General features: G+C 59.7%; 1 protein-coding gene across 4 annotated transcripts; it reads left to right on the forward strand.

Annotated features, from left to right (window-relative positions):
- The first annotated feature begins 36,737 nt into the window (after nucleotides 1-36,737).
- On the forward strand, nucleotides 36,738-180,988 carry Septin9 (septin 9). Of its 4 annotated transcripts, XM_026404735.2 has the most exons (12): nucleotides 36,738-36,767; nucleotides 53,968-54,024; nucleotides 113,929-114,567; nucleotides 171,668-171,859; nucleotides 172,715-172,843; nucleotides 173,120-173,201; nucleotides 173,549-173,686; nucleotides 175,280-175,397; nucleotides 176,089-176,184; nucleotides 176,384-176,480; nucleotides 179,219-179,270; nucleotides 179,419-180,988. In XM_026404735.2, exons 1-12 carry the CDS (start codon nucleotides 36,749-36,751, stop codon nucleotides 179,549-179,551), a joined length of 1,752 nt encoding a protein of 583 aa, XP_026260520.2. In that variant the 5' UTR covers nucleotides 36,738-36,748; the 3' UTR covers nucleotides 179,552-180,988. The 4 variants fall into 4 exon arrangements, with proteins under 4 accessions (XP_026260520.2, XP_026260523.2, XP_026260522.2 ...); XM_026404738.2 differs by lacking the exons at nucleotides 36,738-36,767; nucleotides 53,968-54,024 and adding an exon at nucleotides 63,808-63,935; XM_026404737.2 differs by lacking the exons at nucleotides 36,738-36,767; nucleotides 53,968-54,024 and adding an exon at nucleotides 91,506-91,735.
- The last annotated feature ends 97,469 nt before the right edge of the window (nucleotides 180,989-278,457 follow it).

The following is a 278,457-nucleotide window of genomic DNA, read 5'->3' on the forward strand; positions in this document are numbered from 1 at the left end:
GTGATGTCATGTTGGTCTAGTCATCTTTTTTTTTTGGAACAGCAAAACCAAAATGAAGTAACTGAATCACATTGCAGAATAAATAATTGTTGGACCTATTTTGAGTTGAATTTAAAAGTTTTTTAATTTTAGTTTTTTTGCAGTACTGGGGATTGAACCTGGGGAATCACACGTGCTAGGCAAGGGCTCTTTACCACTGAGCCACATCCCCAGCCCTTCTACATTTTATTTTGAGATTGGGATCTCACTAAGTTGCCAAGGCTGACCTGGAACTTTCCACCCTCCTGCCTCGGCCTCTCTAGTAGCATGTACCACCACATCCAGCTTAATTGAAAATTTTATTGGATAACTGTAGATCCATATGCAGCATGAGAAATAATACAGAGAAATCCCTGGTACCCTTGACTCAGTATCCCCCCTGGTAACATTCTACAAGATTACAGCTCTCTCTGCCAGGCCTGGCATCAACGCGCTCTGCCAACCTTGCTCTGATTCGCCAGTTTACTCGTACCTATTCAGTGGGCATGCATGCAGTACCATAGAACCGTGTCCCCTGCCCAGGTCCATTATCCACCACCGTGGCCAGAATACAGGACACTTTATATATATAATATGTCAAAATATATTCTACTGTCATGTATAATATAAAGAACAAATTTTAAAAATTCTTACTTAAAAAAAAGAGGGCAGAGGTGTCATGAATGGGATTAGCACTCTCACAAAAGAGGCTAGAGAGAAACTTCTTACCCCTTCTGCCCTGGGAAAGCAGATCCGCATCTGTGAACCAGAAAGTGGCCCGCTTCAGATCTACTTGCGCTTGCTCTTGGACTTGCCAGGCTTCAGAACTGTTAGAAATAAATGTCTATTGTTTATAAGTCACAACAACAACAACAGAACATTGCCTCCACCTGCCTCGCTGTGTGCCACATAGTTGCACCCACCCTGCCCCCATCTCTAGCCCCTGGCACCGCTCTTCTCCTTTTCAGAACATTTACCACCCAGAACCGCTGCATAGAAGGAGTCACAGGGTGTGCGCTGCTCACTCGTACACACCCGCGTGGCTGGACAGGGAGGCCCAGGGAGGGAGAAGCAGTACTCTGGGCATGCCTGTGAGGGCGCTCCCTGAAGAGATCGGCTTCTGAATCTGTAGGCTGAGTCAGGAAGCTCTGTCCACAGTGAGGGCAGGCTCCTCCAGCCATCCAGGGCCAATAGGACAGAGGGCGGAAGAAGGGCAAGTCCTCTAGCTCCCTGACTAGACTGTCCAGCTTCTGTCCTCTGAGATTGGGTCTCATGGTCCTTGGGCCTTTGGGCTCGCCAGGATTCACGCCGTCTGCTCCCCTGGTTCTCAGGCCTTTGGGCTGGGATTGGAACCGCCTCTGGCTCTCCCAGGCCTCCAGCTCACAGGTGGCAGGTCTTGGGAGTTCTCGGCCTCCGCCATGGTGTGGGCTAATCCTGCCTATAGAGTCTCTTCCTAGGCCGGCCTCTGGATCCCCTGGGCCTGGAGGACCCCAGGAATGCAGCCTGCGGCCATCTGGAGCTGGCTGTCTTCACCCTGCATGGTCCCTGGAGACCTATCAGGTGGCTGGGCACATCGTGGCCCCTGCCTTGTCACTGCGGAGTGGTGCTCTGTGCTGTGGTGGCCCGTGTGCTTCACCACCTGTCCAGGTGAGTGGGGCTGCCTCCCATGAGGAGCTGCTGTGAACCTTTGTGCACAGGTTCTGGGTGAACACCAGCCTCCGCCTCTCAGGGATGAATGCAGGCGAGGGCGATGGCCAGGCCTCGTGGCCGTCAGCTGCACGTTGAGCTTTACAACAAAGTGCCAGGCTCCTCAGATGATGGCGGTGGAGTCATTCCTTGGTATCCCGAGCCCCCTACAGGTCCAGGGCCCCTGCAGACACTAAAATCCACACGTGCTCAAGTCCCTTATATAAAATGTCACTTTGCACAAAACCTACCCATATCCTCTCACGTACTTTAAATCACCTGCAGGTTACGTACAATGCCTAATACAAGGCAAATGCGTGTAGACAGCTGTTCTTCTCTATTATTCAAGGAATCATGGTAAGGAAAAGTCTGTGCAGACACCGTGTTTTAGAGTCTTCTCTGTCGGCAGTTGGCTGGCTCTGCGGCTGTGGAGGGCAGCTGTCCAGTCTCCTAGGCCTCCAGGGTCTCGGGAGGCCCTGTGCTGTGAGGCAGGCCCAGGGGCAGATCACGGTGGTGCCCGTCCACTTCAAGAGTGGGCACAGACTAGTGGGGACGGTCCCTCCCTCTCCTGTAGGAACTTGAGCCACTTTTCCTCCAGTCCCCCTGCCCCCCACCCTGTTTTAACTGGTCTTCTCTGAGGGACACGCACCCACTGGTTACAGCTGCAGATGGCACCGAGGAGATGCAGGAGAAATCACCATCTCCTCCCGCCCATCTGCCACCAGTGCCCGCCCTGCTCCCCAGAGGCAACGGCCGAGGACAGTCCTGGAGATCCCTCGGCCTTTTCTGGTCCCAGGAAAGCAGTCTCTGTGCATCATGCTGTCTCTGTTGGTGGCGCTCGGCCTGCCCTGGCTTCGTTCCCCCGGGGAGTCTCAGAGGTTTCCAGGTGGTTCGGACGGGCTCATGAGGTCCTTGGGCAGCACCCCCAGGCCTAGCTCTCAGTCCACTCTCTGTCTCCGTCCCCTCCCTGAGCCCCTCCTCTTGGTCTTCCTGGGTAGCAGATACTTTCTGGGGCCACCCAGTACCTCCCTTGTTGGTGTGAGTGTTCCCTGGGTGTCCACTGTGGGCCTGGCAGGTCCAGGAGTGGTTATTGCACTGAGTTGGGAAGGAGGCCCAGCCCGCTGGGAGCTCACCTGCTATGCCTGAAGGACGGGCTATGACAACCCAGGGTACCACACTGCAGGCGGCTGCTGCCTCTCCCATCCCTGGGCACAGCCTCTGCCCTTGGCTGAACCTGGGACGCGACTGGCGCACAGCACAGCCCTGCAGGGTCGGCCCTGGCCGGAGATTGAAGGGAGGAGGATAAAATGGACTTCCTTGCTGCTTCCTGTTCGTGGTGGCATGGTCCCAGCAGGAGCAGCCAGCTAGGCTTCAGCCGCCAAATTCATGGGCACCAGCCTTGTCACACAGTGTCTGCAGCAGCCAGTGCCCCTAGAAGATCCTGCTCCAGGCCACACTTGGAGCCTGCTGCACACCTACCCACCTGTTACCTCTGGGGATCCGAGAACCCCCGGCTGCCTCTCGTCAGAGGCCCAGAGCTGTTCCAAGTGTCCCCACAAGTCCTCGGCTTCTGGCAAGGTCCTCCTTCTCGGCCCCATGCCACAGCTGCCTCCTGCAGGTGCTGATCCTGTGCACCTTCTGCCTTAACCTGCACAGCTAGCGTCTGCGACTCGATCTGTTGCTTCAATCCCTAGCACCGATCTGATCCCCCGGCCTGGTCTGAGCAGTACTGTCCATCAGAGGTGCCACGTGGGAAGAGATCTGGGAGGAAAACGAGGAAGCAGAGGATGTAGGAGAGATTGCATCTCCAGTAGGATGACCAGGAAGGCCTCATGAGGAGGAGCCAGCTAGCAGGTCTCCTAGGGAGAACATTCTGGAAAGAGAGGAGCTAATGTGAAGGCCATGAGACAGGCGTGCAGAGTGTTCAAGGTACAGCAGCAAAATCAGCCTAGCAGGGCAAGTTAGCAAGACAAAGGGGACTACGGCAGAGAAATGTGCCAGTCCTCCTTCATGCCCACCCCAGGCCCCCAGCCCACTGCCCTCAGGCAGCACTGTGGTCAGCTCCAGCCAGAGAGCTGAGGAGCAGGGATCTGTGCCATTCTGGGGTCGCAGCACTTAAGGGCTGGTGTGTGATGCTCCGCCTCCCCTCCTGGCAGGGTAGAGCCAAGCTGGTCATCGGGCAGGAAGTGGGGTGGCCTGGGTGGGTGAGTGGCTGCATGACGTGGCTGTTGCCCTGGCGGGGTCCTGACTGCCCTGGGTTCAGCCGGGGGGGAGTAGTGGCTCTGTGCTGCCCCAGGCCTGGGCACCACAAAAACGAGCTCATCCTGACAAGTGCAGAGAGGGGCAGGGGTGCAGGGGGAGGGTGGCCAGGTCCTGCCGGGCCTTGGTCTCCATGAGGACACTGGCATTTTGGCTTGAGTTCTGGATGACACGGGAAGCAGCTCTCTATCGTTGGCCATTTGGCCTTGACCTCACCCCTGCCACAAGCAGACAATCAGTCTTTACTAGGTCAACTTGATTATCTTTTCCTTAACTAGCCTCTGGATTTTATATCTGTTAGGAAAACTTCTCCATGTTAAATTCTCCTTCATCGTCTTGGTACGTCCACGGAATTTCTTTCTTTTTTTTTCTTTCTTTTTTTTTTTGGCGGTGGGGGGGGTGGCTATCAGGGATTGAACTCAGGGGCCTTCGACCACTGAGCCACATCCCAGCCCTATTTTGTATTTTACTTAGAGGCAGGTCTCGCTGAGTTGCTTAGCATCTTGCTGTGGCTGAGGCTGGCCTTGAACTCACGATCCTCCTGCCTCAGCCTCCCGAGCCACTGTACCTGGCTCCTGGATTTACGTTTCTACATGTAAACATCTGGTGCGCCTGATGTTGGGTTTTGATGAGGAGTGAGGTGGAGCTCTTAATTAGTCTAAATGGTTCCCGGGATTCCGGAACTGGGTGGCAACTCCTGTTTCCAGCTCTTAGAACCCCCTTGAGAAACTGCTTAGGGCCTGATGCTGGGTCTGGGAGGGCCGGGTGTAGAAAAAGGGATGTAGAAAAAGAGCTGGGCACCCTCCTGTCCCAATTAGATGACTCTCAGTGTTGGATACCGCAGGGACAGATCTCAGCGCCGATGCTAAGGATGCCAGGTGTTTGCTGCCACCCCTCAGGTAACCCAGGGAAGGTGGGGTTTGACCCCCCCACCCAGCGGCCTGTGTGGAAGCGACCAGGGCCTTTTCTGAGGCTGTGTCTGTAGGCCAAGACTCCAGGTGCCCCCAGGCCCTGCCGTCAGCATCCTGTCCCCTGCCGTCAGCATCCGTGTCAGCGTGCAGTCAGCTGAGACACGTCGCCAAGCAGCCAGCGGGCGGTCCTCCAAGGACAAGTGATTTATTTTTATTGCTTCATTTTTAAACACTTCAGCGTGCCTCCCGAGAACCGTGTGGTTTGGAAAATCACAAGAGAAAGCTGAAGAGAAATGCAAACCAGAGAAAAATGGGGAACATTTGGCCAATATTTTCTTCCGGAGCAGCAGCTCAGCTCCCCGAGCACGTTTCTGGCTGTTTCTGGGCCTGGGTTTGTGGGCGTTTCCTGGGCAGGGCCGGGTCCCCATTTCAGAGCTGAAGGAGGCAATTGGGCTTTTATTTATTTATTTATTTATTTATTTATTTATTTATTTATTTATTAGAGTGAGAGAGGAGAGAGAGAGAGAGAGAGAGAGAGAGAATTTTAATATTTATTTTTTAGTTCTTGGCGGACACAGCATCTTTGTTGGTATGTGGTGCTGAGGATCGAACCCGGGCCGCACGCATGCCAGGCGAGCGCGCTACCGCTTGAGCCACATCCCCAGCCCAATCAGGCTTTTATTAAGAGGAAAATAAGGAATATGGGTTTCTCTGTCTTAAGACGCACAGTGGACGTCCCTCAGCTGAAAGGGCATCAAAGTATCTTCCGGGGCACCGACCTGTCCCCTAGGAACCCAGCTGGCTGGGGCTGACACGGAATTAAAGAGGAAGCAGGAGAGAGGAAGGCCGGGGCGGGTGCTCTGGGGAGCCCAGGCTGCCGCGTTCTGCCCCCAGGGTTCCCGTGTTCTCTGCCATGTGCTCAGGCCAGCAGCTCCTCCCTCTCCTCCAGGAGGAGGGTTCTGAAGGTGTCCCATTGGAATGTCCCTGGATTTCCCTGGGAGGGACAGCGGTGAACTTGGCAGTGAGCCATCTCCAAGTTCTGCATAAAGTCCTGCGTATTGAGGGTTGGGTGTGGTCTTCCAGCTACTGTGCCATGGGCTTGGAGTGGGCAGGGTTTGCCACCTCCAGGGTGCCTCGGCCTTGCCATAGCTAGCTGGCTGGGCAGGATCCCCCTCTGGGTGGGGGCATCCTGTGCACTGTAGGAGGTTCAGCAGCATCTCCAGCCTCTACCCACTGCATACCCTTAGCACCCTTGTGACAATCAACTCTACCTGCACACAGTGCTTGATGTCCCCTGGGGGACAAAATCACCCGGTTCAGAATCATTGATCTGATCCAGGCCTTATAACTGAGAAGAAGAAACTGAGGCCCAAGAAGGTTAGGACGTTTTCCCAGAGTAACAAGCGAGTCCAGGGCGCGGGGGCCTGGGGCTTGGCTTCTGGCTCTGGACTCCCTTTGCAGATGCAGCAGAAATACCATGTGCATGACTCTTTTTAAATATTTATTTTCGGGGCTGGGGATGTGGCTCAAGCGGTAGCGCGCTCGCCTGGCATGCGTGCGACCCAGGTTCGATCCTCAGCACCACATACCAACAAAGATGTTGTGTCCGCCGAGAACTAAAAAATAAATATTAAAAAAAAAACTATTAAATATTTATTTTCTAGTTGTAGGTGGACACAATATCTTTATTTCAGTTTTATGTGCTGCTGAGGATCGAACCCAGGGCTCACGTGTGCTAGGCAAGCGCTCAACCACCGAGCTACAACCCCAGCCCCCATGTGCATGGTTTTAATGAAAGACACAGCTCAACTCCATTTAAAGTCAGATTCTCCTATTGAAGTCCCTGCAGTGACAAATGCTCAGACAGGGCGGACATTAATCTCCTTGGCCACACACATTTAAGTGCCAGGCCCCTGGCAGAAGTTTTCCCCAGGGGCTTGTTTGGCATAGACTCTTTCCCACCCAACTCTGCATTTAATTGGCATGATCTGGGTGGCTTCTCCTAAAACGGATGGCCTGTGCCCAGGCGGACAGAGAACACAGCCTTCCGAGCTGGGAGCCGGAGGTGGGAGGCAGTGCCAGGGGCTGGCATCCAGATAACGCCAGGGTTCAGACTAGCTGCAGGCTCTTTGCATCACCAACCCCCGCTACCCGCTGCTGCCTCACACGTTCCCGTGAAGCCAGCCCTTCACACTGGGTTTAAAATGTGTTGAAAAGAGTCCCCAGTAAGAGTCCTTTCGAAATGCCAGATTTCTCTTGTGATTACTTCCTGATTTTCACTTAATAAATGCGGTGACGTGGTGGGGAATTTTCCTAAAGCCGGAACACACTTATTTGGGAGTTCTGGAGAGAAGGGGCGGGTGCCTGTGCGCCTGTGTGGGCGCTGGGGTCGTGAATAACCCTAAGGATTGTGTGTACCGGGAAGCGTACATGAATTCACTTACGCATTGGATTTTATAATTCTACAGTGAGCAGCTCTGGCAAAAATATGCAAATCAGAGGGAAATTGCATGCAAATGAGCAGCCCGTTTGTTCTATTTCCAGCCCCTTCCCCTGCCTCCCTGGAGGGCGCATCTGACAGAGCAGATGGGGCACTTATCTCCCCCAGCTCTCCCAGGGCCCTCAGGTCAGGGTCCAGTCCTGCCCCAGCTGCTGCTAACTGCCAGCCTCGCTGATGCCTGCAGACCACCATGTGGGCCGCCCTTGTGTGGACACTTTCCCTGCTGGGAGCCACTGGAGGACAGTGAGGCTCCTGTCCTCAGCTCTGCCAGTGACTAGTGGCATGACCTTGGGGACCTCTCACACCTTGGAATCCCCAAGAGGCTATTCTCTGGCTGAAGCTGCTACGCACAGAGCCTGGAGTGTGGAGTGTGCTGGAGGTGCTGTGCTGAGCCAGCTGAGCCCCTGCCGGTCCGTGCAGGGACCCCAGGCGCTCCCACGCCAACTCCAGCCCCGATGGGTGTCCCTGCAGGCTGCTGCTCCTCCAGAGGCTCACAGCCGTGGGAGGCTGCTCTGTCTTAGAGGGAGAGAGGGGGCGGGGAGCAGAAAACGAGGAGGCGTTCAGCCTCCTAGTCCCGTGGCCGGGCACAGGTGGCTTTGTGTCCTGGACAGGCTGTGGGATGGAAAAGCAGCCCAAAGCCCACTGCCTGCCATCACGTGGACCTTGAAGGCCCAGCAGAGGGACTTCCTCTGGGCTGGTTGGTCACCTGGAGGATGACCAGAGGCCAATTTCACATGGTTCCCAGGGGGAGCCCCCGGGCCTAGACATTCCCTGCAGGTGGGCAGTTGCCCTCCCTGCCTCCTGCCCCCATGCAGGAGCCCACGCTAGCCCAGGTGGTGCTGAGCGCCCCATCCACAGAGAGGTCCAGTGGCTTCTCTGCCACCTCTGTGCTCCCAGGACCCCCCTCTGCCCAGCACATCCCACGTCCTCCTCTGCACATGCTGAGCACTGGCCTCTGCTGTGGCCTCTAGTTCTGAACCCTGGGCCAGCTTCTCGTGGCCTCACTGCGGGCCCTCATGCTGCCCAGCGGGCACAGGCTGGGATGCTGCTGCACAGTCCACAGGTCCCACGACAAGCAGCTGCTCTTATTTGCTTCCCAACAGGCGCCGTAGGTCCTGTGGGGCGCCATGTCCCAGTGCAGGTGGTGGGGGTTGCAGGAGGCCACCCGAGACGGGAAGAGGCAGGGGGTGGAGGCCTCAAGAGCCTCCAGAGGGGGCCAGCCCTGCCCACACCTTGACCTCAGCCCTGGGAGGCTGATTTTGGACTTCTCAGCCCAAGAAATAGACGAGGATGAGTCTGTTGTTTTGAGCAACTCCATTGATGGTGATTTGTACCAGAGAAAATGAGCCCAGGAACTCCAAAGGGAAGAGCCAGGTGGGGACACCTGGGACGGGGACAGACATCAACAGGTCTCCAGAAGGACCCAGAGTGGAGAACAGGGGGGCCCTTCCAACACCTGCTCCTCTCCGCCCTGGGTCTCTCTCCCTGGGCCACCCGTCTGGCTTCCGGGGCTCCATCCGCCGGGGGCTCTGGTCTGAGCACGAGAGCTCAGCACCATGGAGGGCCACATGCAGGGACCCCAGCTCCTTCTCCATCCAACTCCAGATTCCTGGACCAGGGAATCTGATTGTCAGGTGAGGCCCGCGGGTGTGGAGGTGGCTGCCCGGGCCTCCTGCTTCACCAGGACAGCCCTCCCACCCGGCTCTTACAATGGAGCCAGGAAGAGTTCAGACATGTCGCTCAGAGTAACAGGCGTGAGCTCATTAGAAGAGACAGGAAAAGGGAAAGGGGACGCTCTCAAGGGAGAGAGTGGGTCCCCTCAGAGAGGAGGGGGGCAATGTGCCTCTCCTACACCAGTTTTATTGAGGGTCCCAGAGAAGTTTCCGGAGAGTCTTGCCAAGGTCTACATCTTGACTTTTGATGGACAGCAGAGTGACATCCCACTTTCAAGTCCTTACTGCCATGGCCGCTCTAGGTCACCTTGGCCCATGCTGACAAGTTCTAACTGGATTCTTAATGGCTCATTCTTACCGGTTTTATGATCAGGAGGAATCTCCCTTGACTTCTGGAACCTGTTCTGGGAAGTCACAAAAGTCACTCCCTTCCCAGGGACTTGGGTCCCTCTTGCCAAGGTTGTTCTCACACATTTCCTTGCAGTCACAGGCCGTTTGCTGGGGAATGCGACATGGGCTTCCTGGAGAAGAAGGCGTGTGGGAGTCTTGTTCCCACCACTCGCACCTGTCTGTCCCCTGACACTGAGATCAGGGAGCCGGTGGTTGAAAGCCAGTTCTCCACACTCTCCACATGTCATGCTGGTTCCCTGGTGGCCGGGGACGTGGCTTGGAGCGGACTCCTCCTCGGCCCATCGAAGGGTGCAGTGGGAGACCCGGGAATCTGTTGGGTGGACCTGCGTCTGCAAAGTCAGAGCCTCCACCAGCCGTGGTAAGGGGAGCAGGGACCACAGGTTTGGTGAAGATCTCAGTTTCCTTCCGCCTGGGGAAGTATCAGCCCCATCGGGCTTCTGTGCCGAGCTGGGGCAGACTTGGGCTTGGGTGGAGTCTCGCCTAGAGCTGACGCTGCCCCAGCCGGCGCTGTCCTGTCCTGGACAGCTTGCTGTCTGGCGCCCCGGGTCTTGCCCTGAGCCCTGCCTGGGTCTCACCCTGACCACCTGAGTCCCAAAGAGAAGCAGTCCCACCGTGAACTTTTTGATGTATGAGTTCCAATCAGCTGCACATGGCAGCAGAAAGCTCTTCGGCTCAGTGTACACCCACGGAGCAGAAGTTTTCCTTTGTCTGGCTGTGCATGAAGTAGCATCACACCGTTCGTGCGGTCACATGTACCCAGGGTAATGGTGTCCATCTCATTCCACTGTCCTTCCTGCCCCTTTGCCCCCGGCCCCCCCCCATATCCAAGTCCCCCCACTTGCCCCAGCCCCCCATTATGTGTTAGTGAGAATTTATGTTGAAGCTTTGTGGGGAGACAGCAGGTTGGGGGTGGGAGGGAGCTTCAGGGACCTGGCCTTACCCTCCAGTGAGCCTCCCGACCCTGTGCTGCTGCTCCTCTCACCTGTTTGCTCCTCCCCTCCCGGATTGTCCCTAAATCCTCTATTTTTTTTTTTTTTTTGGTACCAAGGATTGAACCCAGGTGCTTTACCACTGAGCCACATCCCCAGCCCCTTTTTATTTTATTTTTTTATTTTGAGCCAGAATTTCCATCAGTTCTTGAGGGTCTAAGTTGCTGAGGCTAGCCTCAAATTTGTGATCCTCCTGCCTCGGCCTCCGTACTGGCTGGGATGACAGGTGTGCACCACTGCACTCAGTTACCATCATGCCTGGCTCTGGTCCCTTTTGTGGTCCTGCCAACCCCCACAGCAGCATCCACACCTGGGGGCAGCCAAGCAGGGTGGGGTGTCTCAGCTCACTGCATTCCATCTGCTAAGAGGCCCAGGATTCTCCAGTGTCAGAGCTGGGGCCATGAGAGGCCATCCCAGGCAAGCATGTGCAATCAACCTCCCCGTCACCAGAAGCCCCTGCGACACTCAACAGCAGGTGGTGAACGCAGGAGCAGCCTGAAGTCAGCCTCCTCCGTGGCCTGCGGCTGGGACGCTTTGGGTCCTTAATGTCGGAGCCCAGCCCTGCGGTAGGGCCTCCCTCCTGAGATGCTGCCCTGATCTGGGATTGGATCACACTTCCAAAGGCACTTCCAAAGGGCTGACCCCAAGCGGCTTGCTGCGAACCCAGTGTGTTGACACACGCGTCCCTGTCCAGCCAGCGTGGCAGGCAGGCGCTGCTCTGACACTGTCCTGCATCAAGGTTCAGGGCTGGCTGCGGGGGACAGAGGCCCCCCAGGAGGGCCCCAGCCAGGACTCCCTCGGTTGGCCTAGGGGAGATGCACCTCCGGCAGAGCCTCAGGAGAGGTTGCTCCTGCCCAGCAAACCGCCAGCCTCAGGGACGGCTTCCTCCGGGGACAGAGAACCCTCCCGGGAGACTAGGAGGGATCAGCAGAGCCCTGGGCAGGTGCAGGGAGTGGTCTGCAAGGGCGTGTGGTTGGAGGATGGCCTGAGCCTGGCCAGGTGCCCCGCGGGTGGACGGTGCTCAGCCACAGCAGGGCAGCAGGGGTGACAGGACGGAGGTCTTGGGGAGAGCCCGTGAGCCCCTCCAGGAACTTCCGGAAGTTCCAGATGTCCGGGCTGCGTGGAGGTCTGAACCCCTCTGGGTGCCAATGGGGTCACCCTCTCTCCCCCACAGCACTACGGTGGGACCCGTCACCAATGGGCACTGCCCAGCACCGTCAGGTGGGTTTCACGCCCCTCACGTAGCAGGGCTTCCGGTGGCGACCGCCCAGTCCTGTGCAATGACCTCTCCGGGAGCCAGCCCTGGGACAGGTGCGGAGCCTGTTAGAGGCACGACCTTCTTCATGAGGCGCTCAGACCCACGGAGGAGCCCGCCGGGGACCGTCACTGTGGTTAACAGTTGCCAACACTGCATCACAGTCACTTCCTGAGAGTTTTCTTAGATCATTTAAAAATAAATTGCCAGCTTTGTGGCACTTGCCTCCAAATATTTTATAGACATTTTCTTTTAAAAATGACAATTTCCCACTTAACCACAGTGCATCATCACAGCCAGCAAAGTGAACAACAGTCCCTTTATGTCACTTTAATGTCCCTCCACGTTCAGCTCTGCCTAGTTATCCCCTAAATGTCTTATTCTCTGGTTCCCTCAGGCCAGGATCTGGCTACGGCCTGTGCGTGGCATGTGGCTCTTCTGTCTCCTCTGCCACCTTTAATCTAGATTATTCTGTGGTTTAGATAGGGCTGGAGTGTCCCCAAGGGTTCCTGTGCTGGACGAGGCCACACCCCAGTGTGGTGGAGTTGAGGTGGGGGACCTCCGAGAGGCACCTAGTGGAAGGTCACAGGCTGCAGGGCTCCGTCCCTGGGAGGGACTAAGGCTGGTCTTGGGGAGGGGTTGGTTCTAAAGAGGGCACCATGTGCTCGGCCCCGTCTGTGCCCAGCTGGTTCCTTTTCCTGTTCTCTGCAGTGTTGGGACAAAGCCAGGGGCTCTGGCACCATGCTCCTGGGACCGTTGGGCCATCAGAATCAGGAGCTTCTTTATAAGTTACCCAACCTCGAGCCGGGCGCTGTGGTGCACGCCTGCAAAACCAGTGGTTTGGGAGACAGAGGCAGGAGGATCACGAGTTCAAAGCCAGCCTCAGCAGTTTGCAAGACCCAAGACCCTAAGCAATTCAGGGAGACCCTGTCTTTCAGTAACACACAAAAAAGGGCTGAGGGTGTGGCTCAGTGGCGAAGCGCCCCTGGGTTCAATCCCTGGTAGGAAAAAAAAAAAATTAAAAAATGACCCAACCGCAAGAGTGAGCTGTCTTGCAAGACAACCTGCCTGTCCTTCTCTTCATAGGTCCTTGGCTCTGGAAGGGCTGGGGCAGGTGACCCCTGGAGCATCAACTCACTCGGCTCTCCACGAGGTCAGAGTGGACTTCAGGTCGGGGCGTCTCCTGGTCGTGATTCTTGCAGATTCCAGGGTCAGTCCCCGGGTTTGTAAGAGCGGGTCCTCTGCGTCACTCAGGTCACGCCTCCCCCATTGGGGTCCCTTTTGCACAGGCTAAATGCCAGTTCCCCACAGTCTGCCCACCGGCTGAACGGATCACTTAAATTTGGGGTGGCACACGGTGCTCTTCTGGGTTTAGAGGCCAGCGTGGCCTCTGCGCCCGTGTCTGGCACGCTTAGGGGAGGGCTGGGCATGTGGTCCTCAGCACGGTCCACTCCAGCCGTGGAGGGGCGCGTCCTTCCTTCCCTGGCTCCTGTTTTAGATGGAGAAGCTAGAGCAGCGGTCTCCAGGAGAGGCAGGCCGGCCTGGTGAGTCTCGTCTTCAGCGTTTTTGATGACCGTCGCGGGCTCAGGACGTTTTCGGCCTCCAGTGAATCCAAGAGTTCTTCCTTTGGATGCTCAACTTTGGCCCAGGACACCCCTTCCAGCGGGTTCCCATCCCCCTCACTGGCCCTCTTGGTCCTGGCGCGGCCTGGCTTCCTGGTGCAAGAAGGCGCCTGCCGTGGGCTCCTTGGCGACCTCCCTTGTAGCTGGATCCGGCAGTTTCCGGAGCCTTGGTCCCTGCGCTCGAGGATGGGTTTAGAGGCCGCAGTCTGAGGCTGGGGTGCCCCCACGTTCCCCCATGGTCTTCCTCTTCCCAGGCCCGAGCATGAGCCTGGGGAGCTGGCTGCGGTCCTGGGGAGCTGGCTGGGCCAGCCCCTGCCTTGGGAGAGTCGAGCGGTGGGTTCATAGGTTCCCACCACCTGGTGCTAGACGCCAGGCGACCCTGTCAGCAGCACAGCTGGGTTGGGACCCGCCCTGTGACTCCCCCACCCCCCCAGGGCAAGGCTTTCCCAGGCCTGGCCCAGCAGGTGCCAGGAGCCCACAGGCCGGGCCTCACCTGCACAGCCAGCCCCTCCTTTCCCAGCCCCCACCCTACTCCTGCTGTCTGGGTGGAAAGCCCGTTTGTGTGTGTTTGTGACAGGTAAGGGACAGGCCACTCCAGCCCCAGAGGCAAAGGAGCTCCACACCTTCACGGCTGCTTGTCACAGGATCCAAACACAGAGAGCCTGGAAGGCCACACGCCGGCCCCCCGACCTCCCTGGGTCAGAGCCGCCCTGTGTGTCCAGGGAGACGGGAGAGCCCCACGCCTGGACACCAGCTGCTCACCTGCCCGAGGGGCCTCTCGGCTGCCCTGGACACTGGCGTGTCCCCCTGCCGTGGGCACCATCCTGCAGCCGTCACTCCCCTCCCTCCCTCCATCGTCCCGGCCCTCCCAGGCCTACTCGACCCCCTCCCGAGACCCCCTGGGCCCCAGCCACCACGTGGGGGCTTCGCCACCCTCCCTGCACTCCTGGGGCTGGGGTCTGACCCACCTGGGCTCTGGGCACAAGCCCACCTCCTGGCACAGGGCGTTCTCTTCCTGGAGGGATGTCCCGGTGCCCTGGGGTCTTGCCCCCAGACCCCAGGCCCAGCTGGGCATGGCTTCTGTAAACGTGGACACTGCTGGCCCTGGAGACCTGCTGGGGTTTGCTCTGCTGGACAGTGAGGCGTGAGGGTGACTGGGCAGGGGGGGAGTCCACGAGTCTGGGAGGAGGGGTCAACCAAGGGTCCGGGAGGACGTGGTCATCCGGAGAAAGGACAGAGGGAGAGTGGAGAGGAGCCCGTCTAGGGGTGGGCGCCACGTTTGGTCCCTGCAGAGTTTGGGGTGAATGGAGGAGGCAGCGTGAGAGCCATGGCCCAGGGGGTGGGGCGGAGGCTTCAGCTCCGGCCACCCCAGGTCTGGCTCTGCTAGGTGACGCCTTGGGGAAGCAGTTTCTTAGAAGTGGTGCCTCTCACCTGCAAAACAAAGGAACAGTGCTCGCTCCCTGGCATGGGGTGGAGGACCAAGTGGCCGCCTGCTCTTCTGCAAGACCTGGGTGTCCCAGCTGGCAGCCTCCTCACACCCCTTCCCCTGGCTCCCTTCCCCCAGAGCAAGTCCTGCCCCAGGGCCTTTGCACTTGTCATCTCTGCCTGCAGCATTCTTTCCCAGCCCTTGGCATGGAGGCCCCTTCTCTTACACCTGGTCTAAAGGACACTGCCCACCCAGGCACTCTGGAACTCCTCTCTCCCCCACCAAACTCAAGCCCAGGAGAGCAGGCACCTCATGTGCCGTGGGGCTAACATTGACCCAAGGGGCCCAGAGACGGCACAGGTCCAGCTGTGTGAGGAGGGACTCTGGTCACTTTGGCAAATGACACACCCCTCCCCATGGCTGCCCCACAGACACTGGCTTCACAGTGCAGAGCACGAGCCAGGCTCTGTGCCAGGCAGGGGACAGCAGGCAGCCACAGGCCGGCCTGGGCTGGGTCCTGAGGTGGACGTGGGGCACAGAACAGAGGGCCAGGGCCCCCGTGTGGCAGGGTGGCCTGGACATCTCCCCTGGCTCTGCCCTGCGGTCTTCAGGGCTGAGGAATGACGTCACCTGAGCCAAGAGTGCTGGGTCAGCAGGCAGCAGCTGGCCAGTGGCCTGTTTGGAGTTGAGGCGCGCTGCTGCCCCCTGTCAGTAGAGGTGGAGACTGCAGCCGCCAGGGAAGGAGGGAGAGGGGTGTGTGCCCGGGCTCCTGTGTGCCCATCTGTGTCTGCACGCACACGTGCATGCATGTGGCAGCAGGGACCCCCAATAACTGCCCGCTCTCCCTCTCGTGCCCTGGCTGGGTCCTGTGTCCCTCCTCCCTCTTCTCTGCAGTGCTGATGGCACTTGGTCACTCTCTCCTCTTCAGATGGGGACACAGCTGGCCCAACTCGTCCCCAAATCAGCCAGCAAAAAGGCTTCAGGGCGTGGCACAGGTCTCTCCAGATAACTGCAGCCATCCGAGCCCCTAGGTTCCAGGGACATCCATGACACCCCTCGCCAGCTCCCCCAGCTGATGTCACCACCTCAGGGGACACAAGTGGAGGAACTGTCCAGGGGGCCCGAGTGTGTGGTCGGGACTTGAACCCAAGCCTGATGTGAGGACGGGCTCTCCCACACACAGCAGCTGCGGGATCCCAAGGGTCCCTGTGTCCTGCCCAAATATCCTGATGGCCCCTCCGCCCCCCTCCCCCGGGAACCACCTGGCCTCGGTCAGGGACCGGGCGATGAGAAGGGAATGCTGGGGTCGGCTTGGCATGAAGGGTGACTCCTGCGCCCAGAAGGAGGTGGGTGCAGGACTCCAGTTGACACGGCCTGTGGCGGGGACTTGGGAGGGAGGACAGCCGGCAGCATGGATAGATCTGGGGCAGGGGCTCTCGGAAAACAGTGTGGGTGCCCAGGGTGGCGATGGCAGAGGGAGAGCCCCGCGATGACCCGCTGTCCCAGGCTTGCCCTGCTCCACCCGCCGCCCAGGGAGGGTCAGGCCGGTTCCAGAGGCGACAGCGCCACCTGCCGGAGTCCGCGCGTCTGTGCACGGCAGGGAAACACCCGGCTTTGGGCTCTGGGCTGATCCAGAGGCTGCAGCGGCCACAGTGGCCCCTGGCCCAGCACGCAGTCCTTCCCACTTGCGAAGCTGTCCTCTGCTGGCTTAAGTCCAGGCAGGGGAGGGGGACCCCGCACCGTCACCAGGCCCTCCCTGCTCCAGCCACGACACCAGCGCCTCCCCCAGGCCCTCCTCCCTCACAGCTCTGCTCTGGGCCGACTCTCCTCCAGGTCCTGGCCTCCCTGAGGTGGTCCTCGAGGTCCTCATGGCCTGGACACTCGGCCCATTTCAAGCTCTTGCCCCTGGTCTCCTGGAGCAGCGCCTCCCGCCCCCTCGCACTCCCTCCTGCCTCCCCTCAGGCCCAGGCCTGAGGCTCCACCTTCCCCTCCTGGGCACCGTGTCAGCAAAGTGTCTGCCACCCGCCGGCCTCAGCCACCTGCACCTGGTACCTTATTCGGAACCCAGCTCCTCCGACGGGGCTCCTAAGCTGCAGCTCAGAATCGCCCCTTGAAACCACAGGCCCCCGAGCCCTGCACCCACCAAGAAGAAGTTCTCTTCATCACTGAAGGTCGGCTCTGCCGCACAGCAGTCTCCCACTCGGAGAGGGACCCCTTGGCCACCACCTGTCCAGGCCCAACTTGAACACCCTCTCCCTCCCGACCCCCTCAGTCTCTAAGCTCCATTTCCTGCCACCGCCCCCAGCTAGGGAGCCCCTCTTCTGTCCTCTCGGCCGCGCCCTGGTCCAGCCTCTCCCTCTCTCCCAAATGAGTCACGGGGTTCCCCACCCTGGCCCCTGCCCCTAGCAGTGACTCTCCTCCGGCCGTCAGAGAGGTACCCCCAACAGACCCCGTGTCCTCCCCTTCCCCCTCAGTGCCTTCGGATGGCCTCAGGGTCAAACCCTGCTCACAGGCTGCATCCCATTTCAACCAGGCAGATAAAGACATGGGAAAGCACGTGGCCCGTCCACTCACCTAGTGCAGACCCGTCTTCTGGTCATTATATCCCTAAACAAAACGGCCTTGAGCCATTTGTACACTTCTTTAACATCCTGGTCACGTGGTTCTCACACCCGGTTCGTCCGGATGCTGGTGCGGGTTTCGAACCTTCCCTTTCACGTTGTGGTTCTCCTGGGTCCCGGATGATGGCTAAGTCTGACTGCACCCTGCACGTTTAGCTGTGGTGTCCGGAGGCTCGGGCTCCTCTGATTTTTCCTGTGAGCAGCAGTTGCCCTGGTCGGGTTCAGCCTGCAGGGCCTGGCCTGCTCTCGTGGGACAATCTGGTTCTCGGAGCCTTCGCGGGGGACCTTTAGGTTTGCTGGTTCAGGAGCTGCTGCTGGGACTCCTCCTAGAGTCTCCCTAGGCTGGGCCTGTGTGGCCCCTAGGTGCGGGGTGCGTGTGCCTGGCCCACTGGGTCAGAGGGCACTTCCTGGGTGCGGGACTCCCTGATCCACGTCTCCCACTTCCTCCGGTGCAGTGTCTTTGGCAGGGGGATTTTCTAGCCAGCGAGGAGGTTCTGGGCCTGCAGGGCTGCAGGATGGGGGGTTGGGAGCGCCTGGATCCAGCTTTTGGGTGGGGGGTGTCCTAGATGTCCTGCTGTTGATTGTCCCGCGCCACCTGGAGGTTTAGCAGTGGCTCTTCGTGGCAGTGGGCCCCAGGGATCCATCCTGTAGGAATCAGCTGGACCCTGGGCACTGGCCAGGGAGAGGCAGTCAGGGGCTCCCAGGGAAGAGCAGAGAGCAGCTAGGGCTAGAAGAAGCCGGGGCTCGGAGACTCCCACAGTGGGACCGCTGGCCTCCCGAGACAATGGCGCCCGTGTTGTGGGGGAGGGGACGCGGACAGCCGTGCCGGCCCTGAGTGGGCAGGGGAGAGCTGGAAGGACAAGGCCTGGGAGCTGGCCCGTGGGCCTCTGGACCCCAGCTCCTTTCTCCAGCCAGGAGTACACTCACAGCAAGCAGGAGCATGGGCATCTACGGGCGTCTTGGGCAGGTCCTTGGCCCTGGCCCTGGCCGACTGCTGGGCTCCTCGGTGGAGGCCACAGCTGGAGGCCTGATAAGCCCTCAGCTCTGCACAGACCTTGCTCCAGAGGCCGAGGAGGTCTTCAGAACCTGCTCAGCCTCCCACTCCTGGTCACCCGGACCTCTGCCACCGAGCAGCGTCAGCACCTCTGGGGGTCCTCAGGGAGGGTCTGCCAAGGCAGCTTCTCGGGGATGGGCGGGAAGAAAGGGACCCCATGTGGGCAAGCGCTCTGAATGACCACGCCTTCCCGTCCTGAAGCACAGGCTCTGGCCAATCACTACGTTTTGTGGTGACTTGGGCCTTGTCCCAGCTTGAGACACTCACCTGCTCCTTTGTAATCCTACCCCTTTGCCCTGTTTGGGACAGAATGTTCCGTGGAAACGCCCTCTGTGTGTCCCCTTCTCCTGCTCTGCCTTTGGGTGTGGCCTTCCTAGAAGTCGGTCAACCTGCTGACAGCGGACATCAGGAAGCTGGACTCAGCCCCCCGAAACCTGACCCCCTGCCTCATTGGAACGGCTTCTCCCAGTGGTGCTCCTCTCTCTCTTTCTGCGGACCCCTAAGGTCGGAGGAGCCGTCACGGGATGAAGATGAAGGTATTTCTCTGTGTGCAGCCCAGTGTTTAGTGGTGAGACTCCCCACAGCCCCAGAGGCCAATTCTCTTCATCCGATTTTGTTTTCTCCCATAGTCAGGAACCCTGCCTCCTGATGTACCGCTGGTGGGGTGGGCCGTGGGAGCAGGTCAGTGAGCCAGACCCGCCCTCCCCTGGGAGCCAGCCATTCCCAGCTCAGCCCTGGAGCTCAGGGCCAGGGCTGCAGGGAGAAAGCACTTTCCAGCCGCCTCCAGGGGACCCTGCAGAACCAGGAAGGTGTGTGGCATGCTCTCTGTCACAGGTGGGGAGCTGAGGCTCAGAGGGCCCTGGTGTGCCGCAGGGGCGGGCCGGGCTCTGGACCTCTGCTCTGGGGAAGTGAACTCCCCCACCTGCAGACGCCCATCTCCTGCAAGGCCCGGCTCTGGGCCCCCACCTTTCTGGGTCCTCAGCCCCGGTTGGGGGGGCTTTCCGTGGCCTGGGAGGTGTGGCCTGGTCACGGGTGGCAGAGGCCCTGCACCCACTCCTGTCTCTGCCCCTCTCCTTCACCCAGCTGTGCCTGGGCCCTCCTGGGTGCCTCCCCCCACAGTGCCCCCACCCCGTCTCCGCACAGCCTGTAATTTTGGAGGGCTGAGTCACTTCCTGCTGACTGAAGCCGGGTCAGCTTGCCGCCTGGCACGGACGGGCACCCCGTGAGCTCCGGGCATGTCCCCTGCAGTCAGGACCCACAGGCCTCTCCCAGGAGGCCTGGCCCATGGAGCCTTTCAGTGCAGAGTCAAGGTGGAGAGCAATGGCTCCTTCTTCCCTCGCCCACCCAGCTGGGAGCAGCCGGCGCTGGGATGTGGGGTGCGGCAGACTGGTCGGTCCAGACAGCACTGGGCCATCCCCACGTGGACACAGAGGTGCAGAAGGTCCCGCCGAGGCTGCAGGGGACCCCAGAGGACTGGCACACTGGCAAGTGGCCATGTGACCTCCCGCAGTTCCCCTCTGGGCATGAGGCGCTTGGGGTCTGTAGAAGCCCCTGGAGCCCAGAGCCAAGGCCGGGCCCAGGACGGCGGCTGGAACCCGCAGGGAGTGGAGGGCTGGAGAAGTGGTGTTCCCTCACCTCCTGCCAGAGGCCCAGGAGACCACCAGGGGTGGACCCTCAGCTGGGCTCTCTAAATGTGGAGTCCGGGCCTGGGCCCTGTGGAGTACGGGACACCCCTGGAGGGCCTGCTCTGTCTGCTGCCATGTGGGGCCCCAGGCACCCCGGGAGCCCGCCCCTGTCCCCTGGAGCCACCAGCTGGGGACAAGCTCAGCATCCACCCCACTCCCCAGAGAAGGGTGTAGGACGATGCTACGTGACACTGGGAGGCAGGACAGGCGGAAGACTCCTGAGGGGCTTTGCTGCCTAATGGCTGAACCACAGGGCGCTAGCTGGGTGGGGCCGCCTGGCAGGGAGGACCACCCGAGGGGGGCTTCCCAGTGGGTGGGGGCTCCACAGCCTGCACCTGGGCCAGCAAGAGGCAGAGGCACCCGTGACCTCACACCGCAGCTCATCCCTCACCTCCCGTCCCCTCACCTCCCGTCCCCTCACCTTCCCATCCCTCACCTCTCCATTCTTCACCTCCCATCCCCTCACCTCCCATCCCATCACTTCCCCATCCCTCACCTCTCCATTCTTCACCTGCCATCCCCTCACCTCCCCACCTCCTCCCTTCCCCAACCCTCACCTCCCATCCCCTCATTTCCCATCCCCTCACCTCTCCATTCTTCACCTCCCATTCCCTCACCTCCCATTCCCTCACCTCCACATCCCTTCACTTCCCATCCCTTCACTTCCCATTCTATTACCTCCCCATCCCCTCCCCTCCCATTCCCTCATCTCCCCATCTCCTCACCTCCCATCCCCTCACCTCCCATCCCCTCACCTCCCATCCCCTCACCTCCCATCCCCTCACCTCCCATTCCTCACCTCCCATCCCCTCGCCTCCCCATCCCCTCACCTCCTCCACTCTATTACCTCCCCATCCCCTCATCTCCCATCCCCTCACCTCCCATCCCCTCACCTCCCATCCCCTCACCTCCCATTCCCTCACCTCCCATTCCCTCACCTCCCATTCCCTCACCTCCACATCCCATCTCCTCCACATCCCCTCACCTCCACATCTCATTACCTCACTCACAACCATCACCTCCCCACCCGTCTTCTTCTACCTTCATCACCTTGGCATCCCCTCACCTCCCTCACCTGTCACATTCTCTCTCCCCTCATCCCCACCTCCCTGTACCACTTCCTGCCAGTTCCATCATTTCGGTTCTGCCCCCTTCACCATCACCAGCTGTCCCTCGGCCTCGCCATGCTTCTCCTGGAAGGCACCAGACACACCATTTCCCTGGGTCCGCCCTGGGTCCTCCCCTGCAGTTCTCCCCTGGGTCTGCCCTGGGTCCTCCCCTGGGGTCTGCCCTGGGTCCTGCCCTGGGTCCTCCCCTGGGTCCTCCCCTGCAGTTCTCCCCTGGGTCTGCCCTGGGTCCTCCCCTGGGGTCTGCCCTGGGTCCTGCCCTGGGTCCTGCCCTGGGTCCTCCCCTGGGGTCTGACCTGGGTCCTCCCCTGGGTCTGCCCTGGGTCCTGCCCTGGGTCCTCCCCTGGGTCCTCCCCTGGGTCTGCCCTGGGTCTGCCCTGGGTCCTCCCCTGGGTCTGCCCTGGGTCCTCCCCTGGGGTCTGCCCTGGGTCCTGCCCTGGGTCCTGCCCTGGGTCCTCCCCTGGGTCTGCCCTGGGTCCTCCCCTGGGTCCTGCCCTGGGTCCTGCCCTGGGTCCTCCCCTGGGTCCTGCCCTGGGTCTGCCCTGGGTCTGCCCTGGGTCCTCCCCTGGGTCTGCCCTGGGTCTGCCCTGGGTCCTCCCCTGGGGTCTGCCCTGGGTCCTGCCCTAGGTCCTCCCCTGGGTCCTCCCCTGGGTTTGCCCTGGGTCCTCCCCTGGGTCCTCCCCTGGGTCCTCCCCTGGGTCTGCCCTGGGTCCTCCCCTGGGTCCTGCCCTGGGTCCTCCCCTGGGTCTGCCCTGGGTCCTCCCCTGGGGTCTGCCCTGGATCCTGCCCTGGGTCCTGCCCTGGGTCCTCCCCTGGGTCTGCCCTGGGTCCTCCCCTGGGGTCTGCCCTGGGTCCTGCCCTGGGTCCTCCCCTGGGTCTGCCCTGGGTCCTCCCCTGGGTCCTGCCCTGGGTCCTGCCCTGGGTTCTCCCCTGGGTCTGCCCTGGGTCCTCCCCTGGGGTCTGCCCTGGGTCCTGCCCTGGGTCCTGCCCTGGGTCCTCCCCTGGGTCTGCCCTGGGTCCTCCCCTGGGTCCTCCCCTGGGGTCTGCCCTGGGTCCTGCCCTGGGTCCTCCCCTGGGTCCTGCCCTGGGTCCTCCCCTGGGTCTGCCCTGGGTCCTGCCCTAGGTCCTCCCCTGGGTCCTCCCCTGGGTCTGCCCTGGGTCCTCCCCTGGGTCCTCCCCTGGGGTCTGCCCTGGGTCCTCCCCTGGGTCCTGCCCTGGGTCCTCCCCTGGGTCTGCCCTGGGTCTGCCCTGGGTCCTCCCCTGGGTCTGCCCTGGGTCCTCCCCTGGGGTCTGCCCTGGGTCCTGCCCTGGGTCCTCCCCTGGGTCTGCCCTGGGTCCTCCCCTGGGGTCTGCCCTGGGTCCTGCCCTGGGTCCTGCCCTGGGTCCTCCCCTGGGTCTGCCCTGGGTCCTCCCCTGGGTCCTGCCCTGGGTCCTGCCCTGGGTCCTCCCCTGGGTCTGCCCTGGGTCCTCCCCTGGGTCCTGCCCTGGGTCCTGCCCTGGGTCCTGCCCTGGGTTCTCCCCTGGGTCTGCCCTGGGTCCTCCCCTGGGGTCTGCCCTGGGTCCTGCCCTGGGTCCTGCCCTGGGTCCTCCCCTGGGTCTGCCCTGGGTCCTCCCCTGGGTCCTCCCCTGGGGTCTGCCCTGGGTCCTGCCCTGGGTCCTCCCCTGGGTCCTGCCCTGGGTCCTCCCCTGGGTCTGCCCTGGGTCCTCCCCTGGGGTCTGCCCTGGGTCTGCCCTGGGTCCTGCCCTGGGTCCTCCCCTGGGGTCTGCCCTGGGTCCTCCCCTGGGTCTGCCCTGGGTCCTGCCCTGGGTCCTCCCCTGGGTCTGCCCTGGGTCCTGCCCTGGGTCCTCCCCTGGGTCTGCCCTGGGTCCTCCCCTGGGGTCTGCCCTGGGTCCTGCCCTGGGTCCTGCCCTGGGTCCTCCCCTGGGTCTGCCCTGGGTCCTCCCCTGGGGTCTGCCCTGGGTCCTGCCCTGGGTCCTGCCCTGGGTCCTCCCTTGGGTCTGCCCTGGGTCCTCCCCTGGGTCCTGCCCTGGGTCCTGCCCTGGGTCCTCCCCTGGGTCTGCCCTGGGTCTGCCCTGGGTCCTCCCCTGGGTCTGCCCTGGGTCTGCCCTGGGTCCTCCCCTGGGGTCTGCCCTGGGTCCTGCCCTAGGTCCTCCCCTGGGTCCTCCCCTGGGTTTGCCCTGGGTCCTGCCCTGGGTCCTGCCCTGGGTCCTCCCCTGGGGTCTGCCCTGGGTCCTCCCCTGGGGTCTGCCCTGGGTCCTGCCCTGGGTTCTGCCCTGGGTCCTCCCCTGGGTCTGCCCTGGGTCCTCCCCTGGGTCCTGCCCTGGGTCCTGCCCTGGGTCCTGCCCTGGGTTCTCCCCTGGGTCTGCCCTGGGTCCTCCCCTGGGTCCTGCCCTGGGTCCTCCCCTGGGTCCTCCCCTGGGTCTGCCCTGGGTCTGCCCTGGGTCCTCCCCTGGGTCTGCCCTGGGTCTGCCCTGGGTCCTCCCCTGGGGTCTGCCCTGGGTCCTCCCCTGGGTCTGCCCTGGGTCCTCCCCTGGGTCCTCCCCTGGGGTCTGCCCTGGGTCCTCCCCTGGGTCCTCCCCTGGGTCCTGCCCTGGGTCCTCCCCTGGGTCTGCCCTGGGTCCTCCCCTGGGGTCTGCCCTGGGTCTGCCCTGGGTCCTGCCCTGGGTCCTCCCCTGGGGTCTGCCCTGGGTCCTCCCCTGGGTCTGCCCTGGGTCCTGCCCTGGGTCCTCCCCTGGGTCTGCCCTGGGTCTGCCCTGGGTCCTCCCCTGGGTCTGCCCTGGGTCCTCCCCTGGGGTCTGCCCTGGGTCCTGCCCTGGGTCCTGCCCTGGGTCCTCCCCTGGGTCTGCCCTGGGTCCTCCCCTGGGGTCTGCCCTGGGTCCTCCCCTGGGTCCTCCCCTGGGTCCTCCCCTGGGTCTGCCCTGGGTCCTGCCCTGGGTCCTGCCCTGGGTCCTCCCCTGGGTCCTCCCCTGGGTCTGCCCTGGGTCTGCCCTGGGTCCTCCCCTGGGTCTGCCCTGGGTCTGCCCTGGGTCCTCCCCTGGGGTCTGCCCTGGGTCCTTCCCTAGGTCCTCCCCTGGGTCCTCCCCTGGGTTTGCCCTGGGTCCTCCCCTGGGTCCTGCCCTGGGTCCTCCCCTGGGTCTGCCCTGGGTCCTCCCCTGGGGTCTGCCCTGGGTCCTGCCCTGGGTCCTGCCCTGGGTCCTCCCCTGGGTCTGCCCTGGGTCCTCCCCTGGGTCCTGCCCTGGGTCCTGCCCTGGGTCCTGCCCTGGGTTCTCCCCTGGGTCTGCCCTGGGTCTGCCCTGGGTCCTCCCCTGGGGTCTGCCCTGGGTCCTGCCCTGGGTCCTGCCCTGGGTTCTCCCCTGGGTCTGCCCTGGGTCCTCCCCTGGAGTCTGCCCTGGGTCTGCCCTGGGTCCTCCCCTGGGTCTGCCCTGGGTCCTCCCCTGGGTCCTGCCCTGGGTCCTGCCCTGGGTCCTCCCCTGGGTCCTCCCCTGGGTCCTCCCCTGGGTCTGCCCTGGGTCTGCCCTGGGTCCTCCCCTGGGTCCTGCCCTGGGTCTGCCCTGGGTCCTCCCCTGGGGTCTGCCCTGGGTCCTGCCCTAGGTCCTCCCCTGGGTCCTCCCCTGGGTCTGCCCTGGGTCCTCCCCTGGGTCCTCCCCTGGGGTCTGCCCTGGGTCCTCCCCTGGGGTCTGCCCTGGGTCCTCCCCTGGGGTCTCCCCTGGGTCTGCCCTGGGTTTGCCCTGGGTCCTGCCCTGGGTCTGCCCTGGGTCCTCCCCTGGGGTCTGCCCTGGGTCCTCCCCTGGGGTCTCCCCTGGGTCTGCCCTGGGTCCTGCCCTGGGTCCTCCCCTGGGTCCTCCCTGGGTCTGCCCTGGGTCCTCCCCTGGGGTCTGCCCTGGGTCCTGCCCTGGGTCCTCCCCTGGGTCCTCCCCTGGAGTTCTCCCCTGGGTCTGCCCTGGGTCCTCCCCTGGGTCCTCCCCTGGGTCCTCCCCTGGGTCCTCCCCTGGGGTCTGCCCTGGGTCCTCCCCTGGGTCCTCCCCTGGGGTCTGCCCTGGGTCCTCCCCTGGGGTCTCCCCTGGGTCTGCCCTGGGTTTGCCCTGGGTCCTGCCCTGGGTCTGCCCTGGGTCCTCCCCTGGGGTCTGCCCTGGGGTCTCCCCTGGGTCTGCCCTGGGTTTGCCCTGGGTCCTGCCCTGGGTCTGCCCTGGGTCCTCCCCTGGGTCCTGCCCTGGGTCCTCCCCTGGGTCCTCCCCTGGGGTCTGCCCTGGGTCCTCCCCTGGAGTTCTCCCCTGGGTCTGCCCTGGGTCCTCCCCTGGGTCTGCCCTGGGTCTGCCCTGGGTCTGCCCTGGGTCCTCCCCTGTCCAACATCCCTGCATGGAAAAGGCGGCTCTTTGCCTGTGGGAGCCCCTGACCCACAGTGGGGCAGGGAGTGGAGGGGCGCGGCAGGAGGCCCTGGATCCTGATCTCAGCAGCCCTCACAAGCTCCTCCTGCAGCCGAGCCCCAGGGGGGCCCTTCCTCGGTGCTTGAGCCCTTGCACGGTGGATGGTGGACTGTCGTCCCATGTAAAGATGAAGAGCTGAGGCTCGGGGAGGTGCGGCGGCTCACCTGAGCTCACTGTGGTAGGACGCTGCCTCCCAGAGCCTTCTGGGCAGCCTGGAGACCCCGCAGGGGCCCGCACAGCAGCCTCCTCTCCCCGTGGCTGAGTTCAGCCTCTGGTTGGAAGCAACCAAGGCCCCTGACAGGCAGCCCTGCTGGAGCCATGTCCATCTGATCCTCAGTGACCGGGTGTCCGTCCAAGGTTGGGGGTCATTTGGCTTAAGCAGATCCTGTCTCTGCGTGTGGCCGGAGCGAGCCTGAACCTCAGCCTGCCAACTCGGGGGGCGGCTGCAACCCACAGCCTCTGTATCTCCAAACCAGACCCCAACCTGCAGGGTGATGGGAGTCCATCTCAGCCATGAGGGCTCCCGTCCCCCTGTCCCCTAGCCACTACCACTGTGGAGGTCCCAGGCCTGCCAAAGGGAGTCCTGGCCACTGTCCTTCTCTGGTTCCTATTGAGATGTCCACTGTCACAGTCCCATGGTCCTTTCTGGCTCTGTCCCTGGGCCATGTGGGAGTGGCTGGGACCCATGCACCTGGGCCACTTGCTGGGTACCCAGGGCAGCTCCCCTTGGAAATGTGCCAGCCCCTGCTGACCCCAGGCCTGCCCTCTAACTTCCCCTGGGCTGCAGGGTCTCTCGGGTCCTCTTCCTCTTCCTCAAGGCAGTCCTCCAGCTGCTGCCCGCCCCACCCCAAAGCCAGCGCCGCCGTCCCCAGCTTCTGCCTTGGGCCCTGCAACACCCCCGAGGTCATAGGACAGGGGACTGGGAGAGCATGGGCTGGGTCATTCCTGGGTAAGTCAAGGTCTTGGGGTCATCCCATTGTCGAGGTGCTTCCACAGCCCTGGTGGCCTCTGGGGACAGTTGAACCAGGCAACATTCTGCCTCAGAGGACGGGAGGTGACTCTGTGCAGTCACAGGATTTCCTGGGTTGGTCTCTTCTGGGGTCTCAGCCAAAACAGTGGGTCCCGCCCCCTGATTCACATGTTTGAAGAGTGTCCTGGGGGCCACAGAACCTGGCCCGAGGACAGTGTTCGTCACCCTCAGTGCCCCTAGAAAGAGGTGGGGGAGGAGTTGTGCCCCTCTCCTGCACCTGGCTTCACTGATCTGGCGTCCCTTCCTGACACACCTGCCCAGAGCAGGTCACTGTTGAAAACCCCAAGGGTGGAGCCCACCAGGTCACCAACCAACCTCCCAGGCCAGACCCAGGGAAGAGGTGTTCCAGGCCCTCGAATGCAGACCCGAGAAAGTGCTGTTTCAAGAGTCAGGAAAAAATGGGGACCTCTGTCTTCCCAGGTGTCCACCTCCTAGTGCAGTGGGGCCAAGAGCTCACCTTCCCGCCCTCCCCCACTTAACAACAGTGTTACCTGCAAATAAACAAGTGGATACGTAGGTGAGCTGAATAAATGAGTCAGTCAAGGTGTGTGTGGTGGGAAAAAGGAGGTAAGTTCCCCGGGACAACAAAGACCCTCGTACCAGCCCTGGGACCTCGTCTTTCTCTGGGCTGACCACTGGCCTTCTGTTCTGTACCTTTACGTTTGTAAACTGGTACTTTTCATTTGCCAGTGCCCATACCCGTGGCGGTATCTAGAGTTGGTGTGCTCGAGCCTCACTTCACGCCTTTCTCCACGACCCGTGTGTTTGGACTCTGCCACCTGATTTTGTGGTTTCCATTCACCATGCGTCCCGCCTCCCCTTCCTGTCTTGGGTGGGTTGGTGAGTATTTCAACTCTCTCCCCTCTGTTGGTCTGGAAGCTGTAGGCCCTGGGACACAGACATTTAATGATGAATCTTCACAGTGAAGTTGGAGGTCATTCAGTGCGTCCATCCTCGGCAAGATCAACTTTCCCTGAACTTTCTTGCCTCTCGTCTTTGTTATTGCTTTATAATTTCAGTTCCACCTTATTAACACATTGAATTAGTCACTGTTATTTTCGTAATTGACAGTGATTCAATTCACTATCTAGCTCACCGTTGTTCTTATAGTCTTATCCTCTTTCCCCACGAATTGACTTTCCTCCTGCTGAAATCCACCCTTGGGTCATTTTTTCCAGGGATGGTTTGTGGGAGGAAAACTCTTTCTTAGGGTCTGCTCGTGGGATCGTATCTACGTGATGCCTTTCTTGGGGACAGTTTAGCAGGGTAGAGAACCTGGAAGGCCGGCGGTGTTCAGCTTGGTAGCTTTCCAGGTTCCTCCTTACTTCCCGACGTGCTGCGGTTTCGTCCTGGAGTGTCTGAGAGTGAATCGTCGCTTTGTCACCCTGCGCAGGGGTTGGGGTCTGAAATCCACTTCTCTCTTTCATTCTTGAGAACTGTCCGCTCTTGTCGTTTCGCTGTTCCTTCTGGAGAGTCTCCATCTGCCTGTCACGCCTCGTCATTGTCACTTCTGACCGGTCTGTCCCACCTGCGTAGCTCGGTACCGCATTCTCGGTCCCACCTGACACCTCACTCATTTCCCCTCCAGTGGATGCAGACGCGTGCGTTCTGTCTGCTGTTGCCACTTTCAGTGACCCCACGTCAGCTTGCAGGATTTCCGATGGATTCTTCCCCTCAAACACCTGTTTTTAGTTCTTTAGAGCCACTTGAGGTTTCACAGTTTCTAATGTCTTTGACGAACCTAAACATTTTTATTTAAAAATCATTTGCAGATCCTTTCATTATTTCCGTTGCATCTGGCGTGGTTTCCTAGCCCGCGGTCAAGGTCCTTGATGGTCTTTATCAGCATCAGCTCTGTCCCTGCGTTGGGGGCCAGTTTTCCCCTCGTCCTGAGCAGCCCTTCCTCTCTCCAGTCTCTCTCTCTCCCTCTCTCCAGTTGAGTCGCCTGCTGGCCCTGCCCCAGAATGAGGGGGTCATTTGTGGCTGGCTCAGAGCCCACAGCCCTGGGGGACACTTGGGGACACTGCCTCACTCCTAATATCTGCGACATGAAGATGGTTATCTTGATTTTTATGATGGCTCTATCTTTTGATCTTCTCTTTTAAAAGTTTATCTGTCTTCCCTTCACGGGATGACTTGAAATATGAAATTAAAAATGCCATTTAAAAAAAAAATGCTTTAGATGATTTCTTTTATTGCAAGTCCATTAAAAATAGAAAACCAGTGTCATTCTTCAGTGTTCTGGAATGCAAAGGGCCTGAAGGTCAATGTTTAAAAGCTTAAATGTTCATCAACTCACCCAACTATGAGTTCCGCTGAGCACCCCCCCTCCCGGCCCCACGGGGGGCTCTGCCAGCTGCATACAGGCAGCACATAATAAATGACTGTCCCGTTTAAAAGTCGGAGGTAATAAAGTTTCCCTGCGAGATAGATCGTCTCCGTTTCTCTTGGTTGGAAGCCTCCTTGCTAATGGAAGTTAATTGGGAATTTTTGATAAACCACTTTATTGAATCACAACGTGGACACAGAAGAATGCCGCGTGAGAAGCGTGCAGCGTGACCGTCTTCCAAATGTGGACACGCTCACGTGGCCTCCCGGAGACCAAGGGCAGCCAGGTTGGGGTGCTTGGCCCCACATCAGTCAGGAGACCAGCGTGGGGGAAGGGTTTCCCCGGGTTCCCGGCCCAGAGACAGATGCAGGCAGGGCTCGGGCCAGGTCTCTTGGTCCCATTTCAGGGCCACTAGCTCTGTCCCTGATACAGCTGGGGCAGGGGCTGGAATGGAGGGAGGTGGCGACTGGGAGCAAAGAAAGGAGCAGCTCATGTGAAGTCAGATGGGCCCAGGCGGAAGGGAGCCAGGGACAGGGCGGGCTGGGCAGGAGGGAGTGGGCGGGGGAGCCGGGGCCCAGTACTGGTCTGTCCTCAGGTCAGTGTCGGGATGGTCACCTCACTTCCCCAGGCTGTACCATGTCATGGGTCAGTATTTTTGATTTTTATTGTAGGGCCTCGTTAGTTGCTGAGGCTGGCTTTGAACTCACGATCCTCCTGCCTCGGCCTCCCGAGTTGTTGGGCTTATAAGTGTGCCCCAGCACGCCGGGTTCACAGTCCAGTATTTTTTAAAAAGAAGAATCGGGGCCTCCAGATGGGATTGCTATTTTTCTTTCTTTCTTTCCTTCCTGTTCTGTTTGCTCAGATGACGTCTCCCTATGTTGCCCGGGGCTGGCCCTGAACTCCGGGGCTCCAGTGACTCTCCTGCCTGTCTCTCGAGTGGCTGGGACGAGAGGCCTGCCCACTGTGCTCTGCCAAGGGCTGCCCGTTTTTATTTGGCCTGAAACGTATGTTAAAAGACAGACGCCCCTGGCTGCCACATCATTTCATTTTTTTAAGGACGTCATCACACGCAGCACATTCACACACTGAGGGGAAAAGAGATCTCCTGATCAACTCCAGTCCTTTGAACATCTTGAGTTTACAAAAACAAACCAACCCAAACCCTCCTCACGTTCCTGTTAGTCTTGATTGGACTTGGCCAGGTACGAACTTGTCACTAGCTGGCCCTGGTCTGGGGAGACTCTCAAAGTTCTCCTAGGTCACGGTGCTACCAGCCTTAGCAAGTAAACAAACAAACAAACCAAAAACAGGCCGCTCGCTAGTCCAGATCTGAATCTCAACAATATTTTTTCGGTGTAAGCACTCCAGTTGTGAAGTACACTCCGGGGCCTGGGGCTTATCTGAAGTTCGGGTTTATCTGGCATCTGTGTCTTACCGTCAGCAGCCTGAGGACTGAGCAGAGGGCGCCCAGAGGCCACCCGCCTGCTCACCAGCATGGCCTAGGGGACCCTCCATGTGACTCTGGCTCCCTGTGACCCTCAGCCACCTGCAGCTCCAGCCCCTGAGGCCCGCCAGCCAGTTTCCCAAGGTTCCCAACGCAGCTTGGCAGGCCCTGTATTTATTTATGATTTTAACGAAAGCAAATTAAGATTCGCTGCTCTTGAGGGCGCAACCTGATGGCCCTAGTGACAAGTGGAGGCACCTGGCTCTCTCCGCAGGCGGTTCCTCAGGCGGCCTTCCGTGCCATCACCCCCCTGTGAGGCCAGTGTGCTCCCGGGAGGCCTTGCCAGAGGGGAGCCAGGATCCCTGCCTCCTCGTCACAGGGAAGGAGGGACCACGGAGCCATTCACATGCCACCCCCACAGCAGGCCCTGGGGCGCATGGCCACCCCCTGCAGCAGAGGCTCAGGGGCAGGGATCACGGGGAGAGCGCAGGCTGATCTGTGCAGAACTGGGAGTCCAACCCAGCCCTCCGCCAGCACCCGGGGTGGGTGGGGAGTGTTCAAAGTTGCACCCTGAGATGCAGGGGCTGTCACCCGTTCCCTGGGAGAGGCCACGGGAGGCCACACCAGCTTCCCTGGCTGTGAGTGAAGGGCACTTGGCTGCTCAGGGGAGACAGACCCCAGGGGACAGGTGGAGAGGGGGGCCAGGGGCAGGGTGGCCAGCAGAGGCCAGAGTGGCAGAGCCCAGGAGTGCCTAGGGACTGGGGACCAGCCAGCTCTGCAGGTCAGCTCAGGCTGACCAAAGAGGAGGGTGGCGCGGGGTCCTCTGGCGGTTCTCGGGGGTCCCCAACTTCCCCAGGGCAGGGCCCAAGCCGGCCAGGCAGCCAGTCCTTCCCCCAGCCCTCCTGGGCCGGCTTCGCCTGCAGGAAGCTCCCCTGGCTCCTCCCCCCGGGGGAGGGACGGAGGAGAGGCAGGGCAGCAGGAAGTGACGGGCAGGCGAAGGACAGGAGGCTGAGGTTCATAGGAGGCCTCCCTTGCAGGCTGGAGGAGGAGGCTGGCTGCCCTCCAGGGTGTGCGCGTCGCCCCCTCCAGCCGCCCCCTGTGGTTGGTGGAGGCCCCTCCAAGCCGCCTGACCTAGGGACAAGAGGCGTTCCCAAAGGATGTCCCGTGGATCATGCAGGGTACCTGAGATGAGATTCTGGGGTCAGTGAGTTTGGGAAGCGCTATGTGCGGTCGCCCTGTTGGAGCCTCAGTGCCCCTTAACATATTAAGTGCTTTGAGCAGCCCCGCCCTACTAAGGTTTTGGGGGTGCTGGGGTGGAACTCAGGGCCTCATGCATGCTAGGAAGTGCTCCACCCTGAGCCTCACCCTGAGGCCTTTAAGATTTGTTGAATGTTGAAATGTTGGCCACTGTGTGACCTGGTGTCCTCTTTTCTGTACAACAACGGACCTGTGAACAGCGTGAGATCCACCTTGGAAACGGGCAGGAGAGAGGCATAGCAGCTGGGGGCGGTGGCACACCCAGTAGTCCCCACAACCGGGGAGGCTGAGGCAGGAGGACGGAGTTCCAGGCCAGCCTCAGCAACTTGGTAAGACCCTAAGCAACTCAGCAAGACCCTGTCTCTAAATAAAATACAAAGACGGGCTGGGATGTGGCTCAGTCGCTAGGTGCCCCTGGGTTCAATCCCCAGCACCAAAAGTAAATCAATAGTGAAAAAATGAAACAGAGAAACCATGGGACCTTTTAAAGTAGATTGATGTTGACCTCCAGAGAGAGCGTGTCCAGAGATTAAAAATGACATCTTCCACCGACACATTTATGTTGGCATACACACATACAGGCGTGCCTACGGAGGTTGTGTATCTGATTATTTTTCAGGTTATAAAACCATAATATGTTCACTGCAGAAAACACAAAACCGTAAGGAGGAAAACAAGTCACCCATCAGCCCCCAGTGGACAGGAGCCACCGTGAGCCTTCGAGGGTTGCTTCCCTGTTTTCATTTTATTAGGTTTTAGTTTCTTTTTTTATTTTCTACACAAGTCAAATCCTACGTACATACAGCCCTCAAAGCCCTCATTTTAAAAGTCACAGCGGGGAGCGTTGGCCCACGCCCTCTGATCCCAGCAGCTCAGGAGGCTGAGGCAGGAGGATTGTGAGTTGAAGCCAGCCTCAGCCATCCATTTAGTGAGGCCCTGTCTCTAAATAAATGAATAAATAAAAAGCCAGAGGGCCACAATCCACATCACGTGTCCCATTGAGAGTGACATCTCGGTGGTGTGAGCGCAGGGCTGGCTGGAGTTCTAGGGTGCTCCTGTGCCCTCATTTGACACTCATGCACAGATAGGAGGACCGCGGCAGTGGCCCTAACGTGTCACGGGTGCTTGTTCCGCCATCCCTGGCCCTGCGAGCCGGCCTGGGGACGCCGTGCCCACTCCTTGGTGGCAGGCTGTGATTATTTCCTTATGCAGGCCCTGGGCAGCGGCCTCCCTCCCACAGTGTGTCCCTCCCCTCCACCCAGGTGACTCCTGCAGGGGGGGGACTCCAGCTGAGACCCCACCTGCCCCCCCCCAGAGCTCTGGGGCCTCCATCCTCCGGCCTCTCCCTCTGCCAAAGGTGCCACCTGCCACCTGCTGTTCCCGCCCAGTCCTGAGTCTCCCCTGACACTCGCCCCCTCGGCCCCCAGAGGCAGCCACTCCCCGCCTGGAGGTTTGGTTTCTCTGAGGTGCTCCTACCGCCCCAGCCTCCACAGGTTGGAGCCGCTCCTCTTCCGGCCTGAGGCGCTGCATGGGACACCAGCCCCACCTCGCCCCTCCAGAGCCCTTCCCTGACTTCCTCTGCTAGAATAAGAAGCCCAGTCTGCCGCGTCTGCACGGCCTGGTCCCCACGACCCACACCTTTTCTGGGCTCTGCCCCCGGCAGCTCCTTGCCCAGGAAGAAGGGGCCTGGTCCCTGCTCCGCTCACTCTTCCTCCCACGGGGCCTTTGCACGGGCTGTTTTCTGATTCAGTCTCTTCCTGGTTAATCCCTGTCATCCTGTGGTCTCGGCCCAGGTGAGGGTCCCAGGTGTCCCTCTCCTTCTTCACTTGGCCACCACTGTCACTGCACCCGCCTTGTGTGGCTATTTGATCACTGTCTTCCCTCCCAGAGAGAACTGCTTTTCCCCAGGGCCCGTATGGGGCAATATATGGAGATATTTGAAAAACACAGGTTGAATCAGCAAATTGAAAAGTGAATTACGAAGCATGTGGGCATTTTAAATGCTCTTGAGAAATCTCTCCAGCGAGCCTTCTGGGAAGGTGGCAGCAGATCACACCCCTGCCTGCAATGGCTGTGAGTGTGCCTGTGTGGCCACGCCCTACCGTAAACCCACCCAGGCAGCAAGGCCTCCATCAACAGGTCCAAGCCCCGGGGACAGCTCCCCAGTCCCAGAAGAGTCAGCGGCCAGGCTGCTGAGCCCAGGGGGCCCCAGGGCAGCCGAGCAGAGCCAGAGGGGCAAAGGCCCAGGCCTCTCCACCAAGACAGGGACGGCCCAGCTGCCCTGTGGAGCCTGCTCAATCCCCGGGCCTGGAAACCTGGGGGTGGGCAGGGATGGACCAGAAAGAGGCTGACAGGCGGGAGAGCAGAACAGGCAGGTGGAGGTGGCGGGGCTCAGCCAGGGACCATGTGAGGGCTGAGGCATGGGGACAGCTCGCACCTGGGACCAGGACTGCTGGACTGGAGCTCTTGCTTGGGCAGGTAGCGTCCAAGGTGTCCCGATGGCCACGGTTTCCTGGCCTCTGTAGCCCCCTCCTGACCAACCAGGACCTGATGTTGGGGGGCGGTAACTTCCAGATCAGTGCCTGGCTTGGATGTGGTCTGCCCCCAGGCTCACATGCTGGAACTTTGGTTTCCGTGTGGTGACAGGGGGAGATGGTGGCTGAGGGTGGGCTCCGGGGGCTGATTTTCCACACGGCCACAGCCCCACCTAGGGGGTTTAGGGTTCGACCAACAGAAGAGGCAGAGCTGCTTCCAATGCTAAGAACCGGGTGCGGCCTCTGCCTTGCTCTCTGGGACCCTTGAGTTGTCCAGCACACGGCTGCCCCGAGACCCCTGCGCCCCGGGGACGCCAAGGCGCCAGGAAGTGTGCTCGCTATCCATTGCTGCACAACAAACCCCACACTGTGTTTAAAACAACACCCAGGTGTGGTCTCAGCGCTCCTGTGGGTCCCGGTGTCCAGGAGAGTCCTGGTCCTGCCTCTCCCCAGAGGAAGAGCTGCTCTAAGTCCCTGTGGCTCAGGGTGGAGTTCTGTCTTTGGAGGCCATTAGACCAAGGGCCTGGGGTTTTAGCCAGCTGGATGCCAGCTCCCTGCCATGTGGGATTCCCCGCATGCAACCGGGGACCTGCTGGAATGGAGAGTTTCTTACACCTGATGGTCTTAGTTTTGCCTGGCTGTGAACAGTGGGCCTGAGACTGGCTAATCTGTAAGGAAAGGAGGTTTTGGCTCATAATTCTGGTGGCTGGAAATGGGGAGAGTCTCTGGCAGGGTCACAACATGGTGCACAAGCATCAGGTACCACAGAAGCAAAAGAGCCAACCAAGAAGACAAACTTATCATCATTATTTTTGCAGTGCTGGGGACCAAACACGGCCTCACACATGCTCAGCAAGTGCTCCCGCTATCACACATGGTTATGATGCATCAATAAAATTAATCAAAGCTTTCACGCATCTCAAAACTGCACTTACCTAGAACATCCCTTATCCTTCCTTCAGGTTTCTGGAATGCAGGATCATGTCGGTTATTGGCTGCGCCACATGGCGCTTAAGCATTTTCATTTGGCCTGAGTGGAAATCTGCTGGGTGCTGGGTACAGGGGCAATTGGGGTGTGGGTGTGGATGGTCAGGCCTCCCCTATGCCTCCTCCCTCCCTCAGCCTCTGAGCCTCCTCCGGATGCAGAGGAGGAGGGAGTCCTGGGGATGGGGAGTCTGTCCTGGCTAAGGGGGACAGGTGCTAGAGAAGTCACTGCGCGCATGCGCATCTGCATGCACGTTTCCCACACGCAGGCGGGAAGGACAGGGCTTCTTGGACTAGTAGGAAGGGCAGGGAGCGGGAAGAGGGATGTTTTTGGTGGTGTTAATTATACTGTCAGCTCCCTGAGGGCTTTTGGGACGGCTCACGGAAGGCAGCGCTGCGCCCCTGCTGAGAATTTGCTGGCGCTGTCAGAATCGCCTCCCACCGCAGTTGGCAGGCGTGGACCGTCCTGCCCGCGTGTCCCTGGGGCTCACCAGATACACCGCCCCCAGGCTCCGCCGCGCCCTTCCCTCCGCCGGGAACCGCCGCCTCCCCATCACCTTGGCTACCTGGCAGATTCCTACCCATTCTTTAAAACCTTGGTTTGGCAACACCTCAATGAAACTCTTTCACCACCCTCCAGACAGAATTAATCACTTTCTCCTCTTTACCTTTCAAAAAGCCGTTTTGTGATGGAAAACGTTTATTTTAAAGGATTCAAAGGTAGAGAATTTAGTACGTCGTCACTGCATAAACCACCCGGGTTGTAAAGACACGGGTTTCTAGGTGAGCCAGTCTACAAGGAGACACCGAGCGGCGCACCGTGCCCAGGGCAGAGCCGATGCCCAGCGTTTGTCACATGGATCAGAAACAATAGTTTGACTCAAGCCACCCATTTTACGGATGACAAACTGAGGCCCCAGCTCATCAGAGGAGTGGATGAGGTCTGGCCTTTTGATTATCAGAAAGGTAGCGAGCCACGTACCGGACCTCGCCTGTCCTGCACTGCCCGGGTTCCTAGGTCAGCGTCCCGCCCCGAGCCCCTAGGCTGCGCCCTGCGCACCGCCACCCTCTTCCACCGGGCCCCGCCCCTCCCGGGCTCCGATCGGGAAAGTTGAAAGACTTCGCGGAACCAACCATTGTCGCCAGGGGGGTGTGGCGGGGGCCAGGAGCAGCGGGCGCGGGGGCCCGCATCCGCCATCCCCACCCTGGGACGGAGCTGCTTCGGGGCTGTAGAGACCCGCGCCAGCAGGACCTCGCCCGGGATTGGCCCCTCGGGCCCGGCGTTGCCCTGAGCGGGCCTGTCCCTGCCGCCAGGTGCAGCAGCCCGCGCGCTGGGGCGCAGGGAAGGGCGCGGCGCGCACCTCGGCGGGGCGGGGCGGGACCGAGGCGGGGCCGCCGTCCTCCCGCCCTCCTCCCTCCCACTCCCGGCCCTGGATTAGCGACCTGGGAGCCCGAGCCCCGCGGCCTGGCGGTCACACTTTCCTGGGAGCGGCGGCCACCGCGGCACCATGAAGAAGTCGTACTCAGGTGGGCGCCGCGCCCGGCGTGGGGAGGGTCGGTGTCCCGGACGAGCCCTTCTTGCCTGAGCGCCGGCGGCCCGAGCGATCGCGGCCACCTGGGAGCTGAGCAGTTTCCCACCGCGGAGCCCCAGCAGGTCGATTTACTCCAGGACAGGCTTCGGCGCCGGGCTAGGTTACAGCAGCCACCTCCCCGATCAGGATCGGGGACGCCCCCGCCCGGTCCACGCACTTGGTTTCCCCTTTGCTCCTAGTGGCCGCTGCTGCGCGCCGACCCCGGACCCCGCGTGTGACGTGGGCGGGTGCCCGAGCCCTCGGACCTCTGCGGCGCTGGTTGGTGCAGCGCCTAACGTTGGTCCTGCCACTGTCCCTCAGCCCCCGCTGGCTCTGGGGTCTGGGCGGCTGCTCTGAGGGACGCTCCCTCCTCCTGGCCGTGCTCGCCCATCCTCTGGACTCGCTCACTTCCAGGCATGTGGGTGGAGGTGCTTTGAGTCCCCGCGTGCATTTCTGTGGAGGGCGAGGGAGTGGGTTGCCTTGCGCTCAGCCTCCTGGGCTGGTGGTCCAGGCCGCAGGGTCCCTTCTTCACCTTAATTCCTGTTGGTCCTCTGCTCCCTCTGCCCAGGGGGACCAAAGCACAGAGCCTGTGCGCGGCAACTCTGGTTGGTTGCCTTTGGGTCTCAGGAAACCGGGAGTGCTGCACCCTAACTCACAGGTAGAGGCAGCCTGAGGGCACTGGGGATCCTTGGTAAGCCTTTCCCCTTCTCCTGCTCCTCAGCCCCATTCCACAGATGGGCCACTGAGGCCACACCTGGCGGTGGAGGGTGTCCTGTCCGGCACAGGCTTGAGGTCTCTGAGCCTAGGGCCTTTTCAGAGGAGGGAGACCAGCGTTTGCTCCCTGTTCCTTAATGTGCTCCCTGCAGATGAAGGACACTCCTGATCCCCACTCTGGTTTTCTTTTTTCCTTGATGACCCAGGTGGTGTCCTGCCAACCCTGAAGCCTTCTGTGTTCCTCACTTAACCTATCTGGACATGGAGCTTTCTGCCAAGCACCCACGAATTAACTTTTATTGATTAAGTCAGAATCATGGGTCTTGGTTGGAACTAAAGAGGTCATTTGGGCCATTCCCTCGGCCTTGGGGTCATTTTCTGTTCCCTCCTGCTTTCCGTATTTGGGAACAAAATGAGCAATAAAGAAGACCTTGTCTCAAAAAGGATCATTCAGAACTTCTCCTAAAATACCCTCCTGGGTCAGCAACTTAGAATGTCCGTGTCCACCTCCTTGTTGCAAACATGGCCCCCAGACACTGAGCACAGCTGTGTCTCGGGAGAGCGGGCGAGTTGACTGACGTCCTGGTGGGGGAGGAGGGGGCTTCTAGGTGGCATATGCTTGGGTTTGGCTGCGGACCTCCCTCCCTCCCCAGCATGCTCCAGATGCCTGGGATGGTGGTGGGCCTGGCCGCGGTGCGCAGCCTTCCCTGGGCTCCTTAGCCTGCCTGGGATGGCCCTTTGCTCTTGCTGGTTGCTCATCTCATCTCCAGCTGGGGGATCCGGCTGGTGGAGGGTGTCCGGGTCCCCTAAGGTCTTGGATCCTTGATCTCCTGCACAGGCTTGAGGTCCCTGCTCCTCTCTCCACCTACCCGCACCTGCCCAGGTAAATTTTCTTTTCAAAAGGTTGAAACTTTCCGCAGTAGTTTATGGGGTGAGTAGGAAGCAGCTCTGAGGCCCTGGTGTTTGCCTTGAGGGGTGGGCCCCCTGGGAGCAAGGTGTGAGGGAGGGTTCCCGCCTGGCAGTGGTCCCGGCTGTGCTGGGTCCCTCTGTGGCAGCTGTTGAGGTGGAGCTGCGGGTGCTGATCAGGGCTGGGGTCTCTTGGCCCCATGCTGAGTGTCCTCGAGGTCTGGAGCCAGCCCTGTCCTGCGTGAGGGCACTGGCTGGAGTCACACTGGCCCTTCAGCAGCCATCGATGCCATGGAATCAAGAATGTTAAAAATCTCCCCAGAGTCTGGAAATCCAAGGGCAACCAGGAAGGCTTTTGTGTTTCCCCTTGGTTGAGGGGGATTATTGCTGTGGACCTATTTCTGGACTTGCAGATACGTGGAAGGGTGACCAGGCTGTCCTCAGTGGTGCCTGTGTGAGCCCCCGTGCGTCTCTGAAGGGTGACCTTCAGGACGATGGGTCTGTGCGCTGCCGTGGAACACGTGTGTGTGCTGGACACATGTGGCCAGGCCAGGAGGGTACAAATAAATGACAAGATGTGGTTCTTGCTTGTGGGAGCTTGCATTGTCACTGGGGAGGCAGGATGTGGGTGAGACACGACTCATGCCGCCCCTGCCTCCCAAGTGCAGCCTCTGAGTGCCAGAGGGCCTTGCAGGAGGGAGGGAGCAGCCGGAGGTGAGCCTGAGCTGGGCTGGAGGAGGGCGGAGGGAGGAGTGTGGAGTATGACAAGGGTCTTTCCAGGTGGGGAGCAAAGCTAAGGCTGTGGGGAAGCCACAGGGCCGGGATCCAGCAGCCCCAGGGTGACTCCAGGCTTTTTCTGAATGCACCTCCCTGTTCCTGCAGGGAGGCTGCTTAGTGGCAGTCTACAGGCAGTGTTGCCCAGTGGTTAGGCGTAGGGGCTCAGAGCCACTGCACTCTTGGGATTAATCCCCGGCGGCCTCATTGCTTTGGGGACGAGTTACTTGATCTCGCGTCTCATTTGCTCATTTGTTAAAAGGGGGACGGTGCTAAGTTGTGAGGGTTCAATGAGCTGATCCACACAAGGGCTGCTCTGTCTCTCCTCCCCGAGCTGGAGTTATCGACAGGAGGAAGGGTGAGGTGTCCGCGGCTTGCCCAGCACAAGGACAACCCTGAGCTTCCCCGCCTCCGGCCCCTCCTGTGGTTTGGAGGCCAGGACTGTGCCCCTCCATGCTGCAGCCAGCGGCAGTCGGCTCCCGTCCCACTATTTGGGGTTGAGTTGGGGACTTCTCCCTGCTTGCTGGGTCCCATGGAGCGTGCTTCTCGGTGTCCCTGGCTACCCTGGGAATCCTCAGGTGGCAGTAGCAGGAGGACTTGCCTGAGACCCATGAGCCACCAGACGGGCGAGAGGGTGTGTGTGCTCACACTTGGGGGTTCTTCTGGGCTCTCCATGGGGCCAGGATGCCCCTGGAGGGAGCAGCCATGCTCTCTGCTGTGATGACACTTCACAGGCCCAGGCAGAAGGGGGCTGCGCCCCAGAGGAAGGGGCTCAGGGCCAAGCTGTCCAGGGGGTGGGGAGCTCCGCCCCAAGGCAGCTCCCTGGTGAGGCGAGCTTCAGGGGACACAGACACAGGCTTCTTCCCCTTCCCCACCGGCCCTTCCGAGGTTCGGCCTGTTTGGGCTGCCTCTTGTCTCCTCTTGCTGGCTCTGGTGCATTCAGGGGACTTGGGTGGAGGCAAAGGGCCGTCCAGGGAGCCAGTCCAGGGCTCTGTTGGGCTGGTGCTGCCCCCAGGTCCCAGGCTAGCCCTCTTCCGGGCCTGCGCGGAGATCGGACACATGCTGGTACCTGGTGGCCTCCCCACACTGCCTGCTCACCCCCGGCCACAGCTACGGGCCAGCCGACAGCTCCTCAGCTTGCCCAGGGGGATTCTAGTAGGGTGAACCTGGCAATGGACTTGGGTTTGAGATGGTTCATCTCCTACCCGGATCCCTGGTGTGAGCAGTTCAAGCCAGGACAGGTGTGGCTTGGTGGCCACATTGGAGCCGTGGTCTGTAGTCCAGGTAGCCATGGGGGCCAACCATGTGCTTGGAGGTCCCGGTGGGTGCCTGCAGAGGACATCTCACCTGAAGAGCCCTGAGGAGGTATCCTGGTCCCCTTCAGAGCCCTCGGGCTGCCCTCCTCTGAGATTGTCCTGCCCCTCCCAGGCCACCCTGAGGGCCCCACGTGGAGGGCTGGAGGAGGCCCTGGCTTCCGCGTGTTTGTCCGTGAGCAGTGTGGCGTGTGCTCTGCAGCTTGCTTAAGATGTACCTGATAAGGGAAGGTTCAGCCCTGGTGCAGGCCCAGTTGAAGAGATTCTGGGTGTATCCAGCTGATTGGGGATGGTGGGGAGAGGGGGGCCAAGGGGGAGGAAGTGGGGAAGGAGGTGACTTGCCGGGTTCCTGTGTCTCTGTTGGGGTTACCTCATGGAAATGTTCAGCTCTTGGCTGTGCCAGGGGATTTGTGGGGGTCGGGGGGGCCATGCCTGGGGAAGAGCCACGCTGAGTGCTTGGTCTTCTAGAGAGACCTCAGACAGAGTCCTGGCCACAACAGCCAGACGTCCCGTGATCCCATCCCACCAAGGAGTCTGCCTTGGGCGCAGAGGGCTGCTGCGGAGCCACTGTGGTGTCAGGCGCCGGCTCGTTGGCAGCCAGGCCTGTGGGGTGCTGAGCTTCCCCGTCGATGGGGGAGTGTCCCCGGCAGGTGGGCTGATGGCTTCTGCCTCTTCCCTGATGGAGAGCTGTGTCTGGGCCCTGGGAACACGGCCAGGAGCCTGGCGCTGGCCAGCCTCATCAGAGCAGCCCTGCTGGACTAGGAGGAGCCCGCCTCCCTGAGGGTCCTGGCCTGCTCCAGCTCTCCATGTGGATTCGGTCCTTCGTCCCAGGAAAGTCTGCTGGGAACTGCTGAGCGCCAGGCCCTCTTCAGCAGCCCCACGCGGCTCTTGGCCCTGGCCCCCAGGGTTGAGTGGACCCTCGGCTCCGAGCCCAGCTTCTCAGTGCCTTATCTCTCTGACCCTAGCCTGGGCCCGGATCCATTTGCAGCCACCACCAAGGGGACTCTGATCGGCTCCCTGGCGTCTTGCTTGACAGTGGCCTCTCGCGGCTCGGCCACAGCTGAGCTTTGTTCCGGGGCCTCATCTGACCCGGTTCTCTGAGGCATGACTGTCGGCAGCCTGGAAACCTGCAGGACAGGGACCGGGAGCCGGGCAGGAGGGAATGGCAAGCGCAGCTTCAGGCCCAGGCTGCCGCCCCCTCTGACAGGCACCCAAGTCACCAGTCCTCCTGGAGCCCCAGCAGCCCGGGGACCCTGCAGTGCTGGGGCTGGGGCTGCAGGGGGCCAGAGGCCACCTCGACCTGGGGGTCTCAGGAGGGTCTGGGGGGGAGAGCCACTCTTCCTGCTGGAGAAGGCCGTTTCTGTCTCTGCCCAGGTGCAGGGCATGGCCATCATCCTGGCTCCTCCCAGGCCTTCCGCGAAGCCCAGGTGGTGGCCAGGACCCTCTGAGGCACTGCACCTGGGCCCTGGGGGGTGGGCCTCAGTGGCCAAGGAAGTCCTTTCGTGCTGTGCCTGGGCACCGGTCCTCACCAGGCCAGGCGAGCTGGGGCAGCGGCTGACATGGAGCCGCGCCGACTGTCTGCCGGGTTGGAGCTGGGCCCCAGGTGCGCACCAGGACGGCCCGGGCCGAGGCCAGCTGGCAGGCGGCCGGCGTGGGCTGCGGGCGCTCAGGTCGGCGCCCGGAGCTTCTCTCACAGCCTCCCCGTAAATCACAGCTGCCCTTTCCATCCAGCCTCAGCTCCCGGCAGGGGGACGGCTGTCATGTAACCCAAGCCACTTGGAAGTGGGTTAGGTCCAGCCCCGGTCAGCGTCCAGCCTGCGAAGGACTCTGCCGACTCAACACAGAGGGATTTGGGGGGTTTGTCGGTGAAACTCACTAATGATTACGTGACTTGGGCTATGTGGCCTGGGGGTCAGACGTGTGTGTGTGTGTGTGTGTGTGTGTGTGTGTGTGTGTGTGTGTGTGGTGGGTGCCACTCAGAGGTGACCCGGTCACACCATCACCACGAGGCCAACAGCAGCTGGCATCGTGGGGCTGGGGCGGAAGAGGTGGTGACTTCTCGCCAGCGCTGGCAGCAGGCTGCCTCGGGGCCAAGGTGTGGCGAACCTGGGCTCCAAGCAGTGAGTCACGCTGGGAGCAGAGCCCTCCTGGTCGCAGGCTCAGTTGGGGCTCACTGCCAGGCCCCGTCCCTTCTGTTGGTTTTTGGTTTCAGGGAAGCTTCCTGAAACGCGGCTGGAGCTGTCTTCCCTGGGCTTTGTTGCCGTGGGCGGCTGTCAATCGGGGCTGTCACTTGTTGCCAAACAATGCAAACAGGAAGCTGAGAGGAAAGTCCAGCCCTCCCTCTGGCTCTCTGCAGCGCCTGACTCCATAGGTGCGCAGGGCTCGTAACCGCCCCAGGCAGCAGGCAGACGCCATATTTCCGAGTTGCGTGCTCCGACAGAAGCAGGGTTGAGTTCTGCTCTTCCCTGGAGGAAGTCAGATCCCGGCACAGCCCAGGACCATCCCACTCCTGGCTCTTCAGAGTGGACGTTCCCTAGTTTACTTGACCTTCCCAGCGGCGGCCCTGATGGGTCTGCAGACCTTGACTGACCTCCCTGAGGGTGCTGCAGAGCTGAGCTGACTGGTGCCTGTCTGGTGCCCTTGGGGCGTGGGCTGGCTGGGTACTGGCTTCCGCCCTGGGGCTGCGTTCTCCAGGTGAATTCTTGTGCCCCTTTGATTTTGGTTCTTTCTCTGTCTTCAGTGACAGAGGTCCCAGCTTGTTGGAAAGATTGTCCCCACGTGCAGCTTCTGATTCCCTGTTGTGACTGGCTGCGGTGCCAAGCCCCACCTGGCTTCCCCTCCCTGGCCCCTGTGGGGGCTCGGGACCCAGGAGGTGCCTCTTTGTGCACTTGGGCCACCTGAATGCCCGGTCTCCTGTTGATCTCATTCTGCTGATCGAGTGCTTTGCAGTCATTTCTTCTGGAAACTTCTGGTTCCTCAGCCAAGAGTAGTGGCTGCCGGGTGACCCTGCACAGGGGTCACTTCGTTCCTCTCTTTCGTCTTCCTCACGTGGTCCTGGCCAGTCCTCCCGGGGCCCCTCTGCACAGCAGTCCCCAGCCTCCCGCTCTCTGTGGCACATCCTGTGTGGTGACCCGAGGACCTCCCTGGGGATGTGGGTGCCTGTGGAGCAGGAGCCCTGGGGGGCTGGTGTGGCTTTCCTGGTGTTGAGGGAGGGCTCCTGCTGGCCATTCTCCATGTCATCTGCGGTTTGCCCCTCTGTCCACTGGCACTGCCCACTCCTGGGCTCCTGGTCCCCCGGGGTGCAGTGTGTTCCTGCGTGTGCCTGGGGTCTACCCAGGAAGCAGAAACGTGCGTGTCTGGAACGGAGGGACCCCACTGCGGGTTCTCGTACCTACAATGCAAGGGCCGAAAAGCCACAGGGGCAGATCCAGGGTGTGTGGGGCTCACCCAGCTCCTAGAGAGACGGACGTGCGGGCTGGGTGCAGCTCCGTGCTAGAGCACCTGGCCAGCTCGCTCGAGGCCCTGGGTTCCATCCCAGCACTGAAAAAAATAAATAAATAAATAAAAAGAAGAATGTGAGTTTTTCGAGTGAGAAAAGAGATAATAGCAAGTTGTGAATTTTACTAGCAGTTTTTTTGTGCGTGGTGCTGGGGATGGAAGCTGGGGCCTCGTGCGTGCTAGGCAAGCCTCCACCACGGAGCGACACCCCAACCCTCAAATTGTAAATGTTAAACAACTTTCAAGAATAATAAGCATCACAGAATCCAGAATAGTATGATCTGTTGTGTCTCCAAAATAGTATTTTTCCTCCCTCTTTTGGCGTTATTTCCACCGATGGCCCCATAATATTCTGTCGTCTTTCCGAGTGATCAAGGTTTGTTTTTTATTGCGGAGGCTGGGATGCCTGAAAGAGTAGAGGCTGACAGAGTCCATGACACTCCTTCCATTTTTTTTTTGCCCTACCCAAGCTTTCTGATAAGTTCTGTTTGATGCGATTCTCGTCTAAAGCCAGCCGTGTGTGGGGCACGATCATCCATCCACGGCGGTGTTGCGTGAGCTCCTGGTGAGAGACATTCTGTTTTTGAATCCTTCGCTTCCAACTGCACCTCCAGCGATTGGAATAATAATTTTCCATAGACTGCTCCCGGCTCCATGCATTTCAAATCCTGCTTCTCCCCACTGCCCACGTTTTTCCGGCGCCAGGCGCTGCAGGACTTGTTCATGGCTGATGGTTTTGGATTCTGCACGGTAGGTGGAATTGGATCCGTCAGTGCAGGGAGTATTCCTGGAATCCATTTCTACCTTGGGCTGCCGAGCAACAGCTGAGCGGCACAGGGAAACCTTTGGGAACTTCATAAATATCGCCCGACTCAAGCCAAGCTCAATCCTTCCAGCTCAGCTTCTCCGGAGCAGGAGTCCCCAGATGCCAGCCATGCCACCTTGCCACCTGACCAGGAGAAAGCGTGGAGGGCAGGGACTCAGACTGGAAATTAACAGCCATCTTCGCCAACTGTAGTTAAGCTGTTTTCCATTGTGCAGGGAAGGGTGTGAGCAAGGTGGAGGCAGCCTAGAGATTAGCAGCAGGGAGCCCCAGATCAGAGGCTCAGAGGGAGGAGGTCTGTCACCAGAGTCCAGGGGCCAGGGTCACCTGGAACTGGAACCCAGGCGGGCCTCTCCTGCAGGAGATGAAGTCGCAGAAGAAGCAAAACCTGCTGCTAGGGACACCTTCCAAGGCAAGGGGGCTGAGGACCCTCCTGCCTCCCTCCTGCCCCCGACCTCTCAGGCCTCTTGCTGGTTGAACGCAGCCCAAAGCCAGCAGACCTGTTGGATCCGGACCCCACAGCCGGCCATCAGCTCCTGTGCCACCCCAAGGAGGGCACAGGAGGGCGAGGCATGGAGGGTGACCAGGCAGGACCGCCAGGCTGTGTGGACAGGAGCTTCCCACTCACAGGGGCTCCGCGGCTGACCCTGCCCGCCTGCTGTTGGAAAGGAGGAGGCCCCTCCTGCAGCCCCTGCCTCTGCCACCTGGGCTCCTCCTCTCCAGCTGCTGCCCTCAACCGGGGGTGCAGTAGTGGACATGGATTCCCACGGTGTGGGCTCAACTGTGTCCCCCAGAGCGCCTGTGCTGAAGCCCCACCTCCCAACAGGACGGCTCGAGATGGGGCTGGTGGGAGGCACTGGTGACCATTTACAATGGGAAGGAGACTCCAGAGGCCTCTCTCCATGGACACAGGCACAGACCAAAGGCCCCCTGAGGATGTGGCAAGGAAGAGAGGCCCCGCCTGGAGCCCACACGACGGCCCGTGGACCCTGGACTTTTGGCCTCCGAAACGTGGGGAGCCACATTTCTGTCGTCCGCGTCCCCAGTCCTGGGTGTTTTGTTACAGCGGCTGGAGTGGACTGGGACGCCCTCGGAGCAGGGGTGTGGCTGTGCCGGGAAGAAGCGAGGGTGAACTGTGGGCACAAGGCAGAGGTTCCTGAAGGTCCCTTCCTGCCACCACAGGATGCATTTGTGGAGCGCCTGCTGCCGTGGGTCGGATCTCAGCGCCTCCCAGAAGCCCAGGTGCTAAAGGCTTGGTGCCCAGCCCCAGGTGCTGTTGGGAGGTGGAACCTCCAGGTGGTGGGGCCTGGAGGGAGGAAGTTAGGCCACTGGGCGTGCCCATGAAGGGGGTATCCGGACCCCAGCCTCTTCCTGTCTGTCCCTGCTTCCTGGCCGCCATGACTCAAGCCCTTTGCTCCACCACACACTCCCCACCGTGGCGCGCTGCCTCGCCACAGGCCCCCCAAAACAACAGAGCCAAGCCGGGTGCAGCGGCCACACCTATAGCCCTGCATCTCGGGAGCTTCCGAGGTAGAGCACCCCTGGGTTCAGTTTGCGGTACTCCAAAAGAAAACAATGGAGCCAAGCAACCTCTGAAACTGAGAGCCAAAATAAATCTCTCCTTCTCTGAAGCTAATTTTCCCTGGTGTTTTGTCACAGTGACGTAGAGCTGACCAACGTGCCTGCTGTATGCCAAGTGCAGTAGCAAAGCACTACGAGGCTCAGCAGTGAGCAGACAAGTCTCTTCTCTCCCGGAGCTTACATTCTAGGAGAAGCAAACAGAAAATCAAGCTGGCCATCTGCTAGTGTGTCAAGGAAAGCCTCCAACAGCAGCAAGCGCTACGGGGAGAGTTGAGATGGGGTTTGATAGGAAGCACCCTCGGCTGCATTGGAGCAGGTGGTGAGAGCTCACAGAGGAGGTGACAGACCTGCTGAGGCCAGGAAACCAGGAAGGAGCTGGCTGTGTGAGGACCTGGGGGTAGGTGAGCTGGACAGAGTCCAAGCACAGCAGGAAGGCCAGAGGGGCTGGGGGCAGAGGAGGCGTGGGGAGGGCAGAGGAGGGGTGGGGAGGGCAGAGAGGAGCCTGGGCCAGGCTGGAGGGGGCGAGTGCATCACCTCCAGAAGTCGCAGGGCCAGCAGTGTCCGGCATACTGCGATCCTTCAACAGAGGCGGACAGTGGAACCGCCGGGAAGAGTGGGGGCTTCCTGCCTGCGTTCTGCACTTTGGGTGTTGTGAGAGCCGTGGTTGTCCCCGGTGCACGGGGGAGCCGCCCCCAGTGGCTCAGGGTGGGCCTCAGGGTGGCGGGAGGGGGCAGTTTCCCTGCTTCTCCAAGCCCTGTGCCCCCTCACGTCTGGAGCAGAGTGCTCGTCTGGGTGTGTGAACGGCCCCAAGGGCCCGGGTGCCCCGGGGGAAGCGGGTCACAGAGTGTGGAGCCGGGCTGGCCATGCCTGGGCCTCTCTGGCTCTTCTCTTCTGTCCCCTCTGGCTGTGTCTGATGGTGTCACCTCCCTTTGCTGCCCTTTCAGGCTGAGTCTGCACTTCGCTGACCTGGCCTCAGTTTGGGTGACGCAATGTCACCCACAGGCCGCGTCAGCGCTCTCATTCTCTGGATTCCTGGGAAAGGTCTCCTGACCGCAGCTCCTGGCCAGTCCCTGCGCGGTGGTGGGGCTCCAGAGCAAGGCCAGCCCGTGCAGCTCGGCCTCAGCGCTCGGACCTCGTCCTCTCAGGTTCCTTTCTGGCCAGGAGACACAAGGTCCCCTGCCCAACCCCAGGCATGACTAAGAGGCACAGGGTGCAGAGGAGGCCAGGCGTTCTACTGAGGGTCCGGCGGGATCAGTGTCTGAGGGGGAGGTGCACCCAGAAGGGTGACAATTGGCATCCCCAGTGCAAGGTCCCTCCTCTGGTTCCTGGCTGGCTGAGGACTAGGGCTCACAGTCTTCCTGAAGGAAGGTTTTACAGTCTCCCGTGGGATCATTTAAAGAAATGTCCTGCCGGGTGAGGTGGCCCACACCCGTGATCCTCGCAGCTTGGGAGGCTGAGGCAGGAGGATGGCGAGTTCAAAGCCAGCCTTGCCAACGCTGAGATGCTGAGCAGCTCAGTGAGACCCTGTGTCTAAATAAAACACAAAACAGGGCTGGGATGTGGCTCAGTGTCAAGTGTCCCTGAGTTCAATCCCCAGTATCAAAATAAATAAATAAGCAAATGTCCCCTTAGTTGTCCCTTCCTCTCCTGGCTCTCTTGTGTGGCAGAAATGCAGTCTATCTCTGGTGGCTGGCCGGTCCCGTCTCCCACCTCCTGTTTGTCAAGGGCTGTGTGACTCTGCCACACTCAGGTGTTAACTGCTGATAACCACTCTGTCCAGTTCCCCTTGGACTTTTTCCCCCCATCTCCTGTGATTTTACGTTTAATGCTAAATATTGTATCTGAAAATGGACCACAGGCCGGGAGTGGTGGCAGGAGGCTGAGGCAGGAGGATGGTGAGTTCAAAGCCAGCCTCAGCAACTTAGTGAGGTGCTACGTGACTCAGTGAGACCCTGTGTCTAAGTAAAATTTTAAAAATGGCTGGGGATGGGGCTGAGTGGTTAAGTGCCCTTGGGTTCAATGCCCCTCCACCACCAAAAAAGGAAGCAAGAAAATGGCCCGCCAGACTTTCTCCCTCTGGAAGGTCACTTGGTGTGTGGGTGGGGGGCGGGGCAGGTGTGGCGAGCGCAGAGCTGGAGAAGCCATTGTTCTGCTCTCCTGTGAGGCCACTAGGCCAGAGGTGTCCAGTGAAGGGTGTGCCCCAGAAAACACTTGGGATAAACTCAGGCCTAGAAAATTATTTGTCCTTTACCTGAAGTTCAGGTTGAACTCAGTGTCCTGCACTTTATAGGGCAGCCCTACTCAGAGTCCAGGCACCCAGTCCAGGCACCCACTAGTGAGCCTTTGAGGGAGGGGCCGGGGGTCTGGGGCAGACCCTGATGTCCGTGGTGGGCACTGCCACCTGGCAGCTGGAGCGTCTGCTGCCAGGTACAGAAAGAGCAAGGCCACCACATGCGCCCATGGAGCCACCTTTCCCATCCGTTAGCCAGGCACTGTCGCTGGCTTGTCACCCAGAGAGGGGCCGGGCCACCCTGGGTCACCCTTGTATCCCGGCTTTGACGTCGCCGCTGGGGCAGAGCAGCTGCTCAGGAGGTGTCTTCACACAGTCACCTCCCTCCACCTCCCGTCGGCGTCCTGGAAACTGAGGTTCCCACCGTGGAAGACTTGCCCAGAGGCACAGTGAGAGGGGAGGCGCGTCTACCCGGCTCTCTTACAGACGCCAGCTGAGACTGAGGGCGCCACCCCAGCACCCGCGTGGCCCTCCTCTGGGCTGGTGATTTGTGGGTGGGTGGGCTGCTGCTTCTCATAGGGGCTGGTGGGCTGGAAGCAGCCTCTGCTTTACAGGGGGCTCCGTAGGTCAGAGCGCGTCAGAGGGGGGACTGGGACCTCTGGCTGCGGGGCCCAGGGCTCTGCGGAGATGGCAGGGTCTTCCGCAGGAGCTGGTCCCCAGGCACAGCTTTCCTGGCCCTGTGAATTAGTAAACCGAGGTTTGCTGGAGGCCACGGCTCCAGGTGCGGCTCTGAGGGTGGGAAAAGGTCCTGTCAAGAGGGCCTCAGCTCAGCCACCTCTCTGTACAGTCTGCAAAGCCAAGGACAAGTGAGAGGAAGGGGAACCGCCATCTGCACATCTCAGCCTCCTCTGCACATAAGCCCCGAGTGCCTCCTTCTGGAGATAAGGCTGGAATCTGACTCTTGACTCCCACCTGCGGCACTTGACTCAGATCCAGCCCCGCAGCAGAGCTTCTGTGGGCCCAGGAGGAGGGGGAGGAGAGCCTGCTTCTTGAGCACCCGATCTGGGGCCCCAAGGGGGAAGTGGCAGGCAGAGCTGCCTTGGCCAAGGGTCACTGGGGGCCACCCACCCTTTCCTGAGAGGCTCCCATGAGTTTTAAGAAAAAAAATCAGAACTCGATGTTCGTCCCTAGAGAGTGGATATTGGAAACGGGGGTTTGAGCGCAATGAGTGACTTGATGGAGGAGGCCTGTCCAGGCCCCTGGGTGGTCAGCACAGAGCAGAGCTGGGTGGAGGGGCGTCACCTCCCCTGGGGGTCAAGACAGACATCTGAGCTGCGTGAGGCCCCAGCGGGGTTGCGGGGTTGCAAGCACTAGTTCCGGGTCTCAGATGGGCCAGTGGACCTGGGTGCCTCCCTGGGGAGATGGGCGTGGTGATCACTGAAGAAATGACCACAAGGAAACGTCCCACCCAGGCTCACTGTAGCCTCCCCGTCCTGTTTAACCGCTTCAGCTCTGTAATTTATCAGCTTCTGTCATAAACATTTGGTTGAAAGAAAAAAGTCAAAGTTCCTCGCACCAATTCTAGCTTTGTCTTTTTTAGGCTCCCAAATCATTAGCCCGGGTCGGGGCTGGGGATGAGGCTCCGTGGGAGAGCCAGGCCCTGGGTTCCATCCCCAGCACTGCGCTTGGATGGGCATTGGGTTCCCAGGCCAGCGCCTGTCTGGGCAAGGCTGCTGTGCCCAGCGGAGACCGCACTTGGTGGCAGAGGGCAGGAGGGTGCAGCCAGGCGCACCGGGCCCCTGTTGCTGGTTCAGTGGGGTACACGCTTCCCAGGCAGCCTGGGGCTCCTCCTCTGCCCAGGGCCACCTGCTCCTTTTGAGGACAGGGAACTATCTCCTTGAATATGGCTCTTCCTTCCTGTTTTCCAGTGTCGTGTGACCTTCCCCAGTTACGCCTCCTGCTGTCTCTGTCCTCTGTCATCTGTTTTCATCCTGTGGCCTTGACAGTACACTTTACTGATGTTGGTCCCTGACCTGGGATCCGTGAACTTTTATGAACCGGCCTTTGTCCTGGGCTGGGTGAGCCGGGGCTTGGAGGGAGGTTCCAGGGGAGAGCTCCTTCCATCCTGACCATCTCCCCCTGATGCACCTGCCCTGGTGGGGCCAGGAGGGCTCCGGCCCACTGAATTGGGAGGGAGTCGGTAGATGTCCCTTGCTTGGGAGAGCAGTGTCTTGGCCATGGCAGGAGGGACCTTGGTTGTAACTCACATTTTATGAAAATGCATTCGCACAGAGCAGCCAAGTTTTGCTGACTCTTAATTATAGGTCCCTGGGTCCGGACTGGTGTATTGTAACATCCATATTATACAATACAATTATCATAATAATTAACACAATAATAATAACATCATTTGCTAGTGTTTATTCTGTGCCAGGCGCCGTGCTCAGTACTCACAATGTGTACCATTTAATCTTTCTTGTAGCAGAGAAAAAATTTTTAACGAATATATCAAAATTGTTCTTTCTTTCTTTCTTTCTTTGTGGTACAGAGGGTCCAACCCAGAGCCTTGCACATGCTTAACACACTCTACCACTGAGCTATGTCCCCAGCCCCAAATTGTGCATGAGTATGGGGCACCACGTGATTTATGGGGCACCACGGGATATTTCCATACATTGTGCAACGTTCAAGTCAGGGCAAACATTCCTATCTCCGCAAACACAGGTCTTTTTTTTTTTTTTTTATGGTGAGAACTTCCAAAGTCCTTTCTCTTGGCCTGTTTCACTTAATCTTAATGACCCATGAGGAGACACCATCTCTGTCCCCATTGGGCCGACCAGGAACCAGTGCCAGGGAGGTCTGGATTTGAACCTGGCCCTGGACTGCAGGCCTCTAGGAGCCGCCGGGGCCTTTGGTCTGGGCCGACTCTGACACCAGAGTAGCACATGGCTTCCTCTCCTCCCCAATGTGTTTTATTTTAAAATCACATAAAAATAGCTCAGTGCTCAACTGGAACGCGGTCGCAGGAAGCACTGGATGCCGGCCTGAGGGGTGAGGTCGGAGGGCCGCGCTGGAGCTGCTCCTGGGCCCAGGTCTCTCCCGCCATGCGGTGGTGGGGGCCTGAGCCTGGGAGCTTGCTGGGGTGCTCTGCACCGCTCCCCTTCTTATGATGGGGGCACACTTTGCATTCTTTCTGCCAGGGGCTGCCTGGCACCAGACTTCCGTTTTGGAAGACTGGAAAAATAAACAGTGTAAATAAAACAGGACCCCCCACCACCCCCCCGCGCCCCGCCCTGGGAGCCTGAGTGCCCTCTTCTTCCTCTCCCCAGCTCTGCCCCCGCCCCCAGTTTGGGGAGAAGGGCTCAGAGGCCTGGGGTGGCCTGACCTGCATGGGTCCCCTTCAGCTTTACTTTGGACTGGAAGCCAGAGGGCAGGGGGTGGGGGTGGGCGTCCAGTGGCCCCGCCCAGCACCCTCCCAGGGGGAGGACAGGGCCGCCTCTGTCCCGGGCATGCCCTGCGGAGACAGCTCAACCAGAAGCGACTCAGTCCACAGGAATGTCTGGCCTTCCTCACCCGAGTTCCCGTGTCTGAGGTTCCCATGTCCGGGGGCCGCGAGACGTAGGGACAGAACTGCCATTCACTAGGGCCACTCCGCTCTGGACTGCTGAGCCTCCCCGTAGTTCACCGAGGCTGTGGAACAGAAGGCTGTGACGATCATGTGACATACATACAGTGTGTCTGTGGGAGGGCCACAGCCTTCCGTGGCTGTGAGTTGAGCCCAGACTCCCTACTCTGCAGCCTGGGAGCAGGACCTGCCTCTCCCCTCCCGCACCCCTCCTGGCCTCGCGGGGCTGAAGCCATGGCAGCCTGTGTCCGCCCGTCTGGTGGGCTGCCCCGCATCCCTGGGCCTCCTGCAGGGTCCTCAGAGCTCCGCCCGGAGCAGAGATCTCATCAGTTGGTGGGTGCCCAGGAGGCTGGCGTCCCTCCGTGTGACACAGAAGAGGCCTGCAGGAGATCCAGCTGCTGCTGACCCTGGGTGACTTCTCAGCTGGGAGCCCCATTTCCCTCCCTCTGCTGTGAAATGGGGGCGGTAGCCCCGCCTTCTGGGGCTGGTGAATTGAGTGCCAGGAGGGCGAACCTGATTTCGGCCTGTGGCCAGAGCCTGGGCCGGCGGAAGCCTCTCCTCGGAGGCCCAGCTTGCCCTGGCCACCTCGTTGAGGCTTCCCTGGCGATTGGGGGGAACTGCCCAGAACCTTCAGAAACAAGGCTGGCCACACCCCCTTCTGCCTGGGCATGGCCTGGGGGTGGGCTGGGGTGGTGGAGGGGTGAACGGCTAGATGGGGGGATGGGTCTGCCAGAGTCTCTGGGATCCCCAGGGAAAGCCATCCCCTCTGACCAGCAGCTAGGCGGTGAAGGATGGTGGAGGCCACAGGCAGTTGTCTGGGTCTAGCCTGGGCCCTCGTCTGTTGTGGGGATGGGGAGGTCCTCTGCTGGGCTAGCCTGGAGTATCCCTGCGGCTCTCTGAAGGAGGGGCGGCATGGCGTTGCCCCAGATGCTGCAACCTGGCGGCCATGGGTTGGTGGCCGTATTCTTGAGCCTGTTCCACCTGGCAGTTTGGGGGTTTGCTCAGCTTAGCACCTTGCAAATCTTCTCGAGTTGGGACTTGCCTTCCATAAGCCTCTCTGAGCAGCCAGCCCTGGGCCAAGGGGCTGTTGGGTGGAGGCAGCGCGTGCTGCACGAGGCTGTGTGGATCTGGGCTCTGTTCTTATTTCCTCCTGGGGTGGGAGAGAAAACTCGGTCCCCAGCTTCCCCAGATCCAGTCCAGCAGTCCCCAGCCCTGGGATCCACGTGGGCTGGGACAGGACTAGGCCCGTGACGGAGACCCTGGAGCAGGGAGACCTTGTGCATAAAACAAGCAGACGTGGCTCTAGGGGGTGCTGGCCTGAGCCTGGCTGACTTCAGTGGACACCTGCTGCCACCCTGCCCAGGAGGATGCTTGAGCCAGGACCAGACCTTGGAGTCTGAGGGACTTAGATTCACAGTGGGCTCAGCTCCCCGGTGCTCTGTGGCCTTGGGCAAGTTACCAACCCAGCTGAGACTCAGCTCCTTATCTGCAAGATGGGATGGTAAGGGTTTGGCCTAGTGCCAGCACCCAGGTGGGTGGCCGCCGTCACTCCCAGGTACAGGTGGCTGCTCGTCTAGGGTCACCTGCTTCTGGAGTCCCTGGCAGGTGGAAAAGTGAAGACACACCTGTGTCACCACCCGGCGGGAGGGAGAGCCATGGCCTTGTGTGACCCTTGTCCTTCTCTGTCTTTAGGAGTCACTCGGACCTCCAGTGGCCGTCTCCGGAGGCTAGGTGACCCAACGGGTCCAGGTAAGTGGATTGTTGGGCCTTGGCCCGCTGTGGGACCTGAGTCTCCACCTGGCCTTCCTGGGTGGGTGCAGCCCTGGGGGATGTGGTCTCAGGTGCTGCACATAAGGTGGGGGCCGTGTCCACCTGGGAGCAGGGGCCGTCCAGCTCCACAGGTAGCCACCCCCAGGCATGGGAGAAGCCCTGTGCAGGCCAGAGGAGAGAGCCAGAGGTGGTTGCTGCAGGGTGGCCTCTGTTAGGGCCGTGGAGGGTGGCAAGCCGTGGAAGGGTGGCTTTGGTGCGGGCGGCTCAGGGCTGATCCTAGACCACGGCGCCAGCCCCCTGCAGCCTGGCAGCCTGGAGCAAATCCAGTCTGCATGATCCAGGCTTAAGTCAGGGGCTCCTGTGGTGACCTGTTGTGGTCAGCTTTTCTCCCGATGACCAGTGGGGAGGGAAACAGATGCTGCCCAGGCTGAGCTCCGGGCAGGAGTTGGCTCTCCCAGGCCTGCAGAGGCTCGTCCAACCACGGGGCCAGCCCGGGCAGGGGCTGAGGGCTGTGTGGCCATCACAGCTTCTGTCCCCAGAGCCCACCTTGGCTCTTCCTTCCAGAGGCCCAACTGGGGCATGTGTCCTCATTCTGGTGGCCTCTGTTCAGAAGAGATGTTGGGACACAGAGATGAAAGGGACTCAAGAGATGATCCGCTCTTGGGGAAGCCCCGCGGTGTTGCTCTCATCTGCATGTGTGTTGGTGACTAAGTGCCAGACCCAGGCTGGACAGAGGGACATATGGAGGCAGAGCAGGCGAGGGCTGCACCTCATGAGCAGCTGTTGTGCAGGAGGAAGCAGAGTCATAGAAGGGCCTGGGAATCCCCTCAGACAAGTCATCCATGAATCAGGCCAGACAGACTCACTCTGGCCCTTCCCAGCTGTGCCCCGGCCCCAGGGGGACGAGCCACGAGCCCCTCAGAGCCCACAGTCCCTTTGAGGCCAGCTCTGTCCAGTGGAACATTCCACTCAGCTCTGTCCAGGAGAGTACTAACCACACGCGTCTGTCGCACACTTCAGATACACATTTGTAAGTTTCTTCATTCATTTGCTTAGAATTAATTAGTTAATTTTCTATTAGTTTCCAGTTAGTATTGGCATGCGGCTAGCGGCTGTGGACATGGACAGCCCTAGACCATGTTGGCTGCCTGGGGTCCCAGAATTCTGTACCCTGCATCCTCCTGCACCAATTCCAGGGTCCATCCTCCAGTGCTCTGTGCTACCCACGCCAGGCCTGCGGGTGGCTGTGGGCGGCTCTCTGCAGGGAGTGGCCATGGTAACAGGGGTGGCCTGGGTGGCCTGGGTGACTGTGGATGTGCAGTATGTGTGAGGCCCTTGCAGTTCCGGGTGAGATGGGGGTGGGGGTAGAGGAGGTGACGCCCCGGCTGGAGTCCCCTGGGCTGCTGGATGACTCAGGATTGTGGTCCCACCCCCAGACAAGCTGGTCCACCAACCACTTGGTCGTCTGAGGCCTTTTCTCTGGGGCCCCTTGGCTTTGTGACTGGTCTTCCCCTCCATCTCCTTCCTTCTTGCTGGTCAGCCTCGGTGGGGTGGACTAAGGGGTCCCACAGCACTTTGGGGGGCTGGCATCTTGGACTGTGGGGACAAAGCCTCTCTCTCTGGGTGCTGCTTCTCTGTGCTCAGACCGGGCGGTTCTGTGCCGTCAGCACTTGGCAGCACCTCCTCGGCCGCCTTGGAAGCCTAAGGCATAATTTGCCGAAGCCCCAAGCTGCAAGCCGGTGATCTAGGTTCCCTACGGCCGCCTGCTGACACACGCAGTCCGCCTCTGTGGGCTCCGGCCGGAGGGAGACACCCTTTCTTGGCTCCCAACTCTAACACTGTGGCCATGACAGGGGTCCAGGCAGGGCGTCCTTCCTGGACCCAAACTCCCAGTCCTAGCTGACCATGTGGGGCTCCCATTCACCCCTCCACTCCTCCCAGCCTCTGTCACACACCCTGGTGACCTATTGAGGACTCCACCCTGTCCCTGTCCCAGAAGGATAGTGGGCCCTGTCTCATGCCTCCCCTTCCCGTTCGTCTTGAGGCCTGTTTGGCCATTTCTAGTGCAGGCTGGTTCCTCACTCACTTTCTGTGCTTGGTTTTTGTTTTCTAAAATAGATCTATTAGATGTATTTCTTAAACGTAAAGGATGAGCCAGGTGCAGTGGGCACTCCTGTAATACCAGCGACTTGGGAGGCTGAGGCAGGAAGATTGCAAATTCCAGGCCAGCTCAGCAACTTAGCAAGACCCTGTCCCCCAAATTACAAAGGGCTGGAGATGCAGCTCGTGGTGAAGTGCTTCTGGGTTCAGTGCCCAGGACCAAAATATAAAATAAAAAAGTATAAAGAATAATAGAGCAGAATACCAGGTACCCACCTTCCCATTTAAGCAATGAGACAGGACAGTTAAGGTCGAAGCCCCTAGGGCCCTCTGCCCCTGCTTGCTCCCTCAATGACACTCTCCTGAACTGGCTGGCCTTGGTCAGGCCTGCCCGTGCCTGTGGTTCTTTGTCTGAACGACCTGTGTTTCCTTTGTATACCTTCGGCATTGCATAATTGCTGTCCTCTGCACTCTGCTTGTCTACACACTAGGGACTTTGAGATTCTGCTGTGAGGATCTGGGTTTCTCTGCTTCCTTTATTTTGACAGCAAACCGCATTCCTCTGCCGGGGAGGCGGTTCCTGCCCCTGGGCTTGTTGGTGGGCTTCTCCGGCGGCCCCCCTGCTGCGGAAATGGCCAGGAGCCTTCTCACACACGTGGATGGGCAGAGGCGTTCCCCAGGTGGCTCGGCTGGGCTACCGGATGCCCATCCCTCCTACATGTTGCCAAAGCTCCCTCCAGAGCCCTGGGCCTGCTCCCACGCCACCCCTTCCTATGTCCTCCGCAGCAGCCTTTCAGACCACAGTCTCAGGCGACCTTTGGCCCGGTTCCCACGGTGCGGTGCCTGCAGTTCCGGGGCTGTGTCTGAACCTCCTACCTCCAGCGGGGACCCTGGAGCCTTCTGCGCTGCATCCCGTGCGTCTCTGGTCTGCTCATTCCTCTCTCCCCCACCTCTGGGCTCTCTGGCCTCCTGCCCAGCCCCGCCATCGGGCCTCGGTATTGCACCGAGTGACGTCACTGCCCACAGGTCAGGTCCAGAATGTGACTTGACTGGAAACAGACCTTTTCAGGTGGAAAGAACTTCAGGCAGGTCACCGGGGTTAGGGATGGCCGGATTCCAGTGGCAGGGTCCTCATAGGAAAGCAGAGGAGAAGTGCGTGGGAGCCAGGAGAGGTGGGAGTACGCAGCCTCCGGCCGGAAGACCCCCACCCCCCACCGCAGAGCCTTCCCAGGAGCCTGGCCCTGCCACACCTTGGCCTGGGACTTCTGGCCTCCGGAACAGTTAGCCCCCAGCTTGTGGTGCTTGGTTACAGCAGCCACAGGACCCTGGCACACACCCCCTGCCAGGCTGTTGTGGGTCAGTGGCCCTTGACACGGAAGGACTGCCCTGAAATACTCTGCCTTGGGCGTCTGAGCCTGGAGGGATGCTGACGGGAGGAGCTCCCCCACCCACCTCCCCACCCCTCTTAGAGGAAGAAGGCCTTGCTGCAGGCCTGGCCAGGCCCCACCCAGGGAGCTGTTGGCCTAACACCCGGGACACTTGGCTGCAACTAGCAGTTGAATTGCCACCACTCCAGGAGACAGTAGGGCCATGGGGCGGGCCTGCCAAGCCAGTGCCAGCTGTCTCCAGGGGCACCGTGCCATGTGCCTTAGTACAGAGGGGCTGCTCTGGGCCTGTGTGCCCGGCCACGTGGGCCAACGCCCGCCTTGTGGAGGAGCTGCTGCGGGACAGGCTGGTGGGAGCTTTGCTGCTGGGGACGTTGCCTCTGGGCTCCCCAGGTGCACCTCACTCCTTCCTCCTCTCCCTCCATGCATGCCTGTGCCACCTTCTCTTCTCTAGAGCGCCAGCCTTGCCACCCCCTCGGTACTCAGTCGACCTTGACCTCTGCCTCCTCAGCACCCCCAGGTCAATCCCCCCTCTCCTCAGTGACCTCAGGCGGACTGCTCATGGTCTTGGTCAGGTCCTGGTCCGGCCTCGATGGTCTCTCCGTAGATGTCCTCGTCCCCACCCCATCTCCCTGCCACAAGCCCCTCCCTATACACAGCCAGGGGACACTTACCGTCCCTCTCCCATGCCAGACTCCCACCACCTCACCCTGGCCACAGTCCTCTTACTTACAGAGCCCTGGGTCCCCCCCCCCCAACCCCGTGTGTCCACTGTAAGCCCCAAGCACCAGGCTGGAGCTGCTCCCTGCCTGGCCCTGACCACCTCTCTGCCGGTGTTCCTGTCCCTGCTCGAGGTCACCTCAGCAGGCATTCCCTCTGGGAGAGAGCCCTCCCCTCCCTGTGGCCCCTGCTGGGCTGCAGGATAACCATGGCTCCAGTTGTGGCGTCCTGTGAGCAGGTTGCCTTGGTTCATCTGTCCCCTCTGGACCCCAGGGGGTTTTTGCAGAGCAGACAGTGGGCACTGACCAGCTGACCCTGAGAAGAGAAGGCTGGGGAGACAAAAGGTTGGCTGACTCCACACTCGGGAAGCCCCATGTCGGGTACACCACGAGGACGGGATGCTGGTTGGAGGTCACGCTCCAGGTGTTTATGTCAACAGACACTCTGCTGTCATGTGCACCTAAAAAGAACACACAAAGAAGTTAACTTAAAATAGAGGCATCGGCCTTCTTGGGCTTTGGCTGAGAAGTAGCTCTTCCCTTGGCCTGCCTTCTGGGGAGGCAGGTCACGGCAATCCACTGTCTCCAGGGAGGGCAAGGGCAGGAGTGGTCAGGCAGCGCTGGGCTTACATTTAAGTTACCACCGTGAGTGCAGAGCTCTGCCCACTGCCCAGGTGCACTGGCCGCTGGTGGCTCCTGGGCTGCGGATAGGGAGCACTGACACCCTGGCAGAGAGCTCTGTGGGCAGGTGCTGGTTGGGAGCATCACGGCTGGCTTCCAGTCCTTGGGCACCTACGGAGCAGGCAGCGGGGCTCCCATTGGGAGGTGGAAGTGCCAGCTCCTGTCTCACTCTAAGAGGGACCCCTGCTCCCCCAGCCTCCCCCGGCCTCTCGTCTCTCCTGCTCTGGGCAGACACCAGCCGAGGCCCCTGTAGGGGTGAAGCGCCAGCTCTGGCTCCGGTCAGCCTGCAGCCCTGGCTGGATGGCTGAGCGTGAGGCCGTGAGCGGTGGAATCCCCCCGGCTGGGCTGCCTCTCCCATCCCCTTGGTCCCCTTCTACGCTGACCTGGAGGGGCTCCCAAAGCCGCCGGCTGGCCCATGCCCTCGACACCAGTGAACCCTGCAGCAGCTCCGGGAGCAGAGAGGAGCTGGCTTTTATTGATTCAGGAGCAGACGAATCTTGAGGTCTAATAAAAAGTGCCGAGAAGATGCAGCCCCCGAGGCTGGGTCGCGGCTGCACTGGAGGCTGCTTGGTGGGTCCTGCAGCAGCAACTGTGGCCGGGTCAGCACCCCGGGGCCAGGGGACCCAGCTCCTTTATTTTTAATTCGGGGGGCAAACTTAAGTGGGCAAGTTTGGGAAAAAGCAGGAAATGAACAGAAAAGTCGTTTGTTTTATTTATTTATTTTTGGTGTTAGGTATTAAGCCCAGGGTCCTTTACTGCTAGACTACAACCTCAGCCCTTTTTATTTTACTTTATTTTGAGAGAGAGTCTCCTAAGTTGCAGAGGCTCATCTCAAATCTGCCATCCTCCTGCCTCAGCTTCCCAAGTCAGCAAGATTCCAGGCATGTGCGGCAGCACCTGGCTCGGGGAAGTCACTGTTTAAAGTGAGCCTGCACGTCCCTGTAGCTGGTACTCACCGTGAAGGTTCCCAAGTCCCTGCATTAGGGAGGGGGGCATGGCAGGTGGCAGAAAATCTGAGCCCAGACCATTAGAAAGTGTGCTTTCAGCAGACCCTCCCCCACTCCTGCAGGACCCTCCCCAGGTGTGCGCCAGGAGCAAGGTGGTACCACCCTGCCAGCTCGATGTCGGGGCCGCTGCTGCCCACGTCAGAATCACGTGGAGGTGTGCTGCTTTCCCAGATAGCTGGGCCAGCCCCAGGGCCTCCTGGATGGTGTTGACAGCTCAGGCCACCCTGGGGACACCTCACAGTTTCTGTCCCCTCTCAGCGGGAGCGGGGCATGCCATGTGCTTTCTGGAGGGGACCGAGGTGAGGCTGTGGTGCTTGGGGCGAGAGAACTGAACCCACTGCTGGGCCGGCTGTGTGAGAGGTGGGTGGGGACAGAGAAGTGACCCTTTTGCCCCACAGGGAGAGGAGGCTCAATCTGCGGATCCTTGCAGGCTGGGGCAGGAAGTTCCACTGAGGAGGACAGTCAAACCGAGAAGGCTCCCATGGAGCACTGTCCCTGGGGGTCCAGCTGCATTTGGGGGCAGGACAGGAGGGAGGGACAACCATGGATGGTTCCCCAACAGAGGGAGCATCCGAGGAGCCTTGACAGAGCAGCTGGTCCCCAGGCCCTGCTGGAGTGAGGGGTGGCCTCTGGCCTTCATTCTGTTGCTCACCCTGAGCAGGGTCCAAGCAGAGTGAGTGGGGCCCTCGTTCCGACGTGCAGGTTCTGGCTGCCCCGGGGCCTGGCCATGTCTAAGAGGCGAAGTGGTCCTCACCGTCCCTCTTTACCCTCCTCGGGCCCCTGGCTGCTTCTCCAAGTGGGCTCTGTGCCGGCGAGCTCCACTCTGCAGTTAGGAGGGTCTGAGAACTGTGACGGTGACCCTGCAAAGCCACCAGGGTGTTCTGATGTGAGGTGAGGACTGAGGTGCTGCTTGAGAATCTTCTGGAAGGGGCTGTTGGTGACGGCACCCTGACTAGGGGCAGGCCGGGGGTGGGAGCTGGGGCTTGTGGCTGGCACAGTGAGTTCCCAGAGCTGTGGCCCCAGGGCCCTGCCTCCCGGGAGCGGCAAGCCAGGTCCACCTGGGAAACTGAGCTGTCTTGGACGCCTCACTGCGCCTAATACGCTGTCATTGCCCGGGGAGTGTGAGACGGGGTAAGGGGATACACAGCCCCAGAAACCTCCTCACTGTCCCCCCGAGGGAGGAGCACGTGGGACCCACTCCTGGGACTTGGGCTAGCCTGGAAGGCTGCCCACCTGAGCCCTGGACACCACAGGCGGTGGGCGGGAGCCTTGCTTCTCCTTGCAGCCTGGCCTTACCTCCGCACCCTGCTCAGAGCTGGCTCGTGACTAACGTGGGCCTCCTCGGAGCCAATGGGCGCCGCCAGGCTTTTGGTTTCACGTTGTCCCCTGCTTGGGCCAGAATGCTTGCATTTTTAGGCACAGTGGAGAAACAGACCTTGAGCTCAGCTGTGCCATGGAGAACTGAGGGTCAAGGCTGAGCTGGGCACTGCACAGACCACAGCAGTGAACCCAGAGCGGGCACAGCCCTGGCCGTGGCCACTCCCCCCGTTTCCGCCAGCTGGCCAGGTCGGTGGCCTCCGGGGCCTTCCTGGCTTGCCTGCAGGAGGGACACGGTGCTGGAGAGGCTGGTGTGGGATTAACAGGGCTTCTTTGTACTTTTCCTGTGGTTTCTAAACTCAATACAATGAACAAACATTACAGTTGTAATCAGAGAAAAAAAGCAGAGTTTTTTTTCAGAGTCAGACGAGTACACAGCTCACCCCCAGGCCCCCTCGATTCTCACTGCTCTGTCAGTGACGGTCCGTGGCCGGTGACAGTGTTTAAGAGGTTGAGTAACAGAAAACAGCTACAGCGAACGTGCCTCTCGATCCGTCTGGGGTGCTGGCTGGGGGTCTCATGGCTGCTGTAGCGAGCTCCCCCAAACTGGGTGCTAAAACTCCGCAGCTGTGCCCTCCCAGGGCTCTGGAGGCACCGCGTCTGACCTGAGTTGTCTGCAAATCCGGGCTCCCTCCAGAGGCCAGGGGAGGCCCCGGGGCCTCTCCCAGCCTCCAGTGGCTCAGGCTCTCCCAGCCTTCAGGCGGAGTCTCACCCTCTCTCTCCACGTTCCCCGTCCTGCTCCGTGCAGCAACAGCTCCCTCTTACATGGGAACGTGTGATGGCCTTAAGGGTCCACCTGGGTGATCCAAGGCCCTGTCCCCATCCTTCACTTAGTCACACCTATAGAGACCCTTTTCCAAATCGGTCACAGTTGCGGGCTCTAGGAACTAGGGCCCTTATTCAGCCCACTGCCCTGACCAAGACACTGTTCCCACCTTCTCTGTGCAGACTGTCCTGTGGGGCTGCCCTTCAGGCTCCTGGGGAGGGGGCAGTCGCTATTCCGTGTCTCCCAGGAGGCTGGAGATTATACCCCCACCCCCGAATCCTGCAAGAAATGCCCTTGCTGTAGGCCAGTGCCTTGGGGGGTCCTGTCCCAGGCAGGGAGGGGGTCAGGTGGCAGAGTGTCAGTGACACATGGGGCCTTTGGCTCTGTCGTCCAGCTGAAAACGATACCGATACCGGAGCCTTACCTGGCCACGCATAACTCACCTGTGCTGAGGCAGGGATTGTGAACTTGGAGGCCTCTGGGGGGCAGGCACCTAGTAGGAATGCGTAAGAGACCGTGGGGACTGGAGCAGATGCCAAGGGAGGACTGCAGTCTTCAGGCCAGGAAGGAAGTGCCCCCGTCTGACCACATCCCCTCACTTTGTCAAGAGAAGCTAAAAATCTGGAGTTTTTAGGGAAGTAGCCTCATTTTAACACTGACACAAATATACATTTCCTTTAAACAGAAATGAGAAAGCAAAACCTCTCTCTGCCTCAGTTTTGCAGGGACCCTTGAGGTGGGGATGCCTCTGCCCCACCGGGGACTGACCTGCTCTGCCCAATTCCTCCACCCCTGCCCAGACACTGACCGGGTGCTGGTGGGGACCCCGAGGTTCCAGGTGAGCAGCCCCTGGAACTCCAGTGGGAAAAGGCAGGGAGCTGCCCACCCCCTGGGAGCCGTGGAGTCTGGGGAAATGAGCCACAAGAGGACTTGCTCCCTCCCAGGGGACTGCCCAGACTTACTGACTCATGCTCTGTGGTAGGAATCTTCCAGGAAGCCTCTGCTGGGGTGGGGACGGCAGCTCCCTCTGACACAGCAGGCTAGGCTAGCGGCAGAGGGGCACCTTCGTAGGGTTCATCCTGGGCAGGTGCTCTGGAACCTTCTCCCAGCCAGCCTGCATGCCTGGGGAGGTGTCCATCTCCCATCCAGCCCAGTCGGGGTGCCAAGGAAGGGCCAGGCCAGTGGGGCCAGAGGCAGGCGAGGCAGGCAGCAGGAACTGGGCTTTTTAAACACTTAAACCCCAGGAAATCGCGGCATTGCTGGACGGGGAAAATGAAAGACTTTGGAAGTCGCCAGGAATTTGACTCTGCGAGTTGGTTTCCAAGAGCCTAAGTTAAGCATCTCCAAGTGGATATTAAAAAGGAGCAGCGAGGCTCAGGGCGGCGGGGGCTGGAGGGGGTGGAGAGAGGACGCCGCCGCCGGAAGCTGGACGCTGGACGACTGAAGCCACCGCTCCGAAGGCCAGGCGGCCGGTCCTCGTGCAGGAGGACCCTGGGCGCGGCGGGATCCCTCCGGACCCACCTCTGGGCCCCTCTCCTCAGCTTCCCCCCCCTCCCGTCTCTCTCCTCGCTGCCTTTCCCTCCTGTTTTGAAGAGACAATGCTACTTCAGTTTGGAGCACAAACATATGATCAGCACATGGAAATGTGGTAATTTGGATGCATTCGTGATTGCAACAGATTGAAGAAATTAGACCAGACAAAGAGTGTTTTTGGAGGAGGAGGAGGAGGAGGCAGAGAGAGGGAGGGCGACCGACGGGTGAGAAAGGGGAGGACGCCTGCCTCTGAACCAGGGCCGCTGGGACTCCCGCCTGCTGCTAAATAGACCCGTAGGAATGGAGAGGGACCGGATCACAGGTAGGCAGAAGGCCCTCCTCGCCCCACTCCCCCGCCCAGTTCCCCGGACTGGGCTCTATGGATGTTGTGGGAAATAAGCACCCAAGGGTCACTTTTACTCATTTTTTTGAGAAATATTTTCCTTTTGACTGTTCTCAGTTCGTGGGGTGGAATGTTTCTCCCAAACCTAAGCGCTTCCAAGTCTGGCTTTTATTTAAGCTCGGCTCTCCTCTCTCCTTGCAATTTCTCTTTCATTTTCCAACATGCCAGTTTTGCATCTGCGTCCACGGTGATGTGGGCACGAAGGCCCGGGCAAGGGTGGGGGCCTGCAGTGGCGCTCGGGGTGGGCGCCGCCAGGCCTGTTTGTCCACTGTGTGGTTTGTGTTCTTGCTGCCAACCCAAGTCTGTCTTCAAGGCTGTCTTGGTCTCCTCCCCGAAATAGCTTTTCTGGGCCTCCCTGGCAGTTGATTATAGAGGTGGAGGCTCCCGGCGCTCAGAGGAGGCGTGCGCGCGCGTGCGCATGTGTGCGCTCTCGTGTGCGTGCGCACGTGCACATGTGGCTCTTGCGGACCCCCAGCAGGCACGGGCCGTGGGGCGGGGCGTGAGTGGATAAATGAAAGGGAGGCGTCTCCTGCTTGGACCTCCTCAGTGAGGAAATCCGATTTCCAGGCCAAGCCCTGGAAGTGCCGAGGCGCTGCGAGGGGGCTGCGGTCCTTGGGATGCGCTGGAGACTGTGCCCAAGAGTGGGCGCACCCCTCTGAGCCGGGTGCAGAATCCTCCGGTGTGCGCCGCGCTCCCGGCTCCTGGTGTCCTGAGGTGCCCTGGGTCATGCTAAGCCTAAGAACGCCATCCCATAAGTGCCCGTGGCCCTGGTCTGTCGTTGTGATGGGGATCCTGTGTGTGTGTAGGGGGTCCCTAAAAGACCCCTCAGTGGCCGTTTGGAAGGATGGGATCCTCCCCTGCCACTCTTGAGGCAGTGTCAGAATTGGCTGGGCAGCTCTGAGAGGCCGGCCGGGAGGGTCCTGCCGTGGGGAGTGGGGAAGGTGCAGTATTTTGGGGCACGTAATAATAGGCGGTAGACGGAGCCCTGGAGGTGGGCAGCCAGAGACCCGCAGGAGGAGGGCCGGCTGTGAAACTGCAGCCCCGCTGATCCTGCTTGAGCTCAGGCACAGGTGCAGAGCCCGGGTGCCCTGGGCCGTCTGCAGGGACTGGGGCAGGGGCCACTGGGAGAGACCCTCTCTAGACCTGGGTGGGGTGTGGAGCTGACCCCAGAGCAGGCCACCTCCCACAGGCTGCCTCCTCAGCTGAGAGGGGGCCTCTGGTCCACCCTTTCTTTCTTTCTTTAGTCATGCTGGGGATCACACTCCAGGCCCTGGGGATGCTGGGCAAGGGCTCTACCCGTGAGCCACACCCACCTCAGCTTTCATTTTATAGATGACCATGCAGGACCCCATTGGGCCACTACCTGGGGATCTGAATGTCAGAGCACAATCCCTGTTTGGATGTGTTTTTATTTTAAAAAGAATTTTTTTCTTTTCTTTTTTCCCCCCTCCTGAAACCCCGTTGTCAACCGGCACTAGGAGTCAGGAGGAGAACCCAGAGCTGTCTCCCAGCATGCTTTGCAGGCCACCAGGCCTCCCCTGTGGTCCTTAGCTGAGCCCTTGGCTCCAGTTTCTGGGCAAGCTCTTGTCCAGTCCCTGCTGGGTGACCTTGAGGGGTTACCCATGAGGCCCTAGGTGGCATCCCTCCCTCTCTGCCTTCCTGTGCGCTGGGCCCTCTGGCTTGTGCCCCTTTGTCCCACCATCAGTGGTGACAGCTCCTTTAGTCCTCACCAGTGATCCAATGGGCCATGGGGCTGGGGGCAAGGGTGAGTGCATGTGTGGTCAGAGGCCTGCCCTCTGGGTGCCCCACCTGCCGATCCCTAGACACAGCTGTGGACACTGCTCACACCCCTGGCTGTTGGGTCCAGCCTGGCTGCCCAGCCGCTGTCTGGGGGTGGTGGTGGCCTGGTCCCGCCCTGGTGGGTCCACGGTGGTCTGCCCAGCCTCAGGGAAGGGACTTCTGCAGATGCCAGTGGCCCTTGGATCTGCTTCCTCTTTCTTCCTCTCTCCCCTCACCTGCCTCAGGAGCGGGGAACCCTGGGATCCCCCCCACTCCGACTTCTCTGAAGCCATCTTCCCTGGGAAGATGCTGTCTGCTTGTCAGCGGGGTGTGAGTCACGGAGCAGGGACAGGCTGCCGAGGCACAGAAGGCCATTCCTCCAGCCAAGGTCGGGAGTTTTGTTTTGGGCTGGCTTTGTGGCTTTTACAAATTAAGCAGTTTTATCTTGTTCCAAGAGCTTGTACTTCAGTAGGGACAGCGTCTCCAAGAAGGGGACTTCCCCTGGGAGCTGCTGCTCAGGGGGCCTTGGGAGGGTGGGAGCAGCCCCGCGGGGAGGCAGCATAGCCACTGAAGTCGCTGTGCGGTCACCAGGCTGGCCCAGCTTCCTGGAGCTGCCCGGCTGTCCTGGCCTGGGTGTTCTGCTGATGGGTATTTGGCCAGTGCAGAGGGGCAGAGCTGGGCCCTGCTCCCGTCAGGGTGGGCCCTCTGTCGTGGACCAGCAGGTAGCTGGAGGTGCCTGGAGTCTGTGCTTTGCTGTCCCTTCTGTCCTTGCTTTGTGGCCCCTCATCTGTGAGCCCCTGGGGAGTTGGCATCCTGGCCTGGGCGGGCACCGTGGCCACCGCTTCCTGCCAGCGCGGAGCTGTGCACCTTGGCTCTCAGCTCCAGGGTGAGAGGTTCCCCTGGGGCCCTCCTCGTGGTCTTCCTGTGCTGACCTGCTCTGATGGGCGGGACTTTGGTCCCTGTGGGATTTCCTGGTGGCTCACTCAGGAGCTTGCTCTTTCCCAGCTCTGGAGGCCAGAGTGCAGGTCAAGGTGGGCGGGGCTGGCCGCTGGCGACACTCCCGGCTGCTGGTGACCTCTTCGGCACTCCTTGGCTGGTAGCCACCTCACTCCAGCCTCCTCCTTGTCACACAGCCGCTCCCCTGTCCCTAATGCCCCTCTTTCTTATAAGGACACTCGTGGATTTGGGGCCCACTGGGTGACCGGGGATCATCACATCTCCAGATCCTTAATTCTGTCTCCAGAGACCCCTTTTTTTCTGAATAAAGCCACCTTCACAGGCTCCTAGGGGACCTCATTTGGGGGCCACCATTCATTCAGTCCTCATGTGTCCTGGATGCACCAGAGGTTCTGAGTCCCAGACCCCCACTGGCCTGCCTGGGCCTTTGCTGTGGCCACTGGCCCCTGCACTTGGTCGCTTACTCCTGGTGATGTGAGGAGGCCCAGCCCTGTGTGGGATTCCAGGGTGAGCTGACTCAGCTCCCCAGGGCGGTCTGGGCAGTGGGCTGAGGGCTGAGGCGGGGGCGAGACCCACAGATCCCAGTCAATATCGTTGCTCGCCAGCTTCATGTCTGCCCAGAAATTCTTCTGACTCGTGTTTGTTCTTTGTGAAGCCCCTCTAAGAGTGACCGAAGCATCGAAGTGCTGTGCATTAGAGAAGGGCCTTAGATAGCCACATAGCACAGGATCGGGGCTGCTTCCTACTGTTGGGGTGGTCACTGTGGACACTCTGTTCCCAGGGACTTGGGGTGCCCAGGGCTCTGCCTGGACTCTGACCTGGAGATCGAGTGGGTGCTGTTCATTCATTCATTCAACAAACCATGCCCACTGCGTACCTGCACTGGGTACCATGGAGAGCACACTGGACGGGCCTTGACCTAGGGCTGAATCACGTCGCTAGGACACCTGCGTGACAGAGCACAGAGGTGCGGCCCGTGGAGGGAGGGAGCTGGGTCAGGAAGGCTGCCCTCGGGCAGACACCTCAGGCCGAGCTCGAGCTCGGAAGGGAAGGCGAGGAGTGGACCAGGCCCCGGCCAGGCCTGCCCGGGGCAGCTGCAGGGCCTGAGGCCTGGGGGCTGGGGGAGTCGGGAGAGAGAGACGCTGACGGCTCCTGGGTGCTGCCAGGCCTCCTTCTGGACCTGCAGGTCTGGGGAGGCCTGGTCTCTCACCGCGTGGCTTGTCCACTGCCTGCCCGGTGCTGGCACTCCCGGGGCCTTGGCCCCTGTGGGTGGCTGTGTTGGAAGGCCCTGGAGGGAAGCGGCTCAGGAGGTGGCTCTCTGGACTCAGGCATTTCCCACGTCCCACCCCGCACCCCGGCTCCTCTGACGTCCACTGGACACAGCCCTCCTGTGCCATCCCTGCCTCTGACAACGTTGGGAAGGAGACCCTGGGCCTCCTCCCTGGCCCGGGGGCTCATCTCACTCCACCCTCAGATGGGTCTGTCTGCCCTCCTGCTCCACTGGCCCAGGACTGCGCTGCCCTCCTGCCCTCCTGCCCTCCTGCCCAGGTTGGACGCTCCAGCTGCCCACTGTGCCTCCTGCCCCCAAACCACACGGGCAGCAGGGTGCCCCCAGAGCTGCCCTTGAGCCCTACGCTGTTGTGTGCGGGGCCCGGGGCTCTGCCTGGCCGCCCCTGTCCTTGGCGGAGGCTCTGGGTGCCTGGGCACAAGCCACCATGCAGGGAGCCCCAGGGTGCCCTGAGGGGCTCCCGAAGCCCAGGCTGGGCAGCGGCTCTCAGGACCGGCAGGGCCAGGGTGCTCTGGGGAGGGGATGGGATGGCATGGGATGTGGTAGGTGTGGGGACCCCTCTTCCTAGTAGGCGGCCCCCCTTTGGAGAGCTGGTTGGGCCCTGGCCACACCCGACTCAGGGCAGAGCAGGACAGCTTCCAGCCTCAGGGCTCCTGTCTGCTGGGGTTCAGGTCTCTGCCCCTCTCCCCCTCCCCCTCTCCCTGTCCCCCTCCCCCTCTCCCCCTCCCTCTCTGTCCCTCTCCCCCTCCCCCTCTCCCCCTCCCCCTCTCCCCTCCCCCTCTGCCCCTGTCCCTATTCCCTAGCAGTTGCAGCCCCAGGTCCTCCATCCACAGCCTCTTCTTGACCCCTCTCCCCCTCTCCCCCTCTCCCCCTGCCCCTCTCCCCCTGCCCATCTCCCTCTCCCCCTCCCCCTCTCCCCCTCCCCTTTTCCCCTCTCCCTCTCCCCCTCCCCCTCTCCCCCTCTCCCCCTGCCCCTCTCCCCTCCCCCTCCCCTCCCCCTCTCCCCCTCCCCCTCCCCCCTCCCCCTCTCCCCTCCCCCTCTGCCCCTGTCCCTATTCCCCAGCAGTTGCAGCCCCAGGTCCTCCATCCACAGCCTCTTCTTGACCTTGTCCCACATCGTCCCATTGGACACAGCTGGTTCCGGTTCACTTAGTGAACGTGTCTGCCAGCGTCCTAGTCTACGGTGATGAGAGGGAGGTGCGATGGCTGGTGCTTGGGACTCACAGCCTGCACTGGATGTTAGGCAGCAAATAAACAAGTCGCTAGATGGCTTTAGACGAGGGCTTTGAGGATGCTCAGAGAGAAAGGTGCATTTCTTGCTAGGTCAATAGCAAGTGCAAAGGCCCCGAGGTTGAACTACTTCATCAGGCTTGAGCGCTGGAGTGTGATGGAGGAGGAGACAGGCCTGAAGCCCCAGGAGAGGTGGGACCAGGTCAGGCCGGGCCTTGGAGTCCCTGGTGAGGACTTGACTTTATTCTTGGCTATGGTGGGACCTCAGTGCCCTGCAGCTGCTGGGTGGCTGGTGGCAGGAAGGAAGGGGGGAAGCAGGAGGCTGAGGGTTGGGGGCTTTGTAGTCATTGCGGGTGGGGGGGGTCTTTGCTAGGGGCCCCGGTGGTCACAAAAGACACAGGCTGATGTGTCGACTGGCCCTGGCCTCCTGCTCCTTCAGGACGGGTGTGTGCTGCTTCTGGGCCGAGCTGGGCTTTGGTTCCCTTGGCCGGGGTGAGGTGCTGTGGCCTGACCCTGGGAAGGTGGCTTTAGACGAGGGCTGGTGGCCTCAAGGTGGGGTGCAGGTGTAGGTGGAGCGCACTGCTCGGAGCCCCATTTCCTCCCTGGCAGGGCCATGGCCAGCCCCGTGGGACCCTCTGCGGGGCAGCCTTGAGCCTAGTGCCTGGGCTCTGCCACCGTCCCGTGGCTTCCACGTTTCCCCCCAGCTTTGGGCCCCTGACTCAAGGGGGGTGAAGATCCCAAAGCCCTCAGCTGGCCCTTGGGGCTGGGGCCGAGTCAGCACCTCCCTCCCCTCATTGCAGCCCCAGCCAAGGCCAAGGGCTTCCAGTTCCATCCCTGGGAGAGGCCTCCAGAAGAGGGAGGCTGCTGGGAGGCCAGGCCGCCCCTGGGCGGTGGAGTCTGTGTCCCTCCCGTGGCCCCTCAAACCCTGCATCCCAGCCCTGCTCTCCCTGCCTCCGCCACCCTGCTGCCCCCTGCGTTTCCCCAGCGCCCTGCCCTCCGCGTCCCGTGTCACTTGGGAGAGACACAGCGAGGGACTTTCAGGCACTCGCGGAGGGCAGGTGCCTCCCCTGGGTCCCCGCTCTGTGGGCTCTGAGCCTGCAGGTGGCTCTGGGGGCAGAGCTGCTCAGGAGCCTGGCCACGCACCCAGCTGGGCACCTTCCCGGAGCTGTGAGAGGGACTCGTTGACCTGGGGATTGACACTGCCTCCTGGGGGGGCTGTGAGCCACCCCCAGCTTTGGGGGCCCTGCTCTTGGGTCAGGCTCATCCAGGCCCCTCGGGCAGACTCCCCTGACTCTGACCTTTCCTGGGTGACATTTCTGCTCACCTGAGGAGGGCCGTGAGCAGATGTTGGGGACAGGAGATTTGACAGCCTCTGTAATAAGTTGGGGGGTCTGTGCACCCCACCCCTAGAGCCCCTAACTCTCACAGCCAGGGCCTCACTGTCCCCCAGAGGCGCGCTGCCTGAAGTCGGGGGCACCGGAGCGAGCCGTATGGAGGCGCTCCAGCCGCAGAGCCCCTGCTTTTCCGTGTCCTCGCCTCTGGAGCAGAGGTCCCCATGCTCTGTCCCGGGGGCAGCTGGCGCCCCAGCGCAGGGCTCTCAGCCATGCGGGTGTGTCCTGCTCGCTGTCCCCGTCTGGGGACGGGAAGAACTGGAGCCTCAACATGTTCGCTCGTGCAGGAGTCTCCAAAGTGACCTGGTCCTGAGGTTGGTGCCAGGGAGAAAGGGAGGGGGGGCTCCCCCAGGCAGGGGGTCTCCGCCCACGCCCCTGGATGTTTGTGGGTGGGGGTGCCCCTGGGAATTGGCGGCCGAGGTGGGACAGAGGGGCTCATTTTCTGCTCCCCATGCATGGGCACCCCTATGTTGCCAGCACGGGGTGCAGGGGTCAGCTCTGGCGGGGCAGCGGGGAGGGACTGGCCCAGGGCAAAGCGCCCAGGGGCCGGTGCAGAGCGCCTCTTTCCCAGCAGGTGGCGCTGCCAGCTCTCGAGAGCCCGCTGCGCCTGGGCTGGCATTTTCTCGGGTCACAGCGGATTCCGCTGCTGGACGCAGGCCAGGGAAGGGGCGAGGGAAGGGACGAGGACAGAAGGAAGCCCCCAGGCAGGCACAGGACAGGACACCTGGGTGGGGCAAGTGAGAGCTGGAAGCTCCCGGCTCAGGACAGGGGGACAGGGAGGGGTCTGCCCGCTCTGTGCCTTTTTCATTTCTGATTTGGGGTCCATGTCTCAGGCCCTGTATTTCCCCCCGACACAGAGAAAATGACAGGGTCACAGCGCTCGCCCTCGTGCCCACGCGGCTCCGCAGTGGCCTCTGTGAGCTTCCTCCGGGCCGTCCCTCTCCCCACCCGCGGTCGGCTTTTGGGGTGCATTTCAAGATAAGTCGCAAACATCGGTACACGAGGCCGGAGCCCTTGTCCTCCGCACGTTGGTGTGGACCCAGGTCTGTTGGGGGCCCTTCCTTCTCGAGGGGACATCTGTATGTCACGGGACCTTCAGTGCACTGCTCCCAGAGTGCACTGTTCCCAGATTTCGACAGGTGGGGACACTGTGCACCCCATCAGAATACAGGACGCCCCAGGCCCCTCCCACCTGGCCGCTGCCCCGCCCACCGCAGGCGGACTTGCTGGTTTGCGTGTTGGGGAGCCCCGGGCCCCTGGGGACACTCGCACTCAGCTCCTCTGACCGCTGAGCCCGGCTCACTGCGCGAGTGCTCAGTGGCTTTCCAGCCCTGGCTGTCCCCACCAGGGCCTGTGAGTAGTGCTGGTCAGCGGGCTGTCCCCACCAGGGCCTGTGAGTACCGCTGGTCAGCGGGGTGTCCGCACCAGGCCTTCCCTGGACCAGCGCTTTCGTTCCCTTTTGCGAATACCTAGAAGTAGAAGCCGGAGCCACAGAGGAGCGGAACCTGAACTGCAGGAACCTGCCTGGCCTTTCCTAGAGTGGCCGCCCCATCACAGTCCCGCCAGCAGGGCGAGGGTCTGGTCGCCCCCGGTGCTGGCCAACGTTTGGTGGTTGCTCTGCCCTTTAGTCTGCGGGTGGCGCAGGGGTATCCCATGTTGTCTTTCATTTGCATGGTCCTGGTGACTTACTGGCCACTCATAGTTTCTTCCTGGTGAAATCTCCTTTCAAGTCTGTTGCCCCTTGTAACATTGAGCCGCTGCCCCCCCTTCTGTTGGTACCAGGGATTGAGCCCTGGCACTTAACCACTGAGCCACATCCCAGCCCTTCTTATACTTTATCTTGAGACAGGGTTTTGCTAAGTTGCTCAGGGCCTCACTAAGTTGCTGAGGCTGCCTTTGTACTCAAGATCCTCCTGCCTCAGCCTCCCAAGCTGCTGGGATGACAGGCACATGCCACCACACCTGGCTACTTGATTCCCTTTTCCTCGTTCTTTCTAGACAGTTTCTGGATTCAGATATATGGGGTTTTTTGTTTGTACATATTCATTATTTATTATGGTATTGGATACTGAACCCAGGGGTGCTCTACCACTAGGCCACACCCCCTGTCCTCATTATATTTTGAGACAGGGCCTTGCTAAATTGCTAAGGCTGACCTCAAACTTGCAATCCTCCTTCCTCAGCCTCCAAATCACTGGGATTATGGGCATGCTCCACTGCACCCAGTGCTCTTCTTTTCTAATAAAAGCATTTTAAGTTTCCCTCTAAGCATCATTTTAGCTTCATTCCTTTTCTTTGATATGCTGTGTTTTCATAGTCATTCTACTTAAAATATTGTGAAATTTCTCTTGTGAGAAATTTTTAAAGAGAGAGAGAGAGAGAGAGAGAGAGAGAGAGAATTTTTTAAAATTTATTTTTCAGTTCTTGGCAGACACAACATCTTTGTTAGTATGTGGTGCTGAGGATCGAACCGGGGCCGCACGCATGCCAGGCGAGTGCGCTACCGCTTGAGCCACATCCCCAGCCCAGTTATTGGTTTCTAATGTGATCCTATTGTGGCCAGACAACACATTTACAAGATCTCAATCTTTTCAAGTTTGAGACTCATGACCCAGTATACAGTGTGTCCTGGTAAATGTGCCATTTTTACTTAAAAAGAGCGTGGATTTTACACTTGTTGGGGACCATGCTTCGTATTTGCTGACTAAACCAGATGTGGTGGTGCAACATGTAATCCCAGGGTTTTGGGAGGCTGAGGTAGGAGGATTGCAAGTTTGAGGCTAGGCTCAGCATTGTAGCAAGACTCTGCCTCAAAATAAAAAATAAAAAGGGCTGGGGATGTAGCTCAGTGTCCCTGGGGGTCAAGCCCCGGTGCCAAAAAGAAAAAAATAAAATAGTATTGCTGATTAGGCCAAGGTGGTTAGTGGCGGTCTTCAGATTTCTGTTTTTTATCTGCTGAGAATGAGGGTTGCTACCTTCTGAATGTTTGTCTCTAAAGTTTATGAAACTGAAATATAATACCTAATGTGGTGGGGCTGGGGGTGACAGCCCTGGGAAGTGATGAGGTCAGGAGGGTGGAGCCCCGTGAATAAACCAGGGCTCTTTTGAAAGTGGCTGGAGGGAGTTGGTCCCTCTTACCTGTGGATGTGGGGAGGGAGCCAGCCTTCGCCAGACCTGAGCCTGCTGGTGCTTTGACCCCGGGATCCCAGAGTCCAGATGTCACCGTCTCCTGATCCTCCATTACCCAGGCCGAGGAGTTTTGTTGTAGCCTCCAGATGGACAGAGACCCCGTTCCAGCCTCCAGCGAGGATCGTGGAGCTGCTTGTCCACCCTCCTGCGCTCGGAAACTCTTTGGCATACACATTTATGATTTTTAGGTCGTCTTGACAGATGGATCCTTTGATCGGGGTGAGATGCGCTCCTTTATCTGTGGCGACGATTTCAGCCTGGAGTTGGCTTTAGCCACCTGCTCCTGCAGCCCGGCCCCCCGAGGCCCCTTGCGCTTGCTGTCTGCAACGCGGACCTCTTTCCAAACAGGAAATCTCCACCTGTGCCCACGCTGAGCGCAGCGTTTGTTGCCAGGGTGGAGTTGGATCCATTCTCCATCCTCACGACCTCCGCCTTCGACTGGTGTTTTCGGGCGACTTATGTTCAGTACACTTACGGGCATGGCTGGGTTTACAACCTCCGTTTCTCTTTGTTTCCTCTTCTTTTAGGTTGGTTGGATATCATTCAGGACTCTATTTTAACTTAGGTCTGGCTGATTACTCACACCTCTTTGTATTGGTGCAGTAGAAGTGGCTATGTGTTCAGATCTGCGTTATCAACTTTTCAAAATCTACTTGGAATTAGCATTATGTTTCTGCCTGAAAAAAAACAAAGTAGGGACCGTGGCGCTCTAAGGGAACATCCATCTGCCACTTCCCGTCCTCTGAGTGATGGCTTGATGTATTTATCTCACCTACATACATTTTATTCTATTTTTCTTTCCTAACAGTCTTTCTGAATTTTTCTTTTTTCTGTATACATTTAAAATGGATACCAAATTTTTTTTAAAAAGTAACATTTTTTTTTTTTTTAGGTGTAGGTGGACACAGTACCTTCATTTAATTTTTACGTGGTGCTGAGTATGGAACCCAGTGCCTCACGCATGCTAGGCAAGCGCTGTACAACCCCAGCCCAAGAATGCAAATATTTTGCTTCAGATAGTTCTATCCTTTTTAAAGAAATTAAAGTTAAAAGATAATCTTTCAGATTTGCTCCTTTAAATATTTCTCGTAGTTACAATGTTTCCTGCAGGAGAATGAGCCGTGGCAGCTGCTTCTCTCCTGGCAGGGGTGTGGCCTTCCATGCTCTGCCCACAGCTGTCAGCAGCCACCTCCCTGCTGGGAGCTTAATCCTCCTCATGGCCAGAGCGTCCAGCAGTCAAATCGCTGGTCAGGGTGGCAGAGTGACAGGACAGTGACCCCGCCTGGGGACAGGCTCCACCCTGGTGAAATCGGGGCCTCTCTGCTCCTGCTGGCAGGTGAGGTCTGTGTCAGCTGCAGCCGTGCCCCCCAATGTGGCAGCAGACCCTAGCAGCTTGCACCGATTTCTCCTTTCTTGCAAACCCAAAGAATGAAATCCAGAGATTCCATCCTCAGAGGATGAGCGAGGGCAGGAGTAGGACTTAAACCTGTGCATAGGACAGAACCACTGCAGGGTGAGAGGGGCCCCTAGTCTAGCGTGTATATAGCACTTGGGAAACACTGTTGGTCCGAGTTGATGCTACTCAGGGCTGGACAAGTAGCCACGCTGTCGGTCAGCCCTGCGATCCCATTCCGCCTGCCCTTGGGAAGGGGAGGTTGAGGTGGTGACATGGTGGGGGCTTGGGGTTCCTGCTGGGCGCTGTGTGGAGCGGGCATCAGCACCAGGCTGGTGGCACAGGTCAGTGTGCCCTGGTCTGCTTGGAGAGCTGCTGGTGTGATGGGCTCCAGGGCCACTGTACTCGGGCCTGGGCCACTGCCGCCTGTCCACCACCTCCACCTCCACGTGTCTGCAGACACGGCTGGTCCTCTCCCCACTGGGGGGCAGAGTTGGGGGACAGGGGGCTGCTACTCCTTCCTGTGCAGCCCAGGACACTGGGGTCAGCTCCAGAGGTGTGCGAAGAGGGGCCCCTGAAGGAAAGAGCCCTCTCTGGTCCCTGCCCTGTGCTTCCTGGGGGGGGACGGAGGAGAGGCGTTCAGGCTGGGGGCTACCCAGGCCTGACAGAGCCTGGCGTGTGTGGGGTCTCCCTGCCGGGGCCTGCTCTGCGCATCCGGGAGCTGTCGTGTCCCCGCAGCCCGGGCCCCTGTGCATGTTCTCCAGGAGAAAGCTCATCCCTGGCCAGAGCCCCAGATCCGGAAGAGGGCCTGCCCGTTCCTTCCCCCGCACCTACGTGCGGAGGAAACGATTCACACCCGAGCGCTGGGTGGAGTCCAAGCAGGCAGCAGAAGGTTAGGGGAGCAGAAGGGAGGAAGCGGTGGGAGAGAGGTGTGGCCGGGGGAGAGCTGCCGTCCACACCTCGAAGGCCCACGGCAGATCTGAAGTAGGTGTCCCAAGTCCAGGCCCGGTCGGTGAAGCTGGAGAGCCTGTGGGTGAAAGAAGAGGAAGGGCGTGTGTGAGTGTGTGTGTGTGTGTGTGTGTGTGTGAATGTGTGTGAGTGTGTGACTTGTGTGAGTGTGTGAGTGAGTGTGTGTGTGTGTGTGAATGTGTGTGAGTGTGTGACTTGTGTGAGTGTGTGAGTGTGTGTGAGTGTGAGTTTGCGTGAGTGTGCATGTGTGTGTGGGTGTGTGAATGTGTGTGAGTGTGTGACTTGTGTGAGTGTGTGAGTGTGCGTGAGTGTGCATGTGTGTGTGGGTGTGTGAGTGCGTGTGTGTGACTGTGTGAGTGTGTGTGAGTGTGCGAGTGTGTGTGAGTGTGCGTGTGTGTGAGGCACAGCTCTCATTTCCATCTCCCTGTCTTCCCGAGCTCCAGAAAGAATTTCCGTGAGCCTCTCCACCCTTCCCGACTGCGCGTGGGGGGTCGCACACGCACACGCACACGCACACCCTCTGACGGGCGAGCCCTCCTGTGGATTGCACCTAGGCCTGGCAGGAAGCTGGCCCTGGGAACTGCAGGCCCCACCTTTGGCACAAGACCATGTTTTGTTGCTGGTCATTCATGGCAACCGAGGGGCCGAGGTGGGGGCATCTACTTTCAAAAGCAGATTTTGCCTAAGTATTAACAGTGGAGGGACAGACCGGTGGCTCTGAGGCCTTGGGAGACACATCATGTCCCCTGGGGTCTGTCAAGGTCAGGAGTCTCCACCCTCAAGGCTGGGCACCCTTCCTCAGGAGCTTTGGTCAGGGGGAAGGCTGACCTCAGAGAGACCCTCAGAGGCCCTACCGGTGAGTCCAGGGCCAAGGTCAGGGCATGAGGCTCCACGCCAGGGAGCCTCGGTCAGCTCCAGCCCAGCAGCGGGAAGCTGTCCAGTGTGACCCTGGCCCTGGGCCTACACCAGGACCCCACGTCTAACGGGGAGCAGGGAGGGGTGAGCGGCGGAGAGCGAGGGAGGGGTGAGAGCCAGGCCTCTTCTGCATGGACGTGGGAAATCCGCCCAGGCTGGCTGACCGGAGCTGGGGTGAACAGCCATGTGACCTTAACCGGGAGACAAAATCAGGGCTAGGGCTTGGCTGCCCTGGGGGAGGGGCCTGGAGCTGTGTCCTGGGGGGCCAGAAGAGCACCCCACACAGCCCCGCCCGGAACATCACGAGGGATGGGGAGGCCGCAAGTCTGAAACCAGGTGTCCACAGGGCCAGCTCCTTCTGGGGGCTGCAAGGGAATCAGCCCCAGGCCTCTCTCCCAGCTTCTGGGTGGGGTGTCCCTTGGCTTCGTCCCTCCAGGGTCTGCCCCCTCTTGACTTTGCCTCTGTAGTCTGTGACCAAGTCGCCAGTCACTGGGTTAGGGACCCAGCGTGCCCTCATTTAACTAGATTTCACCCTTTTCCCAGTAAGGTGACTGTCACAGGTATGGGGTGAGCACTGGGATTCGTTTTGGGGATGCAATTCAGCCCCACCCGGGGGCTCCCCAGGGCGTGGTCCTCAGGGGGATGTGGAAGGCCAGCCGGGGCCCAGCAGGAGACCGTGTGTCCCGAGGGCTTGAGATTCTGTGGGGAAGGGGCTCTGGTCGGGATGGAGGCTGCTCACACGGAGGCGTGGTGGGCGCAGAGGAGCTGCAGGCTTAGCCAGATACAGGACTGAGGTCCTCCAGAAACCGCCCGGTACCAGGTCCCCGGGAGACACTGGAACCTGGAGTGTGACGCGTGACATAAACAGGTGTTTTTCTCACCGTTTTCACTTTGTGACCGTGAAATGGGACATTTCACAAAATAGCGAGTCCCCCATGCCTAGAAGTTTCCAGCAAGGACCGTGTGGGCGTGGCTCAGGGCTGCGGAGAAGGGTCTTTCAGAGGCTCAGGGCTGTTGCTGTATGAGACTTGAATTCCAAAGGATCTGAGCACTCGCCGACCACCACCAGGCCCCGGCTGCCTGTCCTGGGGAAGGTTGACGGTGCACCCCCCTCCCCCGTGTCCCCACCTTCATCTGTCCTTTTGACAACCAGTGGTGACAGAAGCTTGCTGCACCTGGTTCCTATGGAAACAGAGGCTCTGTCCCGACCCACTCAGCCTGAGCTTCCACGTGGAAGCCAGACGCACAGACGCACAGGTGCTGGGAAGGCACATATGATAGTCGAATGTGCGTGAGAACACGCATGTGGGTGGCACATGAGTGCCCACGTGTGCACTGGGACCCCAGGCAGCTGCAGGCTGCCACCAGGGTCCCTAGAGCAAGGCCACGGTGCCAGCAGCTGCCCCTGCTTCTCACGGGGGATGGCAACCAAGCTGTGCCGGCAGGCGCAGGCTGCAGAGGTCTGGCGCACAGTGTGCCCAGCGGTTGTGAGTGTGCGCCTCGTTGTCACTGCCCAGCTCCGTGGCTCTTGTCCTGTGGCAGCCGGCTCTCAGCACATTACAGACATGGAGGTGGCCACGTTTCTCTGTGATCCCGTGAAGAGGAGCCCTGGGCCCTGCTGAAGCAGGGAGGGGTGAAGGGACTCCCGAGGCCCATCTGTCCCTGTCCCTCCCTTGCTCGCGCATACCCTGCCCCTCCCCTCCACGGCTGCTGTTCCCCCACGGGGTGAGGCGGTGGGCATCGTTGAAGGTTCTAGCAGCCTGTCCCTGGGCCTGGCTCAGCTCCCAGGAACTGGTTCTCCCAAATGCTCCTGCCTGACAGAGCCCCGATTCCAGCTGGACAGAGGCTGAGTGACCCCTCCGTGGAGGTCACTCATGGCTTCAGAGCCATCCCCTGCAGCCCGGCCGCCAGCTCCCGCGGTTGCCAGGGCCGTGGGCTGGCGGAGCAGCTGTCCGGGAAGGACGGGACACTCTGGAGCAGATCATCTGCCTCCTGGGAAGCAGCTGGGCGGCCGGCTGGCTCCTGCTGCCGCTTTGTGCTCCTCGCTGCAGGCGTGGACAGGCCAGCGCTTGGGCATTTCCCCCAGCAGCGCAGGCCGACGTCCGCTGTTCACGCACCCATTGGGGGAGTCCATCCCAGCCCCCGTGTGCTGCGCACCTGCCTGACCCAGGCCCAGGGCTGGCCAGGCTGAGAGGTCCACCCAGGTCTGTGCACCTCCAGAAGCCAGTCCCAGGAGAGGGTCGGGTGGTTTGGGATGAGCTGCTTACGTCCTGGTCTATGCTGTTCAGCTCCTTGTAGTTGCTCAATAAAAATGCTGAATGAGCGGGTGCATGCTCTTCCGGTGACCCTGGGAGGGGGGGGGCCGGGCTGATGCTTTGGCTGACACATGTCCATCCTGTGGCCCTGTGTCTCCCATGGGGGTGTGGCCTTGAAAACCGTGACCCTCTCCGTCCTCCAATGGCATCTCCTGTGGCATCCGGCGAGCAGCTGGGGATTACAGCGCCCTGTTGCTGGCGGGCGCTGGGCCAGGTTCCCCGGCGCAGTTGTGCGGGTGATTGTCAGCCACATGTGTGCGAAGATCTGTGTGCACAGGATTGGTGCAAATGCCCAACCCCCGGGGGGGCTGCCAGGCCAACACTCGGCGGTGCCCGGCTGCTGCGCGTCTCTCTGTCTCATGGCTGTGTGCAAAGACAGTGGATCTGGGTGGCACGTGTGCCCCGTGCTCCTCCCTCTGGGCAGCTGAGACCCTCGGCACACACACAGGGGCTGCTCCGTCCAAAGGCCCTCTGTGGTGAGGACTGAAGTTGGACCTTCGTGAACTTCCGGGGGGCTGGGGAATCTCTCTGGGCTCCTCCTCCAGGCTGGGCTCTGGGTGTCAATCTTCAGAAGAAACCAGCCTGTTGGCTTCTAGGGACACCCCATGGCTCCCTCTCGTCGCTGTGCCCTAGACCTGACACACACGCTGGGGGCCAGGCCCAGCTTCCGAGCAGCACACATTTGGGGAGGCTGAGTGGCATCCGGGCTGGCTGGCTGCTGAGCTGCTCCCCAGCCACACGGGCACCTGCAGCTCCGGTCCCCTCTCCCCACCTCTCGGCCTCAGAGACCCCGTGGGGACCTTGCCGCAGCTCCTGTGCTGGGGACCCTGTGGGTCCACTGTGGTGGCTACGTCGCTGGCCAGTCCTCGAGCTCCACCCTCCTGGGCACAGGCAGCCTGGCCCTCTCTGACCTCAGGTGCCCCCCACTCACTGTCCTCGTCCCTGCTGCTTCTCTAAGTGGGGACTCAGGCCCAGAGAGGCTGGCATTCTCCTCGGCGGGCTCCAGCACAGGGCGTGGGCTGGGCAGCAGCCTCTGGGACGACCCCAGGGAGGGTCACAGGCCACTCGCCTGTCCCGACCACTGTCAGGACGTCAGCGGGACGGGAAGGCGTGGTGGAGGAGGAAGCTGCCGAGACACGAGCGAGCCGGGGCCTCCTTTATGACTGGGGGCGTCTGCGAGGTCACTGTGGGCCAGATGTCCACGATGCCTGCTGGGCGGCTGGCTGGCTGCTGGGACTGCCCTGGGAAGGCATCGGGGAGGGCTGACGTTCACTGGGCATCTGCAGAGGGCCGAGTGGAGAGCTGGCCCTGCCACTGGAGAGTCGTCCAGGCCCAGGCCTGGGGGGGATGGGGCGGGGGTCTCTGCCCTGGAGACCCGTGTGCTCCGTAGGTGTCCTGCAGCCTTAAGAGGAAAGAGAAGAGGCCCCAGCCTCAGGGCTGTCCCGCAGGAGGACGCCTAGGTGGAGTGTCAGGCTCTGTGTTAAGGCTGCTCTCTAGGGCGTGGGTCCTGCGGACATTGCCTGGCACAGGCCTGGGTTCCCACCCAGCGCGGAGAGAAGGAAGGTGGGAAGGCGCCCCCTTGTGAGCAGAGCCGAGCTCCTTGGAAGGTCTTCCCTGTCTGGGGTCCACTCTGAAGGTCCGTCTCTCTTGCTCAGACGAGAGCTGTGGGGGTGGACAGGTTGGCTCAGAGACCCAGCAGGATGAGCCACAGTTGCTGCCGCGTCCAGGTGGCTGCCAGTGAGCCGGCAGGAGGGAGGTGAGGTGGGCCTTGGAGAGGTGACATGGTTCTGAAGGGGACATTGGCTGTGAGTTTTCAGGCCACACTTGGATGAAGCGGGGTTTGTGCTCTAGATCATTCACAACTGAGTTGACAAACCTGCCCATCTCTGCGCCCTGTCCACCCTGCGGGCCCAGGACCCCACTGCTGGCCACGAAGGCCCCGTTGTTTCCCTGTCCCCGGCATCCGGGGGCGTGCCAAGGGCCTGTGGAGATCCTGGCCTCGGACGTTCACACTGGCTTCTGGAAGAGGAGGCCTCGAGTCAGGCTGGCCGGGGACCGACGCAGTCCTGTGCCCCAGGTGCCCTGTCACGGGGCCGCACCTCCATAAACGGCTAAGGCAGAGGGACAGGCTCCCGGCCAGGTCTGGGGATGGGACCGGCCGCCAAGACCCATCACTGTGGTTCCTTGAGCAGACGTGGCCCTGTCTGGGAATGTCCCCACCCTGTTCCTGAAGGTGAGAAATGTCTCCCCGCTGGGGAACAGCTGTGCCGAGTTGGCCCAGCTGCCCGCGGGCTGCTCGCTGCTCCACTCTCCCGGCCCACGGTCCCCTCTAGGTGCCCTGCAGCAAGGGCCAGGGTCACTGGAGTCCCTCTCCACAAAGCCCTCCTCCGGTCCCGGCCACCTGTCCCTTTCTTCAGAGGCAGGCCCGGGGTGGGGTGAGCGGACGCACGGCTCTCATTCTGCATCTGCTGCGCGTCTGCAGGGCTCCGCGGCTTTCTGAGGGTCTTGGTTCAGCTCCGCTCACTGAGTCCTGGTGCAGAGCCTCCTGATACCGCGTAGGCTGCGGGGTCTGAGATGGAGGCTGCCCAGGGCCTGGGGACGCTGAGCAGGCCCAGAGGAGAAGCCTCCCCTGGGGCCCTGGAAGGCTTCCTGGAAGAAGTGGCTCTGAGCTGAAGCCTGCAGGAGTAGAGGGGAGGAGTCAGGGAGCAGGGACCGGGCAGGGGGAGTAGAATGGGGCTCATGGGGTCCCGCGAGAGCTGGGGGGACCTGAGGGCAGGGAGAAGCCCGGGAGGGGAGGCTGAGTGGCCCCCTCTGGGCCCAGCAGGTGAAGGGACGCCCCCGGGACTGTCGCACTTTAGGAAGGTCCTTCCACCTTGGAGCCCAGGTGGGCGCACCTGAGCCGGGAGGGGCAGGTCCTGGTGAAGCCCGGGCTGTGGGGAGGGAGCCGCGTTTTTATTCTTAATGAAAATCAAAGCCACCCCCAGAGCCTGTCCCTGACGTGGCCCGGTCGGGGCTTTGCCACCCGGGGCAGGAAGGTGTCGACTGACCCGGGGCCTCGGGCCTGTCTCGCTCACGCCCTTCCTGGCCTGTTTCCACATGAGGTCACTCTGCTGGCTGTCACCGAGGCTCTGAAAGGCCGTCTGTGCCCACAGGGGCAGGGGCGCAGCTGCTGGAGGCGGCCAGAGAGGCCTCCCTTGGCTCTGGACCCCGGGGGCAGTGCCGGGGCCTCCACGCAGGCCCCGGGTTTCTGTCGGGCCTTTGGCTCCTCTCTCCCCGCCCGAGGCCTGGCCAGAGCTGGCGAGGCCCTGGCAGGGCCCTGTCTGGGCCGAGTCATCCTGGCCCAGTGACTCATGTTGCGGGGAGAATCGGGCCAGCGAGAGACCGGCTGTGTGGTGCCCGGCGCCTCGCTGGGGACAAGTGGTTCACTGGGTGACTCTGGCTGCTGCTTCCAGCACACTCAGAGCTGGGAAGATTCCATTATCCAGACTGGCCAGGGGGGCCGGCCAGCGGCCACTCTTCTGCCTCCATCCAGAGAGCACTGTGTCCCCAGGCGCAGGGCCAGCCCCAAGGCCGCCTCTCAGGTAGAGCGGCTGCCCGCCCCCCACCCCCACCCCAGGGGTCACTGTGAGCTAGGGCACTGTTTTTTGCCTTTTGGTCTTTGGTACTGGGGACTGGATACAGGGCCACTTTGCCACTGAGCCACATCCTTGCCCTTTTCATTTTGAGGCAGCGTCTTGCTAGATTGCTGAGACTGGCCTTGAACTTGCGATCCTCCTGCCTCGGCCTCCCCAGTAGCTGGGATACAGTTGCAAGTGACGGCACCGGGCTTCTACTTAAGTGGAGCCTCCCTCAGCTCCTGGTGGACTGGGAAGGGAGAGAACTCAGCCCACGCAGAAGCTGAAGTCCCTCCCTGCTCCTGCTGAGGGAGCCCTGCAGAGCCCAGCCAGGGACATGGGAGGGAGGAGGAGAGGAAAGGCCAGGCCTGGGGACCTGCCCGCTCACCGTGCTGCCCCCTAATATCTGGGGCTCCACTGAGGTCACCAGAGCCTGGCACAGACATGGGCACAAGTGGACCCCTGACCTGTCCTCTGGGGGATGCGCCAGAGCACTCGGGGGTCCTGGGGTCACTGGCCGTGTTGGCTTGGTGACCAAAATACCTGACAGGAACAACTGGGAGGAGGGAGCTTGCTTTAGCTCTGGCTCCAGCGGTCTGTCCCCCGCGGCTCCAGAGGTCTGTCCCCGACAGGCTCCAGAGCTCTGTCCCCGATGGGCTCCAGCGGTCTGTCCCCTACGACTCCAGCGGTCTGTCCCCAAAGGGCTCCAGCAGTCTGTCCCCTACGACTCCAGCGGTCTGTCCCCAAAGGGCTCCAGAGGTCTGTCCCCCACGGGCTCCAGAGGTCTGTCCCCCACGGGCTCCAGAGGTCTGTCCCTGAAGGGCTCCAGAGGTCTGTCCCCGAAGGGCTCCAGCGGTCTGTCCCCGACGGGCTCCAGCGGTCTGTCCCTGAAGGGCTCCAGTGGTCTGTCCCCGACGGGCTCCAGCGGTCTGTCCCTGAAGGGCTCCAGCGGTCTGTCCCTGAAGGGCTCCAGTGGTCTGTCCCCGACGGGCTCCAGCGGTCTGTCCCCCACGGGCTCCAGCGGTCTGTCCCCGACGGCTCCATTGCTGTGGGCCTGGGCGAGGTGCAGGTCCTGGTGGGGCAGTGTGGCAGGGAAGCTGCTCCACTCCTGGCGCCAGGGAGAGGGAGGGGGAGGGCCGGGGAGATCCCCCTCCCAGGGCATGACCCCAGGGACCCCTCCCAGCCATGGCCCCTGCCCAGTTACCCCCATGGGTCCATCCCAGCCAGGGGCTGGCCAGGTGCAGCCCTCACGGTCCCCACTTACCCTCTGAGGACCCCTGCGGGAACGGAGCCTCTCGGGGACACCTCAGTCCCCAGCCACACTAGCCGCGGTGGGAGCAGAGCCTGTGGGAACCACCGTCAGCCCGTGTCTGTGTCTGCAGCCTGGTGCCGGGGGGAGGGAAGCCACTGTCCTCCTCCAGGACCCCAAGCCTTTCCCTCCTCTTCCGGGGACAGAGGAGGCTGCGTCCCAGCCCCGACCCGGCCAGTCTCCCTGTGGACGGCGAGGCCTTAGCCTCTTTCTCCAAACTGAGGCACTGATGCTGCCAACTCCAGCCCCCAGAACCAGCTGCCGGTGACCCTAACCCCCACCCCACCCCAACCCCCACCCCACGTCCTATTCCAGAAGGAGCTGAAGTGGACACTCACTTGGTGGCCAGTGCTCCACCAGGCTGACCCCTCCCTGTTTTCCTCCCCACTCTCTCCCCCTCCAGCCCCTCTCCCCCCTTCTCCCTGCCCCCTCCCCTCTGCCCCTCTCCCCCTCCCTCTCCCCTCCCCCACCCCTCTCCCCTCCCCCACCCTGCCCCCTCCCCCTCCCCCATCTACCTTTATTATTGTCATTATTTTTTGTGGTGCTCAGGGTTGAACCCGGGCCGTGCACGCGAGCCAAGCACTGTACCAGCTGAGCCATGTCCCCAGCCCCGTCTTTGTCTCGTTTCAGTTTTTATGCGTGTGGCTGTGCATTGCTGGGGGAGCGCAGGGTGGGCGCTGGGCAGGTGCCTGGCCTCTGAGCCGCACCCCAGCCTCCGGGTGTTTCTAAACAGTCCAAAGAAAGGGTGAGAGGCGTTGGGTGCTGAGCTCCCTGTCGGGAAGAGCTCGAGGGCGGGTGAGGAGCCTGTAGGAGGCCGGGCTGGGGGCTGTGGTGCCGGTGGCCAGGACCCTGTCAGGGGTGAGAGGGGGAGAGGGTTCTGCCCCGGCCACTCCTCCGCCCTCTGGCCTCCACCTGCTGGGTCCTGGCAGCCTGGTGGGCAGGGGTTCTCCAGCCTGTGGCTGCAGCCGGCAGGGAGGGGCGCTCCCTGGGGACGGCCACTGTGGTGACTTTGAACAAGTGCTTTCTTCTCAGCTCGGTCCCTGCTGTTCCTGCTGACGTGGACTCAGCAGGCTGGTGACTCAGCCCTGGTCCTGCCCCAGACCCACGAGCAGGGTGCCTGCTTGGGAAAAGTGGTGGGGAGGCCAGGACACTGAAGGCCCTGGGAACAGCCTGTCCCTCGTCCCTTGTCCCTGGGGGCAGGCATGTGTCCAAGTGTCCTGGAAGCCGCCTGAGGTGTCTGCGGGCTGGACAGCCAGAGGACGAGCTGTGCACCTCCGGCGGGGTCAGGACCAGCCTGGCCACTCCTCTCAGCCCCTCGCGGAGCCCAGGAGGGTCAGAGGCGGTGTCTCCACTCTCTGGAGCGCATGGTGTCCCCTGCCTCTGCTCTCCAGCCCCAGGTGGTGGCCAGGATACTGGGGGCTTGAGGCGGTTCCAAAGCTGTGTCTTGGGGACCAGGGTCGCACCAGGCGTCGAGGGACCGTGTCAAGATGAAACTGGTCAGTAAGAAAGCGGTGGCCATGGGGAGAAGAGTGTCCCTCCCCCCCTGCCGTGTGGGGGTTGTCACCAAGGCCAGCGCTGGCACGGCAGGCCCTGGCTTCACCAGCCAGTGCTCCCTGGTTCCTAGCAGGTCTAAGGTCACTGTCATGGGAGGGCCAGGTGGCGCTGCGGTCAGGTCACCTCAGGTCACGTCAGGTCCGGTCACCAGAGCCAGCAGCCCGGGGACTCCAGGCCCACTGAGCCTGCGCAGCCCTGTGCACTGGAGCTGGGGACCAGGGGCCGGGGGCAGAGTGTCTGGGGCTCCAAGGCCAGGAGCCTCCTCTGCCTCACACTGTTTAGAGATAAGAGCGGGGGCCTGGGGCAGGGTTCACGCCGTTCTGCACAAGCAGGCCGCCAGTCATGTGCTCTCTGAAGTGAGACCCTCCGGGCAGATGGTGTGATGGGCTTTGAGCTGCACTCTGGGTGAATGTCAGCTGTCCCCACTGTCACATGAGCGTTGACAATCTGGCAGCCTGTAAGGCAGTCAGTGGTGGAGTCTGGGTGGCTGCCCAGGCAGGGGCTGGCAGGGAGGCGGGTCCTGGAGGCTGGGTCCCCGTGTAGCAGCGCCTGCCTCTGGTGCTGGCGGGAGGGCAGAGTCCACGTGGGTTACGACCCCTGCTGTCCTCCGGGGCTGACTCCCCATCAGAAGTCCCCATGATCCTGCACTTTATCACTCTGTGGCACTGAACAGGAACTAGGGGAGCCCCTGATACTTGCCTAGAGGTGAGGAAGCAACTGTGTCTCACGGGGAACCCTGGGGTGGGGGCTCTCATATTGAAGACTGAAATGATAGACAGAGAGCCACCAGGAGAAGACGGGGAAGCCGTTCAGGCCCAGGGAAGGGCTTGTGCAAATGTCCTGGGGCAGAAGGCAGTGTGAAGAACAGGAAGGAGGCCTGGGGCTGAATGAGGTCACTTGGCTCTGGAAACGGGCAGACGCAGGGGAGGAGTTGGCACCTGAAGAGTGAGCAAGGCAGAGGGAGTTGACATGGTCTGGTCACCGCGAGGGCTCGAGGAGAGAACCAGAGCGCAGGCAGGCAGGCAGTGTACTGCAGGAACACAGCAGAGAGGGCACGGAGACCCAGAGCAGATGGGTAAACCGCGAGGAATCTGGCAAAGTGGTTGTTATCAAAAATTAAATTATACAGAACTTACATAATATAAAACTATACACATGATCATCATATATAAAAGTAAATATATTAAAAACAAATTACATATAAAACATTGTTTGAAATTAAATTAATGACCATAGGATCCAGCCATTATACTTCGGGGAACTAAAACAGGAACTTAAACAGATATGTGCATATCCACATTCACGCAGCATTACTCAAAGCGGCCAAAAGCTGGGGGCAACTCAAATGTCCATCGAGGGATCAATGGGTAGACAAAATGTGGTACGTCCACACAGTGGAATATTATTTAGCCTTTAAGAAGGAAATTCTGCCACGTGCTGTGACGTGGATAAACCCTGCACCTTGAGACACTCTGCCAAGGGAAGCAGGCCAGTCACAAAGGATTGTATGATTCCACTCCATGGCTGCTGGAGTTGGGGCGTCATTGTTTAATGGGTGCAGAGTTCCACTTTGGGAAGATGGAAAGAACTGGACTTGGACGGCGGTGGTGGCCTGGAGACGGCTAACGTGGTCAGTGGGAGGCTCCTGTTTTGTGTGTAAACGTGTGTGATCACAGTGAAAGTGCCTTAATTAGAAAAATGTTATAAAATCAAGTGGCATACTATGCGTATGTAACAGTTAAGTCGTATTTAAACAGCGGTGAGAGGTGCGGAGCCCAGCAGGTCCTAGTGTTGGTTTTCTGTCTACATTTATGTGTCCCCACGTGTGTGCTGCTGGGGATGGCCGGGCCGCACCTCCGAGGCTCTACCAGGGCCTCCTGTCCTGCCCTTGAGGTCTGGTGGCCGGAGGGCAGCTTTCCCGCTCACTGGCGATGTCGCCTTGGGGAGCTGAGCTTGTCCAAGGTGGAGCTGCCCCAGCCACAGGCATGCTGAGTCCAGGGCCCTACTGTGTGTTGGAGGGTGGCGGGTTGTGGTCAGCCTGCGGGGGTGACCAGCTGTTTCGGTGGGGGAGGGGGGGTGCCGGAGGTGGTGGCTTTGGGCTTGGGCCGCGGGGCGCACAGGGTGCCTCTCTTTGGGATGGGCTGAGGGAGGCCTGGCTGCCGCTGGACTGAGGCCCCGGAGCTCAGTGCGGTCCTACTGTGTGCCAGGTCCAGGCGGAGAGGAGCCCCCTCGAGGGAGGAGACTGCTCGCTGGTGTCCTGTCCAGGCGCAGTGGCTGGGCCCAGTGCCATTGACGCCCTGCTCCAGGCCCCACTGCCGAGCTGCTTCCGGGCCAGCAGCTTCCCACGGCTGTACCTGGGCGCACAGGGGTCACTGTCCCCAAGTCACGCCCAACGGCTGTTTCCGCCCCGCGTTTCCTCCGCCCTCTTTTCCCACACTGTGGTTGACGTCCCTCCGTCCCTCTGTCCCTCTGGCTGGAAGGGACCCGTGGCTTCTCCCAGGCCCTCCCTCCCGTTACCAGCCAGGCCCCGAGGGCTTCCTCCCACTCCTCACCTGCCCTGCTTTTAGCTTCTCCTTAAAACTCGCTGCTGTCTGACCCCCCCCAGGGCTGACCCCCCTCAGGGCTGACCCCCCCAGGACAGAGGTGCCCGGGGTCAGCCCCCTGACAGGTGAGGAGTGCTGACCTAGAGATCCCGACCGGGACTGGGGTCTGGGCTGTGAGGATGGCCACACGCTCGGCCACGCACCCGCCTGGCGCAGCACAAGGGTGGTCACTCCCCTTTCTGGGGGCCACCGGGCTGACTCCCCGGGTCACAGGGCCCTGTCCCTCTGCAGGCTCTGGGGAGGGTCCTTCCTAGCGCCCAGCTTCTGGGGACCCAGCCACCCTTGGCCTGTGGCCACGTGATTCTGGTCTCTTCTCCGTCTCTGTGCCCTTCGGTCCCCTTTGAGGAACCCCCTCGGGGTGCAGGGCCTGCCCTGGCGCAGGAGGAGCTGCTGACCGGAGAGGCTGACCTGAAGTCCACCAGCCGAGGCCCTGTCCCAGGCCAGGCTGCCGTCTGAGCCTGGGGACGTCTTGGGGGCAGAACTGGCCCCCGCTAGGTCTGGGTGCACCTGGGAGGGGGTTTCTGGTGTCCCTCTGAGCACACCTTCCCCTTTGGCCAGGCCTGCAGGTGGCCCTGCCACCGGTCACCGTCACAGAGGGCAGAGCCCCGTCCTCTCCCTGGCTAGACCTAAGCCTCTCTCTCTCTCACCCGCTGCTCACCTCACCTGCCCAGGGCCCTCACCAGGACCATTTGTCCAGCCTAGACCTGGGGAGAGGGGTCCAGAAGGCCCCCCCCCACTGTGGCCATCTGGCCTGGTGAAAGCCCCCTAGCCCCGGACGGGAGCATCCCAGAGAGTGATCAAAGGGCGGTGCCTACAGGGCTAGAGGAGGGCAGTGTGAGCTGAGAGACAGAGGCCGAGGGGCAGGCAGAGTGCCTGGAGTTTGGAGGTGATTATGATGTGAAGGGAGGTACCCAACTGTTTCCCATCTCCTCCGAGGTCAGCAGAAAAGGGAGGAAATCATGATGTACAATTAGAGCAGTTGGTTAGACACCAGGGTGAACTTCCTGCTGGGAGTGTGGCCAAACCCAGCTTGGCTTTCCTGAGGGAGCAGAGGCCTGGTAATAAGGGCTGTGGTTAAGGTGAAGGGGGATGGCAGCAGGGGGTGGTGCCTGGGCTCTTGAGCCAGGTCACAACAGGCCTGGGAAACTGCCTTCCTCCTGCCATTGTCCTTCAGATTCCCATGGGGGCATTTCAGTGAGTCCTGCACCCTGGCTGGGCTTCCCAAGGAAATACACCCAAGTCGGCTTGTCCCTGCTGTGCGTCGGGACTCAGGGCACAAGGAGAGCAATCTCATGGGTGGGTCTCCACTCAACAGGTGCTTTCCATAAAAACCCTGGAGAATAATGCTTCGGCCCAGCCTTGAGCCTGGCATCTTCTGGAGGGCTGTGCTGTTGAGAGGACTTAAATCCCCAGAGGTGGGTGGGCAGGTGACCCAGCAGGGTTGGACTGCTGGTGTGGAGGCCATCAGGGTGCTGTGATGGCAGTGACAACCCCATCCTGTCCCCCAGGCTCCCAGGCAGATGAGGGCGTGCTCCATCTGAGCTGACTGTGGTTTTGCAGTTCCCTGTCCCCGAACTCACTTGGTGGAAAACAGTTCAAAACATCCAAGGCATGAAGGGGCGGGACCGCTTTTCTTACCCAGGACCTGATTTCCAGCAACTTGAAAGGCCCACCAAACCCAGGACCCTCTCCTCCAGGGACCCCTGCAACCCGGCCTCGGCCTCGCGCTCAGGGGTCAGGATCCCTGCACACTCTGGATCTTTCATAAAGGTGGGTGTGGGGAGGGAGGGGCAGTGGCCAGGGGCCAGTCCCTGATCCAGGATGAGCCCAGGTGCTCATTCGCCCTGCCTGCTTCAGGCCCCTGCCCACCCACTCTGGAGGGGTGTTTTTCGCTGGGTCCTCACCGGCCTAGGCAGAGGCCCTGGGCCTAAGGTAAGGGCAGGAGCATACAGCCCGCGGCCCAGGCAGAGTGGGAGATCACCCCTCTCCCTTGGGGGAACCCCGGGGCCCTTCCAGGGGACTACTTCCTGCCCCTTCTGTCTGGCCTCTAGCTCACCCTTGTCCACGGTGTGCAGTGGGGTTTGATCACGTTTGCCCAGTGGTTGGAGGAGTGGAGACTACTGACCCAGAGAAAGGCCGAGTGGGAGCGGTTCGCCTTCGGGCCCAGCGGGAGAGGAAGCCCACCACTGCCCTTTCTCCCAGTGCCCTATCCTCCTTCAGATACTACAAACCGTCTACTCTCTGGGGGGGGAGCCCCGGGTCTACTCTTTGCTGAGCAGGGGATGTGGAGTTGGAACGTGTCCCGGGGCTCTGGTGACAGGGTCCGCCATCCCGGCGCACGCCCCTGCACTGGGCCAGCGCCTTCCGTAGAGGCCACCCAGCGGGTGCAGCGGCGACCCCGGCCAGGGAGCCAGTTGCCTTCAGTCCGTAGGATGCTGTGGACTCGCGCGGTCGCCCCGCGTCCCTGGCTCTGGTACCCAGAGCTCGGATCTCGCCGCGCGCCCCCGCTTAACCCTTGCAGGCGCTGGGCGCGCAAAGCAGGCGCTGGGCGCGCAAAGCAGGCGCCGGCGAACTTTGGCTGCGTAAATAAAACCTCCCGCAGAAGGAAACCTACGTCCCGGGAAAGGGGAGGAATCTCGTCCCCCTCGGCGCCCGCCCCTGCGCCGCGGCCCGGCCTCCACATCCGCCCACATCTGGTCGCAGCGGGGCGTCCGGGGGGGAGGGGCCGAGGCCGGGTCGGTCGCTGTCCCTGGGCGCAGGCCAGGCCGGGAGAAGGGGGGCGCGCGGGTCGTGTGCCCAGGGCTCCGCGGTCCCTGCTGCGCCCGCTCTGGCCCCAGCCCCCCAGGCCGGGCCTTGACAGGCGGGCGGAGTAGCCAGTGCGAGCCGGGGAGGCCGGCGGTGCGGGAACCTGATCCGCCCGGGAGGCGGGGGCGGGGCGGGGGCCGAGGCGGCGGGCGGGGGCGGCGAGCGGGGAGGGGCCGGCGCCCGCCTTCCTCCCCCATTCATTCAGCCGATCCTGGGGGCCGAGGGGCTCCGGCGGCGATCTCTGCACTGCAGGAGCGCGGGCGCGGCGCCCCAGCCAGCGCGCAGGGCTCGGGCCCGGCCGGGGGCGCTTCCTCGCCGCCGCCCTCTGCGCGACTCCCTGCCCACCAGCCACCATGTCCGACCCCGCGGTCAACGCGCAGCTGGACGGGATCATTTCGGACTTCGAAGGTGGGTGCCGGGCTGGCTGCTGCCGCCGCGGGCGAGCTGGGCAGGACCCTCGGCGGGCCTGGCGCGGGACGGCGGGACGGGAGTGCGCGGAGAGCAGACGGGACCCCCGATGGTCGCCCTCCAGCCAGGAGCGCCGCGCGCGCCCGGCCCCGCGTCGCCGAAGTGGAGGCCCCCTTTGGAGGGACCCGCACGGGACTCAGAGCTCGCGCTGCGCGCTGCCGCCCGAGTTTCCTTCCTTTTATTGTTGTTTGTGTTTGCCCAGCGACAGCCACCTCCTCGAGGGCTCGCGGGGCGTCCCCGGAACTACCGAGTACTTCGACTCCCGAAAATCAGCCGCTGGCCCGATGCTCTCGGCCCCTCGGGCCTGGCGGCTGGCTAGGGACTTAGTCCCCCGCCTCGGACCGAGTGGGCGGCCGCGTCCTGCCGGTGGACAGCTTTCCCCTCCCCCACGCCAGCTTCTGGGCCGGGGCTGAGCCGAATCCGGGCTGGGGAGGGCCGCCAAGTCGCGCAGCCCGCAGGGTCGGGCACAGCCGAGCGGACACTGCTCCCGCTGCGTTGGTGTTCGGCGTGGGGCGTCCCCTGGCCCCCATCCAGGCCTGGGGACAACCTCGTCCGCCTCCAAGAGTAGGGCGGTGCGGGCAGAGGGGGCTTGCGTGAGGGTAAGGGGAGCACTTTGGCTCTTCCTCCCTTCGGAGTTTATAAAGTAGGGAGACCTGGGGGGGGTGCTCCCTCCCGGGCTGAGTCTGGCGCCCCCGCCCCGGCCTGTGTGTGCGCGCGCTTTCGCGGGGCCTCGTGACTGCCGGTGCCGTGGCCCTGTGTCCTGTGTCCTCAGGAGTAAATAAAGCGGTGGGAAGGGAGGCGCACACAATGGTCTCGGCGGTTCTGGGACTGGCTTTCTGAGGGCGGGCCTGTCTCTGCCGGCCGGAGCCCCCGCCCCTCGGAGCGGCTCTGAGCAGCCTGGGGCAGAGCCCGCGAGGGGGAGAGGCTGAGCTCAAAGGAGTTTCGGCGGCCAGGTGCCAGGCCACGCCTGGAGGTGACCAGTCTGAGGCCCTCCACCCTCCGTGGCCAGAACCAGGCTAGAATCTGGGTGTCCCGAGCCCAGCGCCCTCACAGCTCATCTGTGGTCAGCCTCATCTTTGAGTGGAGGTGACTTCTTGGGACCAGAGCTTTGGCTGTGTTTGGTGGGAACCGGGTGAGATGGGGGTGGACACTCAGGGGGGACCCACCGTCTGGTGGTGGCACAGACTGAGCAAAGCCTGGCATGGCACATCCGCTTGGTCAACTCAGTGGCTGCCGCAGATTTTCAGATTCTAGCATCTTGCATCGTGTTTCTCAAGAACAAGGGGCGTTCTGGGTTTGCAGAGCTGACTCTTGTGCCCCGACCATCTGACCATCTGAGTCTTTCAGGGGCCAGGCTTGTCCCGGGGTCTCCCCAGGTCTGCTTTGTTACAAGTTGCCCTCTGGCCACCTGGCATAGCGCGGCCCTCCTGTAGCCCTCTCTACCCGGGCATCTCCTCCACAGCTCCTCCTTGGGCCATTTCTTCCTCCCGAAGGTCCACTTGGCCAGTCAGCAGTGGGATGCCTTTCCTGCAGGCACTGATGGAGAAAGATGCTGCCCCCTTCAGGTCCTGTGCTCCCGGCTCTTCTCTCTTTTGGCCTGTGAATTGGGGTCTTTGCTTTCATTCCCTGATACCAGGCGCTAAGTTGAAGGTGGGATTTATGGTGAATGTAGGGGTCTCCACCTGGAGTCCTTTGGTGGCAGCGGAGGCAGAAGTTTGGTGTGGTGTTGGTCTTATCATCTGGCACAGTGCACTGTGGAGGCTGCTAGTGCTCCTGCCTCCGGGTCCTTGCGTGTAACTCCATCTGGTGGCCTCTGGGTGCCTCCCAAGTCAGCTTCTGACGCTCAAGTTTTATCCAAGACAAGGGCCTCATTGAGAGCATCCTGGTGCAATGGTCGGAGGCCCTTTGACTCTGGAGGAAGGCTCCTCAGTCTTGGGGAGCATGGCCTCTGTTCTTCTAGTTCCCTGTGTGCATCAGTCTCCCCCACTGTGTGTCCTGAAAACTTCAGCCGTGCAGTGGTTGGGCCCCAGAGCCCGAGGCATCCCGGGTAGACGCGTGGTGGGTATGCACGTCCTGCCCCATGGCCTGGATGTGAGGCCCACACCGCCCCCTTCAGACATCCCTCCCTGGGCCCCAGGAACTTGGAGTGGAGTTGGAGAATGGGGAGGATGCACATGTGGAAGGTGAACAGCCTGAGACAGACAGACAGACGGTGGGACATGGGAAGGCGTGGCTGGGGAGGAGGGGAGCATGTGACGGCCCAGCCATGGGTGATAGGAGCCCGCAGCCTCCACGTCAGGGCAGAATAAGGTCAGTTCTGGCTAACGGGGAGTGATGGAGGAGGCGGACCTTGAGTGGAAGTAGGAATTTGATTGCAGGAGGAAGGAGGAGAGCTTTGCAGCCAGCCCAGGCAGTAGTGGGAGGTTGGAATGAGCTGGCCCATTGAGGGCTGGGGTGTGGGGAGGGGCCAGGCACCCTGATACCCGTGGGCCAGTCTGCTGGAAGTATCCGGGCGCCCCTCGGCTGGTCTGGAGGAGTGGGTGGGAGCCTCCGATGGGGCGTCACCTGGTGTCCAGGCTTCCCCGCGGAGGTCGCAAGGGGAGGAGGAAAAGGCCAAGTCCTCTTCGGCGTCCCCAGCAGCCCGGGTTCCTCCCTGAGGCTGACAGTCCTGAAGCACGGGTAGCTGCCGAGGGTGGAGGCTCTGAAGGCCACCCCCACAGCAGGGCAGGCTCGAGCCATGGAGTCTCTGGGGGATTTTCCAGCCGAGCAGTCGGCCCACCCTGGAATCCAGCAACTGGGTGGGTGGGTCAGGCCAGAGCAGCGCACCCTGCAGGGCAGAGGGGCAGCCATCTCTCGGTGTGCGTGGGCAAATTCTGCAGAGGCCCCACATTCTGGGCATCTCTCCCCCCTCCCTCCCTGGACAGCACCCTTCTGTTTGCTTTTTTTAATTTTTTGCCCAGTACTGGTGACTGAACCTGGGAGGCTCTATCACTGAGCCCCAGCCCCAGCCCTTTTTATTTTTTATTTTGAGACAGGGTCTCCGTAAGTTGTCCAGGCTGGCCTTGAATTTTTGATCCTCCTGCCTCAGCCTCCTGAGTGGTTGGAATTACTGCCTTTTTATCTTCTTCATTTCCAGTCTGTCTTCCCCTTACCTCCCCCTCCCCCTTCCCCATGTACTTCCTGCATCCCTCTTCAGCCCCCCACCCCCTTCAAGGAAGGTCCTGGAGCTCTGTGGGGACTCCTCACGTAAGGGCAAGGAGAACGTTTCCTATTTTGTGATGCGGTTTGGACCTCCCGTCCCACGCCCTGGTGATATTCCCCTTCTCCGAAGTTTCCTATTTTCCCACTTCCCGGCACAAAAGGCCTTGAGGTGACTGTGGCACCCACCACTCCCTGGTGACACATATCAAGAATGCTGACCTTGTCCTCTGTCTCGCTCGGGGCCAGCGGAGGCACAGGGCGGTTGGGTCGCGTGCTCCTGGGTGACTGCAGGCCCCATCTGTTATCGCAGACACAGCTACAACTTGGGTCTTTGTGTCACGAGCCCTTCCAAGAGCCGGCTGCTGGCCTCCTACCCTCTGCAGCGTTAGCCGTAACCAGATTTGCACGCCCAGAAAGAGTCCCCTAAGTCCTTGATTGTTGGAACAGACCTGGCCTGAGACCCAGACACTGACTCCGGAGCTGGGTGGCATTGGCCCTTGTCTGGGGCCCTCCGCTGTTCCCCAGGGGGGACCCTCTAAGCTGTGTCCTGGAAGCTGTGGTGGCCCTGCACCCCAGCAGGAGAGCCGGCCAAGAGGGTAGGGTAGGGCTCCTGAGTGAGAAGGGATCATGCAGATACCTCTGGGACACGGGTGTTGGCAATGCCAGGATCTGGGTGCCACGTTCTTCCAGGGAGGTGGCTTCAGACCTGTCCCTGATTAGTACCAGTGGGGCTCCTGCCTGTAGCTCCTGCCTCTTGAGGCTCCTGGGAACGCGGTCTCCCTGTGGTTTGCACCTCTGAGGCTGACGGTGCTAGTGAAGGTGCCCAGCAGGACCTCGTGGAGCCGGGGATTCTGTGGTGGGTGTGCCCTGCAGCTGAGAGGAGCGGGTGTCTTCCATGGACCCACGGCTGTTGGCATCGCTGACGTAGTGCTCTGTGTGTCCAGAGCCTGGCACGGGCAAGCCTGCCACCTCACAGTGAGCAAGTTCTTAGGTGGAGGGGGATGCAGGCACTGCTGTGATGGTCCTGCAGCTGGACGGGGGATACCCTGGCCAGACATCTCCGGAAGACAGGGACACCCTTCTGAGGAGATCTATCTGGAAATGCTTTCTGGGGCCTGCGTCTTTCCAGGGAGGTTTTGAGAGGCTGGTGGGCAGTTTGCATCCGGAGGGAGAGGCCTTGCAGGGTGGTGGGCAGCCTGCTCTGCTGTTGGAGAACCTTGAGCCTCGGGTAGGCGTCTGGCCCACTCCAGCCCCTCTGCTCGCTCCTGGGTTACTGGGGCTCTGGACGGCTCTTCTTGCTGGGGGACTCAGGATGCAGACAGTGGTGCTGAGCAGGGTTTGGAGCGTGGCTGCAGCTGCTGGAACTGGACAGCTAGGTCCTGGGTGATGGGAGGTCACCTGATCCCATAGGCCGGACAGCATGGTCACCACTAGAGATGGCCAGTCCTGCAGACTTGGAGAGCCTGCGGGGGTGGGGGGGTTGTCTCTTGCATGCAGCAGATTCCCAGCCTCCTGGCAAAGCTGGAGGACCCCTCCTCCCATGTGGCTGACATTCTGGGGTTCTCTCCCTGGAAGCTGGAGTCATGTGGGGGGCAGGGCTCCTCTCTGTCCATGGACAGATGGACCACGTGCCTGTTTCTAGGGCCCAGTGCTGACAGCCATGGGGGCAGGCACTAAGTGGCCGGACTCTGACTAGAGCAGAGGCCTGCAGACGGAAAAGCAGGAACCCGGGTCAGGGGGCGCAGGGGGGCCAGAGCATCCTTGGCCTCAGCCCTTTGCAAGTGCCAAATTGTGCATGGTGGAGAGTGGCCCTGAGCCGGGACAGACCCACCCTGGGCCAGTGGGGAGCGCAAGGGCTCTGAGGCCAAAGCTGAGTGCTCCTTGGTCGCCTCAGGCCCATCTATCGCAGAGGCCTGGCGAGCCTGGGCCTGGGGTGGGGGCTGGGGAACTTGGTGCCAGCGCAGCGCATTGTGTGGAGTGGCACTTGCTCTGCCATGCTCATGGTGGGGGGCAGGGGCCCCTGCCCTCGGGATAGGCATCGCCCAGGGAAATACGAATGTGCAGGTGTGTGCTCACCTGTGGCAGCGGGGTCTCCCAGCCTCGTGACTTGTGGTCTCTATCCACTGCTCCAGATGTGCCGAGCCCTGTCATCTTGGTGGCAGGGGAACAGAGCTGGGGTCCCCTCCTTTCTCCACCTCCCACTTCTCGCATGCCTGGAAGCGGGGAAGGTCACCGGGGTTTGGGCCGGAGTCTCGTTACTACCCATTATCCTTTGTGTCCACTCAGTGACCCTCACTCTGGGGGGCTGGGATGGCCTGCTGCTCTAGGAGTCTGGGTTGACCCCCAAACCCAGGACGGAGTCCTGGGCACTTGCCCCTGGCTTGGGGGCCTCCATGGCCAGCGTGGTGCGGGGCGCGTGTTCTGCAAGCCAGGCCCTCAGGATGGGGTGGCGGGGTGGGCCAGGGTGCCAGGCTGCTTGGCTGGAGACCTGTAGTGGGTCGGGGCACCTCCTGACTCATCCCAGAACACCCAGCTTGGAAGTAGTACCCGGTGCTTTCTCTTGGCCCCCGAGGCGGGTGGCTAAGCAGTGGCTCTCTTTCCAAAGCCCTCTTGGTTTTTCCCAAATTTGGAGGCTCTCTCAGCTGCTTACGAGACGGAATGGTCCAGAATTCTCTGGAACCCAGTCCAAGAAGCCCAAGGACTTGTCATCCCTCCAGCCAGACAGACCCACCAGTTGGCCTCTGGACACCCCCAGGCGCCCGGAGGGCATTTCTGGGATCGGGCTGTTTAATCTGGTCTGGACAGAGCCCGGAGGCTCCGCTCAGACGGGACCAGCAGACTTTCTAGAAACTTCAAGTTTGTTGTCATTTTTGAAAGTGCTGCCAATGCCCAGAAATTTAGATGGAGGGACCAGAGGATGACCTCGGTTTAGCGGGGAACATAAACAGGGAGCCCCCAGGCGCCCTGCACTCTGCTGGGGCTGGCGTAGGCGCTGCGGGGACCAGCGGCCAGCACCCTGGGAACTGGCCCTGGTGGTCAGGATGAGACCCCTTTCCTTCCGCCTCTTTGAGCTTTTCTCTGTCTACCCTTGCCCCACGGATCTCCCGGGTCTCTCTCTGCAGTCCCCTTGGCGTCTCTGGCCTAAAGTCCAGGAACTCAGGGGACCTGGCCTCCGGGGCGGTGAGACCTTGGAGGCCCTCGCTGCAGCCCTTCCTGGCAGAATCGCCGGCCCCTGCCTGAGGTGGGCGCCTGGGGACGCCGTCTGGGTGGGGTGGCTCTTCAGCTTCAGGTGGGGCAGCCAGCTGGCCTCTCCCTGTCCCCTTCCACGGTGCTTCTCCCCTGAGGGCCTGGAACTTTCTGGAACCCTTTGCGGCCTGCGTAAGGGTTTGTGGATTCCCGTTTTCTGGCCTCCTGGAGCCCAGCTGGGGGCTGTCCTTGCTGATCCCCTGAAGCAGGGCCTGGGAGAGACCCCCTGAGCATGGTGGGAGGAGCCAGCTGGGCCAGGAGCCCCCTCTCTGCCTCCAAGAGGTCAGTGGATGGACCAGTCTCACTTTCTTGTGGCAGGAGGAGAGCGGCTGTCCCCAGCACGGGGAGTCTGTTCAGATGGGCCTCCGTGCCAGCCCCCGTCCCCTGGCCCAGCCTGGAAGACGTGAGGTTTCTGGTTCTGTTGGTGGTGGCTGGTCTGTGGGTTCCTAGCTTTCCGGGCCGGGTCTCGCCCCTTCCTGGGGCAGGAAGCCGGCTCTAAGCAGGCTACGAGCCCTACTTTCCACGTGGGTGGCCAGTTTCCCTGTGCGGGCAGGCCAGGCCCCTGCCCTGTGTCCCTTAGAGACTGATATTATCTGTAGTAAAAGCGGACAAGTTTTCCTGGCTCCACACCAGGCCTGGAGGGGCCATGTTCTCTGCTGTCCCCTGCCTGCTGTCCCCTGGAAGGCCAGGAACGGCGTTCTCTGGAAGTCAGCTGGGGCTTGGTTTTTCCCTTGAGCTCCACATGAAGTGCCGACTTCCCTTGCCGTCGCTCCGCTTGACTCCCGTGCAGAACCCCGTGGGTGCCATACCCAGCACGGGTGCCCCCCGCACTAAGGCGCTCCCCATGTGGACCTCCCCGCCCTGGGTCCTGCTCCCAGCTTGTCCAGGGGCCCCCTGTCCAGGGATTCAGGCTCCGCATCTCGCTCCTTTCCCGGAGGCCCAGGGAGCCTAGAGGAACGTGGTGGTGCGGAGAGTCGGGTGGGCGGGGGTCCCTGGTTAGGTTAACTCTGTGTCACCTGAGCGGGGGCGGGGGACTGGGGCAAGGGCAGCTGCAGGTTGGCAGTGGGGAGCTCGGAGCGCTGGCCCCTCAGGAAGCCTTTGAAGAGCTACTCTGGTTTTTATTTCTGGACTAAAGAAGACCCTTGATCAAGGGTTGGGGGCTGGTGATGGGAGGAGGGGCTTCGTTCACCCTGGGGCGGCCCCTTCCCCTCCCTGCTGGGTGACTGTCCCCACCTGCCTACCCAGCCCAGGGAAGCCAAGTCTTGGGGTAGCTGGGGGACAGGATGGGGACCCTGGTGAGGGAGCAGCCCTCCAGGCCCACAGTGAGGTCAGGCTGGCAGTGTTTGATGACGAGGCCAGGCTCCTGCACACAGCTGTCAGGAGCCCCGGGCCAGCTGTGGGTGGCTGTGGCCTCCCTCTCCTCGGGTGTTCTTTGTCTCTGACCCAAGTCCCAGCCCTTCAGCTGCTCCCCTCTGGCCCACAGGAGCCTGCTCTGGCCCAGCCCACCCTGGGCAATCAGAACCACTTCCTTTGGTTGAGCACCTACTTTAGCCCTCCAGAGAGCCCAGCACTGGACGCAGGAAGCCCAGGTCCATGCCCCCTGCCTGCAGCTGGTGTCACCTGCCGCTGTGGCCTTCTGCTGGCCCTGCCTGGTGCCGCCCTCCGCTGGCTTGTCTTTGCTGGCTCCTGCTTGCCCCTGCAGGGGACAGCCAGGCTCCCAGGCCTGGGGTCTGGTGGGTGGCGTCTGCCTCCAACGGAGAGACCCACGTGGGTGCTCCGGGCTTCGTAGGCTCCCTGCTCTCAGAGGGCCTCGTGGGCCCCGAGGGCAGCGTGTGGCTCAGCTCAGGCTTCACTCTTCTCCACGCTGCAATGTGGGGTGAGTCCTTAGCCTCTCTCTGCCTCGGTCCCCATCTGTCAAATGGGGACAGGAGTGCATCCCTGTCTGTGGGTGGTCCTGAGGGTCCAGGTGGCCTGGGTGAGGACTCGGTAGTGCCCGTCGGAGATTCCGTGTGGCGAGTCCTTCTCAGGGGACAGCAAGGAGCAGGCCTGGCTCCTGCCCCAGGAGGGTGACCGTCAGCAGGGGGAGGGCCACAGCTGCCGCCGGGCTGCGGGCCAGGACCCGGGGCAGGGAGGTTCGCGTGGGGGTGGCTGGAGTTTGCTCTGCCCCCGTGTGTCCTGTCGTGGGTGGGGGACACCAAGTGCGCGGAGCCAGGTTTCATCGTGAGTCTCCCAGGCCCTGCTGTGGGACCTGCTCTTTCTGAGGTGACACAGTTTTGGGACCCTGTGACCGGCACACCCCCTCTTTCCCAGCAGTGCGCGTCCTTCGGTCGGTGACTTCCCCAGGGGGCTGAGTGGTGGTGGCTGAAGCTGGACATTGTCCTGGGGTGACTGCCAGGAAGGTGGGGGCAGGCTGGGGCTGCGGAGCTGGGTCTCTCAGCAGAGCTGCTTCCGCTGAGTGTCTCGTGGGCTGCTTACGGGATTCCCAGAGCGGGGTGGTCTCCGTGAGGCAGGGAGCCCATGGGAGGGCGGGGTCCACACCTGGCTGCCCCCACCTCCAGCCTGGCTCAGCTAGAACCACCAGGAGTGGGGGGACCGAAGTCTTTTTTTGGGGGGTTTTGGGGATGCAACCCAGGCCCTCGCCGGTGGCAGGCAAGCCCCTGCCCCGAGCCCATCCCAGCCCCAACAGTCTGCTTTTCACCAGCTCCTGAAATGATTGTGACCCCCAGCTGTGAAGGTTGACCCGGATCCGGACTTCAGAGCTGCAGGGGAGTCCAGAGGAGGGTCCAGGTGTGGGGTCCTAGCTACACCGTGCTCCCTGGAGGGGGAGGATATTTGTGGAGGTGCCAACGGTTTCTGGGTGTGCGTTCGATCATTCCCCCACCTTTGTTTTCTGCCTCCGATGCTTTTATAAGAAAAAAGCAACAAATGTTATTTTTAGAAGTTCATTGTCAGAAAAGTTACTCACCCAGACAAACCTCTCAGCTCGGCATGAGAGCTGAGGGGTGGCGGCCTGGACGGTGGAGAGCCAGGGTGCCCGAGACCCAGCTGGTTCTCTCCAGTTCCGGGTCGGGTTCTGGGTACCGTGATCCCCCTTGGCTCCCTGGTGCAGGCTGTGTGGGGGCCTCTGTGGGCTCTGCTGCCCATGGCATTCTGTCCACAGGAATGTGGACTAGAGCTGGGTGCGCCACCTTGACCCAGAAGGGTGGGCCTCTGGCCCTGCTGGTGCACTGCTGGCCAGACCCCTCCTGCTGTGCGCCATGTTTGGACCTGGTTGGTTCAGGATCAAGAGTACACTGGAGCTGGTGTTGGGGTACCATGCCCAGGACAGAAGGGACCTTCAGCCCAGCTCTCCAGTCCTCTCCAGGAAGCAGAGGACAGAGAAGTCGTCTGCCTGGCTCCAGTGGAGCACAGGTGGCCTTGTGACTCCTCCACGCTGTGCCCCATGGTCCCCCCGGTTCCAGCCAGTCCTCAGAGCGCCTGACTCTCCTGCTGGTGGAGGGAAGGGCCTGGCAGCCTGGGGGCTTCAGGGATGGAGCTTTGGAGGTGGTGATTGGCAGGCTTGGTGTCCCTGCTGCCGCAGGCACGTCAGATCCTGGGGCTGAGGGTGCCTGGGTCAGCCGGAGGGCTCTCCGTACAGAGGGTGGGAGCTTGCTGTCCACTGCTGTTTCACAGGGTACAAGCACAATGAGGGGTCATCTGTGGATGGTGTGTGGCCTGGGACGGGCGCTTACCTGTCCATGGGAGCCGAGCAGGCAGGTAGCCAAGGCCTCCCTCCGTCCTGCCCCGCAGGCTGGCTCTGGGCCTTCCCTCTTGGAAAGAAAGCGAGTCCGCGGGTGGTCACTGAGCCGGGCCCCTCTGTGCGGCTGGGGACACAGGGTCTTCTGCCTCAGGAGCGTTTCCTCCAGCCTCTGGTGGTGACAGCCGGGTGCTCAGAGGCTCAGAGAGTAAACACAGAGAGAAGGGAGTGAACTGTTCGGCCCTCGGATGGGGACCGGGTGTTGAGGGCCAACAGACGAGCAGAACCGCTGTGTGAGATGTGGAAGGGTCTGGGGACAGCGGACCCACCCGCGAGGCTCCAGGGCGTGGTAGCTTTGGGCAAGGCTCAGCAGAGGGAACACGGGCACACCCCCCGGGGCTCTGACGGGCAGCCCCCCAGCCTCGCCGGCTCTCGGCACCCCATCTTCCCTCGGGGTGTGCAGGAGTCCTCCAACCTCTGCTCCATCCTTTCTGTGTCTCCGTGTCTCCTGTCCTTAACAAGCGGCGGGACGCTTGTGACTGGGTTTGGAGCCCACCCAAACCCAGGATGGTCTCTTCTTGAGGTCCCTCAGCGCGTCTTCAAAGGCCCTGTTTCCCACCAAGGTCACTCAGGTGCCCAGGGGTAGGACTTGGACATGCATTTTAGGGCCACTGTTCCGTCTGTGGCAGCAGCTGATCTCGGGGGAGCAGAGTGTTCGGGGCTGGGGGAGCCCTGAAGCGGATTAGGAAATCAGGCCCGGACGTGCCACGTTGTGGGGCTGGGGTGACCACTGGCTGCCTGGCCTGCCTAACAGGGCCAGGTGGTCCTCCTCTCTCTGATCCTTTGATGGCTGCTGCCTGAGGCGGCGGCTGGTGCAGGTGGACCTAGGCCCTTCCCCCTGTCTACCTGCCCCCTGCAGAACCCTGCTTGGTCCAGGGCCCAGGTCCCCGCCGCTCTCCCTGGGAGAGTGTGGGAATGGGCACTCGTTGTCTCTGTGGGCAGATTCCTGCCCCGTCCAGCCTCTGCCACTGCGGGGACATCCAGCCTCTGCCACTGTGGGGACATCCAGCCTCTGCCACTGCGGGGGACATCCAGCCTCTGCCACTGCGGGGACATCCAGCCTCTGCCAGACTCCCCTCCCAGCTCTGCCACAGGCAGAGCTCCGCCTCCCCTGCAGGCAGACACCCTCTCCCCGGGTCCCTGTGGCTGCTCCTCACCTCTGGGCTCCTCCTTCCGCGCAGTCCCGGGGAGTTCAGGCTTCCCGCCTGGCCCAGAGCCTCACCTGCTCTTTGCGGGTGCCCTTGGATGGCTTTGTGGGGTTTCCCAGAGCTGTGAGGGGAGCCAGGAGGGTCTCAGCAGGAGGAACCCCGGGCCTTGCCCAGCCCCCACCCCTGGGCCATTTGGAATGCCCAGGCTCTCCCTCCCTGGCAGCCCCTTCTGGACTCTTCTCAGTGTCCAGCCGTGGCCTGTCCCACGCAGCCCTCCATCTCCTCCTTTGGGTTTCTGGGACCCCCTTCTTTGGCAACCCCCTCTAGTTTTTGAGGGTGGCAACCAAGCCCACCCAGCCCTCGAACTGCGACCGGTGAGGCTGGTTGGACAGGCGCAGGGCTGGGCACTCACAGCTCTGTCCCACCTCCGCGCAGCGTGGAGAGCCTGGGTCTGCTCACTGAGGGCTGGCCCTGCCCCTTCCCTGGCTCCCAGGCTGGCTGTCCTGGGCACTGCTCTGACCGGAGCCTGAACTCCGCTCCCCAGGGTCACCGTCCCCTGTAATTAGGTCGCAGCTCATACTGGCCTGGGCCTCCAGGCCACAACACAGAGCCATCTGGCCCTCGGTGCCCCTGGCTGGGTGATTGATGGAGGCCTCCACCTGGCCCAGGGCCCCTGCTGCTAGGCCTTTTTTCCCCTTCATTTTTAAAGTGCTTCTAACATTTTCCCAGTAGCTGGTCAGGAGAAGAGGGAGCATGGCCTCCTTGCACATTAGGAGTGGCTGCCACCAGCCGTGACCAGTGACCAGGCTGGGAACAGAGGAGGAGGCACAGCTTGGCCTGCACACTGGGCCGCTTGGCCTGCACACTGGCGCTGTCCGGTGCTTGGGTGGAAACGGGCCGAGGTCACCTTCCTCAGGGCCCGTGTCCTGGCTCCCTGGGCTGCAGAGGGGCCTGGGAAGTGGAAGCACTGGACTGCAGGGGGTGGGAGGAGGACCGTGGCCGGACCCTCCTTGGGGCTCAGTTCTCTCTCCCCAGAAGGACTGAGGGCCACAGGCAGGACCCTGGCGGGGTTTCTGGGCTGCCCGGAGGATGTGGGTGGATTAAAGCTCAGGAAACCTGCTCTCCCCTGGGACCTGTGACCTTGGTAGCCTCAGGGCTCAGGCTGGAGTTGAAGCCCTCCCTCTCGGAGGCCGGCCACACCCAGAGATCTTCACTTCTGCTCTGAGCTGCCCTCTCACCCAGCCGCCCCACCCTGAGCCAGGAAGTTCTTCGCCTTATCTACCCCACATCTGTCTTCTTGCTGCAGCTCCAGCCCACTTCCCTCCTCCTGATCCTGGGGAGATGGCCCGCAGCTGGCTTGAAAGGGGGAGGGTAGGACCCGTCCAGGCGTTGCAGCCAGTTGTTCCAGATGTGCTCACGTTCCCCAATCTGTAATTTAGGAGAGAAGAAAGGGAGTCCTGCTTCTTAGAGCCCTGTTTACCGTCAGCCTGGAATGACCCTGAGGCTGCCAGATGGGGGCCGCAGGAGGCAGGAGGCAGCACGGAGGGAGCCTGTGCCCGGAGGCCAGCAGCTCTGTGCTGGGTGAAGGGACTTGCAGAATCGGGAGCTGGGCTTGACTGTCGGGCGGGGTCTGTCCAGGCTGAAGGCCCTTCTCAGTTGGGGAGTCCTACCTGCCACAGGGGGATGACCACGTGACTTATGGCCCCCTGGGACCCCTAGGAGGAGCTGTGACCATGTCGGCAGGGTGGCCACTGCGAGCCGGGAACTTCCCAGGTAGGGGATACACATGGACACCTTGATGTGGGGGAGGGTTGGTGGCAACCGGGGGCCAAGCAGCAGAAGGGATGCAGGGGGACAGGTGTGAAGCCTGGTGGCAGCTGGTGGGCCGGCGAGGGCCCAGGGGACGGAGGCTCCTCCTGCCAGGTGGCACCGGTGTCCCTTCTAAGCACCGTTGGATCAGAGGCAAAGAGTGGCTTCAGGCTGAACCCAAGGCCAAGAGGTTGAGCTGGATGGGGAGGGCCATGTGGGCGTGAGACCCGCCCCTTCCTATTTCACTGACTCCCCGTGGTGCTGGGCACGAACCAGGGCCTCACAGGCATGGCCACAGAGCTGCACCCCCGCCCCCTGTCCCCTTTCTTCTTTTTATTTTGGACACCAGGGATTGAGCTCAGGCACTCAGCCCCTGAGCCACCTCCCGGCCCTATTCTGTATTTCATTTGGAGACGGGGTCTCATCCAGCTGCTCAGCACCTCGCCGTTGCTGAGCCTGGCTTTGAACTTGCCATCCTCCCGTCTCAGCCTCCAGAGTCGCTGGGATTTTATGCTTGTGTCACTGAGCCGACCCCTTGTCCCCTTTCTTTCCCATTTTCTCTTGGTGCCCGGGAGCCCATGGCTGTGGAGCCCAGAGTCCGACATCAAGGTGTCTTGGCGGGGTCCCTCCTAGGGGCCTGAGGGACCCTCTCTCTTCCACGCCTCTCCAGCCTCCGGGAGATGAGAGAGGTTCCCCCATGATCCCTGCGTCTCCGGCTCAGATTCTCACCTTCATGGCACCTGGAGATCCTTTTCCAGCTAAGGTCACACTCACTGGCCCCAGGAGCTAGCCCTGGGTGTCTCAGGGGCGGGGACACGATTCATCCCACTTTTGGCAAACCCAGGGTGGAGTCCCTGTCCTTCAGACACTGTAGCAGATCTTGGAGGCAGTGGTAAGGGAATCTGATGGAACTCCTGGTCCTCCTGGGTGGAGGAGGTGGTGTGGCCAGGCTGGGGAGGTGCTGTTCAGCCTGAGTCCTTGTTTCCCAGGTCATTAGAGTTTTATTCCAGGGACAGGTGACCATAATGAAGGGGTGGGGGTGTAGCTCAGGTAGAGCCCTTGCCCAGCATGCCCAAGGCCCTGGGTTCCCTGCCCAGTACTTCTTATGTCTCAAGAGCAGTGTTGACCACAGCGGCCACTGGGCTGTCCACCTGTTTGTGTCCTGCCTTCAGGGACCCAGGGTTTCTGAGCCCAGGTTTTGGAAGGAAAGCTGGGGACCGCCACGCCCCCCAGCCAGGCGGAGCTGAGGGGAGGGTCCCTTGCACGGAGGGGGAGGAAGGGAGCCGGCTTGTTTATTTCTTTTGGCCTCATCTGGGAAATCCAGCCGCAGGCACGTGACGTGGTAGACCTGCTTGTTCTCACATCGTCATTCCAGAGCCGGCCAGGCCTCCCGGGTGGGGGCTGTGACAGGCAGGAAGGACTCCATGTCTTCCTGGCCCAAGGGTGCTGACCACAGAGAGGAAGAAGCCTCCTTCTAAAGTCCTTGGAATAAATCCGAGAGGTGGACATTACAGTCGGGGCTGAACGGCCTTCCCTGGTCCTCTCCAGGAGCTGGACCCTCCAGGCAGAATCAGGGTTCCCCGTGACGCTACCTGTGCCCCTCCTAGGAGCAGATGGAGATGCCTAGCCTGTTCCTCCTTGTCCGGGGGACACAGGCGGGGACCTCTGTGCCATCGTCCTGGCCTGAAGGCAGGCGTGGTCTGGTGAGAGGCAGGGAGCAGGGGTTCGTGGACCATGACCCCTGGTCTCCCCAGGCCCCATGTGCAGATAGGCCCAGGGTGCCCGAGCCCCGGGCCGCCGTGCTGGCCTCCTGGTCCAGAGCCGGAGCCCCTTGCAGAGTGGGTTGGCACTAGAGATGGCTGCTTCTGGCCTCTGATGGCCCTGCCAAGCCTGGCTTTGGGGACGGCGAGGAGGGGGGCAGAGTGGGGATCCTGAGCCGTGGGTGCCGCCACCCTTGTTCTCCTTCACACCTCAGCAGGTTTGAGGTGTTGCTGGGACTCTTGAAGGAGGGAGCACCTCCTGCATGTGGGCTTGGCCCCCTGTCCTGCTCTTGTTACACAGTGTGACCCTCCCGGGGAGCCCAGGGTGTTTACTGCCCTCCCAAGCGGGCTCCACGGTGGCTATCTTTAAGCCCTTCCTTGGGCTGTCCTGCTTCCTGAGCACCCCTCCAGCACCCCATCTGCCTCCCCCCTCTGTCTGCGAAGGCCTCCCTCCCTCCACCTGCCCGGCATCCACCTTCCTCCTCCACCCAGCCGCCCAGGCCTCCTGGCGCAGATTGTGAGACCGCGGTCCAAGCGGGAGGTGACCCCTGGGATCCCCGTGTGGGGATGAGAAGGGAGCACAGTGGAGCCCTGTGGGCAGCTGAGCTCAGCCCTGCTGGAGCCCAGGGCTGTCCCACCTGCGTGGGGGAGGGAGCTGGGTGCTGGGGGTCCCCTGGGGGGCCAGGGCCCAGTGTTGAGTCCTTCCTGCCTTCTGTAGGGGTGGGCACCAGGCGGGTGCCAGGGAAGGCCCTGTGCAGAGAAGCAGAATCAGGCCCGGTGAGGCCAGGTGGGCACGTGTCAGCGTGCCTGGCCTCCCGCGGCTCACGCTCAGCAGAGGGCACTTGTGCCAGCCGAGCCATACTGCTGTGGGCCGCCCCGGCGCCCGTGCTGTCTTGCCCTGATAACTCCGATAGCACGTGACGTGACGCAGACGCCCGGACCTGCCTCTGCCCCCTGTCTCACTGCCCACGTCCCCTGACACCCAAACCTCCAGACCAGGTCTTGGTTTTTTTGGGCTCATCCCTTCTTTGAAGTTCAAGCCACATGCTGAGGTGCTTCTTGGGCCTTCGCTGCCTGTGGCTTTGCATCGATCGCCCCAGGAGCTCGGGCAAGGGGGAGCAGGAGAGCCTCACAGTCAGGCAGCAAAGGCCAAGGCCCTGCTCGTTGCCCACCACCCTTGCAGGGCAGCCCTCGGAGGAGACAGAATGGGGCAGAGGTGAACTGAGGCTGTGGCCATGTGCCCGGGACCTCCCTCCACATGCTTTAGCTGTGGGTGGGGTCCCTGTGGGCCAGGACAGCACACTGGGCCTTGTCTCCTGCTCCTGCTCTATGTGCTGGGGTCTCTGGTCAGGCCCTGGCTCCTGGGCAGCCAGTGTCTTCAGGGACAGACCTGCTGTGCTGCAGCAGGGGACTCTGACCAAGGCGGGTGTCCCAGAGCCTAGCGCAGAATTCCCGCTGCTCCCTCCTGTCTCTCTGCCCACCCCCTCCCGGGCACCGGGTTTCTTTTGACCTTGGGCTGTAGCATTTCTGTACAGGACATCTGTCCCGGGCTGGGCAGGGCTTCCTGGCTCTCCTGATGCTGCCTCCCCCGACCAGGCCCATCTGTGCACCAGGAAGTGCTCGATCAGGTTTCAGGAGCCGGGAGAGGCTTGCAGCCTGCGGTCAGAGCAGGGCCTTCACAATGGCCCCTTGTGCAGGGCGCATTCCTCCCCCAACAGGCCCAGATCCAGGCCGCTCCTGATTCGGCCCCCCACGGGCACAGGCGGCCGGGTTTGCATCTGGAGGGAGGCCACTCTGGCCTCTTTGTGGAGCAGCTGAGGCTGTAGGTGCTTGATGGACAGGAGAGGGTGGCCCTGTGCCCAGCCTGGGAAAGAAGCCCGCCTGGAAATGCTCTCCTGGGAGGGGTCGTGGGCTGGCGCGCACAGTCATGCCCACCCTCCAGCTTGTCTGCCGCAAGGTGCGTTTCTTAGAGTGCCCGTTGTGTCGGGCCCTGGAAGTCTGCAGTGAGTGCGTTCATCGTTGGCCTATCAGAGGGAGGCAGGGGGTCTAATGACACCCACTGTGGTTCTGTCTGGAGCCGGTCCTTCTCCGCGAGGGTGAGTGTGTGCATGCGTGCGTGCGTGTGAACTGCACGCGTGTGTGACGGGGGATTAGGATCTTGGTAGACATCTTGCTTCCTGCTATTTTTATTTAATATCCTCAGCATTTCTCATCTTCTGAAGCGTGATTTTGATGACTCTGTGGGACTTCAGCACATGGGTTTAGAAAAATCTGCATGAATCTGAATCATTTCCAGTGTTTGCAGTGGTAGTGCTGATGCAGATGGCCCCATGCATAAATCTTTCCGTACTTCTGATTGTTTCCTTGGGTTAGATTCCCAGAAGTGGGCCAAAGACAGGATCCATCTTCAGGGTCTGGCTGCAAGTTGGGGAGGGTGGAGGCCGGGAAGATTTGAGCTGGCTTTGGAGTCCGAGAATCTGTAGAGGCCGGGAAGGTGGGCAGAAGAGAGCCTTCCCTCTCCGTCTTACCTCCCAGCGGCAGGGACTATAATCCCAGCGACTCAGGAGGCTGAGGCAGGAGGCTCACCCTTCAAGGCCAGCCAGGCCCATGTTTGCCTGATACTGTGTAGCAGTGGAAGTCTGTGAGGTCCAGTGGGGCGTCTCCTGCTCCCTGTGTAGCATCAACTCCTAGCAGACAGAAGAGGAAGTGATGTGCGGTCATGGGGTCTGAGATCTGCAAAGTAAGGAGCTGGCGAAAACCCTTGCTGGCATCTGGGGAGGGAGGACACATCTAGTGACCTGTTGGGGGGCGGGGGTCCCGGGGTGGGGGCTTCTCTAGGGCATGTTCACGTAGGGCCTAGGGGTGATTTTAGGACCCTGACAGGGCAGAGGTGCCCGAGGACCCGGGCTGGGTGCTCTCCATGAGGCCCTCCGTGGGGGGCCGTGGCACACGGGCGTCCCTGCCTTAGACAGAAATCTGGTCTCCTCGCCAAATGTCCCACTGTGAATCTAGGGCAGGGCTGCCCTCCCTCCCCAGGGACCCTCCACCATCTGGGGCCTTGGTGACTCTGGGAGGGAGGGGAGGCAGCCTGTGGGGCCCTGCTGAGGGGGGGGGCAGGGCTGGGGCTGGTGGAGACACTGGGAGGGCCTGTGCCCGCAGTGGGGCCTGTGTCTGTGTCCTGTGGCCACCGCAACTAATCACTGGAAACCGGGCGGCTTCACGGGGCCCAGAAGGCTGAGTTCCAGGAGTCGGTCGGGCCTTGCTCCCTCCCAGCAGCCCAGGGTAGGGGACCCTAGGTCCCTCAGCTTGGGCTGTGTCCTCCAGTCTCTGCCTTGGTCTTTACGTGGCCTCCTCCTCTGGGCCTCTGGCTCTGAAATCTCCCTCTGCCTTTTTACTAAAAGGACACTTGTTGGTGTCCCTCGTCAATTCTCATTCTCAGGATCCTTAACTTGATTCCATCCCAGAGACCTTTTCCAAACAAGTCCCTCCTTCCCAGTTCTGAGGTTGGCATGGGGCATGTCTTCTATGGGTCGTTTTTTTTTTGGTCCTGGGAATTGAACCCGGGGTGCTTAGCCACTGAGCCACGTCCCCAGCCCTTTCAATTTTTTATTTGGAAACGAGGTCTTGCTAAGCTGCTTAAGGCTTTGCCAAGTTGCTGAGTCTGGTCTCTAATTTGTGATCTTCCTGCCTCAGCCTCCCGATCTGCTGGGATTACAGGTGTGCACCACGTCACCTGGTGGACACGTCTCTTTTGAAGACCTTCAAGCCCTTAAGGAACCTTAGAGGAAAGTGGGGTCTCAGGTTGAAAAAAGGAGACTGTTGCACCCAGTGTGGTGATGCACGTCTGTCATCCCAGCGGGTCAGGAGGCTGAGGCAGGAGGATTTCAAGTTAGAAGCCAGCCTCAGCAACTTAGTGAGGCCCCGAGCAACTCAGTGAGGCCCTGTCTCTCAATAAAATACAAAAATGGGGCTGGGGATGTGGCTCAGTAGTAAGTGCCCCTGGGTTCAATCCCCAGTACCAAAAAAAAAAAAAAAAAAAGAAAGAAAGAAAAAAAAAGACTGTTCCTTCTCTGTTCCCAAGGCCTGTCTTCTGAGGCTCCTCTGGGCTCTCTGCCCAAGCTAAACACTTGTGTTTCAGCCGGTGGTGAGTTCCAGAGAAGTCCCCAGCTCCCGGAAGGGCTGGGAGTAGGCAGTGTCCAGCTCTGCTCCCAGAGCGCCCACACACTCTCCCTGAAGCCACTGGTGTGGGAGGGAGGGGTGTGGACCACGTGGGCACCCGGCAGGTTGGGAGGAGGCCACAGTGAGACTGATTTGGGGGGTGGTTCAGGAGGAGGAGGAGGAGGAGGAGTGCTGGTGGGGGCTGGCCTGGCCCGGCTGGCCCCTCTCTATTCAGGTATGGCCTTCTGAGACACACAGGAGGGCCTCCGGGAGCAGGGAGGGTTGGGAGTGGTTGGAACACGGTTTCCTTGGGGAAGGGGTCGCTCCCCAGCACGGAGGGGCTTCTCCTCCTGCTGCTCCTTTTAGCTGCTCTTAGAGTGCGGTGATCTGTGTCACCACTGCCATCAAGAATAACTCAGCCAGCATGGTGGCACAGGCCTGGGATGCCAGCCACTCAGGAGGCTGAGGATCACAAGTTCAAGGCCAGCCTGGGCAGCTTACGTCGACCCTGTCCCAAAACAGAAAGGGCTGGGGGTGTAGCTCAGAGACAGCGAGCTCCTGGGCTTAACTCCCCCTGGTCCTGATGGTCACCATCCTGATGGCAGGGCGGCTCCCCCAGTGAGGACCGGGTGATGCAGGGTAGCGGACTCCTGGTAGGTAACAGCCAGGCCGTGAGCACAGAGGTCACTAGGGTGTGCTCGAGGACGGCGGTGACCTGAGCCTTGAAGGGATGCAGCACAGAAAGTGAGGGCAGCTGGGACTGGCAGGAGGCTGCTGACCCAGATGAGCAGCGTGGACAGGGTGTGTGTGCAGGGGCGGCCCTGGCCGGGTCACCACATGGTACTCCACCCGAGACGCTGTGCGGTGGGTGCCTCCAGGTGGGCTCCCAGGGAGGGGCTCTCCAGATGGGGGCACAGACTCACCGGGACTCTGAGGGCAGGCTCTGCTTCCTCCCTGGGGCAAGCCTGGTCACGGTCTCCCCTCACCCAGTGTCTGCTGGCCGCGAGGAACAAGGGCACGAGGTGGGGGGGGTTCATAGCACAGGGCACCCCATCCGGGGCAGTTGGGACCACGCACTGGAGGCTGGGGTAGACCAGGTGACCTCAGGCGACTCAGGGGAGTACACGGGGTGCAGTTCCGAGCCTTGGACTTCCTGGCCGGGGTGACCTTCACCCCAGCCTATCATGCAGTGTGCACGCAGGGTGAATCCCCTGCTGGCCCAGTGGCAGGGAGAGCTGCACCAAGTTGGAATCTGGAGCTGGCACCCCCTGGCTCAGGACCCTGCGCCCAGTGGCCACATGATCACGGAGGCTGGGCCTGTGAACAGCTGAGGCTTGTGGGTGTGATCTCGTTGGGCTGCGCTGCACCTGGTTCTCACCGTTTATTTACTTTGCAGTGCTGGGGACGGAACCCAGGCTCTTGCCCATGCTAGGCAGGTCCCCCACCACTGAGCGACAGCCCCAGCCCCAAGCCTCGAACTTGGGATCCTCCTGCCTCAGCCCCCCAAGTAGCTGGGATCAGCTACCATGTGCACCTCCGTGTCTGGCTGCAGTGTGATCTTTCAAAGGGCTTGTTCTGCTTCGGGCCGGCATTGAAGGATCAGGAGGTATCATGTAGAAGTGCAGAAGCTCTGGCCACCCTGGGCCCCTGTTCCTGCAGGGCAGAGATGGCTATTAGCACCTGTCACTACCTGGTCACACCTGCCACTCAGCTGACATCTCCCTGTCGGGCCTCAGGACAAGTGAGGGAGGGATGCCCAGGGCTAACGGTCCTCATGTGAGTGTCGTGTCTGGGAAGCTGGAAGGCTCCATGGTCAGGCTTCAGAGCCGGGGCCGCCTCTGCCTCCCACCTCCCTGCCACCCGCTCCCTGCCCCCTGGCCCCTGCCTCTCCAGCACCCACCAGCCCCTGGTCTTCCGAAGGAGGTGCTGGCCCTGCAGACACAGGAACTCTTCTTGCCGAGCTGTCGCTGAGTGCCGGGACCGGCTGTCGGCCCTTTTCCCTGTGGGGAGGGGAGGAGGCTGTGGGGTCCCGTGAAGTCCTGGGCTCTGGGGGCTGGGGGCAGAGGAGGGTGGGGAGAGGCTGGGTCGCTCGGGGAAGGAGCTGGGGAGGGCTCCTGCCACGTGGGCCTCTCCCTGCTGGCCGTAACCAGGCAGCTGGTTCTCATTTGGTGGGAGGCTGCAGGGTGGGGGAGGGCGGCTTTGCAGGCACCACCCGCTGCCTCAAGGCAGCGGACCCGGTGGAGGGGGCCGGAGAGCTGGGTGCTGGGCTTCAGGGTGGGGTCAGTGGTCCGCGTCCCTCGGGGCCAGACATACAGGATGGAGAACGTGTGGGGGAGGGAGAGGACTGAGGAGCTGGCCAGCGTGGACCCGGCTGGGGAACTGGACAAGCAAGGGGGAGACAGGGCTGACCAGCAGCCTGGCTCTGCCACTTGCTCTCCACGCCATCGGCCCGTGGCGGAGGTGCCTCCTGCCTCGGTTTCCCTGTCTGTGTCAGGGGGAGAATGTTCTCTCCGTCACGGGTTGTCGGGGGCCCTAGGTGTGCCTGGGCCGGTGAGCCCAGTGCTGTGTAGAAGTTGCGGCGTCCACCGTTGTCCACGGGGTCTTTGTGTCCTGTCCTGATTCGGATCCGTTGTGGTTGCAGTTTGTTCCCGGGGGACGCGTCCTCCTCTGGCCGCGGGAGTGTTTGCTGGTGGTGTCTGAGTGCCTGCTGTGGGGGGGCGAGGGGGAGCCAGAAAGCCACACCTAGAAGAAGTCCAGGCCCCCGCGAGCCGGAACATTCCGTAGATGGGCCCCCAAGCCGTGGCCTTGGCGGGGCAGTGTCCACCCTGCTCCATTGTCTTTGTCCCCAGAACTCTTGATTGCTGGTGCCCTGGGAGACCTCTGGGAGGGGCCTGTCCTTTCTCTTAGTCCCCTGTGGTCCAGCCACCTTACCTTCTTGGACGCTTCCTTAGCCCAAAGCACACCCTTGCCTCGCGTCCCCTGCGGCCACTCACCACGTCCCCCTCTGTCTTTCAGCCTTGAAGAGGTCCTTCGAGGTCGAGGAGGTCGAGCCACCCAACTCCACCCCGCCCCGGCGGGTCCAGACGCCCCTGCTCCGTGCCACTGTGGCCAGCTCCACCCAGAAGTTCCAGGACCTGGGTGTGAAGAACTCAGAGCCCTCCGCCCGCCATGTAGACCCCCTGGGCCAGCGCTCGCCCAAGCCCGCCCTGCGGAGGGTGGAGCTCGCGGGGTCCAAGGTGCCTGAACCTGTGTCCCGACGCACGGAGCTCTCCATCGACATCTCGTCCAAGCAGGTGGAGAGCGCGGCCACCCCTGGGCCGGCCCGGTTCGGGCTCAAGAGGGCCGAGGCGCTGGGCCACAAGACCCCAGACCCGACCCCTCGGAGGACGGAGATCACCATCGTCAAGCCCCCGGAGCCAGCCCACCGCAGGATGGAGGCCCCTGCCTCCAAGACCCCCGAGGTGCCTGCCAGCCCTGCCGTCGACGCAGCCCCCAAGAGGGTGGAGATCCAGGTGCCCAAGCCGGCCGAGGCTCCTGCCTGTCCCCTCCCACCCCAGACCCTGGAGAATTCAGAGCCTGCCCTGACGTCCCAGCTGCAGAGCAGGCTGGAGCCCAAGCCCCCGCTGGCCGAGGCCCTGCCCAGGAGCCCGGAGGGTGAGTATCTGGGGCTGGGTCCTCCAGCCTGTGCAGGAGGGGAGGGGCGTGACGTGGGGTCACTGGGGGAGCCGCTCACGTGGGGGAGACGCTCTGTGGAGATGGAGGAGCTGGACACGCCGGGCAGCGTCCCAGCGCTCGGGCGGTGCCTGGCTCCCTGACCCCTGGGACCGCCCCAAGATGCGTGAGGTCTTGGATCTGGAAACAGTCCGTGGGTTGCCAGGGAACCCCCTCGTGGGTCCCCATGGGCTGTGGCAGGACTCTGCGCCGTGATCCTGGGGGCCGGAGGTTTGGAGAAGAGTGGTTAGCGCTGGACGGGGTCGGGTGGAGAGCCGCAGGTGGGCCTGCAGCCCCTGGCTGCTGGGGAGGTCCTGCCAACAGGGACCACAGGGCCTGGAAGTGCCCAGTGGGGAGGCAGGCTCCCTTGTCCTCCTGGGCTTGCTGGGGAGGCCCTCTCCTGCTGACTCTGTGCCTGGCCTCCCTCCCTCCCCCTCCTCCTCTGGGGAGGGATGGCCGTGGCCAGCAGCCAGGAGAGCAAGCACCTTGGCCACTGCCTGCTGGGGAAATGGCCCAGGCCCCTGGGCAGAGTCCCTGGGCCCAGGGGGCTGTGGTACCTGCACCCACCTTCATCTGGGGGTGCTCTCTCTGTGGTCCTCTCAGAGCAGCCACGGGGAGGCGGGCCAGGCCTGGGGGGGCGTGCTGGGGCCGGGGGCACTGTGGTCCTCAGAAGTGTGCCTGTCCCAACCCGGCCCTTCCCGGGCTCCCAGTGAGAAGCGCCCGTGAAGGGGTGCTGGGTCATGGGCCCCTCAAAGCTGAGTGTGGGGCGCAGGACTCGGAACTCGCCCGTGTCCCATGCTGTTCTGTGGTTAGACAACCCGAACGGGCTGCCGGGGTCACAGGCGTGAGCCAGCACCTGGCTTTTCGTAATTTTTAACTGTGGTGAACACAGCAGCGTAAAACCGACTGTTTCAGCTGCTTTTAGGCTGTTGTCCCGGCTTCTCCATAATTTTACATCTCTGTCTCCTTCAAACCACTCCCAACCCCTCTCTGCTCCCCGAGGCCCTCCTGTCTGTCTCAGGAGTTGGGTAGCCCACAGGGCCGTGTCTCTCTGGAAGTGCATCTCACCGTACTGGTCTTTTTGTGGCTGGCTTATTTCACTCAGTATGATGTCCTTGAGGGTCACCGGGTCACCATCTCCTTCCTTTTCAGGGCTGAATACTACTCCGTGTGTGTATATGCTGCATTTTGTTCTGCTTCCCGGGGCCTCTGGGTAATGCTGCTGTGAGCCTGGGTGCCCTGCAGCTCTTTCAGTACCTGCTTTTGGTTCTCCTTGGTTTTCCTTCTGGAATGAGGCCCTCCCGGGGTCAGGTGGGGAAGGATGTGCAGGCCACACCCTTGCCACTTGCCCTTGCACACGCTCCTTTAGCTCAGCAGGCCTGGGGTCCTGGGGCTCTGCGTTTCCGACCGTGCCTGGGCTGCCCTGAGTTGTGAGGCTGTGGCGACCTTTGAAGGTTCCTCCAGCCCGGGGTGTGAGTCTGTCTCTCTAAACTTGACCCTGCAGAGTCCTCCCCACCCCCTCCATCCACCCGGCCGGACGTCCAGGGCTGCCCCGGGTGGGCAGGGTGGTGGGGCTGTGTCCCCCACCCCCAGTCTCCTTTGGTCCACGTCCTGGTTGGCTGTGCCACCGTGTGCACCCGCTCCTGGGAAGAGGTGTTCACGCTCCGCTGAGTCAGACAGGATGTGGTGGGGAGGCAGCAGGCCGCCCAGATCCTGCGACAGCTGGTGCTGGGCGCACCAGGAGGGGTCCTGGCTCTGCAGCTTCCGCTCAGGGTGGCACTGCCAAGGAAGTGCCCCGGGGTGCCAGTCTTCCCCGGCACAGACAGCTCAGCCCCGCTGTAAACAGAGACTGTGCCAGGCGCTGGGGCCCAGGGGGCACAGGGGCAGTCCTGTGGCCTCTGCCCCCCGAAGCTGGCCAAGCCGCAGGAAGGGTGGTGGGTGGACGGGGGCTGAGGGCAGAGCGGGGGGCCTGCCTGGGAGGGCGGGAGGGAAAGGCCCCTTGGTGGGGCCTGGGGGCTGCACAGAGCCCCGGGGAGTAGTTGCTCTCACGGCTTCCCAGATGCCCCGGCCACTGAGGGCCCGGCCTGGGAGCCCAGCTCCTGTGGGGAGGGCCACGGCCTGTGCTCCTGTGTCCTGTGCTCCTGTGTCCTGTGCTCCTGTGTCCTGTGCTCCTGTGTCCTGTGCTCCTCTGTCCGCGTGGAGCAAGGGCAGGAGACAGGGAGGGCAGAGCCTTCCTGAGGGAGCCGTGTTCCTGAAATCCCTGGCCCCCCTCAAGGTCCCCTCACCTGTTCACAGCCTGACCTGTGCCTCTGGACACAGACTGGCCCTCTCTCCCGTCTGTCCTGTAGACCCAGCTCGCTGTCCCCTTCCACCTCATGGGGGACCAGGTTGGGAGAGACCAGAGTCCCCTGCAGACTCACACCAAGCTGCCCCCTGAGCCCGAGGGCCAGCTGGGTGGTGGGAGGAAGGACCTGGAGGGAGCGAGCTCCTTAGGCACTCAGCCCCTGGCCGCTGCCTCCAGGGTGGGGTCTCCAGGGCCCAGCTGCTTCCAGACCCAGGCCCCGAAGGGCACAGCAGTGAGGTCCACTCCCACCTGGGGCTCGCGCTCCAGCTTTTCTCTGGTCTCCTCACTGTTCCTCACAACCACAGGCCCTGCCCCCTGGGCCCCGCCCCCATCACTGCTTTGTGGAAGTCCTGTGTGTCCCTGTGACTCCTGCGTGTCCCTGCGACTCCTGCGTGTCCCTGCGACTCCTCTGTGTCCCTGCGACTCCTCTGTGTCCCTGCGACTCCTGCGTGTCCCTGTGACTCCTGCGTGTCCCTGCGACTCCTGCGTGTCCCTGCAACTCCTGCGTGTCCCTGCGACTCCTGCGTGTCCCTGTGACTCCTGCGTGTCCCTGCGACTCCTGTGTGTCCCTGCGACTCCTGCACGTCCCTGCGTGTCCCTGCGACTCCTGCGTGTCCCTGCGACTCCTGCGTGTCCCTGTGACTCCTGCGTGTCCCTGCGACTCCTCTGTGTCCCTGCGACTCCTCTGTGTCCCTGCGACTCCTGCGTGTCCCTGTGACTCCTGCGTGTCCCTGCGACTCCTGCGTGTCCCTGCAACTCCTGCGTGTCCCTGCGACTCCTGCGTGTCCCTGTGACTCCTGCGTGTCCCTGCGACTCCTGTGTGTCCCTGCGACTCCTGCACGTCCCTGCGTGTCCCTGCGACTCCTGCGTGTCCCTGCGACTCCTGCGTGTCCCTGTGACTCCTCTGTGTCCCTGCGACTCCTCTGTGTCCCTGTGACTCCTGCGTGTCCCTGCGACTCCTGCGTGTCCCTGCGACTCCTGCGTGTCCCTGCGACTCCTCTGTGTCCCTGCGACTCCTGTGTGTCCCTGTGTGTCCCTGTGACTCCTGCGTGTCCCTGTGACTCCTGTGTGTCCCTGCGACTCCTGCGTGTCCCTGTGACTCCTGCGTGTCCCTGTGACTCCTGTGTGTCCCTGTGACTCCTGCGCGTCCCTGCGACTCCTGCGCGTCCCTGCGACTCCTGTGTGTCCCTGCGACTCCTGCGTGTCCCTGCGACTCCTCTGTGTCCCTGCGACTCCTGTGTGTCCCTGTGTGTCCCTGTGACTCCTGCGTGTCCCTGCGACTCCTGTGTGTCCCTGCGACTCCTGCGTGTCCCTGTGACTCCTGTGTGTCCCTGTGACTCCTGCGCGTCCCTGCGACTCCTGCGCGTCCCTGCGACTCCTCTGTGTCCCTGCGACTCCTTAGCATCCTCTGTCCATTTTGCTCTTTCTCCTGTGAAATACCTGATATCTGGCTTGGGATCTAAGCTCTTTGGGTATGAACCTTCTTTTCTCGGCTGGATGTGTTTTTTCAATGGAAAAGTGTTTTTTCAGGTTATAAAAAGTAACCGCTCTCCTTCCTTAGAACGCAGAGATCACAGGCAGCAGAGGGAAGCCCCTCAGCCGGGCGGGCGTGCGTGCTCTTGAGCATTTTCCTGGACGCTCTTCAGGATCCTTCCTGCCCCCAGGGGCCTCTAGGTCCCTGGAAGGTGGGCTGTTGCCTTTGGTTTGGGAGAATCCCACCAGACGGCTGGTGAGGGACTTGGCCCCGCAGGTGCTCCACTGACCGTGTGGGAGTGGCCCACGCAGTGGCCCACGGGTGCCGACATGAGCTGGCTTTTCGTGGCTCTTGCAGGTGGCGCAGGGACCCTACGGATCTCTCGGGGACCCAGGACTGGGCAGATGCTTTTCCTGCCGACTTCGCCTGGGGTACCTGCTTGCCGGCCCGGGGTACCTGCTTGCCGGCCGGCTGGGGTCTCCCGGGTGCTGGGGTCTCCCGGGTGCTGGGGCAGGTGGTCGCGGAGGACTCGCAGGGCTTGCTGCAGGTTTTGAGCGCGTGACGCGGGGTGGTCCTGGAAGGGTGGGCTTTCAGGGGCTGCAGTGGGCTGGGGGTGGTGAAGAGGAGCTCGAGGAGCGCGGGCAGCTGAGGGCAGCGGCCGCCTTGCTCCTCCCGGCCCAGGGCTGTCGAGGCCTGAGCTTGTGCTGCGCTGGACTCTGTGTTTCCCGAGTCTGGCCCTGGCCCTGTCCCTTGGCCCCTGCTTGCTGTCCTCTCTCAGAAGGGACTTCATCCTTTTCAGGGTCATCCCTGGTCCATCTGTCTGTGGGTAGGGCTGGGCTGTCGGGCTGCTGGCTGGGTCCCTCCCGGGCCAGGCTCCCGGGCTCCCTGCGGCCTTATAAGGTGCGCTCCCTGCGCGACTGTGATGGTGCCTTCTCTGGGCTGAGTTCCTGGGTGCGTCCGGCTCCACCCAGGAACCCTGAGCTCCTACCCTCCAGGCCTCTGTTTTTGAAGCTGTCAGTGAGGAGGGTGTGGATGGTGGGCCCCAGGCCAGGCCGAGAGCGGCGTGGGCTCCGCTGCCAGTGGGTGGCCCTGCTGGTGCCAGGGGCTGCGTGTGAGGGAGGCCAGGGGTGGGCAGGCGTGGCCCTGTGACTCCAAACCTTGGGGAACAGCATGGGTGCGGCTGCAGGAGGGGCACTCAGGTCCCCGCTGAGGGACGTGGGGATGTCCTCACCAGGCCTGTGTGCAGGGCGGGGGGCCGAGGGGGCTGCAGGACAGTGAGGTGCTGAGTGGGCTCACCAGCAGAGGGTTCCCTGGGACCACCGGAGGGGACTGGGGGGTCTGAGGAGTGGAGTCACCAGCCAGGGGACGTGGACTGTGTACCTGGCCCCGCCTGGGAGGACTCAGGGTGCCCAGCACTGCGTGGGGTCAGAGAGCGAAGTGGGGAGAGGGTGGCCCCAGGACTTAGGGAGGAAGTGTCCCTGCCTCAGAGCCCCTTTGCAGTCCCCTGAATTTGTAGGACGCCACATTCTGCGGGGTGCCCTGTGGGCCATCCCTGGCCTGGGCAGTCCCCGGCACCGGCCAGAGACACAGCCTGTGTCCAGGAGGGGCATCCTGCTGGACTCTTACCGGGAAGACAGCCCTCTGCTCCGAGCCCCTCCAGTTTTCCTGACCCGCCCCAGGGGCACCGACACCCCATGACCCTGTGACGGGCCTTCCCTCCCCTGCTCCGAGGCCCGCCTCCTGAGCTGCCTGGTCTGCAGGGGAAGCCCTGACCTGGGGGACAGGGAGACCTGTGGGGGACGGGCCAGGCCAGGTGGGTCTCCAGGGTGGGGACAGCGAGGACAGAGCCTGTCTCTGTGGTTTAGGACAAAGAGCCCCTCCCCTGGCTGGCCGGTGGCCCAGCTGTCCGCCAAGCCCCGTGTGCGCGGGAGGGGAGCCAGGCCGCCCAGGGAATGCGCCAGGCAGCTGCAGAAAGCCTTAAATAGAGCCGCGCAGCTGCAGGGCGGGTGGGGCAAGGAGGCTGCGCCCCTCTGCCTCTGTGGGCCCGGCCCTGACCACCCAGCCTAGGCCCCAGGCACATGGCCCTGGGTGAGGCCTGTCCCGGGTGCAGGAAGGCGGAGCAGCTGTCAGAGGAGCCGTGCCACAGCCGCGTCCGCGGCCTCCAGACCCGGGACAGCTGCTGGGACCCAGGGTTTGCACGGAGGGGCGGCTGTCGGGCCTCGAGCCAGCCGGGCAGCCGCACTCGTGCACAGAGGCACATCCCGCCCTGGGGAGCCTGCAGACTCCCCGCCTTGCACCCCAAAGTGTGGGCAGGCCCTGACCAGACCCTGGGTTCCAGCGGGCGGGCCTGGGAGGATGGCTGCACCCACACTGGCTGGACAGCCGTGTCCCCCTGGCCTCCTGTCTTAGGGCTGCAGGAGGCTCTTCCCAGGCCAGGCCCCGCTTCCTCTCTGGGGCTCCCGGGGGTGACTAGGTGACCTCCCCAGCCCGGGCTCCTGCAGCCTGGGATGTGGCTGAGAGGCCAAGCAGCAGGGCCCACGGCTGGGCCTTCCCGGGCTCAGAGGAGATGGTGGGGTCCCTGCCCACCCTGCTGGGGTTCACCTCTGCAGCCCAGGGACTCGGAGGAACCCAGTATGGAGATCCCTGCTCTTACCCAGTGCTGTCCAGAGAGGGAAGGTGACTGGTCCACGGTCACACAGCCTCTTTCCCCTGGCTTGAGCTGGATTCCAGTGGCCTCTGATGGAAACCCTCCTCCACTGCGTCTGTCCCCATCTGCCACTTGGAACCGACGTGGCTCTGGTCACGACCGGTTCCACTCCCTGCTTCCAAATGGCCCAGAGGCTCCAGTTCAGAAGCGCAGTGCATGTGGCCACCCCGGGGCCTTGGCCCCTGTCTGGGGAAGGGCCGCGGCTGTGGACGTGCACTTTGCCCTGTTCTGCTGGGCTCCCTCTCCTGCCCTGCCCTGGGCCTGAGGATGTGTGCTGTGGCCCGTCTCCCCGCGGTCAAGGTGACAATTCCTCTTGCCTGGTGTCACCAGAAGTGGTGACTTGGTAGACTGCTTCCGGCCCCCGGGAACAAGCCCCTAGGTGAAGACCAGGTGTGACCGGGCAAAGGGCAGCGCTGTCCAAAGTCCCCGTGCAGCGCCTTCTGGTGTGGCCCCTTCGGTAGCTGCGGCCCCAGGGTCTGCACGGCCAGCTGCTCTGCCCCGTCCTGCGGGAGCTGCTCTCACGCTCCTCCTTTCTTCTTCCTTCCAGAAGGCGCTGCCTGGCCACGGTAGGTAGCAAAGTGCCCACCTGAGTAGGAGGAGAGGGAACCCAGCCTCTCCTCGCCCGTCCCCGAGGTGGCCGCTGTTGACAGCGCGTCGTGCCGTTGTCCCTCAGGATTTCCCCATGTGCTGTCAGGACTCGGTCAAAACGTCTGTGTCCTGGGCCGCGGTGGGCGCGACGGGGCCGGGGTGGGCTGGCAGGGCCGGGTGGGCTCGGGGGTAGAGCAGTTTCTAGCAGGAGCAAGACGCCGGCTCCACCCAGCCCTGCAGAGGGAGGAAGGGGACGGAAGCCCTGGTGCCTCCTAAGGACACTAGGGTGACTCTGTTCCTGGCTTCTCTTCCTCCTGCGGGTGGCGCAGGGCCTCACGCAGGCGGGCGGCAGTGGGTTCCTCTTGGCCGCCGCGTCCAGGCTGTCGCAGGCCCCTGGTTTCTGTCCAGCTGGTCGCAGTGAAGGAGGCCCTGAGAGCAGCCCTGAGCGTCCACGCTGGCCTTTGTGCCCTGTGACTGCCATCAGTCCCCAGGAGGGGTGTGGCATTCAGGGCTGTGTGCGTCTTAGATTCTGATCCAGCTTCCAAACTGTCCCTAAAGTGGTCACAGCCCTTTTAGTGATGACGGCAAGACCCCGAGCCCTCGCGGGTGGTGGGGTAGAAGCGCTCCCACGGGCGTCTTATGGGGGCCCACATCACCCAGCTTTGGAGGAGGCCACTTGTGGAGGCGGGGCTTGTGTTGGCACCTTCTGGAGGCTCACCTTCTGGAGGCCCACCTTCTGGAGGCTCTCCTTCTGGAGGCCCACCTTCTGGAGGCCCACCTTCTGGAAGCTCACTGTCTGGAGGCCCACCTTCTGGAGGCCCACCTTCTGGAGGCCCACCTTCTGGAGGCTCACCTTCTGGAGGGTCTGTCACCTGGCTGTCTTGGTCACCTTGAGGTGGAGCCCAAGGGCTTGCATCCTGCCTCGGGAAGCACAGCCTGCAAGGCCCCAGGGTTCCCTTCGGGGGCCCCAGACTCCCTCAAGACCTCCGCTCCCCGGGGACCCAGCCTTTCACCTGGGCTTTATGCAAACTGGAGCCGCCCGTCTTATTTATTTATTTATTTATAGAGAGAATTTTTGATATTTATTTTTAGTTTTCGGTGGACACAACATCTTTGTTGGTATGTGGTGCTGAGGATCGAACCCGGGCCGCACGCATGCCAGGCGAGTGCGCTACCGCTTGAGCCACATCCCCAGCCCTGGAGCCGTCCGTCTTGAGTGAGAGAAGTTACCTTTATAGGTCCCTCTGCTACCCTTTCAGTCTGGGGTCCGTCTTGCTGATTTCTTTGAAGACCCCTTTGTCATAGCTGGTACAATTGTCTTTCCTTAGTTGTTAATTTTTTTCTATTTTTTATGGTCACTAGGGAATGAACTTGGGGTGCTCTGCTGCTGAGCTGCACCCCCAGCCCTTTCTGTGTCTGAGACAGGGCCTCTCTAAGTTCCCAGGCCAGCCTCAGCCTTTCGATCCTCCTGCCTCGGCCTCCCCAGTCATTGGGATTACCGGCATGCACCGCTGCATCCCACTCCTAGTTGTGGACTTTGTCGTTGATGGTGTGTTCTCCCAAACAGAATTTTAAGGCTCATGTAGTCAGATTCCTCCGGTTACTTTTAGCTTTGGAATTTGTGTCTTCCTGCATTCCACAATCACAGCAAAGAACCTCACCCGCATTTTCTTCTAGTGCTTCTGTGGTGTGATTTCCATGTATTGAAGTCATTACTCCATTGGAAGTGATTCCGGCTGAAGCAGCGCCCCAGGCGTCCCTCAGTGAGCGTGCCCCGCAGCGTGGGGTGTGCTATTTTTATCATCTCTAGTGTCAGTGACTGCTGGCTGAGCCGAGCAGTTGGATGGGCTCCTTCACCCCCCCCCCCCCCCCCCCCCCCCCCCGTGCTGGAACCTCTTCACAGTGACACAATCATCTCCTCCATGGAACTTGTAAAGAATCCACCAGTGAAACCATCTGAGCTGGAGACTTCTGCCGGCATCTAGTACTTTAAAAACTCAGAGCTGTGAGTTGGGGGTATTCCTCCTCCTCCTCCTCCTCCAAGTGTATTTATTTCCCTAGAAAATCACCTCTTGGCATTCAGAGGTCCCTGGGCCACTAGCTGTAGCACAGTCAGCAAGGACGGCACCAGAGGGGACAGTCCCTGCCGCCACGTGTGTGCCCAGCAGCTCCCCGGAGCCTGGTGCTGTGGCAGAGGGGCACACAGAGACCGGCCGGGCCACACACGCGGGCAGTGTGACGTGTGCGGAGAGGGACGCGTCCAGGGGACCCTGCACCCGGAGGAGAGAGCGCCCGTGCTCACTGCTGCAGCCCCAGAGGAGCTGGTGACCAGGGAGCTGGGCCTTGAGGGGGCACAGGGTCCAGGCAGGAGAAGCCTGTCAGGCCTCAGGAGTCACGAGAGGTCTGGGGTCGCGGAAGGTTCCAGAAAGTGGGTCATGAGGCTCATTTCACACCACGACCAGGGCACACATACCTGTAGGAGTGTGTGTGGTGTGTGGTGTGTATGAGTGTGTGTGTGTGTGGTGTGTGGGGTGTGTGTGTGGGGGGGGAGTGTGTGTCTGTATATGTGGCATGTGTGTGGTGTATGTGTGTCTGAATTGTAGTGTGTGTATGTGTGCGGTGTGTGTGTGCGCGGTGTGTGTGTGTGGTGTGGTGTGGGGTATGTGTGTGTGTCTGTGGTGTGGGGTGTGTCTGTAGCATGTGTGTGGTGTGTGTGTCTGTGTGGTGTGGGGTGGGATGTGTGTGTCTGGTGTGGGGTGGGGTGTGTGTGTCTGTGGCATGTGTGTGTGTCTGTGTGGTGTGTGTGTGTCTGTGGTGTGGGGTGGGGTGTGTGTGTCTGTGGTGTGGGGTGGTGTGTGTGTGTCTGTGGCATGTGTGTGTGTCTGTGTGGTGTGTGTGTGTGTGTGGTGTGGGGTGGGGTGTGTGTGTGTGTGGTGTGGGGTGGGGTGTGTGTGTCTGTGGTGTGTGTGTGTCTGTGTGGTGTGTGTGTCTGTGTGGTGTGGGGTGGTGTGTGTGTGTGGTGTGGGGTGGTGTGTGTGTGTGGTGTGGGGTGGGGTGTGTGTGTCTGGTGTGGTGTGGGGTGGTGTGTGTGTGTGGTGTGGGGTGGTGTGTGTGTGTCTGTGGCATGTGTGTGTGTCTGTGTGGTGTGTGTGTGTCTGTGGTGTGGGGTGGGGTGTGTGTGTCTGTGGTGTGGGGTGGGGTGTGTGTGTCTGTGGTGTCTGTGTGTCTGTGGTGTGTGTGTGTCTGTGTGGTGTGTGTGTCTGTGTGGTGTGGGGTGGTGTGTGTGTCTGGTGTGGGGTGGGGTGTGTGTGTGTGTGGTGTGGGGTGGTGTGTGTGTGTGGTGTGGGGTGGTGTGTGTGTGTCTGTGGCATGTGTGTGTGTCTGTGTGGTGTGTGTGTGTCTGTGGTGTGGGGTGGGGTGTGTGTGTCTGTGGTGTGGGGTGGGGTGTGTGTGTCTGTGGTGTGGGGTGGGGTGTGTGTGTCTGTGGTGTGTGTGTGTCTGTGGTGTGTGTGTGTCTGTGGTGTGGGGTGGTGTGCGTGTATGGTGTGGGGTGGGGTGTGTGTGTGGTGTGGGGTGGGGTGTGTGTGTCTGTGTGGTGTGGTGTGGGGTGTGTGTGTCTGTGGGGTGGGGTGGTGTGTGTGTGTGTCTGTGGGGTGGGGTGGTGTGTGTGTGTGTCTGTGGTGTGGGGTGGGGTGTGTGTGTCTGTGGTGTGTGTGTGTCTGTGGTGTGGGGTGGTGTGCGTGTGTGGTGTGGGGTGGGGTGTGTGTGTGGTGTGGGGTGTGTGTGTGGTGTGGGGTGGGGTGGTGTGCGTGTGTGGTGTGGGGTGTGTGTGTGGTATGGGGTGGTGTGCGTGTGTGGTGTGGGGTGTGTGTGTCTGTGGGGTGGGGTGTGTGTGTCTGTGTGGTGTGGTGTGAGGTGTGTGTGTCTGTGGTGTGGGGTGGGGTGTGTGTGTGAGTTTGTGTGGTGTGGTGCACCAGGAAGCACACCTGTGATCCCAGTGAATAGGAAGACGGAGGCTGCAGGATCTCAAGTTCAAGGCCGGCCTCAGCAACTTACTGGGGATGTGGCTCGGTGGTAAAATGCCCCTGGATTAAATCCCCAGTACCCCCCACCCCCCAAAAAAAATAAAAACAGAGAAGAAAAAGAAAGAAACCCCTTCCCTTTAGCGCTTCCCCAGCCCTAAGCAGTGGCTGACATCTGGCGTTCCTTAGGATGGCGCCCTGCACTGGGTGGCTTGGTGGACTTGGTGTGACATCTTCAAGGTTCATCCTGGTAGCATCTGTTGGTGCTCCACTCTTTTTCATGGCTGAATGATATTCCAGTATGGGTGGATCACTTTTGGGGTCTCTGCACTCACAAGGTGACAGATGCAGGGCTATTGCTACTGTTTGGCTTTTATGAATATTTTCTGTTTAGAGGAAAAAGTGCTGTTGGTGGGATGTTGTTCCTTGGACCCGCTGTGGGATGTGCTGGGCTAGCAGATGGGATGCGTAGCTGGTCCCTAGGTGCTTGAAGCCAGATCCCATGCAACCTCCGGGGTGGAGCTGCGGTGTCTGTGTGTGTGGTGTGTATGGTGTGTCTGTGGTGTAAGCCAGGCCTGAGCAGATCTGCTAAAAGGCCTGTGTCAGGAGTGTGTGCTTATTTGCTCACTGCTTGTTGGTTAAGTAAATCCAAAGGAGAAGATGCACCCATCTTGAAAATTGTCTCCAGAGCCCAAGAGCCGCTAAACAGAGCCTCCCAGGGGAGTCGGCGTGCGTTGGAACGCAGGGGACCTTGGGACGCTGGGTCCACAGTATCACACGGCCGACTCCTGTCCACCCGTGGCCTCTGCCCTTGCACTGGGCTCTTATGATTTGAAGACTTGTCTAGTTTTCCAAGGATCATATGCTGAACTATCTTTTGTGATTTGTGGGGGCAGCAAACATTGGAAACGTTGTATTAATCTTGTGACAGGTTCCCAGACGTCACAGTGGAATCTTCACCGTGTAGGGCAGGGGTTGCTGTCCCACTGCAGAAGTGTCCAACGAACTTATCAATGACAACATTTTCCCTTTTGACCTTGAATTTATTGTTGATTTCCAGTTCTTTGCATTGCTCTCCAGACTTTGAAATGACCGCCTTCCAACGCGAGTCTGGTGTTCCCTTATCGAAAGGCTCGGTCGGGGGCTGCGCCATGTTCTCACCCGCACCCATGAAGCAAATGCCAGGAGAACTTGTGGAACTTTGATCATGTCATCCAACGTGTGACGGAGGCAGGATCCCTGTCTCCGCCCTGTCCCTGTGGCTGGGCCCGGGTGGAGCCCCACTGGGGAAGGCATGTGTCAGGATGTAGGTTGCACTTCTCTCTGATCTGGGATCCTTGTTGGGATTGGTGACGTGAGATTCAAATACTAAAAAGATACGGAAGGTTAACAAAGAAAAGTCACACGAGAGCTGCTGCATGGAAGGCATGTTGGGGGCTCTGGGGAGTCCGCCGCGGACAGTGTCCCCAGGGAGCTCCGTGCTTACCTGGGGTGTGGGGTGGAGGGTGGCAGGAGGGCTGCAGATGAAACCGGAGAAGCAGCTGGACAGGGCGCTCCCGTGGTGCCAGGCGTGGTGCCAGGCTGGAGGCTTGAGGTCACTGAGAGGGCACCTGGAGGTCACTGAGAGAAGGTGAGGACAGGGCCAGTGAGGGTGAGTGAGCGAGGCCGTCCCCCCGAGCAGAGTTTAAGGGGGTCCCAAGTATTTCAAAGCTTCATTTTCGGCGGTGCTGGGGATGGAGCCCACGGCCGATCTAGCCGGGCGCCGGTCCGCACCTCCCCAGGCGCCGACCCCGCCCCTCCCAGGCCCCGCCCTCCCAGGCCCCGCCCCTCTCAGGCCCTGCCCCTCTCAGGCCCCGCCCCTCTCGGGCCCCGCCCCTCTCAGGCCCCGCCCCTCCCCGGGCGCATGCTCCGCTCTCCGCGCAGCTCGTTCACACGATGCTTCTTGAAGACCCGCCTTATGCCCAGACCCCGTTTGGTGAGCAGAGGTGAGAATTTTAAGGAAAGGCAGACCCCGTCCCCCTGGGAACAGCTGCTGCCGGGCCTGGTCAGGGGCCATCCCCTGCTCCGTCCAGGAGTGCAGGTGACAACCCTGGCTGCCCGAGCTTTGCCCGCTGCTGCGTTTCCCTGCACCCTGGGTGTCTGGGGCTGGTGGCACCTAGGGAACAGGTCAGCAGAGGCCTTGGGTCTGGGCGGGCCTTGTCCCTTGGGTCGCCAGGAAGGCAGCCCTGACAAGGGCTTTGCTCCCTCTTTGGCCATGGCCCTCGGCCAACAGAACTTGCAGCTGACCTGCCCTGTGCGCCTGGTGGGTCCTTTCCTTGCCCCCATCCAAGCCTCCAGATGCTCCCCCAAAGCCACCTTCCCCCGGGAGCTCCCTGGGCTGGCCGAAGGGCCCTTTTGGGATCACTGTGCAGGCGGTCATTTGAGACTCGTGTGGCCCTGCTCCCAGGTTGGACTGAAACCCAGTCTTGGGCGAGTCTGGTCTGAGCTGAGGGATAGAAAGGGGTGAAGGTGGCCGCTACCTGGGGGCCACGGCGGGAGGCTCCCGCGGCTGCTTGGTGGGAAGGGCTGGAGGGAGCTTGCTTTCCGGGTCATCTGTCCTCTCGGTTTTGATGTTCCTGGGCCCTGGCTGGGCAGGGATAGGAGCCCCCCAGGTTCCCGAGGAGGCTGCTGCTTTCACAGAAGGCCGTGGGGGGCCATGGGGGCCCTGGGGGGCCGTGGGGTCTGCTGGGTTTCTCGTGTCCCTCCCCAGGGAGGGTCACACGTGTAGACCCAGCCTCCTGCTCCCGCAGAATGGGCTTCTCCCCGGGCCTGGGGGTGGGGGTGCTGGCCGGCGTGTCTGTCTCTTCACGCGCGTGGACTGGGACCAGCTAGAGGGCAGCATCCACTGCGCTGGTGACCTAGCAGTGCTTGATCCTAGACGGACCCTGCCTGCTTGCCCCGGGGCTGGACAGGACAGTGGGCACTGGACAGCCCAGGAGGAAGGGGATTACTCTCAGAGCCTGTCCCTGTGGACTAATCTCAGGCCTCCCCAGGCCTGGGCTCTGCCCAGTGCTTGTGCGATGCCCGATAGAGAGGGAGTGCCAGTCTGCCGCCATGGCTGGGCTGGGCTGGGCTGGGCTGCGGAGGCCCAGGCAGGGCAGCCCCACTCTCCCACTGACCACCTGGGCTTCAGGCCCAAGTCATGTCAGCAGGCTGGTGTCACTGGGCCAGGTGGACCTGTGGGCTGGGTGCAGTGGCTTTCTGGGGTGGGGAGAGGATGGGGAGGGTGTGGTGGAGGAGGAGCCAGGCCCCTGGTGGGGGAGGAGGGTGGCCCGTCCCTCCCCTCTCTGTTCCCTGGTCCCTTCCTCGGCCTGTGTGCTGGCTTGGCAGGCTTCTCCCTGATGGGGGCACCCCCTTGCCTAGAGACCCTCGTACCCTCTACAGCCACCTGTCCCTGTAGCTCTGGGGCAGTGGGGCCCATCCTGTGTCTCCGAGGAGGGTGAGTGGCCATTGGTCAGACTGCAGGGCGACCTGGAGTCCATACCTCGCTTTGCCCAATGGCTTCCTCTGGTGACTCACTCGGTCAAGGGGCTTTCTGCTCAGGCAAGAAGCCCTGGCCAGTGGGTCTGAAGCCCAGTCACCATGGCTAAGTCTTTGCCTATTCAGCCAAGGGCGGCCGGGGCCCTCTGGCCACGGGACCTGCCCACATTAAACACTGTGCCCACAAGCCTCGGGGGACAGTTCATCCCACTATAGGTGACTGTGTCCCAACACGGGGTCTGGGGGCCCACCAGCCGCCTCCTTCCGTCTCCCTCGCAGCAGCAGCAGCTGGCCCGGGACCTTCCTGGTCTCTGGGCTCAGGAACTGGGTGACTTCCCAGGGTTCTGGGTCGGGCCTTTCGGGCCTCATCTCAGGGGGTGGAGAAAGGCAGCAAGTGACCATCCTAATGCCGTCAGCTTCCCCGTCCTGCCTGGACTCCAGGGTAGGCGGCCAGGGCCCAGAGACCTTCAGCCACTTGCCCAACGCCCCACAGCACTTAGTGTGGAGAGCTGGGCGCTGGGGAGCCTGGCAGGTGGGCAGTGGTGGGGGCAGAGTCCTCTGCCATTGCTGACCCCCCCCAGGGGGAGGGCCAGCCCTATGACTGCAGGGCCCTGTGTCTGTGTCCTTCCCCTGCAAGGTGCCCCGAGAGGGCGAAGTGCCCGTTAGGAAGGAGGGACCACGTGGTCCTGCTGCTCCTAGCTGAGCAGGCACAGGTGGGAAGCCCAAGAGCAGCGCCGCCCGCTGCCCCGCCAGGCTCGTCCTCCAGGACCAGGGCTGACCTCTGCTGGAGGCCCCGGCAGGATGGCTAGGCCGGCATGAGGGGGCTGGGGGCTCGTCCTCCTCAGTTGAGGGGGAGTCCAGATGGACTCTTCTGGCCCCTTGACCTCTAGGCTGGCTCTGGGAACAGCAGAGACCCTGGGCTGTCATGTCCGCCCTCTCCTCCGTGTCCCCAGGGTGGGGGGGCATCTACTTGTCCTGGAGGGCCCTGGTGTGCAGGGACGGCTGCTGGACGGCTTGCCGAGCCGACTGGTCGTTCTCCTGGGAGCTGGGACCGACTCTTCCACCATCTGATTGGGCAGAGCCAGGTGCCAAGGAGTGGGATGGGGTCCGGGAGCCCGTCTGCCCCAAGTGCCAGGGTGTGGACCGCGAGTGGCCAGCGATGGCCCCAGGGGTTGACAGCTCCTGGCTCCTCTCACCCTGTCCTGGGCGCTTCCTGGTGCCAGCCCTGGGCTCTGCTCTGAATGTCCCTGGCCTGGACAGCAGGGTCCTGAGCTGCCCCTGAGGCTCCAGCCTGGCTGCAGGTGGAGGAGCAGGTGGGTTTCTGGCCGTCAGGGCCCCGGGGCTGGGCTGGGCTGGTGGCCGGAACAGGGGGATCTGGTGTGGCTTCCTGGGAGGCAGCGTGGCCCAGGGCAGGAGGGGCCGTGGCCCTGTCCCCTCCTTTCTGGCTCCAGAGCTGGGTCAGGCCTCCGGAGCTCTGGCTGGGGACTGAGGCCGAGGACACTGGGTGACAGTGGCCGGAAAGACGGAAATCCATTTCCCCTCACCACCAGGCCCACCCTGACCAGGGAGCCGGGCCAGCGGCCACCCGAGGCTGGGGAAGCTGGGACCACCAGGCGGACAGGGGCGAGGTGCCCTGAGCTGCCTCCTGTGGGCTGGGTCCCCCACCCCTGGGCCTCCCCCTCCTGACTGCACAGAGTCGTCCTCTCCCTTCAGGCCACCCCCTCCCGTCCCTGCTGTGGGGGGACGGTTCCAGGCCAGTTGGCCTCCACGGCTTGTTTCTGAGCAGCAGTGAGAGGAAGGGGGAGTGAGAAGGAGGACTGCCCAGAGAGCGAGGCCAGGGGAAGGGCAGGGGAGATCTGGGAAGTCCACACACGTGCTCTGGGAGCAGGTGCCAGCTATGAAGTCATCTGGAGGTGGCCGCCGGCCCCGGGCCCTGCCTGGGCGCCTGCCCCTGGCTTCTCTACTTGGGGAGTGGAGCGATTTTGTTTCCATTTTAGGGACAGCTCCCGGCGGTGATTCATTAATCCTAAGTGACCCCCCCTTACTGCTGACACACTCCAGCGCTGGGCTCCAGACCTGGGGAAACAGTCACTGCTCTTCTCCTAGAGAAGAACGTGTGGAGGCCCAGAGAGGCTGAGCAACTGGCCCCAGGCCACACAGCTACATCAGGAGACTCTAGCTTTGAATACAGGGCTGTCTGACTCCAAGCTCTGGCTCCATGGTAATGAGATTTGTGGTTCTGAGTCACAGGGACAACTTCTGTCAGCCTCTCTGCCCACAGGATGCTCCGTCAGACCCTACAGATACTTGTGCGGTCCTTCTGGTTGGGCAGGGAAGGGCTTTGGGAGGAGATGGTGGTGACAGGGAGCAGTCACCCCGTTTGGGCCCAACAACTTGACCTTCAAGATGCCCCTCAAGGGTAGTGTGAGGCTGGTCACCGAGCTGTGGACCCCGGTCTGTGTCTGCTTGTGAGGACACTGGGCCCCAGCAGGCCCGTCAGGGCGGGATCACAGAGCAGTGCTGTTCTGTGACTCCGTGATGTCTACTGTGTGGCAGGTCACTTTGTGACTCAGTGGCTTTGCTATAAAATGGGTTGAGCAGCGTCCATCCTCCTCCAAGGGTTTTGGGAGAACCAAGTGCGAGATTCTGCCGTGGTTTGCTGGGTCCCTCTGAGCCGGGTGCCCAGGGCAGGTGCTGGCCCAGCACAGGAGGGGTTGGGGACCCCAGAGCTGGGAACCCAGTTCCCTGTCCCCTCGGGACCTGAGGTTCCCACCAGTGGCAAGGGCCACCAGGACCCACGCAGGATTGGAGGGCTAGTCCCTGCCACCCACGGTGGGCACCAGGCCAAAGCTACACCCCAGGCTGTTCTTGGCACCCCGTCCCCCCGCTGAGTCCCACTGACCCGTACCACATGACCCAGCCATGGGAAGGTGGCCCAGCCATGGGAGGTGGCCCAGCGGTGGGAGGTCGTGGGCCGGAGCTGTGCAGGGAGTGCTCACAGGGAAGGCCAGCTGAGCAGGGTGCTGGCCGGTCGCCGGAGCCCTGGACCTCTGCTTGGCAGGCTGGACTTTGGGGGTGGTGCTGGGGCCTCCTGCTGCAGCCCAGACCCCGGCCCTCACCTGTGGACTCAGAGGACCCATCAGGGGTGTGGCCATGTCCCCAGGGTGGCTGCTCCCCGGGAGCGCCACTCTGGGGACATGGCCACACCTCTTCCTGTCCCTGTGCCAGCCAAGGGGACCTGTCTCTGGTGCCCACCGGGGGGATGCTGCCCGTCCAGGGAAGGGCCTGAGCCCTGGCCCCGGGGTCTGTGCTCGCCTCCATTGCTCCTCAGTGTCCCCTCCCCTGAGGGACGTGGAGCGTGCTTGTGGAGGCTGAGGGGGAAAGTCCTTCCCTGCCTGCTTAGGCTCTGTGCAGGGCAGAGCCAGTGCTGCCCGAGCCTCAGGGCCGGTCTCAGGGCCGGTCTCAGGGCCGGTCTCAGGGCGGCTGGGGACCCCACCTCCTGGAGCCACAGGGACCTCCCGGGGAGGGTCAGCGTCCCTGTGCTGAGGTGGGAAGTCACAGCTGGAGGGCTCTGCCTGCGGACAGGCCACCTAAGGGGTCAGGACGGCTAGAGGTCTGGGCGTGGGGAGCAGGGGACCTCCAAGGCCGCCCTGAGGCCCGGCCGACCCCTGATTCACACGAGGCCTCCTGCATCTCCCAGCCAGGCTGGCCCGCAGCCCCTGCCCAGCCCATAGACCCCGGCCCAGCCCACGGCCCCCTGCCCAGCCCGCAGCCCCTGCCCAGATCGCAGCCCCCTGCCCAGCCCATAGCCCCCTGCCCAGATCGCAGCCCCCTGCCCAGCCCACAGCCCCTGCCCACCCAGCTGCAGCTGCCCAGTCCACAGCCCCCTGCCCAGCCCGCAGCCCCTGCCCGCCCAGCTGCAGCTGCGGTACTGGAGCGCTCTGCCCCGCCCTCCCTGTCCCTGTCTGCAAGTTTGCCGTCCCTCCAGAAATGACCCCCTGCCCTGCAGCCTGCCTACCCTCCACGGTGCCCCCCAGGAGCTCTCCTGCACATGGTAGTGTGCAGTGGCGCCCCCTGGAGGTGTGCGGTGGTGGCACACGGCACGCTGGCAGCTTCCCGTCACACATCTTCTGCTCTGGTCGGGGTGGCCGCTCCTGGCACCCACTGTCACTGGTGTCCAGCCCCCTGGCCGGGCTGCTTCAGGGACCCAGGTTTGGGTCGCAGGCGCTCAGTGAATGCCTGTGGGCAGTGTGGGGCAGGGCCGGCTCCGGGGCAGCCTCGGGGAGGGTCGGGGAGACTTCCTGGCGGGAGCAGCAGGTCTGCATGTGGACAGTCAGATACAAGCAGGGGACACTGTCGTGACCTGGCCACAAGCCGCTGAGACTGCCGTCGGGGGGCGCTGAGGGCTGGTGCTGAGGGATGGCCGCAGCTGGCTACCTGTGCCTGCCTCTGGCCTGAGCTGCTGGGGGCGGCCTGGGCCTGGGCCACAGTGGGACTGGCGCCGTGGGCACGGGGCAGCGACTGGACCAACCCCACACTCAGACCAGGTCAGCGGGCGCCGTGGGGAGGCTGTTTCTAGGGTGCTGGTCCAGCGCAGGTGGACGGTGGGGCCAGGGGGCTGGCAGCCCCTGGGCGTTCCTGCTCTGCCCGCCTGTGGGGCCCAAGCCCTGCCGTCTGCTCAGTTCTGCTGGGACCCCACTGGTCCCCGTCGCTCCCTAGGCACTCAGTGCCCGGCTGCCATTGGAGCTGGCCCTGCCTGCCCAACCCGGCAGAGCACCCCGTCAGCTGGTGTCTGTGACTGGCACCCCAACCCAGGCACAAGTCACTGTAGAGTCTGTCATCGTTGCTGGCATCCTGACCCCACAGCTGCCATCTAACCAGCTTTCCCAGTGTGCTAGCCGTGAGCTCAGTCCCCTCCATACCTCGGTCATCCTCACAGCTACCAGGGGCACAGAGAGGTCGGGTTGCTGGCCCATAGTCACCCAGCAAGTACCGGGTTGTGCCAGAGTTCAGGCCAGGTCTCTGACTCCAGGGCCTTTGCAGAGCCTCCGGCAGGACACTGGCAAAGAAGCCAGGTGTCTCAGACAGAGTCCAGGGGGGGCTGGCAGCCTGCCAACACGGCCACTCTGATACAGGCCGACCTGGCTGCAGAGTGCCGGCCATGGGTGTGGTGCCCTCACTTGGGGAGACAGACAGTGGAGAGACGGGGCTCTGTGCCCTGTGTCTCCCCTGCCCACTTGCAAACTGGGTGACCTCGAGTGCCTTCTGGAACCTTCCAGCTTCCTCGTCTAGAACACAGAGCTAACAGTCCTCCCCCAAGCTGGACGGGGGCCCTCAGTGGAGATTCAGGGACAGTGGGCCTGTCGTGGGCTGGGCAGGGGTCAGTGGTACAGGACATCTGTGGCCATGCTGTCCTTCACGTGAGGACAGGCCCTGGAGCTGGCTCTGCGGGGATGGGTGACTGCAGGTGCCCATCCAGGAAGGGCAGAGTGACCGTGGGTGCCCATCCAGGCAGGGCAGCTTTTCCCTGAACGAGGCGCCCATTCCCGGCCACGGGTGGAGATTCCACAGCCGCCAGCCAGCTGGCGAGGCCGCCCTGTCCGGCCTGTCTTGGGGTGCTGGGGTGCCTCCCCTGCCTCCCGCCAGGCCCCGCTGGTTCTCTGCCCCTGTCCTCCTCTCCCCGAGCTGCGGCCAGCCAGGGGGGCCAGCAGAGGTCTCAGGAGTCCTTGGAGAGGACTCGGCAGGGCGCGTTTTCACAGATCTGTCCCTGGAGAGTCTCTGCTGCAGCCCAGTGGCTTCCTCTCTGCCTACGTTGTTCCTGGGGTGGTCATGGGGGTGGGAGCTGAGGGCTGGACACAAGCCCTGGCTGCACCGCGTGCTCCCCACAGCCAGCAGCCGATGCGTTGGGGCCGAGGAGGTGACCTCACTGCAGGGCCTTGTGGCCCCCAGCGCTGCCCGGGAAGAGCTGCAGCCCAGGCTCCCTGACGTCCTTCCCGGGGTCAGCGATGCCGGCCGGGCCGCTGGACCCGCCTCCTGGCCGGAGAACAATCACGCCTCCTCGTGGCAAAAAGAGTCTGATTAGGAAATGTGCATCGGGAATATCGAGTTCCACCTGAAACTCCCCGCGGACGCATCTGGGAGCTTCGTTTCTCCTACGTGGAGCTTAATGTGGCTTCAAAAAGGGATTCCTAAGGAGAGCGAGGTCGGTGCTTGTCCCTGCTGGGGACGGAGACCCCATCACTCTGTTTGCTCTCCACCTGTGCCCAAGGCCCAGCTGCTGTCGGGGGGACAGGGGGGGAAGGCCACCTCGAGGCTGGGAACAGGGGCGGTTTGTGCAGAGGCCGCAGCCCCAGCCTGGGGCGGTGGCAGGACCTGCCCCAGGGTTTCCCTTCCTGTCGCAGGGGGTGGTCTGTGCCCTGTGAGCGAGACCCCCGCCAGGGAGCTGCCCGGCCTCCACGCCTGGCCGGGACTTCCTGGCAGTGCGGCCCTGGACGAGCCTTCCCCTCCGCTAGGTGGGCTCATAGACCCCCGCAGAGACCGTGACGAGAAGTAGGGCCACGGGACCTGCCGTGGCTTGGCCTGGCACAGTGAGGGCCGGGCGTCCGCTGGCTCAGCCTGGCAAAGCGCCTGGTCGGTGGTACTGGGGACGGGCCAGGGATGCTTTGCCACCCAGCCACGTCCGCAGCCTCTGCCCTCACCTTTGAATCTTTGGGTTTCGAGACAGGTTTTGCTGCCCCGCCTGGGCCCACTTGGGTCCTCCTGCCTCAGTCTCCCAGGTGCTGGGTCAGAGGTGTCCACCGTGCCCAGCTCAGAAGCCCCTTCTGTTGTGTCCCCCCGTGTTCTTGTTGGCCACCTCTCTTGTCCTTTGTCCCAGGCCTGCATTCCTTCCTTCCTTCATTAATTCTGTGCTAGGCCTGGAGCTGAGGTTGAGGGTGCAGAGGCTGGTCACCTGCTGTGCCATCGCGCCATCCCCTGGGGACCCAGGGAGGCGCTGCTCATGGTCTGAGCCTGGCCACCCAGTTCCTGGGTGGTGGGGAGAGGAATGGGAGGGCCCCGTGGTCCTGGGAGGCCTGGGGAGCCGTGGGGAGGAGCTGGGAACCCAGCGTGGGTCCTTGTCACTCGCCACTCTGAGGACATTCTGGGATCTTGGGGCACCGACGGGGTGGGATGCTTTCTCTGGAAAGCCATCAGAGGGCGGCGGCTGTGGTTGTGGACAGAGTCACTGACTTGTGAGCCATGGCCAGGCTGCAGCCCTGTTCACAGGGGAGCAGCCTCCTGCCCGGCCCCCTGCAGCCTGCCCCCTCGGCTGGAGAAGCAGGTGCTGATTTTCAGGTCAGGAAACTCCGCTGTTCACAGGACCCTCTGCTTTCAAGTAACGGAAACCCAGCTCCTCGGGCTTAGTGCTCAGGACAACTACTCTTTTTTGGAGGGAGAGGAACCAGGGATTGAGCTCAGGGACACTCAACCACTGAGCCACACCCCAGCCCTGTTTTGTATTCTATTTAGAGACAGGGTCTCACTGAGTTGCTTAGGGCCTCGCCATTGCTGAGGCTGGCTTTGAACTCACGATCCTCCTGCCTCAGCCTCCCAAGGCACTGGGATTACAGGGGTGTGCCACTGTGCCCAGGGAGAATGTCCTCTTGCACAAAACGGGGTGCCTGGGGCTTGGAGGAGCCCATCCTACCATCCCGGCCACTGTGTCCCCACTATCACAGGGTCCTGCCAGGCCCTCTCCACATCCAGGTCTCCTGCCTGCGTCCCCCTCCTCCAGAGACCCTTGGAGGGGGCCGGAGACCTTTCAGGAAACACTGCCCTCCCGCAGGGTCACCAGGCAGCTCAGCCCCCAGCTGTGTGTGTTCCTGAGTCTGGTCCTGGTGGCTCCTGCCTGGATGCTGTGGCCCCAGGCAGAGCAGGCGGAGCTGGACCAGGGAGCAGCACCCCCACCCTGTGGCCCTCTTTTGGCAGTGGGACAGGGAGACACCCTTCAGAGCCTTTTGTCTGCAGAGAGCCGGGGCGGACACGTGGCACCTGTGTCCTCGAGCTGCCTGCCCGTGACAGCCAGAGGAGCCAAGCTCCCTGCTGGACCAGCAGCCCCAAGCTGGCCGGCCTCTCGGGAACAGCAGTGTGCCCTGTGGCAGTGGCCGGCCAGCTCTCCAGGGCTAAGGGGCGTTGGGCAGGGGCTGGAGTGTTGGGCTGTGGGCACTGAGGCGCCCGAAGGGTAAGTCTGCAGCAGGGGGCAGCTGCCCGACCCCTGAGTCTGAAGGGTACTGCCCTTTGCTCCTGGGTGACCAGTGCCCTCAGACCCCGGCGTTTGTGTGTGTCCAGGCATCTGCGGAGCCGAGCTGCAGGCCTCTCCGCACCTGCGTCGTCCACATTCTCGCCCGTCCAAGGCCCGGGTTGTGTCTGTGGCTGCTGCTCCTTCAGGGTACCTGTTTCCGGGGGACCCTGGGCCGACACAGGACCCCTCCCCTCAATCTGGGCAGCTGCACGTTGGCTTTGTAGAAGGTTCTCTAGAACTCGGCCGGAGCCCAGGCTGGTCTCGCCACCGAGTGCTTGTCCGCTGTGCACTCCTAGGGCATGTCCCTTAACCTCTCTGTGTGTCATTGCACCCCACCTCTCAGGGCCAGCTGGAGTGTCACATGGCCAGTGTGGGTGGAGGGGCACTGTCCCTGCGGGCTGCTGGTGTCTTGCCGATGCCATCTCAGGTCTCCAGGGCTCTGCATGGTTTGCAAATTCTTTTCTCGTCCGTTGGATGCAGAGAGCCCCATATTCTCTCCAGGTGTGCAGGCAGCGCGTGGCCTCTCCATCAGTCACGCCTCAAACCCAGCTGTCCCTGAGAGCCCTGAAGGACGCTGCCAAAGTCACACGTCTCCTGGGTGTGACGGAAATTTGAATATGGGCCCCTTCCATTGTCCCTCATGTTAGTTCCCTCCTAGGGTAGAAGATGCAGGTGCAGTGATCAGGGCAAGGTCACACAGCAGGTCGGTGACAAGCTGGAGTGGTCCTCAGGCCCAGGAAGCAGCCTCTGCCCTCGCGGTCGCTCCGCCCCCTCCCCTCCTCTTACCTGTGGGGTCCTTGCCCAGGCAGGGGAAGCAGGGCCACCGAGGCCCACCTGGCCAGGCCCTGATTGGAAGCAGATGGCGTGTCCTTGGGTGAGGCTGCAGGGGCTGGTCGGAGCAGCTGACCCTCACCTCATCCTTCCTGAAAGGCGGTTGTCACTCCAGGCGGGGCCCCAGGGCCTGGAAGTCCTTGGTTGGTGATCTTCATTTTTTTGGTCCTGGGGATTGAACCCGGGCGCTTTACCACTGAGCCACATCCCCAGCCCTTTCTCATCTTTTGACATCGGTCCTCACTGAATCTCTGAGGCCGGCCCCAACCTGTGATCCTCTCGACTCAGCCTCCTGGTCTCTGGGATCACCGGCATAGTGTGTACCTGGCCTAGGGGTGGCTTTAGGCTGTCTCTGCTGTGGTCTTTCCCTCTCCCTTGGAGGGCTTGTGCTGTGTGAGGGCGGTCAGCTAGTGACCCCTGTTGTGGGGCTCTTGTGTGTTTTAGGTGGACACGGGAACATTGGCTTGGGCGGGGCCTGTGCAGGGCCTGACAGACCTGGACCTCTTGGGGCTTCCCTTCTTCCACCTGCAAAACCTCCACCTGGCTCTGCGCCCAGATGGCACCCAGGTAGCACCCAGGCTAGGGCTTGCAACCTGCAGAGCCACTGGGAGCCCACGTGGGAGGGCTGGGGATGCTGGCCTGCAGGAAGGGTTGATGGTGGATCCGCTTCCTGCCCGCCGCCTGCTTTCCCAGGGAAACAGCCAGAACAGAGAGGCCTTATCTGCAGAGGAAGGGGTGGGTGGGGGACAGAGGGCCCTGCACAGGCACCTCCGCGTGCGCGGTCCCCGCCTCTTCTGCGGGCCAGCTGTTCAGCACACAGCCAGAAGGTGGAGGGCGGCTCTCCAGGCAGCGAGGCGCAGTGAATGTGGGATTCATTACTGGGACTTGGCAAAGCCAAGACCCTCACTTCCCTCTCCCCCAGACGGGGGGGCGCTGGGTCCTCCTGGAGTCGAGGCGTCTGGGCTGCAGCCAGCTGGGGAGCGGGCTGTAGACAGACCCCCTCCATCCCCCAGTGGGAGTGGGAGGGGCGCCTGCTTCCTGTCCCCTTTGTCTGCAGCTGCCCTTCCCCCAGATCCTCGCCAGAGGCTTTCTTCCGTCCCTGGTCCCTGTCCCTCCTGGAGGGACCCCCCTGGCCTCCTCCTGTCTGACTGAGAGCCACCCTAGCGGTGACACCAGAGGGAAGGCCTCGGGGACGTCCCCAGTGCTCCTTCCCAGGAGTGAGTGGTCCAGAAGCCTAGCTCTGGAGCAGGTGGACCTGCAGGACGGAGGCCCCTGGACAAGCCTCAGACACAGAGTGTGCACGTCCCCTGGAGAAGAGCCCCAGAGAGGCCCAGCCACCTCCCGAGCCCACATGCAGCCAGGCCTGCTGCCCCTCTCCTCCCGGGCAGGGACACCCCTCCCACCCTCCCCCTGCCCAGGACCTCCTGTGGCTCACCCAGAGGAGGTCATCTTGTGGAGACCACATGGGAGGCCCTGTCCTCCTGGGGGACCCTCAGTCAGGTGGGAGGCCTCCTGGCCCATCAGGGACGAGGCGAGGGGTGTTGACCACTCCTGATTGCTCCTGGTCCTGGGGTGGGGACCACGGGTAGGTGAGCCACCTCCTTGCCTGTGGCCCTGGCCTATTCATCACCCTTCTGGGGTGGCCAGATGTCCCACTAGGAGAGTCACAGGGACTGGGGACTTGCTTGTCCAGAGCCACAGGGCCTGGGCCCTACCCTGGGTCAGAGGTGACACTGGGGGCCCCTGGCTTGAGCTGTGTGCACACCAAGGTGGCTTCATCCTGGCATCTCTGTGGCCGGGCACAGGTGACGAGCTCACAGCATCTACTCAGAGCTCTGTGTGTGGGATGTGACCGTTCAGGGGTCAGGGACTTGGGTGGCCCTGGGAGGCACCTGCAGACAGGCTCCAGCCTGGTGGCCAGGAAGCGCTGAGAGATTTGAAAGTCCCTCTGGATGAGGTCACTTGGTGAAGAAGGGACAGATGGTCACAGGTCCCCTCACCTGCTGAGCGCTGCTCCAGCGTCCAGCACACGCCGTCCCTTGCCCCACAGGACAGCATGGCAGGTGCCTCCGTCCCCCCTTACAGAGAGCAAGTCCAGGACCAGGCTTGGTGGGGTTGGCGTGGCTCCGGAGAGTCCAGTCCCCAGAATCTGGGAGCGCGTGAGGGGACATGGCAGGGGCCATTCAGGTTGAGCTGGAGTCAAGGTTGCTAATCGGCCGTCTTCAAATGGGGAGATTTTTTTTCCTGGATAATCCGCATGAACCCCGTGTGACCACCAGGGTCCTTCAAAGTGGCAAAAGCCGGCCGGGGTCGTGAAGCAGGAGAAGGAGGAGGAAGCCTGCGGCCACCAGATGCAGGCGGCAGGAGAGGCCAGCCAGCCACTCTCCCCTGGAGCCCCTGAAGGGCTTGGGGACACCCTGACCAGCCAGGAGGAGTGGCGTCTTGGTCACGATTAGCTTCCTGCCTGCAGGGCGGGAAGGGGAGAGAGGATCTGCAAGGATCCGGAGGAATTCCCTGGTGCTTCTGGGCCCGGAAGGTTCCAGGTGCCTGCGGACCCCCAGGGCTGCAGTCCGAGGATGCCCGTCAGTCCTGTCTTTCACCGTGTGGCTGAGGGACCACAGCAACCTGAGAGGAGGGAGAGCTGGTTGGCGGCTCGCGGTTTCAGAAGTCTCAGTCCATAGGCGGCCGCCCCACTCCTCGGGGCTGGAGGACAGGCTGAGCGTTGGGGGGAGGGACCACTCCTCGGGGCTGGAGGACAGGCTGAGCGTTGGGGGGAGGGAGGTGGGTCCCCAAAGCCATGCCCAGTGCCCACCTCCCCCAGCCACACCCGCGGCCTGCAGTCTCCACCCAGTTAATCCCGTGGGGTGAACTCACTGGTTGGGTCAGGCTCTCAGAACCCAGCCATTTCCCCTCCAAGACCCCTCACACCTCAAGTGTGAGCTTCTGGGGACACTCCCCTCCAAACCTGCTGGGAAAGAGGACGAAACTGTCCCCTTTGCGTAGATGCAGGTGTGGAATTCTGGAGCTGAAAGAGACGTGAGGGTAGTAAGGAGATGGACCCCAGGACATTCAGAGGCTCCACGAGGCCCGTGGAGGGAGCTCAAGACCAATTTCCCCCTCCTGGTCCCCAGAAGCTACCTCCCGGGTGGCAGGGCAGGTTACAGAGCGTGGAGCAGGCTGAGCAGGCCTCCTGGACCACAGTGGCCAGGTGATCTGCCACCTTCAGGGCCCAGGGACCTGGAGACACTCTGTCAGGAGGCGAGGACTCGGCCAGGAGGTGGAGAGTGAGCCCAGCACCCGCCACCGGAGCTCTGGGCTGCCCAGGGCCCCGGAGACCTTGGACCTGGGGTCCACCTGCCCCAGCAGCCCCTGTGTGGTCAGCAGCTTGCTCTAGCCAGGCCTGGCCTGTCCACATGAAAGTCTTTTTCTGAGCTGAACAGGGGATGGGTGAGCGAATCCCTGCATCCCAGCCCTTGGGGTCATTCCGTTCCTGGCAGGAAACAGCCCAGATGACACTTGGTGGCACCTTAGGAGCATCCGTGTCTGCGGCCTCCTGGCATGTCCCTCTGCCTCATCTGCCGTCCTCTTGACACAGCTCCCCTGGGGCCCACCTCCAGGCCTTTGCCTCTTGGGTCCTGCATTCCTAGGAGTGGTCCCTTTAGGACTCTGGGCTGTTCCTAGGTGCCACAGGCCCTGGCCATGTGCTGCCAGGTCGCCCTGGTCGGCCCCCCCTACCCCTTGTGTCTCCTCCTGACCCTGAGGCCTGAGCAGGCAGGGCTGTGTGCACCAGGAGGCACCTGGGTCCTAGCCCTGGCCAGTGCGGCACCCAGGGGTCCGTGTGAAGGGACTCCGTGGCGGAGGTCAGATGCCCCCGTGTGAAGCCATCTGCTTGTGTTGCTGACTTGCCGATTGTGAGAAATACTCATGGCATTTTACGCCTCTAATGCACTTTGTTAAAAAAAAAAAAATTCTTTAGTTGTAGGTGGACAGGATACCTTTGTTTGTTTGTTTGTACGTGGTGCTGAGGATGGAACCCAGGGCCGCGCACGTGCCAGGCGAGCGCTCTGCTGCTGAGCCCCAGCCCCTCCAAGGCACCTTTTAAAGACCTTGCCTGGAGGATCTTTGGACACAGGGTGGTTGCCTTAAAGCAGACCCAGCGCCTCGTGGGCAGGGAGCAGCTTGGCTCTTTCCTTTCCTCACTTCCCAGTCCTTGGGCGGTGGCGTCTGTGCCCAAGGCTGACAGCCGCTCCTTCCTCCTGCTGCCGAGCGCCCACGCCCTCAGCTCTGCTGGCTCCTCTGCCTGGGGCCCGCCAGGTGCCAGTCTGTGCTTGTGTCCTCCCTCCCAGCTCTGCAGATGAGAAAACTCTTCCCCAGAGGTAAAGACACTGGCCCAGGACTGGGGTGTGGCTCGGGGTAGAGGGCTCGCCTGGCATTTTGGGGGAGGGGGAGGGAGGGAGGAAGGAAGGAAAGAATTTGCCCGTCACTCCACCTGTGCCAGATTGGATCCTTCCTGCTGTCCCGGCCTGTCGCCTGGATGAGGCAGGAGGTCTGGTGGTGGGGCCTGAGACCCTGGGTGGCTCGGGGACAGGAACTGCTGGGACCGGGAGGGTCTGGCCAGAGCCACCCAGGGAGGTGGTAGATGCCCCCTTCTGTGGATAAACATCAAGAGGTGCTGTTCCACCAGCTCACCCCCGACCCCGTCTCCCCGATTCTGGGGATCAGTTCTGGGAGGGGAGGAGGAGGAGACAGAGGGCTGGGCTGGTTGGGGCTCAAGTCAGACCCCGCCGCTTAGTTTGCCACCGTCCATGATTCTCCCTGCCCCAGGTTTGTGCAGAGGGAGGAGTGGCCCAGCGCCTCCGTGGGGTCGCCCACTGGGCCGCCTGCCCCGGGGGCCGGGGGACAAGGCTCCCCGACTGGGGCGTTTTCTGCCTGCTCAAGAAAACAGGCCTGGAGACGCCCGGCCCCACTCCCCGAGACCTTCCTGTGGTTTTCAGAGCTCTTTCATGTTAGCTCACGTGATCCTCCCCAAACCCGCCAGGGAGGGCAGGAAGCGTGGACAGCCGCCTCCCCAGCAGCCCCGTTTCCTGGCCCTCCAGTTACAGGTAAGGAAAGTGGGCTCCGGTGGCCCCGACGGGTCTCCCAGGCCACCCAGCCCGGTGCCTAGGGAAACGCTCACTGCCTCTCACACCGTGGCCCGCCAAGATCTTTTCTTCCAGTTTTTAAAAACAGGCACCGTCTCAGTGAACACCAGGTGCCATCCGACAGGAGGCCCCTGCCCGCCCGCCTCCTGTCCCAGCCTGCCCAGCGCCTTCCTGCCACGGGTGCCGGGCGATGCTCCGCCTTGTTCTGCGGTCACAGAGCTGGCGTGGCTGGCCCCTGCCCGTAGCTTACCTTTTTGTTTTTTTAAGAGAGAGAGAGAGAGAGAGAGAGAGAGAATTTAATAACATTTATTTTTTAGTTCTCGGCGTATACAATATCTTTGTATGTGGTGCTGAGGATCGAACCCGGGCCGCACGCATGCCAGGCGAGCGCACTACCGCTTGAGCCACATCCCCAGCCCCGTAGCTTACCTTTGGTGCCTGCGAGTTAGCCGTTCGTGGGCGGCCTATCTATTGCTCTGGACGTTTGGCTTTCGCCACTGTCACCCATCTCCATCTCCATGCTGATTTTTAAATTTTATTTTAATGAACCACACTGCAGGGACCATCCCCCCCCCCTTGGTATAGGAATTTGTGGATTTTAAAACAATACTCCCAGACCTGAGGCTGCCCAGGTGGGCCCTCCTACCTGTGGGGCTTCTTGCCTCTGCCTGCCCAGCGTGTCCAGAGAGAAGGGGTCTGTCCGATGCCTGGCTGGAGCAGGGACAGAGACACGGGCCTTGTGTTGGGTTCTCAAGGCCGGGACCAGAACACCTGACAGGAATCACTCAGGGGAGGGAAAGTGGGTTCTGTTGATGATTCCAGAGGTTCGGGGGGTCAGTCCTGATGGGCCGACTCCACTGCTCTGGGCCCAGGTGAGGCAGCGCTTCGTGCTGGAGGGTGTGACGGAGGGAGGCAGCACAGTCCCAGCAGCCGGGAAGCAGCCAAGGGGGGTGTCCATGTGCCTGTCTTTCAGTGCTGACCCGCAGTTCTGAACCCCAGCTGCACGTGAGAGTCCCCTCCAGAATCTCTGTAAATATGGACCGCCCCATGAGTCCAGTTAGAGTCACTGGGTGGGTCTGGGTGGGCCCTCTTCATTCTTCAGAGGCTCCCCTGGGGACGGTCCCCCGCTGCCAGGATTGAGAGCCCTTGGCTTCACCGCCCCCCTCCAGGAGCCCCGCCAACATGTGTCCTTTTTGCTTTCTCCCTCCCGCCACACTGGCCTGGGAGCCCGGATCCCCCTCTGAAGGCCCCAGGTCTACACCTAAGCCACCCAGAGTTTGTTTGGGTCCTTGTTTCAAGGCAGGACGGTTGGCAAGCTGTCCCACCAGGCGCCTGGAACCCCCCAGGCCTGGAGGCCCGCGTGGCGTGGTTTATGGGGTGCCGACTCGGGCTGGGTCTGTCTTGTCCTTGGTGTTTAGCATCCTGAGTTGGTGTCTGCCCCCAGTTGGCGTCTCTGCACCGTGATGGGAGAGGGGCCTGCCGGGCGGGGTGAGGTGGGGGCCGTGGGCTTGGACATGTGCCTGCAGCCGCGGTCACTGATCTGTGGTCATCACCTGTGAATCTCAGCGTTGGCTGCAGACCAGGAGGTTGCGCTGTAGGTTCAGAGAGCATCAAGTAATTTACAGGACACACTGTTGACAGAAGGAGGCTTTGTGAGGGAAAGGAGAGGCATACTGCAGATGCTAGCTGGGGCCGCGAAGAGGAGACCGGCCGGGGTCCCAGTGACTCCGGAGGCTGAGGCAGGAGGACCATAAGTTCAGGACCAGCCTGGGTAACTCAGTGGAGAGCACCCCTGGGTTTCATCCTCAGAACTGAAATAAAAAAAGAAAGGAAGGAAAGGGAGCCCCTTCTACTGGGGACCGTGGACCTGGGACCTGTTACCTAGGAGACGGGGCAGGCGGGAGGCAGAGCTGTCAGGCAGCCAGCGGCGGGTTCTCCGAGTCACCATGACTCGGTCGGTGGTCACGGGCTGGAGGATGTTGGGGGCTGTCTGTAAGTGGGCTCTGGGAGATTCTGGGGCCTGGCTGAAGGGTGCAGCGTCCTGAGGGGAAGACGTGGGTGGGTCAGATCACAGGGGTCCCCCAGTGCTAGGGAGGAGTCTCCTCCTCCTGGAGGAGCCCCTGAACTGTGGGAAAGGAGTGGGCAGGGTCATCCTGGGGGGAGAGGACAGGAAATGGGCAGGAGTGAGGGGCAGTGGCAGTCCTCCCGGGGAGTGGCCACAGGGCACGACCCAGGCCTGGGCAGGAAGGGACCGCTGGCCCCGCTGGGAAGCAGCAGCCTGAGGCCTGGGTGAGGCAGTGGGAGCAGGAGAGGAAGAGCCGAGAGGCCCCCCTGTCCCCGGTCCCGTCCCGCAAGCTGCAGTTCTGGGTGGAGCTGGGAAGGGATCCTGCCCTGAGACCTGGAGCAGGCAGAGGGGAGGTCACCCGGGAGGCCCAGGTGAGGGACGAGGACTAGGAGCTGTTCCACTGCTGCCTTAGGGAAGGGGAGAGAGGGAGCCAGGGAGGGGGCTGGCAGCTGCCCTCCCTAAGGGGGTCCCAAGTGTCAGCTGCTGCCCTGGAGCCAGTGGGTGGGAGTGGACACTGGCACTGAGGGGTCTCCAGAGCTGGTTTCCTGCCCTGTGCCGTGGGCAGAGACCAGGTGCCCAGGCTAAGAAGCCAGGGGTGGTGGAAGGATGGAGCCCAGGCATCGACCAAAGAGCTGTTCCGAGGGGGCTCGGCCTCTGAGGAGGAAGCAGGGGAGGGGGCTGGCTTGTTTGGGTTTTGAGATGGGGCAGGCGCACCCTCTTCTAGGCTAAGGGAGGGAACCGGAAGGAAAAGGTCAAGTGAAGGTGACAGACCAGCCCCTCCCCACCGAGCCTGGGCTTGGCCTTCCCTTTGGGGCTGTTTGGGCGGTCCCCAGCAGCCCAGCCCCAGGGACATGTGGCCAGAGGGAAGGGCCGGGTGTTTCCTGGGATCTGGGCCGGGTCGGGGCCTGGGGGGTGAGGTGGACGGAGGAGGTGGCGGGAAGGCTGAGCTTTGTGTTCATGGCCCGGCTCTGTGGCGCTCGAGCGTGAAGGCGACCGTAGGACCTGGAAATGGGGGCAGGTGTGTACGTGCGTGTGCAGGAGAGAGGGGCATGCTGGGAAACCACATCCTCTTTCCGAGGAGGCCACAGGCGTGGAGGGCGGCACGTGGTGTCCTGCGCTTCCTGGCAGGTGGCGGCCTCCGAGACTGGGAAGAAGGAACCCTGATTGTCCCCTGAGGTCTGGAGCAGGACCCTACTGACCACCACTGCTGCCCATCTCCTTGGCAGCCCTTCTGCTGGGATGGTCACCAGGAAGGTAGTGGGGGCTGCTCCTGCTCAGGTGGGCACGTGGCCAGGACCCTGTGGGGCCCTCTTTCAAGTGCTGCCCACAGGCCGGGTGCCCTCGGGCTCCTCAGCTCTCGGATGAGTCTTAGTGGGTATAGGTCAGGCTCCGAGTCTCCCAAGCCCCGGAAGATGTGACTCAGTCCCCCGGGAGGACGTTGCCCTCTTGGGCTTGGGTGCCGCTCGCTGTCATTCCTTGGCTGGTGGCTGGGCCTCTCCTGCCTCTGTCTCCCTGTCTGGTACTTGGGGTTGCGTCCAGGGCCACCTGAGAAATCTGCCAAGTCCCCCTCGCCAGGTGAAGTCACTTTCTCAGAGAGCCAGCCTGTCTCGGGCTTACGATGTGTCTTAGGGCCAGTTTGATTTTAAAATGTCAATAAACTGGGTCCAGAAAATAAAAAGGAGAACTTTAAACTCCCTTTCCCTGGTATATTTTATTGTGGTGACACACGGAAGGTCGGCCGCACCACTGGTCGCCTCTCGTGCCTTCAGTGTCACGTGGCTGTTGGTCAGTCTAGCTCCAGAACCCTGTCATCCTCCGTGTCCACGAAGAGCCGTCCCCTTCCCTCCCCTCGCCCTTGGCCTTGGCAGCCACTGGTCTGCTTTCTGTCTCCATAAATTCTTCTTTAAGTGCAATTCTATGTGACTTTAATATAAATAAACACCAGCTTGATGAGCTCGCTGTTGGAAGGGGTGAGTTGGCGGATCCAGCGTGTGGACACCTCCGCCTCCGGAAGGGCAGGGGTGGAGGGAGCCCGGGTCTCGGCCTGCGCTGCCAGGGTTTTCTGCTCTCCCTTTGCCTGTGGCCTGGGCAGCTTCCCACGGCCTCAGGCCCTCCACCCAGCCAAGCTCCTGCTTCAGCTCCTGGGGCCACGCCAATGCCTAGGGGCACCCTCCGAGCCAGACGCCACGAGCCAGTGGCCAGCCGCCTGCTCTCAGGTGCATCCTGCCCTGGGCACTGGGAGTGAGTTTAATAAGACAAGGTGGGCAGGTCTGGATGATGCCTAGCCTCAGTCCAGCTGGTGGATTTCCTCAGAGCAGCTCTGTTCTCTCTGATACTGAAATCCAAGATGTGAGCATGGGCGGCCAGCCGTCTCCTGGAGCCGAGGCCACTGTGTTTGTACCTCTGCACGGAAGTGCAGACACGGTTCTGGAAGTGACTCAGGGCTGCAGTGAGGCCTCTCAGTCCAGGGTTCTCCAGGACCTGGGTGATCCCAGGGCGAAAGGACACTGCCTGGGGCCACACCGTCCAGCACAGCGGCTCCTGGCCACGCGTGGCTCCTGAGCATGCAGAATGGGATGTGTGCCAACTGGGAGGGGCCTAAGTGGGAAACACCCTGGATTTCAGAGTCTCCGTATTGACGGAGAGAGCAACTGGGGTGTCTCCAGGGTTTTCATGTTGATCACGTGTCTTAGATGAGGTAAAAATGTATTAAGATGAGTGTCGCCCGATCATTCTTGTGTTCTGAATTTGGCAACTAGGAGGTCTGAGCTTATAGCTGTGGCTCGAATTCTGTTCCTCCCAGAGGGTTGGTGGCCCCTATGCAGGTGACAGGCTGTGACACTGAGTGTGAGAGTGCTGAGTGGCAGAGACCTGAGAAAGTGCCCAAGGTGGCATTGCAGGTTGAAGAAGCAGCTGAGTGGCCCGGGGTTCCCTCTCTTGTGCTCTGGAGAACTTCATTTGGTGACAAGAGCAGGTCAGCTGCAAGAGGGATGGGCACCTGTGCACAGCATCCAAGCTGCCACCTCCCAAGCCAGGAATCTGGAGGAGGGTGGGAAAAGGCCCGGGGAGAGCAGGCCGTTGGCCAGAGTGGCCAGGAAAGGTTTGCCGGGAATGACCTGAGTGGCCAGAAGCTGGGAGGCAGAACAAGGCCCGAGTCTAAGCAGGAGGTTCAGCGGGGAGCACCGGGAAGGGAGGAGGCCACAGGCGGCGTGCAGGCCCTGTCTCCAAGGCTGGGTCAGCCCTGACACTGCCGAGATGGGCCCCTGCAGCCTGCTCTTTCCCTGGGTCCTGGAGCTGCCTGTGAAGGACCGGGGAAGAGGCCCCAGGGCGGGTGGTGGGGAGGACGGGCCTGGGAACTCCCTTCCTGGGGGAAAGAGGAGCCGAGGGTTTGGAGGGGCCCCTCCTGGCTGGGCCAGGCTGGACCTGAGCCTGGCTTTCCTTCTTGAGTTCAGACTTGACACTTGACGGTGCCCATTTTCTAGATGGGAAGGTCAGATTCCAGGAGTGGCAGCCAGGGGCCTTGGGTCCCCATGTGTGGCCAGTGGAGTGGGTGCCCTGGGGTCTTGACCATCAGGCACAGGGTGGGACTGGAATGGCCTTGGCATGAGGTCCTGGGGGCTGGGCTAGAGTCACACCTCATGGCTAGGGATGGCTGTCCCTTGGAGAACCCAGCCCAGGGCCCTAAGATGCCTTTCCCAGGTGTCACCAGAGGCTCAGGGTTTGCTCCTGGCCCCTAGCAAACCTCCCAGACCAGCCCCCCCAGCACTCATGTGGGAGTTGGCGTGGGGCCTCCTTGGCCAGGCCTGTTCCTGGGAGTGACTCACTGGGGTCAGAGCCGGGGGCATCGGGATGGGTCTGGAAGATCCCAGCGCCCAGGCCCAGCCCAGCAGGGTGGGCTCCCCCTTGGGGACCCCCGTGCCCATCCCCCGCTGGGTCCCAGCACATCACAGGGCCTGCAGGGAGTGCGGAGGAAGATCCCCGTGACTCACTGCCCAGGCCTTGAGGAGGGGCCAGCAGGAGAAGCAGGAGTCAGATCAGAACCTGAGTCTGGAGGCTCCTGAGAGAAGCGCTTAGGGTGAGCGGCCCCGCCCTGCCCCACCCCCTGCCCACGCCTTCTCCCCTGGCCACAGCCAGCCTTGCACTGGGGGGGGGGGGGGATATGGCTGTGCTCCACCCGCCCCCAAGCCTGGGGCAATGGCTTCCGGCTGGGTGCAGATCTGGACAGTGGGTCTGGACACCTTTGGGGCATTCAGGGTGGATGGCCCTGCTAGAGCTCAGCGGGGGAGCCTGGGTGTCACGGCTGTCATCTGAGCAGGCTGAGGGAGCACCAGCCAGGCATGGGGTGGAGAGGGCACCTCTCCTGTCTCAGCCAAGAGGAGGGGGTGGTGGCTCAGGATGGGCACAGACTTGGCAAATGCAGGGCGAGGGCGGCATGTCCAGGTCCGGGCAGTGGCCCCCGTAGCTCTTCCCCAGGAGCCTTGTCCCTTTCCATCTGGGGGGTGTCTTGCGTGCAGGGAGAAGGCCCCCACGTGCCACACACCCCGTGGTTGTGGCGCCTGCAGCCTGCACCCCTCTCCCCGCCTCCTGCTGCCTGCCCTGCCCCTCGGAGCAGTCCCCACCGAGCCTCCCTCGGCAGGCAGTCGCGGGCCCTCCTACCTCTGCCCCGCGCTCTGGGAGGCTCCTTGTTCCTCGGCCACAAAGCCCCTTTGATCCTCTGCTCGGCTCCGAGCCATGTGACCCGGTGGGCGGGCCGCGGCTCTCCGGCGTCCAGCGCAGCCCGACTTTCAGCTGCTGGGGTGAGTCCTTGCTCTTTGTTCTCCCAGCCTCGCACCGTTGGCTCCGGGGGCCTTCAGGTGGTGCGGCTGCCCGGTGGGCCCCCGGGGCTATGGCAGTGGGGCCCGGAGCCTCACCGCCCCTTGGCTAGGGCCTGGGGCCAGCAGGACACTCAGAGTCCCTGGGAGAGGGGCGGCGGGGAGCTCATTCTCCACGCGGGGACCAGATTTTTGGTGGCGGAATGGAAGAAAAGGGCTTTGTGTGGCCACAGCTATCTCTTTGTAAATATTTGGCCAAGGAGGCGAGTGGTTCCGCTCTCCTCCTGTTGGGAGTGTCTTGGAGTGGGTTTCCCTCCAAGGGGCTGCCCTGACTTCCAGGGGCCGGGAGGAAGCGGGAATGAGCCATTGCTTCTCTCCAGTCTCTCTGCACGGCTTTTCAGCCCGTATGAGTGGGAGGCTCCGAAGACGGGCTGGCCCTGAGCTCCGTGACTGAGGAAGCAGCCAGCAGAGACCCCAGCCCCCGCGCTGGGAGCAGGGGGTTTGTGCTGCGGGGTCAACTTCAGGGTCCTGGGACAAGCCTGGGACGTGCAGCGCGTTCCTGGGAGCAAGCAGGGTGGGGGGCTGGCACGCATTTGCTCCAGCTGGAGAATGCAGTGTGGGGGAACCAGCCAGGAAGCAGCTCCTCGGCCGACCTGCTGTCCAGGGGGCTTTGCAGCCAGCCCAGAGGCTGAGAGAGCCTGAAATCCTGTGGCCAACCGTGTGGTCCCTACACACCCCCTAGCAGGGAGGGACAGAGGCAATGCCATCTGCTCCTGACACTCCACCCCAAACACCCCCTGAGGACTGACTCAGCCTCCAGTCTGCCTGGCTCTGACCCTGCCCTGCGCCCTTCTGGTAGGAAAGCCGCCCGCTCTCTGGGCCCAGGTCCGTGCAGCATCCCTCTGCTCTCCAAGAGAAGTTTGAAATTCCTTTCTTTGAGAAAAATGTACCACCCGGAAGCAGCTGGGCAGTGGGTTTCTGGCAGATCTGTTCCGGCACCGGGGATGGCCCCCGCTGGACCGAGTTGGAATTTGGTTTGGATCCCACGCTGAAAAACCCGTGGGAGGAGGAGGTGGGCGAAAGCCCCTTCCCCACAGTGCGGGCTTCCCCCTCCTTCATCCTGCTTCCTGGGACACCTGGGGGCCTCTGTGGCATTTACAGAAGCTTGATACAGGGTGACCAGCCTGACCCTCCCCCCACAGCCAGGGCTCTCCTTTTCAGGAAATAGGTGGGAGATTGTGCTTGTGGGGGCACCCGGGTGGGCCCCGACTCCACCTGCCCTCTCTTTGGGAAGGTGGGAGTCACGCCTCTCTCCTCCTCTTGGGGCTCCTTTGGGCTGAGACCTGGCTGTGGAAGGTGGCCTCTTTGTGACCTGCCTTTCTTATCATCTGTATCTGATAACCACCCTCCTGTCCCCTGGCCGTTTCTGGGGGACATTGATCCATCCATAGATTGTGCCAGTGTGTCCCAAGCACACCCTCCTGAGGGCGGGCTGTCCTGGTGAGAGGCACCTGGGAGGCCCAAGGTGGAGGCCTGCTGCCCTCCCCTGCAGGCCCAGTCACAGGGCAGAATGTGGCAAGTCTGTGGTCAGCCACTCCTCCACGTCAAGATGGACCTTCTTGGGGCCCGCAGAGTCCTCTTCTGGGCGCCAGATTGACTGCCCATGGCTGTGGGGACCGGCCGGCTCCCCGGGACCTTTGTCCCAGAACCCTGTACCCATTTGGGCCACCAGAACCACTGACCCCCCCCGCCCCAGGCCCTGGCCACCACATCCTCCCCGCTTCCTGTTGTGTCAGGAGCCTGGCTGCGCCTGTCAGATAGGGCACTCTGCAGGGGAGAGGCGCCTCCAGCAGAGAGGAGACCCCGGCCAGGCGGGCCTGGCGCTGGGGGCGGCCAAAGGTCTCAGGGCTGGGGCAGGAGCCGGTGACCAGGGCTGAGCTTCCGCTTTCTTTGCCCTCTGCTCACTGCAGCCCGTAACGGCTTTCCCACACCACCCCGGAAGCTCCTGGGCCCCCTCTCTTGCTGGCTGTGTGTGTGGGAAGAGGGACCTTATTTAAATGCACGAGGACGAAGGCCTGGTGCCCCCTCACGGGAACCGCCTGCCCTGTCAGCCCCACTCCCCTGGTCAGGAGCCCACACCTGGGTCTCCAGGGAAGACCCTTGCCGCAGGACTCTAGCCCTTGGCTGGGTCTCTCCCCAGACTCTGCCGTTGGGTGTGAGCTTGGGTTGTCTGTAAGCGCTGGGCTGGCCGCTTGGACAGGTAGGGACCTGTTCTCAGAAGCTGCAGAGGCCTTGGGAAGCTTTCCCAGGACCCTTCCTGAGGGTGGCGGGCAGGCGGTGCCATGCACAAGAGCTCTGCTGTGGGTTTGTTTTATGGGGAGTCCGCAGGGAGGTGCAGGTCTAACGACAGGCCAGTGAGGGGCTCCTGCCCACACCCGGGGCGGTGGGAGGTGCTCCATGCTCAAGGCCTCGCCTGCCCAGCTCTCAGCAGGCTCGGGACCAGGCTCGGGACCCGGGGGAGCTCACCCCTGCTCATCCTCCCTCCTTTCTCCCCCTGGGAACTGCACCCCTCCAGGCTGTGAGGGCCAGTGAAGAGGGCTCCCCACCCGAGGCCCGGGGTGCAGGGCCCAATTCCACTGTCCTGCTGCGTCTGCCCTCCTGGCACCTTGCCAGCCCCTGCCAAGGGCGGAGTTCATGGTCCGCTGCACAAGCTGCTCATGACAGTTGGCCCCTGCTGGCACCTGGGGGAGGGTCTGGGCCTTGGTTTGTGGGAGGGTTCCGTGTCACCAGTGCAGAGTGCCTGAAGGTGACAGATGGGACCCTCTCTCTGAAGGCCATGGTGAATGCTTTAATTTGGTTCCGTCACTGGTTCCTGTAAGACGCCGGCTCCTGAGTGTCCCAGGCTGCACTTGGAACGCCAGCTCCAGGCTGGGCTTGTGGGGGCTGACCCCAGTACTCGCTGACCCTGACCCCTTTGGCCATGGGGAGCTGGTGTGCGGCCAGTGCAGAGGGACTGCTCGCTGTCTGTCCCAGCACCCTGGCCCCTCAGCACCCCTCCCCCCGGATCTGCAGCTTCCGTCCAGCTCTTTGGGTGCCAGGCACTGAGGACACAGCAGTGTGGTCATCAGAGAGTGGTCATGAGGTGAGCACAGTTGTCCTTGCCTGTGTCCCCAGGGGAATGTGGAGGACCTCCCCCCCCCAGATCCTTATCTCTAATCTTATCTCCTGGGCTCTGGCCCAGGTGCCTGTCACTGCTGAGCAGGAGATAAGATTTCCTGACCCCCAGGCCAAGACCAGGCCCGAGAGTGACTCACACCCACCCCTGGGGCCCCCACCTCCACGCACTTGTGCAAGGATGACCACTCGTCCATCTGTGTCCCCAGTTCCTGGACGTCCTAGGTGCTTGCTCAATTGATGTTTGATTGAATGAACAGTCAGCCTTGGGTGACCGCAGATTTTCAACTTTTATCCAAATATTTTGTGGTGAGGCCACCCCGGGAGGAAGAGCTGTCTCTGGGCTTTCCTCTCCTACAGGTCTTCTTGGAGAGCTTTTAAAACGAAGGATCACAACCCAGCGTTCCTGGGTGGTTCGAATGCCTTCTCTGACTTCCTGGCCTCCGGCTCCGTGTGAGTGGCAGGTCTCCAGGACGGGAGCCACAGCTTCTCTGGGTTGTGTGCTGAGGCCCAAGAAAACACAGCCAATTGCTGGTGTCAGGTGTGGGCCCGGAGAGTAATGAGGGGTCTGCAGTGACCGAGCAGGGGGGAGAATCCCTGCTGTCTGTGGCGGGGACAGGCGTGGCAGGATGGCAGACCCAGTGTGGCAAGTGGCAGAGGAGGGTGTCGGGTCACCGGAGGACAGGAGACCCGTGAGGAACAGGCAAGATTGAGTCCTCGCTCACCTGCACCTGGCCCTGAGCCAGAGGGCACAGTCAGCCACACCCTGGGGACCTCGTGACAGCGTGGGTGCGTGGAGCCACTATGGAGCTGGCCTGGTGACTGGGCAGTTCTGAGCTGGGTGGCTGAGGTCTCTGCAGGCGCCTCTGGATTTGAGATTCAGACGGGCCGAACGGGGTCCTGTGCCTTCGCTTTGCCCTTCTGAGGCTCAGCTAGACGGGGACGGTAAAGAATGGCAGCCGAGGGCCTGGTGCAGACGGGCACCCTGTGTCTCAGGGTCACTGCCCATGTCCGCCGGGCTGTGGTCCCATGTCTTTGAGGACCGTGGTTGTGAGGGGTAGTTAGGTGCTGGCTGAGGGGCGCTCCTGTTCCCAGGGTGCGGCGGGGGTCTGGGCGGTTCCGAGTGCGCCTTGGCTAGCTCTGGCGCTTGGTCATTCTCTCCCCTGTTTCCTTAGGCCACCTTGGTCACCTCCCCGCCTGGCAGCTGGAAACGGGCGGGGGGGTGCATGTTTCTGTGGGCTTCTCCTGACCTTTCCTCTGGAGACCCCCCCTGTCGGTTCACAGTGGTTGTTTTAAACAGGGGGAAGTAGGCTGGCGTGTGGCTCCGCGGTAGAGCAGGTGCTGGGCACGCGTGAGGCCCTGGGTTCACGGCCAGCACCGCACACACACACACAGAGGCACAGGCACACGCACAGGCACACACGGTGGAAGGACGGGTAGGGACTCAGCCTGTGAGGTCTGAGGAGCGTGGGAAACGCGTGTCCTCTCTCGAGCCCTGGCCACTCACTTGGAGACCTCCGCAGGGCTTCCTTGTAAATGCTCTGGGAACTGGGCTCCTGCCCCCATTGCACAGACGTGACAGCTGAGGCAAGCTGGGAGGTCACTATGAAGTGGCCCGTTGGTGAGAAAGTGGCCTCGGTAACTGTCTCCTCAGAGGACAGGTGACGCTTGCTCATGTGCGTGACTTACTCAGAGCTGACGGGCTTTAGCGGTTCACTGGACCCCTTCGACCCCCCCACCTGTCCCGAGGCCAGCGTGGCCATGCCCCAGTGCCTCTCGCAGCCCTAGTTAGAGTCCGCGCCCCCCGCAGGCCCTGGCCAGCCTTCGCCTCCACCTCCTGTGAAGGGCCAGCAGGGCATGGAGGGTTGTGGCTTCTACCCGGCTGGTGTCTTCCTCGTGCCAAGTCACCTGGTGCCAGCCACAGCCTTTCCTCACATCTTGGCTCACTCAGCAGACCCCCGAGTGCCGCCTGTGTAGGGCATACCCGGGAAGGGCTCCCAGGGTGGGGAGTGACCTCGGAAGTGGGCTGCTTGGCCCTCGGTCCAGGCTGTGCACTGCAGGGCCCCAGGGGCAGAGGCAGAGTGGGGAGAGACACCCACCGAGTGCCAACTACTCAGATGGCGTGGGAGCCCCTCTGGAAGCCGGCCCTGCCCACTGCCACTGAGTGCTCCAGGAGCAGCCCCACTCCCAGAGGTGGCTTGTCCCCGGCCAGGCCTGGCTGTCTGTAAGGCTCAGAGGCGGCGTGTCCCCGGCCAGGCCTGGCTGTCTGTAAGGCTCAGAGGCGGTGTGTCCCCGGCCAGGCCTGGCTGTCTGTAAGGCTCAGAGGTGGCGTGTCCCCGGCCAGGCCTGGCTGTCTGTAAGGCTCAGAGGTGGCGTGTCCCCGGCCAGGCCAGGCTGTCTGTAAGGCTCAGATGAAGGCAAAAGCTGGGAGCAGTGGAGCCCCGTTTGCACGGGCCCTGCCTCTGCTGATGGGCCACATGGTGAGTCCCCAAGGGGTGACGCTCTCGATGGCCTCCAGCACCTGACCTGCCATCCTGTCCTGCTCGGCCTGGGACTGCTTTCCCGTGGGCTTCACAGAAACGTGGCAGGAGGCGGTCAGGGGTCAGGGCGGCGGTGTTCACCGTGCGTGCCCCGAGGCTCCTGCCCTCCAAGCCACGGTCTTCTGGCTGCAAAATGGACAGTGGTGGTGGCCACATTGTAGGGCCACCCTGGGGAGGAATGGAGGACCAGGGGCCATTTCAAAGAAGGTCACTGGCCTTGGCTGCATCTGCAGTTAAACTCCAACTGCATGGCAGCTGCTGGCCGAGTGTGGGGGGAGCATGGCCTTCCAGAAGCTTCTGAACCAGCTGGCAGCTGTCAGATGGACTACCCTAATGCTGTGGCATGCCCAGGGGTGGTGGAGATGGGACTCTGGGCCCTGGGGCTTTGCCAGGGGCTGGGGGACGGCCCAGCTACAGTGGCAGTGGGAACAGTGGGGCCAGGAGGCTGGGAAGTGCTGGTTCTGGGAGTGGAGCCTGGTGTGGGCGTGCGGGGGACATGGAAGGGGATCCCAGCATCCAGGAGGCGATGGCAGTGAGGGGTGAGCCCCCACACCCAATGCCTGCTGCACAACTGTCCCTCCAGCCTTGGTCCCCAAAGGCCACCCACACTGCACTCCAGGCTGCCGCTGCTTCCTGCTCACCTGGGAACAGGGAGGCCACTCAGTGTAAGGGTTCCCCAGCTGTCCTTTCCCATGGCCGCAGCTGTCATGGCCGCCCCCCGCCCCCAGGGCTCACGGTTGCTGGACTGCCTGGTTCCATCTCCCAGGGTCCTGGGCCTGTGCCTGTGGGCCCACAGCTACCTCTGTCCTCATTCATGCATCCACTCAAGGTGCCTTTGTGCGTTTGTGGGTAGCCTTGAGGTACTGAGATGCCACCATGATGGTGGCCCTGGCCTGGACTGCGAGGACCTCATGGCAGCCATCTCCCCAGAGTGCAGCCCTCAGCCTGGCCCTCCATGAGGTGTGGAGGGGAGGCAGATGGCCCTGCTGTGTGTGCCTTGACTAAGCAGCAGAAACTGGCCCCAGTTCACAGAGTAGGAGCACGGCTGGGGAGGGGGAGGGTCCCGTGAGGGACCTGGGTGTGTGGGGGAGCAGGAGTGTGGACACTACACCAGGGTCGGCTGGCCCTCCCTGGCTCACCACGGGCTATCTTCCAAGGACTGCTGGGAACAAAGACTACTCCCATGTGATGCTGGAGACCAAACGCTAAAGTTGTCATTAAACTAAACCCTGAGCAGCCCAGGGGCCACTCCCTCTGGGCCAGCGTCACCGAATCAGGCTTGACGGGGTTCTCTCTGGGGCTGCCTTCAGCAGGGCCCCTGGCGGGTGCTGTTGGTTTGGTTGAATGGAGAGAGGGCGTGGGTACGGCAGAGGTGGCCCAGGAAGTCCTGGCCCAGCAGCGGGGCCCCTGCGGTCATTTCCTCCTGGCCCGGGCAGGGCCCTGTTGGGAGGCTGCAGCCCCCGCACCCTCAGCCCTCTGCCTGGGCTCCAGGGAGTGGGGTGTCTTGGGGCAAGGCTTCCCTTCCCGTCCCTCCTGCCCAGGGACACTGGGGACAGCCGAGCTCAGTCTTCCTGGCTTCCTGTGGCTGCTTTTATTGCTGCGGCCTCTCCTTCCATGTGGCGGCTCCTGCCTCCTCTGCAGACTCCAGCCCTTGCACCAACGGGGCCCTCTTTAAAATGCCTGTGAGAGCTTTATGTTGATGGCCGCAGTTGGGTGAGCAACAGGAAGGGGGGCAGAGATGAGCCCACTGAGGACCCTCGATACCAGGAGCTGCAGGTCGGGTGGGGGGCTTGAAGGCCCTCCCTGCAGGCTCCTGCGGGGATGCTCCTGCCCGGAGGCCACAGTCCCTGCTCTGGGGGGTGGAGGGGGTTGTTCACATTTCTTGCTGCTCTTTGCTGCCTTTATTGTCCTTAATAATAGCTTTATGGAGACGGAATTCACATGTTGTGACATCCACTCTTTTAAAGTATCCCGTCCAGTGGTTTCAGTGTATTTGCAAAGTTGTATGAGTCAGGGTTCCCCAGAGAAATGGGACCCACAGGAGGTGTGTGTCAACAGCAAACCTCTGTGTCCCTTGGGACAAGGTGCCCAAGGTGCCCCTGCCTGGAGTCTCAGGTGCTCCTGGACCCAGAGGTCATTTTACCTGTGATGAAGCTTGACTTGTTCATCAGACACAGTAGGAGATTAACAGTCACGGGCAAGGAAGTGACCGCTGTGCAGTACACAGGAGCGGTCATTTCAAACTAACGGATTGCTGACCTGTGGCCCGCGGCTCAGGTCAGGGTGTTCAGGCTGTGGCCAGCGGTGGGTGACTGCAGCCACGGAGAGGGAGGGCCCAGAGGGGCTGGCCCTGTGCAGACCAGATTTATCGTCAGGATCACTCCCCCGATCTCGGAGGTGGGAGGTTCATGGCCCGACGCATCAGTTTAAGTGTGAAGGAGAGTGAATAGGAGACCGACCGGCACACGGAATTCCCGACACACGGAAGACATTATAAGGAAACAGCCCCACAGCAATGGCGGAGCCCGGGGTTTGCGCTAGGTGGGACGAAGCATGGGAACAGTGGTGACCTGGGTCAGCTGAGTGGTCGCCTGGGGAAGCGGGTGCAGCCTGTAGCCCGTCAGGTGCCTCGTCTTGGGAGATGAGGGTGCTCTTCTGCAGGTGTGGAGGGGACCTACCAAGCCAGGGTCTTAGGACCTCCTTCAAGGGAGCAGGGAGAGGCCACAGTCCTTTCCGCTCCAGCCATTTCTCATGCCAAGGTGCCTCGTCGGGCAGCTTCTGAACCCTGTCACCTTCGCCTGATAGGAAGGGCCCGTCCACATCGGGGACACTGGCTTTACTAAGCTCATCCCAGACTCCCTACAGATTCAAACACCGGGGGGCCCTGGAGCCCAGTCAAGGTGACACATTAAAATAACCATCATGACTGTGCAGCCATTACCCCCGACTCCTGGACGTGCCCTGCCCTTCGCCTATCTCTGTCCCCTCCCCTCCTGGCCCCTGGTGTCCACCCACCTGCTTCCCGGCTCTGCATTTGCCTGTTCTAGGTGCCTTTATCGTGGAATCACGTGACCTTCTCTGTCTGGCTGGAGTGGTGATTTCGAGGTTGGTCCTTGCTCTAGCCTGGGCATGCCTCGTCCTTGTTCTCAGGGCTGGGACGGGACCCAGGGCTGCGGCCTGCGAGGCAACGCTCTGCCACCAAGCCGCACCCCAGCTGGCGCTCCGTTCCTCTGTGCTGACCACCCTCAGGTGACGGCCGCTGGGCTGCCCCCTGGGCTGCCCTGAGCTCCCGTGCGTGGTCTTGGCGTGGCCTTCACGGGGACCCAGGTTTTCTCTCCCTGGGGTGGTTGCTGGGTCCATTTGTGTCAGAGGACGGATCCTGGTCCAGCCGGGAGCATGGTTAATCATTTCTGTTAATTCGTTAAAATATTTATTTTTAGTTTTCGGTGGACACAACATCTTCATTTTATGGTTATGTGGTGCTGAGGATGGAACCCAGGGCCCCAGGCATGGCAGGCGAGCGCTCCACCTCTGAGCCCCAGCGCCAGTGCCTCTGTTAATTTCTATTTCTCTTTAATTGTAGCTGTTTCTCTGAGGTTTGCTCCCACAACGTGGAGGACTTGGGGTGCCGGTGGGAGGTGTGGAGTGGCCATTTGGGTCTGCAGTGGGGTCCTGGACGCCGACTTCTAGCTTCCTCTGCTGGCTCAGGGCAGGCCGTGTCAGAAAGGGGAAGTGGGAGTCGTGTGTATTCCCTGCAGGAGATCTGCAGGCGCTGGGCACGGGTGGGTGGGCTGTTGCAGTGTGAGACAGGAAGTGGGTGGGCGGGGCGGGTGGGTTTGGCCTGCTCTGCCTCAGAAGGCCTGGGACAGTGACTTTGCTGATTGTCTCCCCCAGGCCAGCCTCAGTCCAGGGCAGGAGCGGCCTTCCTGGGGGAGGATGTGAGCACAGGAGGGGGCGGGGCGGCCCACTGGTCTCCAGGGCTGGGCACCCTGCTATAGTGTTTCTGGAATGTTCTGTGCATCTCAGGCACAAAAGGTAAACTCTAGAAGAAACGAGAGCCCAGGTCACTCTAAACGCCCCCCTGGTGTGCAGAGCAAAGCCCTCTCCCTTTGGCTAGGCCGCCAGGGTCTGCCTTCCTGGGCTGTGTGCGGCTGCGTCCTCTTCAGGGACTGGACTCTCCAGCCAACTTGGAAGGCCCACTGGGCACAGCCTCAGGAAGGCCACGGCCCCTCCCCCTCCTCCTCCTCTGTCCCTCCTGGTTCCTGGGAGAAATTACCATATGAATGTGGCTCCTTCCCGGAGCCTGGGCTGAAAGGGGACCGGGAGGGGACTGGCTCCCACCCTCCCGGGCCTCCAGGTCCCCGCACTGACTGCAAAATCCGGCCACAGCCTCCGTCGCCATCGTCGGCAGGTTCCCAGAGGTTGCCCCAGAGGTCGCTGCTTGAATCCCACGTAGGTAAACCCGGGCGGCCCTGGTCCTGCGGGGTGGAGGGGACGCGGCCGGGAGGGTCCCGCCGCAGGCCCCAGAGCCCCTCATTGAGCTGACTTTGCTGCGGTGTTTGCTGATTTCAAGACACAGCCAGTTGCCATAGGAATGTGGCCCCTGCGACGGGCCTGGGCCCACGATGGACGTGAAGCGCTGTGCCCCGTGGGCCCCGCGTCAGGCCTGAGGCCCGGGGTGCCTGCCTGTGGCCCAGCGCGTGCAGGTCAGGGCCCCATGGACATGGGCGCTCCACTGCCCTGGCCGCGCCTCACCTGGGCTGGTGACCACCCCTCCCGCGGGGGGTCCTCCCAGGTCGTGAGGGCTGTGGGGGAGGCGGGCCCAGGTGAGGCCCTGGCCCACTGCCCGCAGCCCCGAGCCCCACGTTGGTGTGGGAGGATTAGGGCCCAGCCAGGCCGCCCATTCTCCGCCCCGCCCCACCCCCTGGCCATTTCCTGAACATGTCCTCAGCGGCCCCCGCCCCAGCCGCCCCAGGAAGCCCTTCCATCCTTCCCTGCGCCTCTGCTCTGGGCTCCAGCAGATGATGGAAACCGGAAATTGTTAGCATCTCATTCATATGCTGCCACACACACGGCAGCCGTGGGAAAGGACACTGGCCAGCACCCAGCCGGCCCGCAGGCCAGGAGGGAGCAGGGGCACCTGGGCTCGCTGGGGAGCCGCGGCCGCCCTGGGGCGCTCTAGGAAGGGAGGTGCCCAGGAGAGCGCAGCCGGCTGACCCACCACTCATTTGCAGCTTCCTGGTAGGTGTTTGGGGGGTGTGAGGCTTTGTGCTCTCAGTCAGACAGACCCGGCAGACAGACAGACCCTGCAGACGGACCCCCGGGTGCCGCAGCCAGCAGGGGAGGCCCAGGAACAAGCGGCCGCTCACTGAGCAGGGCCCCAGAACAGAGAGACCCTGCGGTCCGCAGCTCTGGGAAGACAAGAGGCAGTTCCCAGGAGCAGCAGGGGAGAGAATGTTCTGGGCAGGGAGGCTGTGTGGAGCCTTGTTCGAAGGGCTGAGAGGGAGCCAGGGAGGCTGCGCTCCTGTGGCTCTGGAGAGCGGACACGGACACGGGTCGGGCATTTTACTAACAAAGAGCATTGGCTGAGGGGGCTCAGTGCTGTACCCTTTGTCAACATCTGACCTGATCCTCGTCATCTCCCGGCACACATATTATCCCATTTCACACATAAGAACGTGGAGGCACAGAGAAGTTGGGTTGCTGGCTCGGGGTCACACAGCTTGTCAGTGGAACAGAATTCTGGAGCCCAGGACTCCGCTGCCCTAGCCACGGTGGACATCAGTCACAGTAGCAAGGAGGGAAAGGGTCACCTTAGTTGTAAGTATCCAACGCCAGAGCACCAGGAAGTCCCCTGGGTTGACTGGGACAGTGCCTCAGGGGATGGTCAGCAAGTGAGGGGACACTGGGCTGAATTGGTAGAACTGGGGGTGTTGGCAAGGGAGGAGCCTGGCTGTCAGCTGTGACCACTTATGGCTGGGGCTGCTGAGGGGAGGTGGGGAGGGGGGTGGGCTCCGGGTGGGGCTGTCCAGTTCCAGGTGCCTTTCACGTGTTGCTTTGACCAGGGCGGCGCCTGGTGCTGGGCCTGGCACGGAGGGGCCTTGGGACACGGGAGCAGAGCCACCATGGACTCGCGGAGCTGTGAGGCTGGCACTGGTGTGGGAATCTGGGTGGAGAAGTTGGTTCAGCCGTCCGGGCAGGGTGACGTCAGCGGGGAGCCAGGCCTGTCTCTGCCAGAGCTGGTGCCCATGGAGCGGGGTCAGCACGCAGGCCGGGGGGAAATTAGGGGAGAGGAGAGGCGGTCAGGAGCCCATTTCCCTGGCTTGGGGAAGGTGTGGCCCGTGTCCTCCACCTCCGGAGGACTGGCAGCTCTGCCTGGTCAGAGCCTCCAATCCAGAGGTGCGGCTCAACTTCCTACCGGGTCCGGCTGCCCACCTGCTCGTTCCTGGCTCGTGGGCGCGAGGACGTCCTGTCTGCAGCCTTTTCTCCTGAGCGTCCCAGAGGTGATGGAGGTGTCTGACTGCCCCGGCAGCGGGGGGAGAGCCTGCGGTGATGTGTTTCTGAGATTCCTTGGGTAGGCTACCTGTCCATTCACCTGTCTGCCCACCCACCTGCCCATCCACTCATACCCATCCCTCCATCCACAACCCTTCCATCCCCATCCATCCACCTACCCGATGACACGTCTACCCACTCCTCCACCTCTCCGCCCCTCGTCCACTCATTCATTCACCTCCCTCCTGCCCACTCAGCTGCCCACGTTGACCCCCCTCCTTGCCTCAGGCCTTTGGACTTGCCGAGCTCTGTGCTGGGGAACGCTTCACAGGCTCTCTCGGCCTCTGGCTCACCCACTGGCTGCTTGGCTCCCCTTGAGGGGGACTGGAGTGGCCCCGGGCGAGGGTCTTTCAGACGTGCAGGAAGCCAGCAGCCGAGCTGGGAGGTGACCCGAGGCCGGCAGGGCTGAGCCGAGGGGCCCCATAGGGAACTGATGGCAGCACCGCAGGCCACAGGCCCGTGTTCCCCGAGCTCCCCACCTGTCCTGAGGTGGGAGAGACCCACCCGGCTCTTTCAGTGGTCAGTCTGCAGCTGCTGCCACCTGGGCAGGTGACCGCCCCTACACCCACCCCTCCTGGGCCCTCTGACACAGTCGGAGGGCTGTGTGAGACCCCTTTCTCCCTCCTTAGGGGGTCTTTGGTCAGGCTCCCACTCACAGCCCAGGAATGGGCCCCTCCCTGAAGGTCCAGCCTTCAGCCCCCAGCCTCTCTGAAGTGACCTGGGCCTCGGGAAGCCTCAGGCAGTGTGGGCCCGTCTGTGCAGAAGGGACTTGCTTGGTGTCTTTGGGGAAAGGCCCTTGTCTGCTGAGGTCCTGCCAGGGGACAAACTGCGGTGCCCCTCAGACCCTGGTCTACCTGGGGTCACCTCCGGCCGTGGGGTCACCTCAGGCCGGTCTCACCACGGGGCTCTGGTGTGTATCTGCTAACAGCCGCGCTGATAGGAGAGGGTTTGGGGAGAGGAGGCCCGGCCCCAGCCCCCTCCGCCTAGGGGGACATCCCTGATAAGAGGAAATTCCACCCTGTAACAAATGGCCAGTTGCCACCATTTTGCTGGCGGGGATGGGGGTGGGGTGTTGGGGACTCTCTTTTCTGAACTTTGCAGGAATCTGGATGGCAGCCTCTGGATGTGGTCAGCCTGGTGGGGGCCGGGTCTTGGGTGTGCTTTGTGGGGTGCAGCTGCTGCGTGGATTCCCTGCTCCCCGGGAGAGGCGTGGGGGGCATTCCCGTCCGGCCCCAGCTGGAGATGGGGGGCAGTGGAGAACTGAGAGGCAGAGTGGACCCCTGACACAGGAAGTCAGGGCCCCTCCGTGACTTTGGGGAAGTGCTTAGGGATGGCTGGCAGGTTGCAGCCTGTTCTGACCCAAGATTGATGTCTCAATCACAGCAGCTCCCCAGGAGGAGGGGGAGGAGGGGCCCGGAGGAGGAGGCAGAACCGAAAGGGAGCCCTCGAGGGGGTGGGAGGGGGTGGGGCCGCGCCTTGGACTTGGTCCAAATGTGACTTTGTGCACTGGGCCAGTGACACCGTCTTGGCGGGATCGCAGGCTCCTTGTGACAAAGGAGGAGGAGAGGGTTGGTGGGAAGAGCAGGGGCAGCCAGACTGGCAGTGGGAGTGGGGAAAGTGGGGCGCCTTGGGCCCCTGAACAAAGGAAGAGTTGTGTGGGGGCAGAGCCTGGCCACCCTGCCCCTCCCGGGTCCTGCCGAGGGCATGGGGCCCCTGGGGGCCTCGGCCTTCCCACACTGCCACTCCTGCTCCTGAGAAGGAGAACCCGCTCACGAAAACACATCCCTGATTTAGTTTCCAGTCCCCAACTGGGCGCAGCCTCCTGCACCGGCAGGCCCGGCTCCCTCTGGGCCTTTGTGTTGGATTTCCACACAGTCTCAGGTGGGGGCAGAGGCTCCGGTTTCTGGCTTGCCAGCTCTTAGCCGGCTCCAGGGAGACACCTCCCGCCCTGACAAAGTGAGAAGTGTGGTTCCAAGTGGAGCTACTTACCACGTTAGGTGAGCCGCAGTGTGTGAGCCGTGCGCGCTTTTACTATCCGGCCCCTGATCCTGGCCTGTGCAAATTTGCAAAATTCGCTCATTTATATTCAGTGTTTCCATCTTTAGAAAAGAACAGGAAGTCCCTTGTGACATTTACGAGGAGCTTGGGGTGGCTTGGGTCGTTCATGGGGACACGGCTCAGTGACAAGCAGAGTTGAGAACATGAGAACAGACCCCGGTTCCAGAGCCCTCCAGAGAACGGCAGTCCCACCTCTGCCCAACCCAGGCGCCAGCCTCAGAGGCCCAGGGATGCAGCCCAGCTGGCGGGAGCCCAGCCTTTCCACTCCCCTGCGCTTCTTGGACTTCTTCTCTGGCCTTTGACCTCTCGTCATTTTGTGTTCCTGTCCTTCTCCAGCCAGGGACACAAGACTACTTTGTGTGTGTTGATAAAACTTCATCAAGTGCTGAAGCTTAATCCAGGGATAGATAACCCGGTTCTGTCCTAAATTCCCCTTAGGCCAAGTTGGTTTTTTAGATTGGTGGCTCATTCACAGGCCCAGGGCCCCTTTGAATTGGCCAGATATCCGTGTGTGTGTGTGTGTGTGTGTGTGTGTGTGTGTGTGTCTCCTTTGTCCATTCCCTGAAGGGTCCTTTCCCTCCATCAGCTTCTATAAGGTTGGTGACACACAGGTCCAGCACCTCTGTGACCACCTTACCTGGAAGGGACTTGCATCATCTGGAAGGCTTGGCTGATGGATCTTCAAATGCATGAATTTCGGGGGCCTGGGGATGGAGCTCGGCGCCGCAGCGCTGCGCGCCCGTGTGAGGCCAGGGGTTCCGTCCCCAGCGCCTCAGAAGAACCAACAGGCAACCTGCCTGGAGCGAATGACCATGGTGCCGTGCACCGCCTCTGTTTTCGTTCAGCCTGATCTCGAGTCTTGGGCTGGGTGTTCAGTGTCCCCCAGGCCTGGTCCTCGAGTACAGAGGTGGAGCTTTATGGAAGTGATTGGATCCTGAGGGGTCTGCCTCACCAAGGGATCAACCCATGGATGGAGTCACAGTTTAATGGCAACCTGGGATCGGGTGGAAACTAGGAGGTGGGGCCTGGTTGGGGGCGTGTCCTACCGTAGCCCCTCCCTCTCAGCGCTGCCACACCCACCCTACCCTGAGACTCTGCCTCCTCTGGGGCCAAGAGCAAAGGAACTGGCTGACCATGGACTGAAACTGAGCCCAAATGAGTCTTCCACCCATTTAGTTGTGGCTCTTGGGTATTCGGTCACAGCGATAGAGAGCGACTGACATCTGAGGCCATCTTTTGGTTTATTATTAGGAAGGAAGGAAGCGATAGATATTTACAAAACACTTAAGTTTGTGGTCCTGTCCCACTGGGGCCCGGGATGGTTTTCTCCCGTTATTGTTTATAGCTGTTGGTTTACCACCTCCTCCAGGGCAGTTCCTTCCAGGTCTGCCGCCTTGGCCTTGCACAGGTCTGGTGTCTAGCCCCCTGGCTCTCCCTGTCTCTCCTTCACCTCTTTCCTGAACTGGTTCCTGCCGGCTCCTCCCTCCACCCACTCTCCTACCAGAAGAGGGAGTCATCTGAGTTGGGCCTTTGGGTTTGGTCAGCCCGACCTGGGGTGAGCTCCTGGAGGTGCAGTTTCCAGATGAGGATGGACATTTCGCTGTCTACTTGGGCCTGGGGACTTGGCAGGCACCAGGGAGGTGAGAGAAGAGGGAGCAGCAGCTCTGGTCACCATTCCTGTGCCCTTTGACAGGGCACCGGGCCTGCTTGGCCTCCTGTTTGGGGGCCCAGAACCTCTGGTGCACCAGGGTCTGCCGTCATCAGGCTGGAGAGCTTGGGAGCACTGGCCAGCCCTTGGCGCTCAGGTGCCTTTTCTTAGAGGTCATGGAAATCCAGGTGGGAAAGCCCAGGAGAGGCCTGGGAGAGCCCACGGCCTGCAGAGCCAGCTGGGCAGGGCCTCCTGGCAGCTCTGTGCTGCTGGGCCCAGCCTGCGAGGCCCGGAGCCTGTGGCTACAGTACAGAGCGCCTGGCCCCTGGACCACCCCGCTGAGACACAGGGAGGGCTACTTCCGTCCTTCCACCCCACTCAAGGACCTGGCCTGCAGGGCTACTTGCCCCTTCAGATCCTGGCTCCACTCCCCACTATCCGTGCAGCCCCAGGCAGTGACAAAGCCTCATCAGCCTCAGTGTCCTGTCTGTGAGGGGATAGATAAGCGCCCACTCCCAGGGTGCTGGTGCCGACCCCCAAGCTCGGGAAGAACAGGAGTGAGGGTGCAGGGGTGTGGGGAGATGCCCAAGGCTGAGCCTGGGCCTGGAGACTTGGCAGGCACCGGGGAGGTGAGAGAAGAGGGAGCAGCAGCTCTGGTCACCATTCCTGTGCCCAGGTCACGGCCACCTTTAAGAAGTCCCTCTGCAGGGGACCGGGGTCATCTCGTGTTTATGGGGTGTGACATCCTTTCTGCAGTCGGGTGCTCCGCGGGGCTCACTGCAGGCCAGGCAGCTGCAGGCAGATGATGTCCCTGGCAGCCTTGCCCACAGTCCCTGGGGGTGATCTCCAGGAGGCGGTTGCCTCTCCTGTGTGGCCTCTCCTGTGTGCCCTCTCCTGTGTGCCCCGCTGCTGACAGAGGGCCAGCCTGCCGGAGGACGCTGGCTGCAGTGCCCCTGGAGGCCTGGCAGGTGAGTGAGAGGCTGTCTCTGGGTGCAGTGTCCCCACTGCCCTGACATTTGGTGGGCCCTGCAGGTGTCCGGGGCAGGCTGGCTTTGTGTTCTGCTGCCCTCCGCGGGCAGTTATTGAGCATGGTGTGGGCCGTGTCTGGGGGGAGGCTCCCGGGTTTGCAGGGGTTGCATGCCTGGGCGTGAGACAGGGCAAAGGCGTCACCCTGGTTGTCACCCTGCAGCTTCTAGATGTTTCCTTGGAGCCGAGGCTGTTGCCCGACAGAGCTGCCTCTGCGTTTGGCCCCTGGGGCTGTGTGGACAGGAGGCTTGTGGACTCCCCTGGGATTCAGAGCAGCCAGACCAGCAGGGGCGGGAGGGCGTCCCCTGGTGCTGGTTCCCAGGTCTGGCCTGCAAGCCTGCTGGCATGGGGTGCGAGACCCCAGAAGGCCTGGAGTTTCCTGCCCCTGGGCACCTCTGCCAGGCGTGTGGCCCACAGCCCTCCCCACTACAGGGGTGACTCGATTGTGCCGTCCTTGGTGGGCGCTGGGGTGGGGGCAGGTGGGACTGGCCCGGGCTCCACTGATGGCAGCCGCCTTCTCTTCAAGTTGGACCCGCCTTAGACTCTGGGAAAACAGGTGCCTGGGGAGGGAGGGAGCGGCAGGTGGGCCTGAGAGCAGAACGGGAACCTACAGAGAGACCCTGTCAAAATCTGCACCGGCACCTCTGGCTGGTCACCACCCGAGACGCCCTTGCTGGGAGGTGACAGGCTGCTTGCAGGGACGGGGCTTGGCAGCACGTCGGGCCTGAGTGTTGGCACGTGAGCCTCAGCTGTCCTCTGCCCCGTCAGCTGGCTGGTGTGGTCCAGCTCTGTGGTCCAGCTCCGCTAGAGATGCCTCCTGCCCCTCCGCCACCCCTCAGGTGTAGTTCCAGGCGTTTATTCTCAGCCTCGTGCAGCCATCACCTCTGTCTACTTCTAGAATTTTCTCACCTCATATTCCATACTCAGAAAGTACCTCCCTCCCCCCAGCCGCTGGCAACGTGAATCTGCTTTCCATCTTTCGAGTCACCCGTGGGGGACGATTTGTGTGCGTGGAGGGACGAGCCACGCAGCTTGGTTGTTTCCACCGAGAGTGGTGTCTCTGGGGCCACCCAGGTGTGGCACTGGCCAGTGCTCTCTTCCTCTCTGTGGCTGGGGAAGCTCCATTGCAGGGATTTGCCACATGTCATTGATCCATGGAGGGGCACTCACCCACTGAGCCGCACCGCAGCCCTTTTATTTTTACTTTGAAACAGGGTCTTGCTAAGTTGCTGAGGCTGGCCTCAAGCTTGCGATCCTCTGTCTCAGCCTCCAGAGTTGCTGGGATCACAGGCGTGTGTCACGGTGCTGGGCTAGATGTTTCTTGGGTAATTGCTTTGTGCTCCTCCCTGGTCTGAGGGTTGGGGATACCCCTGAATGAGCCACAGCCTTGGGCTTCCAGGAGCTTGGAGATGACGGGTATTGGGAAACGTGCAGCCTGCTCCCCAGGCCTAGGGTCGTGGTCTGTTTGGGGACTGGGTATCCAACATGCATCACGGAGGGAATGTGAGCTTTCAGGGTGATGGACTCAGTCCAGGCCTCTTTGGCCTGACCATTTCCAGTGGTGTTTTGGGGGTGGGGGACGCCTCCCCAGTTTGTAAAAGAGGGCTGGGCTAGGATTTGGCGCTGGCCAGTTTAGTTGTCGTGGGAGGCATGTAGCTATTTAAATTAGTTAAATTAAAAAGCAGTTCCTCGTCGGACTTGCCATTTGCAGGGCTAGAAGTCACGTGTGAACACACTGTGGCAGAGCCTCAAAAATTAAAAATAGAGCTGCCGTGGGAGCCAGCAGCTCTACCCCACTGCTGGGCGCGGACCCAGGAGAGTCGGAGCAGCGTGCCCAAGAGCCGTCTGCCACAGCGTGGTGCCCAGCGGCAGCTCTGATGGCCACATGGAATGCGGTCTGTACATATGAAGAACATCATGTGGCCCCAGAAAGGAAGGGGATTTCTGCATGTGCTGCAGCGTGGGTGCACATTGAGGGTGTTGTGCAGTGACACAGGCCCATTTCAAAGGACACAAAGTACTGTGCGATTTCCACTGACCCAGGCTCCCTAGAGCCGTCACATTTGTAGAGACAAGAGAGAGGGGTGGGGGTCCAGGGGCTGCGGGAGTGGGGAGCTGTTCTCCCATGGACACAGGGTCTTGTTGAGGTTAGTTGCTCTCGACACTGGTTAGGATGGCAGACTTCTAAGTCGTGGCTCCGTATTGCCTGGGGTTGTACCAGGTGGGTCCAGAGTGGTGGTGAGCACGGGCCATGGGTGGGTGGACTCTGTCCCCGTCCAGCCGCTGCAGCACCCCAAGAGCGAGGGTGCTGTTCCTGGAGTGTCCCAGGGCCAGCGTTTCCTGCCTCCCCTGCGCCCCCCTAGCCAGGCAGGTGTGGGGGAGGGGCCTCCTGGGCGCCTCTGGCGGAGGATGCCTCCTAGGAGGGGGCTGCAGGAACGTGCAGGCCAGAGGCTTCCCCAAGAGAGCGAGGCTGGGGCTCTTTCTTGCTTTTATTATTATTTCTCAGCAGGACCCTGGTGGGCAGGATGTTTGGCTTGGTCTGAATTTCTGCAGTGGACGTTGGTGCCTGTGGAGGGGGCCCGCTGGAGCCCGGGAGGACCCTTCCTCGCCGCAGCGGGAGAGTTCAGGGGGCACCCTCCCCCTGCGCACTGCCAGCGAGGGGGCCGTGGGGTGGGGGCTGGCCCCCGCCTGGGCAAAATGGCTCCCAGACCCACAGACAGATGGAAGCAATTTCGAGTCACGTGGGCGAGGCTGCACGGCTGCCCCACCAGGCAGGCCCCACGGCTGTCTCCAGGAAGCAGCCCAAAGCCACAGGTTCTGGGGCCAGATGCAGCGCTGAGTCTTTGTTTATTTAAAGATCCTGGAAGCCCAGGAGGACCTTTCTGAGCAGGGAGCAGAAGCCCCTGCTGGAAGCCTCCGGGCTTTTCCCTGGCCGGGGTGGGCACAGGCAGCCTGGCGCCTGGGGCTGGGGCAGCAGCCTGGCTCCAGGGGCTGCCTTTGTTGGGGATGGTGCTTGGGAATGGAGACGGTGGCCCTCGGCAGCTCCTGGCAGTCTGACATGCATTCTGCTCTTTCCTTGTGTCCTGGATTCCGTGAAGTCGATTATTGGGCCCAGCAGAGGCTGAGAGTCAGGGAAGGACCTGCGTGTGAGGATGACCGCTCACGCCCCCTTCCTGGACTGACTTGGGAAGCCACTCGTCCTCCGTCTCTTCCCCACCGTGGCCTGGGGAGGGTTGGGGAAGAGATGCTGGCCTCAGAGCTTGTAGCTGGGGACGTGGGGGCTCAGCCCAGTGGGTGAGGTTGGCTGAAGGACAGTTTAACCAAAGCCTGCTCATGTCCCTCGGTCCTGGAAGCCTGTCCCCTCTGTCTTCCCTGTGGCCACCCCTGGTCAGCGTCCTGGTGTCCTGGGGGAGGAGGCATCAGATGGGCCGTGTGGTCCTTTCCTTTGAGCCCAGGGTGCTCTGGAAAGAGCCGGGGGAGCTGGGCCTTCTCTGGGAAGAAGGACTGGGCAGATTGTCCTCCTCAGTGCCCTCAGGGGGTGGGCAGTCCCTGAACCAGCTCGGTCAGGGAAGGGGACCTAGGGCAGCCGGAGCTGGGTGCCAGGGCAGTGCTACGCAGTGGGTAGTGGGTGTCTCACCTGGTGGGCACCCCCCGCGCCTGCCCACCTGTGATGGGGTGTGTCTGGAGTGGACAGCCCTGCACGCTCCCGCTGGCTGTGAGCTCCTGGGGTGCCCAGTGACCACCTTCAGGCGTCCTCCCCGACCCCAGCCTCTGACCCACAGAATGGACTCTTACACAGAGAGGCCTGTCTGACCTGTGGGTGAGGAGCACCTGGGGCCAGGCACTACCTGGGTGGTCACCTGGGCCAGGTGGGGGCAGGCGCAGGCAGCCCTGGGCACTCTGCCGCCGCATCCCACCCCACCCCTGGGCTGCTGGTGGGTACCCAGAGTGGACACACCTTCACGAGGCCAGGCCAGGATGGAGCAATGCTGACCCTCTGTTGCCCAGAGGACCCCCAGGGGTCCCCAAGCCTGAGGCCAAGGAGAGGGGACCAAGTGCTTGCTGCCTGGCGCCTGACGGCAGGGGAGGCCCCATTTGGCACAGTGGGCACTGGGGGGGGTGCTGAATGCCAAGAGCTGGCTGTGGCCTGTGGGTGACACTGGGACAAGGGCTGGCCTCTGAGTCTCGGTTTTCGTCTGAGAACAGGCCTGGGGGTGGGAGGCCTGGGGACACCCCAGCACCGACACCTCTGCTCTCCTCAGTCCCCGAGGCAGCTCCCGGCAGCGCTGGCAACATGGCCGACTCCTCCAGGGACGCCGCCCTCAAGCAGGCCGCAGCCACGCGGAACGAGAAGGCCCCCGTGGAGTTCGGCTACGTGGGCATCGACTCGATCCTGGAGCAGATGCGGAGGAAGGCCATGAAGCAGGGCTTCGAGTTCAACATCATGGTGGTGGGTGAGTCCCGCGCCCGCCCGTCGCCCCAGGCCCACGCGGGAACCCGCCAGCCCGCACGTGCGTCCCTCTGTAAAGTGGTGGCAGCTCTGGCCAGTGGCCTGTGTGCTCACGGGTGCCTGGGAGGAGGCCCCAGCTCCCGCCAGCTCCCTCCATTAAGAGCCCTGGTAAGAGGGGTAAGCAGTGGCTCTGGGGCCGTGACGTCCGCGTGCCTTCTGCTGCCTGTCCCCTGGCTGGAGGCTTCCCCGTGGCCTGACAGCCTGCCTGGGGAGTGGGGTGTGGGGGTGTCGCAGGGGGAGGTCACTGATCGGGGGACCCCAGCAGGGTGCAGGCTGGGTGTGATGGGCGGCCTCTTGTGCCTGAGGGCTTGGGGCTCCGTGGGGTCTCCCAGGAGCCCGTGGGGGTTGCCCGGCTTCTCAGGTGGGAACAAGCCCATCTCAGCACGGGGGCCCTGCTGCTTCATGGGGCAGCAGGAGGGGTCTGGGAAGTGCACCCCAAGCTCAGGCCTAACCAAGCACAAGTCTGGTGGGCTTCCCCTCTGCCCTGGGGAGCCACCTGCCCAGGTCTGTGTGCACCGGCCCCTACCTACCTCTGGGCCTTGGCATCTGTATTTGGTGAGGCCTCCCTGGACTCTCTCGGGGCCTGGGTGGCCACCTCAGGAAGGGACTCTGGCTGAGTTGACGAGGCCCTGGAGCCCGGCTGTGGGGGTTCACATGTCACTGGACACTCTGGGGAGGAGGAATTCCCGCCCACTTGGCAGGGACGCTGCAGGGTGCTGTGAGCCTGGCGTCCCTGTGTCCCGTGCTGGGAACCGTCTCCCCAGAGAGCCTGCCAACCTACCTCTGGTTCTCCTCCCAGGGCAGAGCGGCTTGGGGAAGTCCACCTTAATCAACACCCTCTTCAAATCCAAGATCAGCCGGAAGTCGGTGCAGCCCCCCTCCGAGGAGCGCATCCCCAAGACCATCGAGATCAAATCCATCACACACGGTCAGCACCGCAGCCTGGGCCCGGCAGCAGGGCCCCTTCCGCAGGGACTTGCTGTGACAGCCCTGGGCGTGTGGAGATGAGTGGTGTGGGATGAGTGGTGTGCACCCCTGCAGGCGGAGTGGGGGGTCACCCAGGTCACCACCAGCTTCCTTGCCTGAGGTCCATCTCCCCAGTGCCACCTTGTCTGCCACCACTGCCCACGGGGGACCCCGGGGTGACCAGGCAACCCGAGGGTCCTGGTCTCCCCTCTGAGCCTGGGGTGCTGTGTTCCTGCAGATATCGAGGAGAAGGGCGTCCGGATGAAGCTGACGGTAATCGACACGCCGGGCTTTGGGGACCACATCAATAACGAGAACTGGTGAGCCTCCCGGGGGGCAGTGAGGCCTGGGGTCTGAGAGCTGGGGAGCCGTTCTGGGAGTGGGCCCCGGGGTCAGAACCCTGAGGACTCTGTGGCCAGGTCGAGGGCTGGTCCCTTCGGGCCTGATGTGCCTATAACGCCCGTCCTGGGGTCTGAAAACTGCGGATCAGTCACCATGGGAATCTTGACCCCCCCCCCCCAGGTGAAAGGTCAGCATGGGCACGCTGGGCAGGGAGTTGTAAGATCAGGGTGCCCCACGTCCCCGGGTGTGACAGGAAGGTGGGGGTCCCTGACTGCCTGTCGGGGCCTGGAGAGGGTCCTGCGTGCTGACCTGGGTCTCCACGCAGCTGGCAGCCGATCATGAAGTTCATCAACGAACAGTACGAGAAGTACCTGCAGGAGGAGGTCAACATCAACCGGAAGAAGCGCATCCCGGACACGCGCGTCCACTGCTGCCTCTACTTCATCCCTGCCACAGGCCACTCGTACGTCCTGGTCATGCCCCATGAGCTGGGGTGGGTGCCCCAGGTCCCGTGGCCCCAGGGCTGCCCGCACGGTCTGTCCACCCTGCTGCCAGGCACAGAGGGGCCACGTCAGGGACCGTGATTGGCTGCTGGGATGTGAGGGGTCTGTGCCCTGTTCCTGGGGAGTTGAGCAGCTGATCCAGCTGTTTCAGGCTCTGGCTGGGACCCAGCTGGGCACTGGGCTTGGTCCCCGTCCCCTTACCAGCACCTATCCCAGGAGGCAGGGTGACCCTTGGCCATCTTTGCTCTGACTCAGGCCCCAAAGCTATCCCAGAACCTAGCGGTTGGTCTTGGCTAGAGCCACCTGGGTGAGGGCTGTTTCCTGCCGGTTCTGTCCCTACCAGAGGTCAGTGAGGCTGGGAAGCCCTGGGTGCTCTGCCAGGTCCCACTCCACCTCACAGACCTACGTCCTCAGCTTCTCTGACCGCCAGCCCCGGAACGTGGTGCATCCTGTTTCCTGACGGGTCGGGGTGAGGGGAAGAGGCCTGTTCTGGGACGCTGTGGGCAGCAGGAGCAGTGGAGGTGGCTTGTTGGCCAGGGAGAGCTGGGTTCTGAACCCCAATGGGGGGCCTGGGGTCCTCCTATCCACTGCAGCCAGCATCGTGGCTCTCTGGCTACTCCGGGCTCCCTCCCACACCCCCGTTTCCTGGTTGCAGGAAGACCTGGTGGGAGGGCAGCCAGCCTCAGCCTGGGGTCTGGTGGGAAAGCCCAGCCTGAGTCCCTGAGCCTAAGTCCCAGGAGCTGTCCCCTGGGGCCCAGCCTGAGTCCATCGGAAACAGGACTCTGCCCCCAGGGAGCAGCCTGGCAGGATTCCCCAGGACCCAGCATTGCCCCCTGCGGCAGAGCAGCTCAGCTGGGTCCCAGGGCAGCTGATCCAGCTGTTTCAGGCTCTGGCTGAGACCCAGAAGGGAGAGCTAAGGGTGCTTCTCTGGAGAAGACCCTCTGGACTGGGACCCTAGCTGGGCACTGGGCTTGGTCCCCGTCCCCTCACCAGCACCCATCCCAGGGGACAGGGGTGACCTTGGCCATCTTTGCTCTGACTCTGCCTGGATCCCTGCTCTGGCCTGACTGTGACTTATTACTGCTCCAGTGGGGACGTGACGCCCACTCCTCAGGGCTTGCCAGCCCCCACCTCCATCCATGCCTTTCCCCACCTGAGACCCAGGCTCACCAGGCCAGGTGCCCTGCGGAGCAGCCAGCCTCAGGGCTCAGAGCTGCTGGACGCTGGCTCCCATCCTCCCCCTTGTCCCCGCCAGGGAAACCCCTGGCCATCTGGGCAGGGGCAGCTCCTCCACGTGGACCTGTCCAGGGCAGCTGGGCTCTGGGAACCTCGTGGACGAGGTTGCTGGGAGCTGGCCTCACCCTCAGTGGTGCTGTCGGGGACCTGCCCTGCCCCTCCCGTGCCCTGCACTCACCACTTGGTCCTCATCAGTGTGGACCCACTGGACAGCCCCAGCTGGCAGTCCGTCAGCTCCTCCCCAGGCCTGGCGATGAGGCCTCCCTCAGTCCCCTGCCGCAGGGCAGCCGAGTCTCACCCGCTTCCTTCCGTCTTAGCCTCAGGCCCCTGGACATTGAGTTCATGAAGCGCCTAAGCAAGGTGGTCAACATCGTCCCCGTCATTGCCAAGGCCGACACACTGACCCTGGAGGAGAGGGTCTACTTCAAACAGCGGGTAGGACGCTCCGCCTCCACCTGGCCCCCTGCTTCTTGGGGACTGGTGTTCGAGGCAGGCTGTGGGCCTGGAAGAGGCCACCCCAGCCCAGGAGGCACACAGTCATGTTGAGGTGCCCGCGCGCCAGCCTGGTGCCTGGGGAGGCCCTCCAGTCTCATCCCCAGCTCCAAGGGCCTCCATCGGGGGCCAGGTGGGGTCTTCCAGCATGCCTAGGGAAGGACAGTTCACCATGCAGAGACGCAGCTCCTGGAGGGAAAGGGACCCGCGGCCAGGTGCACGTGGAGCTCAGGGTAGATGCGACAGCTGTTCCCTAGGACATTCTCCACTGCCCATCGCATGGCTGGCGCTGCGGTCTGGGGACAGACAGTTTAACACGGCAGATGCACCGGAGGTGGCTATGACCAGGGTTTTGGCAGGAGGGGCTCAGCGACCCTGAATTCTGAGCTGGTCAGGGGAGACACAGGACAATGAGTGACCCCAGGGCCCTTGGAGGTCCACAGAATCTCAGGGCAGGCAGGTCTGCAATACCCCTCTCCTACTCAGGAGGCCACAGAAGAGATGATCAGGGTCCCGCCCCCAGAGCCTGCCCTTCACCCTGAGCCAGGGGCAGCTGGCAGCATTGAGGTCACCATACCGGCTGGTGGGCACAGCTGGCTGCAGGGTGGCTCCAGCTTGCCCCTTGGTCCCCCAGATCACCGCAGACCTGCTGTCCAACGGCATCGACGTGTACCCCCAGAAGGAGTTTGACGAGGACTCGGAGGACAGGCTGGTGAACGAGAAGTTCCGGGTGAGTGCCTCAGCCGCGGCGCTGCGCCCAGGTCCCAGGGCTTGCCGGTGGGCATGCGGGGTGGGGAGGGTCTGCCCATCCAGGGGGCCTGGCCTGAGCCCTGGGGAACTGCCTTTTGGGCTGGGCGGGGAGGGGTCCAGGCCTCAGGACTGAGCTGGCCTCTCTGAGCAGGGGACCAACCCACCCGCCCCTCCCCCAGGAGATGATCCCGTTTGCCGTGGTGGGCAGTGACCAGGAGTACCAAGTCAATGGCAAGCGGATCCTCGGGAGGAAGACCAAGTGGGGCACCATCGAAGGTACTCCCCCTCCTGGGGCCCCGGGGGAGGGGGACAATGAGTCTCTGCACCCAGGACACGTGGCCCAGGGCCACTAAAGACCGCTGTCACTCTCCTTGGCCCACGCTGAGTGCAGGCTGGTACCTTTTGAAACCCTTTATTACCTCTTCAAAGACGTCTTCTGGACAAGGTCCACACACACGTTGGTCCTGTCTGGGGCACAGCAGCTCCTCGGGGGGTGGGCCTGGACACTTCTTTCCTCTCCTTTGTTCCTTCCATACTCCTCAGCATGGAGGAGGGAGGCCTGGCTTTGCCCAAAGGCCAGGAGAGAAGGGGCAGAAAGTCTCCTTGCTGTGAGTTTGGGCAAGTCCTCCATCCTCCAGAGCCTCGGTTTTCACCATCTATAAAGTGGTACCGTGTGCCCAGAATTTAGCAAATCAAACGTCCCACAGACCACTGGAGCTTTGCAGGGAGCCGTTGGTTTAAGAAACAGGTTATAGCCAGACACAGTGGCACATGCCTGTCATCCCAGCAGCTCCGGAGGCCGAGACAGGAGGTTGGAGAGTTCAAAGCCAGCCTCAGCAACATAGTGAGGCCCCGTCTCTAAATAAAATATAAAAAGGGCCGGGATGTGGTTTGGTGGTCAAGTGCCCCTGTGTTCAATCCTTGGTACCAAAAAGGAAAAAGGAAGAAACAAGTTATAACAGGTAGCAGGCACTGGTCCTTCAGGGTGCCGGTCCTTGTTTAATCCTTGGAGCCCTTGTCACGAGGTCCCTGCACCCACCCTCCTTTCAGGAGGGTCTGCAGCGAGGGTCCCAGCCCCGAAGGCAACTCCTCTGGCCAGGGGTTCTCGTCTGCAGGAGCTCATGGGGTAGCACCAGGCCTTTCTCAGGGTCAGCACCCCGAGAACCCTGTCTGCTTGCCCTGTCCTGCCCACCCATGCCCACGCGCCCCCCACCTGAGTGCCAGCCAGTCTGGGCATCTCTAGGGTCTGCACCACGGGCTGGACCTGGTTTTCTCCCCCACTCCAGGGGAGTGGTCAGGTATTTGGGGGGCAGCTTTGGGGGGCCATCAGAACTAGGAGGCTCTGTCAGGCTTTTCCCTGGACCTCCCCTAGGCCCCTCCTCCACTTCCTCCCTTCCTCCCTGCCCACCCCCCAAACCTAGCTCCAGGAACCCTTTTACGAAAATCATGTTTTAGAGAACAGAGACGCTGGGGATCAAAAGGAGCCTTTGGGGACCTGGGAGGGGACTCTGGACATAGGCGTTCTGCTGCTGCCCCCTGGTGGCCAGCACCAGGCACTTCAGGCAGCTGCATGTCAAGACTCAGCTGAGGGACCCTCTCAGCAGCAGCCCTTCGGCACCTGTCAAGATGCTTACAGGGTAGCGATTCTCAAGCCACCCGGCTTTTATGAAGACCCTAGAGACTTCCCCAGAACATCATGGGTCCAGACCAGAGACCTTGTGAGTTGACCAGAGAACCTGCTGCTGGGTGCACCCCTGCAGGTGTGGTCACGAGGTGGTTTTTCCTGGAAGAGGAAGTGGGTTTGCAGATCACACCATGAGCTCATTTGGTCCTCGCATCTCTGAGAAGTGTGTGACACTGCTATCCCACTTTACAGATGAGGACACAGGGTCAGGGAGAGCAGAATCACAAGCCCAAGCCAGGAAACCGATCACACAGATCGGACCCGAGCTCCGGTTCCTGCCAGCTCTCAGACCCGGGAAACCAGGCTGCATGCCTCCCGTGGGGCCTGCCACAGAGCCTCCCGTGGGGCCCAGCCCTGCAGGGATGGGGTCCGGGGGGACGGCTCTTCACAGCCTGGGCCCCGCCTGCTGGCTCATCAGGCAAAACCCAGACTGTCAGCAGGGGAAGTCCTACTGCTCTGTGACCTCATCCAGGCAGACTCGAGTCCCGCCTTCCCGGGCCTGCCTTCGTGGCTACAGAAGAGGACCTTAGCTGGGCCTGCAGGGCCTGAGGAGACTGCATTGGCCACCCAGGGAGAGTAGCTTCCCTAGTCCCTCCACCAGTGCCACGCAGCCCCCACCCCTGATGACGTCACACACACCTGGCAGTGTGTGAGTTAGCCACAGCCATGAGAGGCACCTCGCTGCCGCCCACAGCGCTCCACCTGCACCAGCGTGCTCAGGGGAGCCCACAGACATGCATGTCGCCCCTGGTGGCCCCAGAAGTGAGCCCCAGCTGTGCTCACCCCTCCCCTGGGGTCCCCTTGGTCATGTCCCCTGTGCAGGAGTCCCAGGCAGTGTCTCATTTTGTTGTGCCGTTCCTGAGTTCCTGTACGGAGGGTGGCCACTGTCACAGTCTGTGTGTGCGGGCACTCGGTGCCCACTCTGTGCCTCTGTAGCTGGGGTCCGGGTTTCCTTGAAAAGCGCCCAACTCCCACCTCATCCCGCTCCCTGCACTCTAGCCCCCACCTGCCTTTAGGCTGGTGCGGGGACATCCAGCTCTTCCCAGCCATCTCCCTGGCCACCCAGGGAGCAGGGGCCTCCTATGGCTCTTGACCTGGTGGCAGGGCCATCTCCCTAATAGGCTGGACCTTCTGGGGAGCAGGGGCTGAGTTCTTCCTGCCGCCCACATCCCAGGTGCTGGGGTCAGTGCCGGGTGCTGCAGGTGCCCAGGACTCCCCCTCCCGCCCCTGTGCAGCTCCAGCCGACTGTCCGCAGAAGCTGCTCCTGGCAGCATTACTGGGTGGGGGGAGGGGGTGTCCTGCGTGACGCTGAAGCCCCGTCTCTCCCCAGTCGAGAACACCACGCACTGTGAGTTTGCCTACCTGCGGGACCTGCTCATCAGGTGAGAGCCGGGTGCCTGGTGGGCAGCAGCAGCTTGGGGAGGGAAGCATGCTCAGGGCACCAGGTGGCAGGCCCAGGGGACCCGTGGAGCGCCCAGCCATCGGGGTGGGGTGGGCAGGGGAGGCGGCCTCTGACCCCGCTCCCCGCAGGACGCACATGCAGAACATCAAGGACATCACCAGCAGCATCCACTTCGAAGCCTACCGCGTGAAGCGCCTCAGCGAGGGCAGCAGCACCCTGGCCAACGGGCTCGAGAAGGAGCCGGACGCTGAGGAGATGTAGACGCCCCCGGGACCCACCCGAGTCCCCCACGCCCCAGGCCCGCCCACTCACCCGTCTTTTTTCATATCATTCTCTCCATTTGTCACCCGTCTCCGCCCCTTTGACACACTGCCGGGTCACCCCATGTGCTCTGCACCAGCCCGAGGCCTCCGGGCACTTGGCTGGACCTCGGTCTGGTCCTGGGCCCGGGCCAGCCTCTGGCCTTCCTGAGGGCTGGGAGGGCTGGGCAGTGGGCAGAAGGGAGGGCCCCCCGGATCCAACCCCCCGCCCAGGTCCAGCTCCCGGGGGCCAGGAGAGCCACTGTCTGCCCCCTGCGCAGAGCCTGCAGAGCTGGGGGGTCTGTGCTTGGGCCAGGTCCAGGATGCAGGGATGACCACTGGGCCATACTCTGTCCCAGTGGCCATGTCCCCTGGCCCCTGTCGGAGGCTGTACCCAGGGGAGGACAGAGCCAGCAGGTGGACCTGGAGCCCCTCCTGCCCCCTACATGTCATGGGACGTGACTCAGCACCCCGCCTGCCCCTGCTCCCGAGGGGAGACTAGAGAGTTCCACAGCCCAGCTTGCCCACTGCTCAGAGGTGGCAAGTCCCCGGCTGCCCCTGCCCGCCCATGAGCCCGGAGCAGAAAGTGCCTTATCTCGGCGTCCCTGTGTGTCCCCTCTCCTCCCTTTGCCTGTGGGTGCTGCAGTGCGATCTGGTGAGGATTAAAGGACGGAGGTACCTCCACCCTGAATTTTGGGCATGTCCCGCACTCTGGTGGAGGGGTGAGGGGCGAAGTGGGGGGCCACCCTGCGGGCGCAGGAGGTGCGTTTGCACCTGTGGAGTTCGGCTTGGCCCAGATGCTCCGGCTACGCTCATGCCCCTCCTCCACCTTCACCAGCTTTGCTCCTGCTCAGCCCTCACTGCCCCAGAGACCTGGGTACACGGGGGACCACAGAGCCTGGCTGCTGGTGGTCCTCCATGTTCCTGGGCCTCTGAACCCTAGAGTCCATTTTAAAGTCCCCAGAGAGGGAGAGACAAGGGGTCAGAGATACACAGAATACACCTAGGCTGCAGAGAAAGGCTTAACCGTGACACAGCCTGGTCCCCAAGAGGGGACTGGTAGGGACCATGCACAGCTGACCTTCTGCCTCCCATTCCAGGAGAAGACAAACCCTCTGCCCCACAGTTTACATGCCAACTACCGACTTGCCAAGTTTTTGCCAAAACCAAGACTTTGAAAGTGTGCAGCCCAGGGTCCAGGACGCAGGGCCCCGCTCCCCCTCCCCAGCCCCCACGTCGCCTGGGGGGTCAGCAGCATCCCGGGCTCCGGAAGGCTTTGCTTCCTCTCTCTGTAACCAGATTTTGAACCAGATTTTGCTGGGCTGTGTTCCGTAATGGCCTTTAGCTCTGTGCCTCCTGAGAAATTCGCCTCTTTGTATAAATAACAAAAGTGTTGAAATGTATTTCCTGAAATAAATGTTTCAAATGCAAACTCAGAGGCTCCGGAGTGGAAATGTCATTTCTACCCTGAGAGTGCCCTTCTCCCGGCCTCAGGACTGGCCGGGGTCCACTGCAGGTGGACGAGGGGCTCAGGCAAGAAAAGCCAGGCCAGACTGGAACCTGGAGCTGTGGTGGGGAGCATCCTACACAAGACTTGCTGGGAGTCGGGGTCACATCAAGGTGTCTCCTGGCGCGGTCTCAGTCACACAGGGCCAGGAAGGGGTAGGACTGAGAAGCTGTCCGCTGTGGAGGAAAGCAAATGGTGGGCCTTAAATCATCCGCCACCGGGGTCTGGAGGGTTTCTGCTGGGGAGGTCTGGAAAGTTTTTCTTTTTGAAATTTATGAGGTTAACCTAGCAGCTGGTCAGTGATCAGCAGTAATTTCATACCAACTTAACGTGTCCCGAGAGAGCCTGTCCCCACACAGTCCAGGCCTGGCCGGGCAAGCTTGTCTGTGTGCAAGGTGCGGGGACCGAGGCCCAAGGAATCTTGGCCCAGCAGCCCTGGTGTGGGCAGAGAGTCCTGTGTCTCAGTGCCCGGTGGCTGCTGTGACAAATGACCCCAGCCTGGGTGAGACTGTGGAAATGTATCCCAGAGTTCTCGGAAGGCTGAGCCCGAGGTGTCGGGGACGCTGCTCCTCCCAAGGCTCTAGGGGAGGCACCTCCCTGCCCTTCCAGCCCCTGAGGGCTGCGTCACCCTAGTCTCTGCCTCTGTCCTCACATGGCCTTCCCCAGCCTCTTCTGCAGCACCGTGGACTTGGGGTCCACCCTGATCTGTATAATCTGGTCTTTTGTTACATCTGCAAGGAATGAGGGTGCATTCCAAGGTTCTGAGTGGATGTGAATTTGGGGGGTTCTGTTCGACCCACTGCACCCGCTTCCCGCCATCTTGGGCAGTGCAGGAGAGGAGTGGGGAAGCCTTGAACTTGGACCTCAAGGGCTCCAGCCTCGCTCTGCCTCCACTCAGCTGCACAGGGGCCAGGCGGCCTCAGGATGCTCTTGGCCTCTCTGGCTCTGGCTCTTCAGGGGCCACCTGACCTCTGAAATCATCTCCAAATGAGTGGACGGGCAGTGGCCACATGGGGCTTTTGCTTCAAGGATTCTGAGGCGTCACTGGCTGCCAGCATCTGCTGTGGACATGGATAGCGGAGAGGGTCCGTCCACATGGTTGGGGGCCGCTAGCCCGGAGCCTCCATCTCCAAGGCCCTTCGAGCTGCCGTGGCTTTGCTCTTGGCGGGTCCTGCACCTTGAATCCCTCCTGGCTCCGGACTGACCTGTCCCCATTGCCATCACCACCATCAAGCAGCTCCTCTCCAGGGCCTCCTTACCAGGCCAGCATGCCCCAGCCACCTCAGTCCAGCTCTCTGACCGTGGACCCTTGTCATCTCATTGATGAAACTGCCCACCAGCTCTGCCCAGCCCACCCCACACCTCCCAGCCCAGTGGGTGCCCCCACCCCCACCCAACCAAGCAGAACCGCAGGTAGAGCTCACATCCCCCTACCCACCTTCCTTAAGCAGCCCGAGGGCCAGGCCAGGCTGTCACCAAGGTGGGACTCAGGGAGACCCGGAAGGCCCCAAGAAGGAGCCACCCCCCCTCAGGCTGGCTGGGGGACCTCTGTGGGAATGGGGAGGCCCACAGGGCAGCAGAGGCCGGGTTCCTCACTGCCTCCTCCCCCTGTTCTGAGCTGTTAGGTTTAGAGCCAGAAAATAAGGATAAACAGGCCCTTCCAGACCCAGCCTGGGGGATTCTGTAGCCCCGAGCTCAGGGGCCAGCGAGAGTCCATGGTGTGTGTAGTGGGGTGGGGGAGGGTCCTCCGGCCTGGGCAGGGAGCCAGATGGAAACCAGGAGAGCGCAGGCCGGCCGGCCGGGGGTCTGCTTTTGGATTTTTATTTATGGTTGCCCCCCTCCTTTTGTGGGTCTTGCTTTTTTGGTACTGGGGATCAAACCCAGGCCACTGAGCTACACCCCCACACCCCCAACCCTTTTAAATAATTTTGAGACAGGCTCTTACAAAGTTGTGGAGGGTCTCCTAAGTTGCCCCGGGCTGGTCTCCAACTCGAGATCCTCCTGCCCCAGCTTCCTGAGTTGCTAGGTTATAGGTGTGGGCCCCCACACCCGGCATCCCCCTGCCCATTTTTAAACACTACGTTATGACCACAAAAGTAGCAGGGACAATGTGGAAAATGCCAGAAAAAAATATCCCATGAAGAAAATGGGAAGGGCCCTTGATGTGGGCGATGCCGTCCAGCCCTGGCCCTGGGCTGCGGCCCGGCCCCTCCTGGCATGGCAGGGTACTGTCTTCAGGGCTGGGAGGAACCGGTTCTGTGCATTGCTTTGCTTCCTGCTGGATCTGGTGTTGGGTGGACTTGGGGGTCTTGGGGGGTGGGGGCTGTCCATGGGAGGGAAGAGGCGGCGGCTGCTGGGAGGGAGGGAGAAAAGAAGACCGCTGCGGAGCTCCGGGCCAGACCTGGTGTCCAGCACCTGGAGGACGCCTCTCCTGCAGCCCAGGTGAGGCTCTCCAAGCAGGTGTCCTGGGGGCAGCTCAGAGGCCAGCCCCGTGAAGCGCCCCTCCCCCGCCCTCTGCTCCCCTCCTCGCAGCTCCCCACCCCCTGCCCCTTGCACCCCTGCGGCAGGAAGGAGGGGAGAGGCCCCACTGCTGGGCCAGCTCTGGTGTCCTGCTCTGGGATCTGTGCGGGGCCAGGCGCACTTCCTGTGTTGGAGCAGAAACACCTTCCAGATGTTTGTTCTGCCCCAAGATGCTGTCAGGAGGGGCCCGTGAAGCAGAGCCGGCGGTGCGGAGGCCCTGGCCCTGCGCCAGGACTCGGTCTTCACCCATTACATCACCTTCAGGTCTCTCCTTGCAGAGTCCCAGGTGGGCTGTGATGCCCGTCAATGCCAGGCACAACGGGCATCAGGACAGGCTTGGTCTGTCAGGGCGGGCGGGCCCCTAGACCCCCGGGGGCTACCCCCACCCAGCTCCCTGCTCTTTCCCAGCAGCTCAACGTGGAGGAAATGTCCTGGTGTCTCTCTGCCAGCTCTTGATGAAGCGTTTGAAAAAGAGACGCAAGAACAAAAACACAAGGCGGGTGCAGTGGTGCACGCCTGTGATTCCGGCGGCTCCGGAGGCTGAGGCAGGAGGACCACAGTTCAAAGTCAGCCTCAGTAAAAGAGAGGTGCTGAGCCACTCAGTAAAATAAAAGTCAAAATAGGGCTGGGATGTGGCTCAGTGGGTGAGTGCCCCTGAGCAAAGTCCCCAGTACAAAAAATAAATAAATAAATAAAACAGAGTTAAAATTGTTTTAATTTTAAAAAAATTTTTTTGTGGCTGGGATGGAACCTAGGACCTAGGAAGTACTGTCCCACTGAGCCACCCCCAGCCCCGGCCCTGCCAATTAAAAAAAAAATGCATTTGCAAACATTCTTTAGTTTTGTTTTCCTCAAATCAAGCTCACATTGTGCGTGTCCTTTGATACCCACCTGATCCTGTCCCTGTCATTTTTTATAAACAGGACTTCGTAGCCGGGCAGCACCCTGCCACAGAAGCCCACCTACGCCACTGCAGTGACGCCTTCTGCCCTCTTTGCTCCTGTCAGTCAGCCGCAGTTGGCGCCCAGTGGGGACCCTCAAGGCTGAGTCCCCGTCCCTTCTCGTGGTTGGGTGAGAGGCGGCTGGCACTTGCTGGGCAAACAAATGGGAAAGGAGCCGAAGCCACTGGGCTTGCCCAGAGTCCAAGCAGGGGGACAACAGGGGACAAGCGGGTGAGAAATCGGGCAAGACCCTCGTCTCTGGTCCCTGCTTCCTGCCTGCCCGTGAGCGAAGCCTCCTCCTTTGGGTCTGGCACGCTGACCCTAGGTCTTACACACAGTCCTGACGCTCGGAGGTCAGGGCACGAAGTCACCCCTGCCATCCCATTCCTGAAATGCTCCCTTTCGAGTGCTCTTCCACGCAGATGCAGTGGGCAGCTTGGCCTCTCTTGAACGTGGATCCTGTAAAAAGGTCACCCCGCTGAGATCACGTATGAGGAGCGCCTAGAGGTCAGAGCAGGATGGGCTGGGGGAGAGGGGCCGAGAGCAGATGCCCAGGGCCCTCAGGCACTCCTGGGCCAAGCTGGCACAGCAAGGTGGGCAGCACATTGTAGAACCAGCTGAGTGCCGTGGCACATGCCAGTGATCCCCCTGCTCCAGAGGTTGAGGCAGGAGGATGGCAAAAATACCGGGGTGTATAGCTCGGTGGCAGAGAGCACCTGGTTCAATCCCCCATCGTGGCCCGGGGAGGACTAGGGTTCACTGAGCCCCCTCAACTGGCGAACGGCGTCCTTCCGCCTGGGGAACGGGGCAGGAAGGGGCCCAGCACCGGTGGATTTCCGGCTAAGCCGAGGGCTGCCTGCAGCCAGCACCTATCCGTTCTGTCTCCGGTGTCACAGTCACTCCTACACCCCAAAAGGAGGGCCCCTCTCCCTTTCCAGGTCCAGCTCTGGCTCTGAGCCCCATCTGTGCGTCGCTCCCCCTGCACATCTGCTCATGCTCTCAGCAGGCCACCGCAGCACGTCCATCAGCAGGCGGACCCAGGAAGCATCCTGTTTCAGGACACTGGACCCCTGGCCAGCCCAGCGTGGGTCCCTTCGAGAGTCCTGCCCAGCTTCCAGGCACCCAGTGGCTCCACGCATCCCACTGAGGTCGGAGCTGCAGGAACACAGGAAGTCCAGTGGAGAAAAACCTCTTCCCCCGCTTCCAGAGAGGACGATGACAAATGATCAGAAGGGAGAGGGAGCAGGCATAATCAAGGCTCCCACAGCGAGGCTCCTTGAACTGCCTGCCTGATTTAAGAACCAACGACTGGGAGAGTCCTCACAGCCAGGGAGGCGCTGCATGTCACCCACAACTGGCCGCCTCCTCCTGGGGCACCAGAGGCATGGGCAGCCGGCTCATCCATCAGTCCTGGCACATGGAAAACTGCCAGAGCATCTCCATCCTGCTGATTAATAACTTCATCAGAGCCCTGTCCCAGGGGAAATATAAGTCCCCAAGGGGAAAGGGCCAGGTGGAGGAGCCTGCCCAGGAAACCTCCCGGGGATACCTGGGATGCTCAGGAGCAGAGTCACTGGCCCAGCTGCGGCCCAGAATCAAGACTTGGTCCAGACTTTGCATCCCCATGACGGAGGCTGTGGATACGCCCACACCTCCAGCTCCGTCATTTGACAGATTTAGTTTTGGTACCGGGATTGACCCAGGGGTGCTTTGTCCCTGAGCTACATCCTCAGCATTTTCACTTTGAGAGAGGTCTTATTACGTTGCTGAGGCTGGCCTTAGTTTCCATCCTCCTGCCTCAGCCTCCTGGGTCACTGGGATTATGGGGGAGCACGCCACCACGTCCAGATCCACAGGATGATTTTTACAGTTCCCATTTCTCTGCAGAAAGTCCTATCTGTTCACACATCCTGGCTACCGTTCCCTTCACTGGGTCTCTTCACATCTTCATTTTAGTTGATTCAAAGACCTCATCTAATAATTCCAACATCTCAGCCATTGGTGGATCTACTTCTATTGACAGTTTTTCTCCTGATTAGGGGGCATGTTCTTCCTGCTTCTTTGCAACTTTTTAAAATGTATGCCAAGCATAATGCATTTTTTTTTAAAGCAGTGTGTAAAATAAATACATTTCCACCATGCGGGTCTGATGGGTTGGCTCTGGCTTTGGTGAAGTCTCCCACCCACTTCATCAGGTCTTCCCTGAATCAAGTGCTTTGGAGAGAAGAGGATTGCACGTGTCTCTGCCAGAAGGCAGGGGGCGCACGCCTCCGGGTGGGTGTGGTGTCGGAGGGCACGGAGGATGTGAACACGGGACGTGGAGGTCAGCGCTACTAGGCAAGGTGGCACTGCAGACGTGCAGGCAAGGGCGGTGATTGACCAGAGATGGGAGTGTTGATCCTCGAAGCTCCAGTTGCTGCGTTGCTGAAGATAGCGGTTCTCACCCTCTCAGGATGGGCGCTCTGCCTCCAGCTCACCTCTTCAGTGACTCGCGGTGGGGGTGGCGAGGGTCTCAGGACTCCAGATCAATCGGCCACAGGCCCCTGCTGCTTCCTCGGATCCATGAGGCTGGCATCCCGTCCTGCTTCCAGCCACAGCAGGCAGAGCCCGGCTGCCAGGGGCGCTCACCTTAGAAAGCAGAAGCCCCCTGCTCCTGGCCCGGCTCTCTGGATCCTGGCCCCCGCCGCGAGCCCCCTCTGCTGCCTGCCAGACTTCCCGCAGAACTTTCTGGCTTTTGTCAGCTTGAGGCAGGCCTAGGAAGTCGTGGGAGCTGAGAGGGTGTGTATCTCATAAAGGCGAAGCTCTGTAATTTAGCAATTACTGTAACCCACACTTGTAATTTAGGGGCTTTCTTGTAATTCTTCTTTGTACTCTTTCTCTCTCTTTCAACAAATATGCAGTTTCATAGCTTCTTCTCGCGTGCTGCCCCTCCCCCAGCCAGCCGTGGAGCACAGCGAAGTGCGTACCCTGGGTGGGGACTAAGGACCCGAAGGGCTAGTCCAGAGAGAAACTGTTGGCTTCTTGCAGTTGTGCAGAGTTCAGGGCTCTGATTCCCCCCCTGGTTTGCCTGTCAGGGTGGGCTGCAGCCTGGGACGGGAGGCGGCCCCTCCCCGGTTCTGGGGTTCCCCCAGCCCCTGGCTGCTCCTGGGGCACACAGGTGAGTTTTCCTTCTCCATCTTCATCCTCGGGTACTGTGACCAGTGACTTGTTTGTTCAGTTAAGACGTTTTCTATGATTTTGAGATCCTCTGTGGACAGGCACTCTGCCCCCCGGGAGCCTAAGCCCAGAAACACAGACGGACTCAAGGAGATGGCAGCCTGCTGGGGAAGACAGTGACACGTGGTCACTAGATCAGGCGTCGCTACTGTGGCGCGGTGGGCACTGAGGGCCAGGGGTGCCGAGGACAGCGTAGAACCCGTCGGACAGAGCTGCCCCGGAGAGCAGGCAGCCAGGTGTGGAGGAGGAAAGACGTTCCAGGGACAAAGCCCAGGGAGGAGGGACCACAGACACCCAGGGCTGGAATGTTCTAGAAGCTGTGCTTAAATGATGGCCAGATGGGAACAAATTCAAGTGTTCACCAGTAGAGGATTTGGATCTATTCACACATGGAATTCTACTTAGCAATTAAAAGTGAACTGTAGACACACAGGCATGATTCTCCTTCTCTCTCTTTCTCTTTTAGTACTGAGACTCGAACCCAGGGGCACTCCATCACTGAGCTACACCCCCAGCCCTTTTAATTTGTATTTTGAGGCAGGGTCTTACCCAGTTGCCCAGGCTGGCCTCAAACTCACGATCCTCCTGCCTCGGCCTCCTGAGCCGTGGGATTCCAGGCGCAGCTGCTGCACCTGGCCTGTGAGTGCGTTAATTCTTAAGAAGGCTGGGTAGAAAGGAAAGCCTGTTGCAAAGGGCACACAGTGACCGATTCCCTTTAAAGTGAGATTCAGGATGAGGCAGATGAATTCATGGAGATAAAAACTAGCAGGTGGGTTGTCCACAGGGAGGTGGAGTTTGGGGGAAAGGGGCAGATGAGAGCACCGTGGTGTACGGAACAGTGCGTTGGGTTCTGGCTGCACAGCATTTATGCGTCACTCAAAATTCACAGGGTTTTGCACTTGCGATCACCACAGGTAAATTTTGCTTCACTAAAAACCCACCAATTAAAGAAAAAAAATCAAACTCTCTCTTTTATAGGGGATTTTAATCTATTCACATTATTTGTGAGTATTGACATTGACAGATTTGGACTTATTTCTGTCACCTTGTTCTTTGAAAAAATAGAGCGAACACACTTTCTTGTCTTTTTTATTTCCCTTGGTAAGGATTCTTAAATCTTTGAATTCACTTCTAAATTTGACTTTGACACTATCCCATTATTTTGTGAGTAATCTGCATTAGGTTTTGACTTCTTTTTTGACCCAATCATTATTTAGGAGATGGTTTCAAATTTTCCAAACCATTGATTGTCTCTTTAAGTGTAAAACATGACTATTTTGTTTAATGTGACAACTGATGTTTGTTTTACATTTAAAAAAACCCCTCTGGTAGGAAATACAGGCTGTCCCCTCTCTGCTTTATGAAATTAGGCAGAAAACAAAGTGTCCAGATGAGCAGACGTGAGCAGACGTGAGCAGTCGTGGTTTGGGTTGAGTCAGATGACCTTGAGGTGCCCTCCGCTGGCAGGAGGATTTTAAAATGTTCTACTCACAAGCAGCAACCTAAGGGTGGTAGATATTTCACTGTCAAAACTCCATCGAGCCAACGGCCCTTCCTGCGTGTCCCTGGACCGCCTGGGTTCCTGGATCTAGCTTTCTCTGCCTCGACTGGCGCATGCCCTACTCGCCTGCTGTCTGGGTCCATCTGTCCTTAAATATTTGTTACTTTCTTCAGCTAACAAACTAGCATTTGGGTCGAGCCAGACTGAGTAAAAATGATCACCTCTTGGCTGTGCCACCTTCGGGCAAGTGAGCACAGCAACGTGGAGGGGCCTCAGGCATCCAGAACACGGAGCCTCCGACAGCGGGACGCCCGGCCTCCCCACCTCACGCGGCTTCTAAGGAGCCAATGTGTTTAAGAGGGGCTGGGCGGGGGTCAGTGGTGGATGCTCGCCTCGCACATGTGAGGTACGGGGTTCGATCCTCAGCCCCACTAAGGATTAATAAATAAAGGTATTGTGTCCATCTACAACTGGAGAATATTTTTTAAAAAATGTATTTATCGAGGGAAACGACCCCCACTACCAGACACCAGAGCTGGCGGTAGGGTCTGGACCCGTGGGCCGGCCGCCTCGTCTCTGCACCGCGAGGGTCTTTGGATTTGGTGTAGAGCCCTGATCAAATCTTACCATGGGGGACGGGGCAGAAGGCGGGTGCGGAGGGCCAGGCTGCGTCCAACCGGAGCGGTGCTGTGAGTGCGTCACTGCGGTTTGAAAGAGGGCCAGGCGGAGCCCGGGAGGCAGATTTAAAATCTCTCCACCCACCTGCTCACCTGCACGGTCACACTTGGCCCACTAATGACGGGGACGTTCTGAGAAACGAGTCGTGAGCAATTTTGTTGTGCAAACGTCATGGATTGTCATTACATAAACTCAGGTGGCTGTGGCCTGAGTGGGCCGGGTTGTCTGGAAGGACCACCGTCAGAGACTTGGCGCACTGTTGACCGAGATGTCACCATGTGGCCCGTGACTGTGTAAGGTTTTCTGTCACTCCAGCCCTTGGGGGTTTAAAACAACTGACATTTGGGATCTCAGGGTTTCTGGGGGTCAGACATTCAGAAGCAGCTTAGCCAGGGGCGTCCGGCTCTGGGCACCTCGCCAGGAGGTCAAGGGGTCCGACAGAGACAGAGACCCAGGGAGGCGGCAATGTCCTTTGTACCTGAAGCCTGGTAGTGACAGGCACATTCACAACCCTGCTACTGTGCGGGGTGTGGGTACCAACAGTCAGAGCTCTGGAGGCCCTTCACGGAGGAGGGCGTCCTGCTCGATTCATGGTCATAGAAAGAGGGAGCAACGTACTTAACCTTGTGGGTCATATTTTTTGTCCACCACAGACTGGCCGTGATGGCTCACGCCACACACGGAATTCTATTAACTTTCTTTGAGCTTTGACCATTTTCCCTCATGCATCTGATTCCGCAGGAATTGGCAGAGCGACGTTTTGTGCTATGCATTTTCTTTGGTGGATTATGCCCTTTATCAACCTGAAATGGCTTTATTCATTCCAATGTCCTTTGCTGGTGACGCTGCGATGCCGGATAATGTCTCCACTTCTGCTCTCTGTTCGTCTGCCTTTACCTGATCATCTTTGCCTGCCGTTTTAATTTTTCATCTCCGGTTAATCTTTGATTTCTCTTTTGTTGGGGTGTGTCTCCCGTCAACACTGCACAGCTCCCTCTTTGATTTTTATTTTTTTTAATTTTTTATTTTTTTAAAGAGAGAGTGAGTGAGAGAGGAGAGAGAGAGAGAGAGAGAGAGAGAGAGAGAGAGAGAGAGAGAGAATTTTTAATATTTATTTTTTAGTTCTCGGCGGACACCACATCTTTGTTGGTATGTGGTGCTGAGGATCGAACCCAGGTCGCACGCATGCCAGGCGAGCGCGCTACCGCCTGAGCCACATCCCCAGCCCCCCTCTTTGATTTTTAATAAGGAATGTCGATCGTTTACGTTTATTGTTGCAGGGTGCACGTTGGCTTGGAAGGCCTCTTGGCCTCTGTGTTCTGCCCACTTTCTGGACTCTGCTCTGCGGGGGGCTGGGTGACTTCTTCTCATCTCCGCTAGACGTTGGCAGGTTGGGCACTTTTCACTAGAACCTTTCCGCCTTTAACTCGGAGAGCGCTAAAACCTATGTCTATTTTTAAATCATTTTTAAAATCGCACCAATGCACGTCCGCAGGAGTCGATGTCGAGGGATGGGAAAGGGGGTGAGGAGGGCCACCAGCTTCTGGGCTTCTCTCTCCAGCCTGCTCCCGGGGCCCCTTTCTCAAGCACATTTGGTCATTTTCTTGTTACTCATATCCTCGTTTCTCCTTGGCAGTGTGGCTGAGCTCCAGTGACCGAGGCTGGAGATCCGCCTGGTTCCCCCTGCCCCACCCTGCCGCTTCCCGGCTCCGTCCGTCCCTTGTGTCCTGTTTGGGTTGAATCTCCACTGCCTGCTGGGTGGCGTGGGGGACTTGGGAGAAGCATGTTTTAATTTCACCTCTGAGGGCGGAACTGCTTGGGTCTTATTTTCCTCTTGGTACCTTTCAGCTCTTAGGGGGAGAGGCATCTTGAGGCTCCTGTTCCTGATGACGTGGTTTACTAGGTCACTGTGGCAATTTCTTTCTAGACTCTCGGACTGGATGGTAAAATCGTGCCCTATTCTGTCTTCTGGGTGGTTAGTCGCAGCTGACATTTGCCCGTCTTCCCCACGCCAGCAGGTGGTGAGCCCTGCCTGCTAGCCTCCGCTGGGCTCTGGTGCCTGCTGCTCCGTCTTTGCCCAGGATGGCTGCGCAGCCCCGGCCATCAGAGGGACGTCCTCTTTCCCCTCTCCTGGGTTGGGTTCCTGTTTCCTAGATCCAGCGCCTTCCAGTGGCTTCCCGATAAGTCTTGAGACTGCCCGCAGAGCCTTGAGCTCTATCCTTGGACTGGACGTGGGATTCTGCTTGGAATAGCTTCTCTGGGAATGTGGACGGCTGGCTTGTCATTTCTCCTTTCTCCTTTCCTGGTGATGTCTGGTCCACCCCCTTCCTCTCTAGTCCTGGAATTCGATGTGGTCATCACGATGCACCTCCGTGTGGTCACTGGCATCCGCTTTGCTGGGCCCTTGGTAGGCCTTTCCTTGTGAAGCGGCCCACGCGGATCTGACTGTAGCCTTAGATGGCGGTAGCCGACGCAGGAAGGAGGTGCCAGCTGCCCCTCACACTGGGCCCCCAGACACCATGACCACAGACTTAGAAAAACTCCCACGTGTGCAAATACCTGTTGGACCAACATGTGCTCCCAGGGCACAAGAGCCTCAGGAAGCCCCAGCCACTGTCTGCCGGTCTCCAGCTTCCCAGTGTGCACGGCTTCCAGAACCTGCCAGAGTGGGGCTCTGGGCTCCGGGGCCAGAGCTGTGAAGACACGGGCTGCACTCGGCCCGTAGGGATAGCATCAGGCACAGTTCCTAAGGGTACAGATGACAATCCTGGCTGGTCACTGTTATCAGAGTCAGCCATCGATGCATCTTGATTAACTTTAATTTTGGCAGTGAGAGCCTGCTTCCAACACGCCAGTTAGCAGGCCACTGGACTCACCAATAAAAGTCTGCTTTGGCATCCGGAATGCTAGTGGTCTCCGTGGTTGATTGTGTAAAAAGTTGTGATTGGGATTTATTTTCGTCAGGCATGTGAGACACGTGGACACAGAAATGATTGTCATGAGGAATGTTTGCACGGAAGGCACCAGGCAGGGCCACCTGGGGAGGCACCAGCCTGAGGCAGGGGCGAAGCCAGAGCCTGGCTGGAGCCTCCCTGGGGTTCTCCAGGGCGGGTAGGTGAGGCAAGGGACAGCTGTGGCAGGCTTTGTGTGGGGGGTGGTCCCCCACCACCCAGATGGAGGCCGGGAACATGGCACAGTGTGTGACTGGGGGTGGGGAGGCCGAGTGGCTGTGGCTCAGGTGAGTTGGCTTGTGCACCAAGGTGTGCTCACAGGAAGGCGTTTTACCTCCAGGAACTAGCCAGCCCTGGGGCAGCCTCCCAGGTCAACACCCAAATGCAGAGTCAAGAACACCCTGCAAAGCTGGCGGCCCTTCCCGCCTGGGCAGTCCCATGGCAAGGCAGTGGACCCTCCCCCCGCCACCGCCAGCCCAAACCTATCAGTGGTGCTGAGTGGGCTGGTGCATTTCAGAGGGTGGACAGAGGCCATATCCCTCCTAGCACCGTTGCTGGCTCATGGGCTCTGAGGGGCCCCTGGGTAAGCAGATTGGTTCTCGCCCCCTTCTATTCTCACCCCAGGGGTGCCGGTGTCTCCTGTGCCCAATCAACAACTGAGACCTTGCTAATTAGCATATTGCATATTAGAATAGTCTTATTGGCTGGTTCGTCAGCCTTTAGAGGCGGGCTCTTGCTGGTGACAGGAGCCGCCCCTGGTGGAACCGCTTCATGATTAACTGTCCGATGGTCTTGTCATTTCTCTCCCACCTTCCATTTCGTTGCCTTGATTTTTAAAGATATTTCCAATGACGTCCTCCAACCTTCCTTTACCAAACTTTTAAAACTTTCTAATATCATGATAGTTCTTAACTTCCAAAGAAACATTAGTGATATTATCTGATTATTCTGAAGATCATTCTCTTTCTAAGAAACAATCTTTACATGTGTTTTATAGATACCTTGTTTTCCTTACCTCACTAAGTGCTATGACCATGGAGATTCTTTCTTTTTGTGGCAGGTGGAAACCATAGCTGTAAACCCAACAGTACGTGATCCACATGATCAAATTAAAAGATGGCGATTGTCAGATTGGATAAAAAAGCAAGACCCAATTCTCCAATGGTGTACTGTCCATAGAGATCCATTCTACAAGAGCATAAATAGGCTAAATGTTAAAAAACCAAGGACATACCATGTAAATATATTTCAAAAATGTAGACTCCTACACTAGGAATAATATGAGGGATAAAGAGATGATTACATGATGATAAAGTAATTCATCAACAATCCCACATGTGTATGTACCTGGTAACAGGGGCTCAAAATGCACAGAGCAGAAGACTGTAGACCAAAAAGGGAAATCAGCAACCACAGAGATGCTGGATACTCAACCCACACCTTTATTTAGGGTGAGTTAGGCATCAAATAGTTTTGCTGAGTTTGTAGCAGATTTGAATAAAGCAGTTAAAAAACTGGATCCAAGACACTGGTGCCCCATACCCATTGGCGAATTCTTCACAGGCGCGTTGTGGGTGGATATGAGGTGTCCCCCAGGTGCCCATCAGTGCGGGAATGGCTGGAGGGGAGATGACTGGATGGTGGCTGTAGCCTCACCCGTCTGCCCTTGTTTGCGTGGACTGACCGGGTGGTGACCGTGGGCAGCTGGGGTGTGGCTGGGGAGCCAGCCCCTGGGGTGTGCCCTCCAGGGTGCATCTGCCCTGAGCCCCTTCCTCTTTCTTTGATTCCTGACCCCACCAGGAGCTGAGCCGCTTCTCTCCACCACACCCTTCGCCAGGATGTTCCGCCATTGCCCAGAGCAAGGACCAAACTTTTGAAACCATGAACCCCAATAAACGTTTCCTCCCTAATTGCTCTTGTCTAGTATCTTGGTGTCAACAGCCACGAGCTGACTAACATGGCACCGTGGGACATTTGCAGAAACTGGCCACGCAGGAGATGGCCAAGCGGGGCGGGGTGGGGGTCAACGCAGCCCAAGAGTGCTGTGTGGAGACCACCATCTCTGAGTGCAACAGCAGAGAATCAAAGCCAGTAACAAAAGTTAACCAAAATACCCAGAAAAAAATCATAAACTCTATAGATGTAATAATGAGTTAAGGAACAAAGGATTTAAATAATGAATGTTAGGAGTAACTGTGTGAACTGTTAGAAGCTAGTAAATACGTAGAATTAAATGATTTTAAATATATAACACAAAACTCATGCCAACCTGGGTAGCCTTAAGTGTGTGTGTAGAAAAGAGAAACATTAAAAGTGATGGAAGAATCAAACCAAATTAGTTTGAAAGAGGACATCAACTAAAAAAGTGTCAGGACAGAATAATAAAGATGAGAACAGAGAGCTCATCAAAAACCCCAAAGCTGATGCTTGTAAGGAGATAAGAATGGATCAATGTAGAAGAGAGTAGAGGATGATCCTACCACATTATGAATGGAAAGGAAAATCGTGGAAATAAATACCTTCAGAAGATAAATTTGGATACAATAATTTCTAAAAATCAACTATATACTTTTTTTAAAAAACCACAAATATATTTTGTGTTTATTATATATCACTATTATGTATAATCACATCTTATTTAAGTAAACTCATCAAGATTAGAATTAAAATCATTAAAGAAATTGAACTATGTGCTAAAAATCTATCAGAATCCCATCAAGTCTTGATGGTTTTATAAATAGATTTAGGAAAACAGATAAATCCTATTTTATTTTAACTGCTCAGAGACTGGGCAATAGAGGGAAGTTTCCCAACTGATTTTATGTGGCTAGTCTAATCTACAGCCCAAGGAAAAGAACAGCATAAAACAGAAAATTACAGGCCAGGCTCACATTTGAAACCTGATACAAAATTCAAAAGAAAGCATTAGCAAGCCAAATCCAGCAAAAAATATTTAAACAAATAAGCATACGAGCAAAGAACATCTAGTCACAAACAGGGTTTATTGCAAAACATTCTAGCTTCTCTCTAGAAAATCTTCAGACATAAAAGTACCATTCATTACACGAACACAAAGCTTTTTAAGAGATGAAGAAAGAACAGGCACATGTGCTTGTTAACATTCACTCAGGAATCCACCATTCCCATTGCTTTTTATTGCTTCACATGCATTTGAATTACGTCTGGTATCACTTTGTTTTACCTCAATGATTTTCAACCAGGGCCAAGTTTCTCTCAAGGAGACTTTCAGCTGTGTCTGGAGACACTGTTCCTGTAGCTGGGGGGCTGCAATTGGCCCCTACTGGCCAGAGACCAGAGACACAGATAAACAACACCTTACAACACAGCATCACAGCAGAGAATCATTTGGCCTAAACGTCAATAATTCAGAGGCTGAGAAGCTGCCTGGTCTGATGGATTTCCTCTAATATTTCCTGTGGGGTGGATCTGTGAGCAGGGAATGTTGCAGGTTAGTTTATTTAGGAATGTATTTATTTTTGAAATGTAATTTTACAGGAAATATAATTACTGGATGAATATGTCCACGCACCGCCGTGTGGCCTCCATTGTTTTGGATGAAAAGTCAGCCGTACATAGTGGTCTTCTCCTGTATGGAACGCGTCATTTTTCTTCTGTGGCTTTCAAGATTCTCTCTGTTTTTGGATTAGCAGTTCAACTATGACTCGTCCAGGTGTGTATCACTCTGTGTCTACTCTATGGAACTTGTAGAACTGCTTGAATATTTAGGTTAATATTTTTATTGTTATTCATCAAATATAGGATGTTTTCAGATAAAATTTCTTCAAGAACTTTTTGCCCCTTTATTTCTCTTCTGTCCTTCTGGAAGTCCCACTACATATGTGTTAGTTTGTTTGATGTCATAAGTCTCTGGAACTCTGTTCATTTTCTTCAATATTTTTCATTTCTGCTCTTCAGATCAATCTATTATTAAATTATTGGATTCTTTCTTCTGCTATCTCGAATCTGTTGAGCTCATCTTATTAATTTTGTTTCTTCTGCATTTTTATTTTACCTTCAATCTCTAGAATTATATAGTTTCTATGTCTCTATTGAGAGCCCTCTCTGTCTTTTTTATTTTTATTTATTTATTTTTGTTTTGTTTTGCGGTACTGGGGATTGAGCCCAAGGGTGCTCTACAACTGAGCTACATCCCCTGTTCTTTTTATTTATTTATTTTTGAAACAGGGTCTCACTAAGTTGCTGATGTTGGCCTCAAATTTTGCAATCCTCCTGTCTTAGCCTCCCAAGTTGCTGGATTTACAGGTATGCACTACCATGTCCAGCAAGATTCCCTATTTGTTGAATCATCGTCATCATGTTTCCTTTAATTCTTTGTATATAGTTTCCTTCAGTTTTTTGCTTGTCCTCATATCTTTACATATAGTGGTAGAATAAGCACAGCATGTAACTTGTCATTTTAGTAGTTCCTAAGCTCTTAATGCTTTTCTGGTATCTTCACTAAAGCCACCATTGGAGATCACTCTGAGTCAGTTTCTACTGACTGATTTCCTTCCAAATAGGAGTCATATTTCTCCATTTATTTCCATGTCTCATAATTTTTGGTTAAAATCATATATTATAGTAGCTCTGGATTCCATTTCTTTTTCTGAGTTTTTATTTTATTTCTCTTTCCTGAACTTACCCTATGGAGGCGGCTCTGTTTCTCTTGCCTTTCTTGGGCTCACTGTGAGTCTGTGCTGCTTAATGGTAGCCAGTGATTTGACACACCCTGAGCCCAGGCATCCTCCGCTGCCTCCGGGTGTGGGTTTGACAGTACATTTGAAGACAACTCTGTTTGGCCTCACTTTATGCTGGGTTCTTCCAGGTCTCTCCGGTGCATACATGTAGCCAAAGTGCAGGAAATTAGGAGTTCGTGGGATCCATGGGAGGCTGAAGCAGCAGATGGTAGCCTGCATCACCAGCTCCAAGGTCTCGATGATCCAGAGGTCCTTGATGATCCAGAGCTGCCACCACCACAGGTTCACACCTGTCAAGCCGAAGCCTGGGGATCGAGGCTGGCCTCAGGTAGGTGGAGCTGCTCAGGGAAGGTGATGGAGCTCGATCCCGAGCTTCCCACTGCAGGGAAGAATCAGGTTTCCTGAGTCCCTTCACCATCCAGTGTTACCCACCAAGCAGCTGGTCCCCTACAACAGCAGGGTGTCTAGGAAGGTAGCATCTTGCCTTGCTCCCAGAGTGGGGGAGACCAGTGCTGAACGCCATTGAGAACATTGAGACACACATATAGGAAAATTGTCTTCTGGTTTTCAGAGATGGTAATAGGATCTGCTTCAGCTCCAGACCCATCTTGAGTTTCTCCAGGTCCTCAGCCCAGGGGAAGCATAGAAAGTGATCTGTGAATATTTATATTAATCCAGCTTCTCCAAAGAACCAATAGGAGACTTATATACACATACATATGCATCTGTCTTACGGATTCTGTTTCTCCAGACGTAAAGGAATCTATTATGGAACTGGCTCATGTGACCTTGGAGGATGAGAAGTCCCAAGATCTGCATTCAGGAAGTTGGAGACCCAGAGAGTTAAGGTCAGTTCAAGCCCAAAGGCAGGAAAAGCTGCGACCCAATCCGAAGGCCCTCAGGTGGGAGGAATTTGTTCATGCTTAGGGGAGGGCCGGCCCTTTGTTCTGTTCAGGCTTTCAACTGATTGGATAAGGCCCACCCACATTAGGGGAGAAAAATCTGCTGTACTTATCCTAAAACAGCTTTGCAGAAACACTCAGAATAATGTTTGATCAAATATGTGGGTGCCCTGTGGCCCAATCGAGTTGACACATGACATTAACCATCACAATGTTCATGAAATGTCTCACATTCTTTGGACGGTGCTTTGAAGTTTTCTAGATTGGCCAGAAGAATGCCTTGAAAAAAAAAAAAAAGGTTGATGTCAGATTCTAGAGCTCTGACCAACGTTCAAATGGAGGAGAGAAAAGGGGCAGGGGTTACAGGAACCCCACATCTGCCCCCACTCTGACTTCCTTACTCAGCCTGCGGCTTCTGCCTGCAGCCCAGTCCTTTGAGTGACATTTATGGCATTAGGCAAGACCCCCTGAGCTCCTGAGCCCCTCCAGCCAGATCAAAAGCCATTCTTGAGGCTGGCTTTCCCAGTGGCTCAGACCCTTCCCAAGCCCCACGTCCCTGCTGCCTCCTGTTCCCTGGGTCTCCCGTCTGGGCTCCGTCTTCTGCTGGACCTGCTCCTCTGCTGCCTGGACTCGCACCTCATGCCTTTGCAGGCCTCTGGGTGACCGCTGGCTGGGTGACCGCTGGCTCACTTCACTGGACCTGCTGGTTACCTTCCCATTCGGTCCAGATCCTGCCCGGCCACTTGACACTAAGGTTCTATTCAGTGTCCCCAGGGACAAGTCTCTGGTCCTAAGGAGAGAGGTTAACCGTGTCCTGGGCTCATTCTACTTCAGGCTGGAAGCAGGCTGAGACTATCAGGACTCACTCTCAGGGGGGTGAGAGTGAGTCCTGATAGTGATGGGGGGCCACCAGGGAAGAGGCAGTGGCCTCTGGGCTGTCTGATGCTCAGGAGGCAGGTTCCTGTCCGTGATTTTCGAGTTCAGTTTCGAGTCTCTCCTTTGAAGGATCTGTCAGTTTTGCAGGTTCCTGTGGCAGTGGCCCTCCTCTGGGGCCCAGACCTGGAGAGGGGTTTAAAGTGGCTTCTGTAGAATATTCTGGAGGAGATTGATCTGCTTTTGGCAGACAGGGCCGCGTTCTTGCAAAGCTCAGACCGTTTTATGGACAGAATGAATGCAGGAGGCGCCTGAGCCACGCGGGCCTCTCTCTGCAGCCTCCCCGGGCTCCCGACTGACAGCAGCCATCTGAACGTGTGAAATGGATTTCAAATCTGCGCTTTCAGGGAGAGAAGATGGCGCCTGGGCCAGGGTCCCCCTTCCCCTCCCTCCACGGTGATGCATCCCCAGCCCCCGCCCCTCTTGTAATGGTGCCAGGGGCTTTCAATCTTGTGGCAGCCACAGCTGCTGCCTGCAGGTACACCTCCCTGGCCGAGCCGGGTTCTGAGCAGCAGAGCTCCAGCCGCCTCCTCCCCACCCGCACGGCCCGCCTCCCGCATGAGCTTCACACAATTAATTAATATCGCATTCATCAGAGCTTAACTGAGTCCTTGCAATATACAAGGGCTTTTTATTTTTGAATCCTACCAAGAGAGCAGTAATGGGCTCCGGCTCTTCTGGTCTGGATGGAGCATAATGAGCCCCGTGATGACATGGGACCTCCTGCAGGCTCCCCGCTGGGCCAGGGTGCCGCCCTCCGTGGTGGCAGGGGCTCCCAGGTGCTGTTTCTGGGTGACTTGAGCTGAGGTGGCTTCCTGCAGAAGGCCAGGGTGGGCCTGGTAGGCTCTTTCCTTCTGGTGCCCCTTTACCCCCACCCAGCACCCCACCCCCCTGCAGTGTGACAGCTCCTCCTGCCAGTCACCCTGGGGGGCAAGGGGGGGTCCTCTGCTCTTTGATCAGAGGGGAGCGACTCAGGTGAGACCTGGGGTGGGACTGGGCTGTGGAGGGCAGTTCCGTCTGCGGGCATTGAGTGCCCTCTGTGTGCGGGCATCGGTGGCCACTGGGCTTTGCTGGGAACCTCACATGCATGTGGGCGGGATGGGCCTCTCAGGGTGGGTGACCCAGGGGACCAGCCAAGGGCTCTTCCTTCACCAAGCCCCTCCCTTGAGGCCCCCCATGGGAGGCCTGTCTCATCTTGGGCGCACTCTGGGGCCCTCGCCCCTGCGTCACAACAAAGGACAAAGTTGGAAAGGGAAGAACACAGAGGGGTCCCCTGGAGTGGCAGTGGCCACACTGCGTGTCCCGTGGTCACCCAGGAGCAGATGAACAGCCACAGGCACCCTGGGGTGGGGAGGGGGAGTGGGGGAGGTGGGAACGCGGAGGCTCCTGCCTTTGCTAGCCCCTCTGCTCCTCTCTGGGACCCACAGCAGCCAGAGGAAGGGAGGGAGGACCCTACCCTCCTCTCTGCCCTTGCCCTTCCTCGTCCCCAGCTGTCCAGGTTCTCCTGTTGGCAAGGTGGTGGACAGGCCAACCCTCCTGCACCATCCTCCAGTGGTTGTGGGTGGCCTGCCACCTGGGGCCACCCCCTCCTGCCCTGTGCTCCTCTGCATGGGTCACACAGCCCATTGGTGGCTGGGAGCCCCTGTGCCAGGTGTTGCTGATTCCTCTCTGCCCCCTGCTCGTCCCCCCACTTCTCCCTCCCTCCCAGGCCGGGCTGAAGAGGCTGAGGCAGAGGGGAGACGCGGCACAGCCCATCCGCAGTAGCCGTTGCCAGGAAGCAAGGAGGGCTGGGTGGGAGCAGAGTGTAGCCAGCCAGGAATCTTCTGGAAGGGTGTCTAGAGCAGTAGCTGAGAACATGCCTGGAGTGAGCAGGGGGGCAGGGGCTGCAACCCTCCGCCCACTCTGCCTCCTGTGGAGCTCGGGATGCCCAGGGGCACGTATGACATTTCTGTGCCACTGCTGAGCCAGCAGGCAGAGGCCGCGGCCAGCCACCAGGATGCAGAGGAGCAGCCCCTGGGCACTGGGTCCCTCCTTCCTTTCCCCTCTGCTGCTGGTAGGGAAGGGCTGGGCAAGAAACCAGGTCCCCGTCCCCTGCTGGCACAGGGCGCTTGGTGGAGGCTTTTTGCTGGTCCTGGGGGGGCATGTTGTCAGTGGATCCCTGGGGGCGGGGGGGCGGGGGACAGCATGGCATAGTTACGGGGACTGTCTGTCTTCGTCCATGCTGGCATGGCCCCGCTGGAGGCCAGGGAGACAGGAAGATTTTCCCAGGAGAATGGTGACCTGACTTGACACATGTCAGGTGGGCCCTGGCCCCTTGCCTGTGTCCCCCAGGGAAGAGCTGCTGCTGCTCCTGGCAGTGACCACAGGTCCCCAGGCTGAGGACAGCTGCTCATGAGCCTGCTGGGAGCTGCCCATGGGGCTACGCAGGAGCAGCGAGGGCACGGCCCTGCCTGGGAGGCCGGTGAAAGGCTGACCTGCCCTGTGCTCCGGCCACCTCCGAGTCTCCACCGCTGGTCCTGGAAAGTGCCACGTGGCCTCTCTTATCGGGAGAGCCCTTCATGTGAGATGTTCTAGGCCTTCTGTCTGCCCTTGAAGTGCTTTACTTTATTGACTATTATTGTTGTTTTTATCCTTAGAACCAGCCGCCAGGGCCAGCCTTTCACGAGGCTCTGGGCTCTGCAGGGCATGGTTCTCGGTGACCCCTCCCCTCCCGGGCAGCAGGGGGTTCGACTTTTGCAGGGAGCCTCTGTGAAGGCTGACCGTGCCCCTCACGTTCACGCACAAAGCCCCGCACTCGCAGAGCTCAAGGGGCGCGGTGCGGGGTGGGGCCTCACAAAAGGTGGGGAGGTTCCAAGGCTGTGAGTGCTGGTGTCCTTCACAGCGTGACCGTGACGGCCACATGGAGGAAGGCTCAGGGAGGAGGGCAGGAGAGAGGGCCAAGCCTGGCCCCTGGACCTGGGGCTTGCGGCCTCCAGGGGGCGAGAAGGTAACCCTCGGCTGTTTAGGCAGAGGTGGCAGCCGGCTCCGGTGACCCTGGCCAGGCCGTGCAGAGCCGCCGGACAAGATGGAGGCAAGTGTGTTCCCAAAGACACAGGTGCAGGCACGGTCCTGAAAGGGCCAAGGCCCTCGGAGACCTCGGTGCTAACGTTTCCCCAGGTCGGCACAAAGCTCCGCGTTCCCAGCCCCTGCCCCAGACACTCTGCTTAACTGTCGTCCGTCCACCTGCGGATCACCCTGTTTATGACCTGCTCGTTTCAAAGGTCCCTGGCACTCAGGCCAGCGTGTCAACGACGTGTGAGAGGAGGTCACGGAGGTGCTCCCTGTGGCTCTGGGGCTGTACGCTCTGGTCTGCTGTGTGACTAACCAGCTTGGTGACACTTCGCTCTCGACCCTCTCCCTGTGTGACTGTCCCCATCTCTGTGATTATGTTGGTCTCTCTCCTCTGTGGCTGATGAGGAGTGGGATTCCAACGGAAGACAGGAGTGGAATTCAGGGGCAAAATACGCACCCAAAGGCAGGCTCAGTGACCTGATTCCTCCAGCCACACCCCACCTGCCCACAGTTACCCCCAGTTAATCTGTTCACATTATTAACCCATGAAATGCATGAATCCACTGATTAGGTCACACCTCTCGTGACCTGATCCTTTCACCTCTGTACTATCTTGCATTGTCTCAAACATGTGCTTTTGGGGGACACCTCATATCCACACCCGACACTCATCAAGGTCATTGATGCCGTGTGTGTCTGACAGAAACCGTCACCCTCATGGCCCACACTGCACCTGTGGAGCTGGCGGGAGACCCCGGTGTTGGCGTGACCATACCAGGCGCACTCAGAGGGGACAGCAGTGATGATGGTGGGGATAGGAACATGCCTAATAGTTGTGTCCATGTCCTGCAACATTATCCATTTCAGTGGGTCCTCGGAGCCACTCTCTGGGCCAAGGAGGGCTATAGCCAGAGACTGCGGCCTCCCTGCAGACGGGCAGAGCTCGTGGGCAGGGGCCCTTGATGGCGCTGGTGGAGCCTTCAGCTGGTGCCCCGGACCCCGGAGCTCCTGGAGGGGTGCATCTGCCGTCCACTAGCAAAGCTGCCCTGGGTCCTTGCTCACCACGGGGAACTTGCGAAACTGGACAGGACTGACCCCCTCTCACAGAGCAGCACGTGGCACAAGCTGGCTTGGGCGAGGGCTTGGGTTTTCATGTCCCCATCTTGTCCACACCTGGACGTTCCAGGAAGCCATTTACCAGCAGGGTCACCAGTCTGGGGCGACATCATTGCTGTAGGGATCAGGAAGCTTTTCTTCAGGAGGAGGATGTGTCCAAAGCCACTTACCAAGTAGGGCAGGGCTGGCCTTCCCCAGGGAACAGCACCGCAGGGCCCTGGGGGAGGGCCGGACACACGTCATGGTCATGGTCATGCATGGGGCGCTGGGGGAGGGGCACCAGGAGGCAGGGATCCCGGGGGCCAGCTGAGGGCAAGATTCCAAGAGCTGTCACCTGGAGCTGGGGCCATGAGGATTAAGGGGACCCAGGACCCAACTCACCAGGTCCCCTCCTGTTGGGCTCCAGGCCTGCAGCTCCTGTCCAGCCACCCCCTTGCCCAGGATTCTCAGGTGGCCTCAGGAGCTGTCCTTGCTGCTCTTCCTTCTTTTTCTCTAGGAGGGGGATGGTGAGGTCTGAATCCCTCCCAGGGCCTTGGGCTTCTCCCCTCCCCCAGTGCTTCTGGGTGGCCATTGGCCCTTCCCATGGGAAGGTGGGTAAGCTTAGCTGGCCCTCCTTGGCCCCTCTTCAGACAGCGGCCCACCTGGCTCTCAGGACAGCACATTCCGTGGTTCTCCTCCTTCAAGCCTGGCTGCCCGTCACCTTCTGACGGCTTCTCAGAGTGACCACAAAAGCTGAAGAACCCCAAAGGTGGCTCTTGGACCTCCCTCTCCATACCATCTGGGACGCACAGCCCCAAATTTCTGTCTCTTTTTTCCCAAACTCCAGGTTGGCCTGGTCACTTGAGGTCTCAGAACAGTGTGACCAACACTGACCTCTGGATCCATGTGCCCAGACCTGCACCTCCCGCAGTCTGTCCTGTCCCAGTTGGTAGCACAGCCTCTGGCTGAGTGACTAGGGCCCTGTTGACCTAGCAATCTGCCTTCTCTCTGACCTCCCTGGTCACGCCCAAGCCTTCGGCAGCCCTGGGGGCTTCCGCCCACCACGTCCCTGCCACACTGCCTGGGCCTCCAATGCAGGCCCTGGACCCCAAACTGAACCATTGCAATAGTCTCTCTTTAGGGGGTTTCCCAGGATTGGACTCAGGGACCCTCGATCACTGAGCCACCTCCACAGCCCAATTCTGTACTGAGGTGCTTAGTGCCTTGCTTTTGCGGAGGCTGCTTTGAACTCCCAATCCCGCTGCCTCAGCCTCCAAGCCACTGGGATTGCAGGTGTGTGCCACGGAGCCCGGCTGTAACTGTCCCTTAAGGAGCCCGTCTGGCTCCCTCCAGCAGCCCACCTGGTCCAGGTGAGCCTTCTGCACCTGAGGTCATGTTGGCTCCAGACTTCCCACGACTTCAGGAAATCTGCAAAGTCTTGATTTTTCCTGTGAGGCTTTTCTGAGCTGTGTACCCTGAACCACAGGAGGCAGGGATCACAGGGCACCTGTTGGCCCTCCTGCCTCAGGGCTCTGTGCTGGCTGTCCCCTTCCTGGGGACACTCTCGTCCAGGAGCCCCACCTGTCCTACACCCTGCTCCATGCTGCTCATCAGGTCTTTGGCCACTCCAGGGTGTCCCTCGCCTCCTGACTGACCTGGCTTTGTTTGCACAGCCACTGTCCCTCGGGACAGGCGATCCTGATTTCATTCATCTGTTGATTGTCTTCCTTTCCTGCTGGGACAGTGGACTTCACAGGGCCAGGGCTTTGCTTTGGTTCTTGTTGTGTCCCCAGGCTCTGGGAGCTCCCTGTGGGTTGGAGAAAACAGGTGGCCGGGAGCCATGGCGGCCTTGCCTGTCACTCTCAGGGAGTGAAAGGCCCAGAGGATGGCAGTCCTGGAGATGACTGTCCCCTGTGGTCTGTCTCCTGGATTTCTGGGTGTTCTTTGAAGACATGAAACCAGAATAGTGGGTCCAAAATGCCCAGGAGGGGACCTGAGGTCCTCCCCAAGGCTGAGGAGATGCTGAGTCAAAAGAGTCGAGCTCTGGGCCAGGAAACAAGCCCGTGGGACATGCAAGTGCTCACACTGCCTGCCCCTGTGCTCCCGCCCGGGCGCAACCCCTGAGCTGCCCTGTGGGGACCTGGACAAGAGCCGATTACCCGGTGGGTGCAAGTGGGCAGCCCGCGGAGCCAGGCCGTGCTGCCCAGCAACCTGCAGCCAGAAGGAAGTGACCTCGAGGTCGGGAAGCACCGCAGTCCCTGCAGCCACAGCCCTGGGCTGGTCTCCGTGGCCATTCCTGAGGGCGGAGAGGCTGTGCACCTGGGAGGGAGCAGGTCTCCACCCTTGCAGGTGAGCAGGGTGAGAAGGCTGCTCCCTCGTCCCCGCAGGCAGAGGCTGACTCCCACGGAGGTCCACAGAGCAGCCCACCATGCACATCCCGGCTGCGCCCCACCCCAGCCTGCTGGCCAGGACCCTGGGACGCCCAGCTGTGCAGAGCCACAGCTGGATGGGGCTGCCGGGCAGAGGAGGGGGCACTCACACCTACCTGCCTGGGCCCCCCCAAGAGCACCTTGCTGATGTGGAAAGGGGGGGCCTGGCCTACCCAGGAACCCTGGGGTTCCCATAGGTCTCTCATTGGCTAACGGCGGGGAGTTCTGTGAGCAGAGACTTAACAAAATGTATTCCCTGAGCAGAGCCCCCCAGGGGTGAGTGCAAGGCTGAAGTGGGGGGCTGATATGGGGGGCCACTGTGGGTTCCGGTCTCGCTCCCTCCTGGTGCCCTCTTCCGGGGTCGGAGCCAGACAGCAGGGAGCCCTCAGAGGCTGGGCCTGCAAGGTGCCCTTGGTCTCTTTGGTAGAAAACAGGGAGGCAGCGTCCTTGTCTGAGGGCGCAGTCCACCTTCCCGCCTGCCGAAGGGCCAGGGGTGAGACTGAGTAGGAGCCACAGGCCACTTGGGAAGTGTCCAGGGACACAGTCCCCCACTCAACTGCCCTCGGTGTGCGGCACAGCCTGAGGGGAGCACGGTGGCGTCCTTTCTGCCGGACACCTGTCCTCACATTAGCCACTTGAGGAAGATTCAGTTTGTAATAAATCTGTGTTACGGTGACGTTCAGCTGCTCTAGTGGCTATAAAAATTAATTCCTCGTCCTACACGTTATTGTACAGCTTTTAAGATGAATTGACTTGTGGCTGGCTCCTGGTTTGGGCCATTATTAGTAATTAGTGGAATCCAACACCGTCATCCATAACCGCGCTCCCCTCCGGCTCCAGCTGCCCGCGGCTCCCGGAGACCTGGGTCCCAGGAGGTCATCAGGGCTGGAGTGGGACACCCTGTGGGAACTGCCACCGACCTCCACAGCGAGGGACATTTTCATTTTCTTCTCCCGTGGACGGTTTCTGCTCGTGGTCTCTCTTTCGTTGGAGGTTTCTGGGTTCTTGGAAACACCATGGTGATTTTCCTCTTGAAGGGACTCTGAGTGGCTGAGAGCTTTTGACGTCGGTTTAGAGGGTGGGCACCTTGGCCGGGGTTTCAGGGGCTCCTGAGGGCCGGGCCACCTGCAGGTGTCAGGAGAACACAGGTCCGTGTGCTGGCTCAGCTCCCCTGACCTCCCGAGGAAGCGGGCGGGGAGTCAGCCATGTTCAGAGGGAATCCACATCCCAAATAGCAGAAGACGGCGCCACTAAGGACCCACATAGTCCCCCCTGGCTGGTCCTCACCCAGGTCTACGGAAGGAGTCAGGGAGTCCACGAGGTCGGATCCAGTAAATTCGCATCTTTGTTTTTAGGAAACTTTCCTTGAAATCTAGCATTTCCTTGAATTATAAATAGAATTAAGGAAGCACCCTGGCACATACAGCTGTTTCTCAGAAATGTTGGCCGTTATTAACCAGCAACTGCGCTCTAGGTAATGCTAGATAACGCTCTAGGTAACATAGAGGCGCCTGTATTATTTATCAATTTTTTAAAACATATTGTAAGGCCTGGATCTTAATCTCATAGGTTCTCTTTGTCATTTTAAATATTTTATTTTATGCACTGAAAAATATTAAGAGGCACCCGTGTTGACCCGAGCGAGCGGGCACATCGGGGTCAGTGGTGCGTTCGAGTGTGACTCCCTCTCTCCCACTCCACAGCTGCCTGGTCTGAACCCTGGGCCCCCTCTTTAAAATGGGATGATGGCCGCTGCACACCGGTTCCAGGGTGGTTAAAATAGCAGGCCCACGCTGGATGTGAGCTCTGTGTCTCAGTGCTCCTTCAACCCTGTGGGGTGAGGTGCTAGGACTATTCCCATTCTTCAGGAGCAATGGAGGCTTATTTAAGTCAGTGCTGGAGGTCACATGGCTAGGAAGTGGTAGAACTGGGCTTCGAACCCCAGTCATTGGGCAAAAGACCCCACGTGAGATGCGTCTCTGCCTGCCCACGCCCTGGCTCCTGCGCGGGCTCCTGGAGGCCTCATTTGGCCTTGAGCTCTAAGGAGGGTCTGTGGGCAACCATCCTTCCTGCTGCATGTGGAAGAGGGCTCAGAAACAGTGGGTCTGTGTGCTTTAGGAGGCAGGGTCGCCCTGATTGGTCACTGGGGTACCACGTGAGTCTGGAGCCTCGTGGCATTTCCCCATGGTGGTGACAATGGCGATGACAATGATGACAAAGGCTTCCACACACCATAACTTTGTGTATGTGGCTGTCACTGTGCCCAGGCCCAGTGCTGCTCTTGAGGAACTTACAGCCAGGGGAGAGATCAGGAAGGTGCTGTCTTGCCCAACCACAGAGCAAGGAAGAGGGTGAGCAGGGTCCAGGAGGGCTGCCGGCTTGGGTACTGGCAGGTTATGACCATGACAAAGAGCTTTTGCTTCTCAGTGCCAACATGGCATGGTGGGGCCGGCAAAACCTCACAAAGTCACATCCCTGGGGAGAGGCCATGCATGTTACTCCAAATGGATAATAACGTTAGATTTTAGTAAAATTATATTTCAATCTATGTATCTGGTGTGGCTCTATGGGCTTCCCAAATTTGGGTAGTCATGTTTGAAGTGGCTTAGCTTAAAAAAGCTTACTTTCATATATTCCCTTTGTGTCTAACATTCTGCAAGATTTTGATCTTTAAAATTTGTCCAGATTTACTTTATGGCCCAGCATATGGTTTACCTTGGAGAAGGATCTGTGTGTATTTGTAAACTTGCATTTCTCAATCATTAGGTGTTGTATTCTTTAAATATCAATTAGGTCAAATTAGTCACCCAAATATGCAATGTTCGTACTGATTTTTGTTGACTTGTTCTATCAGTGACTGAAAGATAGGTACAATATAAAATCTTTAATTATAATTTTTGGATTTGTCTATTTCTCCGTTTAATTCTGTCAAGTTTTGCTTTATGTATTTTGAACCTTTGTTATTCGGTGCATACACATTCAGTGTTGTTGTGTTTTCCCAGTGAACTGATCCTTCTGTGATTATGCGATATTCCTCTACTCCTCCAAGGTACTGTTTGGACTGTCTGATGTGAGTGTGGCCATGCCTGCTTGCGGTTCTTACAGCAGAGGCCAGGCAGGGTCTTTCCCTTACTTCACGTGCAGCCTATCTGTCTTTATGTTTAAAGTGCCTCTCTTGAATCAGCACAAAGTTGGGTCTTGCCATTTGGTCCAGCCAGACTGTTGCTGCTTTTTAACTGGGATGTAAAGTCCGTTTCTGTTAAGTGTGTTTTTTCATATAGCTGGATTATATCTGTCCGGGCTCATTTGTTCTCTTTTGGCCCCTTCTGTGTTTTGCTCCTGTGTGCCTGACTTGTTTTAGGCTCATTACATACTTTTTGGTGTTCCACTTTACTTTCTCTAATGGCATTTTTTATTCGTACTTATTTATACTTGTAATAATAGTTGATTTAGGGATTACCCTATGTGATATTGTGATTGACATAGATCCATATCTCTGTGTATCTATCTATCTGTCTATAAAATCCTTATTCTTGGTTCCTAGTACAAGAGTTTCTAAAAGTCTGTGTTGGAGGTGAGAGTCTCTTGTTATTCACAACGAGCCCCTTTCAATCATTCCTGAGTTTATGTTAATGAGGTGAATCTTGATGGACACCTAAATAGCTTTAGGAAAAAGGGGGGTTACCAGAGGACCCAATTTCAGCCCTGGCCCTGAGTTAGTCCTGAGGCCAGTGGTTAAATCAATCCTGCCTCGTCACGAAACTACCACTAATCTCCCAAACTGTAGGGTTTGGGGCTCATCCAGCTGGTCAACAGAGAGGACCGGGCAGCTCTCCACCTCTTCCCCATACTGAGCCCTGTGCGTCTAATCACGTCACCCGAGAAGGGGGTGGTAGTTAAAATCTGGTTAGATGCTGAGGACAGAGGAAACCCATTGGTTTCAGGGATAAGTCCCAAAGGAAAGGCCAAGACCAGGCGTGTGACTTGCAGGAGTAGATTAGTGCTCAAGCTGCTTCTCACAGGACACCTCCACGTAGATCCTCCAGGATTTGCTGATCTAAGACTTGGCTGATGGTCACTGGGGGATGCTGGAGCTCGCTGATCACTGAACTTTATAAATTTTTCATTTTGATTTTTTTTTTCAATGGGGATTGAATCCAGGGCTTTCTCCACTAAGCCAAATCCATAGCTCTTTTTATTTTATTTTGAGACAGAATTTCGCAATTGCTCAAGCTGGCCTTGAACTTCAGATCCTTCTGCCTCAGCCAGGATTATAGGCATGCACCACCACGGCCACTCTTCATTGCACATTTTAAAAGAAGCACTGTTGAATTATTTTAAAGCATCTGTAGTGACAATTCAATATACTCTAATGTCTCAAAGTTTCCAGGAAAGGGGTAAAACAAGTAGATAAATTTGCTTTGTGATTGGAATGTAACTTAGTTATACGCAAATAGATGTTATAATCGATGTACTTACAGACAGTTCCAATGAAAGTAGGTTTCTCCCATCATCTTGGGTATGCCTAAGTTGCTTAGATAACTCCATAATTCAGATAAAGATAAACATCTTAGCCCAGAGGGGAAGGAAGTGAGTTGAAGAACTTTGATGTAAAAGTGGGGATACCCTTTGCCATCAGACAGATGAGGTTGAAACTGAACAGAGAGGTTTTGTTCTGGTCATTTGGGGCTGTGCAACACTCCAAAACTTAGTGGCTTTAAACTGTGGCATTAATTTTTCTCCTGGGCTTGGTGGGACAGCCTTTCTCTGCCCCAGGGAATCAGCTGCATGACTAAAAGGCTGGGGCTGGAATCATCTACAGATCTGCTCACTCAAGTCTGAAGGTGATGAGACTGTCATCCGGAACCTGAACTGTCAGCAAGAATGCCTACCATGTTGCCTCTTTGTATGGTTTGGGCTTCCTCACAATATGGTGGCCTCAGTCCCAGGATGAATAACTTGCGAGAGGGGGAGACAGAGGTAGCGAGGTGAAGTTGGATCAGCTTTAATGCACACATTCCTTCTGCCAGGTTCCCATCATCCAGCTGGTCACAAAGCATCATCTCTACCACATTTTAATTGCCCAGCCAGTCACAAAGGCTCACCAAGATTCCCAGTGAGACCAGTTTCCTGATGGGAGTGGCAAGGCTCTGGAAGAACTTGTGAGACCAGAAATAGTGCTGTGACCATTTTTGGAAAATGCAAGCTGTCACATTTATGTGACACCCTGGAATGAAAATCTTGATCAGTACTTAATAGTGTTAGTGCTGCACACTTTGGGGAGTAAAGAATTTTGATGGGATTTAAAAGGCACGGAGGAAAATGGGCTTCCCCAAGCAGCCTGGCCTCTTGCCTCCCCTGCCGAGGTACTGAGTGCTTGTTGACAGTGCCACGGTGTCTAATGAGCACCTGTGTGCTGGGCTCCCTCACCTCCAGGAAGCCCTCAACGGCTCTCCTTTGCCTTCCAGAGGGGCCCGGGGCTGGCCCAGTTGGTGGGACCCCGGCTTCTGCGGTGCAGCCTTTCCTGTTGCTCACCCACCCTGGGCTGCCTTCTTTCCTGTCTCTCCCTGGGCTGCTCTCTTGGTGGATCGATCTCGAATCTCGGCCACGCCCCAGGACTTGACACCTGGCCACTTTCTCAGGGACTTGCCTGTAGAGGAGAATTAGTTTGAAAGGAAGAGGCACAGAGACGGTGTGGAACTTAAGGTAGAAGTCTCTGGGGTCCCCAAAGTGGGCCTGACTGTGACATCGGCCCCAGGACCCCATGCAGATGCTCACCAGGTGTGGGCTGGGGCTGCGTCTGCCACCAAGGCTCTGCTGGGATGGGCTCCTCCTCGTAAACTCTGCCCCAGGAAAACTGTCCCTCAAGGTCTGCTTTTCTTTTTTAATTGAGAAAGTCCCTTTGTCTTTCTTCAGCTGTCAGCTCCCGTGGCTTCTCAGGGTGCTCCTCTGACCAGGTCCCCCGCTCTCTCCTCCAGGTACCCCAACTGGCGGCACTTATTTGTGGGTGTGTTTCTTCCCAGACTCCAGCACCCCAAGGACAGAGATTGGCCACTCACTGCCAGTAAATCCAACACCTAGCGCTTAGTAGGTGTACTTGTTCATCGGCTGGATCCCCTTATGGGATGCCTGGTCCCCTTGAGAACCAGATCTACACAAAGTCCAGTCCAGGGCCATAGGGTGGCTAGCCAGCCGCTCTGTCGTCCAGCTCTTACGGTGCTCCTCTGCCAGCTCCCCAGATGCTCCAGGGCACGTAGCTGAGCAGGGAGATAAGATGTGCACACACGGGAAGATTCTCTATTTTTGGAAGGTTGAACTGTTTTAAGCCCACCTCCCATGAGGCTGTGGGTTAGGATCCAGTTCAGGATCGCGAAGATCTTAATTCCTCATCCTTTTTTAAATTTCTAAACTCTGCGGAGATTCTGCAATGCTGAGGTCAGGCTTGGGACATAAGCCGATGCTGGAATGTCAGATGATGGACGTGGAAGGGTGGGAACTCTCAGGTAAGGCAGAGCGGCTGGCTCTGGGGCCAGGTGAGCTGATCCCAGGACAGGCTGCTGCCCCCTGATGGGCTGTGTGCACCTCCTGGCTCCCATTTCCTGGAGGGCAGCACCCTCCTCTGCGAAGCTTGCATTCCACCTGTCCTCAGGGGCTGCTGCTGACCCAGGGAGCTTGGCAGAAGGTGCTAGAGCCTCTCTCCAGGAGCCAAAGACCCCCCAAAGCTGGAGGCTCAAGACGTGCCTCCACAGGGAGGAGCTCTCAGGTCACCCACGTGGGAAGTTGACTCTCCACACGTGTGTTCCCAGGAGTTCTGGATTTTTGTCATTTTCCAGGAATCCTAAGCATGCAAAGGAGCTGGGGCAATTGCACCGAGTGGCCATGGGGTGGCAGTGTGGAACCAAAAGCCCTGCAGGTGCCTGGTGCCATCAAAGGCTCTCTCCTGCCTTCCTGGAGGGGGGCTGCAGCTCCTCACTGCTGGGGAGACCGGAAGGGCTCTACCTTAATTTAATCACTCCGTCCACTGAGCTGAGAACATGTCTACAATCCTCTCAGCTTGGGCAGTTCCCATTGTACTGAGGCTTTGGAGTGCTTATTAGCTGGGCTGGGAACACGCTGATAAAAAAGTTAATTTCTATTTGCTGTTGCTCAGTAATTGGATGAACATGAAAGCAATTAAATATTAAAACATACAAACAAATAACTAAGTCACTGTAATTAGCCAAAGTTTGATCACTGTCATATTTATTTAGGGAAAGGTGATATGTCTCAGCAGGTGACATTTTAAATACCCCGGCCACGGTGGTGTTGTCTTTGGAGAATGCTGAATAATGTACGGAGAATTTAATTAAACCCTGTTGTAAATCAGCTCTGATGACAGGGAAATGACAGCCACATGTTGGAACGAGAATTAGTCCACAGCAAGGGATATTAATTAACTCTTTTACTGAAGGCCTCTGGCACAGAGTGGCATTAAAAAGAAAAAAATAGAGGAAGAAGAAGAAAGAAAAGGAATCCAGCACTTTGACGCGGGGAGGGAGGAGAACATGCCTGTTATTTTTATAATCATCATTATTATTTATGGCCTTGAATTTCTTCAATGACCAAAGTGCAGCTAATGATCACAGTGCTGTACAACGAGATTAAATAATTCCTTCCCTGGAGCCTCGAGATACAGGTAGAAAAGAGCCACATCCAAGATGCTGGGGTGGGAGAGTCTCTTTGGAGATGCATATCATTCTCCTCTGGATGTGGGTTTGGGGTGTCAGGAAGGAAAGCCAGTCCTGAAGCTGGAAAGAGGCTGTGGAAAGGGTCTGATCTGACCCCGCTCAGCTTAGCAGAGAGGAGGGAGGCCCTGGGGGTGCAGGAATATGCCCAAGATCACAGGGCTCTCTGGGGCAGACTCGGGGTGCAGCGTGGGCCGGCCCCCCGCCCCTGGGGAGTTTCCGCCCTGTGGTCTGCATTGCAGGAAGCTGGGCTGGAGCGGTGCTGGGGGGAGGGGGCAAGGTGCTGCCATGAGGCCAGGGAGCTAGAAGCACTGCTTTTGTTTGTGCAGGACGACGGCAACAGGCCATCCCTGCCAGCAGGACAGGACGAGCTCATCCCCGCACAGCTTGGCTGGCCTGGGCCCTGGGGGAGGTCCCCTGGAGAAGTCACTTCAGTCATCTATCCCAAGTGTGAATTTGAACTCCTGGCCAGTAGGACACGTCTTGCCCGGGCCTCTGCAGGAGGGAGGGAGATTTCATCTACCAGTGAACTTGACCCTAGGCTGATGGCTGGGCTCAGTGAGAATACCCCCAGGCACCTGGTGGGTAGTAGTCCTGCAGAGGTGTCCTGTTCAACTGTGCTTGACCTAGTGAGCCTCCAGCGGGTAGGATCAGCGGGTAGGACCGTTCGGGTGATCCCCTCACCTCAGCCAATCGCAAGGCCTGTGTGTGGTTAGAGGGACATGCAATGATAGAGGAAGGGACCAGGGCTGCCACGTTGCTGGCTTTGAAGACAGAGGAGGGGACCGGGAGCAAAGGCATATGGTGGCCTGTGGGAACTGGATCAGGCCAGGGAACAAACTCCTCCTAGAGCCTGGGAAAGGAAGGGAGCCCCGCTGACACCGGGATGGTCGCCCAGCGAGACCCGCACTGCGCTCCCGACCCAAAGAGTCTGGATTATTTTAAGGCTCTCAACTGGGGAGACTTGTTACGATGGCTGTAGGAAGGCAGGGTGCACTGTGAACAGGCACCGTCCTGGGGACCCCGCCAGCGTTCCAACCCAGCTTGAAGGATCATCAGCTGCTGCCTGATCAGGGCTCTGTGGGTACAGAAGATGCCTGCTGCCCCGATAGCCTGCGGTGCCCTTGGGGAGCTATGGCCTGCAGGTGTAGAGTGATACCACTGTTTCCAGGCCTGCTGACTCAGTGCAGGAGGCGGACACCCCACCTCCCAGGCTGACACCCCACTTCCCAGGCTGACACCCCAACTCCCAGGCTGACACCCCACTTCCCAGGCTGACACCCCACCTCCCAGGCTGACACCCCACTTCCCAGGCTGACACCCCACCTCCCAGGCTGACACCCCACTTCCCAGGCTGACACCCTACCTCCCAGGCTGACACCCCACTTCCCAGGCTGACACCCCACTTCCCAGGCTGACACCCCACCTCCCAGGCTGACACCCCACTTCCCAGGCTGACACCCCACCTCCCAGGCTGACACCCCACTTCCCAGGCTGACACCCCACCTCCCAGGCTGCTCCAGGAGGCTTGCCTGGAGGGAAGCAGTTGGGCCTTGGGTGCAGGAACCTGCTCTTGAGGCCTGGGAGGACTGGGGTCTGACGGGGGGTGGGGTGTCCCTGGGCTTGTGCTATGGCGGAGGAGGGGACAGGACTGAACGGGGAGGGCTGGGGCCACAGGGGGAGAAGGGGTGGCTGTGAAGGCATCAGGGCCTCTGCCCTCACCAAAGCTGATGTTAACTGGACTGGTGGGAAGTGGGGACCCCACTCAGCTGTGGGGCTTCACCAGGAAGAGGGGTTTCCTTCCTGAGAGGCAGGCGGGGTGCGAGGCTGCTGGGGGCCCTTGGCAGCTGGCTGGGAGTGTTCCGGGCTGGGCTGGGAGGCGTGGTGGGGGCCCCACTCCAGGGGAGCCCAGCCCAGGGCACCTGGTGATCTTGCTGGCTTTCTGGAAAGTGCGTCTTGCTACTTACTTCCTTGTCTTGAGCCCCCCACTTCTGTTTCTACAAACTTAGGGGCCCAGAGGTACAGCGGGAGCTGCCTGGTGGTGCTTGGTTCAGGCCCGGCTTGCTCACTGGGGACGTGTGGACCGAATCTTGGCCCAAGGAAGACAGGACCCCAGGAGAGGGCTGCCGTTCAGCCTGTGTGCGTCCTGTTCCAGGTGGACGCTAGCTCGACACTGGTTGCCAGAGAAGCAATGGTGATGGCCAGGTCTCTGCCTACCAGGCTAATCTCTGCCAGGTACTGGAGGGCAGGGTAAGTTCAGCTGGGAGCCATCCCATCTGTCTGCCCCTGCCACCTGGTAGGATCCACCTGCAGCCTCCCTCCCGGCTCCAACACCTGTGAGCCTGGCTCCTGCGCCCCACCCTCTTCCCAGGTGAGCAGCAGGGCAGGCCCCGCCCACTGCCTGCCCTGGCAACAGCAGGCCCTGCGCTGGTCATCCTCAGGTCTCTGCGTTCCTTTCCAGGCTGACTGCCCAGCCAGAGTCAGCCCCTTACTGTGCAGATCTGTGTCACAGCAGCTCCTTTCTGACCCTCCTGTCCCCTCCTCAGGTGGGCTTTGGGACCCGGGCCTTGAGGAAATGGAGACCAGTTGACGGGCCCAAAGGGAAGGTGGTTGGCTGGGCCCAGCAGTGTCCAGAGGCTCCGGGACAGACAGGCTGTCCTGGCTGAGAACCAGCCACCCTGGGATGTCTACTTTTCCAAAGCTGGGCACATGGTTTGACTGGTGGCTGGGCAGAGAGCCCCCGCAAGGCTTCTGGAGGGAGCTGGCCGGCTCACAAGCCTTCTCTGACTTCTCCGGAGCCCTCCTGCGGGAGCTCTGTCCTGGGAATCTATCTGGGCTCGAGTCCTGGCTGTCCCCTTGCTGACCACATGACGCCGGCAACAACTTCACCTTCCTGGACCTCGGAGTCCTGACCAGTGAAACAATCCCTCCTCCAGGGGCAGAGCCCGCCTGCTGTCACCTCAATAAGCCAGAGGGGGCGCGGGTGGGAGTACCCCTGGAACCCAGGACGCTGGACCTCACTCAGCAGGTGGCTGTGCTCCCTGCAGCCCCCTCCTCCTCCTCCCAGGCTGTGGTAGATGCCTAGACCAGCCCCCCTGGGGAAGACCCTCCCCTGCCAAGGTCGGCTCCACATTCTGTTCCCCGAGGGCTTCTGCCTGTCGGCTCCTGGGTCCTTCACCTTTGCCAGTGTGCGGGTGGGGGCTGCTGGCAGCTCACCGTGGGTTTCCATCCTGCACCTGTCCTACCGGGGAGGACTGGGCAGGGTGCTGGACGTGGAGCTGGAGGGTGGAGGTGTGTCCTCCAGGGGACAGGGCCTCTGGTGAATCAGCACAAGACACCAACATTTAGAAGACAGACCTGACCGTGGTGAGGGCAGGGCCCCACAGGCACGGAGCCATGTGGGCATGGCCCTCTGCAGAGCTCCCAGCAAGCCCCAGGCTCCGGGGAGAGTCCGTTGTTCTACGTGGAAGGAAGCAGCGCTCTCCTGAGGCCCCTGGCTTGAGAAAAGTTTCCTTAAACCAACAGAAGGTTTTGTTTGCCTCCAGTCAAACCACATGGAGGTCAAAAAGCTGTGACCCCTTTCAGCTTGCTCTCAAGGGGTCACTAGGGCACTTGTGCACAAGCCCGGATGACCCCCAGCGGGAGGGCTGGCTCGTGGCCCTTACACCTCCACCCGCGCCTGCCCGCCTCACGACTCGAGGAGAGGATGGCCAAGAGCTGCCCAGAGGGCCACCTGCAACACTCAGGTGACCCCGCCCGCCCCTCCCGAGGCGCTGCCCCCACGTCCCCTCCTCTGCTTGATCCTTTTCTGCCCCTCCATCTTTCCACCTAAGCTGTCCCAAACATGTACCTGGAGAGCACTTCTCATCCTGATGAGGACCAAAAGGGTCTTCCCTTTCAAGTGACCACAGTCTCAGTGGTGGCCCTGAAGCTTCCAGACTGAACCAGCAGGGGATGTGGAAGACAGGGCGTGGGGAGAGTGGCAGACCCACCCTGCCAGAGCTTCCGCCTGCTGCCACCATCCTCTACGTCAGGGAGAAGAAAGGCGGGGGCCCCTACAGACGTCCAAACCCACAACCAGGGAACAAACCTTCAAAACAACTCGAGAACATGGCGCCCCGACTGGGCCGACAGGTCCCTTACACCGCTAAGGCAAACTACTAATTTCTGTTTCTTGGCTTTTGCAGAGGAACTCTGCAGAGGGCTGGGGATGGAAGCCAGGTGGGTGCTCTGCGACTGAGCTGCGTCCCCAGCCCGACAAAGTCATGTTTCCATCTGACTCATTAACTTTTCTTTTGCAGCCGGGGCTGCAGAGGTGAGATTGCGTGCTGTACAGTGGACCTATCTGATGCAGTCTGAGGGTTTCCCCAGCCTGTAGCCACGCAACCAGTACTGCAACCAAGACGTAGGACTGTCCATCTGCTCATCCTAAACCTTCCTGGGTGTTTCTCTGTGGTCAGAAGGGAAACTTCCTCTTATCTCCCCTATGCTTTGCTTTTCCGGCGTGTCCTACAGATGGGGTGCTATAGAAGGCAGGCTTTGCGTCTGGCTGTGTTCATTTAGTAGACCGTCTCCCATGTCCACCAGGATCGCTACGTCCACCAGGATCATGCCCGCTCCCAGCCCGGCAGCGGCCCAAGGTGCGATGGACCAGCTCGTGTCTCTGTTTACCTATTAAAGCACGTTTGGAATGTTTCTGGGTTTTGATTAGGATCAATAAAGCTGCTATAAACAGTCACATCCCAGGGTTTGTGGGAACCTGCGTTTCTAGAGTGGATTGCTGGTCACCTAGTGAATGTACATGTGACTTTGTAAGAAAGTCCCCAAAGGTTTCCAAGGTGGCTGCACTTCTGCATTTCCACCACACCCTCCACACATGCTACTGTCAGACTGAACGACAGGAAACATCACTGGAGTCATGCTGGTGGGCTGCGGTGGTTTCTCACGTGGTTTGAATTCACCTTTCTCAAATAAGCAATGGTGTTGAACACCCTTTGGTGGGATCATTTGCCATCTGTACGTCTTCTTTTTTTAAAATTTTTTTAAGTTATAGATGGACATAATACCTTTATTTTATTTTTATGTGGTGCTGAGGATCAAACCCAGTGCCCTCCACATGAAGAGCGAGCACTCTACCACTGAGCCACAACCCAGCCGTCTGTTCGTCTTCTTTAGTGAAATATCTTTTCGAATCTTTTGCCCATTTTAAAAACTGAGTTTTTGTCTTCACATTATTAAGGTTTGAGAACTCCTTAAATATCCTGGATATTTAACATATTAACATATGTTAACATGTGTGTTTTTCAAATGCTTGCTCCCAGCCTGAGGTATATCTTTTTGCTATCTTTTTTTAAAAATATATTTTTAGTTGTAGATGGACATAGTACCTTTATTTGTTTATTCGCTTTTTATGTGGTGCTGAGGATCGAACCCAGGGCCTCACATGCGCTAGGTGAGTGCTCTACCACTGAACTACAGCCCCAGCCCCTCTTTTTGTTATCTTAATGGTGTCTCTTAAAGTGTAGACACTTAAAATTTTGAATAAGTCCAGTGCATCATTTTTTTTTTCTTTAACAGATTCTACTACATGGTTTGTGTCTAAGAAATTGCCCCTGGTCCAATGTTCTCATAGTTTTCTTCTCGAAATTCTAGAGTTAGGGTTTTATATTTAGGTTTGTGTTTCACTGTGGGTATGGGCTGTGGGTATAGGTTTTGCAGACGCAGGTCTAGAGGGGCCTGCCCTACCTCTTGTTCTTTCCCCGCAGGATGCTGTTGGGCTTTTGGAGAACAAAAATTGACCACACTTGATTAGTCTGGAAAATTCTAGCTTAATACTTAGTGATAGTGTGATTGGAACATCTCTCCCTGAATTGTTTGTTAAACCATTTTGAGGAGGTTCATCGGTGGAAATGGCAGAGGTAGGCATCGGTGGAAATGGCAGAGGTAGGCAGACCCACGAAGTGAGAGAGTGACGGCCACCCCTGCTCACCGGGAAGCTGGTCACCCATCTAGGATCGGGTCAAGCTTGCTTGCTTCTTAGTTGTGATTCTCTGCTTTCATTAGCAGCCTTCCCTGTGTCAAGCCGTTGTTCTTGCAGCCTTAAAAGGTGTTGCACATTTTGTTTTTCAGTAAATGAATTCAAGACCCACAGATCTCTTCCTCCAGATTATTTTTACAAACATGTTAGGAAACTGCTTCTGAGTCCAAAGTCAGGTCTGAGATATTTTTTAAATATCTCAGGAGGTGCGTTGTATTTGGCAGTAAGGGTGGGCACTAGATCCGGCGGAGGACTTCCCACTTTTCCTTCTGGATACGCAACACCAGGCAAGGAACATGACACAGGGACCCTGTGAGGTGCTCAGTCACTCACAAATGTCAGGGACACTTAGCTCTCTGTAAAATGCTTCACATTTGCACTTGTAGTGTTTGGATTGTCCACGCATCCCAACACTCTCTCGCTGTCCTGACCTGATCATAACGTCAGCAGGTTGTGATCAGAGGTTTTCTGTTTGGAGATGGGGGCTGACGTCCTCAGGCAGCACCTCCCATGTGCCCTGTGGCTTCCCGCCAGCGCCTGGTTGGCGCACTCCTCCTCCAGAGCTAGTGTTTCCTGAGGCTCTTCTTGAATCCTGCTGGGGTCCTCTCGAGGCTCCCCTGGGCCTTCCTTTGAACATGAGTGAGGCTGTCGTGGATCACAGGCTGGGGCTGGGTGCATCCGGTGGTCCTAGAGATGGAGAGCTCTCCTCTCACCCAGCGAGTGCAGGTGTGGGGTGAACACTGACCAGCACCCAGGAAAGCCTGTAGTGAGACCAGGACTCACAGAACCCAGTGAGGAAGGAAATGGAGGGGGGAGCTGGCCACCTCCCTTATCTTCAGTCTTTAGGTGAGAGTCAAAGCAGAGCAAGCCTGGTTGCCGAGTAAGGAGGTGCTTACCACATCTGCAGAACGCCACCTGCTTGGGGACAGAGACTGAACTCATGCACCTCCTCAGCTCATTAGCACAGGGGGCTCTCCACTGTACCCCCCACACCGCCAAGAAGCATATGAGTGATAAAAATGTCCAAAACCTCTCTTTTGAGTCCTCCAAGTTCTTTTTTGGGATCAGTAAACAGCTGGGACTGTGCAGCCTTCAGTGCTCCGGGTGATGTGCTGGCATGTGGCCTGTGGCCCCGTGGACACCTCTGCCCTGGGTGTCTGGCAATGGGAGAGGGGGTACCCAAGCCTACTGTTTACACTAAGTGGTTGGTCCACACACCCTCTGGGGTCTCTGGGACCACAATTTGAATTTGGGATTTGCGTGCTTTTGCCAATGGCTTTGAAAAGCCCCTTATTCTATGAGCTTGGGCAGGAGTCACTCAAATTCAAACACCGACAGGTGCTTTCCTCCCAGCCTCCTCAGGCTTCCCCCTCCACCCCTGTACTGCACCTCTGTTCTTGGGAAGGAACCCTGGTGGCTTCTCTGTTCTTTGCCTTGATGTGCTCTACAAACCCCGTGGACTCCTCAGTGTCCAGCAAGGCCTTGACCATGACCACATGAGCTGTGCAGGGTTCAGGCTAGGCACCCTGGAGAGAAGAATTTCCAGGCCTTCCTTCCTCCTGCACGGATCCTAGCCACAGGGCATGAAATGATGTGAGGAATAGAGAGAGCTGAGTTCCCTGCCTCTGGAACCATCGAGAAGCTGGGATTTGCTGAGGAGAGGGGCAGTCCACGGCTTCTCCTTGCTGAGGACGAGCATCTGGCTGCAACAGGAGCTGGCTGCAACGGGAGGCCCCTCTGCTTGGGCCGGTGCAGCTTCCCGCTGTTCTCAGATGGAAAAGGCAGGTCTGGCCCAGCTTTTGAAGAACAGGCTGAAAGAAGGTTGCCTGCTGTTCTCTTTCCCCACGGGGGGCTTGTGTGTGTGAGAGCCAGGGCCTTCTGCTGTGTGAGGACCAAGGTAGTGTGTGTGTGTGTGTGTATGTGTGTGTGTGTGTGTGTGTGTGTGTGTTTATGTGTGTGTGTGTGTGTTTTCATCTCTAAGTTCTTCCTTCAGCAGGTGGCTGTTGGCAGCTCCTTGGGCATTTCTGGTTATGCCCAGTAAGAAATAGAAGGCCTCTTTGCCTTAATGCTCCAAGTGAAGGCACTGAGCCTCATGTCCACTGGTCTGGATTGGCCAGGGTGCCTACCTTTGAACCAATCATGTGGAAAGAGGATGGGAATTCACTGACTGGCTTAGTCTAGGTCGTGTGCTTTATCCCTGGACCTGGGTCAGGCTCCTGAGGCCCAATTAGACCCTCACCTTGAGAGACAGAGGCTGTAGGGAAGAGGGCACAGGGGCCAAGCAGATAACCAGTAGGTTTCTGTCTAGCTGAGGTTAGGGGTGTTTCTCTCACTGACAGAGAGGGCCGAGTACTGGGAGGAAGGGTCAAAGGAGCAAAGGTATGGTCACTGGCAAGTCTGTGGTGCCAAGGCTGGTGTACACTGGCCCGTGGGCTGGGTGCATTGTCCATTCACACCAGTGTAAAGATGGCCTGGATCCAAGGACCACATGGGGGTGGGTTGAGGGAAGCCAAAGACAAAAACCAGTCCTGACTCCAGGGAGCTTATGGAGGGTGCAGCATTCCCTGTGAGTCTCAGATCCTCTTCTGTAAAAGCCCTTGTCTACAGCCTGGCCCTCGCCAGCACTGCTGCCAGCCCAGTCCATCCCTCCAAGCCCAGAGTGCTCCCACCACTGCACACAGACAGGCCCCAGTGACAGGAGCGTCTGCCTGCGCCTTCCCCTCCAAGTCCCCTTCTCCAGCGTCCATCCATCATGCCGCGACCCTTCTCCAGTGTCCACCCATCATGCCCACTTCCCCTTCTCCAGCATCCACCCATCATGCTGTGTCCCCCTCTCCAGCATCCACCCATCATGCTGTGTCCCCCTCTCCAGTATCCACCCCTCATGCCCACATCCCCTTCTCCAGTGTCCACCCCTCATGCCCATATCCCCTTCTCCAGTGTCCACCCATCATGCCGTGCAGGTGCTTAGCTGCAGACTTGCCTGTGACTCTTACCTGGGGGTGAGAGCTTTTAGCTCTCTTCTGTCCACCACCCTTTCCGACATTTGCAGAAATGACAGAAACCTCTGTGTTCGAGTGTTCATCTTTGCAATTTAAAGAATTCTATGAATAGAAATCCTTCCTGCTTCTTATTTCATGGTCATGTGGTTGGGCTGTTGGGATGGATCATGCAGACTTCCACTGGGGTCAGGCTCTCTGGTTTCAAACCCCAGAGCCTCAGTTTCCTCCTCTGTGCAATGGAATTAATAATCACAATCACCATTTGGGAACGTTTGCAAAATTCTACAGCCAACACATGCCAGGGGCTTATCCAGGTGGGGAGGTGTGGCCTGGATCACGGAGCAGAGCTGGTCCACAGGCACCCAGACCACTGCAACAGCCTACCGCCCCGTGGAGCAGGAGGAGAGTGGAGGAGGGTCAACGGTGCAGGGGGTTGGTGGTCTGGTTCTGGTGCCAGTCTTTTTTTTTTTTAATATTTATTTTTTAGTTCTCGGCAGACACAACATCTTTGTTGGTATGTGGTGCTGAGGATGGAACCCGGGCCGCACGCATGCCAGGCGAGCGCGCTACCGCTTGAGCCACATCCCCAGCCCTCTGGTGCCAGTCTTGATGAAGCCTGAGCACCCAGTCCTTGTGCCAGAGATCCCCTGCAAGGGGAGGGCAGAGGGAAGGAGGGGCCTGGGAGAGGAGGAGAAGGGCCGGGAGAGAGAGCAGGGGAAAGAGAAAGGGAGAGCGCGCGCCCCTGCGCGAGGGGACCCTGGGTGCCTAGCGGGGCCTGGCCAGGCACACTTAACATGTCCTTCATGTTCCCTGCTCAGCCACCCGCTGTTAAAAATAGAACCGCACTTTGCAGAGAGATTCTCAAATGACACCCACCAAGTGCCCATTAACTCATCAGAGTGGTGATTCCAAATTGATTATTTCGAGTGTAAGACATAATAACATGTTCATCATGGAAAATAATTAGCGGTGGAGTGGGCCGGGATGGCCTGCTGCCCGCCTGCCCGGCTCCCCCGCCCGGGCAGAGAGCGAGGGACGGGTGTCGCGAGGGCGCCGCCGGCTTCCCCGGGTCACCTGCCGGACCCGTCGGCGGGCCCCGGGCCTCTCCAGGCTCCTCGTGCGGCCGCTCCAGCCGGGCAGCGGGGGGCCGGACTCCTGCGGGCAGCAGGCGAGGATGACCCCGCTCCCCCGCCCACTCCGCAGCACCCTGCGCCCCGCCGCACCGTCGCCTAGGAAACCGAGTGGCTCCGCAGCATCCCGCTGACACGCGCACGCGCACGCATGCCCCGCGGGAAGGTCAGGCCCCGCGCTGCCCGCGCATCCCTCCGCCCCTTCCCCGCAGACCGCGCCCCCAGGAGCGCCGAGACCCGACGCGGAGATGCCCACCCCGGGGAGGGGAGCGGGGCGAGGCGCCCCCTGGGAGAGCCTGTCTAGGGCCTTCGTGGGTGGAGGGCAGCAGGCAGCCTGGGAGAGCGGGGCAGGGCTCTGGAAGCGTCCTGGCATGCTGGGGGCGGGCGCAGGTCCAGATCTGTGTCCTCCGGGGAGCGGGCTGGGGAAGGCACCCGCCTCTTCTGCGTTTCCTGCCTCAGGGAAACGCAGCAGGAGAGTTTGGGAAGAGGCTCTCCCCGCCCTGGTGGGCGGTGGTTCCCCAGAGCCCCCTCCCCCAGTTCTGGGAGCCCCTCTCCTCCTCGGCTATCTGCTGAGTCCTCCTTGAACTTGCCTTCAGCTGGAGAAACCAGCCTCTCCAGTGTCACCCGCCTTTGCCAGCTGCCTGTATTCCCCATGCCCCGCAGACACGGTGGGTGAAGGCTGGTCGCCTTGTCTCCCCTGGGGCAACTCCAGGGCCCCCCAGCTCCAGAGCTGCTGCAGGATGGGGGGCTGTGTGGGGGCTGCACAACAGCTCCCTGTCTCCTCTCCAATCACCTCCCTGCAGGAGGCCCTGTGAAGGCCTGTGACTGCTGAGCACCTTCTTTCCTTCCAGCCCCCCTCCCCGACTCCTTTAAACACCTACTGTGTGCCACACTCTGTCCACAGGGCTAGGTTCCTCTTCTTTTGGACAGTTTGTTCAAAAGACAGAAAAGAAATGAACAGCAGGAAGAAGATAGGGTGTGTGTGCTCTCTGCAGGCTGAATCAGGGTGATGAGCTAGGAACCGGCAGGGGGAGGGGACGCCACTTTATATAGGGTGGCCAGGCAGGGCCTTCTGAGCAAGTGACATTTAAAAAGAAATTTGAATGACAAGGAGGAGCCAGCAATTCTGAAGAATGAAATAAATAAATTTCCAGACAGAGGGACAGCAGGTACAAAGACTCAAGGTGGTACAAAGTTGTCATGTTCAAGGGACAGAGAAGAGGTCTCCGAGGTGACATGTGTGGCAGAGGGGAGATGGCAGCAGGGCCAGATCAAGTTGCAGGGCTTTGTACCCCAGCAGAAAAAGCTGGGATCTCCTTCCAGGTGCCAGGGGATGGCATGTGGGAGGGGCTAAGTGGGAGTGACTGATGTGATGAAAAAATATTTTTAATTAAATTAAAAAAAAAATTTGTGCTGGGGATCAAGCCCAGGGCCTTGAGCATGCTAGGCAAGCACTGTGCCACCAAGCTACACTCCCAATTCCTGAAGTTTTTTTTTTTTTTTTTTTTTTTTTAAGTTGTAGTAAAATATCCACAATATAAAACGCACCATTTTGACCATTTTTAAGTGGCGAGTTCGGTGGCATTGACTACATCTGCAGTGTGTACCCACATCACCACCATCTATCTCTGAAATATTTTTATCTTCCCAAAGTGTCCTCATTAAACACCAACTGCCCTCCCCCAGCCCTTGGGACCCCACTCTACTTTCCTTCTCTATGAATTTGATTGCTCTAGGGACCTCCTGTGAGTGAGGCCATGTAGTGTTTGTCCTGTTGTGACTCGCTCGTGCCCCTTGGCATCGTGTCTCCCAGGGTCAATCCACGTGTGCATCAGAATTTCCTTCCTGTGAATGGTGGCACCTCACCTTCTCGCTGGGCTCTGGTCACAGGCATCTTCTGCCTACACGCCTCTGACATCTGTGTCTAAGCCCCTGTCTGACCTGGGCTCCCTGGTTCCACATTCCCCTTCTGTAAAATGGGGTGACAGCAGCACCCTCCCAGGACTGGCGAGGGCCGGTCGAGATAATGGAAAGAGGGGCTTGGCATGGAGCATGCACCCGGATTCTAGATGGAAAGTGGGCGACCACAAACCACTGTTGGCACAAAGGGTCTAGGCACAGTGAGTCCCCGCCAGTAAGGTCTGGGGTAACCCTCCTGAAATCTGCCACCCAGACGCCAGCCAGGGCCGGCCTCCCAGAAGCCTTTCTGTGGACGGAGGTGTGAGGCCTGCCGCAGGGCTCTTAGGACGTGTTGCCTTCATGCTGTGCCCTGTCAGGTGACGTGGAGTCCAGGTGGGAGATGGCGTCGTCCCTCAGGCTGTGTTCCCAGGGCAGAGGAAGCCTGGAGCTTCCCTGAGAAAGGTAGACGGGGAGCAGCAGCCCTGGCTTAGCGGGGTCGTGCCCCTTGGGCACAAGGGCCCCTTCTGTGAATGTGTGCACAGCACACACCACAGGCCTCGGGGTTCCTCCAGGTACCCCGGAGGAAGCCTCTGAAATGACCCCAGGGACTGGCCACTGGCCAGCTCAGAACCATCATCAATAACTCACTTTGCCCGTCTGCTCTTTTGGGGCACTGTTGGTCCATGAGAAGCCTGTGAGGCTCCCAAATGTGGGCTGGCAAGTCGGGCATCAGGAACCACCCATCCATGCGAAGCGCTCTCAGGCACAGACGTGTGGTGGCCAGGGCGGAGGAGGGAGCCACGGCCCCGGCTGAGTGGTGGGCTCTGGGCTCCTCCTGTTGCCTGCTGTGGGTCTTGGTCTCCGGTACCCCTTCCCTCTGCTGTTGTCTGGGGTTCCTCACTGGCTATCCTCTCCACTTGTGGAAATTGGAGGCCCAGGGGAATGAGGTGCTGGGTCTCCTGGCACAGCCAGGAAGAGGTGGCGCTCTGGATGGGAGCCCCTCAGGGCTCTGAGCTCTGCTGTCCACCCTGAGAGGTGTAGTTCCAGGAGCAAGGCACTCCCCCCATTCCCCCCCCCCTGTTCTAGCTCAGGGACACAATGTTTGCCCCCAGGTGGCCATGAGCCACCAACTGTGAGCTCCTTAGAGACCTAGAAGGCGTGCTCAGGAGTTCAAGCTCCTCGTACACCAGTGGTGCTCAATTCTGCTGGTTGATATGCTCATGCTCTCCTGGTGGCCAGGATTAACACCATGAATTCTGTCAGCTCATCATCCCTGCGTGGTGGGTAGTCAGGTTCCACAAGGCCAGTCAGAGGGAGGAGGACTGACTGGTCCTCTTCTGGCCACGCAGGGTCATTTTGGCTCCTTCCTGTGGCTGGACACAGGACTATGACTCAGGTCCAACCCCACATAAACGGCACTCTGGTCGGAAGTTTCCTTTACTCTCATCACTGCCGTATCCCCAGCCTGCTGACCAGCACCTGGCACCCAGTAGGCCCTCAGTAAACCATGGGGGCTGGAGGGGCTGAGGAAGTGCCCCGGGACCCCATCTATCTTTCCATCCTTGCCCATCCCGGACTCCACTGCAGCTCGGTCCATCCGAGTGAAAGCAGGAGTGCTCTTGGGCAGGGGAGGACGGTGCCTCCTTGACCTTCATCCACGGAGAAGGCTGACCCTAGGCGGCCCTGAAGCCACAGAGGCCGGCACAGCCTCCGGTGGGCCACGGCGCGGGTTCCAGGAGTTGGCCAGAGCGAGCGACAGAGGCCCCTGGCTGATGGAGATAAGGTTGATAAACAGGCCAGTACTGCCCTCTTTTAGAGACCCGCTATTCTTTACGGCTTTGCTCAGGTAGATCATTCGGCGCCATAAATTTTCTTATCTCCAGTGCTTTTCCAATTATGGATAACAACAGAAAAGCCGTCATTGGCTTCTAAAAGGTCATCAAGATATAGAGCCCACGCGGGAAGGGGATGACGGATGCAGTTGGCTTGTATAAATCTCAAGAAGTTTTATGCACGAGTCAGACGAGAAACGTAAGTGAGATTCATAAAATATATAAAGATTTATGGGGTCTCTGTTGATGAAAATTGCCTCTCCTTTTGCTGTTTGTGTGGGAATTATTTGCTCTTCCCAAGTGTTTTACATATGGATTGAGGGAGCCGAGAAGTCCTTATGAAGCCCTGCCCATGGCTAGTGCATCCCAAGGACATGTGGCAATTGGTCTCCACCTCATGGAACAGCTGGATGGAAGAGGTCACGGAAACCACGGGTCTGCAGGACATCAGAAATGCTGGTGTCCCATGGGCAGTCAACTGGCTCCTGGTGACACCGTCCTCTTGACATGTGAGGGGTGGGACGTGTTGGTCTGGCTTTGATTGTCCCAGGGCAGGTCTGAGCCCCCTGCCTGGGAGCCAGTGTGGATTCTCAGCCTCCCAGGACAGGTCTGAGCAGCAGCTCTTGTAAGCATTTCCCCAGGGGTTTCACACGCACCAAGGAGGAGAGGAGGAGCACCTGTGTGGAGCTTCCTCCTCCCTCGGTGGAGAGTGCAGAAAGGTGAAGTGGCACTTAGTGACACCGTGGCACCCTCTGCTTTGCAGGGACTTGTGATATTATCAAAGACAGAACCATGATGCCGATGTGGAGAGCTCCAGGCGGTGCATCTCGCAGAAGCTGTGGATGTAGGCTGATCAGAAGGCGGACCCCAGCCTGAGGGTCTGCATGCATCAGCTTCGCGCGACTGTGAGGAGATACTGGAGGCCGGCTTCTTGGGAAGACAAGGAGGGTTCTTGAGCTCACTGTTTTGGAGGTCAGGGGACCCCTTGCTTTGGGCCTCTGGTGAGGGTGGCTGTGCACATTGGAGAGAATGCCCTCTCCACCAGCCAGCAAACAGGGAGACTGCGGTTCCACGGTCCCTAGGTCCCCTGGAGGCTATGTCCCCAGTGACCCGAGGACCTCCCACCAGGCCCACAGCATCTCCAGCAGGTCTACCCTGGGGACCAAGTCTTTAAAACAAAGCCTGGGGACACTGCCCGTATTCACACCATAGGTCTCTGCTGCTCTTCAGCTGTCCCTTGCTGTGCCAATGCAGCAGCTGTACCCACCCAGAGCAAGGCACAGAGGGGAACCTCAGACGCGACGGAGTCCCGCACCGTGGAGCAGAGGTGGGCTGCTGAGTGTCCCACAGCTGGCCCCCAGGGGCGGACAGACCTGATGGCCTCATTTCCTCATGCCCATGATAAAAATACTCCCGCTGTGGCCAATCTCAAGGGCACTCTGCTGACCTTGGAGCCAGGGTGGGCTGTGCCAATGGGCTGTCTCAAACTGGGCTGAGCCAACCCAGCACCCACCGCACCTGCCGCCCGGGGAATGGGCTGCAGTGAGGCCGAAGGGCCCAGGTGAGAGCAGGAGCCGGCAGCCACCTCAGGGCCGGGCAGGCTAAGCCGTGTCCAGCAGGGTGGCGGGGGTGACTAGGTGTGACCTGGGGAGGGAGCACAGCCCAGTATCTGGGGACCAGAGTCAGCAGAGAGGTGCTGGGGCTCGTGGGGCAACACCTCCCTGGGGCGGAGCAGGGGACACTGGCCTGCCACCTAACATCAGCCCCAGGGCCTCAGCAGGCAAGCAGAGGTCTCCCTGCTTCCTGTTCCAAAGGCAGTAGGTGGCCAGGACGTCCTTCCAGACAAGAGCCGATGCTCCCACCAGGAGCCCTGCCTGCTCACCCGGCCAGGTCTGGGGGAGGCAGAAGGAAGCACAGCCCCCCGGCCGGGGTTGGGGCCTGGCCTTCCCCGGGGGCCTCCCCTTCCTTTTCATTGTCCCCCATCCCTTCCCCAGCGTCCAGAGAGATGGTCCCAGTGAGCCCCGGACGCAGTTTGCCCACTTCCTGACCTCCCCCCAGCTGACCTCCCCGAAGCCCTGCCCCACCCTGCCTTCAGGGCCCCCGGCAGCCCTCCACGTCCCCAGAGGCTCTCTGCAAATATCAGTCCTCCGTGAGGATCTTACCAGTCCCCTGAACCAGGGAGAGCCATCGTCCTTCCTCCCCAAGATGCCGTTCCTCTGGTCAGCATTGCTGACGTGTGTCCTGTGTGACAGCGTGGCCCTTCCAGCCACTTGGATGCTGTTTCTGCTCTCCTGGTGCTGAGGTGGGGGCACAAGGAGGAGGAGAGGGTACCCAGGCTGACCCCTCGGTCCACCAGTACAACACCGGGTTCCACAGAAGAGGAGGACCAGCAAGGCACAGGGGGTTCAGGGGAGGATCTCTGTGCCCCGCGGCTGTGAGACGGTGCTTGCAGGTGCAGGAGGGACGAGGTGGGTGTGGAATGGCCCTTCTGTTCTAACAGCCAACTCAGTGTAGGGAGGCCGCTGGACGGCCACCGTGACCCCTGTTCTCCTGGGGCCCCAGTTCCTTGCTCAACGCCCCCTCCAACCCGGAGGGGGATCTTGTGCAGTGCCCCTGTCCCCCGCAGGCTCTTCTCCAGGACAAAGGATGACAACCCTCCAGCTCACAGACTGATGAGACCGAGTTGTGTGCAGGGACGTTTGTCACGTGGCAGAGTGACAAAGAGGAAGTGGGTGTCTGACCTGCGATGACAAACACACGGAGCCGCCGAGGCACGAGGGGTGGGGAGGGGCAGAGTCACCGTGTCACTTCTCTGCAGATGTTTCTGCATTTAATGGTCCCATAGATTATGAGACCCCATCATCTGGTGGCCCATGGAGATGTTTGATGGTGTCAGGGTGTAGAGGTTTCCGGAGAGGGAAAAAGTCATGGTGAATTTTTGTCCTACAAAGACCCTCCTTGTCTGTAAAGTTGATTTTGTTTTGCTTTTCTTGGAAGTGTCCTCCAGACGAGAAGATGAATGGGATTCACTAACCTCCTGTGTGCGAAGAGCCGGAAGAAACCCCCTCGCCCACCTTATTTGTCGTGGAGGAGATGGGTGTGGTGGGTGCAGATGTGCCCCCCTTCCCCTTAGAGGGACATTGGAGGTGCTCTCCCTGGAACAGTGGAGATGCTCACCTTTTCTGAAACCTTTTGGTCTTCTACAACCAGGAAAGACTGAGAGAAGAGGTGGAAACCCTGTCTTGCTCGGAGGGATCCTGTCCCCACCACAGTGTCCCAGGGTCCGGTGGGCAGTGCCTGGTCCTGGGAATGGAGATCTGTGTGGGTGACTCCCTTATTGGCCAGGAGGAGCAGGAGAAGGAGCCACGCTCTGGGAGCTCTCCGTGCATTCTGCTGTTAGGCCCCTGTCGGAGCAGAGGCGGACAAAGCTCTCCTCCCGTGGGCGCTGCGCGACCGATCCCTTCGAGTGTTGAGTCTGTGTTTCCTTCTAGCAGTTGCAAAGTTTCTGCCTGACTCCCAGGTCTTGGATCCATTTTGATTTGAATTTTGTGCAGGGTGAGAGATGGGGACCCGGTTCCATCCTTCTAGATATGGACATCCACCTTTTCCAACTCCATTTGTTAAAAGGCGGTTTCTTTTTACTTCCAGTGTATATTATTTTTGGCCCCTTGTCGAGTATCAGATGACCATGTGGACCTGTCTCTGTGTCTCCTGTTCTGTCCCACTGGTCTTCATGTCTGTTTTGGTGCCTGTGCCCTGTAGCCTCTGTTACTCTGGCTCTGAAGTAAACTCTCAGATCTGCTTTGGGATCCTCCAGCGTTGCTCTTTTTGCTCAGTATTGCTTTGGCTCTTCTAGGTCTTTCATTTTTCCAAATGAGTTCCAGAACTGCTCTTCCTAGTTCTACTTTGATGGGGAGTGCACTGAGTCCGCACAGCATCTTGGTGGTGAGGCCATTTTAACAATAGTGAGTCTCCCTGTCCATGAACATGGGAGCTCTTTCCATCCTCCGAGGTCTTCTTCGATTCCTTCCTGAGTGTTCTATAGTTTTCCCAGTAGAGGTCTTTCGCCTCCTTGATTAGACTTATTCCTAAGTTGTTTTTGGTTTTTTGTTTGTTTTTGAGATTGCTTGTGAAAGCCAGACAGTTTTTCTGATTCCTTTCTCAGCAGAATCACTCCTGGAGTCTGGGAAAGCTATGGGTCTGTGTACGTTGACCTTGGATCCTGTCCTCTGCTGAACTTGTTTATCGGGTGTCTTCTGGTGGAGTCTTGTGTCTTCCAGATACAGGGTGAGAACATCATGTGAGTGGACTAGGTGGGCCCCAGAGAGTCAAGGGCTCGATGGGTTCCCTCCTGCGCAAAAGCCAGAGCAAAGCAAGGGAGCAAGGGGAGGGGTGGTGGGTCCCCTGAAAATACCTGGAGACGAGTGGAAGGGGACTGGGGCGGGGGGGCAGGCAGGAACTTCAGAACGCAGTGCGCAAAGTCATGCTATGAACACGTGAATGTACCACGGCGAACCCACCTTTATGTGTGTCTACGGAATAAGTGAATGGAAAGAAGACAGAAGAGTAGAGAGGGAGGAAGGAGGAAGCCCTGGGGACTTACATGGAGCAAACCATCCCACGCTGTGTGGTCATGTCAAAATGAACCCGTCATGTTACCTGTGACTATGATGCCTGGTCACATTCAAGTCGCAGCCAACAAATGTGGAAAGACCCCCGGCTTGCTTGGTCACTAGGGAATGCAAATTAAAACCACCAGGAGATCCACTTCACACCTGCTGCGATGGGCAGACCCAGACAGAGGGTGGCAAGTGCCGGCGGGGACATGGGGAAATCAACACCCTGCGCATTCCTGGTTGGAGTGTCGAGTGCTGCCACCCAAATGGAAAGCCGTCCAGTGGTTCCTCAATATAAATATAAAATTACTTTTGTGATTCAGCAATTCCACTCCATGGAACCTAGACCAAAGAATTGGAAAAAAAAAAATACTTGTGCGTGAGTGTTCATAGCCGCAGTGTTCATCAGAGCTCAAAGCTGGAAGGAACCCCACTGTCTGGATAAGTGGAAAGACAAATCTGGTATGTAATAATGGAATACTGTTTACCATGAAAAGGAATAAAGTAGGGATACTTAAATGTGGATGAATCTCAACAGCATTAAGCTAAATGAAAGAAACTAGTCACATATGGATGATTTCATTCATATGAAGTATCCAGAACAGAGAGATCCATAGATATGGAAGGCAGATTAATTGTTGCCCACCAGTAGGAGGAGGGGAGACTGGGGAGCAGCTGCTTGCTAAGCACAGGGTTCCTGTGTCAGCGGTCCATCACTATAACAAAATATCTGAGATAATTAACTTATGAAGAGAAAAGGTTTATTTTGGCTCTTGGTTGTAGAGGTTCCAGTCTAGGATGGGATGGGCCCATGACTTTTAGGCTTCTGATGGGTCGCCCGTGAGCAATGGTGGGGAGTGTTTCGTGGGCCAAACTGCTCACCTCATGGTCAGGATGCAAAGGAGGAGGAGGAGGAGGCTGGGGTCCCCAGATCCTCTTCAAGGTCATGTCCCCAGTGACCTCAGGACTGCCCACAGGCCCCTCTACCTTTAGGCCCACAGTGACCCCCTAAGGAGCCACCCTGGGGACCAAGCCTGCTGCCATGGGCCTTGGGGGGACACTCACAGTCAAACAGAAGCAGCTTCCTTGGGTGATGAGAAACGTCCTGGGACCAGGTAGAGTGGTGGGCGACGCTGTGGGCGTGCCGAATGCCATCTGGAACTGTGACTTCCACTGTGGCCCAGGTGGGGCCTGGGCACTGGGCTCCGGGTAAAGATGGGGCTCTCCTCTGGCCTCCTACAGCTCCGGAATAATGGTTTGGGGGACAGTGTAGGGTAGTGGCCAAACTCCCCCCGGGAGCTGCCTTGGGAATCGCAGAAGAGCAAGAACCCCAGGGGGACAGGAAGGGTGAGCCCCGCAACCCCTCCCCTGCCACCCCACCCACAGACCTCCTGTCCAGCATCCTGGCCTGCAACCTGGAGGTGGCCCTGGGTGGTGGCATGTCCGCCAGCTCCTCCCCTGCCGGCAGGCCCCTGGAGGGCCAGTCAGGCTGTAGGTGGCTCCCTGTCCTGGAGGAAGCTCAGGGACATCCAGGTGTGGCGAGTGAGTCTTCCTGGACTAGATAGTGGGCAGCTCACCCAAGGGCACAGTCTGGTCTCTTCTGCCACTAAAGGACATGCTGTGCCTTCTGTGCACGGTGCCAGACTGGCCCAGGAGGCTGTGACCAACCACTGGCCCCTGTGGCCCCTGACCTACCTGATGCCTGACCCCCCTCCCCACCCCAAGCTACAGCTTCCTCAATCCTCCACTGTGCCTCGGGGGCTCCTCTGTCCTCCATCCACACTCCCCTGAGTTGGGGGGCAGCCACTGACAGACCTGAGCTCAGGTGGACAGTCTGATTTGGCTGAGAGTGGCCTGGGAGGGACATGCGTGGGACAGGTGGTGGAGGGCAGAGCAGGGGCCCCTGGCTTGTGTGGTCCACCAGATCCGGAGAACCAGGGTGCCCAGTGTAGGGTCCCTGCACCCCCAGGGAGGGCCCACAGGCTCTGCAGGGGAGGTGAGATTGGACTCCTTGTCCTTGCCTCTGGACAGGTCCCCCCCCACGGGCGGCCACTCGTATCTTTGTAAGCACAACCCACAGCTCTGGCCCCATCTGGAACAAGGACAGAGGAGTGGATTCATGAAGGACTTGTATAAACCTCGGGGACGGGAGAAGCCCTTCCCCTCCTCACAGCCTCAGAGAAACCTCTCTGGACACAAGTGGCTCTCCAGGGTTGTGCTGAGGGCCCTCAATCCTGACATTACCAGCAAAGAGCAACCCCCCCCCAACCCCCAAACTCGAGGAGCTGGAAACAGATGTGCAAAGTCTCGGGGGACCTTCATCCAGAGCAGGCGGCCCCCTCCCGCCCACCCCTGCCCCTGGCCACAGGAACCAGAACCATCCTGGGGAAGAGAGGACAATTAATTCAAAAAGCCTCGGCCCTTTGACAAGGGGGAGGAGGGAGGCCAGGGAGAGCGCTGAGAGTCTGTTGCCTGATCCCTGTCTCGGGCAGGATCCTTCCAGCCCTAATGAGACTCCCGGGCACTATCCCTGCGTGCATTGTCTAGGGCAGCCCGCCCGGGGAAGGGCGAGACCAACTTTATTTCTGAATTTGGACTGACTGGAAGAAGTGGCATCGCATTTGAAGGGCACCCAATCAATCTGTTGCCCTCACTGCATGAAATTGTATTCGCTTACCACTTCCTATCTCGCCGGGCGCAGCTGGGCTGTAAGTCATTGGTGATAACATTCTTTATTATGCCGTCGTGTTTATGAACTGTGCCTGGAAAGAGATGATAGAAATATGCGGCAATATGCAAAGGAAGGGGAGGGGGAGGGGGAGCAAATGCTAGTTGCCAGGGCAACCGTGGGGCTATTTTGGGCATCGGATTTTGCAGATGATGGAAACCATTTCCCTGCAGTGGTCGGACTCTCCCCTCCCCCTTCCTGGAGGCAATAAACGCAGAACCGAATATTTAGGAAGGAGATGGCTTAATTTCTTAATTAAATGTTATTATATTCTTTCCTTTCGCCTCCTTTAAAAATGGATGAAAAAAAAAAATCTCAGAGTGTTGATAAGCATTCTTGAGTGGAGGGCGAGCCGCATTCTCGGGGAAAGAGACGTGTGAATAATTTACTAATCTTCACGGATCCCGCACCTCCCCCACCAGACGCAGCCACCTCTTTACCTACTCCTCCGACTTAACGTGATAAACTCCCCAGGCAAAATCCCGGAGCTCGGACCTCAGCACAATCTCAGAACCTCCAGGTGTTCGTCAGCCAGCTGAATCCCAATGAGTTCCTTGCAGCCGGCCTCCTGGGAGCTGGCTGGGAGACCACTCTGTCCCTGGACACAGAGGTCCCCGAGAAACAAAGGGCAGGACGGACCCTGCTCCTCTCCCTCCACCCAGACACCAGCTTACGGCGGCCCCACGTCCAGCGGGCAGCAAGGCTGGTGGCCCTCGGGGCTGTGCCCACGTCCTGCCATCCCTGGCACTGCGTCTCTTCTTATTGTTTCTTCGAGGATTCTCAAAGTGGGGTCCCCTGGCCACCAATGGCAGCCTTGCTTGGGGTCTTGCTAGAAATGCAGCCGTGGGGCCCCCTGCAGACCTACCGAGTCGGAAACTGGAGGAGGGCTAGTGCCGGTGTTTCCCCGAGAGCCCCCGGTGACGCCCATGCTGTTGCCACCTGAGAACTGCTGCTCTGCAGAAAGGCCACGTGTGGGTGTCACAGTGTTCCCTTGCCCTGTCTGACCCCAGACCTGTGCCTGCTCAAGAAATGGGTGTGAATGAGGCGGGTGGGAAAGGCCCCTAGGAATGGAATCTCCTGCGTCCCACCTGCCTCAGGTGCGTCCCGCCCGCCTGCCCCTCAGGCACGCTCTGATGTGTGAGGAAGGCGGTGGACACTGCACATGGCTCCTCTTGCTGACCGGGCCAGATCTTTCCTCTCTCTCTGGGCAGTCTTCCTTGCACAACGCAGGCACCCCCCCAGCCCGGCAGCTGCCCACCAACAGGGACAACCATACACGTCCCGACCCCAACCCACTGAGCTCTGGCTTCAGCTCCAAAGACAGGCTCCTGGGTCTGGGAAGCATGTTGCAGGTCCAGCTGGGTTCTGGGAGATTCTGTCGGGGTCAGAGGTTGTGGGACAGAACGCGTCTGGTTGAAAGCATGCCACTGCGGTGTGGTCAAGACGGGTTTGTGCCATCAAAGCCGTTCTTTGTATCTCTGTCCCGTGACAATGAAACACTCTATGGCTCCCTAGTGCCCCTTCTGCCCCTCCCCCCATGACTAGAAAGAAGTCCCCTGGAAATGTCCTTTGTGGGCCCATTTGTGTGGGTTCTCTGTAACAAGTAGGGTAGAAGACGGCTGGTGGCTTCCGGTGTGGGGTGTCCCTCGTAAGAACATCATTGCTCTGAGCCTGAGAGAGGACGTACACTTTCTTCTTAAAGCAGCTTTCAGTTGCATATTGTCCAAGAAACAAGTATTCATAGAGAAAACAGAGAAAAGCACCAGGGACTAGACAACTCATCTGTGCTCTTTCCGTATGGAGGTAAGACGGTCTTCTTTTTTCTTTTCTTTTGTTCCCTCTCTTTATTTTTACAAACTTGGGATCCCACCATATCCGATTTTCCTTAGTGGACATCATCATCGGGGCTTCTCCTGTTCCATGAACAGTCCTCGACACACACAGCCTTTCATTCTTATGAGCAGCTGCATAGAATTTCATGATGCGGACGTATTGTAAGGGTCCGGCGAACGTCAGAGGAAGAGACCACCAAGAGACGGGCTCATGTAACAGCAAAAGGGGGTTTATTGAGGATCCAGCGCGCTGGGGCTCCGTGCTCACTCAAGAAGGGAGAGCGGCCAAGAGCCCCGAGCAGGGGTTGAGCAGTGCTTCAGTACACTTTTTTAGGGAGGGCAGGGACTTTACATACGTCATGGTCCCTTTTAACAAATCATCATACACTGCGGGAAAATCAAACAACAATTCTCAAACATGATTAGTACATTCATTGGCGGGAACAGGTCGGGCGGGGGTGATAGGTCACTCCTAAGGAGGGGATACATTCAAACTGATTGGTTTGGGCCCTGAATGCCTACGTGCCAAACTGCACAGGGTCCTTGGTTATTAAACAACTAAATGGTCAGGGGGAATATCTACTGGGCAGTCCCGGGAATTGTCCTAACAGCTACAGGAATTTCAGGTTTAGAGTGTAGCATAGGAGCTTAACAATACCTGGTCCTTTACATTTTAACTCAGGCTTTGCAGCTTAGAAACTTTACAATGCCCGGTCTTTTACACTTTAACTTCGATTTCTTTTACTCTTTCAGTATCGCAGTCAGGCCCTGTTTGTGAGGGGACCGCTTGTCCCTTTCAGGAAGGGAAAGGGCAGCTGTGAGTTGAACAGGAGGTGGACCCAGAGCCCCGGGGGCAGGGGGAGCTGCCGCCTTTAATGCCTGGTGCTGGAGCCAACGCTGGAGAAGCCGGGCAGCCGTGGGCATGGGGACGGAAGTCAGTGTCCTCGGTGGTGACATTCAGGGACACTGTGAGACAAGGTCACCTCCCCTGGGGGAGCCGCAGCAGGTGGCATTTCGAAGGTTGGCAGTGCAGGAAATGGAGTGAGGTGGAGCTGGCGTGAGGTTTCTTGCTGTGCCCTAGAAGGGGGCCGGCAGAGGAGGGAGATGGCGACGCTCGCTGCAGGGCCACCTGGAGGAGCCCCTGGGTACTGAGGACCCTCTTGGGGAGGGCAGCCACTCCACCTGGGGAAGGCGCGCTCCGCTGGGGTGTCTGCTCTCCCTGTTGGGGACCCACACCTCTGCAGCTGCTGAGAGGAGACTTGAGTCAACAGGATGATGGCGGTCAGCCTGCTCCAGTGACAGGTGGGCTTGCCCCAGGGCTCTCCTCCCTTCCCCCATCACTGCCACCACTACAGTCCCTACCACAGGGAATCCCCAGGCCACTGCTGCGGAGGGCACACTCAGCCACCTCAGCAGTTTTTGCAGAAGAAATGCAAATCCTCCCCCACCCCCACCCCCGTCTCAACTGTTGCACAGTTGACATGGGGACTGGGGACTCCTGCTGGAGGGGCTGCCTCATGTGCTGTGGAGTTTGGTCCCCTCACTGCCGCAGTCCGGCTGCAGCAGAATGACCGGGGGTGACGAGCAACTAGTGTAGATTGGTACAGCAGGAGTGGGAGCCGTTCATTGTAGGACCACAGAGGTATTTATACATTCCTCACAGCTGATCTAATTAACATAAACCAGATACAGCAGTCAGCCAATAAGGAATCTCCACACTGAATGGCTCGCTGGCGCCACCTCACAAACCACTCCCTCTGGCAAAATGCCAGGCGCCATCCTGACTTGTTTACAGACCCTGACACCTCACACTGGACGCCTTCTCTGTCATGATGACCAAAGTCTCTCCAGACGCCCTCAGTGCTCCTGGGGAGGGGGGCAAGATCCCCACGGGATGAGCACTAGGAGCCAAGCAGCGTTGCTCAAAACGCCTGCATTCTGTGTCACCAGGCGCAGTGGCCTGTTCATGGACGTTTTATGGTACACGGGGTTCCACGATCTGTTAAGTTGGAGAACCGAGCTGAGGGCATTAGAGGTCACCTGGTTGGCGGCCTCCCCTCCTGGGCCCCCACCTGCCTCTGCAGCTGGGCGGAGTCTGTGCTTCTTTCTGGGCCACCTTCAGTTCTCAGTTTGCCCTCCTGCTGCTTCTCTGGGTCCCTCTGTTTCCCAAGCCCTCTCCCCTCGTCCTCCTGGGCTCCCTCTCCCCTGGTCCTCCTGGGCTCCCTCTCCCCTCGTCCTCCTGGGCTCCCTCTCCCCTCATCCTCCTGGGCTCCCTCTCTGGCCTCTGTTCCCTAGAGCTCACTGCTTTGCTGTGGGCACCGACTCTGGCTGCACTTTCCCTGGGTCAGGGGCAGCATTTGGGGGGAATCTGTGAGCTCCGTGGAGCCGGCTGGGGACCCGCAGTGGGCCGAGTGGGCTCAGCCTGGTCCTGCACGCGTGCTCCCCTCTTGTTCCCATCTGTGGGGACCTGCACTGCCCCACGGCTCCCAGTGTCCTTAGCTGCTGCGGTTTCCAGTTCTGGAAGGACGTCCGCTCAGGACAACAAGCCGCGGTGTTTGTGCAACAGAGAGCTGAGAATCTTAGCTCGGCCCTGCTGCTGGATCTCGGAGACTGAGGACCCGTGTTGAGGGATAGTGCGGCCCTGTAGCCATGGGGGTTGGTTTCAGGGGGCACCAAACCCAAAGGGGACAGTGAATGGCAGAAGGGGACAGGTCTTCTTTCAGGGCTCCTGTCGCTGGGAGCTGCGTGTCGTGAGAGGCTCAGGCCGTAGTTCTGCGTGTTCCTCTTTGGTTCTTCTCGGAGTGATTGGCAGGAGGGCTGGGCTCCTGTCCTGCTTCCTGGTCCGGGGAGGAGCCTGCTGGGCACTGATTTAGGGATGAACTCGCGCCCGCAGTCCTAAGTTGGACAGCTCAGGGGTGGCTTGCTTGGTGGTAGTGTTCAGTTTTGTTTTGAAAGAATCTCTGGTGACTTTGACTCCCTGGCTCTTTGTTCTCCATCCAAAAAGACTCACACTGAGTTCGTCACCTTCGTCCACCTTTGCCTCCCAAAGTTCAGCTGAGGCCTTGGGATGTGGTCTTATCTTTCCTTGTCTCTGCTCCTTCAAACTCCAGATTTTATGTCATCAGCATTGACCATTTTCCCCCTTTCTAAGTGGATTTCAGCATCACCCCTGCAGCCCAGGCCCAGGAAAACCACAGAAGTGTCAGAGGAAAGAACAGGGTGGGGGTGCGGCAGGGTCCCCCACCTAGCAGGAAGGGTCGGTGGGCGTGGCACCCAGGGAACCACTCTGGGGAGCATCATGGAGGAGACAGAAGGAAACAGAATGACCAGAGGCCAGTGCTCGGGCCCCTGGCCCTCTGCACACTGGTCTTCCTCACATGACCCTTTACCTTTGCTCTGGGCTGGTCGGTCCAAGCACCACAAACCAGGGGCTTAAACACTGGACCTGTGTCCCCACACAGTCCTGGGGGCCAGCCGTCTGACGTCCAGGTTGGCAGGTGGCCCCTCTGGGGGAGGCCCTGCCCCAGGCCTGGTCTCTCAGAACCGCCAGGGTCACAAGAGCTCAAATCCCCCTAGGTCTTCCCCCTTCAGTCTGGAGTTCTTTTTCACAGAGACCCTGTCCCTGGCGTGGCACGGAGCCTGCCAAAGGCGTCCTGAGAATCCCCAGCCCGGGGTGGAGGCTGGGTCTCGGCCGAGGAGCAGCAGGACTCGGAACCCGTGTGTCCACCAGGTGATTCCGCCTTGACCTTGCCGCCAGCCCCACAGCCTCACCCTCTCTCTTCTCTCTTTTCTTTCCTGCTTGCAGATAGAAATCCCAGGACCCACCACACTCCCCGGAGACCATGTCTGTACCACTCCCCGGAGAACAAGTCCCTTTCCCTGAAAGAACTGCTGAGCTGGCTTCTGAGCTTGCGGCAGCTGCTGCTTCCCAGAGGGGCCCAGGGCCCTGGTGCTTTCCAAACCAGCTCTGCTGTATCCAAGTGGGGATCTCTGCCTGCCTTGCCCCTGCCTGGTGGCAGCCTGTACCCCTGCCTGCTGACAGGCTGTACACCTGCCTGATGACTGACAGCCCGTACCCCTGCCTGATGACTGACAGCCTGTACCCTGCCTGATGACTGACAGCCTGTACCCCTGCCTGATGACAGGCTGTACCCCTGCCTGATGACTGACAGCCTGTACCCCTGCCTGATGACTGACAGCCTGTACCCTGCCTGATGACTGACAGCCTGTACCACTTCCTGATGACTGACAGCCTGTACCCCTGACTGATGACTGACAGCCTGTACCGTGCCTGATGACTGACAGCCCGTACCCCTGCCTGCTGACAGGCTGTACCCCTGCCTGAAGACTGAGAGCCTTTACCCCTGCCTGATGACTGACAGTCCTTACCCCTGCCTTGTGATTGACAGCCTATACCCTGCCTGATGATTGACAGCCTGTACCCTGCCTGATGACTGACAGCCTGTACCCTGCCTGATGACTGACAGCCCGTACCCCTGCCTGATGACTGACAGCCTGTACCCCTGCCTGATGACTGACAGCCTGTACCCCTGCCTGATGACTGACAGCCTGTACCCCTGCCTGATGACGGACAGCCTGTACCCTGCCTGATGACTGACAGCCTGTACCCTGCCTGAAGACTGACAGCCCATACCCCTGCCTGATGACTGACAGCCTGTACCCCTGCCTGATGACTGACAGCCTGAACCCCTGCCTGATGACTGACAGCCTGTACCCTGCCTGATGACTGACAGCCCGTACCCTGCCTGATGACTGACAGCCTGTACCCCTGACTGAAGACTGACAGCCCGTACCCTGCCTGATGACTGACAGCCTGTACCCCTGCCTGATGACTGACAGCCTGTACCCTGCCTGATGACTGACAGCCTGTACCCCTGCCTGATGACTGACAGCCTGTACCCTGCCTGATGACTGACAGCCTGAACCCTGCCTGATGACTGACAGCCCGTACCCCTGCCTGAAGACTGACAGCCCGTACCCTGCCTGATGACTGACAGCCCGTACCCTGCCTGATGACTGACAGCCTGTACCCTGCCTGATGACTGACAGCCTGTACCCCTGCCTGATGACTGACAGCCTATACCCCTGCCTGATGACTGACAGCCCGTACCCCTGCCTGATGACTGACAGCCCGTACCCTGCCTGATGACTGACAGCCCGTACCCCTGCCTGATGACTGACAGCCCGTACCCTGCCTGATGACTGACAGCCTGTACCCTGCCTGATGACTGACAGCCCGTACCCTGCCTGATGACTGACAGCCTGTACCCTGCCTGATGACTGACAGCCTGTACCCCTGCCTGATGACTGACAGCCTGAACCCTACCTGATGACTGACAGCCCGTACCCCTGCCTGATGACTGACAGCCCGTACCCCTGCCTGATGACTGACAGCCTGTACTCCTGCCTGATGACTGACAGCCTGTACCCCTGCCTGATGACTGACAGCCTGTACCCCTGCCTGATGACTGACAGCCTGTACCCCTGCCTGATGACTGACAGCCCATACCCTGCCTGATGACTGACAGCCCGTACCCTGCCTGATGACTGACAGCCTGTACCCTGCCTGATGACTGACAGCCCGTACCCCTGCCTGATGACTGACAGCCTGTACCCTGCCTGATGACTGACAGCCCGTACCCTGCCTGATGACTGACAGCCTGTACCCCTGCCTGATGACTGACAGCCCGTACCCTGCCTGATGACTGACAGCCTGTACCCTGCCTGATGACTGACAGCCTGAACCCTGCCTGATGACTGACAGCCCGTACCCCTGCCTGATGACTGACAGCCCGTACCCCTGCGTGATGACTGACAGCCCGTACCCCTGCCTGATGACTGACAGCCTGTACCCCTGCCTGATGACTGACAGCCTGTACCCTGCTGATGACTGACAGCCCGTACCCCTGCCTGATGACTGACAGCCCGTACCCCTGCCTGATGACTGACAGCGTGTACCCCTACCTGATGACTGACAGGCCATACCCTGCCTGATGACTGACAGCCCGTACCCTGCCTGATGACTGACAGCCCGTACCCCTGCCTGATGACTGACAGCCCGTACCCCTGCCTGATGACTGACAGCCCGTACCCCTGCCTGATGACTGACAGCCCGTACCCCTGCCTGATGACTGACAGCCCGTACCCCTGCCTGATGACTGACAGCCTGTACCCCTGCCTGATGACTGACAGCCTGTACCCGTGCCTGATGACTGACAGCCTGAACCCCTGCCTGATGACTGACAGCATGAACCCCTGCCTGATGACTGACAGCCCGTACCCCTGCCTGATGACTAACAGCCTGTACCCTGCCTGATGACTGACAGCCTTCATCCCTGCCTGATGACTGACAGCCTTCTTCCCTGCCTGATGACTGACAGCCTGTACCCTGCCTGATGACTGACAGCCTGTACCCCTGCCTGATGACTGACAGCCTGAACCCCAGCCTGATGACTGACAGCCTGAACCCCTGCCTGATCACTGATAGCCTGTACCCCTGCCTGATGACTGACAGCCCGTACCCCTGCCTGATGACTGACAGCCCGTACCCTGCCTGATGACTGACAGCCTGTACCCTGCCTGATGACTGACAGCCTGAACCCTGCCTGATGACTAACAGCCTGTACCCCTGCCTGATGACTGACAGCCCGTACCCTGCCTGATGACTGACAGCCTGTACCCTGCCTGATGACTGACAGCCTGAACCCTGCCTGATGACTGACAGCCCGTACCCCTGCCTGATGACTGACAGCCCGTACCCCTGCCTGATGACTGACAGCCCGTACCCCTGCCTGATGACTGACAGCCTGTAACCCTGCCTGATGACTGACAGCCCGTACCCCTGCCTGATGACTGACAGCCCATACCCCTGCCTGATGACTGACAACCTGTACCCCTGCCTGATGACTGACAGCCTGTACCCTGCCTGATGACTGACAGCCTGTACCCCTGCCTGATGACTGACAGCCCGTACCCTGCCTGATGACTGACAGCCCGTACCCTGCCTGATGACTGACAGCCCGTACCCCTGCCTGATGACTGACAGCCCGTACCCCTGCCTGATGACTGACAGCCCGTACCCCTGCCTGATGACTGACAGCCTGAACCCCTGCCTGATGACTGAAAGCCCGTACCCCTGCCTGATGACTGACAGCCTGTACCCCTGCCTGATGACTGACAGCCTGTACCCCTGCCTGATGACTGACAGCCTGTACCCTGCCTGATGACTGACAGCCTTCATCCCTGCGTGATGACTGACAGCCTATACCCCTGCCTGATGACTGACAGCCTGTACCCTGCCTGATGACTGACAGCCTGTACCCTGCCTGATGACTGACAGCCCGTACCCCTGCCTGATGACTGACAGCCCGTACCCTGCCTGATGACTGACAGCCCGTACCCTGCCTGATGACTGACAGCCCGTACCCTGCCTGATGACTGACAGCCCGTACCCTGCCTGATGACTGACAGCCCGTACCCTGCCTGATGACTGACAGCCCGTACCCTGCCTGATGACTGACAGCCCGTACCCCTGCCTGATGACTGACAGCCCGTACCCCTGCCTGATGACTGACAGCCTGTACCCCTGCCTGATGACTGACAGCCTGTACCCTGCCTGATGACTGACAGCCTGAACCCCTGCCTGATGACTGACAGCCTGTACCCCTGCCTGATGACTGACAGCCTGTACCCCTGCCTGATGACTGACAGCCCGTACCCTGCCTGATGACTGACAGCCCGTACCCCTGCCTGATGACTGACAGCCCGTACCCTGCCTGATGACTGACAGCCCGTACCCTGCCTGATGACTGACAGCCTGTACCCTGCCTGATGACTGACAGCCTGAACCGTGCCTGATGACTGACAGCCCGTACCCCTGCCTGATGACTGACAGCCTGAACCCTGCCTGATGACTGACAGCCTGAACCCTGCCTGATGACTGACAGCCTGTACCCCTGCCTGATGACTGACAGCCTGAACCCTGCCTGATGACTGACAGCCCGTACCCCTGCCTGAAGACTGACAGCCTGTACCCTGCCTGAAGACTGACAGCCCGTACCCTGCCTGATGACTGACAGCCTGTACCCTGCCTGATGACTGACAGCCTGTACCCTGCCTGATGACTGACAGCCCGTACCCCTGCCTGCTGACAGGCTGTACCCCTGCCTGATGACTGACAGCCTGTACCCCTGCCTGATGACTGACAGCCTGTACCCTGCCTGATGACTGACAGTCCTTACCCCTGCCTGATGATTGACAGCCTATACCCTGCCTGATGATTGACAGCCTATACCCTGCCTGATGACTGACAGCCTGTACCCTGCCTGATGACTGACAGCCCGTACCCTGCCTGATGACTGACAGCCTGTACCCTGCCTGATGACTGACAGTCCTTACCCCTGCCTGATGATTGACAGCCTATACCCTGCCTGATGATTGACAGCCCGTACCCTGCCTGATGACTGACAGCCCGTACCCCTGCCTGATGACTGACAGCCCGTACCCTGCCTGATGACTGACAGCCCGTACCCCTGCCTGATGACTGACAGCCTGTACCCTGCCTGATGACTGACAGCCTGTACCCCTGCCTGATGACTGACAGCCTGTACCCCTGCCTGATGACTGACAGCCTGTACCCTGCCTGATGACTGACAGCCTGTACCCTGCCTGATGACTGACAGCCTGTACCCTGCCTGATGACTGACAGCCTGTACCCTGCCTGATGACTGACAGCCTGTACCCCTGCCTGATGACTGACAGCCTGTACCCCTGCCTGATGACTGACAGCCTGAACCCCTGCCTGATGACTGACAGCCTGAACCCTGCCTGATGACTGACAGCCCGTACCCTGCCTGATGACTGACAGCCCGTACCCTGCCTGATGACTGACAGCCTGAACCCTGCCTGATGACTGACAGCCCGTACCCCTGCCTGATGACTGACAGCCCGTACCCTGCCTGATGACTGACAGCCCGTACCCTGCCTGATGACTGACAGCCTGTACCCTGCCTGATTACTGACAGCCTGTACCCTGCCTGATGACTGACAGCCCGTACCCCTGCCTGATGACTGACAGCCCGTACCCTGCCTGATGACTGACAGCCTGTACCCTGCCTGATGACTGACAGCCTGTACCCCTGCCTGATGACTGACAGCCCGTACCCCTGCCTGATGACTGACAGCCCGTACCCCTGCCTGATGACTGACAGCCTGTACCCTGCCTGATGACTGAGAGCCTGTACCCTGCCTGATGACTGACAGTCCGTACCCCTGCCTGATGACTGACAGCCCATACCCTGCCTGATGACTGACAGCCTGTACCCTGCCTGGTGACTGACAGCCTGTACCCTGCCTGATGACTGACAGCCTATACCCCTGCCTGATGACTGACAGCCTGTATCCCTGCCTGATGACTGACAGCCCGTACCCTGCCTGATGACTGACAGCCCATACCCTGCCTGATGACTGACAGCCTGTACCCTGCCTGATGACTGACAGCCCGTACCCTGCCTGATGACTGACAGCCCGTACCCCTGCCTGATGACTGACAGCCTGTACCCCTGCCTGATGACTGTCAGGCCGTACCCTGCCTGATGACTGACAGCCCGTACCCTGCCTGATGACTGACAGCCCGTACCCCTGCCTGATGACTGACAGCCCGTACCCCTGCCTGATGACTGACAGCCCATACCCCTGCCTGATGACTGACAGCCCGTACCCCTGCCTGATGACTGACAGCCCGTACCCCTGCCTGATGACTGACAGCCCATACCCCTGCCTGATGACTGACAGCCTGTACCCCTGCCTGATGACTGACAGCCTGTACCCCTGCCTGATGACTGACAGCCTGTACCCCTGCCTGATGACTGACAGCCTGTACCCTGCCTGATGACTGACAGCCTGTACCCTGCCTGATGACTGACAGCCTGTACCCTGCCTGATGACTGACAGCCTGTACCCTGCCTGATGACTGACAGCCTATACCCCTGCCTGATGACTGACAGCCTGTACCCCTGCCTGATGACTGACAGCCTGAACCCCTGCCTGATGACTGACAGCCTGAACCCCTGCCTGATGACTGACAGCCTGTACCCTGCCTGATGACTGACAGCCCGTACCCTGCCTGATGACTGACAGCCCGTACCATGCCTGATGACTGACAGCCCGTACCATGCCTGATGACTGACAGCCCGTACCCCTGCCTGATGACTGACAGCCCGTACCCCTGCCTGATGACTGACAGCCCGTACCCCTGCCTGATGACTGACAGCCTGAACCCCTGCCTGATGACTGACAGCCTGAACCCCTGCCTGATGACTGACAGCCTGAACCCCTGCCTGATGACTGACAGCCTGTACCCTGCCTGATGACTGACAGCCTTCATCCCTGCGTGATGACTGACAGCCTATACCCCTGCCTGATGACTGACAGCCTGTACCCTGCCTGATGACTGACAGCCTGTACCCCTGCCTGATGACTGACAGCCCGTACCCTGCCTGATGACTGACAGCCCGTACCCTGCCTGATGACTGACAGCCCGTACCCTGCCTGATGACTGACAGCCTGTACCCTGCCTGATGACTGACAGCCCGTACCCTGCCTGATGACTGACAGCCTGTACCCTGCCTGATGACTGACAGCCTGTACCCCTGCCTGATGACTGACAGCCTGTACCCTGCCTGATGACTGACAGCCCGTACCCTGCCTGATGACTGACAGCCCGTACCCTGCCTGATGACTGACAGCCCGTACCCCTGCCTGATGACTGACAGCCTGTACCCTGCCTGATGACTGACAGCCCGTACCCTGCCTGATGACTGACAGCCTGTACCCTGCCTGATGACTGACAGCCTGTACCCCTGCCTGATGACTGACAGCCTGAACCCTGCCTGATGACTGACAGCCTGTACCCTACCTGATGACTGACAGCCTGTACCCTGCCTGATGACTGACAGCCTGTACCCTGCCTGATGACTGACAGCCCGTACCCCTGCCTGATGACTGACAGCCCGTACCCCTGCCTGATGACTGACAGCCCGTACCCCTGCCTGATGACTGACAGCCTGTACCCCTGCCTGATGGCTGACAGCCTGTACCCTGCCTGATGACTGACAGCCTGTACCCTGCCTGATGACTGACAGCCTGTACCCTGCCTGATGACTGACAGCCTGTACCCCTGCCTGATGACTGACAGCCCGTACCCCTGCCTGATGACTGACAGCCCGTACCCCTGCCTGATGACTGACAGCCTGTACCCCTGCCTGATGACTGACAGCCCGTACCCTGCCTGATGACTGACAGCCCGTACCCCTGCCTGATGACTGACAGCCCGTACCCCTGCCTGATGACTGACAGCCCGTACCCTGCCTGATGACTGACAGCCCGTACCCCTGCCTGATGACTGACAGCCCGTACCCCTGCCTGATGACTGACAGCCTGTACCCTGCCTGATGACTGAGAGCCCGTACCCTGCCTGATGACTGACAGCCCGTACCCCTGCCTGATGACTGACAGCCCGTACCCTGCCTGATGACTGACAGCCTGTACCCTGCCTGATGACTGACAGCCCGTACCCCTGCCTGATGACTGACAGCCCGTACCCTGCCTGATGACTGACAGCCTGTACCCCTGCCTGATGACTGACAGCCCGTACCCTGCCTGATGACTGACAGCCTGTACCCTGCCTGATGACTGACAGCCTGAACCCTGCCTGATGACTGACAGCCCGTACCCCTGCCTGATGACTGACAGCCCGTACCCCTGCGTGATGACTGACAGCCCGTACCCCTGCCTGATGACTGACAGCCTGTACCCCTGCCTGATGACTGACAGCCTGTACCCTGCTGATGACTGACAGCCCGTACCCCTGCCTGATGACTGACAGCCTGTACCCCTGCCTGATGACTGACAGCCTGTACCCCTGCCTGATGACTGACAGCCTGTACCCCTGCCTGATGACTGACAGCCTGTACCCTGCCTGATGACTGACAGCCTGTACCCCTGCCTGATGACTGACAGCCTGTACCCCTGCCTGATGACTGACAGCCTGTACCCCTGCCTGATGACTGACAGCCTGTACCCTGCCTGATGACTGACAGCCTGTACCCCTGCCTGATGACTGACAGCCTGTACCCTGCCTGATGACTGACAGCCTGTACCCTGCCTGATGACTGACAGCCTTCATCCCTGCCTGATGACTGACAGCCCGTACCCCTGCCTGATGACTGACAGCCTGTACCCCTGCCTGATGACTGATTGGAATGACTCCCCCAGGGACTCGTGGGACATCATTGGTTTGCAAAAGCTTTAACCTCAATTGAGTTTTTTGTTTAAGCTGCTTTACTTTGAAATGATTTTAGGTTGATAGAATGAGGCAAAGACAGAGCTGAGTGTGAGGAGCAAGGCCAACGTGACCGCCTGGGGATTCTGGGTGGTCAGGCCTGGGTGGGGAAGGCTTCCCGCATCTTGGTGGGTGGAGGACAGGGACGCCCTAAAGATCCTGTGACACAAAAGACAGTTCCCGCAGCCTGGGCAACGGGGCCCACCAAGCAGCTCGGCCTTCCTGAGCCCTGTGAGCCCTTCACCCGCTTCCTCCCACGGCACCTCCCACGGCGACCACAGTTAGCCCTCTACAACCCCGTGGTCACTGCCGTGGCCAACACCGTAGGGTACCTGATCCGAGGTCAAGTGGCAGGCAGATTCCTCCTGGAGGTCCCCTCTGGGCCCTCACGGGGCAGAAGGGGAGAGCAAGGTCCCTCAGGGTTTTCCATAAGGTCACTGATCCAGGTCTCAAGGGCGGAGCATAGTGGGTCAGTGGGTCAATGGGTCAGTGGGTCAGTGGGTCAGTGGGTCAGTGGGCCGGGTCTGCTCTAGCCACCTCCCCAAGGTCCCACCCTGACACCATCGCATGGGAGTTAGAATTTATTCATTTATTTATTTTGGTACCAGGGATTGACCCCAGGGGTGCTCAACCACTGAGCCACGTGCCCAGCCCTTTTAAAAGTATTTTATTTAGAGACAGGGTCTCACTAAGTCTCTGAGGCTGGCTTTGAACTCTGGATCCTCCTGCCTCAGCCTCCTGAGCCGCTGGGACCACAGGTGTGTGCCACGCGCCCAGCTCTGCAGAGGGATTTTTAAAGACGGGCTGCACGGCAGAGCTCTAAGAATTCTTCCTCTTTCTTCACTGATGCTTCCCACACTCTAAACAGCAGCTCCCTGTTTTTCAATCCCTGGCAACTGCCGTCTGCTCTCCGCTTCTGTGAGTCTGACCACGTGAGCTGCCTCACGCAGCAGAGCAGGCAACGTTTCCCCTCGGCCACTGAATCATTTCACTTAAAGTCCTCCAGACTCACCCCTGTGGTCCCGTATGGCAAGGTTTTCTTTTTTCAGGGTGAATAATATTCCATCCACATGATGAAACGTTCACTTAGCCTCCATTCAGCGGTGGACGTTGAGGTGGCTCCTGCCTCGGGGCTGTCTCGACCCTGCACAGGGGATACGGGAGCACAGAGATCTCTTTGAGATTCTGATTCCAGTTCTGGATGAATAATGGAGGGGACATCTCTGGACTAAGCAGTAGTTCTACTTTTAAGTCTTTGAGGAACCCCAGACAGCTTTCCACAAGCGGCTGCGTCATCTTATGTCCCCACCTACAGGGCCCAGTCTGCCACTTTCTCCCCGTCCCCAGCAGCCTCCCTGTGGCTATTGTTGAACGACTGTGACTCCACCAGCCGTCAGCCGGGAGGCAGTAGCCCGAGGCAGTTTTGTTTGCACATCCTGCTGGTCAATGATCCTGAACACCTTTTCACAAAGCCGTTGCCCAGTTGTCTGTCTTTTTTGGGGAAATGTCTGTTCAAGTCTTTTGCCCGCTTTTAACTTATTATTTGTTTTGTTGCTATTGAGTTACAGAAGCTCTTTATATATTGTGGATATTAACCCCTTATCAGATATGCGGTAGGAAGATATCTTCTCCCCGCTCTTGGCTGGGACGACCGCTTGACTTTTTAACACTTTAATTTCTTTAGCCTTTGCTCCTTGTCCTCTTGAGGGAGTCTCTGGTGGGCTGAAACAGCTGCCTGACCACACGAGGCCCTCTGCGGCTCCTCCCCCTTCTGTCACTGGTTGTCACTGGTTGGTTGGTGATGTACCCTTGGGACAGGCTTTATAAAGTCAGAACCAGGAGTGTTTCCATGAAAGCATTGACAAGCCTGCACTTGGGGAAGAGATCTGGGTGGCAGGATGCCCGGCAGGATGACCATTACTCGGGACACCAAGTCCTCTCCCTTGAGGTCAGTCCCCTCTGGAACTGCCACCCACAGGCATTTACCTGCTTTGAGCTGCAGATGCCAAGGACCCTCCCTGTGGAGTCCACCTGTAATTACGGAGCGTCCCCCTGCCCTGGGCTCTCAGGGGTCACGGGAGGAGCAGGTGCTTCCTGCCCGTCCGTGGCAGGCGTGGTTTCTATGGTACCCTGTGTAACAGAGGCAGCTCCCAGGGTCCCCTCTGGGCCAGGTGGGGGGGTGAGAGAAACCCCAAGTGGCCACATTTCCATTGGCTCCTCCCAGCCCAGGCGCTACTACAGGCAGGAGAAGCAAAGCTCTGAGCCCTGAGCCCAGGGAGCTGCCTGCAGGTGAGTGAGAGCCGAGGGAAGGCTGTCCAACAGGGTGGACAGGCTGCACCCACCGTGGGTCAGTGCATCTGAGATTGACGTGCACAGGAATCATCAGGAGTCTTCATAAAATGCACGCCCTGTTCAGCACATTCATGGTGGCGCGGGGCCCGAGACCTGCGCTGCCAAGACGCCCAGGTGAGGTGGACGATGCTGCCCCTGAGCCCCGCTTTGAGAAGCCAGGCAAAGCCCCACGACCCGGAACAGGAAGGAGGCACAGTGAGCCTCCGGGATCAGGGGAGGCTGCACGCCGCAGGGGCTGCCCTGACCCCAAGGGAGGGACAGGATGCAGGAGGTCCCAGCTGCTGAGGCCAGGTTGTCGCCAGCCACGGGCTGGCCGGGAGGGCAGAAAGCCAGCACCCAGCCTTGCTGGGGCTGCTCTGACTCTGCAGAGAGTTTCACTCTCTAGACGGTTCGTTTTCCTGGGAGCAGAGATCTGAGCTGCTTTGACCCCAAAGGTGAAAACGGAAGGAAACACGGACAGGGCAGCCTCCCCCCCACCTAATTCACCTGGAGTGATGAGGGAGACCCTGGAGAGTCGTCTGGTGGCAAGGCCACGGAGGGGGGAGAGCTTTCTCAGCAAGCCCACTCCAGGTGGGGGCCAGCTGCAGGCAGCGCGTGTGGCCGTGGGGTTTCTGGATGTGACTAGGAGGTGTCCCATCCTCTCGCCTTGGGCCACCGGTGGGGCCGCAGAGTGCCATCCCAGGGCAAAGTTTGTGCTTTCGGAAATTTCTTTTCAAGGAAGCAATTAGCCGGGCAGACCTGTTGTCCTTTCGCAAGCGGCAAATCACCCAGGAAAATGTAATTACCCGTTCGCTTTGTTATTAGCGCACAGCTAAGAAGATTGAAGCAATCGCCCCTTTCATGCTATTTCAAAGCTCACTCACACGATGCATCCCTGATATTAAACACAATGAGACTTTTTTTTTGAATTCAATTAAGCATTTGCCTACTGTGACTCTTTATTCATTGCAAATTGTCTCAGTAAATAATCTTCATCAAAAGTCAGAACCAATCCCCATTAGTTGTTTAGATTAATTAATGGGTCCCCCTGGAGCCACCCAAATGAATTCAATTTGAACGTCAACAACTTGGCGATGGAGTTTCCCAGGTTGGCATTAAGACAATATTAAACCTGCAATAAGTCACATTTAAAATGTTAATTCAGAGAAGCTCTCCATTTAGAGCATTTAATTAAATCCTTAAATAAACGGCATGGGCTCAGTACCAGATGGTTCTGCATTTTCATTACGGCGCGGAGCCTTGAAGTCATTGTGGGAAGTAATATTGGAGGCGCCGTGAAGATAACCAGGATATATAGAGTAATAAAATCTAATCTCGTTTCCAGCGGGGAGATTCAGTGTATGTACACAACCCGGGCTCAAATTGTAAGTTAATTACATTAACCCCGGTGTGCTCCGGGATCTGAGCAGCCAGAGACGGAATGAGTCTTTTTCCTATCATAAGATTCTTTTCAACTTCACTATATTAATTTTTAGCCAAATACTTACTCATAAGGAAAATGGAAGTTAATGTAACCAAAGATAAAGGAACGCAGCCTTAATATTCTGAGGGGATTATGGAGACCCAGGAAGACACACTCTGCAAATGTCATCGGCTTGGAATGGATTTAGGGAGTCGGGGGAGAAGAAATGAAGACCCTGGTCTCCGCCCATTTCCCCTCCCAGCCTGGGGTTAATAAAGGGCCTAATCTAGAAAAGTCCATCCCTGGATTCAAACAGTCCCACGGGGGCAGTGAGGTGTGTCGGTGGAGGAGGGACCCTCGGCCCCAGGGGGCGTCCCTCCGTGTTAGATTCAGGCTGACCTAGGTGTCCTGGGCAGCAGCACCATCTCCGCCTGCCCCCTGCATGGCCCCTGCGTTGTCCTGGCTCAGCCTCAGAGCATCAGCTCCACCAGCAGGGAGGCGGCCCTTCCCTGTTCCCAGCCTCCCTCTCAGGACGTCCCGGAGGACTGTCCATCCCTCCTCTGCCAGCCCCAAGAGTCCAGGCGGCACCCTGAGGAGCAAGAAGTGACTGTGCCCATTGTCCACTCAGCTCCGGGAACCTGGCCTCTGGCAACAGCCGCCCTCTGCTTGCTCTCGGGTCAGTTGGCCCCCTGGGGAAATAAGGAAAACCTGAAATCTTGTGATGGTCTCAAAAGTACAGATTTTGCTGCTTCCGCTCGAGGCCAGGCAGCAGGACGGGAAGTGAAGGCCAACAGCCCCGTCCTGGGAATGGCTGCCTGCCCCGCACTTGCCTCTGCTTGACCTTCTCAGGCCCTGACCCTCTGCCTGATGCCCCGCACCATCTTCCCCGCTCCTCCTGGACTGCAGATGCCTCTGGGCCTCCAATCTGGTCTTGGGTCTGAAACAAATGGCCACAGCTCCAAGGACCCGATCTGCCCTGCCCCCACCTCTGGGCTCTGGATTTCCCACACAGCTTCCTCTTTCCTTCCCGACTTGAGTGTTAACATTTACTGCTGGAGAATGTCCGTCCTGAGGTCCTCGGGGGCTTCCTCTGAAATTGATGGGGGTTTGGAGTGCTAAGGGTTAAGAAGGACTCCCAGCCGAATCCGGTCTCTCAGAACAAGGTACAGTCAACACTGTTGGGTTTACTTTCTCGTGTTTTACAGTCTCACTGGAAACATTTTAATGGCTGTTCCATACTTCATTGTTTTCTCTTTTTTGTCTCTGTTTCATCTTTTTTCTTTGCAAGGGACATGACCTTGTCTTTGCAGGTGAGTCTTTGTCTTAATGTCTGTCTGACCCTTTATTCAGAGAGACATCTAGAAGGGGAATCACTAGTTCAAAGATTATAAGGACCAAGTTATTTAAAAATCGAGCTTGCCCAGCTTTATCACCTAAACAGATTTCCCTGGTCAAGAGATCACGCAGAACAAACCTGAATCAGTGAGCAGGCGGTTATCACGTGTTTTCTCCAACTATTCTCATCTTCCACAATTCCTAGTCATAGAAACAGAGTTCAGTGCTGGAAAGAAAGTGGTAGATTGGTTCCAGTTGCCTTGTTGGGCGGAGGAAAAGGAAGCCCAGAGAAGCTGAAGAGCTCAACAAAGTCACAAGGCGGCTCGTGGCCGGCTGGGTCCTGCCTTAGGGTCCTGACCACACACCTGGCCTCCCTCCACTCTTCCTGGGTGCTGCCGTCTCTGGGCTTCACACCCACTCACAACCAGACCCTCATCTCCTTGCAGCTTTGGCTTTGGGCATTTCGCCCCCTCTTCTGGAGCTTAGAGGAGTGTCCTGTGACTTCCTTCTCCTTTGGAGTGTGGCTGATGCACCCGCCCCCAAATCCCCCTCTGCACATCTGTGGTTCCACACAGCAAAGGCGGAAGAAATGCTGTCCACGCCAGTCTCCACCCCGGGAGCATGCGTCTGTTCCAGTTTTTAAAATAAAATCAATCAAATGGGTTTTGCTTGCATTTGTTTGGGTTGGTTTTTCAGAGAGCACTGCTCCCCACTGTCCTCCCTGCAACAAAGACACTTGCAGACGGAAATATGCAGACGGTTTGCAACAGCAACCTAACTCTGACCTGAGCTCCAGTAACAAAGATGCCCTCTCCTGCCAGAGACAATTCCGAGCATTCTTCTGGGGAGGAGCAGCAAGAGGGCTGGGAAAGGAGGAGCTCAGAAACCCAGAACCTAGGCTGGGAAGGGGGCAGAGTCTGCTTGGTGGGGAGGACAAGACGGCCAGCGGGCAAGGCACAGGAGCCCTGCTTAGCTCTAGTCGCTCGCACAGTGGGGAAGTTCTCCAGTGGAGCTCAACATGGAGGTAGTTCTTCCCTCCCAAACCCAGGCATCTGAAGAACAGGGCAGAGGCCAGAGAAGAGCTCATGAAGCAGAGAGAGCTGGGTTCCCCGGCTCTAGGAAGAGGGCCTTTGAGCACACACTCTGACGCAGGGTCAGCCGTTTCAACCCACAGGCCTTGGGTGAGCAATCAGGTGCAGCAGAGCTAGAGCAGGCCCTGGGTGGGCCTCGGAGCCGTTGGAGCTGACGAGATTGCACGGCCTTTAGCATCTGTACCGCGACCCAAAGAACTGGCTATTTCATTTCAGGCCAAAGTGGACCAGGCACAGCTGAGACCTCAGATGAGGACCTGAAAGTGACCCCCAACTGTCTCAGGACAAACCCGAAGCAGATCCTCTGACCCCACCGGGCAGAGGCTCCACCAGGAGCCTGGCCGGGGAGGGACCAAGTCCAGCAGAGCCTCGCTCTGTTATTGGTAGCTCAAGTGTCCTGCTTTTTCCCCAAAATGAACAGCCTGGCACATCACCCCAGCCCCCTATGTGGCCACAGCACAGATTTCTGGAAAGAGCCTGATTGGGCAGGTCCACTCTTGGCTTCTCTGGTGAGACACCGCTCCTCCACCGACACCCCTGCGTCTGCAGCCTGCTCCCCTCCCCGTGGTGGAGAAGTGCAGAGGGCCCTGCCTTCCTCGCCTTCCATCAAGGCCTCTGTGTGCGGGACTCTGGTCACAGTCACCTGCTCCTGCTGCCAGCACACGTGGGGCCTGGGAATCGTTACCTGCAAATTGGGTGCTCCCTGGGGCTGAGCAGGGAGCCCTGATGGAAGAGAAGTGGGGTGGGCACAGCCCAGCCCTACACAGCAGCCTGAGATGCCGCAGTGACCCACCCCAGGGACCACGAGCCCCAAGCTCTGCGGGGACGGAGGTGTGTGTGATCATCCTCTTCTCACCCTCTAGAGTGGGCCTCGTCGCTCCAAGGTGGCTGCCTGACAAGCCAGTTGTGTCCCCATCATCTGGGACGAGAGTGGGTAAAGGCATGGGCGTTTTGATTGCTTGGTGTGTGTTCTTTAAAATATTTTTGAAGTGGTGGATGGAACTTTATTTATTTATTTATATGAGGTGCTGAGAATCGAGCCCAGTGCCTCACACATGCCAGGCAAGCGCCCTTCCCCTGAGCCGAGCCCCTGTTTTGTTTTTGAAATGCACAAATAGTGAGTTTTGAAACTTTTCTCTCCCCCTCCTCCAAAGAGAACAGCAAACGCGCCCATCGTGTGGCTGGCCCAGCCTGAGCTCCACAGGTAAGTGAGCTTCCTCCAGAGCCCGGCTGCTGCCCCCGAGCTGCCCGGCTGCCCCTCCCTCCTCGGGGAGATACCGGCATCCAACAGGGCCGGGGCACAGGTGGGCAGCCATAAAGCACAGTGCTGTAGGGGTTTGTGAACTGAGTCTGTTTTTGTTTCCCCCCGCTGCCCGGGAGGCAGGTGGGCCTGGAGCTGAGGGAGGAGGCTGCACAGGAGGTGCACCTGCCTGTGGCAAACTTCCCCCATCACTCGCAGCCGCTTCTCCCTCCCAGCCTCGCTTCCCTGGGCCCCACCGCGTCCTCGGCTTTGTGGTTCCCTGTGCCAGGTGGATTGCGGGTCCGGTGCCAAGGGGCAGCTCTCATTCCCAAGTGTGATCCTCAGGGCCGCAGGTGGTCTAATGCGATGCAGCATCCAGGGGACCCTGAGGCCCTCCCTCCCCGCCTCTCCTCCTCTGAGCTCACCCAGAGGAGCCACTGCCTCCCCAGGTGGGCCCCGCAATAGGATCCCCAATCTGAAGCAGCGTCCATCAACAAGTGTCCACGGAAGCCCTGTGGGGCCCTCCTGGTGACAGGGTAAACATGACGTACCGCTGTCCCTGGGCCCCAGCTGGGGAGTCTGTCTACGCTCCGTCCAGCTCAAGCCACACTGTCACTCCCGGGGCCCCTGCACCGTGGTCGCCCTGGCCCTGGGCGAGGTGCTGGGCCCAGCAGGTAAGGCCTGGGCTGCAGAGGCTGTGGCCACCCCATGACAGGACTGGCTGAGGCAGATTTTGGGAACAGGAGAGAGCCACAGAGAACTCTGGACAGGGTCAAAGGCACGTGCCACTGGAGATGCACGTGGGGAGCCCAAGAAGCAGCGCTGAGGGCCAGGATGGGGACGGGAGCCACAGGAAGGGCTCACAGCCATCGTCCTCTTGACCCCTGGGCTGGCCTGGTGGTCCCGGGAGGATTCCCCAGGCCTATTTAGAGAGAGCCCCTGCCCTTCACAGAAGAGGACTTGAGGCCCAGGGTGGCAGGTGAGTGGCGCGGCGACCACAGGCCCTGAGTGCTGAGCTGGGGTCTCCGGCCTGGCGTCCCAGCCCTCACACTAGGCTTTCTTCTGCACCTCATTAAGAATCTTAGAGTCCCTTACAATGAGAATAAAGTGCTACTGGGTTTTCATGCTTAGCCTGGATCTGGTTCCTGGCCACCCTGAGAGCGGGGGCAATACTCTCCTGCGGGAGAGGACGGGGTGACGGGTGGGCTGTGCTCATGGCCCTGGGATGAGCTAGACTTCTGAAGCTTCCGTCACAAGCCAGTTTGGTGGGGACAATTTGTGTTGCTACCGCCCAGAGTGGGCTGTGCCTCCCTTTAGGATGGGACCAGCTGGGTCGACCACACTGTCCAGCTGGGTGCTCCTGAACTGGCCACCAGGCCTTCCCTTATTACAGCTTGGTGGGGCCCATCTCTGAATGAAGGTGGAGGCCATCAGCCTGGCCCCCAGAGGCAGGCCGTGCTGGGACCAGGGCTCCGTCCCCAGGTGGCCAGGTGTGGGTTAGCCCCTGCTGTATACCTAGTCTGCTCAGCAAGGGAGACACATCAGGACACAACGCTCCGATCTTGGCTCTCTAAGTCAGAATTGCGATTCATCAAAATAAAAGAGATACTAAGTCAACAGAGCCACCGGGAGTCATTGGGATGTTGGGGAAAGCTGAGATTTTAGGGTGACATTTCAGGTGAAGGCTGGAGCTGCCCTGGTCTCTTAGCAGCCGTTTCGTGTTTAACTCAGACTCGGAGGGAGAGAAAAATGATCAGGAGCTTTTGACTTGGACCACCCTGACTTCTGGCCCTGGCTCCACCCGTCCTTGCAGAGGGGATTAGGGGAAATGACGCTCCCAGCACACGGCAGGGGCTTGTGTTGACCAGGAGACTTCTGGTCACCAGGGACCCAAGTCCCAGACTCAGAGAAGAGGGAAGCTCTGTTCTGGCAAAGGCAGGGACCCCAGGACCCCGAGGGGGGGGGAACCACCTTCCCCGAGGCTCACTGGCCTCTCCGCCTTTTCCTGTTGGCTTCCTCGTGACCTTGCAGTGTGGTGGGCTGGGGCCATCCCAGGGCCACAGCACAAGGTCAGCCTTGTGTTCCCAAGGAGCAGGTGGGGTGGAGGATGGGGGAGGCCAGAGCCAGCGCACACTGGGCTCCTCCCTGGCTGCACCTAGGTCTGCTGCATGGCCAAGACTCTCAGGTGCAGAAGTGATTTCTCTTGTTCTTGAAATACACTTTGTCCAGAAGTCACGGTGAACACTTTATAGTCCATGCCAGTCAAACTGTCCAAAGGTCTTTTCTTTTTTACTGCAGCACAGAACTGGGCACTGTGGGCTGCGAGCAAGTGCTCTGCCACAGAGCTACCCCAGCCCCAGCCGACCCTTTCAAGTGCTCCCCTGGCCTCACATTTGTGCTGGGGACTGGGGACCTAAACTGGGTCCTCACCCTGAACAACACAGCTTTCCGAGGAGCCTGGGGTCTGAGCCTGCTCAGGGTCTCAGCCAGAGTATGTGGCCGACAAGAGTGCCCGGCATTCCGCAAAACTATGGTCCTGTGACATCCCTCCAGGCTGTGGGCTTGGCATGGTCCTGACTGACTCCACGGACAGGAGGGCACGCGGCCTTTAGAGGTCCTGTCTTTACTTTTCCAGTCATCCAGCTCCGGGCCACACCTGAGAATTACAGGAGCAGGGGACCGTCCCTCTGCCACTTGGGAAGGGACAACAGGCTCCATGCTGCCAGCAGTTTGGCTCAGGATTCCTGGGCTGATTGCCCTGTGGCCAGCAGGTGACTGTGGTTATCTGGGATGAACAGTGGTGCCCAGACCCAGGTGCCTCTCCCTGGGCCTGACTCTCGTGGATGCATCTGGTGAGCCTCTCACCAAGATGGAGAGCTCTGTAAGGGGCAGCTCTGGGAGAGCACAGGCATCCCTATGGAGAAGATCATCTCTATGGAGTCTGAACGCTTCGCCCTTAAGTAACTCAAGCCATTTCTCCTAAGCAGCCCGCTGCCCACCAGCTGTGCCTGCAGGACAGGATCAATACTGAGGGGCATGTGCCACGGCCTCCCCAGCCCGTGGGTGAGCTGAGACTCATGTGCACTGGGCAGCAGGTCTCAGGAGTGGAGTAAACAGGCCTCTGAATGGACCTGGCTAGTGGGTGGGGAGGCCACAAAGGGGAAGGCAGGGCTCTCGTGCAGAGGGACACACAGCACAAAGGACCAGGAGATCTGGTTTTGTCTATGCTAAATGACTTCCCTGTTCAGGGAACTCGAGGGTCGCTCTGTGGGGGAAGGATCCCCAGGGAGCACAGAGCACTCCAGGAAGAGGAGATTCTGTCCAGTTGGGCAGGAAGGGCAGTGTGTGCTCAGCTCTGCACCAGAGGGTCCTGCTCTGTGGAGCCCACGACCCTGACCTGGGGAGAAAGGCCAGCCTCCTCTCCCCACCCCTATCCTCTTGCTCTGTACCCTTGGCCTTGGACAGCTCTTCCTGTCCTCCCAAACCAGTGCTGACCTCCCGGCTCCTTTTACTTCATTCATTCATTTGGGAAAGAGCCTGTGGAGCGCCTGCTTGGAGGCCCTGCCGCTGCCCATCCCTTGCTCCAATGTGCCCCTGCCCCCGCAATACCCACATTCAGTCTTTGATGTTGCCACTCACAGTGTCCTAGAGATATGTCCTTGGTCTAGTCCAGTCCCCAAGGTGCACCCCAAACACAGACCCTCAAGACTGCCACCCTCAGGCCCAGCTGACGGGATGTGGGCGAGGACAGTATAAACAGGACATCCAGGAGGAGCGACCTTGCCAGTCTCTCCCCCCAGGGTCAGAGAATGAATGCATTGGGTGAGATTTGGGTTCATTTAACAGAGCAGCAAGTGGTACGCAAGGGAAGGAGAAATCAATTTAAATACGGCTAAAGGCAGAGCTTAGCTGCCTTTTTCATGGATTGAACCCGGGGCCTCAAGCATGTCAGGCAAATGCTCTGCCACTGAGCTGCACGCCCCGCCCCTAAATTTTTACTCTAAAGAAAAAGAAAAAGGAGACGGTGAGGAGTTTCCATCCCCCGTTGACCACTTGTCCTGGGTTCTCGGGTAACAGCCCTTCTGGGCTCAGCCGGTCTCCGAGGCAGCTCGCCCTTACCCAGCTCACCCTGCGGTAGCAGGTGGCTCAGGTGCCGGTGGAGTTTGACGGTTAAAAGCTTGAAAAACAGGGACGATTCCCCAGAGCACGTCATTTGCCTTTGCCAGCAGCGTCCTCTTGAAGAGGCCCTGCAGACTCCAGGTGGACAGGCTTCAGAAGCTTCTAGAGTGAGGCTAAATGGGTCCCCTTGGAGCCAACCGAGTGGGGGCCAAGCGCTGGTTCTGAGGTTTGCCAGATGTGTGACCTTAGTGAAGTGTCTGGAGAGCCTCTGGCCTCTCCTCTGACATCTAAAGGCAGAGAAGGCCTCGTTGCAGGGCCAGTGGGGACATGAGCAAGAGGAAAGAGGACGCAGGTTCAGCGCGGGGCCGGGGGTGCACCAGCCTCGTGTGCCAATCTTATTGTAACTGCCATCACCACAACACGGCCACCAAGAGCCACAGTAAGAGGAGACTGGCAGAGCTGCTGGTGCCACCAGAGGACGCACCAAGGCCCTGATGTCACAGGTGACCCGTGAGAGCGATGGGGAGAGGTGTGTATGGAAGCCCCCGTGCCTGGGCCCGGCCCACTCGGTTGTGGGGTGCTGCTCACTTCTGGAATGACATCCACGGGAGGGTCCCCTTGACGCGCAGACAGCTCTCATTTCTGGTCTCCTACTCCACCTTTGACTAATGGCCGACCTGACATCTTTCAGCGAGTGACCTTGTAGCAGCTGGTAATTCAAATATCTTTCAGTGTCAGAAATAATAAGCGCCACCATGAGATGAACAAGCAGAGCTTAAGTTGAGTGCAGATTAATGGGGTTTTAATATTCCTAATTTAATCACTCCTTTCTGTCGCACTGTAGGCAACATGATGTAGCAGCTAATTATTTTTTTAACCATGATGGGGATCTTTCCTAATCAATTTTCTATTTAACATGAATGAAGGGAGGGCAGTGATTAATGAGAGAATAAATCTTACCAAACAGGCACAAGCAAGCGATCTGTTAAAAATATGTGGGTTGATTTTTTTTTTTCTTCTCCTGGAGCAAATTCTTCAGGGATGGGACAGGGGCACAGTTGTAAGTCCCTCTCTTTCTGAAAAGGGGAAAAAAGTTTTAGAGAAAGTGTTGGCGGAAGAGTAACAAGCCCACCTGTCTTTGTAATATGAAACAATGTGTCTAGTGGGCGGCTGCGCAGCTGGGGCTGTGTATACCACCAACACCCAGGTCGGGCTGCAGTGTGTAACGCCCTGGGGTTCTGTAGGTGCTACATTGTACACCCGGAAACACAGAGGGGTTTCATAGCTGCCTCCACTTATTAGGAACATGAAGTACAAGTATGTTTATCCAATGCTGGTGCTGCCCTTTACCATGGGGGCGGGGCCTCTGTTTTCTCATCCTTTAACTGGGTGGGATAATGCCCCTGGGAACCTGGTGAGGGCTCCGTGTGGGAATGCATGTGGGGCTTCACGTGTTTGCCCCAAATCTTACTTTAATTTTCACGACACGGGAAGTGTCTGAGGCTGGGGTGCCCGGGAGCAGACCCTGATGTGGGGACCTACGCAAAGGGGTCAGGAGGAAAGCAGAGAAGCAGAGTGGGGGGTGGGAGGGCCTCAGGCCCAGGCAAGCTTGGCGAGGACCCTGAGAGCAGTTCCGGTCAGGGCTCAAGAGCCAGGGTGTAGACCCCACCGTCAGGCAGGGGTCAGAGGGACAGAAATTCCCAGGCACTCTGGTCCCCCTGCCGAGTGGTCTGCAGCCCGAGGACAGCCTTCTGAGCAGGCCACCAAGCATCGCCCGCGGAGTGTGCACCAAGGTGGGAGGGGGCCTGAGGGCCTGGGGTGAGCTCCGAGCTGTAACCGGGGAAGCCCGAGGGGCAGACTGCAGGAGCCCACCTAGCCATTTCTCATAAGGAGCAGAGTTGGACACCTGTGCTGGGTCACCATCCCTGCATCCACACGTCCCCTCCTGCTGTAGTGAGTGCACTGTTCTCAGCCAGAGCCCCCCCACCCCCCCACCACCACACACACTGCCAAGATCCCTGCTCTCCTGGGCTGACATTCCGGAGGGAGATGGGCAGAAGCAACAAACACTCAATGACACTGTGTCTTTTTTCTGCAAATAAAGCAGAAAGGGAGCAGAGGGGGCCTGGGCTGGGGTAGGAGCGCAGGCTCAGGGAGCACCCAGGGGAGCCTGGCCAGGGAGGTTCCTGCACAGAAAGAGGCAGGAGGGTGCCCCCACAGGAGGTGGGATGTTTTGCAGAAGGGCCTTCCAGGCAGTGGCAACAGCGAGTTGAAGGCTGAGTTGAAGGCTCGGAGGTTGGGCCTGCCTGGAAGCGGGGAGCTAGTGTGGCTGCTCGAGGTGGGGGCGGGGCCGGGGGCGGTGGGAGAGGGTGCAGCCTGGCTAGAGGGCAGCTCTGGCGAGGCCTTGTGAGCACTGCAGCTTCCTCTCTGGTGGGTGGGGCGCCCCTGGAGATGAGAGCTGGGGTGACAGCCAGCTTGCATGTTAAAATGCCAACTTCAGTGTTGGAGCCCAGTCTGGGGATGAGGGGTCCTGGGTTAGGGCAAGGGAACTTGCAAGGGCTTCTGAAAGATGATGGTGACCGCAGTGGAGATGAGGAGGGGAAGGGCTGGGACCTGGGAGTGTCCCTGTGCCCGAGTGTTCAGCCTCTGCCCCAGATGGCTGTGGAGTGTGGGGACACAGTGGAGACAAAGTCCAACTCTTTTGCAGAGAGTTTGGAGGCTGCATTGCCGATACCCAAGAGGGGCTTGTTTTCTTCCACAGGAGGGGAAAGTGGAGGAGATGAGGCAGGAGGAGAGGCGGGATTAACAATGAACAGCAGGGGCTGCCCTCACTGTGGGGCACCAGGCCACACCCCAGCAGGTAGCAAGGGCAGACGTTTGCGAAACACTTCATACTTACATATATATATGAAGCTGTACCCCCTGCATTGAGCTGCCCAACTCCGTATTATTCCAACTTCTCTTCTCCCCATCTTCCCAAGGGGAAGTGAGGTCAGCCCTGCCCCATCCTCCGCCTTCCTCAACCAGAGTCAGTGGGACCAGGAGGGGACAGCTCCAAGTTCTGGTTTCCTTCTGCTCTCCCTCGGGGCTCTAGAGCTGTAAATCATCATGGCCATGTCTTTAATTTCCTTTGTCTGCGGAGGTCACTCAGAGGCTTCAGAGTGGTTCTGTTAAGCCCTGGCGTCCCTAGTGAATACTTGAGGCCAGGTTTTCCCTCTGCAGGAGGGAAAGAGAACATTTGGCTTGAAACCCCTTCTTTTGCCTCAAGGAAAACCAGGAGAAAAATGTTCTGCAGAGAAAGAGAGCAGATGCCCAGTAGGTGTCCTGGTGGACGCGCCCTGCCACCCTCCCTCTGCCGAGAAGAGGGCTCCAAACTTGGTGGGGGGCAGTTCCCCAGTCCTGCTGTTCCTTTCCACGTGCCCCGGGGGTCACACAACTCAGAAGGATTTGTCCTTGAGCACTTTTCTCCCTTGGTTTTTAAACAATTTCAGCTTCAAGGAAATTGAATCCATGTGTGTTTGGATTAATTGCTTAACTCCTTAAAAAGTTTTGTAAGAGCAATTTGAAGTCCCAAAAGCTTTTGAAGTTGCTTTCCACCCTTTTCATGTGGCTCATTGGAGGGAACTGAGAGAGTCCTCCAGGGCCAGCTTTGTGCCCACAGCTGGATTGGGCTAATGAATAATTAGCAGTCCCCAATGATCATCAGCCCCCCAAACCCCCTGCGAATAAGAGGAGCTTGCAAACCTCACTCTGAGGTCCAGCGAGCCTCCTGGGTCCTGCTGGATTCCTGGGATTTGTGGAATGTGGACACCTGTGGTCTGGTGTTTAATTTGAGACTTCCTCTTCCCCTCCTTCCAGAAATTGGCTGCCGCTTTGCTGTTGTGTATCAGCAGTTGAGGAAACTTGGGGACCCCAGGGGTGAACTGCTTGTGCTGCTGAGAAGGCCACACCCTCTCTTCTGTGCGTGGCTCTGATGATGCGCCATCTTGCCTGATGGAGGGCTTTCATCCTGGATGGTGGAGGAAGGACATCTTCCTGAGCAGCCACATCCCTCTGAAGCCTGGGGTTGAGTACCCAGCCCGGAAGCCCTCCTCTCTCCAACCTTAGGCTTAAGTGGAGCTAACCCCCAGCTCTGAGGTTGTTGAGAGCCCGCTTCCTGTGCTCCGAGACCTCAGGAGAGCATTGCCCACCGTGGTGCCTTTACCCGGCTGAGCCCTTCCCCCTGGGGCTTCCTGTGCCCTCCTGCAGCCCCAATGGCCTCTGACCCCTTCTCCATGACTTCCTGTGAACCAGGCCCTTCCCCAGCTCCCAGTCAACCTGGCGATGAGCAGGAAGTGATCCCGGGCCCTGCAGTTCAGCCTGCAGGAGGCCTATGTGTCCCGCCTGCTCCCCTCTCTGCAGCCCTGTGGAAGACGAGGGTGGCGAGCAGCATTGCTCACTGAACTCCCCTGGGTGGATACACACTGCTCAGGGTGCGGATGAGCGCAGGAAGGGCGGAGGTGATGCGGTGTCCCTGGGGTTCTGCCTCTGGATCCAACGCTCCAACCCAAATGCTTTTGTGACTCTTTCCCCTCAGGACTCAGCCCAGTTAGGAGGCTCCGAGGTCCCCCAGATCCATCCCCCTCAGCATGCCCAGGACTTCACCTCCAGCATCGGAGAGAGGGTTTCCTCAGGGGCCCAAGCACACGACTCCACGGACCAGCAGGCAGGGGACGAGCAAGCTCCTCCCCTGCTCTGTGCCCCTCTAGAGTAATGGCAGAACCCGAATGTGTGACCATCTGCACTGCCATTCTGACACCGAGTACCTGGAGTAAGGGTGGACATCCAAGGGGAAGGGCACCCTCCCCCACAAGACTGCCCTCACTTTGCATGCTGGCCACAAGTCCAGGGATCCCCAGGTCACCCAGGCTCCTGACCAGCTGCCTACAAATGTAGGAGTTTCCACAACCTCCTCATGTCCAGTAATTCACCCGAACAACTCTCAGAACTCAGGGAAGGGCTGTACTCATGACGGAGATTTCATTATCAAGGATTCAAATCAGAACCAGCCACAGGAAGAGATGCACAAGGCGCCTCCCTGTTCCCGGGACATGCCAACCCCCTGGCATGCTGCTGTGTGCCAACCCGAGGCACTCGCCCAAGCTTCCGACGTCCAGTTTTATTGGGTCTCTGTGTGGGCCTGATCGACTGGACTCCATCTCCAGCCGCTGGCCTGGAGGCTGAGGGAGTGCCCCAGCCCGCTTGTCTTTCTGGCAAGTTGTGCCCTCACTGTGAGTCACCTGTTAGCAAAAACCATCAGTGCACCAGGAATGGCCATGCCTAGTCTGAGAGGCCACCTGAGGAGCAAAGGCCAGCCCAGTCCTCATGGGAGAGCATGGGTGGGCACACAGGCCTCACGCTCTCGCGGCTCTGTCTCCCAAGAGGTCTCCCTGACCAGCAGGCTGAGGCCAGGTTCCCTGCAGAGATGACGGGGGTGGGGACTTGGACAAGGGCTCTGTCCCGATGGGACCCAGAGCTCAGGTTCACACGCCCTCATATAATCTTCAAAACTTTTTCCTTAAAAATTATGTGGTTCCCTTGAAGCCTCCCTGTCAAAACCGTGTTGAATTGTCTCAGGATTAAAAGAGCTGGAGTAGACATGGGAACCTCATTCTTTGCCAGTGGATTAATGAGTCTCGTTTCTGCATGGTGGGATTTTCAGGGCAGCTCAGCACCCTCTGTACACCGGGCAATGGTACCCAGCTGGGGCACAGCAGGAAGCAGGCGGGAGGCCCTGGCACAGCAACTTCCAGCCTCATCTTGTGGAGGGGTGAGGCTGGGGGCACAGACATGGAACCAGGACTGTAGTTTGGTGTGGGAAGAGGTATCAAGGAAGAAAATCACCATGGCATAGCTCTGGTTCAGGACACATGAAATGGAGTTAGGAGGCCATTGTAAGTAACTGGGCCTCCTCTACCTGATGCACATTGACCTTTGACTTGGGCCCAATGGCAATTCACTAGCTTTTGGTCACTGCTTGTAAAACCTCCTGCTTCCCCTAAACAACCTGAGACTGGGACAAGCAACACCCACCTTTCTTACACGACAGCTTGACTCTTGCTGCTACCGACTGCGCTTCCTGAGAAGCACTGGTGTGGCCACCCTTGCAGTCTGGGAATCCCTTGGAGCACATTGTCAGCCGGCTTGACTCTGGTGGATTTCATTCTTGGTCCACAGAAGTGCATGGAAAGCCCTGGGAATAGAAGGCAGGGACTCTGGCTCACACCGATTGGGGTCGGGAGCATCTCCGTGGGTCCTAAGGGAGGAGTGGAGGGACAGGATGAGCATGAGCTGGGGGAACAGCAGGAACAGGGCAGAGCTGGAAATCAGTCATCCGGGAGAGGCCTGGAACCCAGGAGCTCCACATGGGAAGGGCGTAGCGGGAAAGAAGGGAGACCAGGACGCGAGGACACCCCCAGAGCACACCCAGGAGGTGAAGGGGACCCAGACTGTGGTGCCCACGTGGAATGTATTCAAGTGCTTCTGCCTTCTAAACAAATGAAGTCTCGACACCAGTTACGGCGTGGATGAACCTTGGAAAAGCCAGACCACGTGACTCCATTAGATGACGTGCCCAGAACAGGCACGTCACAGAGCCCAGGAGCAGAATGGAGGTTGCTGGGGATGGAGGGAGGAGGAATGGGGTGTAATTATGGAAATGGGGCTCACAAAGTGTTTCAGAATTGGATGGAGATGGTGGTTGCACAAACTAGGAACCGTTCCTTCTAAAATGACGGATGTTCTGTGAATTTCATTTTAATTAAAGAGTAGAAAGATAGCCGGGTGCGGTGGTGCACGCCTGTAGTCCCAGCAACTCGGGAGGTGGAGGCAGGAGGGTCGAAAGTTCAAAGCCAGCCTCAGCAACTTAGCCAGTCCCTGTCTAAAAATGAAAAATAAAAAGTGCTGGGATGTGGCTCAGTGGGTAAGCACTCCTGGGTTCAGTCCCCAGTGCCAAAAATAAACAAAATTTTAAAATAAAATTAAAGATGAGGTGGAGCTGTGGAAGAGTTTCAGAAGAGAAAGGGGTGTCCAGTTGGGTTTTAACAGCTTGCTCAAAGGTGCAGGTGACAAGCTATGGAACAGGGTGGCAGTCAGGAACACTGGAAGGCATTACAAAAGGGAGACACTGGGGTCTGACACCGGGGCAGATTTTCAGGGAGGAGGGTGTGATATTTAGGGGCGTATCTAGGAGGCCGGTTTAGGAATACAAATGTTTTCTCGGTTGACTGTACTAGGAACAGCTTTGCCAAGTGGCACGTTGATGAAGAGCTGTCCTAACGAAGGCTTTGCCTGATAGGCCCCGCCTTCATGCTCTGTCTTGCTTTGGACCCCAAGGACCATGCCACAGCTGTAAGGGGCCCCCTGCCCGTTCCGCTCAGGCCCAACCATCAGTGGATGCAGGATTGTGGATCTTGCCACTCGTGTGTGCAAGCCTGTGGATGCGGGATTGTGGATCTTGCCACTCGTGTGTGCAAGCCGAGTGCTCACTTGGGCTTAAACAGCATGGACCTGAAATGTTCTGGGAGAGGTAACTCTAAAAGCGCCATCCACACAGCTTCCGAGACTCTTAGCTTGGCCTTCAGCAGAGCTGGACTCCCACGGGTGCCATCAGGCAGATGTGGTGTGACACGGATGGATCCCCGACTTAACCCACTTTGAACCGGCATCTGTTTGCAGGGTCTGGAATCTTCCTAGAGCTCCGCTTACCCTTGTGACGTTTCTGAAGAGGCCTTCCTACCTGTTCCCTGTGCCAGGACTTTGGAAATGGCAGTCAGCCCACGGCAACAAAGTTCTGGCCTCATCTTTGCAAAATTATTTTTTTAAAGGGGGCCCAGTATTTAATTATGCACAGAGGGATTATCCATGCATATATCTGGGCCTCATCACAGCATATTCCAGAGTAATTGCTCCTTCCCGGGGGTGGAGGTGACCCCAGGGGACCCTAGCTAATTTGAATATCAAGTCTGATAAGAATGTAATTAGGTAGGGACTGCAGGAAATCTGCCCATGCATTTCTAAAGTCAAATCAGCTTCGCCCAGTTCTGCTGGGCATCCGGTGCCTCCTGGCCCTCCCTGAGGTGCCTGAGGTACAGGAGCTTGTGAGAGTCACAGCTGCGTAGGTGGAGACTGGCAGGTCATCTGTGGGGTGGACACTGCCCTCACAGACAGGCCCTGCTCCAGAGACGGTCACCTGCCCAGGCCTGGCCATTCAGCCAGCTGGAGCCTCTTGGTTATAGGGACTTTTTCCAGCAGGCTCACTGGTCCCTGGTGAGTCCCTGGGGACCTCTCTGAAAGGGAGGAAAGGTGTGCTGTCTTCTCCTGGGCTCACTGGGCCATGGGCCGGAGGCCTGTGTCCCTGCATTCACTGGGTGGGGACCACCTGGGAAGGAACCTGGCACAGGGGAGAGAGAGTCAGGGGACGGAGCAGTTCTCGAGGACAGTCTGCACACAGGGGACCAACCATGTGGAACCTTCTGGACCTTTTAGTTATATGAATGCCCCCCGCTCCCCCCACCGTCTTTAACTTCAGCCCACCAAGCTGGCCTTCCATCCTGCCCATCAGAACTCTCGGGCATCCACCCCGGGAGGCCGCTGCATTCCACCAAGTCCACCATGGGCCCATAGTGGTCTGCGGGGAGTCAGCCCCATGAGGGACCCCCTGCCTGTGCCCCCATGGAGGGGCCTCATTCTCTCCAGGGAACAGCTCCCAACACGGTGACCGTGGGGCATCTTGGTCAGCTGAGCTTTGAAAAGGTCTCCTCCCCAGTGTGGGGCCCCATTTTCTTCCCCACTTCCTGTGATCTGGGGATGGCGAGCAGCTTCTGTCCCCCCCACCACCCCGTCCTCCTTTGCGAATGGGCTCTCGGCGTCCCCCACACTGTCCCCATACTGTGCCTGTGGCCTGGGAGAACAGCCACAGGTGCCTTCCTGGGGGAGCCTGTGCTCCCGAGGAGGGGGACGCACAGCACAGCGCTGCTCCCCAGACACCCCAGCCCCCACCCCAGGCCCAGCAAACCTCCTCAGGCTCCGTGCCAGCAGGAATCCCTCCCAGCCAGACTGTCCTCAGGACCAGCCACTGCCCCCCTCAGGAGCCCCTTCCTGCTTCTCCCCCAATTCTAGTCCCAGCAGTGCTTCCTAGGGCCACCCGTCCCCAGCCCCCGGGGTCTCCAGCCTCCGCTCGGGCAGGACAGGAGAGCAGCGTGCATCCACGACAAGGTCCATCTTTTCCTTCACCCGCCAGCGAGGGTGGGGTCGGGCTGGGTTTGTCTTCCTGCTGACAGGGTTTACACCACCCTCCTTGGGAGGCAGGGCCAGCTGCAGTCACTGTGGCGCTCAACCACCATTGGTTTTTCTCCCTGCAGCTCTGGAAATGAGGTCCCTGCCTAGGCTGAGGTCCCCTGCCAGCTCCCCTCCAGACACAGCTTGCGTCAGTGCCTCTCTCCTCCGCTCCGGACCCCTTGGCATCCGCCTGGGCTGTGCTGCCCTCGACGGGGCTCCCCAAGGGCACTCTTGTCCGGGGCTGGGTTCCAGGTGTGGTCTGACCATGGCTTTTCCTCTGAGCGAGCCTCAGCTTTCCGAAGGCAGCCCTGCTCTTCCCCTGGGGTCCCCACTGCTCCTGTGAAGATTGCCCCTCTGCCCCTCGCTGGCAGCTTCCCACAGGGCAGTCCTCGGTGAGGTCGGGCTGCCCTGGCTTGCAAAAACGCACCAGGAGATGCCGGGGATCTCCAGCAGCATCTGACCCAGGTTTTGCACACGGTGGCACCGTGTTTCACTAACTCTGAATCTTGACTCTATCATCACTCAGCCCTCCCAGGTGTGTGCTGTATGCAAATCTGACAAGCTCACCTGCTTCTATCTAAGGTTCGCTAGAAGTGCCCACCGACGCCCAAACCAGGGTGGAGCCCTGTGGCCTTCCCTGCAGCTCTCCTTCCAGGGTGACCGTCTAGTCCCTGGGTGGACACTGGTGTATAAATATGAACGCCAGCCAGCATGCCGCCTCGGGCATTCTTAGATTCAGCAATCTGATGATCTGTTCAAAGTGGAAGGCAGGTCTGTTGTGTCTTATTTCTAGAAGCTTCTAGTTTCGTGCTGACTCTAGGTGTTCATGAACCAACTCTGTAATCATCTTTGTTTTTCTAAAGATTCACATGGCAGTGACCTGTTTTTTTTTTTTTCTAGAATTTTCTTTTGTCTCCATTTTGGTTGGAGAACACATTCGAGATGATTTTGCCTCTTTTACATTTGTTGGGGTTTGTTTTATAACCCAGGTCAATCTTGGCAAATGTTCCCTGGACACCCCAAAATGTGCCTTCTGTCACGGGGTGGAGTGTTCTGTCAACCTGGAGCTATTGTTGGATGGTGCTCTTGTCTTCTGGGCTCAATGAGGTCAACAAAGGCTACCAGTTGATAAGCTGGGGGACATTCTCCCTTCCCCATTGTACCTGAATTCATTTGGGTTTTTGGAGCAGTGTCTTCACACTTCCCCAGCCTCAAGGGCTGGTCCCTGCAGGACGTTTTCCATGGGCAACCAGACTGAGCCTTTAGGTAGCTAAACCTCACAGTCCAGTAGGAAGGCACTTGGTGATATGGTCTGTCACCTCTCCAGTCTCCTGGGAGTGTTCTGCCATTCTTTCTTGTGTTCCATGAGTCAGACAATCTTGTCCCAAACTGTCTTCCCTTCTTTGCTCTGGGCTTTTGCCCCTGCTCTTCCCTATGCAGGGGACCACACTCAGGCCCCCGCCCTCCCAGCCCTTCACTTCCTTCCCACTCACGCCCTCTCCCCCCAGAAGCCTGCCTTGAGCCTCCCAGTCTGAGTGGCCTCACTGGCCTTGCTTGGTGCTCGTCACACTGTCCCCAAGGTTGGGGCTGTGGCTTGTTGTGAGGTTCCCACGAGGAACCCTTCGGCACCCTGGGAGGTGGGCAGTGCTGGCCACTGCGTAATGCTGAAGAAACAGGCTCCAAACTAGAAGCCGGACTTGCTTCCCTTTCCCCCCACTGCACCGGGGACACGGGTGGGCTACGACACTGGGTGGCCCTGCACCTCCCTTGAGGACAGCTTCAACTTGTCCCCGAGAGAACCAGGACTTCGGGTTCGCTTGAGCACTCATGTTGTGTACTGCTTGGACATCTTGAACTGGCCCAAGAACCGTTTTAGAATTACTTGGGTACACTGGACTTTTAAAAATCACACTTTACTTTTACGTGGACATACAAGGGACAGTAGAAGCAAGGCAGAGAGGAAGTCTGCCTGGCCCTTCCTCACTGCCTCAGTGATGATGTCCGTCCTTTCCACAGTGGATCCTCTGGGTCACCACGAGCCTTGGCCACGCAGCACTTCTTAGAAGAATCCTCGGTGACCACGCCAGGCTTTTCCTGCAAGGCCTTGGAACCTGGGTGGCGGTGAGCATGGGCACTGTTGATGCTTACAGGAGGTCAGGTGACCAGATGTCCCATTCTCCCAGCTGACCAGAAGGACAGTGACTCAAGACTGGGCACCACTGAAATGCAGAAAAGGGGGAATCTTACAGATTGAGAAACATGCTGCTAGTGACCCTTCCTGTTCAGGGGTTTCCAGTCATCCTCACGCACGCTGGCTGTCCGCGGAGTGCCAGTCCTTCTCTAGGTTGTCCACTGTGCCCCACTTGGGGGTCAGGGCCCGTTACACTGCTCCTGACAAGGCTGGGCAATGGGCTTTAATGTCTAGGAAGGCAAGGACCCCGTCCTCATTCATTTTCAGGGGTTATGACTTATTTAATTTTTCTGTACAAATTTTAGAATGTTTATCATACTTCTGCACAAAAAACCAAGAAGGGTTTCAGGTAGAATTGCATTAAACTTATAAGTGTATTTGTGTTAATTAATATGATATATTAGCTAAATATAAATATTGTATTTATGTGCTAGCTAAGTAACATGATTCTATTAATCACATAATATGAGTTTTATGTTATAAATTAATATAAATGGATTATATTGCATAATACATTTATTTATATTGTATTATTTTTATATATTAATTAATGTAGATTAATAGGATTTACTTAATTATGTGAATTTGGTAGAACTGACATCTTTATTATACGTTATCCTGTGCAAGAGATGGAATCTCTCCCTTGGTTCAGACCTTCTGGGACTGTTTTAAAAGTCCTGTTTAGTGAGCTCTGATTTCCACTGGGATTTCTAGGTGCCCATTTCTCTGAGTCTGATGGCTGAGTGTGGCTGTGACCTACCACCACGGACGAGCTCTGGCGAGCGTCTGCGCTCTCTCTTCACCAGGGAGAGCCAGTACTTGAGCTTGGAAGGCGGGGTTCCAGCCTCAGATCCTCAGAGGAGAGCTGGGGAGCTGGGGAGCCCTCCGGAGAGGCTGGGGGTGAACGTCCTGGGCTATTAGCCTTCCATTTCAAAAAGTCTGCTGCAGCCCATCACAACATGTACTGTTCCTTTACGGGGCACCAAGAAAGAAAAAGATAACGAGAGTTGAAGATGACGACGTGCCATTTGCCGTGAGACTCGCTCATCCCGGGGCTGCTGAAATGTGAGGACTCGCGGGCCTGAGCTTCCACGTGTGCAGTATCTTCCTACATGTTTGGGATTATCTGCTGCCTGGAGGTGCCAGGCCGGGTCGGGAGGCAACAGGGTGGGGGAAAATATTCTGGGGACGGCACAGCCCATGCAAGACCTGGGGACCAGAAGGACACATATTAAATCACAGGTGGGTACTGCAGAATGGGCCCCCATAGGGCTGTGCCCCTTATACCTCGTGAAGACACGGAGGTGGCGATGCCTCTCGGGGGCTGCGTCTGCTTCCTGGTGCTGAAGAACCGACTCTGCACGCACGACAGAAATGTGCTGTGGACACCAGAGTCTGGAGTCGCCAGGTGTGCAGGGCCACACCCTTCCAGAGCTCTTGGGGGACAGTCGAGCCTGTGTTTTCTAGGCACTTGTCCTGTGGCCACCTGGCTCCACTCTCTGCTGCTGTCTTCCCCTGGCTCTGTCTGGGTCTGAGTCTCTGGCTTCTTTTATACGGACCCTGTCGTGAGATCTGGGGTCCACCTGGATAATCCAGGACCATCTCCTCCTGAGATCCTTAATTGAATTACACTGCAAAGACCCTCTTTCCAAATTAGGTTCCAGGTGGGTGCATCTTTTGGGGGCTCCATTCAACCCACTGCAGGGGGCGACTTGTCCTGTGAGCTGGCCCAGGCCTCAGCTCACCAGCATCCAGTCAGGGGCTGCCTGCAGGGACCCAGGAGCTGAGTGAACATATGAGGGACCGTCCATCCATGAAGGGGCCTGCATCCCACCAGCACAAGAGGGAGAGGCGAGGCCTGGGGTGGACGGAGGGGAGAGCTGCGGGCAGGAGGGAGGGTCAGAGGACAGAGGACACAGAGGGGTGATCCTCCCTCCTTGGGCACCAAGGGGAGACTGCAGACCTTCAGAGGCCAGCCAGGAGGACTGCCAGCTGGGCCCCGAGAGGCAAGATTCGGAATCAAGATGTTTCAAAATAAGACTTCAGTCCTGAGTGGATGCCAAGGGCTGGATCTTCTCACCATGGGTGACCTCTGGGACCCCAGGAACCCCTCTCTCCCCGGGGGTCCTGCCCACCTCCCTCCCACTAACAGCTAGGTGCTAGCTTGTCACTCCTCCTCCTCAAACTGTTATCACGTCTCAGTCCTTCAGTCGGTACAGATGAAATGCAGTCCCTGCTGCAGCACTCCTTGTCCTGGGGAAGAGGAACGAGCGTAAACAACAAGCAACATGCAGCTTGGACCCGGGGTGGTGGCCACGCCAGCAATCCCAGCTGTTGAGTAGGCCCAGGCAGGAGGATGGCAAGTTGGAGGCCAGCCTGGGCAACTCAGCAAGACCCTGTCTCAAAATGAAAAAAATTTTAAAAAGGGATGTGGTTGTAGCTAAGTGGTAGAGAACCCCTGAGTTCAATTTTCAGTACCCCCAAATGCAACTTGTGGCTGAGGTTGTAGTTCAGTGGCCCAGCATGTGCAAGGTCCAGAGTTCCATCTCCATCAACACGCGTGCACGCGCGCGCGCGCGCGCACACACACACACACACACACACAGAGCTTGGTAATGCTGGGCTGCGAGCTGCTGAGTGGCGCAAGCTGGTGCCTTCTGCCCATTGACAGGCCCCCACTTTCCAGGCCAAGGCAAGGCACCTGCCCAGCTGCACAGCTCTCAAGAGAAGGGTGGGCTTCCACACCACGTCCACCCGACCCCAAAGTCTTGCTCCTGGGCAGGGAGTACCTCCCACTGGGTGATCCCCTGAAAAAGATGGGATCCTCCAGGTGGGGAGCTCCAGAGCACAGATTGCCTCAGAAGCATCGTCTAAGTGATGAACCTCCACCACTACCCTCTATGACAAATTTGCCCAGAAATGCAGGTTTCATATCAGGGGCCCTGAATTAGCTCCTCGGGGTGCTGAGACACATTACCACAAACTGGGCGCTGGAAACAACAGAAATTCATTCTCTCAAAGTTCTGCAGACTTGAAGTCTGCCGTCAAGATGGCAAGGCCCGCCTCCTACAAGGCTCGAGGGGAGATGAGATCGTACGCACTGGATTTAGGGCCCCCTCAGATCCAGCCCGACCCCATCTTAGCCACTTAACATCTGCGAAGAACCTATTTCCAAACAAGGTGGCCTTCTGTGCTTGCAGGTGAGCATGGATTTGGGGCAGGGGGGCACTGTTCCACATAGTTCAGTTCCTAACCAGAACTGGAGGAGCTTCTCAGAATTGAAGTCTAAACTGAGACCTGCAGGTGGGAAGAGAGTGTTCTCTGCACAGACCCTGCAGAGACTTAGAGAACATAAAGATATTTTCATTTGGCTAGAACATTCTAGAAATTAAGGGAGGGATTGTATAGCAGACAGAGTGCAGTCGGGGACCAGATCAGGAAAGGGCTTCTGAGCCATGTTCTGGAGAATGACCTTTCCCCTGAGCCACAGAAGGAACCTAAACCATGGTTAAAGTGGATTGGCCTCCTGTCTCCCCGGGGCCTGGGCACCCCTGGGGCACGGACAGACAAGCAGAGTCTGTTCTGCCTGAGGATGCTGAATCCTCCCCCTCCTCTCACGCTCCCTGTCCTCCATCGCCCCCAGCCTCTGGGTCCCCAGCTGCCACAAGAGCCAACAATCCATACTCCTTATCAGAGGGCCAGCAAGAATCGAGGCTAGAGCCCAGCACCTGGGAGGGCTGTGACACCCACCCTGCCACACGGAGAGTGCCAGTCCCATCTGTACTCAGGTGAAGGAGGGAAGCCGTGGGTGGAGCCGCAGGTGAGGATGCCCACTGGGCTCGGCCCATTTCTCCCATTTCTCTGAGTCAGTGGTGCGTGGAGGAGCCACTTGGGAAATGTCAGGGCTGGGACTTTCTTCCCTCCGTGGGCTGGCAGCACATCCCCACCTCTGGAGGGACAGGGCTGTGTCCAGAGCTTGGCCTGGGAACCCCTTTTCCTGTGGGTGGCTCAAGCTCTCTCAGACCTGAGTCTCCTCCTGCTGAGGGTGGGTCTCCGTCTTGAGAGGCTCACATCCTGCCTGGGGGATGACCAGACTCCCCAGAGCCAGCCTGGCAGGGCAGCCCTCCTCTGCGGTCCCCAGTGACCACCGTCAGCCACTCAGCCCCACGGCCCGCAGTGACGGACCCCAGAGCCCTGGCTGCTGCCTTGCTGCTCAGCTGAGTGGTTGCCATGGCGACAAGCCTCCCATCCTGTGCCAACGCTGCCTGTGCCCGGCTCCAGGCAGCCTTGGGTGGGAAAGAAGCCGTGGGGTCCCAAACGGAGGGAGGACACAGCAGAAGCAGAGCTGGGCACGGGGTGGGGAGAGTGCGGCGTCTCTTGCCGTCAGGTCCTGACGCTGCCATGAGAACGTCGCTGGGTGGGGAGCAGCAGTGATTGGTCCAGATCCTAGACCGTGGGTGCTCGAGAGACGTCCCTGTGGAAGAGATGGGGGTGGAGGCCTGAATCCGTCTGTGAGTGTGTAGAGGCCTGCTCTGGTTGCATGTGCCTTCCAAAACACACTCAGGCGTCCGACTGCCACTGGGACTGCATTAGAAGGGGCTTAGGTCACCAGGACTCCTCCCTCGGGGAAGGGCTGGGCCGTGGGAGTCTGTGGGGTCCTCAACAGGGGGATCCTGGCACGAGGGCACTGGCTCCCTCCCCGCTGGGTCCCGGGTTTGCTTGTCCTTCTGCCATGGTGTGGCACAGCAGAACAGTCCCTGCCTCCAGCCCGGTTCTTGGGAGTCCAGCCTCCCGACTGTGAGCCAAGCTTCTCTGGTTCCTGAGTAGCCAGTCTGTGGTGGCAGCAGAACTGGGATAAGGCCCTGCCTGTCTCTGGGGGCTCCTTTAGGCCTGAATGACCCCACAGGCTCCCCAGGCTGAGCTGGGGGTCCTCGGGTGGCAGGCAGGGATGCATCCCCCTCTGCACACACTTGATGTGCCAACTCGGGGGGAGGCAAAAGCATGGTGGGGGTGTCTCCTGTGGGAACCTGGTCTGCATTGTGGAGAGATGCGGCCTGCGTGACCCCGGGCTTCGGACTGGAGAGGAACCGAGTAGCTCCACCAACCGGGGTTCGTAAAGTGATGGAGGGCCTGGCCAGCAATCGGGGCTCTCTTCCGGCTCCCCTGCTCTTTCCAGGCATAACTCGGTCTACACAGGAGACCATGCCTGCCCTGGAAGGCTGAGGTCCCAGGAGGTCCCACCCAGCCCTCTCTCCCTGGCGGAGGGGGGCTGACCCCTCCTTTATCAGCTGCCCCATCACTGTGACCTGAGGCTAGGCCAGGTCCCCAGGTGACCCAGGCTGCAGACACCTGCAGAGGCTGGATGCAGCAACTGGGAAGAGGCTAATGGGACACGTGTCCTAACCCCCAGGATGCTGTCCAGGACGCCCCCTCTTGTCCTTGTTCTCTTCGATGCCACCATTCCCAATTCACTGTCACCTCAGTCTTGTGGTCCTGGGGCCAGACTGCAGCCCCTCGTCATCCGTCAGCACAAAGCCAGGAGCTGGCCTGAAGGTGCCAATGCTCTGACCTCTGACCCTGATGAGCGTCAGAAGTCAAAAACCACCAGTGCCCCATAAACCCATCATAGCGGAGCATGACCTCAGTCAAATCCCGGTGAGTCAGTGACCGTCTGTCTTGTAGGTGTGGTGGACACTTGCATCAAGCCATCTTTAAATAAGAGACATGTCCCTTGGAAATGTGGGCGGGCCTCATGCAAGCAGTTGAAAACTTTAAGACCCCAAATTGGGGTTTTCCTGAGAAGACATTCTGCCTCCAGACAGCAGCGCCTCACCTGTCTGAAGTCCCAGACAACTGGCTGCGCTGAGGTCACAGACTTGCCAGGCCCCCGTGGTGTGAGCCCCCTCCTAACAACTCCTACCAACTGGAGAACCCTGACCCCAATCCCCGGACCCTTGTCTACGCAGCATGTAGCACCCCGTCTATTTCTTTTCCTCCAGCGCAGCTTCTTCTCTCCTTTTTACCTCACCAACGACATGGATTTTCCACAACACACCAAAGCCGTAATGGAGTCCCCAAGTCAGAGTCCCGGTCCTTTCCTCCTGCCCCTGTGGACCGGACTGTCTCCTCCTGCCCATCAGCTCCCTGGGAGGTGGGGAGGAGCCAAGGTTCTGCAGAGGCCCAGGTGGAGCTGGTGGGGAGGAGGAAGGCTGAGCCT

This window comes from Urocitellus parryii, chromosome 7 (assembly GCF_045843805.1).
Source record: "Urocitellus parryii isolate mUroPar1 chromosome 7, mUroPar1.hap1, whole genome shotgun sequence".
NCBI lineage: Eukaryota > Metazoa > Chordata > Mammalia > Rodentia > Sciuridae > Urocitellus > Urocitellus parryii.

Coding starts and splice junctions, on each gene's coding strand:
- Septin9 (XM_026404734.2), top strand. CDS start 108,589: ATGGACAGGAGAGGGTGGCCCTGTGCCCAGCCTGGGAAAGAAGCCCGC. Junction 172,844..173,119: donor GATCAAATCCATCACACACG/GTCAGCACCGCA, acceptor GTGTTCCTGCAG/ATATCGAGGAGAAGGGCGTC. Junction 173,687..175,279: donor ATCCCTGCCACAGGCCACTC/GTACGTCCTGGT, acceptor CTTCCGTCTTAG/CCTCAGGCCCCTGGACATTG.